Raw genomic sequence first — 250,940 nt, 5'->3', positions numbered from 1 at the left:
CAGAGATGGTTATATTTTTACATTCAAACAAAACATGATATTCATCTCCCAGGTGGCCATCATTACACAAATTACAAAACCTTTCATTCCTTTCCAGACCCTTGTATCTACCTGTTATTTTAGGGAGTCTATTATTAGAAATTCGAAAGTTACAGATGGCATGACTATACTTCTTGTTTTCACAGAGTAAATATTTTTCAAACTTAAAATCCTCTTTAAATTCACAATATAAATCACATGAGGACATGCTCTGGAGTTCATAACGCCACTTCTGCACAAACTGATCCTTTAACCTCTGCTCAACTGCCATCTTCAACCATTTAATGTTATCACATCTCTGGTCTGACCAAACGTAAGAAAAACCGCATTCATCTAATATTTGCTGAACAAAAGAAATCCATGGTGATACATATAGTCCATTAATATATAAATTAAATAGACACTTATACAACAGTTAGTTCCGACCGAGTAATCTGATTGGACGAGAGGCATTCTGTGAGTGCTGATATAGAGTATAACATCACTGGGACTTGTAACAGTAAAATCACTCTGCTCACAGGTGTTATAAATACAACCGTTAATTAACAAACTGTCACACTCGCTAAATTGACACAAACGCACACTATAGCGCTACAACAAGAAGGTGGATATTTTCCCCAAAATTACATTTGAATTAAATTATGAGTGGTCATCAGGAGAGGACGAGGAAGCTGAATCCGGCCGTGCCAACATCCAGGTTTGCCAACGTTTTATCAGCTGAACTAGACGAAGTTACACAGTTGCAGATCAGTGTAAATACAAAGTAGCTTGTGAGTTCCTGGCGTGTGTGCACACATTATTTGTTGATATATTGTTGATATCAACAAATAATGGGTATCTTCCAAGTTCGCCATAAATCAAATGCCTTGCTGTAGTCAATAAATGAACAAAACAGATTCCTTTTTTTAAAACAAAAAAGGTCTACAGCTTGTTTAAGGACAAAAATATGGTCAGTTGTGGAGTACCCATTAAGAAAACCTGCCTGATTTTCCTTCAGGATATTATTATTTTCACAAAACTTGCACAACCTTGCATCAAGTATATTAGTAAAAAGCTGTTCTTCCTGTTCTTCTCATAGATTGGGACAATGAGACCGGTGACCCAGTTTCTAGGGATTACCCCTGAACTTAAAATCATATTAAACAATTTAACATAAACAGGCAAACAAATTCTGGCTATACTCTTAATGTATTCATTTAAGACTTTATCTATACCAGCAGCATTACTGACTTTAAGGCTTGCAATACCTTTTACAACTTCCTCCTCTGTAAAATCACCATTTAATTCCCCAGTAGCAAAAATATCATCACTACTGACCTCCTCTGGTAACTGATCCTTGTAAGGTTCACTATCTGCCAAGCTTTTAAAATGCTCATAAAAGCATTCAACTGAACAGTGCATTCTTTACCTGTATCGTTATCAGACAGTATATTCCAATGTTACTTTGCGTCTTTTACCTTCATTTCCCAAAGTTCATTATTAAATTTCTTTCTATATGCTCTCTGTGCCTTAATCAATTCTTTTTGTGATCTTTACTTTTGACCCTTAAATTTTTTTACACATTTTTACGTGTTGTAAAACGTAGCTCTAAGATATGCCTGTCTTTTACAATAACGGTCAGAATTAAACCATTTTTTCATATTCTCAGGTGTTTTCTTTTTCCACCTCTTTCTAGGGAAAGTAACTTTTCCATTATCAGTCATAATTGGCATTTCATTTCATCTGTCTTTACTTTTGTAACTCTATAATCAGCACCTATTTAAAAAAAAGGACTTAATCATCTGCAAACATTTTAATGCAGTCTTTTGCTGATTAAGCTGACAGTAAGGGATCTAAAACCTAATATCGTCAAAGCAATCCATTAGGCAGGGTTCGACGTTAAGGTTTTTTCCTACTTGCCCTGCTGGGCAAGTACTTCTCAAATCTACTTGCCCCATCTAAATTCTTACTTGCCCTGCTTAAGAGGTTCTTTTTCTGGCTGTGTGGTGCATATTTTCGCTCATGACTTATATCTTACGTCAGCAGAGATGCTCAGCCAATGGAGGCAGCAGCACATAAAAAAGCAGCACACTGCAACTGGCCCCTCCGAGGACAGAAACAGGAGAGGAAATACACAATTACAGGCCTGGAATTAAGTCATTTTTTAGGGCAAGGCCACTTTGGCCTTTGATAAATACAAATTTATTGGGGCATCACGGCCAAAATGTGGGGCACCAAGGCCAAAACCAATGGCGCAGTAACAATATGTGCTAACTACATTGAATGAAGACAAAACAATATGTGTGTTGAAAAACAGTACTGAGTTTATTAAAACTGGGTGTACATGACTGGGGATATATCTCGTTTCTTGTTGTTTTGATTCATGTCCCTTATTTTTTAAGTCTTTGAAATCACTCTCTTTATTCTTTTGTTATCTCCTAGTTATTAAGAAATTATTATTAGAAGAAGATTCATTATTGTCCTTTCTCAGCACATTACATACATTTGACCTCTGCATTTGACCCATCCTACTGTAACACTAGGAGCAGTGGGTAGCCGCAGTGCAGTGTCCGGGGACCAACTCCAGTTCTTTTGCCAATGCCAGTGGTCAGGGTCACTGACAGGAGTATTCACCTAACATAGCCTACATATCTTTAATTATATAATTATTTATATGTCTCTATGTATATTTTTACATAAATCCCCAATATTTTATTTGCCTTTAAAAAAATCCTCTTCCTTCATTTAATTTGACAATGTTTATTGTATTGTATTATATGTATTAATTCTCTACAGGATCTTGTATGTTCTTTAATATGTGTTCAATTTATTAAAAGAAAAAAAAACAAAAAAACGTTTTGGTGAAACCTGCAGCAAAGTGAACCCTCTTCCTCAGAGAGGATCTTTGCCTCCCAGTTTGTTCCTGGCGGCAGAGCAGAGTGAACCGTCTTCCTTCTCAGAGGATCTTTGTCCCATGAGAGCAGGCAGTGTAAACAACTTTCGCTGGTGATTTGACAGTCACTAGAAGCACATTATGACCCTTTGTAAAAGTTTCTGTGTGGTACCTGTGTTGTAGGCGGCTAAGGACTGAGAGGCTGTCCGGTATGTGTGTCTGTCTGAGGAGTGTCAGTACATTAACTTGTTAGCTGTAGCCTTGCTGTTTGTCATGTTAATGTTAAGAAAAAAACAGGACATGCTACACTGGCCGTATGGGTAAGAGGGGGATTGCGGCACTGGCCGTTTGGCCGTGGTATAATTCCTGCCCTGCGATTAGGAAAAAAAATAAATAAAAAAATCTGAGTCGGTGCCACTTTGCCTTGATCGGGCATGTCTGCGCAGGGTCTGCTGGCCCGCTGGCTATTTTTACTTGCCCCGGGCTTTCGGGCAACCGTTAATGTCGGACCCTGCATTAGTGCAGCCAAACTGCTACTATAAGAAGAGTTTTTAGGACTGGAAGGTACAATTGTGTATCATCTGCATAGAAATGAAAAGCTATTATGTCTACTAATCATGTGTCCAAGGGGTGGCATGCAAAAGAGAAAGAATGAGGCCCAGAATCTCACTTTGCTGACCTTTTTGTTGACTCAAAACTTTAATTTGCTAAACAGGAAGGAGTGTGTGGATGCCTACATGAATCATGCCTTCAGTGCATCATTGGATTGGTGCATCCCAGTTATATAAAAAAATATCCAGATTACTTTGCTATATACTCCTCTTTTTTTGTCTTTGTGCCATTTACCTGTTTTTGGCCCGTCTTGTATAACACAGCTCTTTATGTCATTATAACTTACTGGTTCTACCTTCTGGTCTTTGTGGTTCCCACCCAACACCAGTGCGACCACACAATGTTTGTCTGACAGCAGGCAATCAAAGTCATGCACATAACATTGTTTTATTCTGCTTAATGTTGAGAGGGAACCAATCATGTAGTCAGTCACAGTGTGATCAGTTGAGGTGGCTTTCCCTACATATTTATCCTCCCCACATCTACCATTTATGATACAAAGAACAAGATTTTTACACATATCTAGAAGGACAGTACCATTACCACCAGTCTTTACAAATGTCCACTGACTTTCTCCTCAATGGTATGTCAGCCAGTTCCAGCATTTTTGCAGTGCATACAGTTTCTTCATCATACTCTTCCTCATCAATTTCTTCCTCATCAATAATCCAGTCTTCTCTTTCATTAGTGTGTGCATTCATGTCTCCACAAACAAGAATATAGTTGGTATCCACAGAAAGTTCAATAATGACTTGTGTCAGATCATCCAAGATACCACTATTGGAGTATCTGCTCATGTACGGTGGGACATATGCTGCCAGAATGAGCAAGTCTTTCTCATAGTTCAACATATTTTTGTTAATTTGTACACATACACACAAGCATCACTATGAACTGCTCTCTGCACACACTTATGTCCAATAGCATTCTTCACTGCAATCATGACTCCCCCTGATCTCCAGTTTGTTAATTTATGTCGATTCTGATGAACACTTGAAAGCCCATGTGATTAAATTTTTCAGTCAAATCCGGTATATCCATATTATCTGTTTTTGTCTCACAGAAGCATAAGACTTCATATTTCTTACACATTTCAATGAAGTCAGGGACTTCTATTTTACTTCTTAAGCCACATAGGCTACATTAAGGGTGATAATTAGCAGGTCATCACAGTGGATTTTTTGTACTCCAGATTTGTCAATTCCAAAGTCTTTGTAGTCCACATTAACATACCCTATCAGAAAGAGGTCATCCGGATTGTCAATTGTGATGTATTTACCATCTTTCTTACAGATAATTTTGCCGTCTCTGACGAATGTGAGATCACACTTACCCTTTGCATATCTGAACAGCTTGTATCTCATATTTGTGAGGTCTTCACAGATGAAAACTTTCTTGTATGTGTCATTTTCCTTCAACTTTATCAGATCAGCTTTTTTTCTCCTACTCACAAATCTAACAATCACAGGACGCATCTTACCCTGCTTCTTTACACCACCCAGCCGGTGCGCCATAGAGATATCCTCCTCTTTCATGTCAGAGCCAGGAGCTGCAGCGAGGCTGCACACTTTCTCTATCAGCTGATCCTCGCTCTCCTCACCACTCTGCTCCTCCATCCCGTTGATTCTGATGTTCTCTCAGCTGTATTGTTCCAGCTCATCCTCCTTGTATTTACACTCCAGGATGTTGTTGTTGACCTTCATCTCATCCACAGATAGATCCAGTTGTTTCTGCACAGCTTTAACAATAGCAGGCACCGCTGCCTTAATGGTAATCAGTACTATTTTGGTCAAGTCCTCTGTACTGAATTTAGCCAAAATTGACCCAGTTTCGGCCTCAACCGCTGCCATTATGTCCGCGTGCATGCTGTCTTCTTCACCCTCACCTCTCATGCTCTTCATGGTAACTTCATCCTCCTCGCTTGTCTCATAGCAGTTAGATAGAAAAACTCCAGTCGAAGCTTTACTCGGTTTCTTGCGCTGCGAGGGAGCTGCTAGAGCCTCAGCATAATTCTTTTCCGAGTTGGATCGAGCATGGTGATCTTTCTTGGTTTGTAGTCTGGTAGCTTTGCTTATCGCTCCTGGGCCTGACATCCTCCAGGTGTCGCTTTGTTGTTAGGCCTACGCCACCTGTTGAGGCCCTTGTCAGTAGCGTTTTCAAAGAACATTATGTTTTCACCTTCAGAGGTCTCCCAGAGATGATTTTTTATAGTATAAGGAGCACTTTACATTTAACATTAATTTACTGTAAGGTAGTCGTCCGTACACTGGCAAAAACCCCACAATTTACAAGTTTTACTTCTCTGCAGTCCATTCAGTCATTCTAGCCGTTCACCTTCACGTCACGTGAGAGTTAAGCTTGATTTGATTTACACCCAAACACGTGATTATTGTAGAGAGTTTAAAACCCTTGGTATTTGCTTATACACAGGCACTGATGTGTTATATGTTAAGTCCTCTGTTCAGTACAGCAACAGTCATAGTACAGTCCCACCATCACTTACAGATTCTTCTGTTTTTGCTCAGGCCCTTTGTCAGCATGGTTTTCATGATCTCTTTGGTTGAGTATAAGGGCAGCTCCAGGATTGAGAAACATGTATGTGTTTCAGGGTATTGCTGGTCATAGGAGAGGTCCTGGGCTGGGCTGACTTTGATTGTCATCTTGATCTTTTCCGTGTCAAGAACAGGCACCCTGTCAAAACCAGTCACAAACTCTAGAGGAGGGAAAAGTAGTAATCAATGAGTTTCTTGCCTTTTCATTTCTTTATGGTGTTGAGCTTTGGACAGCCCTTCCTTGAGGTCAGAGTGTAAATTCAGACAAAATGTTATCACTGCTCATGATGACAAGAACAGCTGTTTTATTGACATCAAGCAACCATCAACATTGGTAATACATCATCTACTGTGCAAGCGCATTTTCAGGACATAATCAAATTCCTTTAATTAGTTCCACCCAGTCGCCAGGAGAACATTTTTGGATTGTACATTTCTGCAAACCAGAATTGTGGTACATTTTTTATGTTTCACATGTATCAGATCAACATGTAAAAGTACTAACCCTAACCCTAACCCATAAAAGAAGAAAGATTAATAAGTGCTTTTAAAATATATAAATAAATAAATGCATGCAAACGTGCTGAATGACAACTCAATAAAAGTACATAGAACAATAAAAAAAATAAAAACAATTAAAGGGAAATCACAAGAGTTCATAAAAATCATAAAATATAAATAAGTAATTTTAAAACATGCAATTCTTTGATGTCAAGTGACTTATGATGTACAATTCCAACCCCAATATAAAACTTGCTCTGGTTTATAAATAAAACATAGCTCATCCCAGATTTTTCAAGAAAGTTTATTTAAAATAATAAAGGTTAATGGGGACTCCGGCTGCGGGCCAAAAGCTGGTGTAATGCTACAGATAAAATGAATAAGTTAATAATAAAAATAAATAAGTAAATAGAATAATTAAGAAAATAAATAATTAAATATAGTAAATAAATAATACATTGTAAATAAAAATGCAGCTTCGTCCAACATGAATCAATAAGTGCTATATAAAAAAGTGATAATAGTAATTTAAAATACACACTAAAATTCATAGAAGGGTGAAATATAAAAAAAATATATATTGTAAGAGCATGCATAAAATAAATATATACAATATATACACACACACACAAAAGTAATAAATCATTAAACCAATTGGGAGAAGCTGCATTCTAGTAATATAAACAAATAAACCCAGTAAAATTTAAAATAGATAAAAAATAAAAATTAAAATTTAGAAAGCAAATACATAAAAATCATTTATCCATTGGTGTTCCGCAGCCAGAGCCCGTTAAAAACCTGTGGAAAAGAGGCCCTGGAAAGTCAGGAGGTAAGCATTTCTAATAAATGCTAAAAAAAAAATCTTCTATTAACAAGTGGAAATGGATTCATCAACCATATTTTCCATTGAGACCAGTAGGGTTTATTGTCTTTAATAGATGAATCCATTTGCTCTCCGCTGCTCGTCTCTGGCCCGTGGTCCAATCAGTATTGTTCTCCAGGCCCATGCTCTGCACATTATGTTGGCCATGGAGTTTAAAATGTGCATATAGGACACTGGTGCCACTCCCATTGTTCATTTTGTAAAAATGGTGTTTGATTCTCGCATTAATGCTGTTCCTGGTCTCCCCCACATACAGTTTGTGGCAGGCCTTGCACCTGATGGCATATACTGCATTTTTGGTGGTGGATTTCAAGGCCTGCAACGGATTCACTCCAGTCCTTGCGTAGGGGTTAAAAATGTGGGGGAGGGAAATAAAACCAACCGCCGAGCCTTGAAGTGCCTCATCAGTGTGTGATTGTTTGTTTAGATTAGAGTGTACAAGTAGGTCTTTTAAGTTTTTATTCCGTTGGTAGGCAGTGATCGGCCGACACTCCCCCAGCGAATCACAGCCCTCCCTCGCCTCCTCAAAGTGGGTTTTGAAAGTTGACAGAAGGCCTTTAATGGTCTCTGTAAAAGTCACCACGAGAGGGACGAGGGTAGGGCCGGCCCGCTGAGGGATGATTTGATTGTATTTGTTTTTAAAGGTCTGGCTGACCTCTGCCTTGACACTTCTGAGGAAGCGCTTCGAGTAACCCCTAGGCCTCAGCGCACTAAAAAAGGTGCTTGTGGCCTCCTCCACATACTCCGGAAGGATGCAGATTCTGTGGAAGCGTATCAGCTGGGATTTTATCAGGCCTCTGTACGTGTGCCTTGGGTGGTGGCTGGTTTTATGGAGCAGTGCGTGGCGATCAGTGTCTTTGAAGAAGATTTTGGTTGCTAGTGTCTTGTTTTGGTCACTGGAGTTGCGGAGGAAGACGCGCATGTCCAAAAATTCACCTGTAGAATTTTGTAGATTATGTTTCAATTTTATTTTTGGGTGGTGTGAATTGAGTGTGTTGATGAATGCGAGAAATTCTTCGGGTGTGTTGCCCCAGAGGCCGAAGATGTCGTCCAGGTACCGGAAATACAGCAGTGGTTGTGTTGATAGTTTTGTGAAGGCTGTTTCCTCCCAATGGGCCAGGTAGATGTCAGCATATGATGGTGCATATTTCCGGCCCATAGCACAGCCGCACAACTGGAGATAGTGTTGATTATTGAACATAAAGTCGCTTCTGGTAAGTGTGATTTCTAGCAACTGTAAAATTTGGCGGTCGGGTCTGGATGGGTCTGGGTGTTTATTGAAAATGTTCTGTATGGCAGCTAGGCCGAGTGATGTTTCTACATTTGTATATAAAGAGTCAATATCTATGGAAAAAAGGAGGGTGTGGCTGGGTACTGGAAGGTTTCTGATTTTATGAACAAAGTCATATGTATCTTGGATGTAACTGGGATGGAGTTTGGTGAGTGGGTTGATAAAATGATCTATGTACTCTGTTATTGTATAGGTTTCTGAACCACAGTCGCTGACGATGGGGCGGCCGACCGGGACAACAGAAGGGACCGTCCACGTTCCAGGGGGCTTGTGGATCTTAGGCAACAATTAAAAAAGGCGGGGCCTGGGCTCATCAGGACCATCCAGATATTGTTTTTGTTTTGTATTGATGAATTTATGTCTGTGTAATGTGTCTGTAATCTCCCTAACTAGTGTTTGTGTTTCTAATTGTAATGATGATTGTAATGGTTTGTAATATGTGCTGTTATTTAACTGTCTGTGTGCTTCTAGTATGTAATTGTCTCTGTCCTGTATAACTATTTGGCCCCCCTTATCTGCTGGTTTAATGACTATGTGTTTGCAATTACCCAGTGTACTGATGATGCGTTTATGTTCCTGACTTGGGTGCTCTGTGTGGACGGAGGTGCCAATGTGTGAGTGCCTGGTTATCTTTATGGATGAGTTGTGCTATTATGGGTGAAATAGTGTCAGTGTTTGGTTCCCAGGTGGATGGTCTCGTGAAGAGCACAGGCTCCTGCCTTTCAGCCCCCTGGAAGTGATCTATTAGCTTGAGCCTCCTATGAAAGGCGTGGAGGTCCCTTCTGAGTTCCGGTCAGGTGGGAGGGTTGGGTGTGGGAATGAAAGTGAGCCCTTTTTCCAGTATCTCCAGTTGTGCGGCTGTGAGGGAGAAAACAGCAGAGAGATTGGTTATGTTAGATGGATGAGAGGGAGGTGTACACTTTCCTCCCGTTATAAGTTTAATTGCTCTTTCCAGTACCTGAACAACATCCTGGCCATTTGGGCAGTCCAATGTATGTTGTCGTCGGTGGGCTGAAAGAGTAATGGATTAATTTCTGGGATGAAGGTATACTTGGAGGCTATGGTGTCGTTGAGTTTCTTGAGTAGTGTTTTCTTCTGGGTATCCAATCTGTGTGAGAAGTTTATTATAGGTATGTAAATGGTGCAGTCCCTAGGGTTAGGGTTAGGGTTTTTTCCACATTAAGTAACAAGCACGAGTTTTCAAGCCAGTTGGCTATTGCTTCCAAGTGCTTTGACAGTTGGTCTGTGATTGATTTAACTGATTTTCCATGAGCGTATATCACTATCATCCGCGTACATCTGAAGACCAGCCCCAGGACAAGATTCAGGGAGGTCATTTATGTACAAACTAAAGAGTATCGGTCCTAGCACCAATCCTTGTGTAATTCCTGTTTTACTCTTCAAGAAAACAGATTTTTTGTTGTTAATAATGACACATTGTTCTCGATTCAAAAGATATGACTCAAACCAAGACAGAGTTTTTCAGAAAAACTGTACTTGGCAAGTTTGGAAACAAGAATAATATGATTTACAGTGTTGAATGCTTTTTTAAGGTCCAGGAACACTGCCCCCACCAAATTCCCTTTATCTATATATAATTTCATTTTTTGCCAGAAGGTAGCAGGTTGTCTGTGGAGAATTATGGTCTGAACCCAAATTGTAATGGTGCGAAGAATTTATTCTGCCTATAAACTTGCATTTATTTAGGTATTTTTATTCTTGTGAAGCACTGCAGCAGAGATAAAATGAGTGACACTTATTGAATGACCACATTGACCACATGATTATTATTTTTTAAATTTTATTTTACTTTATTTTGTTTAATTTCTATTAATGTTGTTGCTCTCTGTAAAGCATCTTTGAGTATCCTGAAAAGCGCTATATAGAGCCAATGTATTATTATTATCATTATTATTATTGTTATTATTATCATTAACTTATTATTATCATTAACATTTTAAACAATCATAAAAGCTTTTTAATAAATCAAATCTATATTGACCCGGTTTTGTTTGACTGGTTATAAAACATAAAGAATAAAGTGTCACACATTTCTGTCACACATTTTTAGCCAACTTCAATCCAATCATTACCACAAATACTACACACCTAACTGATGGTCAACAGACCTCATTTACATGAAATTATACCTTGTTTTTGAATAAATAAACACAAATCATCAATTATTTTGGATTATCAGAGACTGCTATATGTCGAATATTAGCCAGGGTATTTTCAGGTCAAAACTGACTGATGCAATTTTATTGACAAATAACAGAGAGCAAAGTTTCAGTTTCAAATTCAACAAAATTTATTTACAAAGACCAAGAGTTATTGCCAAAAATCTGCTGCAGAAGTTGAAGCACCCTGCTGGATTTCTGCTACCAAGCTGGCAGAGGCTAGCGTGCAGGGACCTTGCGCCGATCTATCAGCGGTATGACCAGTTCTCGCCCAAGCTCCTCCAAGAACAGCCTCCTCTTCTGGTTCTTCCCCCGATTCCAATTTATGTCGATTGCCATCCACACGACAAAAGCATTGCAGGCCAACACATCGATAATGTTGAAAAAGATGACCAGGGGCCAACGAGCTGTCATCCTTTTGCAGGAGTACACACTGTCATCTGCGACAAAAGAAATAAACAATAAATCATTCAAAAACTTATTTTCGTACACCAAAATGCAATTCATTGCCCTTTGCATGAATGACAATAAATATTGCATGAAAAAGTGAAATAGCCTACCTTGTCGAGGTTGTCGACGCCCCCTTTGCTGGAGTTGTAGTCCAGAATTATCTGGGGCTTTTGGTCCTCCCTGGGAGTCACAGCAGCCTCTCGGTGGAATATGCTCATCGGGGTGACAGCTTTTCTCCTCTTTAGGCAGTAGGACACAAGAGCACATGTGTCAGTAAACGCAAAAAGTGAGGAGAAGCGAGCCTGCTCTCTTGTTGCCAGCAGCGCAGGCAGAAGCTCTGGTTTGCTGGACCTGTACAGCCCGGCAAGGATCAACAGGCCCAGATATCCTCTCAGATCTGTGAGGTCCATGTCACTGCACTTCATGCCGTAGACACGTCTGCCCTCTATTGCTCATGTCCAGCACTAACCTCTGGCAAAAACAATTCAGAGGTTGCCTGTATCCCTTCAGCGCGTGAGACGGTATATCTTGTGGGACCCTGGGGGCTCCTGACTTTCTCAGCTCCCAGTATGCAGTGCCTGTCAGTGGGAGGGATGGAAGACCACAGCAAAGTTCCATCCTTGGCGTGGAAATGATTTTCCACCTCAGCCGGTTCTTCTTCCTCATCAGAGGATTCTTGGTCAGTTGAAGCATAATCAGGCTAATGTTCTATAGAATCCTCTTCCTCTGACACCTCTTCCTCCATTTCTGCTTCCTCCTCTCTTTCCTCCTCCTCAAGAGTGCTAAAAATGAGGTTGAGAGCCTCTGCTGCACTGTAATGTCTCTTCATGTCACTGTCCCAGACCAAAATGGTGAAATGCCTCAAGAAAGATGTGATAAGTACATGTTTATGAATCTGCAGCTTTGAAAGTGTACGTCAGAGTTTGAGATGAAATTATGTTTAGACACCTGCTTTTTGAAGATGTTTATTTGAAGTATGTTTGTGTGTGTGTGTGTACGTTTGGGAAAGAGAGAGAGAGAGAGAGAGAGAGAGAGAGAGAGATACTTACAGTATAGCTGTGCCTGTGGAAGAGGTGCACTCTACTAATCAATTACATAGAGGAAAACCATATTTACAGGATCCCCTAGTGGCCATAGGAGGGATAACACTGGTATTGTCCTTTAAGAGAGACTGAGTTATGTATTTTGCCACAAGATGGGAGTATAACAAAAAGAGTGGCCCGGTTAGACTTCTTACACGCTTTCAACAGTAATGACCCCGTAACACCAGGAGCCTCCGTATAAAAAGATTAGGAACTTTTTACAGATGACCCAGCAGAGTAATTAATTGGTCAAATATACTGTGTGATAAAGGGAGTCCTTCTGTCTCTGTTGGTCTCTCTTCTCCAGGTCAGTTTCAGCTGAGTCTGTACTTGTGTTTCTCTTATGATAATCACATCCACAGTGGAGACATCTTCAGGAGGGACACTGCATTCCCATGATCAATATTCACAAAGCTGTATCCATTTGCTTGCAAGAAAAGACTGAATTTTAGTCAACATGGAGAAAAATCACAATAAACCTTCAACTAATCACAAAACTTTGACAAGAGCTGAATGATGTTATGTAGAGACAGCAGCATATCTGGATGAAGAATCAAGGATGCTGGCCCCTCCAGAAATATACCTTGAAATCATACAATATTAGAAATATTAAATGAATACCTAAGAGGCAATGAGTTGTACTGAATGTTTACCTACTGTAGGTGTAGAGTACAACTAAGGAAAACATTGTGTCAGGAGTCCTCCATTTCGATGACAAGGACATATGTCAAACTCGCCGTCAAACAGACGGCTTGCAGCCATTCGGAGTGTTTGGGACAAGTTCCTCCAGCATCACTGAATGAGAGGTGTCTCACCACACACACACACACACACACACACACACACACATGCTTGCTGGACTGTTCTGTATTTTTCATGTATTTTTAATTTCATTATGAAGTTAGTTTTGGAGTTTGAAGTTTGGAGATTTTTTGTTATTGAATGTTGAGTTCTGTAAACAAAAATGTTTTGCACTTTATTTGCTCTGTGTTAATTGTGAACAAAAAAGCAGTCCGTCATTTTTGACCAGGGAATATCCTGTCTAATATTTGATATATGCTAATCTGTAATATCCAAATAATCCAAAATAACTCATAATTTCTGCTCGTTTTACTCAAAAACAAGGTATAATTTCATGTAAATGAGGTCTGTTGACCATAAATTAACCCTTCTGTCATGTTCATCCCCCTCCCCTTACTTCAGTGTTCCCGGTCAAATTTGACCGGTCTGTTTTAACTGCTCTTAAATTAACACAAAAACCATTAATCACCACCAAATTTTTATTTAATACTATGAGCAGCTGTGAACAATGTCTCAGAGTAAAGTGAACATGTAAAGTAAAAAAGAAATGGAAAACCAGAGACCAAACTCCTCAACATGAAGTCGTGTGTGGGCCTTGAAAACATAGGCATCACATTTGCAGCATCTCAGGCTTGTTTTGTTGTCTCTAGGGGCACAGAGCTCACAGCGCTTCCTTTTCTGCCCCTGTCCTTGTTGGGGGAGAGCGGCCAGGGCAGCAGCTGGGGCTTGCGCACTCCTAACCAGACTGGCAGAGGCTGGTGTGCGGGGAAGGTGCTGGCGCCATTGAATAAGAGGAGTCACCAAAGCTTTCCCGTGCTCTGCTAGGAAGACTCTCCTCTTGAAACACTTTCCCTGATTTCAGGTTGGGTCGATCACTGTCCACACCATATATACGTTGCATGCAGACACATCAAGGATGTTGTGGAACACTGCCACAGGCCAGCGGGCTGTCATTCGCTTGCGGGTATATGTACCAGTAAGCTGCAATGAAAGGAACAATAAATAAGAGATTGGAAACAATACTGAATCTGTCTTACACAAAATGCTATGATTCACATAAATGAAAATAAAATAAAATGCATGATGGATGAAACTATACATTACCTTATCAAGGCAGTCAATGCCTCCTTTGTTCCTGTTGTAGTCCTGGATCATAAGGGGCTTCCTGTCCTCTGTGGTGATGACAGCGGCGTCTTTGTGTAGCGTGCTCATCATAATTTCTATTCTTCTTGGGAACATATGACACAAGAGTGTGTGTGTCAGTGAAAGCAAATTTTGATGAGAGTGCCTCTCTTCCTCTGGGCGATACCAGTGCAGGGGGAAGTTCAGGCTTGTTCTTCCTCACTGTCCCTACCATGGTGAGCTTTCGTTTCAGCAGCTCCTGACCAAGAGCATATGATGTGAAGTTGTCACATGTGATATTATGCCCTTGGAGACCGGTTGTCATGTCCAGCGCAACATGCATGCCCTGGTTTTTTTCGGCCCTTCCAGTACTGGTTTTCCCCATGTATACCTGCATATTCCAGGCATAGCTGCTCCTGGCGTCACATGCTGCCCAGATCTTTATTCCATACTACCCTGGTTTGCTTGGAATGTACACCTTGAAGGGACAGCAGCCTCTGAAAGGAACCAGGCGCTCATCAACTGTCACCTCAGGGCCTGGATTGTACATCAGTGGTAGGCACTCCACCCATCTGTCCCAAACGTTCCTGATGGCGGCCAGTTTGTCATTTCGCCAGCGGATGGGTCGTGTATCTCTGTTATCAAATCGAATAATTCTCGAAAGGACATGAAACTGTTGTAAGGACATAGTTGTCTGGAATGTAGGCCTGCCAGACTCTGCATCCCACAGACTTTTTGTAGCCTCATTGTTTGAGTGATATACTCCTGCTAGAATCAACAGACCCAATTCTCTCCAGGTGTCCCCAAACACACGCCTCCCCTCCAGGTTTGTCATCTGCAGTATAATTCCCTCAATGGACTCTGGTAAAAAGAGTTGGAAGCTGGACTTGATGTCATCCGCACCAGATGTTGCATACCGTGTTGGCTCTGGCATCATCTTTATGATGTTTTCCACTCTCGCTCTACAGGCACAAAAGCACGTGAAAGAGATGGGTTCACATTACAAACACCTGTCTAGTCTGTGTGAAGATATGATACATTGTTTCATCAGGAAGGTGGTTCATGTGGGAGGATTGGCACATAAGCGCGGGAAAGAGATGTGTACCCACAAAAGATATTGTTCAGTCTGAAATGTGTGGTTCATGTGTGTGTGTGTGTGTGTGTGTGTGTGTGTGTGTGTGTGTGTTTGTATGGGGATGTTTTCTCAGCTGATGGATGAATATAATCTGGATACCCATTCATTTCCTATGGCGGTCAGTTTTAACTGGGAAAACCTCAGGTGTAACAAGGTTGACTAAACCACTCAAAATTCAATGAAAGTGGTGATCATCACTTTTATATGTTCAAGTGCACAGTGTGGAGGATATCATAAGGCCTTGAGGCAATCAGATGTAAAACACAATATTTAGTGTTTTAAGTTGTAAATCAATCAGATTTGACCAGAACACGACAGGAAGGTTAAGTGTGCGGTATTTGTGATAGTGAGTTAGATTGAAGTTGGCTAAAAATTTGTAACATATTGGGTAATACTATATATCTATGCTGCATAAGCAGTCAAAACAGTTGTGGTCAAATTTGACCCTGCCATTAACAATTTTGAAATGGTATCAAAACTTTTCCTGATGGAACTTTGACATACTCCAGCCTGTAATAATCCATCAATTTATTTCCCTTTGATCTTTACTATATTTGAAATCACTCTGAATTTCTGTTTTTTTTTCTACTCAAACATGATAGTGGAGAAGATTGCTGAAACGATCTTTCACTTGGTGATGCAAGCACCAAATTTGGCACGGGAACTGCGCATTGGTCCGACAGCCCATTGGTTCGACATCCCATTGTTCCGACCATATTAAACTCATTGTTCCGAAGTCCGTTCCGAAATCATCATGACGCCCTGTGGTTAAGGTCTGGTTAGGTTTAGGCACAAAAACCACTTGGTTAGGGTCAGGAAAAGATCATGGTGTGGGTTAAAATGAAAAAGAAAGTGACAAACACATAAGCCGTGAGCCTGCTCCGCCTCAAGCCTTCCCAGCTGACCCAGAGCCGGTCGCGGTGCACCATATGCCCGCCGCGAGCCGTTCAGCACCACGGACAGTCGGACTAATGGGATGTCGAACCAATGGGCTGTTGGACCAATGACATGGACCCATTTGGCACACAAGTGCTTCAGAACCTACTCTCTCAGAAAAGTACAATGTCCACTTAAAAAAACAAAATGGCCACCATTCGAAGAGGTATTAAATGGTGTTTGAACTATATTTTGATTGAATAATCCTATTTTGATGATCTATACATCAAAATATATGTTTTTGAGTATGAGAAATCCAATTCTGCATTTAGAAAATCAAAATTATTGAATATTATGATAATAAAATGGGAATTAAACGAAGAAACACTCTCTGTGATGTTTCCGATGTGATGTCTAGGTACGTGACCACCCAATGTAGAGACATGATAGGACAGTAAACTGCTTATTGCATTTCAACAGTGCTAGAAGATGTAGTATGGCTTATCTGGGGTTGACCAGTGCATTAGAAATATGATGACACTTTTCTGATAGGGTTATGTTAACTTCAATTACAAACAATGTGAACAAACTCATTGGCTTGTGTGTTTTATTTTTTTTTTCTTTTCTTATTTTAGCCTGCCACCACCCCCCCTCTACGGAGGACAACTTTATTTGATTGGTTCTTCTTTTAGTCCTCACATTTGCAGGCACACAACTGTGTACACTTCAGGATGAAGCGATAGCATTTGCATCGTCCTCGGCATTCAGGGCTCTAGTTTCCCAGCACAGCGCAGGTGGCGAACCCCGCGCAGAGCTAGTTTCGAGCAGCACAACCCGAGATGCGCTCAGTTTGTTAGTTTGGCAGACCGAGGTACGCTGAGATGGGTGTGGCGGCGCAGCAGGGGGAGGTGTCGACAGATCCAGCTTGGCGCAGTGACAGTTTCGTGCCAAAAGGCTTCGCCGAAGGTGCGCTAAAAGCTCGCCAACTGAAACCAGGTCTACTGTCAGCGCAGGGGGAGCACAGCCGGTGTAAGCCGAAGTTTGGCTGACCGGCGGACAGTGCGCACACGTCACCAAAACCTCACAGGCAGGTTTCCAGAATATCAGGCACATTAACGATGCAATAAATACCCCCCAAAAAAAACACTATTCAATGCAACTATCTGCAATCGGCACATAAATGTATCTCTATATCGACTTTCCCGTCACATCTGATGTCAGATCAAAGGGGATTAGCACCGTTTGGCATGTTTGGCACATGTAATGGAAACCCAACCTGATTTGATTAACACAGCTGCAAACTAATGAGTTCACATCCCTCTCAGCCAACTACAAACAGCCACAGCATCAGATAGGGAGTATATATTCAGCATCTGTCATCTTAGAAAAGTCAAAAGAAAAGAAACAGTGAGACTCCGAGAGACAAAGAGAGAGCGCACGTGCACGAAAGAAACGGAACATTGATTTACAATTGTGGTGACCTCCTCCCAGGCTACCTTTGCATCATCAGCCCGTGGAGGTCTACTCGCAGTTCCATATATTCGGACACTGCGAGCTTGGACCTCCCGGACCAAAACATCAGTTTCCTCCTGGGAGAAGTTTGGCCGTCTGACGCTGCTGCTTTCTTCTGCCATGGCGAATTGAGTAAACTCTCATTACGCCTTCATGCGGCGCATTTAAGGGCGAGGAGAGGGGCTCATTTGATTGGTGTGATGTGAATGGGCTGTGTAAAACCCACTCCACGCCTTCTCTCCTCCCTCTTTCTGACTTGCGCAGGTAGGAGGGACAGAGATGGGAAAGAGGAGTAGCTTTAGTAGCTAGCTAAACAGCACTGCTCCGACTTAATTCGAACATAACTGTTTCCATCCCCCGTTTTGCGAATCAACATTTTTTCGAATCAACCAAAACCTGGCTAAAGCGAGCATATTTTAGTTTGTGCGAATCAGGGGATTTTTATTAAAATTTTGGCATTTTCATCATAATTTTCCGATGCGATACTTCTAGATGCGCATCTAAACAGGCTGCTGGAAACATGGCTAATGACGTTATGTGGAGTTTGGAAACAGAAGTAAGAGCACATTAAATATTGTGATCTTTAAGGTTTGCCTAAAAAAGTAGATTGGGGAAGCCTTTAAGATCAATCAGAATCTAAAATCATCAGAGTGCCCTTTCCTTTCCTTGTGGTTCCTGAACGTTCATTTGTTTCATTCATTCATTTTCTGTAACTAAATAAGACAAACCCGACATGGGTTCCAGGGACGACGGTGGGGGCTAGACCACAGTCCACTATGGCAGACGTGGCCAGCGCCCCTGTCAGAACAACTGGGGGTTCCAGGGTGGTGGAGGGTCCTGGGGGAAGGCCCGTGCACCTCCTGTCCCTTTCGGGGGACGGGTTCAGCATCCCAGCACTCTATGACTGCAAAGCAAACCTTCAATGTGAACAATCAATGCTGATGGGAATGCCATTCGTTTTTCAGGTATTCATTAAACTAAAAGTATTAGAAATATTGAACCAAACGTGGTGCCAAATGAAAGGTTAAGAAATCACCAAAGTTATTACACATCATTCTCAGGGGACCATGAATTAAAGACAACATGCTCTCAAAATGCTTTTCTGGGGCTGAAAATGCAAAATGTGACATTATGCTGTTTTCTGACCAACCACTGAGGGAAACTATAGGCAACTGGCTTGCTACTATAGAATTCTCCAAACCACATGTTTCTGGCTTGGAAACTTGTTTCTGAGTGCTTCTGATCGAAAGTAACAGCGTAACTTACAACATGCTCTCAAAATGCTTTTCTGGGGCTGAAAACGCAAAATGTGACATTATGCGGTTTTCTGACCAACTAGTGAGGGAAACCAGAGGAAACTGCCTTGCTACTATAGAATTCTCCAAACCACGTAAGGCCCGTTTCCACTGAAGAAGTTCCTGGTACTATTTGGGGGACAGGAACTACTATAGGAACGTCCTCTCGCTTGGCCCTCTCAACCTCCGTGTCTCCACTGAGAGAGCGGAGTACGAGGAAGGTTCCTGTAAAGTTATGGGCTCTGGATGTGACGTAATCGTTGCGCAACCATTTACCGGGGCGACATAGGGACGCCGTTAGCTGTTAGCCCTTAGCGGTGTCTGTAATAACTCACTAAAAGGCACGTGAAAAAAAATATTTTTTCCAGCAGATGTCTTAGTTACAACATGATTGAGCTAACTGGAGTAGTTTCATGTCGTATCTGACAACAGAAGGCTTTTAACAGATGACGTCCTGATGTTAGCTTTGCTGCTGTCAGCTGTTCCTGTCAGCTGATGCTTTCTAGACATTGTGATTTCCCAAAACTGAATAAATACCACACATATCAACACAAAACTGCTTTGCTAGCTCAATCATGTTGTAACTAAGATATCCGCTGGAAAAAATATTTTTTTCACGGGCCATTTAGTGAGTTTTTTTACATGGCAGCGGAAGCTATATGAACGAGCTAACCCTTGTCTGCTGTGTTTTAAAAATGCTGGCTATTTTGTTGCTTAGTTGTTGCTTTCTGTTGACATCACATCCCTCCTTGAGTATATCCAATCAGCACCAAGTAAATCCCGTCTTTCTGGGCCGTTCTGAGTACCTACTCCGAGGCAGGGACTTGTTTAGCCCCCGTAAAAGTTCTGGAACTCTGTCCTTAGGGGGTGGTTCCTGCGGTGGAGACACGCACCAACGGCCCTGGCCCCGTAAAATTACCCCGAAGTTCCTGCGGTGGAAACGGGCCTATATACAGAAATCTGTTACTGGATACACCAGACAATATTTTTTTTTATCAAAAATAAATGGGAGCTGGAGTTAAACATTATAATTGAGGATGGAGAGTGGGAGACAATGTGCACTGGATGTCATAAGGGTATTATTAGTAAAATGTGGAAGGAGTTTGATTGGAAGATGAAGACAAAGTTCTTTAAGACGCCTTCGGTGGTTTCCAAATTTGTAGATAACCCAGCTGCAATATGCTGTTGGAGAAAATGTGGAATGGTTGGCGACCACTCGCACATATTTTGGGATTGCCCAATGATGCTTCCTTTTTGGAAGGGGGTAAAGAGAGAGATAGATAAAGTTCTGGGAATTGATTTACTATTCACCCCAAGTCAGTTTCTTTTCGATCTAACTCCTGAAGACATGTACACCAGAGACCAAAAGCACCTGTTACATATACTCTTGATGACTGCTAGGAAAATGGTGACAATAAAATGGATGAATCCACAGCCACCTACAGTGGCACAGTGGAAACAGAAGCTGAGGGAGGTGTATGGAATGGAGGCTTTAACTGCTCAATTACAATTAAGGTCTGATGTCTTTGTGAGGAGGTGGCTACCAATAGCAAGATACCTCTCTAACTGAGGGGAACCCCACATTATGCTGTAATGTCTTAACTGTCCGTTTATTTATTTTTCATTCATTATTATTCAGCTTTCTGGACCCCAATGGCTTTTTTTTTTCGCACTGTCATACATATTCTGTGATGCTGTCAAGGAATGTTCTGTATTGTGTTTTTACATGTTTAATAAAAATCCAGTTAAAAAAAATAAATAAATAACTTGGAAGAGCAGCATGGAAAAGATACTTGGACTTTCTGTAATCACCCCACCCAATTACCAAGAGGAATGGGACAGATAAACCAAGGGAAAAGACACTTTAGGGGTCCAGGGAATGATTGCAATGTTGTAAATGAAACTGTAAATATTATGCTTTTCCAAATAAAAAGAACATTAAAAAAAAAATAAAAAAAAATAAAGGACAGTACTTTTTAAAAAAAACGCGTCTCTTTGGCCACTGCACGGCGACCTTTGACCCCAGGGGTCCCAGATTTGGAACAGAGGATCCCCCCGAGCCCCTAAGCGATAATCCGGAACAAAAAAACCCCCAAAGTCCTGTAGATTTTTTTTTTGCCTGTTTCAGAAACTCAAAATCAGCAGCTGTCAGACCTATGCCCTCTTACACCCTTTGACCAGAGTGGAGGTGTTGGAGGAAATGTTTTTCTAAAAGTCGCAGGAGTCTGATTTTTTTATATGTCGATCGGGGGTCTGAGACGAGCTGGTAGACGTCAGTTAGGTTCCGATCGGCCCGGTAGTTTCCGAGGGGCAGGCCTCGAAAGGTTAGCATTTTTGAACCAATTAAGGCTCGCCACGGCCATCAACTAAGGCCTCCCATACAACATCAAGCCCGGTTCTAGGCAGGCACATATGAGGGGGCAGTCATAAATGTGAAGGGGGCATCATGCTCCAGCACATTTTTGCCATAGGTAGAGCTGACAAATAAAGGTCACTCACTCACTCACTCACTCGCAGGATGTGGGGACACTGTGTGAGCACCCTATAGAGGGTGTCAAAGCACCGTGGTCTCAAATGTGCTCACCGCTTGTTTTGTTGTTGACAGTGTTGTTGTCCATGTAGAAAACAGTGTTTTCTACATGGAACTGGGTTGTTGTTAGCTGCGTGTCCAACCCCCAACCTGGCAAGGTGGCAATCCCTCAGGGAGGAAAACTGAAAAATAAAATAAACAAAAAATAAAATAAAAATTAAGAAAAAATAAAATAAAAATATCCTTCATCCAGGCACAACCAACATCTTAACATTTATCTTATTGGATGGCCATTAGGCATCTAGGCATATGAAATAAATTTGAACCTAATAATTACAATAACCTCACTATAGCCAGTATTTACCAAAGCTAGTCTTATAAAAAAAAACTTCTCAAACTAACAGAACTAACAAACACAACAGATATAGGCTAGAGCAGAACATTTTATATTTTTTTGTTTTGTTTTGTTTTTTTGTCATTTTTTGTTGTTTTTTTGTATTTTTTTGTTAGCAATTTTACAGATTTCTCTTCACTCCACTCTTGTTTGAGCTGCTGAAAGCTGCAGGAATGAAAAGTTAATAAAAGCTTTGTAAAAATCACTGTGATCATCAAAAAACAGCGTGCAGAACTAGAGGCTGGGCAGGGCTTTATGTAGGGGTCTGGCACACACAGGGCATTTGTCCTCAGTATGTGACATGCAGCAGGCACTAATCTCTCGCTGTGCTTGTGTGATTGAAGAAACGTTCGTACTGACAGGCTCACTCTCTATGCTCACACTTTGTTGTTAACTACATATTAAATATGTCACGAGACGCTACCACGAGTTTAACAGAGCTTCACCTACTGCTGCATTCTGCCTCACTGACACTGAGAAACCTGACGCAGATGCATCTTGGCTCATTTGCATACTAAATAGTGATTGGGTGTTTACTGGGGGGAGGGCCTCTGCCGACTGCAGACAGTAACGTTAGATCACACACAGCTGGCACACAGCACGGAGTGGAGTGGAGACAGATGAGAAAACTTTTCAGTTTTGTGCCTTTTTCAGCAGATTTGATTTGAGGGGGCAAGACATTTGTTTAAGGTGGCATTGCCCCCTCTTGCCCCTGTGTAGAACAGGCCTCGTACAACATACTAAATCCACATAATTTCTAAATATTATTTTTGGATGTTTTTAAAGTAAAAGTGTTTTTGGGCCACTTTCTCTATGGAAAATGTGGCCAAATTTGACCTCTCATACTTTACAAATCTCAAACCTAGTCAAGTGCTTCATCGCTCAGAAAAACCTGCTTTTTTGACTTCGAAGTGGTCAGTGTGGGGGAGGGATGGCCGCAGTTTGGGACATTTTTTGGTTATTTCGGGACACTTTGGCCAAAACCCATGGGAAAGTGACCTGATTGACTGGGGTGGATCTAAGGCAACTCTCTAACTCTCGAACTAAGAAAAGTTTTGGGCCACTTTCTTAGTTCAAAAAGTGGCCCAATTTTACCTCTGCATTTTGGGACACTTTCCCTATTGAATCAGTGGCCCAATATTACCTCTCATACTTAAAGGGATCAGTTCAGTTTCAATCAATCATTCTTTATTTATAAAGCACTTTTCATACATAAATGTACCACAAATTGCTTTACAGTTGACCTGTTTTCCTCCCTTAAATCAATCAATCAATCAATCAATCAATCAATCAATCAACCAATCAATCAATTTTATTTATAAAGCCCAATATCACAAATCACAATTTGCCTCACAGGGCTTTACAGCATACGACATCCCTCTGTCCTTAGCAGGGGTCACGTTAACCGGATATTCTCAGTCATTGACCGTTTTTTTTTACAACAATGACCGGAAAATCTGAAGGCCGTCGGTCATTTGACCGGTTGCAATTACCACCCCTGCCCACTTTGCGGCGGAGTGCACAGTCAGTGGTTTAAGTGGCTGCCGTTTTCACAATGCAGAGAAAAAGTCATTCATCTGCTTCATGTAGCGTTGTTAACATAACGGCCTGGACACACCAGATGTGTTAGTGCCGCAGAAGTCCTGAGAGTATACTCGCAGGCGCTTGACTGTCCACACAGGCAGCACATTTCTCCTGCACTCTCAGTGCCGGTTAAACATCAACTCCACTCATCTGTTCCCGTCAGTACTCGTTTTTTTCACTTCAACAGGTCATTTTAAACATTGCTAAGTCCATATTTTAATCGTTTTTTATAACGTAATAAGTTAATGATAATTTGTCATTGCATGTCCATGTATTGAGCGTGTTGGATTAACACTGAATGAATAGGGCATATTGTTCTGACCATTTTATTTATGTAGTTATGCCTGTAGGCTCAGTGACACAAAATTAAATTTGTAATGAAGTGATTAGGGTATTGAAAAATGTGTTCGATTATGCACTGTTGTGTTATTTTAAATTATAAACATGGTATTCCCTCACGTTCCTAAGTGCATGCTGTTGTTATTTTATTTTGAAAATTGGCTGGATTCTCTCGTCTTTTCTGTGTCCGACTTCCTGTTTGGTACGATCCGCTCTATCCAGACAGAGACATTGGATGAAGCGAGATACCCCACTCAGCTCACTTCCTTATTCAGTGACGTCAGCGCCACGCCCCCGTAGGAGACTTGCGGCAGCTCTGAATGTATTGTCGTCAATGAAGGAAATGAATGTGATCACAATTTATGGTCAATTCTTTCGCCTTATAGTCACTAAAGTAAATATTGGGTTCATTTTCCACAAGCCACACATCTTACCAACATTCTGACACTAAAGCTGCATTTTTCATCCGCACAGATCAAGAGAAAGTTAACTTTGTTTGAGCCCTGTCCGTCTCAGAAAACAAGTTCTCGTGAGATCTTGTGATCTTGATAAACAGGTGGTAAAATCACAGTTAGCTTACAAACAGTTATTTACCGCTAGTAATAAATAAAAAATGCCCAAGCTTTGTGCAACAATCGGCTGCAATAATAGGAAGAATGTATTTTCATTCCACCTGCTTCTCGATCCGCATACACAGACATCCACAGATCCTCTGTTCAACATGGTGGTGGGGAGGGGTTGAGGGAGAACAGGCTCTGATTGGAGGGAGAGCTAACCACGCCCACTTAGGAGACAGGAAGAGTAACGTTTTCTTAACATTGGATAAGCCTCCAATATCTCTGATCCAGCTCGACAGAAGCGCTCGCAGCTGGCGTGTAGACCAGACGCCGAACTGAAGCACTGCGGTGTGTGGATGTCTGTTCATCTTTTCGTTCATGTCCTTATTAATGCACACTTTATAACTTGCTTGTTGGATTTAATAAAAACGAACGAATGAAAACTAAATGTCTGAATATCTTTAGCCTATTATCATTTAAAAACGAAAATTAAAATGACCGGTAAAAATAGATTATGACCGGATTTTTACGACCCTGTCGGTCAAAATGACCGGCGACGAAAAAGTCTAGCGCAACCTCTGGTTGGTATATACATATATATATATATATATATATATATATATATATATATATATATATATATATATATACATACATACATACATATGTAATGTAGCGACCCTGACCCTGCAGTAAACGTTCTGTTATAATGTCAATGTTCTGTGAGTTAATGGCATGCTTGGGATTGAATGAGTATAGGTAAGGGGGCGGGGTGCGAGTGTGATGGGGATGGGGGCTGTGTGAGTGCGCGTGCTGGTATTTGTAGGAGCGAGCTGGAGGAGAGAGCGGGAGTGCACAGTTGGAGTTACAGCTAAGTTCTTGTTTGTTGGTTGTTTTGGCGTGGTTACGGCCAACAGTAATCTGTACTGTTCATTAATAAACGGTGGTTTGCCCAATAACTGCATCATTCTTTCCACACGTCCTGGCAGACGCTACAGTATATATTCATATACATATATATATGAATATATACTGTGTATTGTTTTTCGGCACTACCTTGTTTTCTATAGCTGATGTAACGTGAATTACTCCTGTGTGGGATCAATAAAGTTATTATCTTAGCCATCTGAGAAGATCAATGTTTTTGGTGCCTAACTGTTTCCCAAGTATATTAGTGCGTGTGTGAATGAATAAACGAGAGGCATTAAATGTTAAATCTAAATGCTAAATCTAAATCTAAATGTTAAATCTAAATGCTAAATCTAAATCTAAATGTTCGGGGTGAAACTAAATATTTAGCTAATATGCAAATTCACACTGCCGGTCACCAGAAGTACCAAAATAAAAGCTCGAGATGGTCAGACTGTGTATATAGAATCAAATAACAAATTAAAACCAACTTATTGGGGAAAATGGACACTTGAACATACATTAGCGTGATAATAACTACCTAAAATAACAAGAAACATGTTTGGAGAAATTTTATTTGATATGTACTTTGAGTTGTTAGTGTCCCTTCGGAGGGAATCACCTTGTTGTTTACAAATACTTCCGGGTAGAAAACCAGCGGAGTTTAGCTACATATATATATGAATATCTCACATTTTTCACGTCACTATATCACCGTTTAGACTAATCTGGTGTTTGTAAAGTCTATAAACACAATGATTGAACAAACATTACTATCACGTTCTGAAATTAATAACATGATTATCGTAGATTAGCGGGGCTAACCGTTAGCTGTTAGCCCCATTAGCGGTGTCTGTAATGACTAATTAACTCTAAACGGTCCGTGAAAAAAATATTTTTTTCCAGAGGATGTTAGTTACAACATGATTGAGCTAACTGGAGTAGTTTCATGTCGTATCCAACAACGGGAGGCTTTTAACAGATGACGTCCTGATGTTAGCTTTGCTGCTGCTGCGACCACTGATGCTGTCTACGTATATGTCTATGATGGGGACAGTGGTTAGCTAGCTAGCAAGCTATAACATACAGCATACTCACTGGGGATTTTAAGGGCTGCAACAATTGCTGTTCACTTTTTTCTTTTTTGAAGCTAACAATCTCTCAAATAGTGACTCAGTCAACCTGATATCTCAGAAATACATGAAATGACCACAACCTCTTAACACCAGATTTCGTGGTGGCAGCACGTAATGGGTTGAAATTATGTGCCGTTGTTCTGAAAGTCTGCGCTACCCACTCAGGTAGGTACCCACACCGGTAGCTCATCCTGTCAGACTAGTCTGATGAACTAAGCCTCTCACTCGTAATGACCTACCCTAGCAAAAAACAGTGTTCAGTAGCTACTCAGGTCAGACAGGTGTGAGAAGCAGACATACAGCCTCTATAATGTGTAAGTATAGTACCTCATTCTGTCAGGTAGGAAATATCCATCAGAATGGACTATTACCTCTATAAATGTCCATTCTTATTGAGGGCAAATATCTGCGCAGATTGTTCTCGCGGAAAGATATAAAAGCTGATTTCATGGGTTCTTATGGAAGTTTGCACACCGGGGCAGAACTTTTGTGTGGTGAAAAAAGTTTATGCCCAGACTTTGACCCCCGCGGAATTTGCCGGTGGAACTACACAGCTGGGCCAATGAAATTGTTTGTTTATAGTGATGTTGCGCAGACCCGGGATAGTCCAAAATCCAGTCAGGCAGGACAGTATGGAAGAAAGGTTGATAAACCTCGTTTCACAGCACCCCATCCTTTTTGATAAAAGACGGGATGATTTTATGAACAGTGAATTAAAGGACAACGTCTTGCAGTTCATTGTCCAGCTTGGTGGCTGCGGTGAGAGTGGTAAGTGCTAAAAAAAGTTGATGTTGGCGCTTGTTCAGTGGTGGTTCTAGGCCAGTTTCAATGGGGGGCCAAGCTAGGGACAGTGGCCCTACAAGACATATGTAATGTAGCGACCCTGACCCTGCAGTAAACGTTCTGTTATAATGTCAATGTTCTGTGAGTTAATGGCATGCTTGGGATTGAATGAGTATAGGTAAGGGGGCGGGGTGCGAGTGTGATGGGGATGGGGGCTGTGTGAGTGCGCGTGCTGGTATTTGTAGGAGCGAGCTGGAGGAGAGAGCGGGAGTGCACAGTTGGAGTTACAGCTAAGTTCTTGTTTGTTGGTTGTTTTGGCGTGGTTACGGCCAACAGTAATCTGTACTGTTCATTAATAAACGGTGGTTTGCCCAATAACTGCATCATTCTTTCCACACGTCCTGGCAGACGCTACAGTATATATTCATATACATATATATATGAATATATACTGTGTATTGTTTTTCGGCACTACCTTGTTTTCTATAGCTGATGTAACGTGAATTACTCCTGTGTGGGATCAATAAAGTTATTATCTTAGCCATCTGAGAAGATCAATGTTTTTGGTGCCTAACTGTTTCCCAAGTATATTAGTGCGTGTGTGAATGAATAAACGAGAGGCATTAAATGTTAAATCTAAATGCTAAATCTAAATCTAAATGTTAAATCTAAATGCTAAATCTAAATCTAAATGTTCGGGGTGAAACTAAATATTTAGCTAATATGCAAATTCACACTGCCGGTCACCAGAAGTACCAAAATAAAAGCTCGAGATGGTCAGACTGTGTATATAGAATCAAATAACAAATTAAAACCAACTTATTGGGGAAAATGGACACTTGAACATACATTAGCGTGATAATAACTACCTAAAATAACAAGAAACATGTTTGGAGAAATTTTATTTGATATGTACTTTGAGTTGTTAGTGTCCCTTCGGAGGGAATCACCTTGTTGTTTACAAATACTTCCGGGTAGAAAACCAGCGGAGTTTAGCTACATATATATATGAATATCTCACATTTTTCACGTCACTATATCACCGTTTAGACTAATCTGGTGTTTGTAAAGTCTATAAACACAATGATTGAACAAACATTACTATCACGTTCTGAAATTAATAACATGATTATCGTAGATTAGCGGGGCTAACCGTTAGCTGTTAGCCCCATTAGCGGTGTCTGTAATGACTAATTAACTCTAAACGGTCCGTGAAAAAAATATTTTTTTCCAGAGGATGTTAGTTACAACATGATTGAGCTAACTGGAGTAGTTTCATGTCGTATCCAACAACGGGAGGCTTTTAACAGATGACGTCCTGATGTTAGCTTTGCTGCTGCTGCGACCACTGATGCTTTCTAGACATCGAGATTTCCCAAAACTAAATAAATACCACACATCGCAACACTAAACTGCTTTGCTACACACGTGTATGTATGTATACATATATATATATATATATATATATATATATATATATATACATATGTATATGTAAGTTCTTGTTTGTTGGTTGTTTTGGCATGGTTACAGCCAACAGTAATCTGTACTGTTCAGTAATAAACGGTGGTTTGCCCGATAACTGCATCATCCTTTCCACACATCCTGGCAGACGCTACAGTATATATATGTATATGAATATATACTCTGTATTGTTTTTCGGCACTACCTTGTTTTCTATAGCTGATATAACATTAATTACTCCTGTGTGGGATCAATAAAGTTCTTATCTTAGCCATCTGAGAAGATCAATGTTTTTGGTGCCTAACTGTTTCCCAAGTATATTAGTGCGTGTGTGAATGAATAAACGAGAGGCATTAACGTAAATTTCTTTGTAGAAAGGCGCTTTATGAAATTAAGTCCATTCACTTCTATTAGTTTACAGCACAGCCTGGCCACATCCAATATGGCAGCGACGTTGACGTATCGCAGCAGCGGGCAAACCCACTCGATGCGGCGTCTACGTATATGTCTATGATGGGGACAGTGGTTAGCTAGCTAGCAAGCTATAACATACAGCATACTCACTGGGGATTTTAAGGGCTGCAACAATTGCTGTTCACTTTTTTCTTTTTTGAAGCTAACAATCTCTCAAATAGTGACTCAGTCAACCTGATATCTCAGAAATACATGAAATGACCACAACCTCTTAACACCAGATTTCGTGGTGGCAGCACGTAATGGGTTGAAATTATGTGCCGTTGTTCTGAAAGTCTGCGCTACCCACTCAGGTAGGTACCCACACCGGTAGCTCATCCTGTCAGACTAGTCTGATGAACTAAGCCTCTCACTCGTAATGACCTACCCTAGCAAAAAACAGTGTTCAGTAGCTACTCAGGTCAGACAGGTGTGAGAAGCAGACATACAGCCTCTATAATGTGTAAGTATAGTACCTCATTCTGTCAGGTAGGAAATATCCATCAGAATGGACTATTACCTCTATAAATGTCCATTCTTATTGAGGGCAAATATCTGCGCAGATTGTTCTCGCGGAAAGATATAAAAGCTGATTTCATGGGTTCTTATGGAAGTTTGCACACCGGGGCAGAACTTTTGTGTGGTGAAAAAAGTTTATGCCCAGACTTTGACCCCCGCGGAATTTGCCGGTGGAACTACACAGCTGGGCCAATGAAATTGTTTGTTTATAGTGATGTTGCGCAGACCCGGGATAGTCCAAAATCCAGTCAGGCAGGACAGTATGGAAGAAAGGTTGATAAACCTCGTTTCACAGCACCCCATCCTTTTTGATAAAAGACGGGATGATTTTATGAACAGTGAATTAAAGGACAACGTCTTGCAGTTCATTGTCCAGCTTGGTGGCTGCGGTGAGAGTGGTAAGTGCTAAAAAAAGTTGATGTTGGCGCTTGTTCAGTGGTGGTTCTAGGCCAGTTTCAATGGGGGGCCAAGCTAGGGACAGTGGCCCTACAAGGCACATACAAGTAGGGTCAAAGTCTGAACAATAAGATATATATATGTATTTACGTATGTATATGTATATATATATATATGTATATCAGTCTTTCCCACAGGATTTTTGGAGACTACATCCAACCCTGTAGGTGGGCCCGGGGGCATGCTCCCCCGGGAGAAAATTTTGTATATAGAGCCAAGTTATGATGGCAGAATATGCCTAGGTTTCAACATCTGCTTTTCATGTGTGAAAAATGTTCTCTTTTTACTAATAAAAACACTAGTGGTATTCTATGGTGAATGGTTACACTTAAAATACAGCTAAGGATTAGTGGTTAAACATTTCAGTAATCAAAAGAAAAATGACTAACGTACTGATCTGCCTCTGGAGGGCTATTTTATTATTTCAAATCATATGCAGACAAAATATTCATTTAAAACTCTCACTCACAAACACAGTTACAGATAGGCCTACGCAAAACAATACAAAATAGTCTACGCAATACAAAAAGGAAACAAAAAGGTAAGACCCAAATCAATTACACACAAACAGACACAAATTACTGCTTTCCTCCTTCTCTCCCTCCCTCCCTCCCTCCCTCACGATTTGCAAGTATGGCACCAGGAATCAGAGCATTTAATTTTACGCGGCTTCGAAAACAAGATTTCAAAAGCTCTGTGGTAGTTGAATGCCTCTGGGACAGGCCCATTTATGGCAAACCACTGGATCCGTGGCGTGCGCGATCCAGCCGAGGCGCGGGTGCCGGAGCTAATAGCGGCCATTCAAGTCAATGTAAGCTGCTCCACCAGCCGCGGCCTAGAAGTGGCTTGACGCTCCGCTCTGCAAAAAACACACGCTGGGTCTATTTCTGATGGACGCCGCACGACGGCACGTCAATTGGCACAGACCAGATGAGTCAAACAGGAAGTCAGGCGCAGAAAAGACGAGAGTATCTGGTCAATTTTCACAATAAAACACCTGTGAAAACTCCGGATCGTATTTCACATTGCTACATCAACATGCGCCACAGCGCTACTATAGCGGTTGGAAGGTGTATTACACATTAGTAGTAAGAGGCTCTAGCCTTGGACCAAGACATTCATTGCCTCTTACTACCAATGTGCAATACACGTCCCAACCGCTATAGTGGCGCTGTGGCGCAGTAGAAAGCCGGTGCACTCATTCATTGCAGGATGAAGAAGGGGTGAAGAAAATTTCAGACATCCGAGATAAAATGCATGTTTCTGGAACAATAATGGATATACAAACACACGGCAACCCCCCATACACCTTCCTAACATCTGTGCCTATGAGGTGATTACATGTTTGATTTGAACGTTTATGGAGACGTGAATCGGTCTAGACCGGGAACCCCCAAACGAAAAACGGGGTTCGTGGTCCAAGGCTAACGGTGAGTTATTGCCTACATTTGACTGGCTGTATGAGATGTTTTAATAGTGGTTTAATTTCACAACACTTAACCTACAACTGTTGACGAGGCTTAGGGCGAACAGTTGGAGACAGTTGAAGACGGAGGGGCATGGACTCGACTCAAATGCAGTTGCTGGGCATACAACACACTTTAAATTGAGAACTGATGCCATGAGCCAAATTCAAAAACTAAAATATAAAATTATTTAAAAAGAAAAAGAAAAACAACAACAATTTTTGCAAAAATGGCACTTATGTAGTCAAAGGGCTAAAGGGCAGGTGCTTGAGCACACCTGGAGTCTGTGTGCACGTGCCTGTCATGTGCACACATGTTTTTGAACCCACCTGCCATCATTGTGGTCATCACTAGATCTTTAATGTCGGTAATATTGCTTCCCCAAAGAGAGCCAGACTAAGTTGAACCTCATTTGTGATGCAGGTATGAGGCATTGTTGTTGTACACTAATTACTGGGCATGTAGCAGACACTTCAACTTAGACATTTAAAGAAACTTGCGCAAAGACAGCATTTCTCTCAAACAAACGTAAGATAAGCTTAGAGGCAAACATGGGCCTAGGTATTTGATAGAAAGACTTACAATGTCAGTGTAATAAGAAATATGCCTGTAGTAGACCTCGTTGGGTAATATTCACACAGGATCCTTGAAGGTGCTGTGGAAAACCAAGATGTACCTGCTCAATTTTACCAACAGAGGTCAGTGTTTCATCATATATATTTCTATGAAAATTGATGCTCCACCTCTTTGCAGAATATTTAGACTGATATAAAATGTGAAGACCATTGTCTACTGATTCAAACTGTGTTTTGCATGTACTAGTATTGTCCTGTTCTTTATTTTCTTAAGGGGACACTGCAGGTGAATGGGGTAAAACTTTCAACCATGAAACTTCCCCAGTTGATAACTGACAGTAAGACAATTATTAAATGTTAAATACTCTAATATTAATTTGCAGAACAGGAATCTGAACATTGGATAAAGCCAGGTTTAAAATTCCTATTTCATTTTGCTGAGATATTGGAGTCAATGGTTTTCATTGATGGATTTTTTTCTATTACCTCATTATTGAAATAAGGAAATAAGCTTCTCTGTGAAGTTTGCATGCTCTGCATTCACTGACATGCAGTTTTGGTTAATTGGTGACTCTAAATTGACTGTAGGTGTAAACGTAAATGATTGTCTGTCTTTATGTGTCAGCCCTGTGATTGGCAACCTGTCCAGGGTGTACCCTGACTCTCTCTTAATGTCAGCTGGGATAGGCTCCAGCCTTTTACATTGTATAAATTAGCATCGTGGTTAGCAGAGTTTTCCTCTACTCATATGAAGCCAGGACAACAGCAATATTTAACAAAGGCAATGCTACAAATTTCAGCTCCATTACAACTCACAAGGTTCTCCGATGAAACAACTGTCTAATACTAAGCACGTTTTCCCAACAAATACAACATACTTGTGTTTTTACCACAAGCCTATGACATTTGACATAAATTAGCCTAGTGGCTACTCTTATGAGGCCAGGATAAATCAGACACAGGACTTGAGATGCTGTTTTATGGGGGCTTTATTGTCCTCACAATTTGTTGTTTCTTATCTGTGAAATAAAAGTAAGCTTTGTTTCACTATGGGAAATCGTCCTCAGCTTAAAAAAATAAACAGGAGGGCTCAGGTGGATGTGCGGTTACATTTTTTGTGAGACACATGCTTTGCAAATCCCACTTTAATAGGATAGGTGGTTACGGATAATGAATGAATGGATGAATGACATCTGCAGACTGATGAAAGTCTCCTTAAATGTATACGCTGTTTTATAACGTAAATATCCTGACTGTCAAATATAAATCTGAACATGCTGTAAATACTACTATACCTACCTATACTATAGCTTCACACTTGGGGCAAGGCCGAGACACTGTCCTGCCCCCTGTGTGCTTGGAGGGATCCGACATCTCCTCAGCAGCTGCCCCAAAGCCTTGGCCGATGGTCGTTACCGTTGGTGCACCACAGCCAATAAATCCAGTAAACACCACCTGAAATAAGCGGAGAATGGATCTTGGAAAACAACTCGAGTTCCCTGATCACGTTGCGGACATGAGACTCCATCCAGACTTGATCATCTTCTCAGATTCCATCGAGCAGGTGATCATGCACGTGGAGGAGGGTCGTGAGAGAAAGCTTGCTAAATACCAAGAGCTGGTGGAACAGTGCAGAAGCCGAGGCTGGCGGGCTCTCTGCGAGCTAGTTGAAGTGGGCTGCCGGGGATTTACGGGTGCTCAATCTGTAGAACTCTGGCAGGGCTAGGAGTATCTGGAGTTGCAATAAGGAAGGCCATACAAACCATTACTGAGGCCGCAGAGAAAGCCACTTGCTGGCTTTGAATAAGGAGGGCGAGCCCATGGATTGCTGCTGCTGGGACTGGGACTTGATCAGCCTGGATGGGTTGCCTGGGTAAGGGGTCTGATGTTGCAAGACCCAAAACCCCCTATGACCCCAGGAACATCACTGTTGATGCATCCCAGTGCATCCTAGAGAAACCTGAAATCTGTCATATCCACCTGCCTCATGTTGAAATAGCAACCTGTTTCATATTTATTCCAAAACAAGCACTATTGTCTTCCTGTATACATATATATTTATATTTGTAGTTAGTCCAGCTTTGTTGTTCTTGTTTTTGTATGTCTATTTCTGTGTAAGTACACTGAGAGAAACAAATAACAGTCAAACTCATTGTAAGTGTAAACATTCGGTTGAGCAATAAAGCTGATTCTTATTATTTAAAATTCCACCCCAAAGCAAGGACATTAGACATTATTTCTGTCAGCTTCAGTTCAGTGTAGATGTTTAAACAATTGTCTATAAAATGTTTTTGCAAATGAAACTCAATGCTGTTTTTTCAATATTAGTTGTATATGAAGAGGGAAATCATCTAACCCCAATGAGAATGACAGGGATGAAAAGTAAATATTAATGTTCTCGTTTGCATCACAACAGAATGAGGCCTGTGTAGGCTGATATCATGCCACATGTCTCTGTGTATGTGTGTTATACTGTCTGAGTCTCAGTGCGCCTGCGTCCCATAAGCATGAAATATGAAAGACTGCAGCAGCACTACTGAGGGATAATGGATGAGACTTGTGCTCTTGAGAAGTGTGTGTGGGTGTGTGCGTGCATTTGATGAAGGTCTTGTGGCTGTGTATGCAATGTGTGCAACTGCTTATTATGAGCAATTACAGTATGTGCAAAATTGCACCTGTGTTTTTTCAGTGTGGACGTCTGTCAGTAATAAGGTGAATGAGTAAGATTCACAAAAATCCCAACTGACATACTGACATTAGAGTTCATAGTATCAGTGTCGTTTCTATTGCCTCCTGTGCGTGTCAGCAGCCACTTCGCTATGTCCCATAAGCTCTCTGAGCTCTTTCAGTCTAATAAATACATGAATAAATGTCTCTGGTAAATGGCACAATCACATAAACAATAATAGAAACACAAGCTAAACAGTCGTCTCTAATGTACATTTTAGTCTTTCTGGCCAACTTAGCTACCCAGCCTGCTGGCAGTAACTGCTTATTGCTGTGGCTGTGTGCTTTGTGCTAACATTAGCTGCTATCAGCTACTGAATGAGAGGCTATAGCCATGCAAGCGTTCTTGTTCCCTGATACTGGGAACTGGGTGTATGATACTGGTTTAGCTGCAGAAGGGAGTCTGTGCTGCGCAGTGGCTCCATCTACAGCTTGGGGGTTGTGTATGGTACTGTGCTACTGAGTTAGCTGCTAAGGAGAGTCTGTTGTTCTTTGGCTTGGTGTGTACCTTAATTTTTTTATTCACCACTTCCTCGCCATCACCCCCATAATTCACAGTGGAACCAAATTGGTTCCAAACACCATACCTGTAGGTTATCAGTGAATCTTCTATTTCTGGTCTATCTGTGGCGTTACTAACTATGACCTAGCTTAGTGTAGCTGCCTCCCAGTATGTCTCACTGGAGTAAGATGTTCTGGTTTGGGGGTGGGAGGGGCACATTGCCTGTTCTGTCCTTTGGGCTGCCTTGCTGAGTGCAGTGGCACTGAGAACATTATATCAAAGACAGTTTAAACTGTATGTTTTATTTCCAAACTTATTAGGGCAAAACATATCATTTGGTTTCTATGCGTACCAAACCAAAAGCCTCGTACTGAACAGATCAGCACATATGTGTATGGTACACCCCTAATAAATATAAATATTAGGGATGTAAATCACAAGTTTTATCACAATACAATACTTTATAGAATCTCTGAACATATACCATATTTGCTGATATTACAGCCAGTCACAATATGATTCAGGGGCCTGCAATCAATATGAGACAATATACATTTTTTTCTTGGCTGCTCACCAATATGTTTCTGCTAGGCGCTAGGCTGCTAGCACTGTTTGAACACTTAGGAAGGAGGTGTGCTTGGAAATTAAAATGAAGGTTTATGCTAAAGATGATGATGTGCCTTCACTTTCATTGGTAATATTGGATCATTGATAACTGATTGTTACACCTCTAAAATATACATATACAAACGCATATAAAAACGCCTTTTGTACTTTGTTAAGGTGAAGAAATGACTGTGTTTATGATGAGAAGGTGGGAACCCAAAATTGGCACAGAATGTTAATGTCTTTTTCAACTGTAATTTATGAGTATTGTAAATAAGTTTAGCTTATTGAATTGAAGTGGTAATTATGAGGACAGAGGGCCTGTGTTCACATACTGTATGTATGTACACACATACAGAGACACAAACACAGACAGAGATACAGAGCTGATAAGTATTCAGACCTTGTCTAGACTGCATCAAGAAACCAAACCCCCCGTCTCCCCCCCCTCCTCTCTCTGCATCATTTGGGATCTCCAGCGTTCAGACAGGAAAGAGAGAGAGCAGAGGGAAATCCTGCCTGCCTTCCTCTGATCCAAAAGGAGATAAGGCAAGTAAATAACATCTTCATCTATTTGATTTCTTCATCATCATTTTATCAGTCATTATTGTAACCATCATTATCATTTAGATATGTATTTTTATGTATGTATGTTCATGCATACTTATCCACATGATATTTGTGAGTGTTTTCCACCTGAGCCTTGCTCACACATCTCCCCAGCTGTTACATAATCTGTCTCCTTGTGTACTGGGGCGGAATACTAAACAGTTGGGCTGGGTTCACCCGTAACACCACAGACATCTTTAAAACCTTATTAGTCTTTTTAGTTTGAGTTGACCTATTGATCTACAGAAATTTGAGATGTAAAATGTTTTATAGTAAAGCTTCCTTAGTTTATTTTTTGGGAGGAAAAACTTGGAATGATTAAATGTTAATGGCAAGGACCATGTGTGAAATAATGCACTAACTACACATGCTAATATGAGGGGTCGTACAAGACATAATTCATTGTCACCCTCTCACACATATACATTCTCCTTACACATATATATATTTTCTCTCTCACACATATACATTCTCCTTACACATACATATATTTTCTCTCTCACACATATACATTCTCCTTACACATACATATATTTTCTCTCTCACACACATACAGTACAGGCCAAAAGTTTGGACACACCTTCTCATTCAATGCATTTTCTTTATTTTCATGACTATTTACATTGTAGATTCTCACTGAAGGCATCAAAACTATGAATGAACACATGTGGAGTTATGTACTTAACAAAAAAAGGTGAAATAACTGAAAACATGTTTTATATTCTAGTTTCTTCAAAATAGCCACCCTTTGCTCTGATTACTGCTTTGCACACTCTTGGCATTCTCTCCATGAGCTTCAAGAGGTAGTCACCTGAAATGGTTTCCACTTCACAGGTGTGCCTTATCAGGGTTAATTAGTGGAATTTCTTGCTTTATCAATGGGGTTGGGACCATCAGTTGTGTTGTGCAGAAGTCAGGTTAATACACAGCCAACAGCCCTATTGGACAACTGTTAAAATTCATATTATGGCAAGAACCAATCAGCTAACTAAAGAAAAACGAGTGGCCATCATTACTTTAAGAAATGAAGGTCAGTCAGTCCGGAAAATTGCAAAAACTTTAAATGTGTCCCCAAGTGGAGTCGCAAAAACCATCAAGCGCTACAACGAAACTGGCACACATGAGGACCGACCCAGGAAAGGAAGACCAAGAGTCACCTCTGCTTCTGAGGATAAGTTCATCCGAGTCACCAGCCTCAGAAATGGCAAGTTAACAGCAGCTCAGATCAGAGACCAGATGAATGCCACACAGAGTTCTAGCAGCAGACCCATCTCTAGAACAACTGTTAAGAGGAGACTGCGCCAATCAGGCCTTCATGGTCAAATAGCTGCTAGGAAACCACTGCTAAGGAGAGGCAACAAGCAGAAGAGATTTGTTTGGGCCAAGAAACACAAGGAATGGACATTAGACCAGTGGAAATCTGTGCTTTGGTCTGATGAGTCCAAATTTGAGATCTTTGGTTCCAACCGCCGTGTCTTTGTGAGACGCAGAAAAGGTGAACGGATGGATTCCACATGCCTGGTTCCCACTGTGAAGCATGGAGGAGGAGGTGTGATGGTGTGGGGGTGTTTTGCTGGTGACACTGTTGGGGATTTATTCAAAATTGAAGGCACACTGAACCAGCATGGCTACCACAGCATCCTGCAGCGACATGCCATCCCATCCGGTTTGCGTTTAGTTGGACGATCATTTATTTTTCAACGGGGTCATTGTCCTGTTGAACTGTATCAACTTACACACCTCCAGGCTGTGTAAGGGCTATTTGACCAAGAAGGAGAGTGATGGAGTGCTGCGGCAGATGACCTGGCCTCCACAGTCACCGGACCTGAACCCAATTGAGATGGTTTGGGGTGAGCTGGACCGCAGAGTGAAGGCAAAGGGGCCAACAAGTGCTAAACACCTCTGGGAACTCCTTCAAGACTGTTGGAAAACCATTTCAGGTGACTACCTCTTGAAGCTCATGGAGAGAATGCCAAGAGTGTGCAAAGCAGTAATCAGAGCAAAGGGTGGCTATTTTGAAGAAACTAGAATATAAAACATGTTTTCAGTTATTTCACCTTTTTTTGTTAAGTACATAACTCCACATGTGTTCATTCATAGTTTTGATGCCTTCAGTGAGAATCTACAATGTAAATAGTCATGAAAATAAAGAAAACGCATTGAATGAGAAGGTGTGTCCAAACTTTTGGCCTGTACTGTACATTCTCCTTTCAAATACATATATTTTCATTCTTCTTTTACATACATATATTTTCACTCTCACATATATATACACTTTATTTTTCAACACATACACATAGGCTGCGGTCGGAAAGTCTTTTTTGCTTAGGAAGGTTCCTAGCTGAGTGAAATGACCCGGAAGTAGTTTAGTGGCCGCCATGATAAGAGCTGTTCGAATTCTCTTAACACTAAGGAAAGGAGGTTCAATGCTTCCTTTCAGATCTCCTTTAGCATAGGATACATCGGACCTTCCTAAGCGATAGGAAAGGAGATAATTCCATCCCACAAGTCATTGCGGTGGCAATATTTATGCACCATTCACAAACTCAAATGATTAGGAAACAAAAAGATCAACATGACCGAGAAAGGAAGGAGATCACCATCTAAGTTACTGCTGTTTATGAAGCATTATACATCTCATGCCATAACTTGTTCATATACAGTACAGGCCAAAAGTTTGGACACACCTTCTCATTCAATGCGTTTTCTTTATTTTCATGACTATTTACATTGTAGATTCTCACTGAAGGCATCAAAACTATGAATGAACACATGTGGAGTTACGTACTTAACAAAAAAAGGTGAAATAACTGAAAACATGTTTTATATTCTAGTTTCTTCAAAATAGCCACCCTTTGCTCTGATTACTGCTTTGCACACTCTTGGCATTCTCTCCATGAGCTTCAAGAAGTAGTCACCTGAAATGGTTTTCCAACAGTCTTGAAGGAGTTCCCAGAGGTGTTTAGCACTTGTTGGCCTCTTTGCCTTCACTCTGCGGTCCAGCTCACCCCAAACCATCTCCATTGGGTTCAGGTCCGGTGACTGTGGAGGCCAGGTCATCTGCCGCAGCACTCCATCACTCTCCTTCTTGGTCAAATAGCCCTTACACAGCCTGGAGGTGTGTTTGGGGTCATTGTCCTGTTGAAAAATAAATGATGGTCCAACTAAACGCAAACCGGATGGGATGGCATGTCGCTGCAGGATGCTGTGGTAGCCATGCTGGTTCAGTGTGCCTTCAATTTTGAATAAATCCCCAACAGTGTCACCAGCAAAACACCCCCACACCATCACACCTCCTCCTCCATGCTTCACAGTGGGAACCAGGCATGTGGAATCCATCCGTTCACCTTTTCTGCGTCTCACAAAGACACGGCGGTTGGAACCAAAGATCTCAAATTTGGACTCATCAGACCAAAGCACAGATTTCCACTGGTCTAATGTCCATTCCTTGTGTTTCTTGGCCCAAACAAATCTCTTCTGCTTGTTGCCTCTCCTTAGCAGTGGTTTCCTAGCAGCTATTTGACCATGAAGGCCTGATTCGCACAGTCTCCTCTTAACAGTTGTTCTAGAGATGGGTCTGCTGCTAGAACTCTGTGTGGCATTCATCTGGTCTCTGATCTGAGCTGCTGTTAACTTGTGATTTCTGAGGCTGGTGACTCGGATGAACTTATCCTCAGAAGCAGAGGTGACTCTTGGTCTTCCTTTCCTGGGTCAGTCCTCATGTGTGCCAGTTTCGTTGTAGCGCTTGATGGTTTTTGCGACTCCACTTGGGGACACATTTAAAGTTTTTGCAATTTTACGGACTGACTGACCTTCATTTCTTAAAGTAATGATGGCCACTCGTTTTTCTTTAGTTAGCTGATTGGTTCTTGCCATAATATGAATTTTAACAGTTGTCCAATAGGGCTGTCGGCTGTGTATTAACCTGACTTCTGCACAACACAACTGATGGTCCCAACCCCATTGATAAAGCAAGAAATTCCACTAATTAACCCTGATAAGGCACACCTGTGAAGTGGAAACCATTTCAGGTGACTACCTCTTGAAGCTCATGGAGAGAATGCCAAGAGTGTGCAAAGCAGTAATCAGAGCAAAGGGTGGCTATTTTGAAGAAACTAGAATATAAAACATGTTTTCAGTTATTTCACCTTTTTTTGTTAAGTACATAACTCCACATGTGTTCATTCATAGTTTTGACGCCTTCAGTGAGAATCTACAATGTAAATAGTCATGAAAATAAAGAAAACGCATTGAATGAGAAGGTGTGTCCAAACTTTTGGCCTGTACTGTATATATTTCAACTTTCAACATTATGTTAAACTTAGATGCAAACTATGAACGTTTCGCTACCATTGGTGTAGGCTACCCTCTGTCCACAGCTTTGTTTAACTTGTTTTATAACAGGATAAACAAATATACAAATATACAATGCATCATTTTAATTTTCCGATTTTCATGTGAATGAGAAAAAACGGAAACATGCTTTTCCCATTTTCGTCTTCAAATGGCTAATTGATATAGAAATTAAACCAAAACCAGAAACTTATTTGTTTTTCGCCTTTATTGTTATATCTATATTATCTGCCCCTACTGCATCTCAAAACATTGGCATCGGCTATGCTTATGGCCTAGATAGATAGATAGATAGATAGATTGATTCAAAATTATTATCTAGACCTGCTCTATGTGTAAAGTGCCCTGAGATGACTTTTGTTGTGATTTGGCACTATATAAATAAAATTGAATCTAAAAAAAAATAGATAATCAATGAAGTAAAGTTGCTGTGCCTCATGCGTAAATGCGCATATACTTGGCGTATCTGGAGATTTAAATAATCAATGAAGTTACTGCTTCCCACTTTTTATTCCCCTGTACAGTGTTTCCCTGCAGAGCTACAGTGGAAGGATCATAACAAAAAATACAAAAGACTGTAACGTTAAAAGATATCTGCCTGAGGTTATTAAATACCTGCAGCGAGCACCCCACCCCACCCCACCCCACCCCACCCCGCAGCAGAAACAATAAGCGCGTTTCCCCATAAAGAGAGTCTCTGTGCACATTTACGCACGAGGCACAGCAGCGTCCCTTTTATTATTAATATTATTATTATTTATTATTTATCTGTCTATCTATGCAGTAGGGGCACATACAGGGGCATCGTTTCAGCAAAAGCTAAGGTATGGCAATATGACAAGACGTCACAGAGCTACTGATGATGGAGTTTCAAAAATATGAACTTATATAAAACTTCACTTTGGTCTTTGACCTGTCAGAAGTACATACTATGCTATTGAAAACTGTTTAAAGGGACATGAAGCTGTTTCTCACATTCATAATACCTCATGTCTGCATGTAATGCATGACTTGGTGAGAGCAGTGACAACATCGGACCAATTTCGGTGCATATTTCAGCACCACGAACAGCGAGCGGATGTTTAATTATCATTAGTCATGTGTTTAACTTCACAGAAAATAAAGAAAATAAATTAATTACAAGCTCCTTTCTAGAAGATAACCAAGGGGTCCGGTGTATGAAACACAGTAAAACAAAGGCCAATTTGGTACAATACTGTATAGGCGAATTTATTGGAGTGTCTCCAGAGACCGAAAATACAAGCTTAACATGCCGACATGAAGAAAAAAACCCCACATACAATCAGACAGGCTTCAAGACATCATTTAGACAGGCTGTCTACAGCAACAGAGCAAAATGCTTTTACAACACATAAATACCGTGTTTTTCCAAATAGCAGCCCCGGCGTTTATTTCACAAAATCAATTTTGACCCCAGGTGTTTAAAAGAACCTGGGGCTATTTGCTCAAGGCTTTTTTTTTTTTTTTTTTTTTGCACCGACCTGCACCAGGCCGTTATTTGGTTACAGTTCCTGTCCAGTATGTTTTTAGTGCAAAAATACTGTATAATGTAGGGGTGAGTTCGTGTACAAAAATCTCTAAACATTTAGAGTGGGTCATTTTTTTCGTGTACATGTGTGCACGGGTTTCACCGCTGGGTGGTGCTATTGTATTATACCAGTAAAGCCCCAGTTATCCGAATACCAACCGAACGGGACATTTAACCAACAGTTACAGGCCGCCACACCGAAATATCGCCATCCCGACAGTCCGCCATCCCGACAGTCTGCCGTCCCAAATTCTGGTCCCTGAGTCCTGACAGTAAGCTATGGCGAGCCTGTAGAAGCTGTATTCCCCATGTCAGCGATTTTCACCGGGGACCCACGTGAGTAACTCAGGCTGACATTACCTGTTTTTCAGCGAACTCTTCTGGTAATTTCATTAAAAGGCATGGCATATAGGTCCACAGTAGCTTATTATTATTATTATTATTATTGGGTCTTATAAGAGTGGGCTACAATGAGTACCGGGCCATCAAATCACAGCATCCGTGGTGAGGGGACATGGAATTGTGTGCGCTTTTACGCACGCGGGTATAGGTGATCACGGATATTTGATGTAGGAAAAATGTAGCCAGATGTATTACCTGTTTTAGATACGTGGCTGTCTGTCCGTCCGTCTGTCTGAGGGACAGCCATGAGGCAATGAATGAGGAAATAATCGCCCGGGCGTTTAATCGGACCGGCGTTTAATACGCAAAATGGGGTCAAACCCCCAGCGGCTATTAGGTGCCAGGCAGCTATTTGCCACCGGGCGACTATTTGGAAATATACCAACTCACTCAAAACTCGCGGAGGAGCGAAGTGGCGAACAATTTGATTCAATAACACTCGTATTCACTGATGAGCATGTTACTGACCTATTTAAGTGCAATACAATGAAAACAACCAGCCAGTGCGCCTCGAGTAATGACTACAGAACCTCTCTCTCTTTTTTTCCTCCCGATTCCAAGGTATGGCAGCTGCCATACCTCGCCATACCTGAATGACACCTATGGGCACCCGGCACATAATATTGATTTAACAATAAAGGCCAAACACAAGTTAATTACTGGTTGTGGTCTAATTTCTACTTCAATTGCCCATTTGAAGAAGAAAATGGACGTGGATTTCCATTTTTTTTTTTTATTCACATGGAAAAACAAAATAATACATTTAATGTTTGTTTATCCTGTTATAAAACAAACAAGTTGAACACAGCTGTGGACGGAGGGGACACGCACCGTAACATATGCTCAGTTTGCATCAGTCATTTATTCATTTGAGCACTGTTGTATTGCCAGCCTTTAGTAATATCATTAATTCTCAATGTGACAATTTCGTTTCAGTTTGTGGCTGGCAGCCTATATTCCTTTTTTTTAATTCTATTCCGACCTTAGTAATTAAACATTATCTTTCACCGTGTTGTCCATGTTTATATATCCTGCATGAAACAACACGATGAGAACGTATGCCCCATATGTTCTCATCGTGTGCATTTTGTAGTCCATCTTCAGAACATTGTAGTTTCACCACAGCAGACCCATGTCAATAACATCCTTCTCAGCCAATCACAGCGTGATAAATTCTTCTTCTTCGTTTGGTTTTATGGCGCGTTGCAACTATTGCTCATTAGGTGTATACCGCCACCTACTGTACCGGAGTATGTAGACGATAAATGGACTGCCTTCCGTTTCCACTATACTCTCACTCACACATGCATACATTCTTCTCTTACATACATATATTCTCTTTCAACATACAAACATTTTCCTTTTACATACATATATTACTTATAGTATTAAATGTATACATGATTGCATGTGCATGAGAGCAAAGTGTATGAATGTGTGCATAAAATATATGAATATAAGAGAAAAATGTATCAGTGTGTGTGTGTTCAAATCTATAAATATGAGAGTAAAAATATATGAATGTGTGAGTGAAAATGTATAAATGTGTGAGTAAAAATATATAAATATGAGAGTGAAAATATATGTATGTGTAAGGAGAATGTATGTGTGTGAGAGGGTGAGAATGAATTATGTCTTGCACGGCCCCTCATAACCAGATGGAGGCTCCATGAAAACACAAAAACAGATTAGCAAGTGGCTCCTACAACACTACGCAACCAATCATTGCATAGTGGACTGTTATAGACACATTAGTCTAGTCACAGTCCGTTCATTTACCCATCCTTTTATCAGTTAAAAAATAATCTTAAACGTGTATATATTTATATAGACCCAGTGCTGGCCCTTGTATGCAGTGTAGGCAAATGCTAAGGGCACCATCATCCATAGGGGGCATCAGAAATGGGGGAAGAAAAAAAAATCTAAATGTTTATCTTTTACTATTTTTTACTAATATTATTACTACTTTTCTGTTGAAATAATACATAAGGCCACAACATCTACATCTACATCTATCTACCTGTCTGTCTATCTATCTAGATATTTAGTAGTTTGCCACTCTTTGCCAAATCATACTAATTCTAAAGCTAAATAAATAAATAAATATGTTTTCTCTAGAGATTATTGATTTATTTAATCTAATTTTAAGTTGTCTGATTCAGATTTATTTATATTTAATGAGACTGACTATTTATTAAAACTCTTTGATCAACTCTGCTTTACTCTGCCTCTGACTGGCTTACCCAGACATTCTTATCCTAACCCTAACCAGTTCCACTCCGGCAGGTCATGCCTTCGCTATCCTAGGAAACCCAAATTCGCTACAGGCAGTGTGGCACGGGATTATCCAGCATGACTGTTGTTGCATGTCCTGATTTTGCCAAGTGGTTGTTCTCCTGAGAACATTTTGTATGATAGCCTGAGGACAACTGCCTCAGCCGATCAATGCTTGTGATGTCATCAAAGAGAGCCCTGCTGCCAGTACCCTAAAAAATATATACAAAACAGCTGTGCAAAGAGGCACAAATTACAAGATGAAACCTGAATGTTAACACTAGTCTGCTACAGACATTACAGTATATTGCTTTTTATTATTTTGCCACCATGGTAATAAGCTCACATTAGCTTGCAAATGTGTAAAGTGTAATCTTCTCTCAATTACTGATTTTGGTGGAGCTTAAGTTAGTGATACATTCTGCAGTTTTATGGGCAGTGCTGCAACCAACAATGAGAACTAGAGTCAAAAATAGCACCCTAGCTGGCTAATTGTTAGCCCACCTTGGCAAGCTAATGTGAGCTTATTTCCATGGTGGCAAAATAATAACAATTAAAGGGCCAGTGTGTAATATTTGGCATTGTTTATTGTCAAATCTGAATCTGAATCTGAATATTCTACCCATTAATATGTTTATATAAGTGTATAATCGCTATAAAAAAAAAAAAAAAAAAATTCAATTGGTTTTTGTAACTTTATTATTATGCTTTTATATATATATATATATATATATATATATATATAGCAAGGGCCTTGCTTTAGAGAGGTCACCATCTTGCGCCGCCATGTATGTACAGCAGACCGAGTGGACAATCCAGCCAGCCAGAGAACGCGTTTCGCGTGTATAAATAAACCAACGAAGACAGCGGAAGGAAGGAAGAAGGAGGAGGAAACAGCAGAGAGTGTTAGTAGTTTGTCGATAGAGAGTGGTGAAAGTTTTTTTTAGATCTAAAGTTTGCGAATGGACCACACTTACCACGCAACAGGAGAGAATGAACCCGAACTGTCATCTGCGGGGAAAAGAAGACGCAACTTCACTCCTTGTGATGCACTCTCTGCGGCGCTTTTCCTCCTGATGATATATCTCCCCAAAGATGGTAGCACCAAATCCCATTCTGTGCAGCAAAATGGGAGCGGAGGATTCAGCCTCTCTTCTCACCCACTGAGCATCCAACACATGGAGTTCCTCATCTGTATGCTCCGGATCAAACAGGTATGGCTCTGGGTCTGTGTCCGCTACAAGAAACTCTTCAAAATCATGTTCAAAGTCGTCCATTGCAGCTACTATAGTCCTGAGATATTGCTAGGCTAAATAAACAGCTGAGCTCTGTTTACCGGCTAGCTGTCAGTCAGTGTGCGGGCTGGAGATTGGTGGAGCAGAGAGGGGAGGGGGTACCCGCTAGGTATTGTAAACGAGTATGTGTGTATGGAGTGTGTGTGTTACGCTAGAAGAGTCAGAGTTTGGGACGGAGTCTTTTACCCCCTGGAGTGTTACTGGAGTTTTTGGAGTACTCAAATAAACTGGCCTTTTTCCCGAACGCTCCTCTGGTCTCCTGCTCGTGAGGGATTCATTACAATATCGTTACATGGCTTAGATTTCTAAATAAACATTCACCTCGTCGCTAGATAGACCTACTCCTGAAAAACTCGTGTCTGCGCAAGGCTTTTTGTCCCTACGAGGCCACCGTCATTTACCCGACGGGAGGGGTGAGCGAGCGAGCCCTGCAATCTAGAATGTGACCACTGATGTCACTGTTTTCAACGGTTTTCAACCCATTTTACACAGTGGCCCTTTAATATAAAAAGCAAATATTTAATGTCTGTTGTAGCAGACTAGTATAAACTAAAGTAAAAACATGTAGGTTGGGTCTCACCTTGTAATTTGTGCCTCTTTGCACAGCTGTTTTGTATATTTGTAGGGCACTGGCAGCAGGGCTCTCTTTGATGACATCACAAACATTGGTTGGCTGAGGCAGTTATTGTCCTTGGGCTATCATACAAAATGCTACCCTGACTATGTTGAACTCGCCTCGTGTGTACATGTTTGCTCTCTCTCTGCCCTGTAAACAGACAGCCTAATGCCAAAAGTGAAAAAGACACCTTTGTCAGCTCTCTGAGAAGTCATATTGTCTTGAAGAATGCTCAAAACCCATTTGAAAAATGGATGCAAAGTGTATTACTACTTTTCACTGAGTCATAGAGCTCCCCAATGTATTCATAAATTCTAAGTTAAACAAGCTGGCAAGACGACAGGCTGCAGCAGAGAAGAAGAAGCAGTAGAGGTCTTTGAGAGAGAGTGCTATTTGTGTTCAGCCTGATTTATAATGCAGAGAAGAAAAGCAGGCAGGAAGTGTTACAGAGAGGATGGGGAGGGAGTAAAGCGATGATAGAAGGAGAAAAAGAGGACAGTAAATCTGGGAATTCTGTCTGGTTTGTGGTTTTTAATGCAGAGTTATGTCGGGCTGCCGGTGACTTAATGCATGCATGTCGCTCGTGCTTGAGGTTTGGCGTTGGTTTTACTCTGTGTGACTGATGGTAGTACAGGTAGCAGAGATTTGATGTTGTTGGCTGGGTGTTTTAAAACACACACACACACACACACACCTTATTTAAGAAGGGGTCTCTATTTGACAAAGCACGTTTCCCGTCTATTTCTGTATCCACAGAGGAGCAGCAAGGACAGAAGGAGGGCTGACTGCTCTTCCTCCTCTCTCCTCACTCCCTGCTGACTGACAACCTCATTAGCCAGTCATGTCACTTGGAGGATGGTGGGCAAGGCTCACAGATGTTGAGTCACAGTGAAATCCAGAACACACACGTTTGTTCCGTGTGATTGTAGTTCATTCCGTAACTCAGATTTGCAGGTGCTGTTGGATACACAGTCAGATCAATTATTGTAGTCTCTGTTGTCAACAGAATCACAGTCAGTGAGCAATGCTGACCAATGAAGTTTCTTCTACTCATCAACAAGACTTTGCTGAAGACCAAAATTAGTTGAAGTCACGAGGAAGCTAGCTGGGTCAGCATTTCTTTAAAAGTCTTAGCCACGTGTGTGTTTTAAAGGAAAGCTGGGAGAACTCTGCAAGCAAAATGGGGTCATATATTAATCAAAATCCTTTTCATTATTTAGTGTTTGGCTTAGTCAGACTGTAGAAAAGGCAGGCTCTACACTTTGGCAGTCCATTCCAGTCTAATCCAATCTAATTTGCTGTGTTGTGCCAGATCAGGCAGATCAATCTCTAAAATGCCAGTCTTCTGGATCTTTGTCAAATAGTCATTTGCAGAGTCATCTATCCAGTGTCTTGTTAAAAAAAAGATCTTTTTTCTTTAGGTTTTCAATTAAAATGAGAAGACCAGAAGACTGAAATCAATGCACCTCCTCTGTGGAGTGTGCCAATGTTTATCACCATGTTCCTACAGTAGCCCAGAATGGACAAACCAAACACTAGCTCTAGACAGAGCCATCTGCATTTTAGCAGCTGTGCTACTTTGGAAAGAATCCTTCTGATTCTCATTTAGTTCTGTGTTTAAACACTGTTGACTGTTTTGCAATATTTTACATCATTCTGAAAGGCAGGCTAATTAGGTGATTACAATAATTCTACATTGATTTTTTTTTCTACTGTACTAGCCTAAATCAAACAATACATATTAACAGCTTGTGTTTCTGCTCCTGCATAAAAATAAAACATGATGGCAAAATGATGACAGACCCAATTGCTGGAAATCTTTGACAGTGTGAGATAACGTGCCAGTATCTTTGTTGGCCTGATTGGTTGTGGAGATCACTTCAGACTCTTTATAATATTGAAGTCAGGTTTTTAATAGTAAAGTGTGTCTCCTGACTGACTGCCTTGTTGACTGATTATGTCCAATGTAATCCTCTGCCATAAGCTTTATACTGCACTGTCACAGTATGCCACTGGGATTAAGGATCCTCCCCCATCTCTTGCATGTGTGTGTGTGTGTGTGTGTGTGTGTGTGTGTGTGTGTGTGTGTGTTTGTGGACATGTATTGTTTTCTACTCCTGATCTACTGACCACAGATCAAACCCACCTACCAAACCAACTTGTGTCACTGTGATGGGAATGAAGGGGATTAAGGCCAGCTGGTTCAAACCATATGCATATGTCTGAGGGGGTGGTCTGTGACCAAATAGGGAATGATGGACCTTTGCCATCCTAGACCCCAGGTTCATATTGGGAAATATGGGCTTTGATGGTTTCCTGCTTGCCAAGACACATACCATATAAAGTACAGTGTTTTCTGTTGCTTCACATTGTAACTTATGTAATATAAAATTAAAAATACTTCTCTGTCAATCCAAGAAGCCAGAGTTCTATAGTGATACCTTCTGGCTCTGGAGATTTTCAATTTGGTATTTGGTTAATTCCTTTGTCTAGTTCAGTAGTACCTTAACCAGCCTCATTTATGGTTCAGTTAGCCTCAGTTAGGGAGACTGTCATCAATTTTTGGAACTAAAGGAGAAAAAAAATATATCATAAAGGTTGTGCTAAAGGTTGAAAATAGCTCAATTGCGTTTGGCTTTCTCATACAACATCATTAATATTAAGTTATTTATGTTGTATATAACTGAAATATTTTGGGGTCTTTGACCCAGAGTTCTACACAGGTCCAGTTTTGAAAACCGGCACCCGCCCATACCCGTAAAGCTCAGTACTAGAACCAGAATCATAATGTCTAAGTCAAAGCCAGACCTGCTGGCACCCGTTGATAAAAGTCCCATGACCCGACCTTCACCCCTGATTAAACACACGCAGGCTACAGTCACTTGCATTAAGTTGGGTTCTCCATTCATGAATTACAAATCTAGTGGAGAAAAAGTCTCTTTCACTGGCTGCGCTCGATGCAGGGATGGTGAAAACATTCCACACAATCACTGCCAGGTTAGGAAACATTTTAGCATGCTCCCTCCACCACTATAAAACCTCAAAAGGATCCTTGAACGCGATGTATGTTGCCACCTGATCCTCGGGCTGCAAAGTTTTATCGCTGGAGTCCTCCACGTTGGTGATGAATGTGTGGACGGGGTCAAAGGTTCGACTTGTGTCATTGACTTTCAGAATGAAAGGAACTGCAGCTTGATAACAGTGATTAGGATATCAAAATATTACACATATACTGCACATTGTTTTCATTGTGCAGTATATATTACACATATACTGCACATTGTTTTCATTTGTTTTATTGTCACATATATATATATATATATATATATATATATATATATATATATATATATTCAATTTATTTATTTTTTTAAAACTATTACACATTTTTGCACCCTCCTAAATTTTGTCACTGAGAGGACAAAGGCCCATTGAGCCTTTTCAGCATACATTTGATCAAATTGAAAGTCTAGTTGGTAAAGTTCTTTACTTTTTTCATTTAGAACCTCTGCATTGTAGCACATATTCATTTTGAAAGTGTTTATTTGCTCTTGTGTGTGGCCAATTACTGGTTAGCAACCAATGATCTAATCTGGATATGTGGTTGGAAAAATTTCTTCAGGTGAAATGTCCAGCCTCCAAACAATCTATCCTGAGACCATCAGTCCTGCATTTGAAGGATGAAATCCAGAGGTTGAAATGGTGACAGTTAAACTAGGTGTCATCGGGTGTCACATTAAACTTTCCACCTACATTCACATTGTCTGAAAACTGTTATTTAACTGTTCAATAATTGCACCCATGTCAGCAAACATCTTGTTTTATTGTTTCGTTATTGTACCCATACACATTAATATCATCCCATGAATGAACATTGACATTGACAACCCTGCCAAGGATTCCCATCTCCAACCCACTGTGTTTTTCAAAACTTTAACTCTGAGTCAGTTTAGTGGGTTTCCTTAGGAGGAAGCAGAAGAAGACTTTTTCACTTACTTCCTACTGAAAAGATAAAAAGCATTGTATTTAACAACATTTCTTATGCCTCTAACATTTAAAGAGACAAGAGAAAAGGATATTAGATGCAAATGGGCATTCTGGGCTTAGCACCATCCAAGGTGCTTGTGTTTGGTTTAAAGAAATACAAACAAGCCAGAGCATTTTCCCCCTATAGTACAATACTAATGTATGCTTACAGACCTTTCTCTGCTTCTCTGCGCTGAGGGGATGAAATAAGCTTGGCAACTTGAGACTACATTAGGGCTAACTGAATGATGATCTGTGTAGGTCAATCAGATGAACTGCCCTTTCTTAGCACTGCATCCACTGTACTCTCCAATTCCTACATTGTTAGTGGGGCAATCTGGCTGATTATCTTAACCACCTCTTTGCAAGAAGTTCTCATTGTCTTCCACCAGCCCTCTTATTTCCATCTGTGTTTGTATCTGGCATGGTCTCAACATTTCCTTTATGTTATTTTCCTTCTGGAGGGATAAAATCTGGAGTTTTAGTTTATCCATGTCTGGCATCAACAGCCTCTTTCCTCTTAATCTGGATCTCAGAAACGTTGATGTAGGCCATGTGATTGTCATTTTGGCAACTCAGATCCTGAATAGCATTGTAAAAGTAATAGTCACAGATATTTCTTGATTTGTCCAGCTGGCTTCAATCTCTTTAGATAAAGGAAACTTCTTCAAAACTTCTTGCTAAAACACAGTCTTTAGTGTAGATTGGAAATGGCCAAAGTTGCACCAAAGATCCTTGGGTAGGTTTAGAAAAAAGTATTTAAGTACTTTTGTTATTAAGGTCACATAAAGAGACATATCTTACCTTACAGAGGTCACATAGGTTTTGTGATGTAGTTGTAGTCATCTGATAGTGTAGTATATAGTAGGAAAAATGCCTTTTTTGTTGTTATTTAATTATAAGAATGCGTGTGCTCAGGCTGGTGCTGCCACTTCAGAAAGGTTGTTTTGAAGTTAAGCAAGTCCCTATGAAATTGCACCTTGAACCCCCCCCCCCCAAAAACATTTAGTTTTCAACTAATACTGACAAATGATGAGCCTGATAATAAACATCACACAATTTTTTCTTAAGAGATCTTCATTTTCCTCTCTCTGTCTGAGGGCAAAGTAAACACTAGAAACATCAGGCAACATATGTCTCTGTATGTGTGCATGATTTGGCTTTTTCCCTCCCAGCTTGAGCTGCTAATGAGCACACAATAGGTGCTCCATATGGTGGGCCTTTGGTGCTTTACACACATGCCGTTAGCAATATGTGCTGAGGTCAGCACAACACTCGATTGGTGTGGAAGTCAGTCACACTATGGCGAGTGCAACATTAGAGCTGCAAGACCTCCCCTTGATAGACCTTCTCTATAGCTGATTTAACAAGACGCTCTAAAAGGTCACCTGGTCAGGTCAGTGAAACACTGGAATTCTGGGTGGATGTGATCGCTGAGAGCACTGAGGACCTCATTCCATGGCATTCCTCGAATACAGGGCCTCTCTACAGGCATACTAGACGGTGTCACTGTTGTCTGCACATTAGATAATATTAGACATTTTTCCTATCTTCCCAACTGCAGATCATCAAAGAACTTAATGAAACCTAAGTAGCAACATAATTGTGATCAGTAACTGTAATGTGATTACTGAATTTAGGAACAGTAATGTGTAGCATTACGATGTTACAAACTGTGATTACAGTAACTGCCTTAAACTGCTGAGGTGTAAATCCCCCCCTAGCTGTCAACACTGACTGATAGAGGCTTCTCAGATTGCAGCTTAACAGTTGAACCTAACCCTAGGAATACAAAAAACGAGTTGTCATTATACATTCGTGTGTAATAATATTATATCCATTCTGCATTGGTTAAACTTAACAGTGGGTTGCACTGTAGCAGCATTGTAAAGTAAAGTAGCGAGCTGGCATTTCTAATGTTTGCTAAGTAATAACAAACCTTTTTCATTTCTATTAACTGCAGTCAATGTTGATCATTTCTTACCTGCATTTTTTGGCTTGTATTTTCATTTCTGATTTTTTTTCTTTTTCCATTTTTCTGCTCCAGAGTCATATGAGCACTTTGTCTTTCTTCACTGGGTTGCTGGACTGCTTGTTACAAACGGGGCTATGGACTCCCATCTTAAAATGTACAACTTTACAGCAGAAATAAACATGTTTACAGCCTGGTACAAAAAAGTTTTGGTCTCTACAGCCAATTACAACAGTCATTTAGTCCCAAAGTTACGCATATTTAAGGGCAGGCCACTCTGAGTGACAGGCTGTCTGCTGATAGCGTCCTCAGCTTCTCAGTCAGATCCATCCCTTGCTCCTCCACAGCTCCAGCTTCTCATCCATATATGATCATTTTTGGCTCGAAATAAACAAGATGGCGGCAACTGAAATACTGAACTCAAGACTTCAAAACAGCAGTCCACAAACAGATGGGTGACATCATGGTACCTACGTCCATTATTTATACAGTCTCTGGTGAAACCATCCACAAGGGGCCCCTGTCTGTGACAAGTTAAATTGCTTTTATTATGTTATTAAGCTATAACTGGACTAGAGCTTTTCCCAGAAAAAAACAAATGCCCCTTAAAGAAACACCACTGCACGGGGCCCCCTTGTGGTTAGGGGCTCATTGCAGTCACTTATATGTTTGTGAGGAGAAACCAGCCACTGGATGTGGGTCAGCCTGTCTATGTCTGACTTTCCTCTCTCCCCTTTCCTTTTTTTTCTTTCCTTATATTTAATAATAAATGGTAGACATCACCTTGTTGTAGCCGCTTAACAAATTAAAAAAGGGGAAAGATAAAGAATGCATATCCAAAAACAAAACCTGAAACAGACAGACAGATGGTAAATATTATAAAGTATCTGTGTAAAGCTGCAGGACCTTTCCATCACTGTAGAGAAAGCATCTCATCAAGCATCTGTCACTCCCCTACTCCACCTCCTTGTCTATCTGTCCCTCCCTCTCTGCCTCCATCCATCCTTCCATCCATCCCCCTCCCATGGGCAACCCATATGTCTCTTTCATTCCACGCCCACCACCATCCCCACCCCGACCCCTTCTCCCCCCCATCAGTCAGCCGAATGGCATGTTCTTGCATGTACTGCAGTACAGGAGTGGACTGTACCATTGTGCATGTGGTGGGTGGGTGGCAGCAGGGAGGAGTGCTGCAGAGAGAGGGAAAGAGGGGGAGAGAGAGAGAGAGAGAGAGAGAGAGGGAGACGCTGGCACTATCCTCTCCTGCCCTAATCCCTCAGCCCTGTCTCTTGTGTTGATGCTCTTTATATACAGAGTAGAAACTTCAGACGAGAATTTTAAGGCCACAAATGAATTTAAAGATATCTTGTTGAGAGGTCCGGACACCATTGTTTGGATATAAACTTCAGTTTGATCTGGTCTGGTAAGAGAAATGATTTTCAATGCACTTAGAGTTGTTTGTGTTTGTATTAGGGTTAGGGTTATCTACTTGATGTAGATGGCAGAATGAAATGTAGTCTCAGCTGGAAAAATGATGTTTGAATTTTATTTTAATTTTTTTTTCAATTCAGAGCACATCCAGGTATTTAAAATGATCATATATTTTTTCTTTTGTTCTATGCAAGTCTATGTATGTCTAATTGTCTAATTGCCAGATAAAATACAGTATTATCATGTGAAATATATTTTAAGTCTTAAGTTCCAGACTTTGTAGAAAAGATAATGTACTTTTTAGAGCTTGAGCAGATCAGACAACGGAACTTTTGCTCAAATAGCAGATGACCAGCTGTATGTACACAGAGCGCACTGTATGTAATGCAGAGAAAACACATTATGAGGAGAACAAACACTGTGAGGACAGTCGTTTTAGAGTCCTTAACAAGGTGCAAAGTAAATGAGGACATAAATCTATTAATAACAAACAAGATGCACAAAAGCTCCTATTTATCAGGGATTGCTTGCCAACAGCATTATGTAATCAATGCACACACACACATATCATGTTACATTCTGACTCTTGCAATATGTATACTCCATTTAATAACGTGAGCATTTTTACAATGGGTTAAGGACTTTTGTTATTTCACTGTTGACCCATTTGCTGTGTAACATGGACTACACATCATGTGAACACTTAGCTGAAGAACAAGCTGGGCTTTGGTCTCCAGTCTCTCTCTGTCGTGCATCCATAAGTGATCTATGACAAAGCATCTTGTATAGTAATGAGTGTAAGTCATCCAAAGTGTTTATCTGTGAGTGTTGTAGACATGCCCAGCACCCTTTGAGAAAGGTTTAGAACTCATAGCAGATGTTAAAGGGGGAATATTTCTTTCACTGACCAAATCATGACTGTATTCCTTCAAAAGGACTCAAAATGATGTAGGATGACTTGTAAAAGATACAACGTATTCTCATAGAACAGTTCGTATGATATCCTACAAGTTTGCGCCCCACGAATGACATTACGTCCATAATGTACAGTTACATAATTAATGTAAAGTTACAGGATTAGGGTTAGACAAAAATGCCGGGCTCACGCAACATATCAGCCTGATTATAGCAGTCACTATGTCAGATTAGGCGATCATGACGTCCCGACAGAAAGTCTAGCATGTTTAATTTTCTTTTTGTCTTGTACAACTTCTCTCGTCACAGACGGTATTTTGACCGATAAAAACACAGAGCGATCTGCTGCTGTAGACAACTGTACGGCAACAACACCCCAGCCTTTTTGATATTTCCTCTTAGGATGTTACCACAACAGAGTAAAATGGGGAAAAATGATGGCATGAAACTTTAGCAACCCGGTGAGTCCTGCCATTAGCATCAAGCTAGCAACGAATGTTATTTCTTTATAATGGAGAGGGATTATAAAGGAATAATATTAAGAAATAGTGGCAGGGCTTTTAATTGCCACAATTGCAATTAGAAATTACTACAGCAACATTTCAGCTGATGCATGAACAGACACAGTGACTGAAATAATAGTAATTATAATAAAAATAGGACAAGAATAATCCAATGACATCATGCACATTGTGAAAGTTGACCAGGGATGATTGGTCATGGACCAACGTGTAGTCTGTCATGTCTGTTGGCCAAGTCACGGCAAGACTTTATGAATCCACAAACGCCTAAACTGACTTTCGACTGTTGGAACAGACGAAAATGTTGTGTAGTCTGAACCCGGCATAAAACTTACAGTGGTTAGATTTAGGAAAAGAAAGATGGTGAGGACATACCCTTAAAGTGACTAAAAGTTCACTCAAAGTTCACAGGGATCTGAACATGCGACTCCAGGCGAAAGTCCCAGACGAAAGACAGTTTTTTTTGTGACCCACCACCCCAAACTTCCTCCTTAAGCACCTGGGACTGCTTCCTTCTTTACTGCCATCAGGGTGATGGTCACATGATCACACCCTTTTAAAACATGTGGGATGTGTACAAATTTGGGCGTATTGCTTTTAGTAGGAAAACATACGAAAAATTTGTCAGAACAGCCTAAAAAGATAATATATTTTGAGTGACCTCAAAACATCAACAGAATTTGTCAACAAATCCTCCAAACTTTGTTACCTCAAATTTCAGTTGGGTCCATTTTGGTCATATGTTCACATATCTGCAAAAAGATTGGTTGGCACAAATGCTGGCATAGACAGTCATGGTTCCCATACTACGTGCATCTTACTTTGTTGATTCCCTGCAACATGTTAATATTGTCACTGTAAGCAAGTTGACATGCTGAAATTAGCATTAGGTTACACGATGATTCAAAGTCTTATAGAGCTGTTGGCATGGCTGCAGACTCTTAGGGTCCCATCTTACACCCAGTGCTGTCATTGCTAGTTTCAGACCAACGCAGTTGTCATTTTCACAGCCCCACCCATATTGTGTAAATAGCAAATGCACTTGAGCCCATCTGTGTGCCCACAGGAGTGTAGGTCTTAAAATGAGGTGTCGTTTGGTGCATTGTTGGTGTAGTGCTACTTTGAGGCAACAGAAAGTAATTGCACCACTGACCAACAAAAACCCAGTCTAAAGTCCGAATGGTGGGGTAGTTTCCGACTATTTAAAGGGTGCATTATTTAGACAGACGTCAAAATGCACATAGACTCTGCTTGTTACACACACGGACAAGCGGATCGGTTGCGGATGGGTGAAATAATACATCATTAATGTTAAAAGTATTAATTATATTAAAATGTAAATGTAGCAGAGAGCAGAGCAGAGCTGCTGTCCAAATTCCAGTTAAGAAAGACTCATGTAGTTACACATGAGAAGCAGCATAATGTCATTGATTATTTCAGGAGCTAAAAGTTTAGCTCTGTTTCCTCTGTCAAGTTTACAACTACAGTTTTTTTGTTTTTCAGCTTAAATGTCCCACTATATTTGCTGCAGTGACATTACTGCTCTAACTGCATTACTCTCAGCAGAAAACAGCCCGCTTCTCTAATTTGCTGAATCAGCTATGTGAATAGCAGTACACTAGGTGCAGGTACACCTGGCTTTTGAAGGGAAAGGGAGATGACACTCACATACAACCCCGTTATCCCCTGCGCCTTACACTGTGCCCAAATGATGTGCTGTTTAACTAGCAGTAGCAGAGTTGGAAACGCCCTTAATGCACTTGCGCCATGCACTTTAGATCATGTGCTATAAATTGTTTTGACAGTGCCCTTGGTCTTGTTTGACCTGGTGCGTCAGTGAAATAATGTTCAATATCATTGCCTTCCAAAACTGTTACAAATTACCCACTCATCTGGCTATGCTACAGTCAAGGTTCGGACACAAAAACTACATGGTTAGGGTTAAGGGAAAAAAATTTAGGTTGAATAAAGAAACGCTCATGGTCATGGTTAAAAGAAACCTGTATTAACTGGCAAAACTTCAAAACAGGAAATGAACTGTGGCCTCTACTGTCAAAACCACACACCTTGTTGACCTGTCCATCACATACCTCTGTGTGAGGGTTTGCAGTTGTTTAACTGCAGTAATTTAGGTTGGTGAAGGCCTTTTAAATAAATGTCTAATGCTATTTTTTTTCCTAGTGAGGACAGTCACATTGGCACTAGTTGTACACACACCATGATTTCTTGAAGACTGCACTTGCCTACCTAAGTATTACATAGGCCTACACACGTATTTTAATCCTGGCATACCCTGGTTTTTCTTCATTTCTGTACAGTATTAAAAACTATTTGCATGTCAGTATTCCATCACACTACACAATGTGTCTGCGATTACTTTTGACAAAGTTATTTTATGTAAGCGGCAAGTTTAATTTACACACCCACTTCAATGCCTCACATGTGCCATTTAATTCACCGGTGCATCAAGACGGGAAATAAATACCTCAGGGATGTTCTGATCTTCCTCTCCCGCTACTGCTGTGGTGTCTCTGCTTATTCCCTGGTCGAGGTATGTTATGTGACTTGTAGTGGGATGCTGCTTTATTTGTTTTATGTAAAAACATTTCAGACCAATGTTCCTGCGTGCTGTGCCGCCTCCATGTTAAATGTGTGAGATTTTTAGCTTGGGGCTGAAATATTCCCTGCAAACTACTGACTGAGAGTTTCAGGCAGCCAAGGTACCCTCTTCTACTACTCTTCTACTATTCTATTCTTCTTACTCTATCTATCTATCTATCTATCTATCTATCTATAGAGCTATATATCTATAGAGCCTTATCTACCAGTTTGTCCAACACATTTTCTTCCAAAGAGTAGGGATGTCTTGCCATGTCAAGTTATGCTTGTTACATGCATTGCGTCTTTCAAAATACACGTGTGTTTTCACAGGAAATGTACAGTTCCTGCTTGTTCAACAAATACAGTCTTTTTCAAAATGTGGTTAGGTTTAGGGAAAAAGGCACATGATTAGATTTAGGGAATAACATTACCTAGTTAGGTTTAGGGAACAAAGGCAAGTGATTGGGTTCAGAATCATGGTTTGGCTCAACATTCACACAGGAAGTGCACAGTGGGCTCCCAGGTGAAAGTCTGGGGTTTGTTGGACCAATCAACCTCCCCTCTCACCTACCCTATAGGGACTTTCCAGCTCCTTATATTAGACTGACAAAGTGGCAGTTTTCACAACCTGGGGATGACAGCAAGCTGGCTTGTCACAACTGGCACTTGAATATTCAGTAGAGACACATCATTTAAATAATTAAACAATTGCCATTTTAATAAAAATAACTTCATAACTGAACATAAACAATGTATGCAGTGTGGGTATCAGGACCATCAGTGTTGTAAGGTGCACAAAAGAAACCAAAACAACCAGCTGTGTACTTGCAAAGAAGAGTAGAGACAGAGTTTGAGTCAGGTGAGCGGACCAAGAGAGCAAGACAGAGCGTGAGTAACCAGACCTTACTGTTATAAACTGGCACCCCCGGACCCAGGTATTACCAGAAGGAACAAGTAAACATCCCGCCCAAAAATGACATACAATACATTGCAGCATACAGACACTGCTGCAAGATAAAGCTGGGTCCCTACGGGATAACTGATATTAAGGATAAATTAATTTTAAAAAATTGTCTATATTACCATTTCTGTCCCCACAACCTACCTCAGCAACCAGGTACCTAAAAATGAAGCAGTTTAAGAGGGAGCACATGTACAGAGGATAGATGGAGGACAATGCACATGCAGCGACACAGTTAGGCCAATGGAGCACAAGAGAGTGATTCTGCTGCCACGTTGGCTTTGCCTTCAATAGGTTTAACATGTAGGTTGTGACCTACAGAAACAACATCCACCTCATTAATTGACGATTTGGACAGTGGAGCCAACACAGAAATATCAAGGGGTTGTGGTCCATACATACCACCAATGACCTTTTTCCATAACCTACATAGACCTCAAATTGTTGAAGGCCCCAAGTAAGAACAAGTGTTATTTTTCTCTATAGTGGAATAATTAAGCAGGTATGAATTAAACATTTTAAGTAACAGTCTGGTCGATCCACACCATCTCTCCTCAGTAACAAAACTGCACCTGCCCCCACATGACTAGCACCAACTTACAGCTTGAATGACTCATCCAAGCATGACGAAGCCAGAACTGGAGCAGCACACAGGAGAGTCTTTTTGTTTTCGAAAGCTCTCAGACACTGCAAGAAACATACAAATTTAACCGTGCCCTTAAGCAAATCAGTCAGGGGCCAACTCCACTTAACACATTCTTATAAAATGCACAGTAGGGACCTACCAACCCTCCAGAAAACGCATCAACTCTGACAGCTCTGACCATACCATCTATCGGGAACTGCCCATTGGTCCGACATCCCATTGTTCCGACCATATTAAACCCATTGTTCCGAAGTCACGTTGTTCCGAAATCATCATGATGCCCTGTGGTTAAGGTCTGGTTAGGTTTAGGCACAAAAACCATTTGGTTAGGGTCAGGAAAAGATCATTGTGTGGGTTAAAATGAAAAAGGAAGTGACAAACATATAAGCCGTGAGTCTGCTTCGCCTCAGGCCTTTCCCAGCTGACCCAGAGCGGGTCGTGGCGCACCATCAAGGTAGAAATACGCCCGCTGGGCGCTGTTCAGCACCACGGACTGTCGGACTAATGGGATGTCGGACCAATGGGCTGTCGGACCAGTGACATGGACCCCATCTATCAGGTGCACCTGCCCCTGTCCAACCACCCAGCCAAAATATGTCACCATGTCCCTGGCAAATTCATAATGTAATGCGCAACAGCCAAGTAACCAAACAGAGCACATACAGTACAGGCCAAAAGTTTGGACACACCTTCTCATTCAATGCGTTTTCTTTATTTTCATGACTATTTACATTGTAGATTCTCACTGAAGGCATCAAAACTATGAATGAACACATGTGGAGTTATGTACTTAACAAAAAAAGGTGAAATAACTGAAAACATGTTTTATATTCTAGTTTCTTCAAAATAGCCACCCTTTGCTCTGATTACTGCTTTGCACACTCTTGGCATTCTCTCCATGAGCTTCAAGAGGTAGTCACCTGAAATGGTTTCCACTTCACAGGTGTGCCTTATCAGGGTTAATTAGTGGAATTTCTTGCTTTATCAATGGGGTTGGGACCATCAGTTATGTTGTGCAGAAGTCAGGTTAATACACAGCCAACAGCCCTATTGGACAACTGTTAAAATTCATATTATGGCAAGAACCAATCAGCTAACTAAAGAAAAACGAGTGGCCATCATTACTTTAAGAAATGAAGGTCAGTCAGTCCGGAAAATTGCAAAAACTTTAAATGTGTCCCCAAGTGGAGTCGCAAAAACCATCAAGCGCTACAATGAAACTGGCACACATAAGGACCGACCCAGGAAAAGAAGACCAAGAGTCACCTCTGCTTCTGAGGATAAGTTCATCCGAGTCACCAGCCTCAGAAATCGCAAGTTAACAGCAGCTCAGATCAGAGACCAGATGAATGCCACACAGAGTTCTAGCAGCAGACCCATCTCTAGAACAACCGTTAAGAGGAGACTGCGCGAATCAGGCCTTCATGGTCAAATAGCTGCTAGGAAACCACTGCTAAGGAGAGGCAACAAGCAGAAGAGATTTGTTTGGGCCAAGAAACACAAGGAATGGACATCAGACCAGTGGAAATCTGTGCTTTGGTCTGATGAGTCCAAATTTGAGATCTCTGGTTCCAACCGCCGTGTCTTTGTGAGACGCAGAAAAGGTGAACGGATGGATTCCACATGCCTGGTTCCCACTGTGAAGCATGGAGGAGGAGGTGTGATGGTGTGGGGGTGTTTTGCTGGTGACACTGTTGGGGATTTATTCAAAATTGAAGGCACACTGAACCAGCATGGCTACCACAGCATCCTGCAGCGACATGCCATCCCATCCGGTTTGCGTTTAGTTGGACGATCATTTATTTTTCAACAGGACAATGACCCCAAACACACCTCCAGGCTGTGTAAGGGCTATTTGACCAAGAAGGAGAGTGATGGAGTGCTGCGGCAGATGACCTGGCCTCCACAGTCACCGGACCTGAACCCAATCCAGATGGTTTGGGGTGAGCTGGACTGCAGAGTGAAGGCAAAGGGGCCAACAAGTGCTAAACACCTCTGGGAACTCCTTCAAGACTGTTGGAAAACCATTTCAGGTGACTACCTCTTGAAGCTCATGGAGAGAATGCCAAGAGTGTGCAAAGCAGTAATCAGAGCAAAGGGTGGCTATTTTGAAGAAACTAGAATATAAAACATGTTTTCAGTTATTTCACCTTTTTTTGTTAAGTACATAACTCCACATGTGTTCATTCATAGTTTTGATGCCTTCAGTGAGAATCTACAATGTAAATAGTCATGAAAATAAAGAAAACGCATTGAATGAGAAGGTGTGTCCAAACTTTTGGCCTGTACTGTATACACTGGACATGTTAGCCCCATGTATCATTAAAGACAACAACATCACATGCTACAACCATATTCATAAGGCACTGGAAGGTGACAGGCACATTATACAAAGACTAAAACTCATTGTATATTCAATCAGTTCAAAGGGTGTCATAACTGTGGAAATTTCACATACCTGCACTGTCAAAGGAACTTCAATCAATCAATCAATCAATCAATTTTATTTATAAAGCCCAATATCACAAATCACAATTTGCCTCACAGGGCTTTACAGCATACGACATCCCTCTGTCCTTAGGACCCTCGCAGCGGATAAGGGAAAACTCCCCCCAAAAACCCCTTTAACGGGGGAAAAATACGGTTGAAACCTCAGGAAGAGCAACTGAGGAGGGGTCCCTCTTCCAGGACGGACAGATGTGCAATAGATGTTGTACAGAACAGATTAACATGATAAATTAACAGTAATCCGTATGACACAATGAGACAGAAAGAGAGACAGACGGTAATGACAGTAGCTTACAACAACATTAATGAAAGTAATAATATTATAGTTATAATTCTGGCTATTGTGGTACAGTATGTTGAAGGTATATATTAATATCTGATAGTATACATATGTGACAATAATCATGTGTATAATAACAGTAGAAGTATGACTAATGATAATGCTAGAGGCCAGAGCAATGCCATCTAGAGAAACTATGTCATCAGATAAAGAGTCTCTGAGTTGTTTGGGGCCAAGAACAATAACTTCAGTTTTGTCTGAATTTAACATCAGGAAATTGGTGCTCATCCAGGTTTTTATGTCTTTAAGGCAATTATGAAGTTTTGTTAATTGATTACTTTCTTCTGGCTTCACTGATGTATACAACTGTGTATCATGCGCATAGCAATGGAAATTTACAGAGTGATTTCTAATGATGTTACGTACCTAAGGGAAGCATATATAGAGTGAATAGGATTGGTCCGAGCACAGAACCTTGTGGAACTCCAAAACAAACTTTAGTAGGTAAGGATGATTCATCATGAATGTTAACAAACTGAAAACGATCAGATAAATAAGATTTAAACCAGCTTAGTACAGAACCTTTAAGGACAATTAAATGTTCCAGTCTCTGTAGCAGAACTTGCCAGTACTACTTAATTTAGTCAAACTTGCTAACAAATATAGCTGAACCAACCTGGACAATACAATCCTCCCTTCCTGGTCTCGGACGTGTATCTACGTTTGTGACATCATTGTCTTTGACAGCACATCAATATGATTAGCCAACATGTATTTTTCTTCCGACTCTAAAATTTTCCATTCATGTGACAGGCAACGATAATAACATTTAATAGGAGTGTCACTAACATCGATGTTGTGTTGAATGAGATGTAAAATAGGACTTGAAACCTCTTAATTACCTCAATAATATTGGTCTTTTATGACACAGACACACACACCTTTACTCCCTGCCATTGAAATTTCAAAGTAAAATATGTACAAATTCACTTACACATGAGATACGTTCCTTTTTTCAAAAGAATAACCATTCACAACATCAAAATTTCATAACACTTTTCAAAATCACAATAAACAGTTACAATATAGCCTACGTAACGCTCATATTACATTCTCGTTTTCCACTTTTATTCAGTAATGAATAGAGAAACAAATTTACATTGCCTTACATTGCCTGCCTGGAACGTTACCCATACAGCAGTCTGGCAACGTTGATGGCAACCATGTCCAACCAGCCTTGGCATTCTGCTATGGCAACTCCACTTGGGCAAACCACACGCAGAACTGCAATACTTGAACCAATAGTAATAATAACAGGGATTTGTTATGTTTAGTAATAATTATGATGATTACATTATTTCAGATGGTGGTATGTGGTTAGAATAGCAATGTTTTTTTTTGTTGTTGTTTTTCAGTTTCAGTTATATATTGGGGGGACATTTTGGGCATATCTGAACATTGGGGGGGGGGGGCGTGTCCCCCTCAATGTATATGGTGACTACTGCCCTGATGTTTACTGATGTTTACATTTAAACCTCGACCTAGCTAGCTAGCAGCTGATTAACTAGAAGTTGGCAGAAGGAGACTTTACAGATGGGTGAGCTGATTTCCTCATCTTGGTGAGTGACTGTCCAACGCCAACCACAAAAAGAACCATCAAGACTGGCAAAATAGACATAAAATCCTAAATATAGCAAAAAATTTAGTGGAGCTGACAGAGTGGCGACTGGAAGTGTATGTCAACATTATGCCAAGTAAATTAAAGTGCAGCGATTGTTTGACCTGCCCACCCTGTGCAGACTTTCTTGTACTTTATACAATGGTAGTTGCCTAGAGGGTCAAAAAATGCTGCCCTTATTTCTCATATTGTCGCTTAAGGGTGCCTTGGTGCGTTGATGTCTGATGCCAAGGGCCACTGACCAAACATTAGTATTTGACGAGTTGGGAGTGAAACCAGGTGGCCCTGGCCTGGCTGCCTGTGGCCTGGTCACAGTTGCATGGTAATGCAGTACAGACCTTAAAATTAACTTTGCACTTTGACCTGTATTTCATTATGAGAATAGTACTGAAATTAATTAAATGAAATGAAAGCAGGCATGTTCAGTGTAAAGGATTATTATCTCAAGGAAGTCCCCGTACACTGACTTTCATAATGTAGTGAAATGAACCGGAAAATTTAAAATAGAGGATTTGTGGTAAACATGGATAAACACTGGCATGGTTCTTTAAATCCAGCTGATAGCGCATATTTGATGACGCTGCTGTACCAGAGAGCAGCTTACTTCTGCTGCGATTTGATACAGTAGACTGCACTGTACCTAAAGTGTGTGCGTGCGTGCGTGCGTGCGTGCGTGCGTGCACATGAGGTCTCTTCCTGCTGTCGACAGGAATGTGATGCATTATTAATTTTGTCTAAATGGCTAGGCTTACTCTGTAGCTTTCTCTGCAGTTCCCTCTCCTCGCATCCATCATGGTTCTGAGCAGGTCTGTACTTTTTCTTTCTGCTCGCAGTTTATCACATCTGTTTCTTCCCAAAATCAATAAGTTGAAAAGGTTGTCATAAAAACAGACTTCCTGCCAAATATGAGGTTTAGCCTATAGCTTAAAGTATACTAAGCATCTCCATTCCCATTGGGAGAGAAGCGTTGTCTGTGGTGTTTCCTCTCAGTTCACAGACAGTGGAGTGTTGTCTCGAGTCGTGTATTGTGTTCTCTGTAGTTTCCCCTGACTCTCTCATTTAGACTGACCTTGGGGCATGTATTTTGATATTTAGATTCTACCAGATGGATAGTGTTTTGCTATGAACCTAATGAGGATGACCTCAATTAGGGTCCAAAGAGAATGCATTATTTTTGAAATTGCGTTAATTGCATGCTGCTATTTTGTCTCCTCGACACACCCTTACTTGTAGTCCAGCTGCTTCAGCGACTTCCTTTTTCTTGCTGCCGCAGTGATGGAAAATAACTGCACCATTGTGCTTTTGAATGGAGCCTTTTATCTTTAAAAACGGCTCAGTTGACAAGTCAAAAGTAAGATGCGCCTTGTGTCAAACAGACTTAAAATATCACTGAAGTACTTTGAGTTTGAGCTAACAGCTAAAGGCTGAGCACACAGGTGCAGCTAATCAGACTTATGTCAGCGGCCAATCACCGTAGTCGGCAAAGCCCTCTTTTGGAGTGTGTGAATCGCCACAGTCCTGTGGATGAAACTAAATCGAAGAAGTTAACTGCAGCGCTTGCTAAATGGGTGGCAACTGACTGCAGACCAGTCAACATCGTGAAGACTCGGATCTAAGAGACGTCCTGAGGTTGGCATGCTGTGCCCAGTCATATGCCTTACTGTCGGGGGGAGCAATAGTTTCACGCATACAGGACCTGTATGAATCAGAGAAAGCAGATAAACGGGAACTCCTGAAAAGTGGAAATGCTGTCGCATTAATCGGGGATCACTGGACGTCAGTAAATAATTGAAATGATCTAACTGCACAAATATTGACACCAATTGGACATTGTATAAAAGTCAACATCATAAAGTAAATTTTTTTGCATTAATTTGATTCCCAGTCAAGACACTCTGTTTCTTTACTCCCTTTACTTCACCTCGTTGAACTTTAAAACTGTTTTGAAATGCAAAATAATGGAATTTTAAACATGTGATTAAAAATGCATTTAATCATTCATTCCTCAAGCTAGTATCTGCCCTGAAAGAAATGATGTCATCTATGCTCAGATTCATTCCTTGTGGTCTCTTTGAACTCTATTAAAACACGTTAGATCTGGGAGAGGAGGTTCCTTAGGAACTTTGGGAGGGTGTCCTTGATAAAGTGCACAATCACCTATCTGTGCAACATAGTACACCGTGCCAGGTTAGGCTCTCTAGGATCTATAAGGATGTGAACCCAACTTGTGACAGGTATAGCCAAGCACAGGCGAGCCACGTACACATGTTCTGGTCTTGTCCTGCCTTACAGACCTACTGGGGGGAAATCTTTAGATTACTAAAGGGGAGGTTACTGGAAAATCTGTTGAACCAAATCATATAATTGCATTGTTTGGTGTAATTCCACTCACAGTATCACTCTCTTCACTTGAGGCAGTCTTTACAGTCTTTATTACCTTACAAGCCAGACACTCAAGTTGAAGTCCCCAATACCTCCTTCACAAACTCTGTGGATAAGGGAAGTCCTTAATTTTGTCAAACTGGACAGAATCAGTTGCATAATGAACTGAGGACATTTTTCAAGCATATACAAGAGCTGGACTTTCCAGATACTGCTGAATGTTTAAATATGTATGTTAGAGAAACTAAATTTTAATGTGACAGGCAGTTTTCTGACCAACAACCATTATATTATACTATGTAGTATTTTATGTTGTTTTTATCATCATACCCACACATTTTAATTTTAACTTTTTTTGTTCTTTGTCTTGTTCTGGATACTGACTTGGTTTGTAGAATTTGTCTTTTCTTTGTTCTGTCTTGGTTTATTTTACTTAATACTTACTTTTTTGTTGTGTCACGATTGGAATGACCAAATATTACTGTGTTTTATATCTGTTCTATTTGAAAAATTAATTAAAAAAAAAATAGATTGTGGAAAAAAGAAAAAATGCTATCAATCGCAATTTGCTATTAATCGTAATTAAAAAAAATTGTTTGACAGCCCTAAAAGAAACATTTTCCAGCACCATTTGAAGATAGCCAACTTCAAAAACTTCATAACCCAGAAATCGTAGCAGCAACAAATATGTAAATATATTTTTTAGTGTCTTCTGGAAACAGTTTCTGTTGTCCTGTGTGCTACTTGCAGCACGTTTCTGTGTTGGGTTCATTGGTTTGGTTGCAAAAATACATCAATATTTAAAAGCTGTAGGGACACAAACTACCCTGGTGGGACTATTCTATTCAAGTCCGGTTAAATCATTTTTATTCATATAACACATTTTAAAACAACAAAAGTTGACCCAAAGTTCTTTCCAGTCGAGGCAGATGGGTTAGGATCTGCGTCAATACAGGTATACAATATTTAAAAGAATTTGCATTAAAGGCAGCAATATATATGGCGTTATACAGTAAACATTAACAGAGAGAAGGCAAGACAAAAACATGACAAAGCTTCAACCAGCAGTCTGGGCTAGATTTGTGAGAGAGTGGGTGAGAGGAGTCATGGAGGGGCAAGTAGCTCGGAACAGCTGCTGTTACATTTGAAGTAGGTGGGAGGTTTGATGTATGTTAAGCAGTAGGTCCCACTGGAGACACTGTATGTTGGCCCTCTATCCATTTGAAAAGGTTTTTTCATCCTTTGGGCACTGCATCAGTGCAGTGTGTGTTTGTGTGTGTAGTGTAGATGGATGAACTCTTAAATAATATATAACCACAATGACTAACAGCAGCAGAAGTACAGGCAGGACTGTACAATACTGCTCCCATGATATTGTTTATCTGTGGGTCCAGGCTGAGGGCTGATGTGCTTCAGCCGGTGTACCATTGGCTGTGGTGTTTCTAGCTGGCATCTCCTACTGCATGTCATGATATAATCACAGAGAGGCACAGTAGAATCGTGATACAAAATGAAAGAATCACAGTTTCACAGTGAAGCTCTTAAAGCCCAGTTCAGACTGATGAGTCACACTGATCAACCTGAAACTGCAATGCTCTGAGACCTGCCAGTTTAAACTTTACACCAATGCGACTAGACAACACAGCACATTCGCTTTGCCATTTGTTAATTTTTAATATGGGGGGCAGTAAGCAGTGCTTACTGGAATGCAGATTTGATTAGCTGAGAAGCATCATGTGAGATGATTTAACACATGCAATTGGCCTGTGAGTGTCCTTGTTGCTAAACCAGTGCTACAATGCTGCGCCAGTACTGATACCTGCATTTAATCCTCTCCTGCTCTCCTTCACCACCTATTATGTGTTTTAATACATAGTCTCTGTTTAGCTGCTTTCATTTAATCATTTTTCTGTTTCTGCTGTCATTTAACTGAAAAGGTAGTGTTAAACAGACTTTCCTTAGCTAACAAGCTTGCCAGAATTTGCTCACAATAAATGCAACAGTACTATAGATGACTGAAATTACTTGCCAGAAGGTTGTCAGTCATTGGAGCAAGGTTTTTATCAATAAGTGATGAAAACTGATGGTGGAAATGATTTTAGTTTCAACTCTGAGGCAGCACTATTGCCTGAATACTAACAGTAAACCAATTGCATTGGAGCTCTGTGGTCACTTCCCAGAGTTCCTGTCCATCAATGAAAGTTGATCTAATCAATAGATGAGCAGCGGAGAAGCACAACACAGAATCCCTGTAGAACATTTGTCTACATTTTATAATGACCAAGGTCAGGCAAAGTCAGAGGTGCAAAGAAAAACTTGTATATTGAATATGAAACACAAACAAAGGGGAATACGTCACACTAAAGCTGTGACATTCTCTCAAGTTTGAGGATTTGTTTTGATTTCTTTGCAATTTTATAGATTTTGGATTTTGAATGATGGAGAATAATGTGAAAAACTAATATCACAAAGAAAACATTCAGTTATTGATTATGTGTTTATCATCTCTGGAGAGAAACATTTAAAGTACATACTGTTTGGTCCTGTTAATATTGATGAGCAGAAAACCAAGGCACAGTAAGGATCTGAAAAGTGTGAAATTCAAATCACTGCTGTTGGCAAACAATGTCGTCCATCTGGCTTCACTAAACTTTGCATCGCACAAACTGTATTGCTTCATCACAGAGTCTCTCAGGCAGGGATGAGAACTCTTATGCTGCGTTCACATGAAATCAGAGAGACACTGGATGGCAAACCAGATATTTTAGTGGAGGAGTGCAGAACGGTAAAATTAGATGGGGCCAGCATAGAATAGGAGACATCATGGCCGTTCAGAGTTAAGCTACTTTAACATTCTGCCGTCCTCCACGAGGAAATTTAAAACTGGATTTTATATAGCTCTTTCACACATGCCGATAAAAGGAATGATCCAGATAATTACTGGACATTACCAGAAAAATTACATAAAATAAAAAAACACAAAATAATTTTTGTAACAATACGGCATCACCATTGCAACATATAGTCATGCTTTACCATCTTGCCATTCTGTTGAACTGTCGGTTTGTTTTTGCAATGCCATCCAGACGGTGTTGTCTGTCTGCCGTCTGTCTGATTCCTTGTGAACACAGCATTAGTTATAAAGCATGGGTCTTGATTATTTACAGGTTGATGTCTGATCAGAAAGAGGCAGCTGAGATCCTAGCTGACTTTGTGTAATAGAGTGAGAAACTCCACAATCTGTGAGGATCTTTTTATGGAGCTGTTGTGTCTTCGCACCAGGGGAAGCCAGTCAATCTGGGATGCCCTAGAGGCCTCAGTTAGACAATGTTCTGGGCAGAAATGACAGGGACTGTAAAAGGACTACAGATTCAGGAAGTGTTGTCACCCATGAACACCTACCAGACCAGGGGGGGACTGGGACACAAATTCAGCCCAGGACATTCGGGCGTACTGGCCCACGCACCGGCCCACACGTTTTTACCTATAATCCTCTATATGCTTGTACACACTACACAAACGCTGTCCTCAGAATCAACTGCATAAAAAAATCAGCAGTTATTGTTTAATTCCAGACTATAAAAAAATGCAATAATGAATTGGCCACTTATGGCTATGTGCTTATTATTTAACTTAAAATAAGAGCATATGACTCTATCCTAATGCATCTAATTTTATGCACAATATAATTGTCTGCCCTACCCTGCCCAATGTATATCTCCATGGCTCACAGCCATGAACTAAGGAAGTATAAATTGGGCAACAGGCCCTATAGTCAACTTTTAGTCAACTTATTACTACAACAAAAAATCTCACTTGGCTTTCCTCTGGAAAAAATGCAATGCATAGGATATGCCTTCACATTGCACCTGTCATATTTCTGGTCTCATCCTCCTCCTCATCACGAATGGGATTAGTCTGTCCCTCAGCTTCATTGTCCTTGGGACTGGGAGCACCACCTAATGTTAATTGCATGCATCCACAGGAAAAAAAGCAAGCACATATTTTCTTTTAGTACAGGTTTAAATAATAATGACTTAATGCAATACCTAGAAGCCTAGTTGGCCTCTTGAACCGGACACCTAGAAGAGATACGCAATTTGCTAAAGCCAACTTTGCACATTACACACTCACGAACGTTAGCTAATGTTAATACACCTGCTATAATGGCACTGTCGGCTCCAGCTCCAGCTCCATCTCCGTCGTTAGCAACACCAGCAGCCTCAGCCCGTCAACCAACGCCGCGGCCAAGCAGGTCGGTTATTTTGGAGCACTTTGCTGCCTCTTCTTGTAAAGATTTAAGTTTTTTTATTCAAGTTTTTTCTGCACCACCCTTTCTTGTTTTTACCGGCTTTATCCATGTTTTCTGTCTTTCTCCTTTCTCAGTAGCTGGCACTAACGGTCAAACTAGCCTGGTCTGCCATGAGTAATGGCTGATGACTGTGGCTGAGCCAATCAGATTTCAAGAAAAACGAGGGCCTCTTTCGTATTGGAAGAGGCCGCTCTGATCTCCTCCCTCAAGCAAACATAAGATTGACACCTACGTTCCCTCTGAACATCTCACAGCTAACAAACAACATGGGAGGGACACGCATTGTAGTACTGACAGCTAGCAACTAACTTGACATTCACTAGTCTTTTTTTTTCTTTCTTTCTTTGACCACTGGGCCAGCCCCACCAGCCCACTTGGTGACCAGCCCATCGGGATTCGTCCCGAAGGTCCCGATGGCCAGTCTGCCATTGTACCACACTGAAGGATGCTGTGGTCATCCTGACCACTTTTAACATACACATTAAAAGTGTGCTGGTATGATTAAGTTTTACACGTGTGTACTATTTTGTGAACTGAGACTGATGTAAGAACAGACTGAAGCTAGAGAGCTAGCTGCTAGCCTGGAGGAAATCAAAGTTTCATCTAATATTCATGATGGGACAAGCTGCACCTGCAACATTTATAACCAGGCACATTAGTGTGTGTGCATGTATGTGAGTGTGTGTTATAAATTGTTTATCTCTATGCTTTTGGTATAGCCTATGTGCAAGCTTCCTACCCTTTTTTTCTTTTCTTTTTTAACATTCTTGCATGTTTTGAGGTTTCCTCTCAGTATTTTAATGTGTGAGTGACTCTTAAGCAAATAATTCCTTTGTCAGCTTATTGGAACATTTTATAGCATTGTCATGTCTATTAAAAATCTATATATGTGATCAATGAATGCTGGTTTGGGGAAGTTTACAATCCAGGGAATCCATCAAAAATTTTCATTCGATAATTAATTTGAAAACAATCGAAAAAAATCTGGGGCAATATTTGTGGAAATGAACTGGTAGGATACATACTACTGAACTGATTAGGGGAAATGGGAAACAGGTGAGTAAATAGATTGAGTAGGTCAGGTGGTGGTGATGGCAGAATAGGGGATATAGAGGACAGGAGGGTGTGGCTGAATCTGGAATGGCATCAGAGTTCATAACAGAGCAGTTAAACAGAATGAATGAGCAGGCAAAAGTTTTGACAATTAGTGTGTGCGTATGTTTTTATGTAATCACTAAGTGTAAAATCAGTCAACCATCACATCCCAATCTGAGCCAGCATCTGTTTCAGGCAAGCTTCATCTCTTGTACCACTAATTATCTGTCTCACACACACAGACAAAATCCTGGGTACGTTTAAGAATTAAGTCAATGGCAGCATAAGAAGAGCAACAAGCAGTGGGAGGACAGAGAACAGTATGGCATGTAGTGGAATTTGGTGCATTTAATATTTTATATTTCTCTGTATGGGAGGCATGGTGGTGTGGTGGTTAGCACTGTCGCCTCACAGCAAGAGGTTCGATCCCGGTGTGGGGGCCCTTCTGTGCAGAGTTTGCATGTTCACCCCTTGTCAGTGTGGGTTTTCTCCAGGTACTCTGGCTTCCTCCCACAGTCCAAAGACATGCAGATTGGGGATAGGTTAATTGGTGAGTCCAAATTGACTGTAGGAATGTGAGTGTGAATGGTTGTCTGTCTCTACATGTCAGCCCTGCGATAGTCTGGGGACCTGTCCAGGATGTACCCTGCCCAATGTCAGCTAGGATTGGCTCCAGTCCCCCCGCGACCCTCAAGAGGATAAGCGTTTAGAAAATGGATGGATGGATGGATTTCTCTGTATGGTCAGGTATAAACAATGCTTAACAAAATACATGGCACATAGAAACCTGAAAGAGCAGGCTCTCTTCCAAGAATTTATAGGGATTTTTTACATTGTGTTCAGGTTTAAAGTATCACAAACTGTTGCCTTATTTAGTTCAGGTTTTTCACACTTTGCGTTCTGAGAGTGGAAGTAGGCCGAGGCAACACTGACTTACTTCCAGTTCTCTACCAGTGTCATTGAGGAAAAACTACAGCTAACACTCCCATTGAGAAACTGAGCTATACCATGGCCCAATAAAGTCTGTCTGTGTCTCTGTTCCACGTTTTTCTCCTCACTGACTTGGTCAATCCATGTGAAATTTGGCACAGTGGTAGAGGGTCATGGGAGGATGCAAATGAAGCAATATTACATCAATTGGCCAAAGGGGGCTCTATAGCAACTGACTGAAATTGCAAACTTTGAATGGGCACATCTCATGCCCCGTATGCTGTAGAAACATGAAACTTTGCACAGAGATGCCTCTCCTCATGGGGAACAAATTTGCCTCAAGAACCCATAACTTCCGGTTATAAAGATTTTCCGCCATTTTGAATTTTTTGAAAAACACTTAAAATCGATTTCTTCCCAGGAAGTTTGACCAATCTGCATGAAACTCTGTAAACATGATCTCGGGACCAATATCTAAAGTTCCCTCAAACTTACTAAAACTGAGCTTCTATAAGGCAATGAATATTGTGGAGGGCGTGGCTCATCACATAAAGATGTATAACTGCCTCTTTTGCACACTTCTGATTTTAATTTTTTTTTTTTTTTTAAGACACTCGATATACGGTAGCTGGTACAGGAATTGCTGCCAAACAAAGTTCGTTGTATCGTGTGTACAATGACAATAAAGCTTCTTCTTCTAACATCTCAAGGGTTTCACCGATCACCACGCAACTTTGTAGCCATATTACCACACATAATCTGAGGGGACCCCTCCATTATTGACCCCATCAAACAAAAGGGGGGCGCTAGAGAGCTAATTTCTTATTTAGGCCTAACCGCCCTATCGATTTTTACTAAACTTGGCAGATGTGTAGAACAGGACGCCTCAAGGTGACTGGAGAAATGTAACTCTAATTGGCAACTGGGTGGCGCTATAACAACAGAAAAATGCTTAAAAATGGCTAAAATGCAACCGATTGCTGTGGCTCCCCCTGTGGCCGAATGTTTTGTTGTTTTTTTTCTAATTTTTGGTATGACTAAGTCATGGTATGGTATGCTGTACATAATCACGGAAACTGTCAGTGTGTCATTCTGTCTGTCCCACGTTTTTCTACTCACTGGCATGGCCAATCTATGTGAAACTGCACATAGGCATTGAGGACTGGCATAGGTAGAAGGTGACAAGGCTACCAATGGGTATGGACTAGTTGTAACAACAAGCCAATGCATCCTTACCTACATTCCTACGATTTACCTACTCACTTACTCCCACGATCAGATGATGGACTGCAAACTTGCTTAGTTACAGGCATCAGAAGAGTCGAGGGCGCCACATTCAAAATTCTTCATGGGAGCCCCTTCATTTTAATAAGGAAGATATCTATTCAACCCAGAAAGGCTTAAGACGTCTTAAAAAGGGGACTGTTCTGTGCTGGGTGTCAGGAGGAAGTTACCTTAAGATTTGCAGCTACTCCTCTTCATCCTGACCATGACTATGCTTTACTGCGATGGCTCTCAACCTTTTTGGGCCAGCGCCCCCCTAGCCATTTTCCAGGTCCCTTACTGCCCCCTATCAGTCAAAATGTGGGCTGGGGGGGGTCGTCCTTCAGGAAATACTGAGCATCAACCATTTAATTTTATGCATTCTGGTAAATGTTATGCACCTATTTATGGTGGAAAAGTCTTTTTTATGTAGGCCTAAAGGAAAACACAAACTGTAGGCACCAAGTGACAACTGAAAATGTAATGTGATATAATAAGGCTCTCAGTCATTCTGTATTGCTCCCAAATATTTATTCTCCCGTAGATCAATGTTTCTCATTTAATGTTATCCCTGCTGTGTCAACACACCTATAGGCATGATTTCCTCTTCAGTCCTCTTTTGCTTAGAGTTAACTCATATTTCACATGGTTATGAGCTGGTCTCCTTGGGAAAGTCCCGGGAGAAATTTTTGTGTTTTGTGACCCAGACATCAGCCCAACATGCCTCCTTACTGGACCACTCAGGGCGGCTTCCCTGGTTACTCTCGTCAACATATTGGTAATATGATTGCAGCCTCCCAAAATTGTGAGGGCAATGCCTGAATTACTGGCTCAGGGATACGTGGGATATTAGTGCATTACTTTTTGTAGGAAAACATAAAAACAAAAAAATCAACCTGATTCATTATATGTTCATGTGCTCTGTAAATGAACTTTAGCATCTTCTAGGTATTGGCATTCAGAGGGGAAAGACAAGGCTTAAATTAAACTTGCTAAAACCTGCAGACACCATGCTGACTCTCCTATGACATTAATTCTGTCCATTATTAGAAGAGAGACATAGAGCTGGGTCAGTCAGGTAAGAGATGAACCGATGAGGGACAGACTGACACGGTCTGTCCAGATTTTAATTTCCTGCTGGCCAGCTATCAGTTTCAAAACAATCTATGGCTGGACTGACGCTCATCTCCGTTCAGCTGTCAATAAAAAATAACCACTGCTGAGTCATATCAGACTTTCTTTCATTCTGTCTTTTTACTGTCTCAGTCTGGGTTTCTTTCACCCTCAGTCATCTGGCTTTTACTTGTTAATGGTTCTTAAAACAGACAATAACAACAGAAAAAGCATAACATACAAGAAAAGATGATTCACTTTGAGTGCACACACATACATAACCAACACATGACCAGAAGAGATCCAGAGGACATTTTATTTTTGTCAACTTGTAGAGACTTGGTTTTAATGTTCTGTTCTTTATCTCTTGTTTTGTACTTTCTGATGATGCTTTCACATCTTTGAGTTTGTTGGGGAGCATTAACAAACCAGTGACTGGTAATTTGTTCTCAGCTCAGCAGAGTAGCAATTCATAAGCATTTTAGAGTATAGAAGATATACATCTGTGAGCACCTACGCCTAACAAGTGAAAATGGATGGGGTAGGTCAGGTCTCAGTCAGTGGTGGCGAGGGGGAGAATCCCAAAGTGTTACTGCTCATTACTTCTACCTAATTAAACCAAGATCAGTTGTTTTGACCTCATATAATAAGATGTATAAGAAAATGAAGAGTAGGCAACTGTCAGGTTGAGTTGGAGTAAATCTGTGAAGTTGTTTCAAATTTAGACGTATGCCCTCTATACACTGTGCGATTTTAGCAATCTTATAAGACTATTGCATGACACACTGTGAGATGTGGATCTAATAAACTTTGGTACGACGTCAAGTTTGATGTGTGCAGATTGTACGATGGCTGTTTCTACTGAATGGCAGGTTACGACGTACGTCAATATGCAACGTCATCAGCGTGCACTGCATCAGCGTATGTCATCCATCTGCGCCCCCATAGGTAGCTTGCTCACCTGGAAGTTGCCGTTCCTCCGCAATTTCCTTCCATGCAGCGTCTTTTTTCTGGCAGTCGTGATAGCAGCTGGAGGAAACATCAAATAAACAAGGCTTCTGCTGCCACAGCTCCACCAAACTTTTCTCTTTCTGGGAGTTCCACAGACTTCTTTTTGTTTGTTTTACCTCCATGGCAAGCGATCATTTGTTTGGGTTTAGCGCCAGTGTTCCGGTGACCATTGCGTCATTTCATGTTGCATTTCTATTGGTTGATTATCAGATGTAGGTCGTAGCAGCTGTCACACCGTGAGATAGTCATCATAAATTTCTGACACCATCAGAATTTTATATCAGGTTATCTTTGGTTGCAAGACGCTGACAACGGCCGTCCTTGAACCTGTCTCACAGTGCGACATAAGACCACCATTTTAGAGCCACAACCAAAGATATCGCCACGTTTCTCCCATGATGGTCATCTTTCGTCTGGGACAGCCCAAAATCGCACAGTGTATACCGGCCATTAGGGCTTGTTTTAAAGACAAGGGTTAAGCCTAGTCCTAGACTAGAATGCCCGTTCGAGCTGCCTTAACTCAAAGCGACCTACACAGACTTAAATCTTAAATTGGTCATGTAGATTAAGCCTGTTCTAGATTTAACATATCGGCTGCAAGAGATAGAATTTGAGTTACTCAAAGACTAAATTGAAGATTAAATTAGTCCTTCAAGGAGGCAGGTTAAACTTACGCTTAATGTCATTTCTGAGGGGTCAGGGACTGTTTAGAATATCTAAATGCAGACCGACATGCACTTCAGTACGGCAGCGTGTTGTTGCCATGCCAGAAAAAGAACAACTAGTTTGATTAGTAAAAAATGTTTTTCACTATATTACAAGATATTTTCATGGTATTACTTCATTTGAATTTATCATGTTAAAACAAAAAACTTTTATTGTGTTAACAATACACTCTTTATCTTGTTATAATGTGAAACGTTACAATTAAAATATGATAATTATTGTTTTGATATGAAACATTTCAAGTTATAACGTTATCACTTAGCATATTGTGATAACGTATAACTCGTTTGAATGAGGACAGATAATCTGAGGAATATGGTTCATTTACACTTTCTGATGAAGTTCTGCTTCATGCCTGAGACACTGCAAGATTCTGTTGTTACTGAGCACAGTGGATGGTGTGATAAGTATGCATATACTAAGAGGGATTTAAAAATGCATGGAGCTGTACGCAGGAAGGAATGAGTCTGACCCTCTCAAGCTAACTCATGTCCTATTGATCAGCTAGAGGGGCAGGAAGGCTCCATGGACACAAGCTATACCATCTCACTTTATTCAGATACGAGTTTCATGTTAAAGCCTAAGAAGAATCATGAAAAGTTTCATGAACTGCTATTAGAGGGTCCACCATCTTTTCCAGTGGACTGGAAGTATACATAGAATATAGCTTTCAGAACTGATGCTCAGTAACATAACTAGCCTCCACCTGACTTCACCACTTGGCTTCACCACACCTCAGATTGCCATCAAAACAATCATCCATGTGTGTCCATGAAACAAATGTAACCACTCTTTGTCTGTTGCTCAATAGCACCGTTACTAGCACTAATACTTCTTTGAATAACTGAATGGCTTGACACATTTTGTGCTAGTAGCGCTGTTTTGTGCTCATTATAGTTTTTTGAACAAATTCTTTTTGCCTCTGCCATAGTTTTGTCTCCAAATTTACACCAGTATCTGTGCTTTCTGTTTCATTTTGGAATTTTATGAGCACAAGTAGACCATTAGCATGTGCTCCTACTTAAAGGTCCAGTGTGTAGGAGTTAGGGACATCTATTGGCAGAAATGGTACATAGTGTTTAGAACTACGTTTGCAGTGACCTGGAAATAAGACTCTTTGTGTTTTCATTACTAAATCGTTTAGAGCTATGTCCGGAGCGGGTCCTCATCCTCGGAGTCCACCACTTTCTTCTACAGTTGCCCAGAATGGACAAACCAAACACTGACTCTAGAAAGGGCCATTTGCATTTTTGCGTCAGCCACCATGGTTCTACATGCTTGGCAAATGAGAGAAGTTTCAGTTCTGCAACCTCACTGCTAGATCCCACTAAATCTTACACATTGGACCTTCAGTCTAATTATGCTTAACCCAGGACTTCTCATTTAGTCTCACTTACCTTACTCCTTCATCTAAGGGCTCATTTATGGAGAGAGACGAAGAGGGAGATGGATGAAGCGTTCGGTCAATACAACGGGTTCATTTTGTCCATGTTTGTGCACGTTTTCTGAAAGCTATTGTATACGGACCAAACAGAGCAGTACCAGCAGAGATCTTGGGGGCAGTGTAGTGTGGTTTAAGCAAGATATGACCTTAGAAGATGGTGAAGAAATTTTCAATAATGGCGGAAGGAAACAAATCGGTAATATACTTAAAAGAACTCTCACTTCACGTTGGGATGTATTTAATGGCCTCACAGACCACCGCCTCTACAATGCTGCCTCTGTTAAAAGGTTCAATATTACAGCCTCCACCTTTGCCTTGTTTGTTGTTTGTAAAACGTTTGCCTCTGCCCTCTAGTGCCATCTATTGGCTGTATCAGAATCATCTCAAATGCAGTCATATCTATTTTATATCTATTTTCATACCTAAAGGGAGTAAAAACGAGCCTTAAGCCCATTCTGCGAAATGTTCAGGAAGATTTCCCTTTCTATCTTGTGTATGTTAAAGTAACCAGCAGTACTACCAGAGCAGAGTTAACCAGGGTACAGCAGAGAGGAATGACAAAGCAACAGTTCAATAAAGCAGTGGGACATAAATTGATCTATGTAGAACAAAGTGGAGTAATAAATCCAGTGGCTATCATCCGAACCACTAATGGTGTACTGCTGTTAGCCTAATGGTGTAATGGTCTGCCTTCACCAGGACCCTATGAGACAGAAGAAACCACAACCCCAGACAAAGCAGACAATGCACTTCTCTATGTATCACAGTAATCTGTTTTAGAGGCTATGATGACTGATAAACAACAAGTGGAAAATCTCTCAGTAGAGGATCTGACATTTCAAATGGAACATGATTGAATTAAGTGAGCACAGGTTCAGTGGTGTGGTCCTACAACTATGTCCTGCTATCAACAACAGCAGTATATCACAGAGTCTACAGTAATCTAGCACTGCACTTTACTGCTTGTAGTTAGCAGTTCTGGAGGCAAGCCTCTTCTGTTGCTCATGATATAAATCTGATGGCATGGGTGCATGTTCTAGCGTACTTGTGGGTTAATGTGGACACAAACGGATTTAATGTAACACAGCTGATTTTAAAATCTAATTTCCACTTTAGTTATAAACTGTTAGAAATCTGATGGCCTGTCCACAGGCCCTCCTGCTGTGTTTTTTAAAAATTATTATATTTAAAACAACTGCTGTATTTGGTGTTGTTTAAGTGGCCTACTCATATGACACATCGTTCTGAAGCTACACTCCTCGTGGTGCCATTAATGCTGACCATTTCAAAATACTACCACCACCGCAGGTTCAATATACGCTTCTGTCAGACAAAAACCAAACGGTTATTACTCACCTATAAAGCATTTTCATAATCCACAGAGCCATATTATCCAGACAGTGCTTACACAGCTCTCAGTTCATTTCTCACACACTGTCAGGGGTCCAGATTATCTAAATCCAGCGAAATATTTGGTCCAAACACATTTTGACATCCATAGATTTTCAAACGTTCATATTCCTCTAACATATTATCTATAATTTCTCAAGTAATGCATGTAAACAAACTGATCTCAAAATGAAGGTGAACTCCTGCCCTTTTCATTGACATCTTACTTGAGCCAATAGGAGCTTCCAGTGCTGTTGCTATGGCCTGGATAGCCAACGAGGACCTTTGTGGAAGGCATGTGCATCACTTACATTTCCTGTAGTTTAAAGGTATTTAAAGAGCCAGTGATTGGTTCATTTCATCCGAGGCTTATGGGTCTTGTAGTCAATGACAATTTGAAGCTCCACAGCAGTTTTTAACCCCATTTTTTTCATCAGACTCTTAGAAATGCACAGGAATAATAAACAAATGGCTCCTATGTTGTCTTAAGGGAAAAAAGAGTCTTTCTTATCAATTTAGGTTTTCTAGAAGTGTTTTTGTATTTAGTAAGCTCCTAAATTTCTGTCTGCGCTGATAAGTTTTAAACTCATATTCACACATTTTTTTATCCTCTTTCTTTGAAAAGCCCCTGGAAAAAATTAGAAAAATGTGTAAAATATTTATTTTCTATGATATTGTTATCTACTTTGAATTTGGACTATGTGAGGCTTCATGCTATGGTCCCATTGTGTTTTCCATTCTTATCATCTGTAGCATCTTTTTTTTTTCAAGAAAAGTGAAAAATATTCCCTCCCTGACTTGTGGAAGGAGCTGCTGATGACACCGCACTTGTGACCCACTGCCGGTGGACTAACAGGAAACAGCTGATAGCAGGAATGAGCAGCTAGTAGCAAGAGGGAAATGCAAACCTGAAAGACACTGTAAAGACTTCCCTCGTCACTGTTTACATCACACGCTGAGCCACACGTTTTGTTACTTGCTCACGCCCCCCATTGCCCCGAAAAAGGCACATTCTGTATGATCAAAAGTAGGCAGGCGGCATTTCGCTGCACTACCCGATTTTGTTTTTACACTGCTTGCTTAGGGCACTGTCATCTCTAGGGGGCGCCACAAATGGGGGAAGAAAAACAAATCAAACTGTATCTTTTGCTATTGTTTTACTAATACTATTCTATTATTTTGAAGGCCACATCAACATAACTATGTAGCAAAGCCCACTAAATAGTAGAGAGGCCTTCTTTTCTGAGTTCCCTCCTAAATCCTTTGATTTACATTGTGAAGTGTTCAAGCTCTATTCAGTAAAAATTAGTATTGTGTGAAAGTAAATTATAATTTTCTCATGATGTGTTCAGTATAATCTTGCAAAATGTAATGCAAAACCAAATGTGCTACAAGCGCCACTGCATGGATAGGGATTTTGGGTGAATTTAGGTGAATTTTACAGACCACATATGCAACTGACTGTGGCTATATCCCAATTTGATATCAGGTATCAGGTAAATACTGTACATCACATCAACTGGGCTGATGACAACAGTCCTGGAATAATGTTGATTTTGAAGTATTAGTATACGAAAGTATAAATCTACTACATCTGTGCAGTGCTCCGGCCACAGCCTGTTTTTTCACTAGTCACGAAGATACAGGGCAGCGGATGTGGCTCACACACACACACACACACACACACACACACACACACACACACACACACACACATGCACGGATCTGTGTTGTCTGTGAGAGTGGTTTGAGATTTAATCCATGTGATTTGGGATTACTGATGTGTGGTTTGTGTTTGAACACGACACACTCTGCACTTTGCACACACACGGATAACTCAGAAGATGACTGTGTATATATCAGAGTAGAAGATGATGCAAGCAGGTTTGCTTTGACCCAAGGACTAATACAAATGCTGTGCTCATTATGTGCCTACACAAAAATAGTGTTTTGGAGCAAAGACTCAAAATAATTAAATGCAGGATATTGTGACCACATATTAACCTCGGTGTGAAAACAAATGTAGTTTGGGTTTCAGTGTCACGACTTGGTGTTTTGCTGCCCACAGTCAAAGGTGGACTGGCCATCTGGACATGCCTTATTCCAGAACAGTCGATCTGCTATACTCTTTAATCAGACAGGCAGAGAGAGGAGCCTGTTGCTCTGAAAAGTGGCATTGCAGGGAGAGCTACCATCAGGAAACACCACATGGGTCAAAAGTCTACATGATTCATCTGCTTTCAACAGATTTATTATAGCACACTGCTGCTTGCACATGCTTCATCATGTTGATAGAGCCCCTCTGCAGTGCTGTCAACTCGATGCACTGATCAATGCTTCCAAGTTCCATTGAGGACGTTTCGGGACATGGTGTACACATGTTGCTGTTGAGTTTCATGCCCAGATAAGAGTTAGCTTAATATCTACCCCTTTGCTTGTACTACCAATGTTTGATTGGTAGTAATTTAACTAATTCTGAAGAACTTAATTAATACAGTAAATTGCAATGCAACTACTCTAAGCTTATTCAACAATGGGATGTGGGTCCCATGGCTCAAGGTGTATTGTTGCTGGATGATGGTGTGTCACCGGGCTGAGTAAAAAATCCAGGCCCATTTTTCATTCCTAGTTAGTTCTCATACAGACGGAGAATATGTGCCTTGCAGGGAAGAGCTGAGCTCTGGGTGTATCTTGGCAGTGACAGTGACTGGCTCCCTGGCTGAGAAAGCATCCATATGGTGGATATGACCCAGTCACCTCTAAGACATCACGAACAGGAAGGAAGACTCAGGGCTCTGTTTTGTGTCAACACAGGGCGTGGAACATACTGTCGCACCAGCAAGATGGTTCGACAGTAAGGTTATGTTCTTGACTGTGCTGGTTTGCTATATTAGAGAATCACTCTGTGTCTCAGTGGGAAGAGAGGTGTGGTAGAGATTGTGGCCATACCAGTCCAGCGGTGCCCTGCAGTCTTGATACAAAGAATATTTGTGTCTTACATAGTCACCTACATGGTGACTATGTGAGACACACATAACTTTTCAGGATAAAAATGTCATCACTTCATTATTGTATCCTATTAGACATTTTTTTGAAGTTTTGTCATAATTAGCATATGAATTCTTGAGGATAAAAACATGTTAAAGTATAGGACGTAAAACTGACAAAGAGCATTCATTAAATATAGTCTGCAATATAGCAAGTACCTACATGCAACAATTTACAAATATGACATTTTTATCTTAACGAACTTAACTTAGATTAACTGAGTTTTTCTATTTTGCAGGAGTGATAATTGAAGACAAGATCTAACAGGACTCTGGAGTCACCAGCCACACCACCACGACTTCTAAAACCAGGAACTGAGACAAACACACATTCCTACAGAGAGAAATTCCATCTTGTGCTAATTCATATTCAGAACACTGCTTAAAACTAGCAAGATAAGGATAAGCTGGACTGAGTAACCTGCACTGCAAAGTGGGGGAATTTGTGATGTTTGATGTTAACACCACTATTCACTATTCATTTTAAAAGACAGTAAATGAACACAGTCACTAACCTATGACTGATACTAGTTGTTTAGCATATTTAGGGTAATTAACTCATCATGGTTTACTAAAAGATCAAATTGGCAGTTTTTTGTGATCTGAAATTTAACACCAGACTGCACTTAACTAACAAGCCAAACGAAAACCTTATATCTGCTGTAAAATTAACAATTAGCCTAGCAGGCCGAGTAAGCCAAGATGGCTGACCCCTACCAAAATAACATGTACCAGCAAGGAGGGGGTGACAGCTATGGGACTTATGGAGAAGGTGTTGGCCATGATGGATACGGTTACCGGGAAGACTACCCTCCTCAAGAAGAGGACGCAGCGAGCGACGTGACCGAAGGACACGATGAAGAGGATCAGATGTACGAAGGAGAATATCAAGGGATACCACATCCTGACGAGGTGAAGGCTGCACAGAGAGCTGCACGGTGAGACACCTCATTTTTATTGTTTTTGTTTTTGTGCAAATGTACCCCAAAAAGTGCAATACTATAGATATAGACCTGCTGATTCTAAGCAGGGTTTAAATATGTAGCGTACTCACTCTGGAAAATATATAATGTACTCAACAAAGGAAATGAAGGCACTACTTACAGCAGCAAAAAAAGTAAATTGAAGATGGTGGAGACAGCTGTAGAAAGCTCCAGAACATCACAACTAATTCAATTTTGAGAAAACATTTAGCTTTCTCTTTGTGAAAGCTTACAATCTGGCAGTATCCTATATTCTTATTATTATATCTTATTACTCACCAAAACCAACGATAAACTAATCCCACTAGCAAGTATTGCATTTGGCCTGCTATGTCTTATTCCTCTGTACCATGGAGATCTGTTGTGAGCAATCTTGCTTACTCTATCCATCTGTTTGTCAATGTACTGGCTTGTTTACATCCATGAAGTCCCCCAGAATGTCATTTATGGTCAGCCACATTGCTCTGAAAGAAGCAGGCTCAATGAAGAATTAAGCTCTATGCAGAGTCCAAAATATTGTAAATCTCTGAGCTGCTGTGTTACTCACAACACAAGACATTTTTGTCCCAGACTGTTATAAGATTGACATGAGGGTGCACAACCTATCAGATCTGTTTTTAAGTCTTTTGAACAAAGTTAAAGTGAAGGTCTTCTGTGTAGGACTTAGGTGGATATATTTGCTGAAATGGAAAATAATATGAATATGAGAATATCTTCTTTAGTGTATAATCACTTGAAAATAAGAATTGTTGTTTTTTCCTAACCTTAGAATGAGCTGTTTATATCTACATAGGGAGCGGGTCTTAGTTTATGAATATTGCTACATTCACAGCCATGTTTCTACAGTAGCCCAGAACACACAAACCAAACAATGGCTCTAGATAGGACCATTCGCATCGGCCACTGTAGTTAGAAACCCATCTGCAACAAAAGGCATTGGGGAAACTGATTTGTAATGTGAAACTGCTTTATTCTGTGTTTTTACTGGTTTAAATCCCTTGGGATTTTATTTATAAACATTGTGCAAGCATAAAATGAAGTCTGAAAGAGGCGTACACCACATCCCATGGAAAAAAGTTGTGATCTATAAAAACAGACTTTGATGGGAGAAACTTTGACTTACGCTAATAAACATTTTGGAGATGGGAAATTGGCAATACAGATGGTGAGGTGGAAGCCAGTCAAAACCTCCTGAATGTCTAGATCAGAAAATAGATGAGCACACATTAATTTATTAAAAAAAAAAAAAAGAGTGAGTACACAGGTAGGTTTTGGGCGTACTGCTGATTTCCGACATGCCAAACAGCATCGGAGAAATGCTGATTTGTATCATGAAACTGCTTTATTCAATGTTTTTAGCAATTTCAATCACCTGGCCCATTTGTTTTGGAGAGGAAGAGACCTCTGAAGTCAATTCTGCTTTCGTACTAAGGAAGAAATTCTGAAGGCTGATGATCTGAAAAAATTCTAGCTTTGAAAAGTTTCAGCCAGTTGCAATATGCAATACTCACTGCTAGACACCATTAAATCCTCCTAAATCTTATGCACTTAATCTTTAAGTCTTTGAGGCATGACTTGCAAGTCAAAGAGCAAGTTTTTTCTCAGTCTGTCAATGCTTAAAAAAACAGCTCAATGGCAATATCACACCAAATACTTATTTTTGAATGGAAAGTGCAGGTGTTCAAAAAGTCCCATGATGAGTTTTTGTCTGTTTGGAACATTATAGTGGTGCTATACATCTCTGCTCCTGGTTTTGATCTGAACACATCTCAAATTGATCACATAAAAATCAGTATTAGTGCTGATTCTGAATGTGACTACAATGCTCAACTATTATTGCTTAAGCTTTTCATCAAAAGCTATCATAAATCTAGAGGCAAGAATCAATTCAGTGGTTCAAGCCAACATGGACGGTTAAAAGTTAAAAGCTGTGAAAAATCAAAACCTTTGACAGTCTTCAACACCTGTATTAAAGATAAGCAACAGATTTTCTGACAATCAGACAGATGCTCATTCATTAATGACCAAATCTGTGCCTGGCAAAGCCCTTCTGTGGCAATGTCACCCCCTACTGGTCAAATGCAAAAACGTCTGAGGACATGTTTTGATCAAGCAGCAACCTCTGTGGCTGAAAAATGAGGGCAACACAAGATACCAAAAAACTGCAATTCCTTGAATGGCAACTTGAGGCTGGGTCCAGAAGCCAGTCAATCCCCATAGACTCTCACGTTAAAATGCCCAATTTTACAACAGAAATTAACATGTTTACAGTAGGGCTGTAATCAGTCAAAAGAAAATCTTGAATCTTGAATCTGCAATTCTACCTATTCTTTGACAAATCGATTGGTCGATGGGGTAAAAAATCTGCATGGGTACAGTATGTCTATATTTACTGAATCGCCACAGTGCACTGAGTGCACTCTACCTGGTGGCATTGAGTGTCACCAAAGCATTTTTTCCTGTCACAGGAACCGATATAAACACTTGCCCAAGGGAAGTTAACTCTCTGTTCATGCAAGTGGAATGCCCTGAGTGAAATGTAAATGTTATTGCCGATGCATAATGCCCGAAAATAAACTGCACACATTTACTTTTCCACCTAAGCTGAGTGCATGAGTCTGTCTCACCACTAAACTTTGAACAGGCCTGATTTGAAAAATCTGACATACTGGAGACTATAGGAGGCAACTTTAGGGTCATTTACATCATAACATTACTGACTTTAAATATCTCTGTGCAGCTGCATGGGAGAGAGAGACTTACTATTTTCAGCCTCGACGCTAAAATTAGCCATCATTCCGCTTCAACAGGGACTCCGGTGGGATTTTATCCCTCTTAGTAGCTTTGTTATCCAGCCTTGAACTGCAGTGACTGCAGAGACTTAGTAAAATAAATCCATCGTGATAAAATCCAACACTGAATGTCTTAAAAATGAGGAATGAAAAATGTTTAACTTTGGGTAAAATGCTGAGCTTGTCACAGTCACCAGCCATCCAATCACAGTGAAAAAGGGGCGGGACAAACTGCTTAGACCAAAAATCACAAAGAACGAATATAAGTGCTGAACAACAACAGCTGGCATTTTTCAGTTGGGAAAAGAAAGGCTTCGGTGGAGACACGGCTAATTTAAAGTAACATCAGTGATTGTCTGACCAATGAGAATTTGGTCAGGCAAGACCATGATGACGTAACAATCAACCTGCTGACCAGGGGTCCGTTTCACAAAGCAGGTTCAACAAACTCTGAGTCTAATCCTGAACTCTGAGTTGATCTACTCTGAGATAGGAAACTCTGAGTTTCCGGTTCCAGAACAGCTGATTTGAATCAGTTTAATCAACTCAGAGTAGTTTCACCTGGAGTTAAGCGCGTGCACCACAACTATAAAAAGCCAGCATCAATGGAGCCCCGATTCGACGAGTCACCATGGCAACGGGGAAGAGGAGGGCTGCGTTTTTCACCCCACTAGAATTAGAAATCTTAATGCGCTCATACAGCGAGTTTGAACACGTTTTCAAAAAGAAATGCAACATCGCTGCAGCTGCAAAAGAGAGGGAGACGGCGTGGGAGAATGCATAAGTTTAAATGTAGTCCTTTGCAATCACAATAATATTACAGGGGAAAACTGCTTGAATGGTAGCCTATTAATTTATTTCATTTAGGTGCAATCCCGCGGGGGAGAAGCGCACTTGGCAGCAGTTTAGGATGAAATATATAAACATTGTTCAAACAGGTAAGACCTCGGCATAATCTCATGGGGGTACCTCATTTTGATAATGTTTTACATTGTAAAGTAAATATTAAGTGGCTGTTTGACTGTGCAGTTGTTTTATCCCCAACATAATGCTGTTTTCACACACATAAATATCTTCTCATCTATATCATGTTCTGTTAAATAAGTAAGCCTATTTAAACTAACACAGACTTCTACTCAGCCAACAGAAAGAAGGCAGATGCCCGTAAAACGAGCACACTTTTCTGACCGCCCTGCATACAGTTGCCTTACTCAAGTGCTCAGCGTCTCCGACATTGTACAAAAACTTCCATTTGCAAAGAAACACAGCGCGTTTTTATACAGTATGAGCGCAACACACAATATCTGCTGGGATGTGAGAGCATGACTACGATTGGTAATGTTGCAAATGTAAGGACGGATTAGGTTGTGTATGTAGATGATGGACTGTGACGTGAAACGGTACCGCTCAAAAAGATAATTGTGTGGAAATGCTAGAACATCTATGCGCGGTCTGATAACCATCTCCCGACGAATATTTAATTCTCTGCGCAGTAATGCTGCACCTTCATCCACGGGATCGTTATCAAAAGGACATGCCATGTTAGTGAAAAAAGTCGCCATCTACTGTGCCTAATGGACTTCTAATATATTGACTCTGATTTTTTTAAATGATTTTTTTAAATGACAGACGGCAGAACTAGGCTACGCCAAAACTCGCCTGCTGACTGAATGAATGAGGAAATCAAATGGAGTGTGTGGCTCTGAAAGAGGGCGGAGACAGAGAGAAACTCGAGGTTCATTGAGAAAAACCTGGTCCCGACCAGGTTAGGTTCATAGAGTCTGTTACTACGGTAACTGACCGAGAGCTTAAGTTACCTCTCTCTCTGAAACAGGCTAGAGTTACCCCTCTTTCTCTGGTTTGAGTTACCTCCCTTTTTGAAACAGAAAACTCAGAGTTTCCCTCATTTCAGGGTTAACAGACTCTGAGTTTTCACTAAACCTGCTTTGTGAAACGGACCCCAGAACATTACAGCCCTAGTTTACAGCCTGTAACAAAAAAGTTTTGATCTCTTTAATTATTTACCATATTATAACAACAGTGCAAATATGTCATATGTAGCTCTGTAAAACCAAGATGGCAAAGTCCAAAGTGCCAAACTCAATGTTTGGAATTTGTGGTGCCCCCTAGTGGTCAGTTTGAACTTTTGAGGGTATGTTTCAGGTGCTCATGTGGACATAGCTTGCACATTTCATGATGATTTGCCCCATGGTTGTGGAGTAATGTGTACTTATTTTATCTACTCTATGTCTACTACTTATGTGCGGAGCCACATAAGTTTTTACGCACTTTTTATGAACTAATACAGTTTAGGTGGAGATGTCAAAGATGTGCTTTTCAACACATCAGAATGCAAGGAATATCAAAAAAATATTAAAACAAAATTTAACGCCTGTGTTTTATTTTTGTGCCAATACAACTTTTCCAATACCAGTGTTTCAGTGCCAATGTTTCTTTTCAAGTTTTCTTTTCAATGCCATTTTTATTTGCCAAATTTTACTCTCACTGTTCCAGCTTGATAAACTTGCAGTCTTTATGACTTCTTATTCTCATTCTCTGTTTGTGTCCAGGACTAAAGCTCGATCAGCCGGCAGTGCGGTCTCTGAACTACAAGAGTTATCTGAACAATATGAAGACATCATGGAGGACTGTGGCCACGGGAAGTTCCAGTGGACACTGTTTGTGGTGCTGGGCCTGGCTCTGATGGCTGATGGAGTTGAATGTTTTGTGGTTGCGTTTGTTCTACCATCTGCAGAAAAGGATCTGTGTCTCTCCAATGCAGAGAAAGGAATGTTGGGTAAGGGCTTTAATGATTTACTGTTGCTTACAGTGTGGTGTCTGTGTGAGTAGTGCTTTACTGTGGTCTGTGCTCTGTTTGCCCACTAGTGATGTAGATTTTGTATTGCTTCTCTCTGGTTGGGCTTATCGCCCCTGAACAGAAGTATGATGATAGGTTAATACTTTTCTTCAGAGAAAAAGACAAGTATGTTCGAATATGGCCCCCATGTGGCGCCACTGCTTATAGGACACACAGATGTCCTATCTGTGAATGTGACACTGAAATAACAAGCTACAAAATACAAGTTACAAGCGCAAATTTTGACCCTGTTCTTACACCTGATCTGACTGGCCAGTCAGCACGTTGACCACTGACCATCCAATCGGAGGAAGTCAAACTGTTTAATCAGTCCGCAAAAGGGCGTCTTGTTTACTTCATCCTTCAGAAGCATGCTGGAGTCAACATGTTGAAACATTTACATATCTTGACCTCAAAAAGTTGGCGACATGAAACATGGGCACTGACTCTGCTCCGCAGTTGCCTCTAAACAGCACACATCTGTGATCCAGAGTGTTTATTCACCTTGTGGCGCGGGGCAAGCCGGAATGGGAGAGCACCTCTCATTCCCATTGTCACACGTCCTTATTCACCATAAAGCACATACATTCTCCCTTCTCTCGCCAGAGTTCTCTACTCATTTAGATCGGCATACAGAATAAGAGGCACCGGGTTGAATGGTGCTGTCCAGGATTTAGCCAAGTGTCGGTTGATCATAGAATATTTCAATTCCTGATATCCTGTTGGAAACTGATGCGTCACAGAGGTGGTCCATTTTATTATCCAGTGCCTGCACAATGGCTTGCAGGATGCTGGTATGGCTGGTGTCCATCTTCTCTAGGTTTTCATGAATGTTTACTGATGTTTACATTTGAAAACCTCCATCTAGCCACTCCCGGTGGTTATGACTACACCAGAGGGCCATCTGTTTAACATTGTGTCTGTAGGAAGACTCTTCACTGTCTCCGATGAGGCTGATGATCGTTGTGTCATATGCAAATATTAAGTTTTTAACAGATGGATCTGAGGTGCAGTCTTTGGTACTATAGAGGGAGAAGAGCTGTAAGGAGAGCACACATCGCATCAGCCAGTGCTGATGGTCCTGGTGCTGGATGTGATATCTTCCAGCTTCAGCTGCTGCCTCCAGTTTGTCATAAAGTTTGTGATCCACTAACAGGTGGGGGCAGGCACAGTGAGCTAGGTGAGATTGGATTGGAGGATTTCTGGGATTATGGTGATGAATGTTGAGCTGAAAGTCCTCAAACAGCATCACTGCATATATGGTTCTGGGAAGTCAAGATGCTGTAGAATGTAGTGTAGTTCTGTTCTGACCTATTTACCTGGTAGGCAAACTGCAGGGGTCCAACAGGAGGCCTGTGATGTCCTTCAGGTGGGTCAACACCAGTCTCTCAATGGATACCATGACCACGAAGTCAGGACCACAGGCCTGTAGTCATTTAATGCGGTGACTGAGGGTTTCTTTGGTGCTGGAATGATTGTGAAGCTTTGAAAAAGGAAGGACTGTCATGCAGCTCCAGTGATCTGTTGATGGGGGCCAGTTGGTCAGTACAGACTTTTAGACAGGACAGTGACACACCCTGGTTCCTTCTGGATTTTTTGTCTCTGACAGAGCTGATACACATCCTCATTACAGATCATGAGTGCAGGTGGAAGGTCAGTGGTGAGGGGATTGTAGGGGTTGCAGTTTGTTGTGAAATGTCAGCATAAGGAGTGAGGATGCATCAAACCTGCAGTAAAACATTCAGGTTTTCAGCCAGTTGATGGGTCTCCACAGTGTGATCTCATGGTCTCATGTGGTTGGTGATGTTCTGCAGGCTTCTCCACACTGACACTTTGACTTTTGACCATAAATTCGCTCTCATTGAAATACTCACTTTCTCTCTGGGACAATGTGTGTTTAAAGTGTGCAGGGCTCTATGTTCCCAGTGTTCTCTGTTTCCACTGTCCTTCATTCCCCAGCTGTATATAGCACATACTGTAGGAGGTACCCAAGCTCTGTATCTGCACAATCTGACATGGATCAGGTTAGGGGACCAAATTCATGATTCGGAAATTGATGAGATGCTCTGGCACAGGTCTTTGTCTAAATGTATTTTCTCTGTGTGTTAGGACAGTTCAACGATTATTGCAGCCCAAGTAATTATAAATATGATTTTAAGAATTAATCAATTGAAAACATAATAACTAATCACAGAAGGAATTGAAAAAAAAAATGATTGGGATGATTAAGGGTTAAAAAAGAGGTGCAGAGCCAAGTTTAATTCCCATTTTTAAACAGGTTAAGGTCAGGAAAGAGATCAAAGGTCAAATTAAGGTAGAATATCAAAATAAGTTGTTATTTTGATATTTTACCTTAATTTGACCTTTGATCTATTTCCATCCCCAAACGGGTTAAGATTAGGAAGAAAGACCTAGTAAGGGGGTTTGGAACTCTCACATGCATTTTTACTCACCAATTTTAATCATACATTTTAATCTATGTATGGTTCTTCATCTGATATGTCTTATATGTTGATATGTAAAACCAAAGCTATTTTAGGGACAGAGAGTGAGAAGAAAGTGGCGCAAACACAATCTGAGGATTGATGTGTGTTAACAGGATATTGATCTAGGGAACATAGAACACTGGGAACATAGGACCTTAGGAGCCTAGGACCCTGTGAACATAGGACCTTGGGAGCTTAAAACCTTGGAAACATATGAACTTGGGAACATAGGACCCTGGGAACATAAGACCATGGGAAGATAAGAACTTGGGAACGTAAAACCCTGGGAACTTAGGACCTTGGAAAGATTGGATCTTGGGAACATAGAACCTTGGGAACATAGATACAATCTTGAAGGGGCATGGTAATCACCTCTCATTGTGTCCGAAAAGATACTACTGTTAATTCACACAAAAGTATGAAACATAGCACACATGTTGGGTATGTAGTGCATAGTTGGTTTATTTGTAACATTTAAAATCTGAGCAGTGAAGTGATGCTGGAGTTAGCAGGCTCTACACTCTACTCGAAAGAAAACAGCTGATGCTAGCTTCCATCTGTATCTTAAACTCTTCCAGCAGCCTTGCATCCCAGTGTTTGGGCATTGGTCGTTTGACCTGTGTTTGAGTCATGTAACTATGAAAAGGAGCAGGGACATCACTCTTTTATTTGGAAGAACACAATATACAGTGCGCTCAAAGAGTGAAAATGAGTAGCTGGTTCCATAGCTGTGTTTCTACAAAAGCTGTTTTTCCTTTGTTGCTGAAATAAATGGAAATGAAAAATCATTTTCAAATTCATTTTGTAGGTTGTGAAGGACCAATTCATGCAATGTCAGTGACATGTTCTACAAGAGTAATAACATTTAATATCATTATATTCCATTATCATAATCAAACATTATTACCATCAGTGTGAAATGATCCAATAATATGTCAATTGGATGTTTTTAATAACATTTATAACGAGATTGATGACATGCACCCTGCCCCACCCAACCACCCTCTCTCTCTCTCTGTCTCTCTGTCTCTCTCACACACACACACACACACACACACACACACACACACACACACACACACACTGCCAGCCAAGGGAGAGTTAGTGATTTCCTGAAGCTTTTGAGAGCACTCAAATTACTACTGCAGTCTAATTAGCTAATGGGCACTGAGGAGGCAGGAATGAATCAGCCTGTTGGATGTTGGGTGTGTGGCATAAGTGGGCTTGTGTATTGGTCTGTACACATTGCTTACTGTAAATGTATGTAGGTTCTGTTATGCGCAATGTTTGAGTGAGTGTGTGGAATGGTATATGCTATACATCTTAAGGTGTGAAGTCTTTTAGTTGAGCAGGAGAGGAGGTGAAGGGAGAATAGAAGAGACACGGAGTGGTTAGGATAGCAGAGATGAAAAGGGAGAGAGTAGAGGAGAAATAAGTGAGGGGACAGGATATTGAGAGGAAAGGAAACAAAAGATCAAAGGCGAGAGAAAGATCAGAGGAGAGGCAGTGGAAGGGAGAGAGTGAACAAGTGGAAAAGTGAGAGTACAAGAGGAGGGTGAGGACAGAAGAGTAAAGGGAAGAAAAAATGACAGGAGGTGAAGGAGTGCAGAACAGAGCAGAGTACAAGGGAGGAAAGGGGTAGAGAAGAGAGGGGAGGATAACAGAAGAAAGGTGAGGGGGAAAAGGTGAGATTAGAGGAGAGTTGGTCTAACTCACTGGATGTAGACTGTGGCTATAAGTCTGCCTTTGGCTGGCTATGTGGGCTGGCATTCTCCCCCACTTCCGCTATCTGCATACTGTTGTCAAAATCCCCTTTGCTACGGGAAGCAACAACCTTCGAGCTAACAACGTACACACTGAAAATGGCAGGTTACACTGGGACCAATCGGCTCCACCGGAGCTAAAGTATAACAATGGTCATAAGGTGAATCACACATTCAGCGGCCTACTGTTTTTTAATGGTCTTTTCTTTAGCAGAGAATTGGAGAATTTTAAAGATGGATTCTGTGACTCTAATGTTGTGGTCACACCAAATGCGTTGCAAATGAACATGTTGCATTACTCACGCAAGTTTGAGCGCTACAATATTTTGTGTTGACTCATGTCATACACGCATGACATAGCTGAATCTATATATAAACTTCCACCAGTACATCCTTGGTGTTTAACATCCCTGGAAGATCTTAATGCTGATTGGCTATCGGGGCACGAATTGGACGCTGAAGTTCAGATTTTTCAACTCTAATGAATAAGCGTATGAAATCACACTACTCGCTTCCTTACTTAACGTATTTCACGTTATTCGACTTTACATGTAATTCACTTGCACAAATTGTTTTATTTGCATTAGGTGTGACGACAACATAATCCAATTCACTTCTTGGTAAATTTAGCAAATATATTGCCTTCACATTCCGCTGGCTACTCACTCTGTGTGCACTGAAAAAATATGTTTGCATAAAAAAAGTTTATATGCAGCTCTGGCTCTTTAAATGGTAAACAAACAAAGAGCCATAACGACAGGGAGTGTTCATGCTCATGCACAGGACGGAGGAAAGGCTGTGCAAAGAGAAAAAGGCAGTTGGGGCACACATTTAGGTGCTGAAATCTACAGCACATTATCAAGCAGAGATGGCAGACAAACAGCCACAAAAGAGAAGGTCAGAGCAACAAAAAATCAAAAAGAAGGGACATGATTAGGGGGAAGAGCTGCTTTAACATCAGTGAGGCTTTTTAACAGTGGAGAGACCTCAGAGAGTTGAACTGCATGAGTTCAGATGCAGAGGTTGCTCTGTTTCTGCTAGTCAGGTAGGTAACATAAGTTTTGCTGTTTCACAGAACTAATACCTGTAGGTGAAGTATCGCGGCCTGGGAAACAGGTTTGTCTGCTCTGCTTGTTAACTTCACAGTTGACCTACAGTATGGCTAAGCCATGTCCCCCTCCACTCACTCGGACCAAATATCAAGATTCAGTGACTGGGTGCTATGGCAGGTGTCACAGTACACAGCATTTCGCAGGAGGCAATTGATGATTTTGGAGTCTGAAGTTAAGGTTTTTGGCTCAGAATATGAGAAAAGGATAACGGCCTTTTTACCATCTTTACCAAGAGTGTCTCTCCATTAGTTTGGTGCTACAGTATTTACACTGAATCATTCAGCATAACGTTTGCCAACCTTTTGTTATCTCTGCAATTACAGATAAATTAATGAAGCTAAGCTCCAGAAGTTAACGTTAGCTTAACTAGAGCCCTTTGGACAACTAACAATGATGTACGATCACCAAAGTACAAAAACTAGAACAAAATAGGCTAATGAACTCCCAGCAAACAAGGTGACATGATGAACAACGCAGCTAGGAGGGTCCATGTCATTGGTCCGACAGCCCATTGGTCCGACATCCCATTAGTCCGACGGTCCGCGGTGCTGAACAGCTCCTGGCAGGCGTATTTCTGCCTTGATGGTGTGCCGCGACTGGCTCTGGGTCAGCTGGGAAAGGCTTGAGGCGAAGCAGGCTCACAGCTTATGTGTTTGTCACTTTCTTTTTCATTTTAACCCACACAATGTTCTTTTCCTGACCCCAACCAAGTGGTTTTTGTGCCTAAACCTAACCAGACCTTAACCACAGGGCATCATGATGATTTCTGAATGGACTTCGGAACAATGGGTTTAATATGGTCAGAACAATGGGATGTCGGACCAATGGGCAGTTCCTGCTAGGAGCTAACATTAGGCTAACTTTTGCTAACGTTAGCTAGTGATTTTAAAGATAGGTCAGCAGTGACGGACCCATAGACTGTAATAATAACGTTGGTTTGTGGACTGCCATTTTGGAGTCTAGAGTTTGGCATTTTGGCTATTGCTATATTGTTTGTTTGTTTTTTGTTGTTGTTTTTTGGAGCTAGAAGTGACCACAGGGTAGAGCTGTGGAGGAGTGAGGGGTGGATCTGACTCATAGACTGTGGCGAGGCCTCACAGACAGCCTGTCAATCAAGTGCCCCCACCCATAAATATGGGTAACCATAGGCCTAATAAAATATAAACAAAATCATTTATTGTACCAGGCTATTCTGCCCTAAAGGTGGGCAGTTTAACATGGGGACTATGGGGATTTACGATGTTTTGGAACCAGCCTTTAGTGGCCATTGGAGGAACTGCAGCTTTTGGAACTTGTTGGCTTTATGTCTCAGCCTCAGGGGTTGTCCCTTGGCCAGGCCTAAAATTCTTTACTATGGAATTTTTCACCTGTATAATGTCACTTATTGAAGTTAACTCACCCTCAGGCAGCAGACGCTGGGGATTCCGCAATATTGCTCTTTTGGTCAGCTTGCTCATCCAGTTGTTACTGTCATTGCCTTGGTAAGGCGGGTCCATTAATTTGGGGGTGGAGCTTCTGAAGGAGTACATGTATTTGTTTGGATTTTTAATGTGATTATCAACAATCTTTCTCTAGAATCATAGACCAACTGTAATGATAGTGCCTGCCTTCTCAAGTGCAAATCTTTCACCAAGTTCACCCAACACTGCTTTGCAAGGGCACGGTCACTGCGTCTTGAGCTTAGCACTGCCCAAGAAGATTATGATTGGTTTAAAGAAATATTAACAAGCCAAAGCACTATAGCAGAATGACAAAGTGTGTTTCGAGACCTTTTTCTAGCACTGACACAGAGCTGTAAAAATAGGTGTGGCTACATGAGACTAGAGGAGAGGCAATGGGAAAAGGGAGAAAAAACAGCAGATGAGTGGAGAGAAAATTAAAAGAAAGGAAAAAAGAGGAGAGAAAAACTGAGAGGTGGGAAGAAAAGAGGAGAAAAAGAAGAATATGAGAAGAGAGGAGAGAAGAAAAACTGGGAGTAGCAGAGAGCTGAGCGCTGCAATATTGCTGCCAAACTAATCTATTATAGAAGTGGATAACGTATTTTATAGGATAATATAAATTTAACTTACAAAGACATTCAAATAAATAACATATGCAGACTGATTTTAAAGCTTGAGTCAGCTATGTGCCACAACTTAGTTCAGCTGGCAGCAGAATGAAAAGCTGTGAATGTGTTTATGTGTGTGTTTTCTAATATTGAAAATCTTGTGAAAGATGATGTAATTTAAAGAGGGGACCTTTATTGACCTCTAATGGTGACCAGAAGAAACTGCAACATTAACATACATTACCTGTGACCATACACTGAATTGGCATCTGACACTGGGCAGTCTTTTGCGTTTATCATCAGCACTCTTTCCAGAAACCCTCTCTGCAACCACCACATTCAGCAGCAGACAGCTCCTGTCTCACACCTCCTCCCCTCTCCCAACTTACCTCACTTCAGTCCAGAGCAGTGTTTTCCACAAGACTGTGTGTCTGTGTTTGAGTCAGCAGACGTAGCCAGAGTGATCGATAGTCCTATTCCTGACCTTGGAAAGAGCAGTACAGAATTTCAGCGCTGCCCCATATTTCAGGGACACAGCTTGAAAATAGATATACATTACAGCTATCCTGCTGCATTCAATTTTGTCATATTGAAGGTCTTTATGTGCATTTACTTAAGATGATGTATGGTACCACGTGGGGATTTAAAATTTCAGACCCAATATGATCAGTAAGGGAGTCAGCTGTTGCATGGCCATCTGCATACTGTGTTGTGAGTGTGCCAGTCCCTGGCACCAGATAGGTTTGTACTTGGCAGAGGCAGAAGCATCAAGGTCTTGAAATTTGAGGCCAAAATAAGCTGAGTGTGCTGGCATTGCACAGGTGAAAATATATTTTCAGCTAAAAGACATAAGTGAACAATAGTCAGTCTGGCTGCCTGAAAGAAAAATGACAGGATGACAATAGGAAATGACAGGTGTTTGGTTCAGTTTGATCCTGTCATAAACTGTGGGTGGGGGCCCCCTTTGCAGTTTTGTCCTTGGTGCTCTTTTCAGATTGAGTTTGTACATGGGCCAACACAATGATTTCAGTAAAGACTGCACTAGGCTAGAAGTTACCAATAGCAGTGAAACATGGTACCATAACTGTAGTTGGCACATAAACTATATAATGATAGCAGATGGATCTGCTGTGATGTCACCCATTTGTGGAGTATGGCATTTTGGCCATATTTTGACGAGAGGGTGGAACTGTGGAGGAGCGAGGGCTGGATTTGACTCCTACACCCGGGCCATACTCAGCACCTTTACATGACATTAGAAATATAACTGTGATAGTATATTAGAATATAGTGTATTAACTGTGATTGGACTTCTATGGCTCGCACATGTTCACACAGACAGTGTTGCTGTTGCAAAGCTGGCTGCTACTCTTTTTCCACAATCAAAAGCTGGTACTCTGCTAATTTATGGAGCCGTGCAATTCACTGCATTGTCGACAAAACAGCCCTGAAAATATTTCACATTAAAAAGCTTTGTGTTAACAAATACACAAATTCAGAAACATTGTCAAAGGGATTTTAATTTGTAACAGAAACAGGAAGTGTTGAGTTAAAAAGAAATATTTATATTTTTTCATGTCTGTGAAAGATAAAGACATGGAAACTGCGATGTTAATATAATTATCAGAACCATTTTCACAATTTATTTTTGCTGAAAACCTTGTACATGGAAAAATTAGCCGAGACTCCTATTCTCTTGATGTTCTACCGCTAAGCTGCATATGATCAGTGATGCCCACATGGGCATTTTGGCTTCTCTAACCTGTTAACATGGGTGCTGACAAAAAAAAAGACTTTAATCAATACACCTGTGAGAGACTGTGGTGATGCAGCACATCACTTGAAGTGGACACCCCCTTAATGATGCATAAATTTAAGCTTTAATAAAATTTAATCAGGTAAGTTATAAAAAAAAACAAACAAAAAAAACAGGGAAATTAGCTATAGAGACCAGCTTTTGTGCCAGGCTGTAAACATGTTTATTTCTGCAGTAAAGTTGGGCATTTCAATATGGGGATCTACGGGGATTGAGTTGCCTTGTCTTTTAGAGTTCACTGGTCAATATCTTCAAAACACAATGACATATTAGCAATCTTTGAAACCTTTCATTAGCTTGGTTGAACAGAGATCTACAAAAGATAGACCAACCAAGAGACTAAATCAAACCAGAAGAGGAAAATGTTCCCTTCATTATCATCAAGCCAATGGCAAGTAGCATGCAAACTCAAAGCAAACTCATCTCTTGACCCTATTTAGTCATATCTTCTTGAGTCTTCAGTTCTACTGGATGCAAAATAAATGCTGTCTTATAATAAATGTTTATGAGATTTTGAACTAACCAGACTGTACAAAGGTTTAAAAAGCAAAAGAAATATGTATCTTAAGATTTTCATGAATGTCTATTCATTTTGTTACTTGATGTAACTGATGTGAGCCCACAGGTAATCGCTCCTTCTCTTTCTCTGTATAGGTCTGATGGTCTTCCTGAGCATGATGTTGGGAGCATTCCTGTGGGGCGGTCTGGCAGACAAACTTGGCCGGCGGCGCTGTCTCATTGTGGCATTAGCAATAAACTGTGTCTTTGCCTTCTTGTCTTCGTTCGCCCAGGGCTATGGATTTTTCCTCTTCTTCAGGCTGCTGTCTGGCATTGGGTAAAACAAACATTGCTCATACTTCCAACAGTTTTTGACTGGACTGCAGCAAAGCAGGGCCAACTCAATAAACTGAAAAGTCTGTCCCAGACTTACTGAGTGACTGATGAACTTACATCACTGGTCAATCAAGTTTTGGACTTTCCCTGCTGGTTGTTGCTCTTTCAAAATAAATATGCTCCACAGTGTTTCTGCTGTTTTATACATTTGTTGTGTGTTTACCTCAACTGCAAGAGGAAAATAAATAATTTGAGGCTGCTTTTTGAAGCAGGCTTCTAAATATATGTTACGGCATTAAGCTAGTAATACAAACTTAATTCTTCCTGTATCCACTATCCAGCCCTGTTGTGTTTCAGTGGAGAAAATCCCTTAATTTTCTTTCAGTCATGGCAACAATTCTCATGACAGGAGTGAAGTGGACATACTTTTACAATGAATAAATTCATCCTAAAAGGGACAGCTTTAATGCATTTGAAATTTTTGGTGCCGCGCCATTGGCAAGGCCCAAAATTCAAAAGTGCCATTACTCCAGAAAAATTTCCTACTGGACCCATTAACAAACAGCCCAGTAACAAAAAACCCAAAACACCCTGTGCTCTGAAGTCCATATCCAAAAATACACACCCCACACATTTAGTGTTCAATTTCCCAGCAGTCTTTGCACTACCAATACCAAGTGTTTCTCAACCCATTCCTGCTTTTACAACAACTTTTGTGCCACCAAATGTGGGTGTTTTAAGCAAAAATCTTTTCCTCACCATAACCAAGTGGTTTTTGTGCCTTAGCCTAACCACATGTTAACCACAGCGTTGTTGACAATGTCACACGTGGTTTACAGAAACATATAATGACAAACATTTTTTCTAGCGATTGGGTTGAATATCTGCAAGAAGTTTACATTTTGGGGGAAATGGAACATTTGTTTTTGGAATAATGGGCTGTCAGAGAAATTGGTTTTCCGTCAACTGGGGCATTTTTTGGACTTACAAGGTTTCGAAAATTTGGGTAGTTGGAACAAAGGACAGCCCCCAAATTTTTTCACTTTTGTGTTATTATTTCTCCATTAAGGAAAAAGTTTTATTATTCAATTATTAGCTGTAATTACAACTGTCTCTTTCTCTCTTTCTTTGCTTTCTCATTATCCCTCTCTACTCTCAGTATTGGTGGCACGGTGCCAATTGTGTACTCATACTTCTCCGAGTTTCTTCAGATGGACAAGAGAGGAGAGCATCTGTCCTGGTTGTGTATGTTCTGGATGATCGGGGGGATCTACGCTTCGTTCACTGCCTGGGGAATCATACCCAGATACGGTAAGAACTTAAAAGAGGTCAGTGAGGACAGAACACAATATAGAAATGCTTTAATGGTGCTTGAGAGTAAAGTGGGTCATTTCAACTGCCACTTTAGAGTTTTCTCAGTCCTGGGGTTGGACCCCATGTGGAGTCACTTTATGTACAGCCATCTCTCATTGAACTGCCTAACTTCAACCTGAGCAGAGGTCTAATCAGCCAGAATAACTAAAAACACTTGTGGGGTATGGGGGCCTTTAATTCTTAGCTTTACTGGACAGTAGTTGTAGACCTCACATTAATGATAGCGAACCACGTTTCTCTGATGGTCAATGACAGGCTTTATAGTATGGCAACCAGCACACAGTCGGCAGTAATTCAAATTCTTGAAATGCACAGTTTAATATGGCCTTTTGTTAACTGGCTTACTGTTTTCTTTTTAAATCTTTACAAATTATTGTGAATGTCAAAGGAATGAAAGGTGTCAAAAGAATATTGTCATATGTTTAAAAATCTGTGTGTGTGTGTGTGTGTGTGTTTACAGGCTGGGGGTTCAGTATGGGCACAGAGTTCCAGTTCCACAGCTGGAGGGTGTTTGTCCTGGTTGCGGCTCTTCCTGCTATCGCCTCTCTGGTTGGACTCACCTTCATGCCTGAGAGTCCTCGCTTTCTCCTGGAGGTGAGACTGTAGACATTTTCATACTGGCCATTTACCCTAACACTTGGATGCAGTGACGCAGAGCAGTTTACAGTTCAAATGGCGTCATTAACCATAAACCATCTTAACTAAAAAAATGTAAAAGCAATTTAAATTACTTACAATACCAAAGAGGAACACAGGACCTCTATGATGTTGAACAAATCAACAATGTATTACACATTTATACTTGATTATGAACTACTTTAATCCTTGGGTCGTATCATTGTGGCCTTGCATACACTTTACATGCATAAACCCCAGCTTTAATGCTCACTGCCTCTAGCAGATGGTGGTTAGAGTGGAGTTGAATGCGTGCATTTATAGTATGTACAGGACCATAAACTGATGCGTGTTAATGGTGATGTCACTGCACATTAGTTGCATATTCTTTTCCTTTACGACATAATTGTTTTCACTGTATGCTTGTACATCTGTGTGTCTGTGTTTGTGTGTGTGTGTGTGTGTGTTGAGCAGAATGCAAAGCATGATGAGGCATGGATGATCCTTAAGCAGGTCCATGACACCAACTGGAGGGCCAAGGGACAGCCAGAAAAAGTCTTTACTGTAAGTGAATTTAGCTATCTAAAGCCCTGTTTCCATTAAACACTTTCAGTGTGGTACCTATGGAACCAAAAGTAACCCTTCAGACGTGGTACCTAGACCCAAGGTCCATTTAGCGTTTCTACCACAAACAGTACTTAAAGGCGCTGTATGTAAGAATGTGGCCAAAACGGTTACTGCACTCAAATTCAAAATACTGCCGCAGGTCGTGTCCGCCCCCCCCTCCCCTAGAGATTTGAGGTTGCTGGACAGCGGCACGCTGGAGACTGATTTGTTTGCCCATGGGCGGCTGCCGTGGCAGGGCCGCTTCGCCGTGTCCTTGATCTTCGGTTTTCCAGTGGACCATTCGAGCAAGTCCGGCTTCTCTGCTGCTAACGCTGCTGCCGGGATACAGCTGAGGAGACTGCTAATGCTATGTACCGGGACACTGTTAACGCTGCTGCCGGGATACAGCTGAGGAGACTGCTAATGCTATGTACCGGGACACTGCTAATGCTGCTTGCCGTGCTGCTGTAACTCAGTCGTACTGATGCTGAGACTCTACTGACTGCGTGACTGGTAGACGGCGGTGGGTGGAGCAACAGGCCAAAACACAAATTCAAAACATAAACATGATTTGCGGACCGTAAAATTTTTTTTTAAATGCGAATATTCTGGCTGTACTATTGTTGTCGGTGAGATCAGTATGTTATATGAACATTATTCCTTAGTCTCTGTGACATATTAGGAGGATTTTATGACTATTTGCTTTAGATTTCTTACATAAGCTCCTTTAAATGTGGGCGGGGTTGTTGTCACTCACTTGTTGTCTTTAGGCCCCTGAGACACCAAGCCAATGGTCGGCTGTCGATCAGTAATGGGCCACTGGTGAACGTTTGTTGCTACAGTATTTTGCAATGTGTCCTGCAAAGTTGACACTAGTTGCAGGCCAATTCAGCATGTTGAATCAGGGTCAGACACTGCAAATGCTATCTGTGAATGATAATCACTGTAACTGGCAGTTGAGCTCAGTGAGAAGAGAAACGTAATTGAGCAAACACACAGCTAATGTCAAGAGGGCATGAGATAGAAATTATTACGAAATTATTATATTCGATAAGATTCTTTTCTTTAGCACACTGAGCGCTTTGGCAGAAAAGGTTTGTTATTGTTTGTGTTGCACAGTAAATAACATCATCATGGCTCTGTTCAAATGTGACAAAAAAGCTTAGAACTGTTACAAATTAAGAATCAGGCCGTCTTTGCATCAGAGCAGAAAGAAGGCTGAAGCCACCCTTTCATCATCTGGTTGCTATCAGATTTAATCTGATGTGATTTCACTATGTTATCAGTACCTTTTTAAATAATAGTCTAAAATGCTGTTCCTACAACCTCTGTGAAGAATGATAGTTTAATTCATTCATTTTTCAACACTATATATTTTTTCCCCTGCCTGACAAATTAGTGGTAGTGACTACATTCTGATTGTGCAAGTTTCATTTCTAAGTCAATAGCCTATATTATATTTTTAGATATCTGAAGAGCTGACAAGAGCTGACTTGATTTTTTTCCTTCCTTGAAATAAGAGAAAATAACAACTAAAATCTTCCCCTGGGATTAGGTGTATGATCCAGCAGACAAGACCTCATACTGATGTTAAAAGCATGTCTGTCATATTCATGAGAAGCCACGTGAACAAAAATCAAATGTTCTTTTAAATCTCTTTTATCTTCTCAGGTGACTCACATCAAGGCTCCTAAGACAGCAGAGGATGAGTTTATTGAGATTCAGAGTGCTACAGGAACAGCTGTACAACGATGGGCTGTACGCTCACTAACACTCTGTAAACTGGTATGTATTACATTCCCAATACAAGAAGGGATTAGAGCTGGAAACATGTTGGCTCAGTGGTTAAGACTGTGGTTAGGGCCGAGGCCTCAAAGGAGGTTGGATGTAGGTTTGTTTTTGTACGCTTCTCTTGTTTGCCTTTCTCCCTCCAGAGTACATGACAAGACTAGCAGACCAAAGGACTAATACAAATCAAATTGTGTTTGCAAAGTGATGGCGTGTCCTCACTGTTTAACTCTGACAGTACATGCTGGGATTCTGGAATTAGCCAACATGACTGTAGTTTTTCTTGGGTCTTCTTGTAGAAGACACTGGGGTCTTCAGTAAGACTTAAGGCCTGGTGTTACCCATAGACTGTATAAAATCATGGACATAGCCATGTGATGTGACCCATGGGTTTATGGACTCCTGTTTTGAAGCTTCAAGTTTGGCATTTTGGCTGTCACCATCTTGGATTTTGGAGCAAGATGTGACCATATTTTGACGAGAAGGTGGAGCTGTGGAGGAGTGAGGGGTGGATCTGACTGAGAGCCCAATGACACTGTCTGCAGACAATCACTCAAAGCAGTGATGGCCTTGCTATGAATACATGTAGCTTAACTATCCCTTAAAGGGATAGTTGGGTTTTTTTGAAGTGGGGCTATATAGTATAGTATATATAGTGTATTAGATACACTGACTGGCAGTTGGCACGTTCCAAAGATAGTGGTGGGCATGCTCCTTGTTTAAAGGAACAGACAGGACTAGCACCCCAGAAGCTCAGCAATACATTGCTCTGCATGACGATTAGCAGCAAAACATATGTTAGCTACTTAAAAAAGGCCTACCTAAAAAAATCAATATCAGTCCAAGTAGACGCTAAATTTAGAACATTTTCACCACTTTACCTTGCCATCAGACAGCCCTTTCCATTGGCACTACATTTTCTCAACCGTATGACCTCCATGTTCCTAAGCAAAAACAACCAACTGTGCTGTGCACTTCATTTTGCCGCAGAACAGCTGTTCAGGTCAGACTAAGCAGTTTATGGAGGAGACAACATGTACAAGAAAAAATAAATAAAATAAATAACATCAAAATGCTGTTCACTTTGAGACAAAAGGATCCCTTTGTAAACCGGGGTATACAGAAAAATAACCTTTACTGATATTGACTTTTTTTTAACTAAGCCTTTTTAAGTGCCTAAAGTACATTTTGCTGAAAACCCTAGTCCACAACAATCCATTGCTGAGCTTCTGGGGTGTTGGTGCTGTCTGTTTCCTCAAAAAGGGAGCGTGCCGACTGCCATCTACTGTATGTAATGCATTGACTACAGTGACTATAGATAAGTATCTCATAAAGCCCTACTTCAAAAAACCTTGAACTATATTTAAATGGGTGTGGGTAAAAATTCAGCCCCTGTACAGAACAGGAAAGTTAGAGACCAGAGACCTTTTTTATTGTCCCAGGCTGTAAACATGTTTATTTCTGTTGTTAAGTTGGGCATTTTAACAAAGGGGTCTATGGATATTGACAGGCTTTTGAAGCCAGCCTCAAGTGGTCATTGAAGGAACTGCAGTTTTTGGTACTTACATGTTGGCTTCATTTTTAGCACTGGATGTTGCCACTTGGTCACACCAGAGAGAGGTACACCGGAATTAATCTAAACATCTTTGTGAAATATTTGGCTCTAAAAGCTTGGTGACAAAGTGGTTAAATTGCAGGGCTAGTTGGTGAACTACTGTAGCTGATGACCTAAGCACAAACTTGCTAAAGGGCTATCGCTATTCAATTACAATAGCTGCTGCAGATTCTCTCTACTGTTCTGTTTACTCCCACTCATATTTTTGTAAACCGTTTCCTTTAATAACTTATTTGACTCATAACCAATACCGATATCGATGTATCCACTTTTTTCCCACCAACACCAAAAATGATCATGAAATCCACGGTGGAATTAACATGGAGATGGCAGATGGAGACACAAAATAGAAAGCTTTTAAATGTATGTAATATTCATTCATTGTGAAAATTAAGAAAAAGCATGTTGGCCGATTCTAACAGTTCATTTAAAACAGATATTGGCCGATACTGACGATGTGCATCCCTACAATATAACATATTTTTCTTTTTTCCCTGATGGTCTAATTAAGTGCTAAATTTGTTGCCCTTTTTTAAAATAGATTTGCTAAGAGGGTCTTAAAAGTCTCTAAATCTAGCGAGAAAATTGCTAAGTTGGGAACACTGAAAGCAAACACTACATAACCCTCCTCCACATTGGACTTTCCAACTCTCCCTCCTCTGCAAGTCAGCACTGTCAAGAGTGCTTGCTGCTTGTCAATGCTGCGAATTTGTGGGTCAAAGTTCGCTAAAGTTGAACTTGACACGAAAAATGTGGGCAGATTTCTTCATATTCAGATCCAATTATGCACTGGACTGAATATGTAAGTGTGACTAGGCCTTTATCCTGTCCGTCTACACTTGAGAGAATTAAATACTGTAATATGTAATTTGCTATCTTGTGAGTATAACAATGCTACTGGTAAATTTCACATTTTCAATTTAAGTTTAGGATTGAGTTAGGCACAACTTCTTGGATGGATGCAACAGTTTCAAATGCCATCAGATACTCAAAATACTACACAACTTGAAATGGTCAAGCTCAGGGATATTTTCTTATTTAATAAAACCAAGACACAGGGGTCTTCACCCAACCGTAACTGTAAAACAAACCTTATTTTGGAATCATATTGTTAAGAGATAGCAAACACCCAGTAGCACGTACGGTAATACTGTATAAAGTGGTTCACTGCTGTTATGTGTGTATCTGTCCCAGGTGCTGAGGAATGTAGCATCACTCCTGTCTGCAGAACTGAGGTTCGCTACACTCTTCATGGCCATCATCTGGTTCTGCATGGCTTTCAGGTTAGTACACAATGTCAAAATATTACATCACCATCCAGGTTGATAAGGAACAGCAGCATGGTATATGTAGGCGTCTCAGACGGCCTGTCGGTCCACAGGGACACAACAAAGAGCAAAGCTGTTTCAAAAATAAAAACTCAAAAAATTATTTATACAGCAGAGGAACAAGAGTCTAATCCCTGATGTGATAGAAAGCTGCAGTCTTTCTGTTAGGGTTGCGGTTACATTCTGGTTGTTTATGCACCTTTTAATGATTAAGTTTTCTCTCGATTTGCATTTTGTTACAGTTACTATGGTCTGTCTGTTTGGTTCCCTGACATGATCAAACACCTTCAGTATGAGGAATACGAGTCCAAGGTCAAGGTAAAGTGAATGACAACTGATGCAACTCATAGAAACACAGATCAGTTTGTCCTGCTTTGGTGACAGCAAGAGATTTTAATCTTTACTGATAAGCATATCCATGGTTTAAATTGACATTGTTTGGTTTTAAAATACCTGCGCAGAAAATTGATTCATGTTGTTTTCTCTCTCTGTTTAGGTGTTCCATAGAGAACGAGTGAAGAACTTCCATTTTAATTTTTCTTTAGAGAACCAGATTCATAAAGAAGGGGAATACATCAATGACAAGTAAGTCTCACTGTATCACCCTCTGAACACAATGCAAACAGAGAGATTTACCACAGGTTTGAGGTTTACATGCTGAGGTATAGTGTACTTAAATATTTCATAGCAAATAAAGCATCTGCTAAAAGAAAACCCACCATCTTTATTGACTAAATTCATACCATCCTGTTCTGATTCTCAGATCATCAAATACCAATGCTTTGTCTCACCCCTCAGCAGCTAATACCCATGCACAGGGCACCCTTTAGCATCTGTATGCACAGTGGTCTTAATATGCAGTCAACATTGTGTTAGGTTTAGGCAATAAATTACTTGGTTAGTAGTGATGTACAATTTTAAAGATGGGTAAGTAACCTACATGCTGTCTATCTGTCATTTGTACTTTTTACAAGAGAAAACATGTTTTATATTGTGATATTTATTGGAAATGGACATACAATATAGGACATACAATATAGTCAACAGTAAGTAGGTCATTACCAGAAACTTTCAGCTCCAGTTTATGGTTCGGGTTTGGGCCATTGATCAACGCATGTTTATGGGTCAGGCAGAATGGGAAGGCACTCATAACTGGCCAGGTTGATGTGGGTTTTAAAAACCCTCACCCATGCATAACTGTTAGTTAGGGTTATGGTTATTATGTTTTGACTTAAAATAGTACATTTGTTATGGGGTTCTGGATAGATGTAATGTGACATAAATAATGTGACGCCCATACTTCAGTTATGTTAAAACAACAGTGACTATGAGTTCCACATGGGACACCAACAGTGGTCTCCTGGGTGAAAGTCCAGTGTTTGTTTTTGTTTGTGTCTTGCTCTTTTTACTATGTAATTTGCTCTCAACATCAAATATCGTAGCAAACAGGTTTACGCTGGAGTCAGCTGAAAGCCCAATGCATCGCTGAAAGGTGCCTTTGGCAGCAGTAACACACATCAAGAAGTCTGACAAAGTGTTGGTATTTGACAACCTGGGAATGACAATGGGATTTCATATCACATAGCCAACGCAGAAATGAGAAAAATTGTTTCTTTATTCTTCTCTCCAACAGCTTGCAAAGTAAAAAAGGAAAAAAAAATACATATTTTTTACTACTGTATGTTACTATGTAATTGTTTCTATATAGTATAGTATAGTATACAATGTATAAGTATATGTTTAGTGCATAGTTTGTACATAAAATGGCTGTTGTGGGCCTGTTCAGTGTTAAATTGTCAGTAGGGAAGTAAATTTACACTCGTGAAAACCATCATCAGTTAAGTTACTGACCAGAAATCATATTGTATGACCTCTGTATGGCATTTTTCTCTGTTATTGCATTTATTATGAATTAAGTGAAGCTACAGGGCTTTCTAACACATGGTTTCTTGGTCTTTTGGTGGAATTGGAATGCCTGTACCTTTTTACATATGCTTTGTGCTGAAACATGCTTAGCTTTCAATAGTTATGCACAACCCCACTTTACCTTTTTGGAAGTAGTCAGCAGTGTGTGGCTGGTCATAGCCTTCTCTTTAAGACAGCTACAGTGTCACCAACACCTTACCTCAGTAAACATAAGCATTAATAGGTCTATCAGTCACTTCATTCTCAGTTATGTTGTTATCGGAAACTGTTATGCATGCCGTGTTTTGTTGTATGTGTTGTATGTGATGCCTTGGAGCTCATAAAACATTAGCAATATGTCTACAGGTAATCACTTACTGCATTTGCTAATGGTCAGGTCAAACAAACATTGAATTACATTGTGAAGACAGTAAACCATGACAGGTTTATAAAGGCTTCACACGTTTATTTTAAACAGTATACTTTTATTTTGTATACATGCATACGCCAAAGGTTTATTATCTATATATGGGTGAAGATAGTTAAGATACGCCCCCTGACTTTGTTAGAATCCCATAAATCCCTGTTAGCTCAATGTTTTAAAATGAAGCTGTGCATGAAAGTGTATGCAGCTGTGGCAGGACAGAAGCCCCTCTACACATAATCAGCAGCAGAGTTGCTTAAGTTTCACCATTGACCTTAGTTTTTTTGTGATCTTCCAATGTGCAGCTAATCATTTGACACCTGAATGTGCATGTTAGTCCTGTGCCTCCTTGCAGTTCATCCTCACAAAATATGTATGTGGGATCCATGTGGGTAGGCTGAAAAATGGGCTTGATATGGGATTGTCCATGAGTTCCGTATTGACCCCATGCTAATTGCCCACATGGGTGGGTTTACTCAAGTGGGCTCCACATGGATTATGCTAGGGCTACCTGGGTAGCAACTCTGTATGGGCCCAAAATGCACACCTTATCTGGAGCTAATTTAGGTAAACTCATCCTTGTAGGTAATTGGCATGGGGCCATTATGGAACCTGTGAACAATCTCATATAGTGCCTATTTTTCAACCCATTTACAATTCACACGGGCCCTTCATATAAATGTTGGTTGGTTCATTACATAGAAATAGAAAAAAATGCAAACAAAACCACACTTTTCATTCTAGGCCTCTTGAGCCTCCATGTGTAGATGACCTACAGTAAGGGTTGTTCTTTACTGAGGTATATATGATTTGACCATATTTGCCGTGTGTGAGGACTGTGCCTGCATATACTCTGATAGCTCAGTGAGACAGATTTTAAAATTTAGCAGAAACCTCAAATGCTAATTGCTCCCTGTATAGCCTATTCATGAATGTTCATGAATTCATGAAGGTTTTTTCTCAAGATGAAGGAGTATGCAGCTAACCCTACCACTAGCTGCTAGCTTAGTTAGCACGGTGCATTTACAGCTATGGTAGTAATGCTAAAACTGATAATTTTCACACAGGCTTAAAACCATTTGCAACCAAACCCTGAACAAGATTTTTTAGGTGACTAGAATGTTACAATTAACTTTCATGAACTGAAGACTCACTGAAATAGCAACAGGTACAGCTATGACTGTACTCATTGCATCTGCGATTACGCCATGGTTACCCAACCAATGTTGACGCCATGGCAGTGACTCAGTGGATGGCACCCACCTGTCACTGAAAGCAGCCACATCCTTGATTATGCATTACTTTACAGCCTTAATAACATTTAAGTGGGTGCGTTATCTAAAAGTTCAGCCCCTGTACAGTTGTTTTGAACAGGGTATTTAGTTAAAGAGACCGAAACTGATTTTGAAAACACGTTTATTTCTGTTGTAAAGTTGGGCATTTTAACATGAGGATGTATGGGGACTGGCTCACTTCTGGAGCCAGCCTCAAGTGGTCATTAGAGGTGCTGCCGTTTTTGGCACTTTCATGTTGGCTTTATTTTTTAGCCTTGGAGGTCAGTGATTGGTAATCGCCTGAGTTCATGGCAGTTACAGCTAATCATTGTCCTTTCCATTGTATGCTACAATTCATTCAATCAGAACAGCTCTTGGACACAGATTGGACCACTACAGTTGCATGCACTTAGTTGAGTCTCAAAGTGGTGAGCTGGGAGGAAACTTCGGAACCAGGGATTGTTATTGGGTTTTATAACAAAATGAGGGGGCAAGAACACTTTACCTCTGTGAGAGAACATTTTTAGTGTAGATATACAGTATATTACATTACTGTATATTATTTAACTTCTATGCTTTTTGCAGAATTGAAACAGACAGAAGGGGGCAAACTTTAAATTCAGAGTGAATATAATAACTAATAGAGCTGTCACTGAATATATCATATTGCCATGGAGATGATCATTCCACCGTTTTGACTCCAACACACTGTTTACATTAATGCTTATTTCCATGGCAGTATTATCAGTGGTGGCCATCTTGGATTTAGAGCACTTGAGCCCATTCTGTCCTTTCTAATTCTGTGCTCCCACAGCAATAGAAGTGAGAGTCCATGTTTTTTTTGTCTGTTGGTTTGTGTGTGTGTCCCATCCCATCCCCATAGGTTCATCAGTATAGAGATGAAGTCAGTGAAGTTTGAGAACTCACTGTTTGAAGACTGTCACTTTGAAGACATCAAGTCCACAGACACTGTGTTTGAGAACTGCACCATCCATTCCACTGTCTTCTATAATACAGGTAGGTTCAGCCGGAGCAGGAGCCTGGAGGACAAAGGATGCAGGGTAGAGATCAAATGTATGTTGGATTAAATCAAAAGCTGTACTCACAGGACCAAATGCCAGCCCATCATTGTCCAGTGTGGAGTTACATGGACCACACTTGAAAAAAAAACTGTGAACTGGCTCTATCTTAACCTTGGTTGCCTTTAAGTAGGTTGCCATTGGGTCCACGGTGGGAAAACAAGTGAGCCCCGTGTGAGCCATTACTCTGAGGCACCTTAGTTGATAAAAGAATAGACAGGAATCAGAACAAAAAGCTGCATTGTTCCTGACATGTTTAACCATTCAAAACCAGAAATTGTTAACAAGTATTTGCAATGCTCACATCATACTCAATATGAAACATGATGTTTCCCTATTAGACATGTCATATTGACAGCACTGCATTGCAAAGCCACAATACTTGTTATCCCTAACCTATACAGATGGTGGGCTGCTGAGGCATTAGAGTGTTTATCTAACCCACAATAAATGCTTTAATAACATTCTGCCAATCTGATTCTGCCTGTAAGTTGATTCAAATCTGAGCTTTCTGGTAGAGTTCTGACCATTGTTGGCAAAAGTTTCATTCATTCATTTAAGTAACTTTATGATGATTAAAGGTATCTCACAATGATAAATGCTAGACCCCCTGAAAATCACTGCATAAATACATATCGATGTCCATTTTTATGCAGATATAAAAACTCTGTACTCTTGTGCATTTCAAAAGACTACAGAGCTTTGATGTTCCTGTAATCAACTTTATATATTGATAATAGAAATCTAACAGATAGATAGATAGATTTTGACAGGCTCAGATTGCTATTAGAAGTTAGGGATGGGTGATATATTGAATATACTCGATGTATCGTGGCTTGTTCCACATGGGATATATATAAAATGACTATATCATGAACATTGAGTATAAATGGTCACATCATTTTTTTGGGCCATTGGCATGAGACTCTCTTCGACATCTCGGTTCTCTTGCTCCCCTCTGTGGCTCACATAAAGAAAGACTCACAAACATGATTCGTCAGTCACAGACACATTCCTCTGTCCATCCAGATCCCTTTCCCCCATGCGATTGTGTTAACAGGCTAGGTGTTCTTCTCATCTGCAGGGCTCCAGACCACTACTACATTTTGTCACATTTCAGACCACAGAGTTCCACTGCAACTTGCAAATGTTATTAATATGTGGACTAGAGAGCTGTTTATTGGTGCCGTGGTAACTTTATGAGATTAACAATAGCATAAGCAGAGGAAGTATGTGTCTTTTTACCTATAGATCTCCATATTTAGTCACACTTTGCGACTATGGAGCACCAGTGTGACCTGCAAATAATTACATAAACTGTGGAGCTGTTAGTTTGTTTCCAGCTCACAGTGAATTAATCCTCGCATTTAACAACACCGTGGTAATAGTTTAACTTTCTGCTACCTGCTAACATGTGAAGTTCAAGTTCAAGTACAAGTTCACAGCAACAACATCACCGCAGCCTGAGCCAGAATACTTTATTTAATTTAATTAAAATAGTATTTTTTTTAACTCTATTATAACAGTACTTTGATTATTTATTATTAAATGATGACAGTAGCTAAATTGTATGTTATTGTAACTTGAGTGCATTTAATAATTATGATAATAGTTATTGAAAATATTGCGATATATATCGTGTATCACAATACAGCCTAAAAATATCTCAATATTATTTTTAAACCATATCGCCCAGCCCTATTATAAGTGTCTGACAACATTAAAAGACAAGAAAAGGATCCCTACAGTCAGTCAGTCAGTCCCTTTTTTAAAAGAGTAAGATCTTTTTTGTTGGACCAGAAACAGCCCCACAATCACCTTTGCCTAACCCACCAGACTCCATTTAAATCAACAGTACTTTTAGCGTGTATAGATCGAGCATATTTTCACATTGGGTGATTTAAGATTTATTTCACCCAACCAGAGTTGATGATTCTGATGAACAGTAGAAATTCTAACCTAGCAGCTTTTGTGAGTTTTATTTTGTTTCTGTCAACTTGAAGTGTGTTTTACGATGACAAAATAACTGTTTATTTAAATAGAGTCTGGTGGGTTTGGCTATGGCGATTTCAGGGCTGTTTCTGGTTAAACAAAAAGGATCTTACTCTTTAACAAAAAGGCTGACCTCTGTAGTGATCCTTTCCATAAGCTGTCAGACACTTGAAATAATAGTCTGAACAAGACAGTGACAAAAACAAGCACTTTTAGTGGACGTACATTGACGATGCAAACAAGTCCCTAATGATTACATCGCAGTCTGTCTGCAGGCTGCAGCCCTCTTGCTCAATACTGGAATGTAAATTAAAAATCTTTGTTCCCATTAGTCACTTCAACACAAAAACATGGGAAAATAGAGTCCAGTTTGAAAAAAACTTAACCTTCAACAGAGATACACAGGATACACAGGATCCTGTGATGCTTTATGGTCATAGGATTCCTCAAGTACTGACCGGTTGTCTAGCTCCAACAGTCCATGTCTCCTTTAGAAATGTGCTGCTATGTGTGTCATAAGGCACTTCGGTTACTTGGGAATTCAGTCCCATGTAATGGCTTCAGTGCAAAACTTCTATCGTTTTTTTATTGTTAATGTGGATAAAACTAAAAACACTGACATGTTTTTCTGCTGCAAATATTATGCAAATAGACCATAAAATACAAATAAGAGTGTGTATTACATGAAAAGTATTTGTATAGGGGCAAGCACAAGTATAGCATGAACGAAAGCCACATAACACTGCAAATTCAAATTCAGACTTTCAGACATTCAAATTCAGACATATCCTGAATCCAGGTTAGGGTTAGGTTGTTATATGAACAGGAACTGCTGACTGCTCAAGCAGCAGGACTTGATGCAGACTTGCCCAAATGTAAAGAAATCGGCTATAGGCTATTAAACATGCAGTAACCTTAGATTTAAGTTCAATATTCAGACATTCAGTGAGGCTCATCCTCGATAACTTTTCATCAGTTTTCACCTGATCTGTTCAATGCAGGATAAAACTTGACTGATGTTATTTTTACCTCATGATCCAATATTGGAACCTTTCATGACTTGACAGAAGATGGGAAACTGAGGAGCTTAAGTGCACTCAGAAGTGTATGAATGGATCAAGAGAGCTTTTGAGATGTTGGTAAATAGCTTTCTCAGTTTTAAATAGATATTTCAAACTAAATGTATTTCCTCCCATTGCATGCACAGTCTTTTTTTTATGATGCAATGGGGCCTCATTACCTGTTGTGGCCCCCACTTTTTGTTAATAGACAAAACAATAGATACATCAGGCCAACTTTCATCCAGTGTTAACACAATCTTCAGTTTGTATGGCAAAACATGCAATATGACCCAATACAATTCTGTATTTAGACTCATTCTAGCCCTTTTCCTTTTTTCTTTTGTTGATGGTCAGGGTTAAAATACAAATTAGGTTTTAGTATTTGATTAATTCAGACACATGTTTGATTTTTTTTTCTTTTTGGTAGCTAAAGAATTTAATGCAGAAAATGAAGCAGGCTATATTGTTTGTGACATGTCAGATAGATATCACGCTCACTTTCAACAGAGATCTGAATACAGATATTATTGTATGATTCAGATACAGATAGTAGTTTTTAGTAGTATTTGCAATGCCCATCCAGATTATTCATGACTACATGATTGTTCACTAAAACTGTTTTAACTTTAGTTAATGATCCCAGTCGGAAAATATCAGCAATAAAGATGAACCTTAAAAAAAAAAAATCCATCAAAATTTGAATTGAATATACCCTGACAGATGTTCAGTTTCACTGAATCAGGCTCTACAGCTGATCCTCTATCATAGGTTTCATGTCATGTTTCATGATCTTCCTTTTCTCTGTAGACCTGTGGGAGGAGAATTTCATTGATTGCAGGATAGAGAACACCACCTTTGAGCACAATAAACATGGCTGCCATCTGGACACTGTTGAGGAGAATGATGTCCTCATTTACCTGGTCAGCTTCCTTGGCAGTCTGGCTGTGTTGCCAGGCAACATCATCTCTGCTCTCTTCATGGAGAAGATTGGCAGGGTCAAGATTATAGGTGAGTTCAAGAAATTTGTTACCCTTTACTGATGATGTTTTGAATTTTACATATGATCCACACATGGTATTACATTTGTGTGTATCTGTGTGTAGAAACATTTTTTATTTATTTATTTTTTGTTATTATTATAATTAATCATTATGGTGATCTTTTAAGTGTGACCTGGCTAAGACAGCAGTGTAAGAAAAAAATAGCCAGTAACAACACAATAAAAAAAAAAAAAAAGATTTCCAGTAACATGTAGAAATACTCGAACACCTACACACAATAACAAGAACCAGCCAATTCATTCATTCTTGTACTTATGAGAGCTTTAAAATCAGACAGAGAGACCAAATCATTTAGGAGCAGAGCACATGAAAGCTTTCTTTCCCTGCTTAGGCCAGGCACTAGGAACAGACAGTAAAAATAAATCTTGAGCTCTCAAACTATAGTTACAGTCAGATTTTTAGCCCCATAGGTTGCTGTTGGGTTGAAAACAGTCAAGTTGCAAATGAAGCACTTCCCACAGGCTGCAACAAACTTTTTCATATTAGAGGTGTCTCTCTTTGTCTGTTCAGTCATGGCTGCTTAAAGGAGCTCGATTTGATATTCACAGCATTAATATAGCAACAAACCATTATTTGCTCTGTAAAGATATCGTGGAGTTATACACCTGCTTACACCTTGTATTAACATGCGTCCTGGGTGATTGGAACACAAGTGGACAGCCCTAAGTATAGGTGTGAATGCACCAAATGCATCCTCAATGCATGCACCACATTCATAGGAGGTCTGAGCTGCATATGGCCACATTCTTACAGCGCTGTGTAAACTCATATGTCCTGGGCCACATAGAAGGACTGCCGACTCAGCTGATGTCCTTGCTTATCCTCGTCTGTTACTGCTGCCCTAAAGCCGCTGACTACTGGTCAGTTAAACGTCTGCCCAGTTAGCACAGGCTAACACCGACACTGAAATGGCTCGATTCTGTCATTAAACCGTTATTTTTTCCCAGTTCCCCGCAGGGATTTCTGAATAACTCTTAGCCATGTGATGCTGACCTTTTGCCTTGTCACTGTCTGTGTGCCGATGGACTCTCTCCAGCTGTCCCAGGCATGGAGCTCACACTCCTGCAGCAGTTGTTCTCTCTACGAGGCAGCAGGACCACCAGGTGCACTTGTCTCATGATAAACAGAAAAAGAAAGAGAGCTCTACAATGATGGTGCCCTGTGGCGTCAGGGGGAAATGCGGGACAACAACATAGGTTAAGGGCGTGAAAGTCCAAGCAGGGAAGGTGGGAGTGGTGGATGGGTCCAACAACCACCAGCTTTCACCCAGGAGGACAGGATTTGCTTCCTGTGTGATTTTAAAGCCAGAGCTCCTTTAAATTCTTGCTAGCCAGCTTTTTTCAGTTTTTTTTGCATCAGTCCAGAAAACAGGAACAGAAAAGAGGTATTCTGTTGAGAAAACATATAATTGACCTGTATATGATTCAATTTCGAGCCTCTACATTATTCAATATAGTGATTCTGTGATCTCCTCAGGTGGCTCCATGCTCATCTCAGCGGGCTGTACCTTCTTCCTGTTTCTGAGCTTCAGCCAGGCAGCGATCATTGCCTTGCAGTGTCTGTTCTGTGGCGTCAGTGTAGCTGCATGGAACGGCATCGAGGTGGTGACTGTAGAGCTGTACCCTACTTCTAAAAGGTACCACACCTTTATTGTTACGGCTCTGTTGATATTCTTTATTTTTATAATGTATGTGTCAGATGAAGATGAACAATTCTGATTTAGTGCACAAATGTATCATGAAAACTTGTCAATGTGACAAAAATGTCAAGTTTACAGATCTTTAAAATCAAAATACTGGTGATTCAGGTTCAATACAGTGGTCATGTCATGTGTCTGTCTCTCAGGGCCACAGCATTTGGCGTGCTGAACGCTCTGTGTAAGCTGGCAGCGGTGCTTGGCAGCTCCATCTTCGCCAGCTTCGTGGGTATCACCAAAGCCATCCCTATCCTGCTGTCCTTTGCTGCATTAGTGTGTGGTGGCCTGGTGGCCCTTAAACTGCCTGACACACGAGAGAAAATCCTCCAGTGAGGTGATGTGAGATCTGGAGGTGGGAGCCATAAGGGGAGGGAGAGGCCAAAACATACAGTATGTGCTTAATGTTGGAAGCTTTCTGAATTGATTTTGACTTCACTCTGCATTTTAAAGAAAGCAAGAATGGAAACAGCTTAAATGTAAAATGCCAAGCTCTAATTTTTTAAGCAAAGTCTTTTCATTTTGTACAGGTTTGTGGCAGGTAGAGGGGTTCAGGTATACACAACTGTCAGTGTTCAACTGGAAACTGAGAATTTGTTTTCTGTTAAAGAAAGTGTTGTTCTTTAATGATGAATGACTTTACTAAGGTACACTGGATTTACTAACCTCATGTTTATGATGTGAGTGAAGAATATTATTTTTGTGTCTAACTTAAGGCGTAAATCAGATGATCTAACTGGCTGTCACATCCTGTGCTTCTTGTTTTGTTGGGGTTTTTTTTTGGCCAGTGGTTCCATGCATGATAGGGACTGATTCAGATCCTGGCCAAATGTTCTCTGTGACACTTTTTAGGCTTGATGTAGCAAAGGAAGACAAAACAGGACAAAAAAGATTCATACTGATATCTGGATTTCAGAAATCTCTATTTTGCATATTTCAGGGCTGTACACAGTTAAAAATGTGCGGATATCAATAGAGCGCAAAAAATGCAAACACTGTGTTGGACTCCTCAGTGCAGAATGAGGTGTGCATACTGGCTCATCATATATGTAGGTCACTCTTACAGGTGCACCTGGTCAGGAAAGGACAAGAATTTCCAGATAGAAGCTCACACACACTTTTCAATCAATTCCTTAATAGGGGATATCCAAACGAAGTCTTGGATCAGGCATTTGTTAAGGCCTATGTTAGAAACAGAAATTAATTACTGACCAAAAGTAAATCTCAAAAGTCCAAAACCTTCTCTTGTGTATTCAACACTACCTGTTCACCACTTGGGCATGACATATGCAGTGTTATGAGAAAACAGTGGAATATTCTATCTAGGGTAGTCCATCAACATGGTTAAGGAAATCTGCACTTAATTGAAAGTGTTTGAGATGATTTGAGCTTTGTGACAATGCGAGTTATCCTGGTGGAGGTAGCCTTTAAAAGATGGGCACACTGTGGTCATAAAGGGATGGACACAGTCAGCAGCAATACTCAGGTAGGCTGTGGCGTTTAAATAATGCTCAGTTGGTACTAAGAGGCCCAAAGTGTGCCAAGAAAATATCCCCCACACCATTACACCACCAGCACCTGCCTGAACCGTTGATACAAAGCAGGATGGATCCATGCTTTCATGTTGTTTACGCCAAATTCTGACCCTACCATCTGAATGTCGCAGCAGAAATTGAGACTCATCTGCACCTTTGAGATGGTTGTGCATGAAAATCCCAGTACATCAACAGTTTCCAAAATACTCAGACCAGTTCATATGGCACCAACAACCATGCCACGCTCAAAGTCACTTAAATCACCTTTCTTTTGAACTTCAGCAGTTTGTCTTGACCATGTCTCCATGCCTAAATGCTTTGAGTTGCTGCCACATGATTGGCTGATTAGCTATTTGCGTTGACAAGCAGCTGAACAGATGTACCTAACAGAGTGGCTGATGAGTGTATGCATGTATGTACCAGCATTTGTTTGAGACTACGCTTTGTAGTGCTTGCTATTGGACTTGTAATTATGTAGCCTGTTGGTAATTGTCTTAATTAGTGCTTAATGAATCTGCCGATGACTGAGCAGGTGCATCTGTACGAGTGACCTACATATATGATAAACCAGTATTCTGCACTGAGGAAAGTCCAACATGGACTGAAACGTTTGCACTTTTTGTACTTTATGCACATTTTTAACTGTCAGTACAGCCCCTCAAAATGCAACATAGAGATTTTTGAAATCCAGGCTTCAGTCTGAATCTTTCTTTGTTTTGTGTGCAAGTCTTCATTTGCTACATTGTGACATTTCTCTGACATCCACTCCAGAAAAGAAGTCTAACATAGGACAGTTTATTAGGGCGCAACTCAACTCATGCCTACCACCATTTTAAGCTCGACGGCAATTAAAGCAAATAACCCTAAATCTTGTGTGCTGAAATTGTGAAAGAAGCTTGTTGCAGTTTGGAGTCCACAGAGGTTAAAGTTCCCCTCTACTTTGTATATCAGCTATACTTGAAAACATTGTTCCTGCAGTGTCATTAACAGACGTGGTGAACTAATAACTCCATTCAGCTCGCCCAACTGTCATTTGTCAACAATTGACTGTTATCGATGTCTTCTAGTTCTGGCTTGATCTCAGTCAGATATAATGATACTGTACCAATCTGTATCTGTGATCAGTTGTACAAAATCCACTTAAAATTATCAAGTTTAATTTTAACGACTGATATATTTTGAGAATTATTTGGTCGATTTGGAATTTCAAATTTCAAGTCAAACTGAAACTTGAATCCTCATTTTATTGGGTGATATAAACTAATCATACTGCAGATATTGTGAACACTTTTCCATTTTTCAAAGGAGGATAAAACCTTTTTTGTACATGTTTGCAGCAACAGTATAAGCTTCAAGCCTCTGGGTAGCTATAAATTATTTTTCTCTCTTTTTCAAGTTCATATGACGATGTACCATTAGCAATTTAAGGCATTCAACATTTGGGAGCATCCATTGTGTTATTCAGTTTACTGTTTATTCGTCTCAGAAAGTAGAAGTTGGAGCAAGTGCTCCTGTAACAGCCTCATCATTACAAGACCCATGATTCAGATCATGTCACAGAGTAATGTAAGGAGTGCTAACAACATCTGCCCCTGAGCTAGCTGACCATTGGATCTGAAGTGACATTACAAACTACTTTTAGTGTCCAATATTGCACCAATCAAATTACAGTGCAGACACTGTTGGAATGCAGATGGGTGGAAAATACATATCATGATATATGTACAAATTTCTTAGTGAACACGATTGAGATTGTAAATGAATTTTGTGAAACTGAAGATGTTTTTCTGCAACTGCCAACCTCAGTGTGAACTGAAGTTCAGTTAATTGGTTGATAGCTTTTGCCGTACCATTTAGCTCGCAGTTTTTAACATCCTATAGCATCAAACTAATAGAGGGACATAATAGCAATGAATACTGCAGTGGTGTTACTTGAAGTGAAACTATTTATTTGTGTATTGAAGTCCAACAGTTCCTCTGTGTGCTGTATTCTGCATGTGTCCGATCACCTCCCCTCTGGTCTTCAGTCTGCTATCAGTACAGAGTCAGTTGGCTTTACTTACACAGACAACATATTTCTGTTAACAAGAGTTTACATTTACTTTTCTGTGTCTGACCTGGAGTTTTGGATGTACGTATTTTCTAGAACCAATGACAGCAATGTAAACGAGCCCCTGTCGTATTTCTTTTTCCTTCTTAAATTAACTTATTTTCACCTTCAGTCTCAGTTTCCTCTCATGCTTGTTGGGCCTACACTTTTATTGGCACTATTGCACCATCTTGTGGAAGAATTGAAAATCACAGTTTATTTGAGCTTCATTTTTGCACAAACAGTGGCCGAGATCCTGCTGTGGAACCACACACTTCCCTATGTAAAATAAATAAAATGATGAAAATGCTTGGGAATTGAAAATGAGGGTAACTGCCATTTATCATGCAGGGGGAGGACACAAAATTACCTGATGGAAGAAAAATAAAGGCGATTTGAAACCAAGTGCTAGATGATAAGGTCAAAAGAGACGAATCAGGTGAAACATATTTGTCTTTCACCTGATGCATTACAAAGAAAGATAAAAGGTACTTTTTTTCCCAGTACTGCAACCTCTTTTAGCGATAACATGAAATCTGTATCAAGTGTAGACAAACACTGGGGAAAATACTAATCTAGCTCAGTCCAAATGCAAATGGTTTAGATTGCCACCTCAGAACGGCACCTGTTTTTGAAGGAGAACTCACATCAAACTAAAAATGATAGCATTTACTATATGCCCTCAAAAATGCAAACCCAGCCATGAATTTCTGTATTTCTTCTCTTCTCTTCTCTTCTCTTCTCTTCTTTTCTTTAGGGATAAAAGAGTCAGTAGTCTATAACAAAATTAAATGCTTATTCTGCATTAACTATTAAATCTTGGAATAAACCATAGTCTATATATTTAAAAAAAAAAAAATCACACACAAATAATTTCTTATTTTCTTTGACATTTTTGTCATATGTAGGTATGCAAAAATTATTTTTGGTTGATGTTTATGTTGTCTTATGTCAAGTCTCTATTTGATCATGTGATGAGATGACACAATCTGATAGCTAGGTAAGGCCCAAAATCCGTCAAGCCTGACAAGCTGAGCACATCTGCAAGCCCAGCAAGCAGTCATGCCTTTTAAACACTGATGCAGCGGTAAGACAGGACAAAGAAGAAAAGCACAGGAAGAAAAAGTGGCAAAGCTCCCTCAATTAAATTCCTTTGGTTTATTATAGACAGTTGCCAGTGGTGTGTGTGTGTGCACCGTATAACTAGTGACTAGTGTGTATTAGGGACCATCACAATAGCATGCATTGGGGCCCGTTGTAACCAGCTTACGCCACTGGCCAGAGTGTTTGTTCCTCCTTAGCAGAAAGATAATGTGTGCTTCCAGACCTTCCTCTAGCACTGACTCACCGTAGAGAAACGTCTGGCTGTGCAAGACTAGAGAAGATATAATTGAGACTGCTTTGGACTTGTTTAAATAGATTTTGGTTTTTCTTTTAGATTTTTTTTTTTATTTTACTTCTATAAGAAGTAGGCAGTTTCTAAACACATGCTGATCTACAAAATGATCTAAAAATATACAAAAAAGTGTTATACCTTACATAATAAATGGCAGTTTCAGTGCAACTGATGATTGACAGACAGTTCCATTCACAGTCATTTCCATCACTTGAGCTTTAATCAGTTGCGACATATAGTTTCAACATTCATGGCCCTGCTTTTCTTTTTTTCTTTTTTTTGTTACTTCCACTTCTTAGGCTTTGCCCTCTCTCTCTCTATCATCACTCTCTAAAGCAACTCTACAGAAACCAGCGTGGCTACAGTACCAGTGTGTGGAGGATGGATGTGTTATTCTACCTTTCCTGTACAGTTTCATGTTGACTATGTATTTATTACAGAAGGTTTTGTGCTGCAGTTGTGTAAATGATTGCATGTTTGTCTAATGTTTATTCTTTGCTCTGTTTCAATGTGTCTTCAAGTTTGAAATGGTCTGGCTCTGGATTGTGTTATCACAAAAATAAAGAAACAGCTGCAGCACTTTGACACAGATAGAAATGATCACTGGCTGGATTTGCGCTCTGGGCTCGTAACACAGATATATATTGTGTCAACGGTAAGAAGCAACTGCTTGTCTGTTTGTAATGTCTTCCAAAGAGACTCTTTTTGTTTTGGACTGGGGATAGTCTGTTACTGACTAGATGTGGATCTGAGACGGATCCTACCATCCACCTTCCTCTGCTGTTCTTTGCTTCGCTGTGGCGTGATCTTGAGGCTGAAATGTTTACTGTGTCTCCATGTAGGATGAGAAACCACTTTGATGGACTGTTGCTTTGTCTGGCACTATCACTTTATTTTTACGAGATACACACTTACTAGCTGTTTCAGTGACATTTCCTTCATCAGTGAAGAAAAAAAATATTTTGGTTCAGTGTGTGCAGCACATTCTTATTCCCAGAACATCAAATACCAGCATTCTGTCATGCCCCTTGGTGTGTGATATCAACGCCAAAGGCATGCTTTAGCATCTCAATAAGACTAATCCCGACTAAGCCATCTGCAACAGTGGGAGACGCTGAGAGCAACTGATGCAATGTCAATGTTGTTTTGCCTATTGACGTCTTGTTACGTATAAAAAACACACGTAGGGGAGACTGGGGACGGTTGCAACAGTTACTCAGTTACACTTAGACTATGTGGACTACACCAACCAAATTTTTATATATAAACTTACATCTCTCTGCTAATTACCCATACCATTTAAAATGAATACATATGACATATTGTTCACAATATTTATTTGAATGGAAGAAGTCAGATGTTGCAACTGACCTCACCCGATCAGCTGTGACAGAACATCATGTGCTGGCTAGACACATTAACCTTGATGCATGTTAACCATGTCACATAGAAGCCAACTAAACAATGATTCAAACACATTAAGTTTTGATTTATTTATAAACAGTATAAAACAACAAAAATACTTCTCCTGAAAAAAAATTATTTCATATCCCCAAAACATTTTTTTGCAATAAATGCATCAGCAGATGTTGAATGTGTCGTCTAACTGAGCACCTGCAATATGAGTGTCATCACTCTTGCATGTGTCTGATTGAAGAAATAAGAGCTGTTGTAACCGTCCCCACTGTTACCTACCTATTTTAACCCAAAACATAACCTTTTTCCTAATCCTAACTTAGTGGTCTTGTTGCCTAAACCTAACTGCAACGTTACAATGTGTTACCCTGCATCACTGTGGGACACAGAGTGGTGTCACAAAATGCCGGTATTTGATGACCTGGAATTAAGAATGAGTTGGTGGGTCATAGAAATAAAAAGAGAATAAGGAAAAAAGTCACCCTAGGTAAGCTTTAACTGCTGTATGGCCACTGAGTCTCTCCTCAAACGCATACTTGGTTTTGCACAACTGTTAAGCAAAAAAAGTTATGCAAGAAGATGTGTAAAGATTGAAAAGAGAGCACTTGAGAGAGAAATTCAAACCTTGCCAAGTTTTTTTTAAGCACACTGGCACCTTTTAGCTTTTTGTAATCTGAAAATTTAATCGCATTGACGTACAGTTCTCAGATACCTAGATAAAATCAAAAATATCAACAAGACTCATGTCAGTATCAATGAGACTCATACTCATGTACTTCATAGATTGCTGTTTTGCCAGTATGTCATTTTCTTACATAAAAATCTCTCTTTTGACTGAAAGTCTTAGGGGCTTAAAGGGCAGCTTTAGTATTTTACAACTCAGACCCAATTTTCTCATGTTATGTGTCCAAGTAACTAATGGTAACAACAGATTTTGAAACTAGTTCAGTTTTTAGAGAGACTGCTACAGCTGGCAGCAGCCAAACAGGCTGCAACGTTACTACTCAGGGCAATTGTCCATTGTCAGTTTATGTCCACCAAATGTGCTTGTTTTTGAAACTGGGGTTAAGATTGTTATTCTAAGTGTCTGACAACATAATGAAAAGAATCACCACAGAGATAGACCTTTTCTGTTTAAGAGTGAAGTCCTTTGTGTTTAACCAGAAACAGCCTCAAAATTGCCATTGCTAAAGTCACCAGAGTCCATTTAAATAAACAGTAATTTTATTATCGTAAAAAAGACTTTATTCAAAGTTCACGAAAACAAAATAAAACTCACAAAAGCCGCCCTGGTTCATCTTTCCACTGTTCCAATAATCACCAACTCTGGTGTGGTTGAATTAGACTGTTTATTCAGTTAGTTAGATGTAAATGTATGCTGGCTCCACACATGCTAAAATTACTGTTTATTTCAATGGAGTCTGGTGGGTTTGGCAATGGCAATTTTAGGGCTGTTTTAGGTCAAACAAAAAGGATTTTACTCTTCCCAACAAAAGTCCATCTCTGTAAGGATGCTTTCCATAATGTAGTTAGCACTTATAATAACATTCTGAGCCTGTCTGTGGCAAAAACAAGCACTTTTGGTGGACATACATTGAGGGTGTGCTATTGCCCCAAGGGATTATATTGCAGCTTTTTTGGCTGCTACCAACTGCAGCCCACTCACTCAATACTGGACCAGTTTCAAAACTTTTGTTCCCACTAATCACTTAGACACAAACATATGGGAAAACAGGGTTGAAAAATACCAGTCACCCTTTAAGCAATGGTAGGAGCCAGCTGACCTAAAGATGCGTTTGCAACTGCTGGTAACCTTGAAGCTGCTCCTGTAGAAAGCTGAACTGCCACTCAAATGCATTTGCACCATGTGAGTTTTCCTCTGTCCCGGTTGAGGGCAGATTTTATCCTCTTGCGCTGTAACAACATGTTCAGAGTTTCAAGATGGGTTTAAGTTGGACAAAAACTTCTCTGCTTCTCTCTCACACTTTCTGCCACAGTGCCATCTGCAGGATTTCCATTGTATGTACAGTACCATAGCTCCAGTAATAACAGGAAAATTAATACAGTGCATCTTTTTATTGATTCATGTTGTTATTTATTTGGATCTGTTGTATGTGTCTGTCATTGCTGTAATGCAGAGATAAAAGCCAAAATTAGTTTTTTGTTTGAATATAAATCATGGTCTTGTCTTTTCATTGCTGAGGGAGAATTCCTTCAGTGCAAAACTGTTTTGTTGTTTGATTTAATTTCTGTTTGTTACTGTGTGTATTTGTGGCTGTGACAAATCAGACCAATAAAATGAGTTTATCAGTCCACTAACATTTGTTTAGATTTATTACTAATAAAAACACATCTCACATTGAGCAGGGTTTAGACAGCAAATCAAGGACCAAACTCTGGTCATGACATCAAAGCACATAAAAATCAATAATAATAAAAAAAAATAAAAAATCTAATCAAAAAGCCCAGTTGGAATGCAATACTGCATTCACTCAGGAAGGGCAGACAGTTGGATTGATGATTGTCAACAATCATCCCTTCAGGAAGATGAAGATGATTCAGATACAGTATGAATCTGGATGTTTTTTAGTGTCAGAGTTGTAGTCTGAAATCCGGCACTTCAAAAGTGCAATGCCTGTTTAAAACTTGCCTGTTCAGAATGGGCTAATTGCTTGGCCTCAGGCAGGCCCAGGGGAATGGGTGGGCCAGAGGGGACCTGACCCGCCCACACGTGCTGTGCACCCAGTAGCACCTTATCCACCTTATTTTTCACAGAAACACGGAGGCAAAACAGAACACAGCCAGCTTCCGTTTTTTTGTGCAACACTTCCGGTCCAGCACTCTTGACCACTGTGTAAATGGGAATCGCCTTGTTGTTTACCTTGTTGAGTTTAGCTATATATATCACATTTTTCATGTCACTGCATCACCGTTTAGACTAATCTGATGTTTGTAAAGTCTATAAACACAATGGTTGAACAAACATTACTATTTCTGTGTACACGTTTAGTAATTAACATGGTTATCGTAGATTAGCTGGTCTAACCGTTAGCTGTTAGCCATTAGCGGTGTCTGTAATAACTCAATAAACCAGTCCGTGAAAAAAATTTTTTCCAGCGGATGTCTTAGTTACAACATGATTGAGCTAACTGGAGTAGTTTTATGTCGTATCCGACAACGGGAGGCTTTTAACAGATGATGTCCTGATGTTAGCTTTGCTGCTAGTGTTAGCTGTCCCTGTCAGCTGCAGCCACTGATGATTTCTAGATATCGTGATTTCTCAAAACTGAATAAATACCACACATAGCAACACAAAACTGCTTTGCTAGCTCAATCATGTTGTAACGGCTGGATGGTTGATGCGTACATGCTGATTCAGGTGCTATCAGAGCCGATCCGCGCATCACTATGGATTAATGATCAACTCAGTCAATTAAAACAACCCGTCCTGTGTTAGGAGTGTATGTCGCTGACAGAAAGAAAGAAAGAAAGGGAAAAAAAGATAGAAAAGCAGTGTACCCCTCACATATTTATTTCTCACAGTTGCACACACGTTTGGCTGGCATGCAGAAGCACCGTCTGTGTGTCTGTGTGTCGAGGGTGCGAGCCGCAGCTTCAGCTGCTCAGGTAGAGAGGCTGTGTAGCCCAGTGTGTTTTTTCGCTGATTCGGTTCTGCAGGTTCTCTGCTGGTACACTGGAGACAGGGATCAAGCAGTTTGTCTCACTCGGGATAGACTGTGCTTTTTTGGTTCATAGTTTTGATTGACACGCTATTTATTCGCGTTTAGAGGGAATTATTTTTACCAGCAATTACCGGATAACAGAAACATGGGCACAGTTATCTATATAAAATACACAGACTAACTAACTAACTAACTAACTGACTGACTAACATAAACAATTGAAAACTGAAAAAAATTAGCTTGCACCATTAGCTCCGGTAAGGGAAAGCATGAGGGAAAGCGGCTGACCGGAAGTCACACAAAAAAACACGGAAGTTGATCACTATTTACTTCCGTGTTTGAAAATAAGGTGGATAGGGGAGAAAAGTTCGGACGATTCCCAAAAATAGGTAAAAATTAATATAAAATTATTAAACCATCATCATTAAGAATATATTTTTTTCAAATATAGTAATAAAAAAAATTATCTCTGTTACTTATGTTTGGCAGTAAAAGTTAAATATCCCCATTGACCAAAAAGTAAACATCCATATTGACTGACCACCCCCCTGTATCTGCATGAAATGGTTTGGTCTTGCCTTAGCGCACTGATGGTGACGGTGCCTAGTAGCAGTCAGCAGTTGCGCTAGAACGCTACAGTCATCATCATGCTACCTAGTACTACAAGAAAATCCGGTTTTCACAAAAGGAGAGAGAAAGGAGAGAGAGGAGAGGCAAAAGAAAGGGTGTCAATATGTGAGCCAGTTTTTCTCCAAGAAAGGTGGGTAGCCTGTAGTCTGTGAGTGGTAGAAATGAACCTGTTAGCTTAATGTCCATAGTGAAATAAGCTAGCTACAGACTAGGGCCTGGATTTTGGGCTACATCCATGGGTCTTTTTTTTTTTTTTTTTTTTACAGCCAACACATTTAATATGATATAAATTATGAGCTCATACCACACCAGCTGGCCACCATCTTTCTACACTGATATTTGGTTGAATTTAGGTTGTGATGTCAGATACTAAAATTATTGGACAAAATTATTGGACAAATTAAAGGACAATGTCAATGTCAGTTGCCGCAGAATACTGACGACACATGACGTTGATATTTTGTTAGTTTTAAGTTGTGTTTTTAAGTAAACAAACTCCAGCATCTTCCAGTTTTTCTCATGCAAACGTTATCTTGACGTGATAAGGTATGGAGAACAGCACACTTCCTTCTACAGGAAGTAGTGCCTATATGAAACTGCTCACAGGAGAGTAAAAATATGTAATTTAGATTTTTGGGTGAACTGTTCCTTTGAACCCGCATTGTTTTTCCGAATTTCCTAGTTTCCAATTCAACTGTATAAACAAAGGAGTCCTTGATTTATTCTATTATATCTGACAGAAATACTAACTTACCGATGTTGATACAGAGCAGTGGTTCCCCAGCCACAGGGTCCAGATTTCTCCTAAGTCATTAGTTCAAGGTCCACACAGTAGTTAGCGTCATACTTGAGTTTGGCCATGTCATCGAGCTAGTTTGCTGTCTCTGTTAAGTAGCTATAGGTACTCTTCACCAGGAAACAGCACTTCAAAATAAAAGCTCTGTGCTATGTACTTCAAAATACAGTGGGTTTTTTTTGTTTTTGTTTTGACACATTAGCGTCACTTGCTGTCCATTCAGAATGGACCTGCAACCCACTTTTGGACCTTGTCCCACCAGTTAGGAACCACTGATACAGAGCATGATGATTTTATTGAGATATATTATTGTTGCAACAACTGACAGCTGCACAGCCCAGTAAGCTTGTGTTGCTTATATACAGGTAAAAAGATGTCTAGGATTTCCAACTGGGTTACATTTGTTTTTAAGTCACATTTTATTCATTGTTAAAATGACATTTCAACAGATCAGGTTCTTGAGGATTTCATGGCAAACGTTACACACAAGAAGTTGACAAGCGAAAACCTTAAATACACTATATAGAATAATGTTAAATGTTACCATGCAAATGGCATGCCAATGTGTTAATAGTTAAGAGTTTTTCTCCCTCATACAAACCAGGTTAGTCCAAATTTCCCAATTTAAAGAAGTAGCTTTGTTAATCTGTTACTATAGAAATGTAGTTGCTGAAATGTACTCTGTTTGGTCTTTAGAGTGTTTTATCTTTATGTCTTTATCTCCTACCAGTTCCTCTAAACTCTGGTGGCTCCTATCAGTGACTGTGTTTTCACAGTGCCTTTCTCAGCTAATGTCCAGTTTGACTGTTGAACCAGTCCCAGATCCCCTGTTTGTTCTGCTGCAGCCATTTGATGTTAGCTCTTGTCCTCTCCAACGCCTGCTTCACAGCCAGTGTGGCAGATCCAAACTCTGCTGCTCCGTGCTTCTCCACAAACTCCTCCAGCTTGCAGAGAAACATAACAAACAGTTCAGACAACAGTTTGACATTTTTAAGTTAACTAGAAATTACTCAATGAGTACATACCTGTTGCAGTTCAGCAGGTGTAGAGAACCTTGCAGTGACCCCACTGATCAAAGAGGCAAAGGAGAAAGAGCCCACACCATATCTGACAAACAAAAACAAGCCAGCCTCATGGTTGGGAGATAATCACCTGTAGCTAAAGAGATGACCATAAACTGTGGGGGAGCAGAAGGTGGAAAACTATTTTTATAATTTAGTTGAATGGTTTTAGTTTAAATTTAGTCTAATTTCTTGGCAATATCATACATGCTAAGCTTAACTGGGAATACGATGTTAAGAAAGACCAGAACTGGCTCATCAGAGATTAAACATCCAAGAGAGATCATGAAGATTCAAGGCTGTATTTTTATGCATGTAAAAGGTCTGCCAAGAAAAAAAGCCCAAAGTCCATGCCAAGGGGAGCTCTCTCTCCCCACAGAGACACAGCTCCTCAGCTACCTGAAACACCTTATTTGCATTCCTGCCTTTACTTGCATAACTTGATTACATCAATATGTAACACATTTTCTATGCACACGTCTGCCTGCCAGCTAGGTTTGTTTGGGTGCTTGTTTTTTCAGGGAGAATGTGGTTGATCTCATTAGAGATGCTCTCACATGCTGTAATACCAGAAATGATGACATGATCACAATACTAGGATATTTGGCAAATGGAAAAATGCAACAGTGCAGCAGTGATGACCTTCCATCAGCAAACAACTACAACACTTTGAATCTCATACCGTGATGCAGTTCATTTCTTTTCCATCGGGTGTCCTCACCTTGCAGGCAAACAAAAGGACAACCAATCACATCTTTTAAAAGAATGTGTCATACCTGGCAAGTGGGTCAGCCACACCTCCTCCCTAAGTCAAAGTGTCTGTCCACCCTTGCTTAGAGTTACTCTAAAGTCAATCTTAAGCTAGGACTCCTTGCTAAGTTTTTAGGCTGAGTCAAAAGCTCTCTTTGAGTATTCTCAAAATGTTGGTGTATCGTTGACCCATCCATCCACCCAGTTTATCTCCCTCTGTAGACAATATATTTCCTTCTGCATTTATTATGCAATCTTCTTCAACAAATAACCTTAAACAAAATAAAGACCTTTTCATTATTAAAAAAAAAAGAAGAAAATTTACTTCACTTTGATACATCATATTATTTGCATTAAAATACTAAGGTAGAGTCTAATACCTCGTTTAAGCTAAAACTACAATGTTGTCTCTCTCTTTACTTACATACAGGGCGTAAAATTAACACCCGCCAAGCGCCAATGGTGGGTAAAAAATGAGTTTGGCGTGTAAAACAAAAACACACACCTGCCAGTGGCCGATGGAAAATTTTGAATTGCATGTGGGTTTTTATGTGCTTCGACCATTTCTGCTAGCTGTGTCCAGGGACGGTTTTTGCTATGGGCAATGTGGGCGACCGCCCAAGGCGCAATCTATGTGAGGGCGCACGCAATCTATGTGAGGGCGCACTCGCCAGTTTTCTAGACTACCGCTCATTTCCACATCAAGTTAGTTATTATCACGTTTCAACCAGCAGCAGAAAGGAAATGCGAATCCTGGCAGTTGTGGGTTGAACGGGGGTCACAGACAGGAACACGGCGGAGGTTCATAGTGCTCTGCGGCGCAAGATAACGGCTTACCGGCCGTCTCCGACAAAGTCCGACTCCAGGTCCAGTAATTTCCTCTTTCATTGGTGTCATGACTGCCCAGTAGTACCTGGACAACCGAGCCGTAGCGGTACACAGGTATGTAGCATGTCAGAGGAGAAACGAGCCGTTAACATTTCCACAAACCTCACCGCACTTTAGGGACTGTTCGTTACTTATGGAGGGACTGTCAGGGGAGGAGGGTGGCTGGTTGATTTTTATTTTATCTTGATCCCCCTGTGTTAATCACTTATTGATGCTGTTTTTGAAGTATGAATAAGTCAATAAGTAATTTATTCCATTGAAATATCATTGATGTATTATAGAAAGTGATTTATCTTATTATAAATGACAAAAGGCACATCTGCCTCATTTTTGCTGTGGTATCCTGATACTACTACTGCAGCCACAAGCACGCCAAAGAAACACAGAGGACAGGGTTGGATTTTCCTAAAGTTGGATTTTCATACTAAAAACGTAAGGTAATTATTTTTCATCAAATAAGGCACAATTTTTTTATTTGGCTGGTGAAAAATATGTTTGGCCGGTAAATTTTTGGAGGTCACTAGCCAATGGCAGATAAGGTAAAATGTTAATTTTATGCCCTGCTTACATATACACACAAACTCACCCATTCATCTTTATGAGTGTCATACTCACTGTGTGAACATGTATTCCCAGTGCTCCCTGACAAAGTCCCATGCCAGACTCTGTCCCACTCTGTTGCTGGCAACGGATGTGATGACGGAGGTTGCGTCCTGCTTACGGATCATAGTTGAGTTTAAAGTATAAGACAGATACCTGTGAGACAGACAGAAGAGACTGGCATGACAGATGCATTCTTCCCATTATGATCTGTTTTCTGTCCACTGGTACATTCCCATCTAGTTTTAAACAGTCAATAGTCCAGCCTTTGCTGAAAAAGTCCATTAGTTTTTATGATTTTAGGACTATTTCAAAGTGTCCATTTTAAAATTTAAGGTTCCGGGAAAGAGAAAAACATTTCTAATTAATTTATTTCTTTTATAAACAACATATAAAACAATGAAACCTGGCGTACATAACACTGAAACTGCACTAATTTAAGTGCTCAATGATTTGCTGCTCTCTGCCGACCCTGGTTACCTTTCTGCTTTAATGCCACTTGTTTCAAGTTCTGCAATTGACCACTTAATTTCAGCTGATCATTTGGAAAAGTGGGGTGCTATAGTGTGGCAGTGACGTTCCCTCATCCAGGCAAAATAGGTGGGGATCAGAAGCTTGGTGACATGGTAACTAGTCTCAACGCTAGTTGCTAAACTACTGTAGGTGACAAACAGCCATTAAAGGGATGGTTTGTTTTTTTTAAGTGGGGTTGTATGGGGTTCTTATCCATACTCAGAGTATTACCTACAGTAGATGTCAGGTGGCACAGCTCCCACTTTGGAGAAACAGGCTGGAGTCTAACACAGAAGCTAAGCAATGTACTGCTGGGAAGCGGGTCAGCAATGAAACGTATTTTAGCCACCTAAAAATCAATAGCAGTTTAATTGTATGCCATATTGAGAGTATTTATCTGCTTTACCTTGATGTCAGACAGTGATTTTCAACTGAAAAATGAGGCAGTCATATTGCTTTCTTCAAAGCCAGACTCCAATGAGAAAAACAATGATTTAATATTGCTGAACACAGTAGCCGCTGTTCTCCCACTGCTAACTAACGCTAACTGACTGAAGCAGTGTTAGAACAGCAGCTCCTGTGTTCAGCAGCTAAAATGATTGTTTTTGTCAATGGAGACTGGTGGCTTTGACAAGAGCATAGATGGAGAACTGATGTTGATATTTTTAGGTGGGGCTTTTCCTAGGTGGCTAAAATACATTTTGCTGCTGCCCCCTCTACAGCAGTACATTGCTTAGCTTAGGTGCCATTTGGAGGTGGTAGGTGCGAACTGTAGCAGTGCTAACATGGGCTAAGGGACTGTGAACTGAGTTCATTTCATGAACCAGGAAAGGAAATGAAAACCAAGAAAAAGGACAGGCAAAAAAAGCGAGACATGCTACGAAAGGTGGAGAGGTACAGACTGTGCTCCAGTCTTGCACGTAGCACCAGAAAAACTGGTGCATTCGAATACATCAACAGAAGTCACAGAAAGGCCTAGGCATAGCCATCACAACATTACCCTCCTCATCTTTGTAAGGGATGGAAGGATACACACCTTTCCAGCAGTTGTGTCTTGTTAGTACAGGCCAGTGCAGACATGAGTTTGCTGGCCTCGCTGGCTACAGTAGCCTTCTTGAACTGTGACCAGCCAAACTCCCACTCTGCCTCATCACCTGCTGCCATGGCACTGCAGTACACTGCTGAACGCAAGTTGGGATAGATCCTGACAAGACAGTTGGGGTTAAGTGGTTGATTAACTTGAAATAAATGTGGAGCATGATCAAATGATATAGAAAATAGACCAACATATTGTGTTGGGGGTTCTCCATCCATTGTTTGAACCATGTGGTGGTCAGATTCTGGCATTCTGTTACTCCAGTCCTGCAGGCCATACGTATGGCATTCACTTGGTTATACCTGGAGGAAGAGACCAGAAAGTTAAAACAAGATAAGTTGCTACATTTTGCAACCATTTAATGATATACATAAAGACATAAACTTGTCAAGTATGACCAAAGTGTGTAGTAAAAATACGTCCCCTACTGCTCCAGGTCCGATTGAATGGATGAAGAAGGAACAGTTTGCATTGAATGTTAAATTAATTTTGCTTCAGGGTGTAACAGTGGTTACGACACGCATCACATAAATGTCCCCACAGTTGATATCCAGCTCCTTCTTGTCCAGCTTGTCCATCCACCCCTACAATCTCCTTTGGTTAGGATTCCTTCAGAATTATGTGTGGCTAAGTTTTGAACCAGTAACGTGATGTTTAAATAAGCTATATGTTGCTTGTTTTGCTGCATTTGGATACTGCTGATTAACATTGCATTTTTATTTGGGTGGATCTTTTTTGGTGTTGTGCTTGACTGGTTTCACTCATGTTTATCAGGAAGAATTTTTTTTCGTTGTTTAGGTGATTTTGTGTTGCAAACATTGATACTGATTTCTGATTATGGTGTTCCTCAAGGAAGCATTCTGGGCCCTACCCTGTTATCTTTATGCATGCTCCCTCTGGGCTACATCATTAATCAGCATAAAGATAAATATTACTGTTTATGTTAGGCAGGATAAAAAGATGGATAAAAAGACTAAGGTCTAGCAGCTATTCCAGCAGACCTGTTAGGATGGGCTTAGAGCTTAATGCTAACAACAGCATGTTAATATACTCACAATGACAATCTGTCTTTAATTTGAAATAATTCAACCTAGTCAGCTCTTTAACTCTTGTTTTTTTTATTTTTATTTTTACATATTGTTGTTTATTCTGAGTTTTGTTTTTGTCCTAACATTCTGTTTAATAAGGTACTTTCGGTTACTGTACATGTTTGCATGAAAGCTGCTGAATTAAGCTACTATTATTACATTGAATTTTTCTAGTTCCTTCTTTGACACTAAACCTTATTGAAGACTCCTGGACAGTTTTAATTTAGGTGAACAGAAAAAATACTGTTGCTTAAACAATGTTGTAGGTAATGTATTATGTATACAACAAATAGTACATGGGTAAGTATCCTACCCAGGTGGGTAACAAAACAATATAATCCATAAAATTGTTCATAAATATATTATAGAAATAAAAAGAACTGCACATTAGTTCACAAAAATCGTTTTAGGCCCAGTGTAATATTGCTATCATATCTGTGCTTGGACATGCTGGAGGCATTATGTTTTCGGGTTGTCTATCCGTCCATCTCATTCTCATGAACGCAGTATTTCAAGAACACTTTGTGTGTCCATTCGGGTACCAACAGGAGCTAGTATAGGCACAGTCTCATATCCCAAATCAGCAGCATTGACCATTAGCCATTAGTGCTTTATTTTAATGAGCTTGACCTTAAAGGATAGTTAACAATATGTACATACAGTATACACATGTCTATTTATATTTTGTAGCCAGGTGAGTATACTCACTGATCAGTGTGTCTGTCAGGAACATTGGTCCAGTCTGATGTCATGTTTTTGAAGTACAGGAAGAGGGGAGTCACCAGTTTCCTCATGTAATCCTAGAAGTATTACAGAGATGTGAGTATAAGATTTTGGTTTATATGTAAAACCTTCTTAGCCTCCTGATGGCTGTCTTGATGCATAAAGATTAACCATGGTTGTCTGAACATAGTAAGTGAGCTTTATGAAGGATCCAAAAAGTGCTTTGCTTTGAAGTACTAAAATCCTACATTACCAAACTCTGAAACATCTTTGTCACAGACATACACAGATAATGTGGTGTACCTGCATAGGCTGATAGACTTCAGTACGGTCTAGCATGAGGTAGTAATATCCAAGATTATCCAGAGCAGACTGCCAGGGCATGTATTCTGTCTCCACAGACAGATAGAGGGTCGTCCTCAGAGCAAGAGAGGTGGAGACCATCTGAGCCCTGCAGAGAGAAGAGATGCACATCTAACATTATAGAATAAGAAGCTAGGATATCAGTCTCCAAGATGAAGAAGAGGAGTTGGCACACAACAAGGATATTCTGCCACCATGAGTCAGGATTACGTTATTAGTGGTGCTAATGGCACTAACAGTACTAACAATGGCAACAGAGCTCACAGAGCACATGGGGTGCTCACACTGTCCTGTACGAGGACCATTCTCCTGTGCATGGCCAGCCTGGGTAGTGCAGAGTGCACAGCAGTGGTGATTAACTAGCCAGTGAGCACATTAATAATAGTAATTGGCTACTACAGTAATATTGTGAATGTTGTTTATTGCACCTTCAACATTGTGAGATAGGACATTTGGCCTTGGCAGAGGTGTGCACTCTCCTAGTGCCCTTCTATTTTACATAAAGTTTTTTTTTTTTTTTTGAGAGAGCTGTGGGTACATATCGCCCACAAGTCTTGTCCAGTGTGCATTGCCTAGCTTTCCAGACTTCTGTTTACCTTATTGCCAGGCATGTCTGTTCTGTATTCCCTGGCCTGCCCTTTATCAGATTTGTTTGCCTGTGCTACTTGAAATTTAATCTGGATCAAATTATCAGATGTTTTTTTATACTGGTTCAGCTAATCTATTTTTACCTTTGTGCTGTTCTTAAAGCAGCACTGGATTGGATCACCCTGAATCAGATACAGACTTTTCAAGATTACCAAATCTGGATAACCAGTACTCTAAATGAGACTATGCATCACAGTGTAGGCTAATAGCTATGTAAAGTGCAACAGGTAGAATAGCCAGTGTGGGGTTGCTTTAAGTGTTTTTATTTGAAAGAGACAAAAAACAGATGGACAATGCAATTGTTGGAAACTACTATTGACTGAGTAATTGCACTTAATACAAAGTGCAAAAAAAGAGTGCAAAAAAAAGTAAAAACAAAGTCATTTTTGTTTGATATTGACAGCCATTTGAGGATTTTTTTAACGGGGGCAAATCCTTTATTTTATTTGATTTTATCTTCTTTCATTTTAATTTTCTTACTTTACTGCACTGAAAGGCTTAATAGTGTTGGGAATAGAATGATGTTATGTGTTTTATTATAAGTTGTGTTTCACTATATAAGTTTTAGATGTGTGAACAATGAGAATACTGAGATGATTTCAGCTGATCTGAATGTGTTTGCTTTGCAGAAGTGGAGAAGTACAGGAGAGGAAGAGACATGAAGTCTGAGGAACACATACCGCAATGCTTAGATAATTAGTTTCATATATGGTAAAAAGAATAGAAAGTGATATACAGATAGTAAGGTACAGCACGTGTAGGGAGTTGTGTTGTTCTCTTGTCTTTGAAAACAGGAACCACGCCCCCACCACCAGCGGGAAGGAGTCAGATTAACACGAGGCAGAGGCGTGGTGTGGTGAAGGAGGAAGTGGAACTGCCAATGAGAAGAGGACAACGCCTTGCGTGCACAATGACACTCTGTTACGCTCAAATATACTGGGTCAGGGAAAGGACAGGAGGTCAGATTTCCTGAACTGACACACCTTTGTTGTTCGTCAGGGACGTGAAGTTGAGACCTAGAGCTCTGTAATTTTATTCCTTTACTGCTTAATAAACTATATTAACTGAGACCGAATATCTTCTCCTATTGCTTCATTAAAGAACACGCAGGACTGAGCTCACACATAGCACATTAGAGAGTAGGATGAGACTCTTAGTCCATCAATAGGTAGCCGAATGTCTACTTTATCAACCAAGCAACCATGGATTACCCGAACCATCCCGATACATGGACACTTTTAAAACAGCAGCCAACAATGTAAGAAGATGTAAAAAAGGACTAAATGACAGTGCACAAGTTAAGTGAGCTGATAAGATCATATTTCATTTGAGATAAAGCAAGACTTCCATGTGACAAATGAATGAATAAGTGATTGATTGAAAATGATCGAATACTATAGCCAAAATCTGATGAGAGTATTTCTTAACGGCTGGGCCTTGGTTTTGACCCCTACTGGCATTGGATCAATGCGTTTGATTTAACTGACCCAGTGACCTTTCATCTAGCACCATCTAATAACGTTTAAAGCCACTGATTTTAAAGGTGAGCTACCTTTTTCACAGTACTCTCAACTTTCTTATCCTTTTCTTTTTATCCTTGTGTAAATCGTGCACAAGTCACTTTTAATCTGTGTGCAATATTATTTGTGAAAATTCAGTGCAATCTGATGGTTAATCCAGACACCACAGTAATGTGTAGTCTGTTCATGTTCATGTATGTATGTAAATTGTATGTTTGTAAATTGAATGTGTTTGCAGCCGATAGGTACTGAATATCCAAGATAAATTTCCTCCTTGAGGACAATAAAGTTTATTTTGATTCTGATTCTGATTTTTCCTTTGTAGGGCAAGTATACTAATAGTAGGCCTTTTCTGTTAATCGCCAAGGTAATGTATAGAAAGAAGTATGTTTCTTGGCTTTCCTTGGGTTCTACCTTATAGACAGTGAGGAAACCAAGTATGGAAATGTGATGAAAACTACAAAAATAAAAATAAAAAATACAAGCAGCTGAACTAACATACCTGGCCAAATTGAAAGCATCATCCACAAGCTGGGCTCTGTTTATCACTGGTATAGCCTGCACAACAGATTTTATGTGTCAAACAGGATATGAAATACAAATATGTATTATACATTGTACAAATACTCAAAATGTAATGTGAGAGAAAATGAAAACAAAGAACGCATGAACAACCAAGATCCGGCATCCATCAGATACTAAAACCTGAAACATGTCAAAGCCTAATTGTGTACCTGGTGGTCTGAATTAAGTTGAGTGAAGAGGCGTTCCCAGTTTCCCAGGTCATAGTTCACCCGGTAATATCCAGTCACATTAATGTTAGCCAGAACCCAAAAACCACTTGACCTCATCTCCAGGTTTACAGCTGAGAAAAAAAAACAGAGATGAAGTAAAACATTAAATATCTTAAAATTAAAAAACAAAACAAAACTTAAATATATAGTTAAACTAATTTGATGTAAAGCATAGCAAACAAAATCTTGCAAGAAAGATATTTAGCAAACTGCAGACAGGTGTTTAACAGTTTTACATTTACTGTGATTCTACTGAAGTTTTATTAACATTATATATTATAACCATATTATTGAACACCTTCTTTTTCCATCAGCCACCAGATGTCTCTCTGGACTTCACCGACCTTCATCCACTTAACAGGAATCAGCCACTCATACCTACAGGAGTTAATGCATTAAACTTTTTAAAAAGTTTAGGTGGGGGGTAAACATTTCTAATTATTGCCACAAACATCAAACCAGCTGTTTAATAACATTTATGCATTCTGGTTTTAACAATAATAATTTGAGTTTGAATGATTTAAAGTGAAGTAAACCCTGTGGATATTATGCAGAAGAGTGCTGGAGTGTTGCATACTTGTAGGGTGATTCGACTGTGACGTTAGACTCTGGATCCAGGAGAAAGTGCTTCTGGGATACCTTTCCTGTGCTAGTATCTATGGTAACTACAGGGAAACCCATCTGAAGCACCCAGCGATTCATGATGTCATCAACTGGATAAGGAAGTGAAACATTATTGGCTTTCACTGCCTGTTGACAAAGGTACAGAAAGCATCTATTAAAAAACAAACAAACAAAAACCTTAAAGTGTCAAACATTTTCAACACTTATGGTATGTGAGTTCATACTATTATGGTACGAAAAAGGTCACCAGGAACATAATATAACACAATATTTATGCAATCTTGGTGACTGCAGGTGTGGTAAATATTGAAAAGGAACACACAGTTTAGTCAGGGCAAGTTTGAGCTCCCTTCATCCCCTGAAAAAGCAGCAATAGGTGAACCAACCTGTTCTAATTCCTAAAACATCAAATACCAACACTCTGTCACACCCCTCTGTCTCTGACAGCAGCACATAGGACACCTTTCTGTGTATCTGTGTGATGCCATATGCTGTATATAATAATGGATGTAGCTGCTATGAAATCACTTATCGGTTTGCGGCCAGAAGTGACCATATTTGGCCAGGAGGGTGGCACTGTTGAGGAGCGAGCAATCAGGCTGTGGCTCAGAGAGCGGGTCATCCACTAATCGGAAGATCAGTTTTCTCGGTTCCTCCAGTTTGCATGTAGACTGATACTGAACCCCAAATTGCAGTTTGCATGTCGAAATTGCCCAAATTGCTCCCGATGGCTGTTCCATCGGTGTGTGAGTGTGTTTAAAAGTAGCAGGTGGCACCTTATGGTAGCCTCAGCAACCAGTGTATGAATGTGTGTGAATGGGTGAATGTGACTTGTAGTGCAAAAGCGCTTCAAGTGATTGGATGACTAGAAAGGCGCTATACAAATGCAGGTCCATTTACCATTAAACTATCAGCATACAGCCTGTCACTCAAAGAAGCCCGCCTTAATTATGTGTACCTTTTAGCCTTCATAAAATGTAAACAGGTGAGTTATATAAAAATCCCCCCTGTTGAGTTGTCATGAACGGGAAAATTAGCTATGGAGACCAAAACCGTTTTGTGTACCAGGCTGTAAACATGTTTATTTCTGCTGTTGTGTTGGGCATTTAAACATGGGGGTCTATGGGGATTGACTGGCTTCAGGAGCCAGACTCAAGTGGCCATTCAAAGAACCACAATTTTTGACACTTTTGTGTTAGTTTCATTGTTCAGCCCCAGAGGTTGCCCCTTGTATAATGCACACCTGAAGCACATTGGAACATGTGGTTAATATGTGAAATGGTCATGGCTGAGTTTAGGCAGCATAACTAATTGGTTAAGTTTACAAAAAAGATCAAGTTTTGGGTTGAAAGAAATATGTTTGTTATGTAATGTGATCTAAATATGTTACATGAGTGACATCAGTGTGCAGCAACCTTGCGTAAATTACATAATAGTATGTTAAAACAACATCAACCTTCAGTTTTACACAGGACACAAACAGAAGTCATCTTGATGAAAGTTCGATTTTGCAACCAGCCTGGTAACCACAGGTGTAGTAAATATTAGAAGGAGGAATGTAGAATCAGAGAGTGTAGCCATGGCAAGTTTTGGTAATGCCCAAACACATGAGCTCCCCTCATCAAGGGGCAATGGTCCCTTTCCCTAATTCCTACCCTCCTTCCTACCTCTTGTTTTGGTCATACCCATCTTTGAATCTGCCCTTCATTTTGATATCTATATATTTGATATATAGCTACACACCTGTAAATTTTCATGAGCCAGGGGCATGAAGTGAGGGGCCAATGGCCCTTTCCCTACTTCCTACCCCTTTGCTTGGACCCCATCTTTGAACTGAAACATTTAAAAATCTGTTCACAGACAGACAGACAGACAGACAGACATATCAACACATGATGACACATGACGTCATGATGACACACACAAACACAAACTCATGGGTTGACAATGATACCAGCTGTCGGGACGTTGTCACAGCTGGTAAAAATACGTAAACTTGTAATAAACTTCTAATCTCTTGTTTGTATATGGAGAAGCTGTGTGCTCTTATATCGTCTGTTTCTCTGGAATGCAGAAGAGAAATTTCTCCTAAGGTAGACACTAAAGGCTAATCTTATCATCATAACATTTTTGAAAAAAAAAAAAAAAAAGAATTCCAGCTTACAATTTGTAGATGGTGCCACAAATCATCCCCTACAGTGTTGCTGTAAGCAAAGTCTTTGAGGTACATCTGAAGACAAAAGACAGACACAGTCAATTTCAACCTCCTGAACGAGGATGATGGGAGATACAAAAATTTATCTCTACAGGTTTTAGCTCAACACCACGTTATGTTATAATGCCAGCAAAAATAAACATACACTGAGCCCCTGGACAAAGACCGGCTCTGAGAGGAAATCAGACAGCATCCTCAGCACTGCTGCACCCTGAGGAGCCACAAACACACAGACGCAAGGAATCAGTTTATCAACCAATCAGTTTACAAGAGCAATAAGTACATTTTCTATTGTATAGCACAAAATATACTGTGTTGAACAATACCAGTAAATCAATGATAACTTGTTCAGTTGCTGAAATTTCTGTTTTTAAAGTTCAAAGTTTAAGTTTTCTGGCCTTAGCTGCACCCTGTGAAAGAGAAAGTACATGTGTTCATGCTGTAATGCTTGATATAAGATTATTCTGCTGATGTGTGTGTACCTTGCTGTATGAGATGGCATCGAACTGCTCAGTGATCTGGCCTGGTAGAATGATACTGTCTTCTTTAGAAGACAGTGGATGAGAGGAGGTCAAAGCATCGACTGCAAACACCCTGTGGACGTCATCAAGTATTATCAAGTCTTTCTGGAGCAAACAGACAGACAGAAATATATTAAGATATCATATGCTGTGCAAAGTTGATAATAGAAATGTATTGTTAAGAGGGCAGTGAATGTCAAGGCCAAATGCATGAAACACTATGTTCTCACCACGTCCCATGAAGGCTCAGCATGGTCTGCTCCCAGGTAGGAAACATATGTAGCAAAGCCCTCATTCAGCCAGACCTCATTCCACCAGCGCAGAGTCACCAGGTTACCGAACCACTGCACAGGAGATGACATCAGTCCATTTGTTGAATAAATCAATCAATAGATAGACTTAAAAATTAAATGTGAAACATATATTCACCATGTGTGCTAGTTCATGAGCAATGATGGTGGCAGTGGTCTCTTTATTTCTGTTGGAGGAGGTCACAGGGTCATAGAGAAGGTTGGTCTCTCTGTATGTCACCAAACCCCAATTCTCCATGGCACCAAAATAGAAGTCTGGCAGAGCTATTTGATCTGCAGGGAGCAGGTTTAATAAAGGAAAGGAACTGAACTCAGGTCACGGTAATACACCCCACAGTTCAAAAAATCTGGTACATCTATACTTTACACTGTGCAGAACAACAAGCAGAGAGGTATCTACCAACATCTTTAACCTCTCTCGGTTGCAGTGTCAGGCATGCATGTATGGCAAAATTCGATCTAATAGTTACTAAAACATTTCACTCAAAACCACAACTGGCAAAAAGTCATGGCAAAATGTTGGGAACCACTGATGTGTGCGGTAAATTCCCTCTTTGGCCCTAAAGAGAAGATTCTTAAAGCAGACTTACCTGACTTGTTCAGAGGGTAGGAGATGTTGTAGTACAACTGGAAGAAGTCCAGTACGGGTCCAGTCACATTGAGGGCGTAGTTTCCCTGTCCCTGCTCAATGGCCGTCCTGCGAGCCCAGATACGGATCTTATACACAACAGCAAACTCTTATTAGTGCTGTCATGCATGAAAGTTCTAAAACACTGAAGTGCAGATATTTTCATAAATGTAAAAAACATGTAAACACATTTGTAGAAACAACGTAGTAAAAAGTACAAACTCAGTAAACCAAACCCAAATGCTTTATGTGTGTGTTAGATTGTCATTATACTAACACGGTTAGTCAAATCAAACATTTGCTGAACAAACAATAATCAACAATATCTTTGATAATCATAGTCATTCAAGTCATTTCCAAAGCTAACATACCAAGTCCTCAAATTTGAAGTTTTCCTGCTTTTCTGTTTAATATAATAGTGAACTGACTACCCTTGTGTCTTAGATTGTTGATCAGATGAATCAAGACGTCACCTTGGGTTCTGTAAATATGAGGCTTTGGCAGAAGTTCAGTAAGGAAGATATTCATCCCACTTTTCTTTCTAACAGCGCCAGTCTTCTCGGACACTTCCAATTTCAGCCATTTCATTGTATTTACAACCATTTCATTGTATATTGTATATATTTCAGTCTACAACCATTTCATTGTATATTGTATATATTTCAGATTACAACCATTTCATTGTATATTGTATATATTTCAGATTGTCTACTTTACTATTTTATTATTTATTTTATTTTATTGTCTACTTTAATATTTTATTTTATTTATTTCATTGTCTATTTTAGTATCTTATTTATATCTTCATCTTTATCTCTTGTTTCCATTCATGCTGTATTTCTATTTCTACTTTGCACGGAGCATTGGAACAAAAAACAATTTCCCCCCGGGGATTAATAAAGTATTCTGAATCTGAATCTGAATCTGAATCTGAATCGGATTTCCTATACCGTCAAGATGCCTTTCACAATTCTGATGTCATCAAATCTGGCCGATGATCTTTCCGCCCACAGTCCCATAGCCAGTCAGTCCTCGGACACTACTCTTTAAATATCACTGAGTCTCTGTCACTCTGCCTTTCAGACCCACAATTGCACAACGCACTCCCTCCACATTACAACACTATCCCTCAAGATGATCCAGAAGATTCAACAGAGAGGTTTCATCTTCTTTCTGCTGAGTTAACTTAACCTCCAGCACCAGTGTCTAGAGTCCAGGGGATTAGATCTATCTTCATTTGTCTATACTTAATGAAGATGCATCTTTAATCATCAAAGTTTCTCTCTGTTGTTAACCTCAAGAAACGACATGATACCTTACTGAGTCGTAAGGCTGACAGTAATTGTCCACTGTCTGTCTGGTATGTCCAATTTGTTTCAGAACAAAATATGCCAACAACTACAGGAAGCCAGACTGACGTTAAATTGAAATTTGGTCCTTACACTCGTGGTCATCAGAAGTATTAATCTCTTGACCTTTCCCCTAACTTTACATCGCACAAAAACAACTTTGCTGAGCACATTCATGCTCCTGAGAAGATAAACCCCCTTTGATTTTTATAATTGCATTTATACTAGACTGTTATCCTGCCCCAGGTTGCTTTTGAATAAGATGGGCTTGTTCATATTTAGGGCTTGACTGACATGTTTTCTTTTTGAGTGTCATCAGTTTTTATCTTACACCCCGTCAGACATCTGGCCAACTTGCACTTAACATACACCGTTTTGCAACATGAATAAATCTTGCTAAACTCAATCTTGATAACCTTACCAATGTTTTTGTTCTTTTTTTAACCAACTGAATCAGATTCATAAACCTTTTTAAACAGTAGACATTTTGACTAGAGATAGCAGAAAAACACAGGTGTGGTTCATAACAGTAATGAAAGCCCTGTAACAGCAACTAGTGAGATTGCACTACAGCACTTCAGAGTAGAAGGTCCTATTTTCTGCTGTGAGTCTATTTAAATACTAAGTGCCATTGTGACCCCCAGTTTTGGAGTGATTAAAATGAAATATAAACAGTTACCAGAGTATCTCCTTGTGTAGCATTGAGGTGTATGTAGTCAGAGATGACAATGGCCAGCAGATAGGTGGACATTTTCTTGGTGGGTTCAAACGTGGTTTGTGTCACAGCTACTCCATCAATAGTGTTGTTAACAATATCTGGAAGACACAAACACACATGCAAACAGACTCTAAACAATAAGCAATGGGATGTTAATTCATGTAACACATTTCCTTTTTTGGAAAACAGATTAGAATAAATTAGAAATATCAAAATAAATATGGTTATAAGTATTTAAGTTAAGCTGTATATGTCTGTTTAGGCAATGCAAGAGGGCAGAGAGGAAGTGGAAAAGAAGACAAACTCAGTGCTTCCCTTGCTTCTCTCAAGGATTTAATGTACTTTTATTATGGAGTTAAATTTGTGTCTTTATTACATGCAAGAAAATAAATGATATGAGAGAAAAAAAAATGTTTGAGAGAAAAAAAAATATTTGAGAGAAAATGTTTTCACACTGATAGCAAAAAATAATAATATTTGAGACTAAAAATTTTTACTCTCAAACATTTTTTGCTATCAAAAAAAAAAAAATGTTTCTCTCAAAACATTTATCATCAAACAATATCATTTTTCAAGTCTTTGCTCTGGTGTCAGGATTTTGCTCTCACTGTGAAAATAATGTCATGGGCGGGGCCACGTTCCTATTGGCCAGTCTCAATTGAATTGACAGCTGGGTGAGGATCGTCTTGGGAGTCGAATTCAACTGAATCATTCATCCATCATGGTGGATTCATATGGAGTTAGATTTTTGTCTTTATTACATGCGAGAAAATAAATGATATGAGAGAAAAAAAAATGTTTGAGAGAAAAAGTTTTCACACTGATCTCAAACATTTTTTTTCTCTCATATCATTTATTTTCTCGCATGTAATAAAGACACAAATCTAACTCCATATTTTATCAGCATAAAGTAAATAATTTGAATAAACTGACTGTACAAAGGAAATATGGTCTGCGCTATGGACAAAGAAATGAAGTTTATGAAATATATGATGGTGACAAGAGCAACAATGTGCATAAATAATTAAATTATGTAACAGTGGAAGTTGAATGCAATGCACAAACTTAAGTTCAGTTTGATAAAATAATATGAAAGTGACAAGTGCAGAGATTATATGAGGGATGTGAAATGTAAAGTCCAGTTTGATCATCCCGTCTTCATCCTGTTTATATTGCCATGGTACAAGATTTGATGCACACACACACACACACACACACAAACTTTCTTTCTTTCTTTCTTTCTTTCTTTCTTTCTTTTCTTTTCTTTTCTTTTCTTTTCTTAACAGAGATAGTGGCGTTTGGATTCGGGTTGCAGCAGACCGGCGGCAATTTGAAATGGAATGAAGCCCACAGACGGCAGACGATACAAACCAGTAGCCGAACGCGCCCCATCCACCCACAGTACAATGCTCTTATGGCCCTATGCTATCAAAAGCTGGCAAAATACATTTGTTTTATTTTATTTTATGGCCTTAACATTAACCTGTCATATTGTTGAGTTATCAAGGACACTTTTGTGTTTTTGTGTGTATACAGAAATGTTAAAGATATCATTGAGGAAAACGACGTTGACGTGACGTTGTTGAATCAGGGAATCCGTGTGTCCACCACGACAAAGGATCCTAATTGACTGTACATTGGCATTGTTTCCGTGGTACCGGCACGTAATTTTAACCCATTACGTGCTGCCACCACGGAATGTGGTGTTAAGAGGTCATGGTCCTTTCACGTATTTCTGTGAGATCAGGTTGTTCATGTTGCTGTAAATCAGTTGTAGATCACACTGTGTAAATTTCATGCAAATCAAAAGATAATTTTCTAACAAGTCTTACTTCCTGTTGCCAGTAGGTGGCACAATCACCATGACACCCACTTTGCATTTTGATGGCCTCAGGCCTGGGGCCTTATAAAACATATGAAATTTGGGGCAGATTGGACAAGGTACAAGCTCTCATTGCAACATATGATGATGATGCTCTTCAAAATCTCTGTGAAGTAAGTAAATTGCTACATATCTGTTTGCATGCAAGATAATGATTGATAATCTAACTGTACATTTATGCAAAGACAACTCTGTATTGATACATGCAGACTGCACTGACCTCTTTCCATGCCATTGGACAGGGCTACAGTTCCAGCGGGGTGGATGAGAGTCATATAGAAAACAGCTTTCATAGCCGGCTCATCAAAACAAGGGAAGGTCTTTCTGGCATGAGTTGGATGCATCTGAGAGGTGGCAACAATCCTGGGAATGAGAAAAACAATCTGAACACAGTGCCTATTAACACAATGTAGTTTTATAAAATAAGCTCATCGAAACAAATCTAAGCGATATTGTGGGATAAAGAGTAGAGAGCTTACTTTTGAACTCCATCTTCTTCATATTCACTCCGGTAAAAGCCCTCCAAGTCATCAGCTAGTTCTCCAGTGACCTCAGTGTACAGCTGATACTTCTGTCCTTGACTTAATTTACCATTCAGCTGGATAACCAGATACTGGGTCTTAAGCTGCAACCAGGAGGACTTAATACTGGGAGCAGACCCACCACCTGATGAAGAAAAATAAAAATGATGGGGGGCGGGGGGGTGACAAGTTCTCCAGTTGAAAAATAATTGGAAAGACAATTTTTTTGGTGAAAATTTGTCAAATATAAAAGCAACAACATTTTTTATTACAAGCTCCCTCCAAATGCCGGAGCTCCCCACCCTATAGAGGAAACTCATGTAGGCTTCTTGTACCTCAGTCTTTCAATCTCTACCTAAAGCTCATGACCATAGGTGAGGGTTGGAACAAAGCTTAAAGGATTTGCTTTCTGGCTCTGCTCCCTTTTCACCATAACAGACTGGTACACCTGCACCAATTCGCTCACGCTGTATTTTACCCCCACTTGTCAACAAAACCCTGAGATACTTGAACTCCAATGCCTTTCAGGCAATAACGCACTCTTGACCCAGATGGGCAAACTGGTGTGACTGCCCTAGCAACCATGCAAGAGTAAAGAGCCAGTCCACTATTCCACGGCCAGGATGGAATCCGCATTGCTCTGAGCCAAAGTTCATTAGATTGGGTACTCGCCCAACAGGTGATCCGCAAAAGGCAGTGTAACGGTAAATATATGTATATATAAATTCACATAATCACTATGACCGAGCTGCAGTTCATTTCATTTTGAAAGTCTCAGACAAAAGTCAAATCTTTGACCCCGTCATCATATTCATCACTGACGTGGAGGACTCCAGCATTTAAACTTTGTCGCCCAGGCATTAGGTAGCAGCCTACACTGAGTTCAAGAACCCTAAGTAGAATCCTATTGAGGTTTTATGGTGGTGGAGCTTGCTAAAATGTTACCTTACCAGGCAGTGATTGCACGGAATGTTTTCGCCATCCCAGCATTGAGTGCAGCCAGTGAAAGAGACTTTTGCTCTGCTGCATTTGTAATTGAAGAACGGAGTACCCAACTTAATGTGCATGACTGTGGCCTGTGTATGTTTAATCATCAATAGGCTTTGACTTCTGGTACTTGTAATAACTGGTGAACCAGGTGAGAGAGGACTCAAACACACGACTATGGGGACAGTTCAGGTAAAGTAACAGTCTTTACTGGTCAAAAGGCTGCAACTGTACACAGGACATCAGTGAAGGCAAACAAACCCAATAGAGGTGAGGCAGAGGCTGAGTCAATCAACAGGCTAAATCCAAAAAAAAAGATAAGGACGCTGGGAAACAAGAGGCTGAAACATGAGAAACACAAGGAGCTAAGACAAACTGGCACTAAGAGAAAACAAGACACACTCTAAAAACTCTGGTAAAGGGAAAGATAATGAGACACAGGTGAGGCTAATCAGGGCGGGACAGACAAGCAGACACAGGTGAAGTAATCAAAAGGGAGGGAAAACACACAGGGGCAGGAAGTGAAATGATGTGAAATGAGAGGAGATGTGACTTTCAAAGTAAAACAGGAAAAACATGAATGAATGAAAAAAAAAAAAACATAACCTAAGAAACTTGAGCTGTGACGGTACTGAGCTTCACGGGCAGGTTCAGGTTTTCAAAAAGGGACCCATACAGGACTCTGTACTGAGCTGCTGCTGACCTGAGGTTTGACAGTCGGCCAAAGCCTCCTCTCTAGCACCCTGGACTCTAATTTGCTAAGGGCTGAGCAGTGTGATACCCCTATAACTGGAGCAAACCCTCTGGTCCCTTTATTAAAAAACTGGAACCATCACCATGGCCTGCCCCTCCACAGGCATTGTCCCCGTCCTACACATGATACTGAAGAGGTGTATCAGCCAAAATAGCCCAACAGTGTCCAGAGCCCTCAGCTTCTTAGGGCAAATCTCATCCACACATAGCACATTGTCACAAAAGAGCTTTGTTTTCCTTTCTAGCATTGAGACTTTCTCCTTATGCATGTGTATGTGTACATATACAGGGCCATGGACGTCGTTAGACCTGGGCATTCCCAGCTATAGCCCCGGATCTTTTGGGCTCAGCCTGGGATCTTTTAAGCCTCCGTGTTTTTGTTGTGGATTTTTTTGTTTTGTTTTTCTTTACAAATAAAGCACCTCATTTCCAACTTAAAGTCCACAGCACAGCACGGGAGCACAACAGACAGCAACGCACGCAGCACAGCAGCACAGCAGCACACAACACATTCACTGTCACACCAGCTTACATGGCATATGTACATGACTATATGTTTGATTTTTTGTTTCTGTAAATCCCTAATGATCTTTAGTATATACACATACAAGTGTCCGTTTCGTTTTTTTCATGTATTTCCCACTCCAAACTGACCACACACACACATCTCAATGTGAAGTAAGGGATAATGTATAGTGAGCGGGTGACTGTTAAAAAATAACTCCCGACAGGGGAATGGAACCCCGACCTGCAGCGTCTATTCCCGGTCATGTTCCATTATCCCGCTTAGAACATGGCTTACTACTTACTTCTTCTAGTTGTCTGTGCCAGTTTGCTCCTGACGGCCCTGCGATTTTCTCTTCCTTTCTTTTTTTTTTTGCTGGGGACATGTCATTTTTTAGCCAAACATCAAGCATTTTGTCCTTTCCAAAAATTTTAAAAGTGATGTCTTGAAAATGCTGCATTTTGCCACTCCAATCCTATTTGGCCTGTGTGGACTAACCAACTGATTTTGATGCTCCTCAGTCTAAGGCCGTTGCTATGGCGTCCCTAGCAATGGAGCAGCAGAGCAGCAGTGATACTTCAAGAAATAAACACCGCAGAATTGTGTTGATTGACCAATCAAAATCAAGTATTTAAGAGTGCCATGTTCTAGGCAAATTTACTCTTCTGTGCTTTGGAGGTTCGTATCTCCACAACAGATTGGTCGATTTGAGTGATTGGCACTTCAATTGATTCGTTAGAGCCAGTGGAATGACGTTATACCCACCAACACGAGATTGACAGCACTGTAAGCCAATCAGAGTCAGCAGAACACTGTTGTGGGGGAGGTGCCAACTGCTGAATGTGGTCATTTTTGTAGCGGAACATACCATGTGGCCGAATTCATGGCAGAACAACAACAATAAGAGAAATTTTACAGCTATAGCTCAGCAAAACGATTTCTGTTGTTCTTCTTTGGCCTCTAGCTCTCTGATGCTTTGGTGTAGAGTGCTTTGGCGCATATGTGTGGAAAGAGCAGTGTCTCAGCTTTCATTTGCGATGAATGGTGCGTGTTTTGCATAACATGGCGTTGCGGTGGAGCCCGAAATATGACGAGTGGGTATGGACTTTCATTTGTTGTTATTTATTTAGTTGTTGTTTGAGCTCTGTTTGGGGCATGTAAAAAGGGTTTATACAGCCTTGTAGCCCAGGTTCTGCTGTCTAATTTGATGTGCAGCATATTCTTCATGATCAGTGCATTGTTTCACACTGTTTGGGGCACTGTTTGTCCCCCAGTTGGGGGACTTTCAGGTTTAACACATTTTAACCAACAATTTGGGCAACCCAATAATAGAAGACGAGTGCTCATTCTTTGTCAAAATATGTTAAAATCACGTGGAATTATTCAAAATTTTCCCGGGGGAGAAAACCCCGAACCCACGGGTAAAGAATTGTTCCCACTCCAGGGCTAAAGCCCCAGATGTTTTCAGCTCCTAGCAATGTCCCTGCACAGGGCACAGCACGTACCTGAGGCGATGAGCCTGGCAGTGTGTGTGTCATCAAGTGTGGTGTAGTTGAGTTTGTTGGAGTGAATCAGGATCAGATCTGTTTCCTTCACACACTTAAACTCCACAGTGGATCGGCCTGGAAATGCGTGGAAATAGCAAAGACATTCATTATAAATAACGCATCTTGCCTACAGTTAGAAAAACTAGGAGGTAAAAAAGGTAGGTTGTTATAATTAATAATGCAATAACATATAAACACATAAAATCCATAAATTAAGTGTAGATAATGAAGTGTTGATGCAGAAAATGTAGAAATCCAGAGATGAGTAAAAGTAGAAATTTTAAAATACAGAAATAAATTATGTACATTTACAGAAATGTATTTTTTAAATCATTATTTATTTATATAGCTATGTCGCGATTAATTACCTACATCTATGCGTTCAGTCATTCAATTAGGTATTTCATTTCTTATTTCTGTATTAATGTCAGCATTCGTGTTAATATATATTACTTTATCAAAATGTGAATTTCAGTATTTTTTCTTTATTGATTGATAAATGTATAATTTTGTCAACCTCAAATATATCTATATTATATGCGACTTATTTCAATGAAAGTGTGAAAAGAATCCAGCTTTTTGTAAGATTGAGAAGATTTCATCATCAAAGTGTTTTTTTCTTCTAAATAGAGAATGATACAATAATACACTGCATCCTAACGGTCTCTGATTGAAACTAAACTCTGACTAAATAAATTTGTAGCTGTCATGATCCTGCTCTGTGTCCAGAGAACATCAGTCTTTTTGTTTAAGACTATCTGACAGATATCTTTAAGTTATATTAGTTATCTGGCTTTGTTGTCACACTAATTATTATGAGGATTTGGTTTTCAAGGTTTTGGGTTTTCAGTGTTACTTTGTTTTTAGCTGTTCAGTAGATTTTAAACTTTAAATCACACAGTGATAATGTAATTCAACACATAGTGCTTATGATTGGACTTTTGGTGCTCTTGTTTAACATTTAACTTTAACATATGATGTGAGTGGTGATTAAACAGCTTTGTTCCACTTTCAACCTTGATTATTAATTGCAAAAAAAGACAACAAAACAACAACAACAACAACAACAACAACACCAACACCAAAAAACAAACAAACAACAACACAAGTACTGAAGAGGAAGTAGCTCAAAGACAACAGGTCCATCATTTTTATTTATTTTTACACCAAGTTAAGTAGGGCTTGTGGCAACTAATAATTTCAGTTTGGACAGGACATTAACACACATACACCCAGTGACTACAATCTGACAATAAGACATTAAATGAGGAATCCAGAGCAACAAAGTGTTGAAAATACCATGATTATATGTTGAACTCTGATTGATTGAAATGTATTTTATGCTTAGTTGACATGCACATCACACAGGCACCAGGAGTTTATCCACGCTTGTTTTTTCACTCAGCCTGGATTTGTGACTGGCATTTATCTGTTTGTGGCGACCACGCTCCAGGCCATTACTTGAGACCTAGCTCCTGTTTGACTACTGGCCTTTATTTAAGAAAACACAGTGGTTACTATTTGATGAATCAAATTATTTACCGACAGTGTAGACGATGAGGGATGTGAGGTTTATCAGTAAATAAAATGGTTGAGGGTTGACCACAGAATGTGCTAGGTCCAGCACTGCAACTCAACAACACAGAATGATTTTTAATTTTATATTTGTAATACCTGTCATACTTTTCAGCATGTATAGTTTAACATATGTAACCCTGTGTATTACAACCCTTAGGGGTCAGGGGGTCAGTATGGCCCAATATGATGCATGTTAGATCTTTTGTTTAATGCTATCAAATACTTTTGCTTTATCTTTGTTAAAATATTGAGATGTTCAAATTGTGCTTGTCATATTGGGAGAATTTATCATATAACATATTGACAGAAAACCCCAGGAACAGGTTTCTTTGGAAAAACAAACTAAACTATAACATCATTAAAAACGTTGTCTCTCATAAAATTGTGAAACAGAGGCTGGACACAATTCCTGGACCTGGCAACCTGCAATGGGCCCACACTCAGAACACCAATTGCTCACCTCTGAATGACTGCTTCTAATTGTAAAAGAACATCAATAGACCTCAAAAGAAATTCAGCCACAAGATGTCCTGTAATTAAGAAGCACCGTTAATTACCTGTAAAAATGTAGAGGCCAGTGTTTGGGTCACGGCTGAGACGAGGCCACAGGGTGATGTTGTAGTAATCAGGGACCAAATCAGTGGGGAGGCGATAGCTGAGGGGAATAAACACTAAGATCACCAAACTGAATGAAATTATGTTTACTTTACTTCATTTAGCACTTATTATCTTATTATAATACAAAATTGTATCATCATCTGCTACAAAATAAGTTCCCCAACCTAATTAACAAAATACTGTATTTCATTTGTCATTGCCTTCCAAGTCAAGCCATACTAGGGTTTTACTTACAGACATTGTGTTCATGAGTAAAACAGGGAAAAGCTAAGGTAGACAACACTGACTGCTGGCAGGACGTGGGAAGCAAACTGTAGTCTGAGAAGTCCAAGTCATTTGCTTTGTGCTAAAACATCATACAACTTCCACCTTTGCAACTGACAAGCACCGTTATAATTCATACAACCATAAGATGACGCTTGTAAAGATAGTGTGAGCACAGGTTGCTTCAGGTGTTTGAACAAATGACGAATTATGATGTTCTTCTGGTAAGAACAGTCTGTTTCTGTATGTCATTATAACATTTAAAAAAATGTACCATTAAAATTAAAACTGAACCTTAACCTTGATTTATTTTTTACATGCGTAAGAGGAGAGCATTATTTTAAAAAGTACGCTCTTCATATTATCAGTAAATGTAACTGTAAGTGATTAAGTTCGCCATCACATCATAAACTGCCTCATCAAGCAGCCACAGTGAGACAGTTGTACTGAAATATGTTACATTCCCTCAAACGCTTTTCTCATATTACTATTTACATTCTTTTTATAAGCCCATTTTTTTCTCTACAATTTTTAGAGATCACACTTTAGTGAAACAGCCCAGTCACCAGACTGCAAATCATGAATATGTTACATCTGCATGTTTCATACGTATCGCATCAATGTTTCTAAGGTGACATATGAGCTGACTTTGTCTTTGGGAGGTGGTGGTGTGAGTCATTGCTGTGTTTCTATTGGCTTTTTAGGCACCAAACATGGGTGTTTTGTAGCAACTCATCGTTGTTTCTCTAGCACGGGATAGTGCCAAGGAAACATGTTTTTTTCCGTGGCGTTGCTGCATTTCTTGCAGGGATAGTGGCACAAAAAGCAGCTGTTTTTTTTCACCAAAACGCTGCTGCTTTTCCATCAGGGACTGTGCCCCCAAAACTAGGTAATTTCAAGCCAAAACATCATCTTTGCCTAATTACAACCGAATGATTTTTGTACCTAATCCTAACCACATGTTAATCATAGCATTGCTAAAGCATATTTTAACATATCTGTCACATAATATTATGCAAATGTAACGTATCCCTGGTTTGCAGAAATGTACAACGGCAACATTATTTCTGGTGATTGGGTTGAGTGTGGTCTAATCAACAGAGTGTTTCATCATATTTTTGTTGAAAATGAATAACCTCGTGCAGTAACTGCAATACAAAGACATCTTATTGTAGTTACACATGGCATATACTCAGGCTGCTCTCATAAACTGTTTGTAATGCACCAAATTTTGTACATATCCCACATAATCATGAGCCAGTAATTCATGCATAACCCACATATTTTTGAAGGCTGCGATCACATGACCAATGCGATGACGGGAGTAAAGAAGGAAGCAGTCCCCATAAGGCACAGGACTTTCTCCCAGGACTTTACCCAAGAGACCTGTGCTCAGAACTGTGTGAACTCTGACTGAGCTTAGAGTTATATTAAGGTACGACCTCACCATGTTTCTTTCCCTAAACCCAACCACAGTAACTTTACTTACTTAGTTTCATTTTATTAACGCACCACCATCAGCTCACTCACTCTCCAGGACCTTAACACTGACCAATGTGGTTGATTACTATGCCAATCTTACAAAGGAGGACGACACTTGAACAGTTTCCTCTGGTTTGTTTTACTATTAAAGTTAACATTAGCTAATATGCTAAAAAGTTAGCATTATGGGGAAATCCAATATTCTTTTACCTCCACAGTTTCTGATTGGGTGGACATGATAACCCTTAATATACATAACATTATTCATCCCTACAGTAAATACTTTTTCCCTAACCTGATATGATGCCTGTGGATATTCTCATTTATCCAGGTCATAGTTATCTCAAGGCAATTGAATCGAACGCAACTGGACTTAGTTTTGTCTTAGAAGACGTTTCACCTCTTATCCAAGAGGCTTCATCAGTTCATGCTTGTCTGACTAGGCTGGAGCTAGTCTGACAAACTGGTGTGGAAAAACCCAGGCACTTAACCTCTCAGGAAGTCTTCACAAGGCCAATGATGTCATTGGTTCGTTAGTGCTCCAATGGTGTGTCAACAACGGTTGTTGAAACTCCTGCTGCAACGGTAGTTGTTGGAGTCGTTAGAGTCACATGAGGCCATTTGTGAACGATTATTGTTTTTCAGAGGTTAAGCTGTTAAATCTCCTGGGCAAGGATGAAAGGACAGCATTATAGGTGGGGGATAGGTGGTGTCGCAGACCTCCTCCTCTACTGAGAGATGGTTTTTGATGATGTGTGTGCTGCACATGTGAGCATTTTTGATGATCGCCTCTGTCCAGTCCTTTCATCTTATCGCATTTAACCATAGTTGTCCTTCTTTTTGCTGACGGGCAGTGGCGGCTGGTATGCGATAAAATTTAAGTTTTGAGCCATGACTCCTTCTATTCTGGCACCTAATAACACAACAAGATGACATTTCACGACTCCTATGTGGCCTACAGCCTTGTGGGGGCGAGTTGTCACCTTCAACTTGTTGTTTGAGGTTACATTAATATAGTGAGATACATGTACATCTTATGCAACAATATGCAAAAATATCCTTTTACTGCAAGTCTAAGCAGGATGTATGCTTGTATGTATCTTCTTTCTGTCCATCAATAGACAAACAAGATAAACCACCTCTGCATAGGTCAGTTAGGGTACCCGCACCGATAGTGTTGAATCAACACCTATCTAAAAAGGTTCAACAAGAACATTAGATTACCCTGCATTTGTTTTAAATAGGTGAACCTTATAACAATAGTCACAATGATGTCATTTCACTTATCCGTTAAGTTACTTTTGTTGTTTCACTTTTAGCCATGGAGAAATACTAATGCTAACGACAAAAAGCTTTTAGCGAAGCTGAAGTTCAGCCAATTTTGCTTTCATTCAATAGAGTTGCAGTCTTTACGAATAAAAAATCAACCAGCATTAGAGATAGCCCAAGATTTATTGATCAAAGCTTATCCCATTCATGTCGTATTGCACCATTATTCACCACCCTGTGATGCACAATACATCTGTCTGCACTTTTACTTTACTTTTAATGTCAGCAATGTTTGTGTTATGTATTATCATCCTTCAAAGACACAGAAGTGTCAAACTCTTTGTCAGACCAGTGTCTTACCTGTCCCAAGGAGCTGTGACGTCATCAATATCATCTCCTCCTGTCAGGGCAATAGTCCACAACGTGACAATGGTTGCTATGGAGATCAGGGCTAAGACCACAAACAGTATGCACAGCTTGCTGACTTTGCAGCATTTCCCCATGGTCTAATAAACAGCACAGAAGTCAAAACTGAATCACTGAGAGGAGAACTGTTGACTAAAACTACTTCTTCACCCTTTAGTGCACCCCTAAATTGCTACTAGATAGCAAATGTTAAAAAGTCTGATTAAAACTAAGTCTGGTTCGCTGAGTCTAAGATCGCACACAGAATGGCACACAAAAGTGAATGTCAGGTTTTAACTGCTGACACCAACCCCACCCCCACTCCATTCCATTATCTCTCTCAATCGAGTGCTCTCACCATTTGCAATCAATGGATGATATATTAGGACAGCATGGGAATGGTGGAAGTAGAAACTGTTGATAACAGTTGGCTCAGAAGTGAGAGATAAGAGTGATGAATTACCTACAATAATGTTTTAGTGGAAGTTCACATTATCAGTCACAGAACACTGCACTGCTGTCAGCTGAGAATTCACATGTGTATGACACAAAGGTTTTATTGTCTTTGTCTCACAGTGTTTATAGGTCAAATCTTTAGTTCTGTTAAAGTGACATTCAAGGAAGCAGCTTCATTCATGGACAGGTTTCTTAATGGTAATCTGTATTGTAAACAGTACTGGAATTCTTCTCTGTAACAATAATTGGTGACACTTTATAATAACGATCACTCATAAGTAATTTATAAGCTATTGATTAATAATGAATATCGACAAAAATGTTTTGTTGATGATTAGTTCATTATTAACTAATGGCATATAAATTACTTATAACTAATCGTTACTATAAAGTGTTTCCCAGACTGAATATTATTTTCTATATCTTGCTTTTATTCCCATGTAGTCTAACACGATGAACATACACAAAAGCCAACATTTGCATAAACCAGTCTACTTCAAACATGAGGAGGCACTGTCTTGACTCAAGTCCGATTCCATCGCTTCTCGTTGACTCAACATCGCAGGCAGCATGAGCTGTACCTTACAATAACAGCAAGTGTGCAAGTGTCAGACATTCGAAGGGATGACCTGTTACATATCAGTAGGCCTAACTAACGAGTCCTTCAAAATGATTGGTTCGTTCATTTTTGGCCATCACTTTCTTTGGCTGACAGGATGTCCTTTAGTGTTGAGGGGGCATGCAGGAGGCGAGCCCAGCTACTGCTCACCATAACTCACCTTGTTTCTCTGATAAGATCCAGATGTCCGCAGTGGAGAAAATATATACTCCTGAGACCCGAACTTTTGTTTGGTATGCATTTTCAGTTTCGATTTGGGATTAGTAGGATCTCATAAGTATAAAAAACTAAACATTGTCAACAATAACAAAGTCCTAGTGTCCTCAAATGAGACGATGATAAAGTCCCAGTGTCATCAAACAAGACGACAATAAAGTCCCGATGTCTTCAGACAAGTACTTTGTAATTAACAGTGTCTTAGCTTATTGCTGTTGCTAAAATTCGCCTTAGTAAACTGCAAACTTTATTATTCATAAATAAACAAGTTTCAACAATAAAATGTGAACAGGTTTTGTACCTTGTCCACTTTTGGTTCAAGATTGGCTGCAGACTTGGCAGAGATGGCTGCCATGTTGTTTTTATGTGGATTAGGGTATTGTGCTCATACTACCACTAGATGGCACAAAAAAGTGTCTACGAGCAAGGACAACAGGTCTAAGTTAAAGAGGCAACAGACAGGATTCCATAGGATTTTTTTAGCTTGGCGCCACCTTGGCGACTTCATAATTTGCACAAAGTTGGATTTTACAACAGTGTCTTCACAATTTGGCCTACAGTTTAGTGAAAGTTGCAAAGCCATAGACCATACAGGTGATTTGTTATGAATTTTCAAAGTTCTGAACATTAAACAGTCACTGTAGCGCCATCATTAAGACTGTTTGCCCCCAGTCCCTGTTTAGGAAGTTTAGCATGGGACTGGACATATGTGCTGTATGCCTGCCCATTAACTTTAGGCAACATTGTGAATATGATTGAATAAGATGTTGAAGCCGAAATAAAAGGGTTTTTTTTTTCTAAATTCAGACATCCAGTGACTAAAATCCTTCTTCCAGGTAAAAGATATTGTTAGAAGTGATCAAGATTTAAAAAGTGACGGTGATGTGACTTTTAACTGTAATTAAGTAGTTGGCTGGAAATGTTTTAATGTCCAAAATGACATGCTGGTGCTTATGGAAGACCCTGCAGAATAATGACTGGCTACAGGAACCATAATATACCAGAAGTAATGTATTTAGACAGACAGAGGACACAGTAAACTTTTAACAAATGTATTTATTCTCCTTTCCAGAGTAGAGTACAATCCATGCCTTCACATATCTAAAAGTATCTGGTGTCAGCACAAGATGGAAATCATTGTCTGTAAAACGATATTACTTTTTTCATATACACAGCAATATCCTGAGGACAAATTTAACCATTTCATTTTTAAAGATGTACATATTTACATATATCCAGTTTACAAAATTGTACGTAGTTAATGTGCATTAGCTGTAAAGCAAATGCATTTTTTGGATGTATTATGTGTGACCACGGCTATATTTGCTTTATGGATCTAAATAAATAGAAGAACACCTTGACAGGGATCTCCTTGTTTTGTCCAATGAAAAGTAGAAACACAATAAAATCATTGGCTCAGGCTGGCTTGTGATGTTCTTAGATGACAGCTATCATAACCTTTTGTAGAATTTGAACAATGAATAATGTCTTCAATAACAATTCTTTTTTTACCATAAATTATTTTGTTTTGGAGGTATCTTCAAGATTTAGGTCACTTGAAATCATGTAAAAGTGACATGTAAAAACAAAGTCTTGGTATACAAAGCATTAGCACTTAAGGGGCTCATTATTACATACAGAGTCAAGTAAAAAGTCATAAAAAATTAGGGTAGTTCTTATGGTCAGCTGATATTTAGGAAAGACCAAATAGGGGCATTTTTAATTATGTCTTGTGTTTTTACCCAGATTGACATGGATATGCAAAATTATAATTTTATGATCACACATATAATTTTCAGGAGTTTAAAAGAAATCTAGCTGCAAAACTAGACTGCTGTCTCCCTACTCCAGCCCTCCTCCTCCTCCTCCTCCTCCTCGATATGATAGTTTGGACTCCATCCTTCTAGTGTTTGCATGCTCTGGACTCTGCGTATCATGGTGCATTGAGATTTATTACTAACTGTAAGCCTGTATTTGTGTGTGTACATCAAGCAAAATATTGAAAATGGCTATGCTCTTCGTTCACAGAACATGTCTTTATTGTCTGTACCTAGAGTACCTACAGAGTATAGCAAACAAGCATTTATGTATGCAGCTCCTTATATGTGGAATATTCTGCAGAAGAACTCAAAGTTGCACTCAATTCCTCTTGGCCGTTTCAAAGCGCTGTTGCAGGATTTTTGTACGCAATCATCTATATGCCAATGTCAGGGTGTATTTTAGCTGGTCTTTGTAATCATGTTTTCTTTTTTATTTTCTTTTTATGGTTCACTGATAATACATATTAATGTACTTTTTGGCTTTTCTTGCAGCAGCCTCATTTTGTGTTTTATATTGCTTGTTTTAGACCTGTATGTTTTTATTTTGTATTTTCGTTCTATGTTGTCTGTCAGTAACCTTTTTTTAAAAACTTTTAATCTTAAAATGTTTTTCTGGTTAAGTAAAGGTTAAATAAAATAAGATATTAAGTGAAATCAAAGTCATGTATGTATGTATGTATGTATGTATGTATGTATGTATGCACGTTGCAAACAAGAATTTTTATATTTTGGCCATCCACAATGATATGAATCGATTTGAAGAAACATAATGCCTGAAACACAAACATGTCAGTCATGGCTCTTTCCCTGAATAACATTGCAACTTTGGGTAGAATAATTATCTGTTATTCTGTTAATCACATTATTTGTGCTTTGCAGAATAACATGTTTAGATTCAGGTACTGACAAACTACTAGGCAGAGCTAGCGAAATTTGCTTTCATTTAGGATGTAGAATCTCCAAGCATTATTTATTTTGGTGAAAAAAGGACCATCTTAAATTACATGAAGTACAAGTAAACACAGAGTTAGTTAGGTTTTACTTCATCTTCAAACCATTTCAGAACATTGTCCTTGTTGTCTTTGATCCATTTAATGTTGCTGGTGGTTCTCTCAATGGACTGATCCACTGCCAGGGTCCCAGAGCCAAAACCAACCTCAGAGTTGTCCTCCTTAAACTGCTTCAGCTGTCACAAAGAAAACATAAAATGAGTGTCTTGTTTGGGGAACGGTCATTTGAAGTCAGACAGCAACAAATGACAACACAGAGACCATCATAAAGTGCAGCTGTACTAAAACACACAGGTAGCACATGGAGTCAAATGGCTTGAAGGCACACTGACTGTACACACAAATTGACATGCTTGAAACATGACCACATTTAGGGCCAGTACAGAAATTACTGTATTACTAAAATCAATCCCAAATTGATTTGTATTGGTTGTCTAGATAATCTGGATCTCCTGCATATGTGAGGTATTCCTGTATGTTAATCAGCACCGGGGCACTAACTGTGGCTTCTGTGGGGCTTGAGCACTGTCAATATTTCTGCCCCACCCTGGACTCCAAATAGTAATTTTAGGTATGCACGATATTTGATTTTTTGCCAGTATCCAATAAGTCAACATATAAGAACCCATTTGGCCGATAACCGATACCGATATATCCATATATAATTGAAAATTATGCAACTTTCCTCCGCGAATCCTCTAACTGAATATACCTCTTTATCTGTATTCTTGTACCCGGTTTATCTTTATTTTTGTATATTTTCATTTATGTAAGCCTGCTTATGTAATACCCTGGTTTAACACCATGTAACCTATTTATGTTTGTCAGTAAAAGTCACAGAGGAGAAATACTTAATAGTTGTGAACAGGGCATTTTTAATGTAACCTGTAACCCCTTAAACTAATGTAGTTAGTTAGTCATGTGCTTCTTTGCCGTGCGTATTGCTTGATTAATAATGTAGGTAACAGTCTAGATTGGTAACCCCTTCTCATCCCAACTGTGAAATACTGCTGTTTTGTCAGTGGACCAAAACGTCATTATATGAAACATTAGGTAGCCTCCTTCATCTTGTTTGGACATTCTGGCGTCTCAGTTGACTGTTATAACATGCATTGTGTCTCTCAAAATACACTTCTGTTTTCACAGGAAATTTAAAGTCTTTTTTCAAAATAAGCCTACGACATAGATAAAACACTTCGTTTTCATCTTTATTTCATTACGTTTAGGCAAAAAAAGTCCCTGGTTAGGTTTAGAAAAAACAGCTTTTCATGTTGTGTGACATATGTCAAGTGACATACGTCACTAGTGTAGCATGATACACACACACACACTAGCACACTACATTGTTACGTTGGCCAGTCTGTTAAGGAGGATGTTGTGAGAAGTGGTGTCAGATGCCGCACTCAGATCCAGTAGAATGAGAATGGATAGGAGTCCAGAGCCAGCTGCCAAGAGGAGGTCATTTGTGATTTTTACCAAGGCTGTTTCTGTGCTATGGAGGGAGCGGAAACCAGACTGGAATTGCTCATAAAGGTTATTGTCAGAGAGATGAGCATGAACCTGAGATGCAACAGTTTTTTCAAGGATTTTAGAAAGGAAAGGTAGATTAGAGATAGGATGGAGGTTATTGAAATTGTTGGGGTCTGAACCAGGTTTCTTAAGAATGGGCATTACTGCAGCTGATTTGAGGGCTGAAGGAACAATACCAGAGGTGAGGGAGGAATGTATGATAGCAGTTATTAGGGAGGACAGAGAGGGTAAGCAGACTTTTACTAGGATGGTGGGAAGAGGGTCTAACTGACAGGTTGCTGGCTTGGATCATACAGTGTGCATACATCAAACTTGATGTCGTACCCAAGTTTATTAGATCCATGTTGCACAGTGTATGGTTGGACCAGAAAAACACAGTTTCATCTGTTCATGAGGTTTTAGCCTGTTTTTGGAAAGGCTAGAAAAAAGACAAAATCCTCAAATCTCTTTAAATGGTGAGTAGACCACTCTACCCTATGCAGATATTTAACATGTGTGGAAATTTAAACCTTAACAGACTTGCCATTCCTAGTTAAGGTTGCTGAACTATGATAGGACAATCGCTGTCAGGGGGATGGGTTTAATTACTAGGGATTTCACTGAGTTGAAACCAGCCCCCCAGGGATGGTCCCATAAGAGATATCTGTAAATCAGTGGATAGAATATTTTAAGCATCACAACCCCCATACAATGACTAATTTCACTATGGAGATTTAATCCATTTGGTCTGATAACATTTTAAAAGTCTAGAAGTACCGTTTCTAGTGCGCTTGCTATGTGGGCCCAATGATGTGGAAGACTGGGATAATTTTATACTTGAGAAGTTGAACTTATGAGGAATGAACATGGCCCCACCTTCAACACTGTATCCAGTTGTCTTGATACATCCATGTTTCTAACCAACTTTTCATTCAATGGCTCACCATAAAAGAACAAAATCCACTGTTGCATTAAAAACTGGTGCCTTAAAACTAGAGAATTACTTGGGACTTAGTCACATGCTGTTATCTACAGCAGTGGTTCCCAACTGGTCCAGCCACAGGACGTTCATTGAAATGCATTATAGAAAGTCAGTTTTTTTCTGGTTTCATGAGCTTTTTCGGAGATTTGAAGTTTAAAAATGATCAAACAGTGTGCATGGGGTACATGCAACTCCGACACAAGCTATCCTGAGAGGCTGGGCGACAGGGTATATTTTTTACTCTTTCTTAAACCACATCTCAACCGAGAAATGTGTCTCCTTTGGATAAAGTTGTGCGGTAACGTTAGACCACGGACCTGCAACCCACTTTTGGACCACAACTTACCAGTCAGGAACCACTGACCTACAGCACATTTAATAGCATAGTATAACAAAAGGAACCAAGTGAATGGCACTAAAACATAATATACCTTAAATTATACAACAGTTAGTTCCGGCCCTGCAATCTGATTGGTCGAGAGACAGTAAAACTGTGACGATATTGGAGTACAACAACAACAGGTTATTTCACTGTGTATGTATCACTCCGCCTCACAGCTGATTGCAATCAACAATCAAATCAAAACTGACGGTTAGTGTCAGTTAGGTCAGCAGTTGCGTTGCATCCCTGGAAAAGTATTTAAACAAACTTCCACCAGATGCAAATGCCCTTTATCTGAAGCCCAGGATGACAGCAGCTCGCCTCACACAGACAATATCTGGTACACTAAAGCTCCACTGGGAATAAACTCACTCACACAGATGCTGCCGAAGATGTGTAAAGAGGCGGGGACAACAGCTATCTACACCAATCACAGTCTTAGGGCAACTGCCATACGGAAGTTGTCAGATGCGGGTCTTGAAGCGAGGGAGATCATGACAGTGAGTGGGCACAGGTATGATGTTGTTTTAATGTAGCCTATGTGTAAAGTTAGTCTTCTAATTAGGAGTCAGGCCCTAAAATGTAACTTTTGTCTTGCAGGTCTGAGAGCTCGTTAAAAAGCTACTGGAAGCCATCCATGGAGAGCAGGAAACGATGGAGAAACATACTGTCAGATCAGAAGGCGGAGTCGGCTGTGCCTGTGAAGCAACAGTCCACCATGCAGTCACCAGAGACTTATTTCACCGGCTGCACAATTAATGGAAATGTGAAGATAAATGTGTGTGAAGAGTAAGTGCCTGGCGCACCATGTCTGCGTTACATAGCAACGGTGACAGCGGAGTCCTGAGGGAACTATTTTCATTGGCGGAAGACAAATAAAATGCTTAAATTATCTATTTTGTCCTCATTGTTCAACATTTCTTAATCAGCCTTGCTTATTTAACTGCTGAACTGTTGTATAAAAGCAATATCACACTCAAGCTCGTGATGTTGTACTGTGATATCGTCACGGCTGTGATTGTCTTCGGCACTCGGCCTGTGGCCTCGTGTCTATGACCGAATCACAGTGTGATATTGCTTAAGTAAAGATTCAGCTATGTTTGATTTTGGGCAAAACTCATTATAAAAAAATAAATTAATTTTAAAAAACTTCAAAAAAAGGCATCTAGAATATCTAACCTGTTGAAGCTCAAAGTCAGTGGAGAAGCGCTTTGTGACTCCATTGATGAGGTTGGAGAAGGAGAATGATCCACCACCATACCTGTGAGGGAAAACAAAGCCAAGACATAACCCATCATCAGGTCCATTTGTCTGCAAAGTGCCATGTGTTTACTATTGGGAAAACAAATTTCTCCATCCTGGGTTCATTCTCTCAAAACAGTTCTCTGTACCAACATGCCACTCAGTAGTAACAGCAACACTTAGGTACTCATTACACAATGACCTTTTTTATAATTATTTAGCATAAACCAAGACTCCATTATTAGAAAAAGAAGGGCATGCCATAATTGCATGGATTGTGCTTCCTTACAGTACTGTACATATCACAGCAATACAATGATAGGCTCTTTTTTGTTTGTCATTTTTCCATGGAGATAATTTCAAGTGCACAAAATGAAACTAATAATTTCCAGGAAATACAGGAATGATCAAGTTTTTACAGGTCAGGCCTGAGACTTGAAGTCAGACCAAATAACTTTAGGGATAACTTTGGTAATTTTAACCTGGATCCGCAAGAGCGCACACGTGAACGCAATGTACAGAGAGGCAGTTAGAGCTACAGGCTACAATGAGGCTAAAAACAGAGTTCAAATGACGGTTTTCCAAATAACTTTTTATGTCGGGGCTTCAGGACACTTGGATCACTACAGACGAGCAGTATGGAGATATTTTGAGGTTTCAATTATGTGATTTTGGACTTTTGAATCTGGGGCGCCGTCAGCCATTAGGTGGAGTTGTGTTGCTACCTCCTCTCCCCTTGGATCTCCGCAAGTGTTGTGAGGACTCTAAAACTTGATCTGAGCCTCCATTGGCATATGGGTGAGTAGATAATGGCTGAATTTTCATTTTTGGGTGCACTATCCCTTTAACAGGGAAAAAAATGGTAGAAACCTCAGCAAACTGAATGAATTACTGTTATAGACATAACATACCCGAGGTGGATGGGGTAACAGGAGATGAACTATGAGCAAAGCGGTCGAAAACTGTACATTTCTCTGCCTATATGTGATAAGTTTTCACTATTTTTTTTTTTTTTTAAAGATTGTTCGTGTTTCTGCCCTGATGTGCAGAAGGGGTTGTTGAACTTGTGGCAACATTGTCGGCATCAACTCTTGTAAAGTATAAGCATAGCATTTTGCTACTAATGGATAGACTTGATCAGCAAAAGGTAAAGAAAAATATTTAATTTTCTGTAGAGTCCTTTCCATAATGTTGACAGACACTTAGAACAACAACCTGAGTGTGTCAGTGGCAAAAACAAGCACTTTCGATGGAAGTAAATTGACAGTGCACAATTGCCATAGAGATTACACTGCAGTGTGTTTTAACGCTGTGCATGAAGTGGTCTCTCTAAATGCTGGATCAGTTTTAAAAATTGTTGTCTCTACTAGTCATTTAGACACAAAACCATAGGAAGATAGGGTTCAGTTGAAAAATACTTAAGTTTCCCTTTTATCTCAATCTGTCAAAGATGTTTACTTTATGTTGCGTGTAAAGTTAAAATAGAGGGTCTTCAAAACAACTAATTATATATTTTCTATTTAAAAGCTAATTGGTTGTTGTACTAGTTATACTTGTCAAAATGACACAAAAAAGTCTACAGAATGACCACTGAAACAACAAACGACTAACTTAATTCAGCTGTAGTGAAACCACACTCAGCACCCTTGTTATTCTCTGTCAACAGGAAGCCTGCATGTTTTATGAGGAGTCAAGACCAAAGTTTATATTACACTGAGCATCAATAAATCTGTCACTGATAATAAACCTGATTGTAAAACTGTCTATCTGCTATGTGATGGTGAGACAATGGATCTTTTATTGTGTAATTGTGCTTTAGTTGAGCATGTGAAAATGACAGGTCACAGAGATATGTTACCTAACACACCATATACCTGCAATTATAGCAACCTTTTACTCAGAATCATTAAGTGCATTTCAGTACCTTTACAGTTGTCATGTTTTCTATAAATTGTAATGCTAAACAGACTTGGTTCATTTTGAAAAACATTGTTATAGACTACTACTTTTCTAATGTTCCATAGGAGTGCATTGTGTTGTACTGTGTTGTACTCACTGTGTGAAAATGTATGACCACCGAGCCCTCACAAAGTCCCATGCCAGAGGCTGACCAACCACATTGTTGGCAATGTAGACAATGGTGGAGGTTGCATCCTGCTTTCGGATCATGTCTGGGTTCAGAGTATACTCCAGGTACCTGAAATGGCACAAGCAGAACAGCAGGCAGAGTATTTGTGTACTGGTCAGTAACTGTCCGTTATGTGCTGTAGCACACTGTATAACATATTAACAAGACTGTGTGGAAGCAGACCTGTTGAGCAGCCAGGGCTGCTTGGTGCAGGCCAGGGCAGAGCGGAGTTTTTCAGCTTCAGTAGCGATGGTGGCATTCTCAAACTTTGACCAAGCAAACTCCCACTCTTTAGCGCCACCTGCTGCAATGGCATTACAGTACACAGTGGAGCGCAGGTTGGGGTTGATCCTGAAGCAAAAGGACATCTTTAAAGTTCAGCAAACTATAGATGATGAACAGATGATTGCACTTAAAGTTCAATAAAGAGTAAATGAAACAGTGGAAGGGTAATATGAGTTACATCTTGGGGTATATACACTCACTGATTTTCATCAGTGTCCATCCATTGTTTGAACCATGTCTTGGTCAGATTTTGGCATTCCTCATGGCCTGTTCTGCAAGCCAGGCTGATAGCATTCACCTGATTATACCTGGAGGAAGGAGAAAAAGGAAGGAGATGGTGCATTAACAGTAACAGGTGAAAGAAAGAAAACATGAAGAGTGTGCTTGAGGACAGAGGAAATAGGCTTAAATGAAACAAGTGTTTGTGCAGTTCTCTAGAGGGAACAAGAATACAATGTGGGTAGTCTCTATCATTTGAACCTAAGTAGCGTTTAGTCTAAAATACAGTTTCATCTTGAGAGGGATAATCTGAGTAGCACCTGTTTAGCTTTGCCTCTTTACAGTTAGCATTATGTTTTCCAGCAACAAACGGCACCATACATAACATCAATACACTGGGTTCTGTGCTTGACAGCAATAGGGTGCTTCAGGGATGACATTTTTCTGTAGGCTGACGTGGAAGTTAGCATCACCTTGATTCCCTTGCCGAAAAGCCTATGAGATGTTTCCCAATGGATTTTAGATTATTGCAGAAAATAAGCCCTGTGGCAAACAAACATTTATGTTACTTAGAATTTTGTTTTGCAATATAATTTTCACAAATGAAAACCTCTTTTGTTATTTTTGAAGTCTAAATGCAATAGCCATATGTAAAAAGCTAACGTTAGTCTATCAGTTGTGCTTTGGGGGCGACTTAACATCGCCCCCAAAGCACCTAGGCATCTAACCAAAAACCCATTCAAAAAATCCATTGACTTTGAGACGAGGGAGCCACAAATGATAAAATGCTAACTATTTTCTGGGTATTAGGACTAATTCCTGGGACACTCTATGGGGTGACAGGACTATAAAGTGTGGTCACCTCTGTTAAGGCCTTTTTCGTTGTAATATTAACATTGACTAATAAAAGCAAACACTAGCCAGTTGTAATGCTAGCCACTGTAAGCTAGCAAGGTTATAGAATGTTTACAGCTAGACAGCGATTCATGGCCAAACCAAAGCTCCAACAATGGGCTAATGTTACTACAGTCACTACAAGTTGGAAATTCGTACGTAAACAAAACTGACTCAGTGTAACGGGGCAACAGAGCTGACCAGTTCTTAGTCATAAATGAATAATTAAAAACAACATAACTGTAAATGTGAGATAAACTACAGCTTTGGTTGCCCAAGAGCTCAAGACCTTCAGTACAAAAAAGATTTGTCACATCTAAAAGTCATTATTTCATAAGGAAAATATTTGATGCATTATTTGAATAGTGTGTTAAATTATGACAATTGTAAACTCAAAAAAACAAAACAGTATCAACAGTGGGTACACTTCCTTATACAGTGTAACAAAGGACCCTGTTTCCCAGAGGCTACTGCTAAAATGATCCCAACGGTGGACTTTACAACTAGTCAAGCTGCAAACTAAAGCTGCCCATTGTTGACTTATAATGGGTCAGAGAAGATCCTAATTTTGAGGTGTTTTGGGGAGATGAAACCTATTACCCGTAATTTAATTAAAGGGTAACACTGGCGTTTTTCATCTTGGACCCTATTTTCACGTTATTTATGTCTAAGTAACTGATGGTAACATTTTTTTTTTTTTTTTAATTGGTCCAGTATTGAACAGAAACAGCCATGAAATCGCCATCGCCAAACCACAAGACATTTAAATATACTGTAATATAATTATCATAAAATGCACATCAGTGGGTGCGGTTACATGATGGCTTCTCATTCGGAATGAAATAAATCTGAATGAAATCATTCAGAATTAAAGTCTTTCCAGGTAGTTTACATGGGAAATATTCATTCCGAATGAGGGTTTACACAGGAGATCAGTTTAATCGCCTTTATTCGGGTCTGCGCAAGGTTTGGGGCAGGGAAGGTTTCTGATTGGATAGGGGGCGGGGCGGATGTTATGTGTTTACATTTACTGGAAGAAAACACTGTAGCCCTCGTTCCGGATAACAAGGTGCTTGACGACGCCGTTCTTAGTGCCTTTTTCAGGCTTGTTTTGCTTATATTCTTGAACCAGCTTTTTTTAGAAGCTGTCATCTTGTCGCACACGCTATATATGTCATCCCACCAGAAGGGCAAGGAAACGAGCATGTTAAATTCTGTTCCGTTAAATTTTATTCTTGAAAACAAGAAAGCAGAACCAACTGTTAAAACAGATAACCTGTTTATAAAGTGTTGTTCTGTTCTTTAATGTTTAACTTTTTTTATCTGCAAGTTCCATATTTTGTTGTTGCCTCTCTTAAAAAGAATAATGTCAGGAGAAGTAGATGCCCACACATTTCTCTATACTCACTGATCCATGTGTCCATCAGGTACTTTGCTCCAGCTATCAGTCATATTCTCATAGTATTTAAACAGAGGGGTGACCTGTTTCCTCAGGTAAGTCTAAAAACAAGCCAGACAGAGATAAAGAAATATGGTAATCCATGAAGATTAGAATCATAAAAGTAACTTGTGTTTTAGCTCTTTTGATTTTTATGCTGGTATGTTTGGCTGAAAGAAATCACACCTGCATGGGACCATAAACCTCGCTGCGGTCAAACATGAGGTAGAAGAAGTCCAGGTTGGTGAGCGCTGACTCCCAGGGCATATATTCCCTCTCCTTATTCAGGTACTTGGTGGTATCAAGGGCCAGTTCTGTACGGATGACCTTTGCTCTTTGGGGTTACAAGGTTGTGAAAATGAAAGGTATTTCCAGATTTTGATACATCTTGATCATCGTTTAGTCCAATAGTCTTAATAGTCTTAAGCTCTTTACTCTTTAATGTCATCATCTTTATATGATACTCTATTAGCAGGACTTACCTGGCCATGTTAAAGGCATCATCCACCAACTGAGCTCTGTTGATCACTGGAATAAGCTTGAAAAACAAGAGCAATATTCCTGTCACTACTGCTACAACAACTCAGGTCAAAAAGCACATTCATAATTAGTTTTGAAAAGTAGAGATCACGCATTATTCTACGTTAAAATATACCTCATGATTGGTCGTCAGAACATTTAGAAGTTTGTCCCAGTTGCCCTGGTCATAGTTGACTCTGTAGTACCCCACCACGTCGAGGTTGGCCAGTACCCACTCAGCTCCTGTTGTCTTCATCTCATTAATTGTGGCTACAGAAAAATGCGAGGTCCGAGTTAATGATTATTGTCATGCATGAGACCAGAAAGTGTAAGATACTGAATTTTACTTGTCTAACATTGTCAATGTTTGCTTGTTATTTTTGTTCTGAGGGGTGATTTTCTGCAAACTCAGCCAGTGAACTCTAAAGTATTTGATATTTGAGCTTTCTTCTAAGATGTAAATCAGACTGCCAGACTTTGAAAGTCAATAAGTGCTTTCAGATGCAGTAATGAGGACTGTCCTCAACAGTCCATTTTTTTCATCCGTAATTGTCGCACATCTAGAAATAAATACGACTTCACTTTGTGTCAATCACGTTTGCACACTGAGTCCGAAACTTTCGTCCGTCATTAAAATTTTCTGACAAGGTTTGATTTTCTGCAGTTTTCACATCCATCAGAAGGCTTTAAAGAGCTGTTATACCAAGAATCAGTGTGTGTGGGACACAGCTGCAACAAGGAACAGGGTCCACAGAAACATTTCATAACTCAGATAGTTCACTTTTAATGGGTCAGATAGCAATATTCCTGTGGATAATTATGATGAGGAGGAGGATGTGGACTGCACACAGAATGTGGAGGACTGAGAGGTGGGAAGGCTCTGCCCCTTTTTACGGCTGCGGTGCCACATGAAAGACTTGGTGACATCCAGATAGGCAACTCCAGTGGAGAGAGGCAAAGGAGGAAATGTGTCTTTGAATTTTGTCACATATTGCTAATTTTCACAACAAATAGAACAATAAAAAGCATTGGAGTCAGTGCACGGTTTCTGTGAACAACGATTTTTTTCAGATGACGGATTTAAAAAATGCATCTGAAAAAACTGACTCAGTGGAGACTTCAGTACAAGAGGGAAAAGGAGAGAGACTGGAGGAAGATAACAAAGACTTGAGGCACACAAAGGATCTTATCTTATCACTGGAAGTCCTCCTAAATGTGACTAAAGGTTATGAAAGCAACAGTTTACTTTAAAGAGCTATTCATTAATAGTTTACTCTTAAGAGCAATTCACACAGCAGCTAAGAACAACTTTTAAAAAGGAACAAAGAGAGCTCGGTACCATTAGGTACAACCCACTCCTGTAGTTTCATACTCCACAACATCAGGAGTATACACCCATTTCTCACCCAGGAGGAGGCCTAAGTTCTGGTCGAGGCTCTTGTCATTTCATGTCTAGACTACTGGAACTCACTCCTAGCTGCTGTGCCTGCATGTTCTCCTGCACTACTTCGCTCCTCCGCCCCTTAACTGACTCCTGGTGGCTGCTCGAATCCTGACAATGGTTATCTTTTGGCTTTTAAAGTAATATCTGTCTGTGATTCTGTACTAGTATAAAGTTATTCATTTAGTTTGAGAAGTGGGCAGTGGGAATGACTGGGGCTTGGGATGGAGGTTCTACTTCATTCTAGGTCATTTTTTGGGGCAGTGAACATAATTAAAATTCAAATTGTGAACTATGAATGTGAACTAGTTCATTTTAATTGTTGTGAACTGAACTTTTAGCCAGCTCTTGTGAAGTGTGAACTTCCTAACACAGGTCAAAGAATACTTACTTGGCCCGCCCACTCTTTTTCATGGGGTATTTTTCTCATTTACAGTATGCTTTCAAGCTTTGTTTAGGCTTGGTCAGGTAATGTAGGTAGTTCTTTTATTTTTTAAAGTTTTATTTTTCTACTGTTATATTACATTATTTTGACTTGATTAATTCAGTCATATCCTATAAAAAACATGTTTCTTTCTTAACTGCTGGCGGCAAGGACGCGTGCAATTAATTTAAATAAATCTGACTTACCTTGGCCATTAACAAAGGCCTGCTTATGACTATGTATCTACTGCCAAAAATGTTAAATCTTCACTTACTAAACCGTCAGTCTGTTTTTATTTCATTTATCAGCACTAAATCACCACGTTATTGTTGGTGTCTGTACATCCTACCTGATTTACTCTCCAGCCATTTCAGTCCCTGGATGTCTTTAGTCTTCATCCACTGGATTGGAACAATCCATTGATATCTGTAGGATAAACAACTGTATCATTACATTTATGTATAGTTTAATCTTTGTTGTTTTGTCAAGAACTGGGAAAGGGAGGCTGTATCACTTATATCACCATGACATTTAAGTAAAAGTGAATAAAAATAAAGTCACAGCAGCATCATTTTAGTAGTAGTAGTAGTGAAGATAGTAGTATTACTATTAAAGCAGTGGTAATAACAGTGTACTAGCATAAGCACGATTACCAGCAAAAATAGTAAAATGAATGAATGAAAGGCTGTGTACACACTTAAAGGGAGAATCAGTAGTGACTTCAGAGTCTGGATCCAACAGAAAGTGCTCCTGGGATACAGCCCCAGTCGTGGTATTTATAGTAACCACGGGAAAGCCCATCTGCAACACCCAGGTGTTCATGATGTTATGGACACTGTCAGGAAGCTTAGTTTTATTAGCCACAACAGCCTGTGAAAGCAGACAAACATGGAAAAAATTGATGTAATGGTCAAGAGTCAGTTGGCACATACAAGAGATCCTTTTGAATAAAGCACTAGCTAAATGCGAGATCTATAGAGCTATACCATTTGCAGATGATCCCATAGGTCTGTGTAGACTGTGTTCCCAAACGCGAATTCAGTCAGGTAGGTCTGCAGGGTGGGGAGAAAACAAAGAGATAAATTAGTCATTTTGCTTTGCAGGTGTTGAGACTTCACCTTAAAGACACTTAACAATCATTCAAAAGCCCCCTTACTCCATGCAAATCAGGTAAATATTGTGGGGTCTGCCCATTGGTCCGACAGCCCATTATTCCGACAACCCATTGGTCCGACATCCCATTGATCCGACCATATTAAACCCAAGTCCCGTTGTTCCGAAATCATCATGATGCCCTGTGGTTAAGGTCTGGTTAGGTTTAGGCACAAAAACCACTTGGTTAGGGTTAGGGTTAGGGTTAGGGTTAGGAAAAGATCATGGTGTGGGTTAAAATGAAAAAGAAAGTGACAAACACATAAGCCGTGAGCCTGCTTCGCCTCAAGCCTTTCCCAGCTGACCCAGAGCCGGTCGCGGTGCACCATCAAGGCAGAAATACGCCCGTCAGGAGCTGTTCAGCACCGCGGAAAGCTCCCCACACAACCCGGAACCCAGAGTTAATAACAGGAGGTTATGGTGTTTCATTCTCTCCTCTCTATGACACTTGTATCTCGACCAGTAGCCTACTTTTGTTGCATTTGCTGATACTCTATGGTACACAGATACAGCATAGCCTAGTATAATCACATATCAGAACAACAGGACGTCGGACTAATGGGATGTCGGACCAATGGGCTGTCGGACCAATGACATGGACCCAATATTGTATGTCTCCAGGCAGTTCTTACCCTGATTCCCACTGTGAAGACTTCTTCAGTAAGAAAATCTGACAACATCCTCAGCACAGACGCTCCCTGAGAATGAGGAAACAAATTTGAAATGTTACCGCCTTGCAGTTGTATGCTTCTGCAAACTCGTCAAGTTGCAAAAACATGGATGCATCACACATGTCTTGTCCCCAGAAGCACAGATGATCTGTACAATCAGCCCAGTTTCAAGCTGCACACCCAAGACTAGTGTCACCATTAGTGTCACACAACAAAGTTGACATTTCACCTTTTGGATATAAACTGTCATCACTTCCTCATTTTATCCTACTAGACTTTTCTGTGAAATTTTGTGAACTCCTGAGTTATGGTGAACAACATGTTTTGTGAGTGATGTCACAGTGACCTTGACCTTGACCTTTAACCACCAAAATCTAATCAGTTCATCGTTGAGTCTGAGTGGATGTTTGTGCCAGATTTGAAGAATGAGATAGCTGGATGCAAGATTACAGTGACCTAGACAGATGGATGCAAGGTCACAGTGACCTTGACCACCAAAATCCAATCAGTTCATCTTTGTGTCCAAGTGGAAATTTGTGCTACATTGCAAAAAATTCCCTCAAGGTGTTCTTGAGATGTCGCGTTCACAAGAATGAAACAAATAAGGTCACAGTAACTTGACCTATGACCACCAAAAACTGACCAGATTCATTGTTAAGTCCAAGTGGACATTTGTGCCAAATTTGAAGAAATTCCCTCATGGTATTTTTGAGATATCGCGTTCATGGATGGACGGATGGAAAAATGGTCGTCGAATAATACTAGTCTTTGGACACTGAGTGGACATCACAGTGTGGCTGGCTGATCACAACCATATCACAGCCCAAAAATTATCAATACAATTTTGATGTATTAAAAACAAACACACATTTGTTTTTTTTCATAGCAATAATATGATCAGTATTTTCTTATTTGTTAAAGAGGGTCTGAATGGACCATTACTGGACGTGGAAACAATGTCACAACATTGCAGTTTTTGGCGTCCGACTGGGACCATTTTGTTCAGTGACACAATGTCACCACGTTTGCTGGGACATTGTGGTAAAATCTTACATATTTGAGGAAAAAAAGCAAACAGATTTCTATGGAAGAGAAGCTAAATCCATAACCGTGGGTGGATTGATTTTAGAATCAGAGATGGGTAGAGTATTCTGCTGCTGTTTAGGTCCAAGAGTTTTAGGTTACCTTGCTGTATGAGATAGCATCAAACAGCTCACTGATCTGTGCTGGTGTCTTTATGTCCTCTTCTTTAGAGGATAGAGGGTGAGAAGAGGCCAGGGCATCAACAGCGAACACCCTGTGGACATCACCGAGCACGATGAGGTCTTTCTATTAGGACAAAAATAACACAGCATGGTCAAAACTATACTAATCAATGTCACTATCATCCATCACAGTCATTATTGAGGTCATGAGTTGGGAGGGAAATCCTTACCACATTCCACTTAGGTTCAGCGTGATCTGCTCCTAGGTACTCAACGTAAGATGCAAAGCCTTCATTCAGCCACAAGTCATTCCACCACCTCAGGGTCACCAGATTACCAAACCACTAAAGGGACAGCCCATAAAAAGCAGTGTGAATGCTATGCCAAGAAACAGTTAAAATAACAGACAAGCAATAGATGCCATATGCACAGACTAACCAACACAATGGAGTAACGTAACAGATAATACAAATTACTAAGATTATACATAGAGTATAACTGACGTCCAAAAAACAAGGAATTGAGACTTGGCTTAAAATTTACAGCATACCAATACGTCCTCTAATTAACATGCAGTTTACATACAAAGTTGGCTAGAGCTGTCCTCAAGGCCTTAAAATTGACTTCAGACTTGCTTTGGCAATATCTAAGACTTGACTTATTCTTGCCCTTAAGAATTGAGATTTGAAACCTGCTTCTATGAGACTTGTCATAAAATGTAATCTGGCTCTGTAGGACTTGAGACTTTGACTTGAGATTTGACTTGGACTTCTCCTCAAGGCCATAGTTTTGACTTGTTTCTTGTTTTGGCAAGACCTGTGGCTTGACTTAGACTTGCCAGCCAGAATTTGAGATTTCACTTGAGATTTGATGTGATGAGTTGTGACTGGAATTGGAATTGTGTTTAAGGACTAGAGACTTGATTGAAACATGCTTTGACATGACATAAGATTCAGCTTGGACTTGCTCTCATGGAATTATGTTGATTGGCTCGATGATCTACTCAGACTTAAAAAGGGATCTTTACAAGTCTCTCTTTAAATGTTACACAAAATCACTCCACCTTTTTTTCTTCAATTTCAAATTATTTTTTTCAAAACGATTAAAAATGAATCACAATCCATTAGAAGTTAAAATAGTGACCACTACATAGACATTGAGACATGACACTGTTTGCAGTGTTCAAATCTAACCATGTGAGCCAGTTCATGAGCGATGATGGTAGCAATCCTCTGTTTGTTGGAGTTGGAGGAGAATGCTTCATCGTAGAGCAGTGCTGTCTCTCTGTATGTGATCAGACCCCAGTTCTCCATGGCTCCAGCATTAAAGTCTGGTAGAGCTATCTGATCTGCATTATGAAAGATATTATTTGTGGTTAAATACCTGTGATGTTACTACTGCTTGTAAGTTAAACATGTTAAACAAGTTCTAACTGTACCAATGTTGAAACATGATGTGGAGGGAGGATGACCCAGAGTAAGAAATGTGTAACAGTGTAACAAAATGTACTGTATGTGCTGGCCAACAAAGACTGGATGACATCAAATAACAACTATCATGAAAGACTGTAAAACAATCAAGTTATCATGTTTTATCTGTTAATAATTGATAAACTATGTGATCGTGACTCGTGATCCTGTCATAAAATGTCAAAGAAAAGATACAAGCATCAAGCAGTACTTAAAAAGATAACACTTGCATAAATAAAAAAAAAGAAGAGGATGAAGGATGAACTTTATATATGGTGTTTAAGATGACTGGCACTGTCATGCTCTTGCAGCAAACCGGGCTAGCTAGTCAACTTATTATTTATTCTGGGTACACTTGAAGACATTAATGGATGCAGACTGTTTGTGTGGCAGATGGGCCACAGAATCTATTTTTTTACTGGCTACATCTGCAGCACACATTACTGCGTAGGGCCGTCTGAGTCTAGGCTATTGTCATACACTTTTTGTATGTTTTCTCACGAAAAGTAATGCACCAAAATTTGTATATATCTCACATAATCATGAGCCAGTAATTCGTGTCTCATGTGTCTCATGATTATGCGTTAATTATCTGTGTAAGCGGTCCCAAAAGGAAACAGGTTGGGGTGATGGATGGGACACAAAACACAGGACTTTCTCTCAGGAGATGGGTGTTAGGAACCATGTAAGTTATGAGTCATTTTAAAGTACGTCTTCAACATGTTTCTTTTCCGAAACCTTACCTAACCACAATTACTTTACTTGCCTAAACCTAAAGATGCTATACCATGTGTCTTTTCCTAAATCTAACCACATTGCAATATGTTAAGTATGTAACTTAATGTTATGTTCATAACATCATTTGTGGAGCACCAATTCGTGGGATATCATACAAACCTTTGTATAAGTATATGTTCGCGGGTCACAGGCAAAACATAACGTGAGCTTTTGTTTTAGGATTGTGTGGGATCAGTTTTTGGACCCAGCAAAGTGTTTGTGTTAAATTAGTAAGTTAATATCTACAGACTATAGTGGGCTATGTAAATCGAAACTCTGCTGATTTTCAACCAGTTCTGTGTCACTGAAGTGTGGGCAGTGTGTACTAATGAGTAGTGTTTGGCTTCCCCTTGTGCTGCAAATGCCCGGAGCTCCTCATTCACTGGAGGTCTGCCAGGTGACACTGAACCCAGCAGGCTTTTGCTGGAGGATGGGCACAGACCACTGGGTGCTACAGTGTGGCTAGCTTACTTATAAATATTAATTGACAGGACTTAATATATCATTAACTTGTTGGTACTGTAGAAACTAGCAGACAAACAAGTTACCCATATCAACTGTTTGCAATCGTCAGCTAAATTACAGTTAACGTTAGATTCATATTCATTCATATTTACCCAGGGAGTTATAGAAAAAAATTCCACTTTATAACCTAGGTTAGAGTGACAGCTATTGCTTTCCATGCTAATGTCCATGATATTGCTTTGACGCGTACGCTAAAACGACAATCCGGTTACCATGGATTATGTCGCATTTTTATCCACACCCCCATTCTCTGAGTAAGAACGGTAACAGGTAACAGTAAAACAGTAAAACAGGAAGTAACACTGGCTTTAATACAGCAGCAGCAGCAGCAGCAGCAAAAAGTATACATGTAACAAATTTGATAGCATACTTTAAACAAAGATGAATGCAAAAACGATATGAAAATAAAGTATTGCATCAGATCATAATGTGTGGTGAACTTACCAGACTTGGGCAGAGGGTAGCTGTAATTGTAATACTCCTCAAAGAACTTAAGGATTGGTCCAGTTTTGTTAAGGGCGTACTCTCCTTGACCAGCATTAATAGCCGACTTCCGGGCGAAGATGCGGATCTAAACCCACACCACACAATACACACAAAAAAAACACATTACTCAGTTTCCCTATGCATGATGCTGTTAGCTTGAATATCATTGTCAGTAAACCATGAAAGCTCTTTGGTTTTAAACTGATATAATCTCATTAACTGCATAATTGAATAATGCTACCATGTGTTGATCTTTTATTCAATTTATCATGTTTAAAATCTCTCTGATGGCATGAGTTCTGTTTTTAGAGTAATGACAGAATCCAGTTGACAAATCCAGTTGGAAAATGACTGAGCTGTTTGTTAGGAGTGTGGATACTTATTCCCAACAGGAATAGGTATAGGTAAGATGATTAAAAGTTAAGTTGCAAAACTCAATTATAACCTGCCATTGTACCAAAACTGGGGTGTGTAAGTTCTGATCTTGGGATGCTCTTGAATGTTATTAATTAAGGGAGAGCAACTATTACAGAAGTGAGCAACATATACAATTTATTTTCCAGTTAAATCACAAATCTCAAATCTATAAGAATCTTGGTAGTCAATTAGGAACAAATACTTTGTTCCACATCATTATACAAAAATATTTGTAGGCTAGCCTTATTTTCCTTGCCCAGTTACCTATTTAAAGACAATATATAATCCATACAGTAAAATTTAAAATAAAAGTTGCTGATCTAATAGCAGAGGTGGGATCAAGCCATTGTTGTGCAAGTCACAAGTAAGTCTAAAGTCTTAGCACTCAAGTCCCAAGTCAAGACTAACAATATTCAAGTCAAGTTCCAAGTCCTAAACTTTGAGTTTTGAGTCATAAACAAGTCATAATACACTCCTCACCATTGTGGGGCCATTTCAACAACAGAGTAATGATATATTAAGTTATAAAAATCTTGAATGTTTTTTTTTAAAGTCTGTACTTACTTGCTAAAACAAGTTTTTTGGAAGTAGTTGTGTCTCTGTCTGTAATTGTGAGCCCACACATTTTGCATACTATATTTCATTTTTTGATGACCACCCATAGTTTTTGTACATGAACAACAATAAAAAAAAATTCAACTTGTGCTAAAAGTAACATAACATTAGTTCTTCATGGTTCTCTCCTGCAACCTGATTGGATGCTGTTGAATTGGTTCAAAGAAAGTGGATCTGGAGAATTAAGTGTCGCCTTGCTGGGACTAGCATTAATGTTAGTGAATTCAGGAGATGAAGGGAAATTAGTTGAATCATGGCACACTTTTTAAATAACATACGTTTTAATCTTTGGGCTTGGGGGAGATATCAAGTATTTTCAAGTCAAAAGACTGCAGTCCAAGTGAAGTCATGAGTCATTGGTGTTAAAGTTCAAGTCGAGCTGTAAGTCATTTTAAATACCCGTCTATACCATGTGTATGATTGAAAAACTCCTATGATTCGGGTGCCCCCTAGTAGAATTTTTAAAAGCCACAAATGCACACCTCTAAGTTTCCTGGAAATAAAAACTCCATTCATGAAAGACTGACAAAAACTCTTTGGGAGTCACTTACCAAAACATCATCAATGGTGTTATTGATGTAGGCAAAGTCACTGACAATGAATGCCAACAGGTAGGTGGACATCTTCTCAGTTGGCTTAAAAACTGTTGTCTGGATATTATTTTTAGTGCTTGATTCTGTGGAAAATAAATTTAAAATAATAATAATAATTAACAGTCTGAGATCACCCTCAAATTATGTTACATCCAGTTGTAAAACGAAATGACCAGCATTGTCCTCCCCATATACCCCTTTGATTTGGTCTGAAACTGTTAAAATTATCCATCAAAATATTGTAGTGCAACTGACCTTTTACCTCGCCATTGGACAGGGCTACAGTTCCACTGTCGTGCTTCAGTGTGATGTGGAAAATAGCTTTCATAGCAGGCTCATCAAAACAGGGGAAAGCCTTCCTGGCATCTGTCGGCTGCATCTGAGTAGTGGCAACAACCCTGTCAGAAGATACACAAATGGAATATACAGGGAGTTTTATGGAGTGCAGGAAGCTTATGTAGAACAACCACCACTCCACCCAGCTTGGTTTTGGCAAGGTGCTGCAAACATCAGTAAGTCCAAACTGGTAGAAAAGATTTCTGCACACTTAGATCTATGCAGTGTTTCACCTAATCAGAGCATACATATGAAAGTGTGCGGTTATGTTTAGCCTACATTGGCCCAAAGACTAGAAGTAGGGAGGAAACTGCAAGCACGATCAAAAGTGAAAAAAAAATCCACTTTCCAAAGGCTCCAAAACTGTCTTACTTGCATGTCACAAGTGTAGCATGCTACACATACTAGCACACTACCTTGTTGATAAATTAACTCCATGATTTTTTGGGGGTTCGCACTGGAAGTGAACAGTGTGCTCCCAGGTGAAAGTCCGATGTTTTTTTGACCAACCCACCCTTGTACACTGCAGTAGTTGCCGGCGGTGTCAGAAATAGCCACGGCCCTGTGTGTATCATGCTGTCATGAAGAGTGTCTATGTTGGTGTCTGAAGCTGACACCTACTGGCAAGGCGGTTGTATATGAAAAGCTTGATGGTTGCCTGTGGCATCAGAAATAGCAGCCGTCCGTGGTGTATAATTCCACTGCAAAAGGTGATGCAGAAATCACTGACAAAGCGGCAGTATTTAACGTATTTTGCTAAAAACGAGAAATCTTGGAAGATGATACGATGGGTAAAGTGACAGTGTGTGTCAGACTTGGTTCTGTTTGTTTAAATCACTTTTTTTTCAAAAAGGAGGGTTCACACTGTACATCACTGTACTATGCAATGTTTCTGTGTTGTGTAGAGTGTACTGACTGTCATATCTGGGGGGATAATGTCAGCAAATACGGACTTTGCTCATCAGGTGTGAATGTGTCACAGGAAACACAGACATTGGAGGATAATCTCTAAATCACATGAGGTCCCACGGTAATACTGGTTCAGTGCAAGTAGGACTTTAAAAATAGAAATGTTATAACATTAATGCTATTTCATGACCAGTTAACGCTAGACATTGAAGCCATTTCTCAACCAATAACTTTTAAGCAGAGCGGTTGCATGAGTCTTAAAAGGAACCAACCATGCACCTGAACAAAATCCAGGTAAAGTGTTGACTATTTTGCGAGCTAACAAGATAAAACATGTCAGTAAAACAGTTTTGCACTTGTTTTTTTAGCTAGACTTAAGATAGTAAAGAAGACTATATTAATGAAATTAGATCTAGTGTAGCTCTAGATAAGCTGTGAGGCTACTCCTTTAAAATAGCAAATGTGTTGCATTAGAACCTATTTGGAACTTCTCATATTGTTGGCCACTGCATTTTCTGAATCTTATGGGACTCACTTTTTTTCAAATTATATATGTATATTAATTACACCAAATACACATACTTTTTCTTTCCGTCCTCTATGTATTCGCTCCTGTAGAATCCTCCCAGGTCATCAGCCAGCTCTCCAGTAAATTCAGTGTACAGGTGGTACTTTTGGTCTTTTTTCAGTTTACCATCCAGATGTATGACCAAGTATTGAGTCACAGTCTGGAGCCAGGAAGACTTTATTGAGGGGGCTTTGGCCCCACTGACTGAGGTGAGCTTCGCCATGATGTCATTCTCAAATTTGGTGTAGTTCAGCTTATTGGAGTGGATAAGAATCAGATCTGTCTCCTCAGCACACATGAACTCCACACTGGAATGACCTAAAACAAAATGAAATGAACTGTGATCAGCAGTATTGAGAAACTTCAGTTCTACCCAACTCCAATCCATTTGCTTAGATTTAAATTTTCTGACTCCAGTAATTGATGGTAGAAATTGGAAACCTAAATCCAACCTTTAAATCAGGACTCTTCAACTATTTTCAAGCCAAGGACACTTTAGCTGAAATAGAGACGGAGCAGGGACCTCTTGCTACGTATATTGTATAAAATTGAGTTCCAGCTGAGATAATTCTCTGAATGTGTTTGGGTCTTTTCTTGTTTGCGCTTGCCCGTAGCTTCTAAGTATAAAGCAGTAGTAGCATGGCTTGGTCCATTAGCCTCCCCTTCTGCTCTTTCGCTGGTGGTTTTTGAGGTGGATGATGTGTCAGAGTCTCTTGTTCAAAAAAGTTACATAACTATCCATTGTGGCTCAAAAGAGTGTCTGTACACTTGAAATAATATCACAGTTAATTGGCCAATATGTTTCAATAGTACATAACTGTTAGCTAACTAGTAAACCTCGCCGTTACGGATAGAAGCTGCACAATGTTGAGACGTTAACTAGCTTACATGACTGCACAAGGTTTCAAGGGAATCAATTAGCCTGTCACTTATATAGTGTACTGTAAATTAAATGTTTTTGTTTTTATTGTTATTTCTTATCAATATGCTGGTTTATCTCTATTTATAAATATGTTGAATTCATGTTAACGTGTATTTTAAGACATATTTTTATTTTTGAAAAAGAAAAACAAAAAACTTAAACCAATCTATCTAATAATACTATTTCAACCCCCAAAAAAGAAACTCTGAGGACACCCCAGGGGTCTCGAACCCCAAGTTTAAGACCCATGCTTTAAATTAGCTGTTCCCAACCTTTTCAGCCCCTGTAACCCATTAAAATGAAGCAATGTCCACTTGCAAACCCTCTGCACTAGTTGCATATGTTAGTGAGTTGTGAGCATTTCAACCAAATATCAATTTGTTTTCATTGTTTTATTTGAAAATGCTTTCAGGTCCTGAAGAGGTAAAATTATCCAGTGATTCACAAGGAAGAAAACAAATATTAGAATCTGAAAAAAGGATTCTGTGCAGTAAAAAATGTGACCTCTCCTAATATATAAAGTAATGTATATCAAATGAATAAGGTATGAATGTATGAATAAGGTTTCCTATGTGGGCCGAGACCATTTAAAATGCACAAAGCTAAAAAAAAAACACGGCTGTTTTTAGGTGTCCATGACAAGCTGATATTTAGGAAAATACATTCTTCACAGGACAGCAACGCTTTGCCAAGTATAGCTGTGAGGTTCTGCACTGAATACACTAAATAAGACTACTAGTAAGTCGTTTGCAACTTCTTCTGAGACTGTTTAATTCACAGACCTGTATGGGTGTTTAAGGCATGGACACAGGACTTTGAAATGCATTTGCAAAGAAATTAAAGGGGAACTATACTCATTTTCACGATTCATACATGTTGCTCTTCTGGTCTAAGATAGTAAAAAATATAAGTAAACATGAACAACTCTCACCTAAAGCCAGAGTGCCAAAACTCATATTTGTGATGTCATAGGGTATAAGGTATGGAGCTGCTCCATAGACAATGCATTGGAAAAGGTGCTCTAGATTTGGGTACAGTTTCTGTTTCAGAACTGAGAACACTAATAAACTCATTTGAGTTAAAAAAAAAATCTGGTATGACAGGCAGAGCTGAAGGTGATGAGTGAAGCAGACTAATTTTTAGTAAGAAAACCTGCTGCATTGGGCTCAGTTTAAAAGCTAGGACACATTAAACTAGAGGACCTAAGGCATCCATTGGTACCAACCATGTTAAGCTATTTTGTCAGAAAGGGAGCCAGGTAACCCTCTAAAGTCATAATAAGTTTTGATGAGAGAGTCCCTGAACAGTCTCGGAATTGCAGTAATTGGGTTTCTGCACACAATTTGACCAACATTAAAGTAGCCCTCAAGAGTGAATGAATAAATGAAGAAAAAAGATGATATGCTCACTCCTGATTTGATGTAATGATTTAATACCTTGTGGTAATTTCTTCAATCAATGTTTGATTTTAACTTTTCTCTAATCATTCATTGGAGGGCTTTTTTTCAGCCCAGGACAAACATATGACTACCTCTGCTTTTCAAAATAAGATAATAAGGTCTTAACACAGAGTAGATAAAAAAAAATACATGTGGAAATATGATTACTTGGATAGGAATTTGGCCCCCCTCCCCCCGATTGGTGTGGATAAGAGGCCCACTTTTGAAAATGTTGTCCCTCTGCCCATATTTCCTAACGACTGGTCTGCTTTATACCCTATAACATCACAAGTTTGAGACTTACTTCTCTGATTTTAGGCTTTGAGGGAGAGTAGCTCGTGTTCACAAATATTTATTAAACTTTCCTCTGCCAGGGAAATAACATATTGGAATTGTTGATTTAGGTGGTTTTCCCTTTTAAGAAGCCATGGAGTGCTTTGAATTAGGCTGAAAAATTGTAATAAGCAAGTCAGGATGCAAATCCAGAATCCCCTCAAGCAGGAGGTGTGTTTTTTTTTCAATAATGCTGTAATGATCAGCCTTCTATCAGTCATAATCTCCATCTACTCTCTGTCTCCTTGCCTCCAAACTACTGCTGGTTTTGATCCTTGTCGACCAAAGAGGCTAGATTTAGACCCTGAAAACCAGTTGAATGCAACCACTTTGTATAAAACAAAACAATTTTGCTGATGATGAGCATTATACTCATAAAACCTTACCAGTAAAGATGTAGAGTTTAGTTGTCTCATCTGGAGTCAGTCGTGGCCACAGGGTGACATTATAGTGGTCCGGCACCAGGTTCTTGGGCAGTCGATACTGGTCCCAAGGTTCATTTGACGGAGCAGGTGTCGTGACAGGGGGTTTGGTTGTTGTTTCTGGTGAAACCTGATTATTCTTTGCCTTTTCCTGTGAGTAAACAACAGATAGAGCTATGATAGTGGCCAGGGCCCCCGCACCCAGGATGATACCCACTATTCCAACAGCTTTACTGATGAAGAAACCTTTCCCCATGTTGTCTGCCTGTACTGGAGCAACACACTGAGACAGTGCTTACAAGGGAAGGGGAACTTCTATATGTAGCCACGGGCAGCATCTCCCCTCCTATTCACTCCACCAGGTGATACATTAACAATGGGATTGTAAATACCAGCCTCACCTGGTGAAGACATAATTTGCTCTGTCAGATATCCTTATACTGACTTACTATCCAAAATTTTACTGTAATTCTAACTTTTTGAAAATAAAGCCCGGAACACAAATGAACAAGTTGGGATAAGCAAGGATTTTAGAAGTTAATCAGAAGTTTTTCAAGAATATTTATTAATGTAGAAGCTCTTCCAGGTCATCCAAAATTCACTTTCTACAACTTAATTGTAGCATATGTAGATATAGCCTGGTAGGACCATCCTGATGAGCTAAGCTCAATATTCTGTTTCCTCTCTGTATCAGTCTGAACTCAATGCCACCCCAAACACTTTCCAGAACAACATATTCTCACCCCGACCTCGTAACATTTTGACATTCATGGACTTTCCAAATTGAGATATGACGTGCAAGGTACCCTGGGTTTTGTTCTAGGATGCAGTGTCACCTTCAGCCTGTTACATGCATTGTGTGTTTTCAAAATACACTTTGGTTTCAAGGGAAATGTACAGTTTGCAAACAGTCTCTTTCAAAATAAACCTGGCCAACGTGAAAGGACAGCTTTTTTCGTTGGTGTCTTACGCTGAAAGTCACCACCCAAGCCTCCCTATTTCATGACTTTAGAAACCGATTTGTCCCAGAATTAAAATCCAGTCAGACTCAATCAGGGGTCATCATGATGGACAAGGTAAGCAGCCAATCAGGGGCTGCATTGTAGTTGATGACGTAAAATGCATGCAGCAGTTTGCAGAACAGTAATGGCGGCTTCTGAAGCCACAAGCGCTAACTCTAACATTAGTAAACGCAGCAATAAGTGAAGTTATTGAAGAAATAGGGTCAATAACAACACTTAAACAAGAACAAGATTTGCAGAGGTTCTCGGAGGAAAATACATTTTTCGCTGTTCTTCTGACTGGAGTTAGAAAAAGCCTGATTTATCAACTGACTCTGTTGGTGATGAAGAATATGTTACAGGTGTTTTGTTATGCTTATTGGCTGAAGGAGTTTGTCGGTCAAGGTTAGTAATCTGACCCACTGAAAGTGTTTGGGGCAGCATTGAGTCCAGACTGATACAGAGAGCAAAACAGAATGTTTAGCTCACATCATCAGGATGTTCTCACCAGGCTAACATGGGGCAGCTCATCCAGTTGGGGATTTTAGTGTGAAACTAACTAGTTACAATGTAGCAGTGTTGACTGTATTCTCAAACTTACAATCAGCAGGTGTAACAGGTGGCTGTGCCAGAAATAAATACTGGTGGAAAAAAACAACAGTCTTTTCTTTTTTTTTTTAGTTTAAAAATTGTCACATCTAAGGATGCTAAGTCTAAAAAAATGTCAGTATCTGTCTTTGAAACTCCCCACTATTTGTAACTTTTTATCCAACTGCTTATCCAATTACTTACTTTTTTTACATTTCTGAAGTAATGGATAATTATAATATTGTTGTTCCTTTCATTCTCCATAATCTCCAAGTGATTATCTCATGTTCCACTCTGTAGTTAGACATTAACAGACATTTACCATAATCCCTTCCATTTTATGAATGTCATTTTATGGTCACACAGCTGTAAAGCTCAGTCATTATGAACAGGAAGGGAAGAGGAGTTATGAAAGATGAGATCCATTTGCAGCCCTGAACCCCTCCAATTGCTGCAGCTCTCTGTTTCTCTGAATCGACCCTCTGCCCTTTCCCTCAGTTGGCATGATTTTAAATAAAGTTTAAAAGATGGCAAAAGCTAAAATGAGCACTTTATCGGGGATATGCTGTGGATGGTGCAGGTGATTTGGTTAAATATGGAGCATACAGTTTAAGACTGTCATTTAATTTACACACACAATTCCTCTCTGTGTTGATCATACTAGTTCAGAATACCTGAAGAAATAGGTCCAGTGTCATCCACATAAGTTTCAACAGGATTGCTTGAAATGCCCTGCTCCTGATTTGCACTTCCCTTCCTAATAGTTCCTGATTGGGGTCTTTATTACAGATTTTTTTTATGAAATGACTATAACATTACTTTGTCATTTATTTGCTGAATCTGTTTCAATTGCACTTAGTTGCATTAACCTTTTTACAGATACACCAACTTTCCCACCAATATTTGCAAGATTTGTTAAATTTTTGCCATTTCCACTCAGGGTTTTTTATGCACAAACTAAAAATGCACATAAATTGTTTGCCAAGACATTAACCATCTTTATACAGTGATAATATATCAATGTTGTGCTGTCAGCTTGTCCCACTGACACCAATTGGCCAAAAAAAAGAGCTGATAGATTCAAATGGGCAAGTATGCAGACCTTAATCTCTGAGTGTGGCATTGAAGAGGACTGATGGAAACAATTTATACACAATGAAATAAATTGGTAAAACAGAAATAAAATAGTGGACAGCATTTTTATTTTACCATGGTCACAGAAAGCCCTTTGACTTGTAGGTATCCGTCAATGGCAGTTACAACATTTAAACACATTCAGACTCAGACTCTAACACCGTACTATGAAGTTTTATCTTTGTTTTAGCTGTAGCTTACTGGTAACCATGGTTATAGTACAAAGTTCAAACCAAAGCACAAACCAAAAACACTAACTCCTGAAACCTTGCTCCTTTGATCAGCAGCCATGTGCTTCTCTAAACAGCTGCCTAGCGCTCTGAAAACTAAAATAACTCAGCCCACAAAGCAGGAGAAGGTTATAAGAAGATAGCTAAGTGTTTTCAGGTAGCTGTTTCCTCAGTTTGTAATGTAATTAAGAAATGGCAGTTAATAGGAACTGTGGAGGTCAAGTTGAGGTCTGGAAGACCAAGAAAACTTTCCAAGAGAGCTAGTCATATGTTTGTTAGAAAGGCAAATCAAAACCCCCGTTTGACTGCAAAAGACTTGCAGGAAGATTTATCAGACTCTGGAGTGGTGGTGCACTGTTCTACTGTGCAGTGACACCTGTACAAATACGACCTTCATGGAAGAATCATCAGAAGAAAACCTTTCCTGTGTCCTCACCATAAAATCCATCGTCAGAAGTTTGCAAAGGAACATCTAAGCAAGCCTGATGCTTTTTGGGAACAAGTCCTGTGGACTGATGAAGGTAAAATAGAATTTTTGGATGCAATGAGCAAAGGTATGTTTGGAGAAAAATGGATGCAGAATTTCATAAAAAGAACACCTGTCCAACTGTAATACACAGGGGTGGATTGATCATGCTTGTGGCTTGTGTTGCAGCCAGTGGTACAGGGAACATTTCACAGGTAGAGGGAAGAATGGATTCAATTAAATTCCGGTAAATTCTGGAAGCAAACATCACACCATCTGTAAAAAAGCTGAAGATGAAGAGAGGATGGCTTCTACAACAGGATAATGATCCTGAACACACCTCAAAATCCACAATAGACTACCTCAAGAGGCACAAGCTGGAGGTTTTTCCATGGCCCTCACAGTCCCCCGACCTAAACATCATTAAAAATATGTGGACAGACCTCAAAAGAGCAGTGCATGCAAGACAGCCCAAGAATCTCACAGAATTAGAAGCCTTTTGCAGGAAGAATGGGTGAAAATCCCCAAAGCAAAAATTCTTAGCTGGTTACAAAAAGTGTTTAGAAGCTGTGATACTTGCCAAAAGAGGCACTACTAAGTAATTACTGTACCATGCAAAGTGCTCAAACTTTTGCTTCAGGCACTTTTACTTTATTGTTATTTTGAAAGTGTAAAAGGTTGAAATTAAAAAGTAATTAAGTATCAAAATATCAAAGAACTGTGTCATCTTTAACTCATGCCTTTTGGAGATAAGTTAATCTACTTACTTAACTATTCACAGTAAATGAAATTTTGACTAGGGGTGCCCAAACCTTTGCATTCTACTGTATATAGTCTGATGTGTCCCAGCAAAGAAAACTATAGCTGTCTTTTCTATAGCATCACACATATTTTTTTCTGTATCAGGACACTTTATTTTGTATTATGGCTTCTCATATGACAGGTTGAATTGTTTTGTTCTCATTTGACATCAAATCACATCTCTGATAAACCACTTAAATGTGTTTGTTGAGGAGCCACAATAAGAATCACATGTTGTACTCCCTGTAGATGTTGTCTTCATCCCTTTTCACATTACACACCTGTTTGTGAAACCAGAGAAACAGATTTTCTACCTCTTTCACCTTGACAGCATTGTAAAACCCCAAGCCCTGGATAGTATATGGCTTCTTCTGTGGTGAAAGAGGGAACACACTGGGGTCAGCTGCAGTTCATTGTCCTTTTCAGGTCTTAAGGGACAATAAAATATGTGTACTAAAATGCGCAGCTTAGATGTGAGGAAGATGTGGAAATGCTAACTGTGCTGTAAAGCCAAGTATGCAGAGGTGCAGATATGGCTAACGGTTTATCTCACATGACTCAAATTCTCCTTTGAGATAGACTACATTATTGAAAGCCAACCAAGAACAATATGTTCAGTGCACGATATGATGTGGGCGTTTACAACAGAGTCCAGTAAGCGAGCAAGAACAGAAAAGGCCCATAAAATATCACCTTGGCTATTGTCATATTAGCTCTGGCTTTGTTTTTATCTCTATGAAGGTCTCATAAAGCTATCACTGACTTTGATTGTCAGGTCAAAGTCGGAATGAAAGTGTTAATGTTTGCTTCATTTGTTACCATGAGGTTTGGAGATGCAGTGTTATGTCATGCAGATCCTTTGAAATTGTGATAGTGGGTCTTCTGAAAACATTTCTTAAATGCCATTTGAATGCAGTGTAGGTGGTCTGGTTTTAAAGGATAAGGCTGGAATTATTCTGTTTCATTAAGGTACTACCTAGGATAGAGTTTGCTCATGAAAAGATCAAAACTACAAATGTGTTAGTCCATCAAGCTTCTAACATTAAAACACAGCCAAGGATGTCCTTTGCTCTGCAGGTTATTGGTAAAACCAAAACATTGGACAAACTGATATCCACCTGATGATGCATTAGATGAAGAGTCGGGTGATCACCACAGTTATTACAATCAATCCTGAGAGAAGCATGAATGTCTGAGTCACTTTTCATGGCAATCCATCCAATAATATAGTTACCAGGGTAACCCCAGTTCTCTGAGAACACGTGAGGTATCTCAGTATGGGAAGTGCCGTCACGTGTGAACTATCATGTAAGCTGTACTACCACCACATTTGTCAGGGGACAGACTATTGATCTGACTTACATGGGCTGGTCCGTCCCCCTTTATAACCGTCTGTTGCTCCACATAGGCCGACAGCATTCTAAACCATTTTTTTTTCACATAACACATGCATGGATGGCAAAATGTGAACTACAAGATTAATTTCGGTTTTCAGCACAGGAATGCACAACAAAAGTTGTAGTCCCTGTATGCTACACAATAAATAAATGAATGGGCAGTTTTTGTGTATTTATGCCCCTGCACAGGTGACAGGCGTGGCTGGAGGCATTATGTTTTCTGGTTGTCCATCCTTCAGTCCATGTGTACAGTACAAACATCCGTACGTACGTACGTACGTACGTACGTACATCCATTCATCCCATTCTTGTGAACGTAATTTCTCAAGAACACTTTGAGGGAATTTCTTTCAAATTTGGCACTAACGTTTATCTTGGCTCAACAATTAACTGATTAGATTTTGGTGGTCAAAGGTTAAGGTCACTGTAACCTTGACTTTTGTCTCAAATGTCCATTTGGACTAAAGAATGAACTAATTAGAATTTGGTGGTCAAAGGTCACTATGGTCTTACCAACATGTTTTTGGCAATAACTCAAGAATCCATATGCTAATTATGACAAAAATTCAGACAAATGTCTAATGAGACATAATGATAAAGTGATAATATCTTATAGCCAAGAGATCAAAGGTCAACTTCACTGTAAAAAAAACACTTTACTGGCCATTACTCAACGTTATAACTCAGGAACAGAAGGGGAGACATTTAGTCAGATACTGAATTGGTGACGTAAATCTTGGGTGTCCACTTTGAAACTGTACAACTTGACTGGTTTGTAGAGGCATACAACTGTGAGCCAGTAACTCTCCTTTATGGTTATAGTGTGCAGGATGAGGATGAGTTGAGGAGTCTTACAGCCTGCAGAAGCTGCACTGTAGTGTGGTGGTACAGCAGTGGTCACCCCTGTGTGGTTTACCAGACGGAAGCAGGGTGAACAGGCTCAGTAGATGGGTACCAATAATGTTCAGGGGAGTGCAGAAGAAAGACTTTGCAGACAGTAAAATCCTCAAGCTACAAGGACCAGCTCTTTCTTCAACACCCCAGGACTGCTGACGAATAAGATTTTAGGGAGATTTAAAATATCCTGCATATAGCAATGATCAAGATAAGACAACCCCTCTTCTCCTACATGGCCACTAAAACAGACTACAAACCCAAAGTATCTTTGATCTCCCAGAGCCAGAGATGCAAAGACCGTTTCACACATTAGTATGAACTTTTAAGCTCCGTTTCCACCAAGCAGTCCGGTATGATTCAGTTCAGTTCAGTACGCTTTTTTCCGTTTCCAATATAAGAAGTTGTGGATGGTACTAATGGAACTGTTCTTTACCATTTCCATTTTTGTTCACCCCTCTGTTGGGGTACCACAGATCTGGTACTAAAAGATGGAGCTAGAAATACTGCAGCTCGTCGATTGTTCAATAGTATACGGTCACTCTTGCTCAGGGCTGAGTTGTGGCTGGTTTTGAGGCTTATGTAACCACTGTTCATACTGTGGCAAGTCTAACATATATTACTATATTATACTATACTACTATACTATATTTTAACTATAAAATGAAAGGATGTTTTACTTTCGCAGCAGCTGTAGACTGAGAAAAAAATAACTTATTCACTGGACTGACTGCTGGCAACATTTAAGGTGGAATGTTTACTTGTACTATAATGTTACTCAATGCATGAGTTGGTGATGTGAATCTGTCAGCACACCTTAAATGTCTATATGCCAACTTTGACCATTCCCTTAGTTTTTATTGTCTTTCTTTGATGACATACCTTTAGTAATGAATGGATCTTCAAGCACTTAGAAATGAGTATTAATTTCGATTATGATTATGTGAACTGTACATATTCTAATCCTCACTTGGAGAAAAAAAAGGCATAGCGGAGCATTATTCCTGTGGGCCACAGCAACGCTGTCACCCCTGCGTTTGCCTGAGAAGGACTGAATGCACAAACCCGCTATTTTTCAATATCCCATAGAGAGAGACTCTCACTGCAGCCTGTTCTGTTTTGCTCTGAAAATGTTGGTGCGCAACCCCATTCTGTGGACGATAAAGGAGGTGCAGACGTCCATCTGTGTCACCAGTGATGATGAAATTCAGTGAGTGACAACAACCCTGTCCACATTTAACAGTAGTGTTTGCAGTGGCAATACTAAACAGACCAAGGGTCTAGGTCCCATGTCTAAAGGGTAACTTTGGTTCCAAAGGTACTATACCAACTGTTGGTGGAAATGGGGCTTTAGTAACACTTGGATAAACATTCCCCCACCATTGGCCATCATACCTCACCTCTAGGAGCCAGTCACCCAGAGAAACTAGCTGGCATCGACTTTAATACCACTGTGAACTCTCTAGTCTAATTGTAGTATTATCAACTGTCGTATTAGTGATAAATGTGTACATAAAAGTGAACTTTTTGGTTGGTTTTTCTTGTGCTTTCATCTCACTCACTTAACCTGAAAATATCTGTGCGCTTGCAAAATGATAATTAGGTTTAATAACAATCATTATTCTGACTGACCTTTCTTGTGTGCCCCACAAGGAGGACTATTTCCCTATTATAATACAAACTCAAATCTGAGTTATGTTGCTAGATGAATAATTTTATATTTGAGTTGTGCACAATAATAGTTCATAATTCCCTCTTTAAATCATAAGACTGAGTGCCCAAATTTTCAAGTTTTAATCATCTGCTGCAGAGCCTTCTTGTCCTGAGCCGTGCACATCCCACGCTAGTCTTGAATGTTTCCAAGCAGGATGTGTTCTATTACTCTCCTGTAAAAGCTGACTAGAATTTAAGATAAGCGATAAGAGAGACTTTATTGTCATCTATTTACAGTACAGGCCAAAAGTTTGGACACACCTTCTCATTCAATGCGTTTTCTTTATTTTCATGACTATTTACATTGTAGATTCTCACTGAAGGCATCAAAACTATGAATGAACACATGTGGAGTTATGTACTTAACAAAAAAAGGTGAAATAACTGAAAACATGTTTTATATTCTAGTTTCTTCAAAATAGCCACCCTTTGCTCTGATTACTGCTTTGCACACTCTTGGCATTCTCTCCATGAGCTTCAAGAGGTAGTCACCTGAAATGGTTTCCACTTCACAGGTGTGCCTTATCAGGGTTAATTAGTGGAATTTCTTGCTTTATCAATGGGGTTGGGACCATCAGTTGTGTTGTGCAGAAGTCAGGTTAATACACAGCCGACAGCCCTATTGGACAACTGTTAAAATTCATATTATGGCAAGAACCAATCAGCTTACTAAAGAAAAACGAGTGGCCATCATTACTTTAAGAAATGAAGGTCAGTCAGTCCGGAAAATTGCAAAAACTTTAAATGTGTCCCCAAGTGGAGTCGCAAAAACCATCAAGCGCTACAACGAAACTGGCACACATGAGGACCAACCCAGGAAAGGAAGACCAAGAGTCACCTCTGCTTCTGAGGATAAGTTCATCCGAGTCACCAGCCTCAGAAATGGCAAGTTAACAGCAGCTCAGATCAGAGACCAGATGAATGCCACACAGAGTTCTAGCAGCAGACCCATCTCTAGAACAACTGTTCAGAGGAGACTGCGCAAATCAGGCCTTCATGGTCAAATAGCTGCTAGGAAACCACTGCTAAGGAGAGGCAACAAGCAGAAGAGATTTGTTTGGGCCAAGAAACACAAGGAATGGACATTAGACCAGTGGAAATCTGTGCTTTGGTCTGATGAGTCCAAATTTGAGATCTTTGGTTCCAACCGCCGTGTCTTTGTGAGACGCAGAATAGGTGAACGGATGGATTCCACATGCCTGGTTCCCACTGTGAAGCATGGAGGAGGAGGTGTGATGGTGTGGGGGTGTTTTGCTGGTGACACTGTTGGGGATTTATTCAAAATTGAAGGCACACTGAACCAGCATGGCTACCACAGCATCCTGCAGCGACATGCCATCCCATCCGGTTTGCGTTTAGTTGGACGATCATTTATTTTTCAACAGGACAATGACCCCAAACACACCTCCAGGCTGTGTAAGGGCTATTTGACCAAGAAGGAGAGTGATGGAGTGCTGCGGCAGATGACCTGGCCTCCACAGTCACCGGACCTGAACCCAATCGAGATGGTTTGGGGTGAGCTGGACCGCAGAGTGAAGGCAAAGGGGCCAACAAGTGCTAAACACCTCTGGGAACTCCTTCAAGACTGTTGGAAAACCATTTCAGGTGACTACCTCTTGAAGCTCATGGAGAGAATGCCAAGAGTGTGCAAAGCAGTAATCAGAGCAAAGGGTGGCTATTTTGAAGAAACTAGAATATAAAACATGTTTTCAGTTATTTCACCTTTTTTTTGTTAAGTACATAACTCCACATGTGTTCATTCATAGTTTTGATGCCTTCAGTGAGAATCTACAATGTAAATAGTCATGAAAATAAAGAAAACGCATTGAATGAGAAGGTGTGTCCAAACTTTTGGCCTGTACTGTATATACTGTCTAGCACAGTACATAAAGGAATGAAATTGGGCAGCTGTGGCTCAGGAGGTAGAGAGGTCGTCTACCAATCGGAAGATCAGTGGATCCCTGCAGTCTACGTGTCAAAGCAATTATTGAGCTCTCAAATTGTTGCCATCAGTCTCTCTCTCTCTCTCTCTGTGTAAAAGTCTTAAAGTATCTGATATTTACTGTACTTAAGTATCAAAAGTAATATATTAAACATATTCAAGTATTGAAAATTAAAGTATAAATAAATGCTGGTAATAAAAAAGCAAGTGGTCAGTATTCTGAGATATTATAAAGTTTTTTTTTTTTAACATATACACCACCTTAACAATGGAGCGTACATCACGCTTAAAGAAAAACAAGGTGTTCTTCACTTCATTACTCACCCTCTCTGCTTTAGGACGCCATTATCTGCTTCCATCATGAGGTTAGTCTTACTGCCAAGTGGGCCTGGGCCTGACTGGAAATCCAAACTGAACTGCAGCTTTGAGAGCACATGGTTGCACAAGCCTTTATGCAGATGTGTAATGTCACAAAGTAATAATACTTTTCTTACAATACTTGAATATTTTTTTGTGAGTATCTGTACTTTACACGTGTTTTTACATTTCTGTCAACTTTTACTTTTATTCCACTATACAAGCAAACCATTGATCCAGAAATGTATTGAAGTAAAAGTATACATTTTATTTAGGAAATGTAGTGGAGTAAAATTGAAAGTTGACAAAAATTCAAAAACTAAAGTAAAGTACAGATACTCCTAAAAAAACACAGTTATTATTACTTTGTTCCATTACACCACTGATTTTTAGCTTATTATGACTCAAAGCCTGTAGGGCAGGTTCTTATTCATAACTTACAGACACATTGCGTGCAATAGTCCACCTTCCCTCTCTCTCACACACACACCACAGAGCTTGGCCCGTGACCTCAGTCCTGACTATTATGCTACTATAATGCATAAAGCTGGCAGATTGTGGGCGGGGTCTGGTTCGGGTGGTCGATTAACCCATATTTTAGCTGGCTGCACAGTGCAGATTGGACAGGTGAAGCTGAAAACAATTCCTGTCTGTTAGAAATGCAATGTGGCTTGTGCAGAATGGATTACAAACTCACAGCTCTCATTAAACATTTTCTATTTGTACAGACACACTTTTTTTTTTTTTTTTTTTTTTTGAAGTCTGGCCCCCACAGTGTCTGCTTAGAAAAATTCTGGCCTTAGAGAAATGTTATTGACGATCCCTATTGTAGTGTTAAGTGCTTTGAGTGGTGCTAAGACTAGTAAAAGCAGTATGTAAAAGCAGTCCATAAGATGCAAACAATACAAAAGTAGGTACAGAACAAGGTACAAACATACAGTGCAATCTCGTACCTCCATCAGAAAAGGAGGTTTTCATAGGTTTCGATTCTCATACAGTGTTTGCAGATCTATATTTAGAATGTGACTTAACTGCAAAGAAAGGGCAATAACTGTCGTCAGTATAATTACCTCCTCAGATAGGACTGTGATAAAAAGGTTGGTTTCCTCTGATAATGCATCCAAACGTACAGACATTACAATGCAACAGAGGTCAAAATCAGTGTGCACCTCCCTCATTTACCCCACTGCCTTTGATCCAATCTGTCAATAAAGATAAAGCTGAGAGGGAGGTCTGTGTATGAAGTGCAACTCATTAACTGTGTGTATTATAGATATTGGGTAATGGCAGCTATTGCTGGGTGTCACTTTCCTTTGTTCAAGTTGGACTGTGCAGTAATTAATTCCATGTAGTTGCATAAGTTTGGTTTCCACTATGTGGAACAGTGACACATTGCTCATTTTCCATAGCCTATCATCTTACTGCCTCTCATTTTCTTTTCTGCCTGTAGTCCTCTCCTGCTGTTGTTGTGCATACCCTTCACCTACCCGTCACCACCTTATCTTCATAGATTCATCAGTATCATCTGCCTCATCAGCCATCATCCTCAGTCATCAACCACCACCACCAGTGTCTGGACTCAATGGGAAATTCATTTTGCTGCTGCTCAGATGTCCCTCGATCACAAAAAATCTCCCTCTATTCTCCAAGCACCAAAGACTTCTGTTAATTCTTATACCTTTTCCATTGGCACTCTTGGCTGTGCTGAGTAAGGTCATGTTGTTTCAGATCAGATTTTTGTTTCCATTGTCAGTTTAAACGTGCCGTGCCACGCTAAGCTGCGCCAGAGATGGACCTTCTCAGGAGTAGGTCCCTCAAGTGGGCAGCAGTGACGTCTCACCGACAGCAGCGAATCTCCAACAACCCTTCTTCCCCACGGACAAGCCGTGTGTGTTGCAAGACTCTACTCTCCTCCGTCTGCAGGAGACCACAGAAGAAGGTGTTTTTAAAAGTCTCTGTGTGTTCAGCTCTCAGGACTTTTGTAGCTTCTAACTGAATCTGGTGGTGGTTTGGAGTTTAGTTTCTCTCCTGCGTCCCTGTTTTTACTTGAGATATCTGCTTTATTTTACTGTTTCATGTTCAGTATCAGCCATATTGTTGTGTGAAGTTGCTGCTCAAAAACTCAGCATTTACTTATTTTGCTGCTTCAAAATAAAAGTTTACATGTAACAAAATAACAGGGAACTTTTATTGTGAAAAATCAATAGGAAATTAAATGTGTTATTAATGAATTAGCGAAACTTTGTGAGCAGCCTCTCTTCAGTAAAGGCAAGTCTAATAATACTGCAAGGAGGAAAGTGAAAGCCACAGCCACAGTGACATGTTAGTTGAAGAGCTGCAGACAACAAGCTCTTACTGCACCTCTGCAAACTTCTTTTACCTGCCCTGCTGTGGAAAAACACATGTAGCAAAAATAACAGGGGGCTTTAGCCATGGATCAGCCCGCTGCTTTTAAACGTCATCACTCAAGAGGATAGCCCTGTTGTAATGGAAATGCAAATCCCAACTGTGCTGGGCTGACAACCCAAGCCAACCCAAGCCAAGCCAGCCCATGACTGTCAAAAAGGGGTATTAGTCAGCTCAAATCATCTGTTCACCCATATTCTGTAATAAACTTTATCATCATTTCATTCATCTATTTTTCCTGATTGAATGGGACTGATGGTGAGGAACAGTAGTCCGAGAATCTGCGGGGAGGAATGAAGATGGTTAAGATGAAGCTGGCGTGGGCAGGCAACAAGGGGAAGCGTGGAGAGTTGGCAGACATGAATGGTGATCTTGAGGCCCAGGAGGTTAGTAACAACGGAAACATGTGGTAGCAAACACAAGGAAATAAACTGAGTCGGCCTTGACATGTAGCTACCAGAGGTTGAGCAATAATCTGGTGATGAGTAGTAGAAACATTGCATGTGGATGAACTGATAAGAGGTAGCTACCCTTGATGAGATGATAGCAGACAGGTGAGTGTGGTGAGCAGAGGCAGGGGCTGGGAGAATGAGGAAGTGAGATCAGCAGAAAGCTCTTTCCGGCAGAAGTCTTTTCATTTTAACCTTAAACTGGATGTTATTTCTGACCAAGAAATCCCTTCCTTGAGAGCCCTCAAGTCATACTTCTAACAGCTATGTGATCTCAACATTGCAAAATAAACTGAAACTCGTTGTATTTACAACTTGTTACACTGTGGCCAAATGGCTAAAAAAAGAATACAGCTTAAATCACTTTTTAACATACTAGTCATGTTATTAATGCCTTTTTTTAAGCAGCATTTAAGAAAAGCTACTGTGTTCATACATACCTACTTGCTGTTGTATACTTGACATTGAAATAACACTAAGATATTCTATGGTCTAATATATTTTAATATTTCATATAGAATTTAATCCATAGCCTACTTTGCTATGACTACAGTGCTGTAAATTGTGGGTTTGTATTCCTTTAATGAGCCACTGTCTGTATTTGGAAGCACTATGTGCTTCTGGCTTTGAAAATTGTTGTAGCCTATAAAAAATGGATTATCTCAGACATAGATCATAAGGACTTTTATGATGAAGTACAATCATGTACATAAAGGACCAACAGTCCTCAATACTGCAACGTAACCCCACTTATTTTCATTTTCGGTTTTAGCATTTAACCTTACCTATGATGACCCTGTCTGCTGTCCTCACTCTCCTGATAACCAAGTGCCACAAGAGGCTGATTCTGTCACACATTAAAGGTTCCATCCCACCACTGTTTGCCTGTCAGTCAAACAGAACAACAGAGGACACAATCAGTCTTGCTCTTCACACTGCTCTGGAGCACCTGGATAAACCAAGTACATACTGTATGTCAGAATGCTCTTCATCGACTTCAGCTCATATTTCAATACCGTCATCCCCACTGCACTGGTGCCCATCCTTCACAGCCTCTGCCTAAGCCCAGCCATCTGCAACTGGACCCTGAACTTCCTCACCAGTAGCCCCCAGAATATTAGATCAGGAGAATACACATCCTCCACTCTCACCCTGAATACTGGACTGCAGCAGGGGTGTGTGTTGAGCCATCTGCTGTATGCACTTTTCATAAACGACTGTCGACCTGTTTGTGCAATAAACACCATCTTAAAGTTCACTGATGACATAACAGTCATTGGGATGATTACCAACAATGACAAGACAGCGTACAGGGATGAGGTACGCAGTCTGACAGCCTGGTGCTCCACTAACAATCTGACCTCAAACAGCAGGAAAATAAAAGAAATCTATCAGCCCAGTGCTCATAAGTGTCAAGGCTGTGGAGAGAGTCCCCAGCTTTAAAATCCTGGGGTTGCACATTACAGAGAACCTCTCCTGGGCAACACACTGTCATCTGGAAAGCACAATAATGCCTCGACTTTTTGAGAAGTTAAAGAGAGCCTGGCTGCCTCAGGACTTTCTACGGCCCAAAACATCATCGGGACACTGTTGCCAGCCATTGAGGACAACTTGTCTGGGTGTCGCAGTAGGGCCTCAAAGATGACCAGAGACTCTACCCATCCAACAGGCCTGTACACTTACACACAACCCAAATGAAAAATAGCTTTTTCCTCAGAACTGTTAAACTGCTGAACAACTCCCAAACCCGCACCACCTTAACTTAAAAACTCTAATTGCCCAAGCACTTTACCTCAGAACCTTGACCTGTGTACCGGTTCTGTTATTATTTATTATTTTTCTAAGGCTCTAGGTACAGTTCTTAATATTTTTCTATTCATACATCATGCTATTTTACTATTTAACATGCTACTTTTAGTGTCACTTTATTTAATTTACGTGCCTGTGTGTTTTGTGTTTTTATTGTGTTTTACTGTATACTCAGGGAATACCTCCTAATCTCGTTATTTTGCTCTGCAGCACAATGACAAGAGTCTATTCTATTCTATTCTATTTGGTTTGTTTGTTCTGTTTTTGTCAAAAACAATAAAAGTAAGGTAAATATATAAAAAATAATTACCGTGTTGTTGTCATCATACCCTACTCTGTTATCGTTTTGTTATTTCAAAAATAATAAAGGTCTCAATATCTGAAAAAGAAAAATCTTAATGGGGTTTTAAACAGCATCAAGTCAGTGCTCGTAACAATTAAGAGTAAACCGAGAAGGTTATCGCTTAAATTTTCATGCTCTTGTGAGAAGCTGGCAGTACTGTAAATGTGTTATATTACATTGTAATGATACTGGTTACAACCGGATGTATTTTAACCCTCAATTCGGATTTTCCGACGGACATGAAAGCAGCACCGGCTCCCTGGTCACCATAGCAACGAGACGCCATGCGGCAGTAGGAGCAGATCCTGCCCTTTACTGCTTTTCTGCTTTTGTTGCTGAAGTTAGTTTTGAACCGTACATCGATACTTTTGTGCTGTTTGTAAACCATAATTGGAGAGCCGCTACTTCTGAGCAGCTGCTGGCTCAGCTACAAACAGGACACGACACGAAGAGACGGCTGTGCCGAAATGCCGCTGCTAGTAACAGACTACTCCTGGACACAGACAGAGTCAACCGTTTGCATAAGTGTGCCTTTAAAAGGAGCAAAAGCTGGGAGAGTGGACATTCTGTCTACAGACGAATACCTCAAGGTAAATTAAGCTGATAACAGTAAGCGCCGTGCTTCTTCTTTACTGTATGTTGATGTCACATGTTCCATTTATGAGGCTACATGTAGGTACAAGTGCTTGACTAGTTAAAGAACATAACAAGGATGATACAGCAACAAAACAATAAGGCTAACGTTAGCGTTTTGCTACTCGTTTAGCTATAGCACAGACAAGTTTACATTTTAGGGACTGTTCTCCACTTACCAAAGGAGGAGAGTGGCTAGGTTGTGACTTGTCAACCCTCCCCGAAGTTACAAATACTTTTCCTTCCTCTCCCAGAGTGACTTGGGGAAAATTAAGCCCAGTTTCCACCAAACAGTACCTATGGAGCCAAAGTAACCCTACAGACGTGGTACCTAGACCCAAGGTCCATTTAGCGTTTCCACCACAAACAGTACTCTTAAATGTGGGCAGGGTTGTTGTTACTCACTGCTCTGTCCAGCACTCGCTGTATTTCCTCATCACCGGTGACACAGAGGGAAGTCTGCACCTTATTTATCATCCACAGAATGAGGTTGCATGCCGACATGGGATATTTAAAGATAAGGGGTTTGTGCATTTAGTCTTTCTCAGGCAAGTGCAGGGGTTTAGTGTTGCCATAGCCCACAGGAACAACACTATGCAATGCCTTTTTTTTTCTCCAAGAGAGGATTAGAATATATGCAGTTCACATAACCCAGTTGAAATTAGTATGTATTTTTAAATGCTTGAAGATCCACTCATTACTAAAAGTGTATGTCATCCAAGAGAAACAATAAAAACTACTGGAATGGTCAAAGTTGTCATATTAAAATTCAAGGTGTGCTGATTGATTGAAGTCGTCACCTCATGCATTGAGGAGCATTACAAGTAAACGTTCCACCTTAAAAGTTGCCGGCAGTCGGCCCAGTGAATTAAGTTATTTTTTTCTCAGACTGCAGCTGCTGCAAGAGGCAGCAAAACATTTCATTTTATGGTTATAGTTTACAGTGGTTGGTACAGTGGTTACATGAGCCTCAAAACCAGCCAGTTTTTGAAAGGGGATTTGTTGTATATATCTCCTTTTCTGCACAGGTGCATTACCCACCATATCTGTTTGAAGCCTTCCTGTTTGAGCCTGTTGATGATGAGAGGAGCACAGCAAAGGTTGGAAATGGAGTTGCAGCCATCAGTTTGCCAAAGAGGACCAATAAAGTGTGGGAGCATCTGATGATAACTACAAGTAAGAGGAACCAGCTGACCTTGTAGTCATTTCACTAAACCATAAGCCGTGCTATCTACCTTGTATCTCCTTCAGCCAACAAGGGCAGCTCTGGGGTCAGTGGAGCCCCGGGGCTTGTGCTGCGTCATAGAAATTTCCCATTCAACTGTTGTAGCGGGCTAACTTCAATATAAACATTTCTATTAAAAAAAAAAAAAAAAACTCGCAGCAAGGCACAAACTCACTGAGGTGAGGTTTGTAACGACCAAAGGTACAGTGCAGTATTAATATTGCATTTTCAAAAAAAAGACAGTGTGTTACATTTAAACATAGCTGTTACTTTTATTTCCCTGTTTGTTTTGTCACTATTAATTGCATGTTTGTTGAAACATGATACACTGTAGCTGCCTTCAAAAAACAAGTCAGAGCCTCTTCTTAGCAAGAACCCAGATGAAAGAGACACTGTGGGGATAAACAACATGTAGAGCCAGCATTACACCTAACTCAGTGAATTAAGGATTGATTTTGACCAAACCAAAGCTGGTGGTTGTTGGAAATAGGAATGCACAATAATATCGGCACGTAATCGGTATCGGCTGATATTGGCTTTAAAATGAATTGGCCAACACGCCAATTTGTGCCGATAGGAGGAACTATATTTTAATATAGCTAACCAATAGTTAATCAAACAGTTAAAGAAGGGAACACTTGTGGTTAGATGTAATCATTTGTAATGTCTTGACTGAAAGTCTCCTATACCTTTACATTAAAGGAATCTTTAAACCAATGTGTTTCAGATGAAAAAGAAAAAAAGAAGGAGATCAGAGAAAGGGCCCTGTTGAAATACCAGGAAAAGCTTTCTTCAGAGTCCAGGTTCAAGGTGGAGAAACAGCATGCAGAGAAGAAGTATGCCTTAGAGACAATGATGACGGTAACACAGTTGATGACACCCCAATCTACTTATAAATCACATCACAGTGTCCAAAATTACCATTAGAAATCTGCTGTGAAATCTGGAAGGACTCACATATATGTTTTATTTGAACTCAGCTTGAAAAAGAAGAAAGAGACAGTATCCAGAAAACGAAGGACGCTGAGCGAGAGAAAACCACAGCAGAGTTGGCTGCATGGCAACTGAGACAGAAACAAAAGGCAGAGGGAGAAGCCCTACTAAAACTCCAGAGTCAGAGAAACCATCAACACAAACTGAAAGCCCTGACAGAGAAGCAGGAAAATGGACTCTCAGATGGAGTAAAGGTCAAACTGAGTAAGTGTGATCAAATTTTCTCCTGTGCTAGTTGGTTGTGGTTTGTTAATGAACATGTTCCTGCCTTTAGATCAAAGAGGCAATAGTGAAGCAAACAGCAAGGGAAAACAAGCGGACCTGCCAGCTCCAAGACCCCCTGGAAACATTCAAGTCACATTCACCCCACGAGTTTTCCCAACAGCCCTCAGGGAATCAAGAGTGCCAGAGGAGGAAGAGGTGAGAGCTGCCAGTCTTCTTTTCTGCCATCTGCAGGAGTTTCCCTCCTTGGTATACATCAGTGAGAAAAAGTAGGAAGATCCCATAGTATGAATCTTTAACTAGGAATACAGGCAGAAATATATTGCAGTCCCTCCAGGATTTCACAAGCTGTTTTTGTGATGGTTGAGGCCTGAAATGGTTGAAAGAAATTGCAATGAATGTTGCAATATTTTAGGCAGTTTTTTCTATCATGATAAACACTGAAAAAATAGATGAATTAAAAAATACAATTACATAGCATACACATCATAAGTGTAAAATAAACAAATATTTTTAAAAAAGTCTTTGCTGGTCCAAAGTTTTCTTTGTTATACGTCAGAGCCAGTCAGGAACATTTAGAAGGCAGCAGCAATGTCCATGAGGATGAAAAAGGCCTGCCTGATTGTAAAGACAGTGATTGACAGGAAGAATGTAGGCTACATTATAGGTGAGGCAGACACCGCAGTAGTGTCAGCATCAGATAGAAGAGAGACACCATCCTCCCGCAGTTTCACTATCAAATGAGGGAGAGACACCCTCCTCCCACAACGTCACCAGGGAGGTGAGGCAGAGCCCTGTGAGCCCCTGTCAGCCTGACAGCGGTTGTGTTTGAGTTTGAGTTGCTCTAATGTGTAAGCAGAGAAATAAGAGTCTCTATGCACAGAGAGCTCTTCTATGAGTCAAATAATGAAATCTGTTAAATATAAAACATTCCCAGAAAAAAAAAGTTGTGTATGAAGCTTGAGTCCATCATATGCCTTGTAATTTGCACTGAGACTGCACTTTTTTTTTTTGATCAACCAGTGGCTCAATAAACAAGCTGAAGCCAGGCGTGCAGTAAATGCAGATGTTGAAGAGCTCAAGGATCTGAAAGAAGAGGAGAGAAGCCCTGACTGGTTAAAGGATAAAGGAGAGTAAGTGAAGTCTGCTCTTTAAACCACTTAACAGTACTTTTTTTCTGAGCCATGGAATCATGAGAGTGACTTTTTTCTTCAGCAAATGTTTTGCGACTGGGGACTACCTGGGTGCAGTGAATGCCTATAACCTGGCTGTCAGACTCAACAGAAAGATCCCAGCTCTGTACTCAAACAGGGCTGCTTGTCATCTGAAGTTAAAAAATCTTCACAAAGCCATAGAGGATTCCTCTCAGGTCTGTACCCTCTCTGTGTTTTACATTACCTGTGTTCATCTATACTCTACTGCATGTTGCAAACACACAGAATTAAGCTTCACTGCACATGCTGGTGTCTTGAAACTTGCAAGCGGTAACTTAGTTTATAAAACCATAGCATGTTCAATATCACTTCAACAGTTCATTAGTTTCTACTGTGTTAGAACTCATATCAGCCTAGCCCAAAATGCTTGCATTGTATGTTTCTGCAAACCATGAATATGTTACATTTGCACGTTTCATAAGTATCATACCAACATTTCTAAAGAGAGGTAATATATAAACTGACTTTGTCATTGGGAGGTGGAGGGGATGGTGGATGGTGTGAAACATAGGCGAGGCATCTACTAAACGGCAGACCACAACAAACAACAAAACCGTCTGTTTCTTAGCGAGTCACTGCTGTTTCCTGCAGCTTTTTAGCCCCCAAACATGGGTGTTTTTTTAGGGACTCATCGGTGTGTTACCTGCCGCTTTTCAGCGCCTAAAGGTGGGTGTTTTTAGGGAACCATTGTTGTGTTTCCTGCAGCCACTTTCGGCCAAACATGATCTTTTCCTAACAATATCAAAGAGATTTTTGAGCCTAAACTGAACCACATGTTAAGCACAGCATTGGTAAAATGTAAAGTTTTAACATTTCCATCAACATAATAACATGCAAATGTAACATATCCATGGTTTGCAGAAATGCCAATATCTATTGTGGCAGTTAGGTTGGTTCTGCATTCTTTGTGAATAATTCTGATTTTAAAGCTGCATTGAGCCAGAATGTAAAATAGGAATTAACATCTGTCCACATGTGTCTTTGCAGGCACTTGATCTGTTGATTCCACCAGTTGCTGCTAATGCAGTTGCCAGAGCTAGAGCCTTCGTCTGCCGAGGATCTGCTTTCTGCCAGCTACAGCTCTATGCAGAAGGTTCGAACAGCTACAGAACTTTTTTAATTTGCTATTTTTAATACACATCTTAGATTTTATGCCTTGATTTGTATGATACACTTACAATAAGATAAACACTTTTGCCTTGTGTTTAAAGACATACTGTAGTGGTGGAGTAACAGTACATCGCAGTAGCATGTTCTTCAGAATGATAAATGAATGACAGGTCCACCTACTCTGTGTTGTCAGCTGATATAGCTGTGACATGTTTTTGTTTTATTCTCAGGGCTGCAAGACTACCAAGCTGCTCTAAAGATTGACCCTCACAACGAAGCACTGCAAGCAGACACGCAGAGAATCAGAGACATTATTCAAGGCTCTGCAGCTGATCCTGAGACACAGTGAAACACAGAGAATGTACTGCACATATGGCTATTTATTGTTTGTGTTGTTTTTCTGTTACCTAATGGTTTAGGAAATGATGGCAGCCAAAGCTGCTACATATCTGTAGCCATGAGATCAAATCCTATCTTTGATCCCTCCTGTAGTCATGGAGATACAGGGAGGCTTCAGGCTGTTACTTGCTGATTTATCAGAAGCTGGGAGAGGTATGTCAGCAACAGACCTGAAGGATTATGAAACAGTGTTGTAGAGTGAGTGTGTTTTACTGACCAGCAAGATGCAGAGTGTATGGAAGCCACTCTAGCAGTGTGCATACAACACCCTCATGTGGTCAAAGGTTGCACGTCCTAAAATGAAATGCAAATAATGGATGTTTATATCACCATGTAAATTAATGGAATGAATTTCTGTCTGGCCCTGGTTGTGTGTTTTGTACATGAAGATAACTTCAGCCTTTTGCTTATGTATTTTCTGTCAGTTTTAAAATATCGTCATAAGAAACGGTAAATTAGTACATTCTTACTGTTAAACCCAGAGTTTTCAAATTGCAGTGGAAAATAAAATTATTCTATTTGAGCATGCAAAAGTCATTGAGCTTTCAAGACCAAAGTCTCGTCAGATTTCAGGTTCTGTTTTGTTGGTATGATAGTACTGTTCTCAAAGTGATGTCATATAAAAGACATGGCTCATAGGGTTGGATTGTTTAAAAGGCTGCTTGGCTGCTTTAACCAGGAGGCAGGGGGATTCTCTGAGGCCCAAAAGTACGCTCAGTTCAACTGTACAGCACAGCATTGCTCTGTTGGTGTGAGGGTAAAATATGCTTCAATACTCAAGTGCAAATCTGAGGTACTTGTACTTCGCTGTTTCTTTTACCAGCAGGTTCAACGAAAAGTGGGTATTTTAAGCTAAACCACAATGTTTTCTTTACCACAAACAATTGGTTTCTGTGCATAAACTGAACCACACTTTAACCACAGTGTTATTGAAACATAGAGAAATGTAACTTTTTATCATATCCACTCAATAATAATGTACAAATGTAATCATTGTTTTCTGGGTATTCTGAGTATTTTTACATTATTGTATTGGTTCTTTTATCAAAGTAAAGGTTCTGGATACTTCGAACCACCCAACAAATTGAATTGAAATCGTTTTATTTTCAACATACAAGTATATATAAAAAAGTATATGACATATAAATAAATATTATATGCATAGCCTCTCCAGGAGGCATCACATATTTATATAATTATCCTGAAGATATCAGTGTTTGTTAGTGAAGTACAGAAGAAGAGTGTTAACAGATCTATACTGAAATTAATGTTTGTGGCCACCTAACCTCCCTGACTGGAGGCTTTTATTATATCAACATAGACTGACCACGCACTACCCATCCTCACCCTACCCCATTAACTCTACAGTATTTTATGAGGCTGATTTCAGATTGAAGGGATTTGGAAATTGCCGCTTTTCTTTGTAAACAGAGTCTCTGTGGAGGCCTTTTTTTGCTTTGAATCTGAAGTGCAAATTGAGGTCAACTGATCAGACCACGCAGTGGGTCAGGACCCAGTGCTGCCGGGTCATGGGAAGGCTGTTGTGAGACCAGATGATTCTGGAAATAGTGGAGGTTTGTTGCTTTATTCTAACCCGACAGCTCTTTTATTACCTGCTGGATCTGACATGCTGTTCGAGCGCTTTTGAATTCCTTTAGCATGACAAAATACCGACTCATAACTCAATACAGATCAGTAGTCTACAAAACAGAATATACCAGTGTAAAAATGTGGGTTCACAGAAAAGATTTTTTCGTCAGTCCTCTCATCTAAGCAGATCAGAGCTCCAATCCTGCCAAACATGTGAGTGTGACTGTGAAGTAGCACTTGAAGACCTCGACCACACACCCTGCCCTCTGTCAGTGGACACAATTGAAATCTGTAAACACCTTGCAAAGCCGCTTTTCTTATTTTTTTTCTTCTACCAATTTTCTGTTTTTTCTAATCTCCTAATCAAATGTGCCAAAAGCTTCCCAAAGAATTACGAATGGTTGAAATTCAGCTTCAAAAGAATGGCATCATTAAGAGGCTTTGATTTGTAGTGGAGCTGCATTGTGGCAGGGCAGTTTGAGTGAATGATCGTCAGTGAATGACCTCTCTAAGCATTTGAAAAGATAAACACAATCCCAGCATAGACGAGCCATAGCGTTGAAGTGTTATTACAAAAGATTAATGCAACCCTTTGGAATGGAGCAAACGAAGATGCATGCTGGGAATTCACTGGACGACTTTGCTGTGGTACGTAAAGCAGAACATTTTGATTATATTTTACTCTAATGGGTATCTAGAGCAAGAGACAATGCACAAATACCCTCAGAAACAACATGCCAGATTATTTTATTTTTCCCTTTAATGTGTCATATTAGCAAGTTTATACTGTCAACCATTTTCCGCAGCACGCTGCAGGTGTTTTAGTCATTGGTTACATTTTTACAATCAAACCTGTTGTTTCAGTGTACTAGCAGTATCTTATGTCATAATACAAGGCTTCATTGATATTGTAAAGAAGTAAAAATAGTGATTAAATGTCTGCATCTTCCAGGCCTCCATTTAGAGTCAACCATTAAAGCAAAGTCATGGGTATATTTTAATATTAACAATGAATCAAATGCCCATTTCTAATGTGAAAAATGTTGCTTGAGTGACAAACCCCAAGAAAACTATTAGCAGACTCTGCAACTGCCCCAACTCCACACAATAGTGCCCCAAAGGAGGGTCTGGGGGGCCATGGCCAGCTTAATACATTTGCTGCCCGCCCCCACATGCCTCCACTGGATCCCCCTGGTGAAAATAAGGTGGATGATAACATTGCTACCTTTAGGAGGCTGTGGCAGGCTCATTTTTAAAGCATATCTTGTGAAACTAGACAAAAAAAGGTATCCATTGGTACCATCCATGTTGGCAACCTTGTCAGCAAGGAGGCTAAATAACGTTCCAAAGTTAACCTAAATTTTGGGCAAGGGAACAACTGGCAAGACCACTTTTAAAGTGGTCCCTTGTACTCTCACCTGAGGATATCTGAATGAAAATGGGTTCAATGGGTACCCACAAGTCTCCCCCAAACTTATGAATGCTTGTTCCTCATTAATGTTTTGTTCCTTACAATTAGTCAGTGGCACCCATAGACTGTATAATAATATGGCACCATATAGGGAGAAAAGTTAGGACGATTCCCCTGACTGACAGGGGCCCCAAAAATAGGTAAAAATTGATATAAAATTATCAAACCATCATCATTAAGAATATTTTTTCAACTAGGCTATAGTAATACAATTAATGATCTCTTTGTTACTTGTGTTTGGCAGTAAAAGTTAAATATCCACATTGACCATATTGACTGACCACCCCCTGTATTTGCATGAAATGGTTTGGTCCTGCCTCAAGGCCCTGACAGTGACGGTGCTTAGTAGCAGTCAGCAGTTGCGCTAGAACGCTACAGTCATCATCATGCTACCTAGTGCTAAAAGAAAATCCGGTTTTCACAAAAGGAAAGAGAGAAAGGAGAGAGAGGAGAGGCAAAAGAAAGGGTGTCAATATGTGAGCCAGTTTTCTCCAAGAAAGGTGGGTAGCCTGTAGTCTGTGAGTGGTAGAAATGAACCTGTTAGCTTAATGTCCATAGTGAAATAAGCTAGCCACAGACTAGCGTTAGCCCACATTTACTCCTTTTTAACCTACATTTAATCAGTGCAGGTAAATGTTTAGCAAGATATTCATATTAAATCAGTTGTCCCTGACCCTTTTACCAGACTCAACAACAGATGAGTCAGAAGCAGCAGCCCTGTCTCCCCATAACTTTACCCCTCCCCGTCCCAATGAAGAAGGTGAGCAACACTGTGTTGAATGACATGCCAGTTAGCATCATTGCAGGGAGTCTCTCTCTTGCTCTTTTTTACCATTACAAAAAAGAAAATGAAATATTTTTTAATGACAGAAATTCAAACAAATTATTTTTCCACATAATGATTATTATGAAACAAAAACAGCCTCCAACTGTCTGTACTGGATGCTGGACAGTTGGAAACATTAAGTAACCTAACTCAGCCTGTATTAAAGTTACAGGCAATATTAAAATAATGCAGTTAGATGCTTTCATTTAGATTCAGTTATGGCTGTTAAATGACATCTATAGATACAGACTTTATTATTCCCATGAAGGGCAATTTATTTGAGCAGCTTGCACGCGCACCCACACACACACAAAGCAAAAAACAAAAACATGTATCTAATGTATGTAATTTAGTGGTGGTGATACAAAACTGGTAATTTGGGTCAGTGTAAATCTCTAGGATTTAGTGTCGTTGGTATCAAAAATCTGCTGTTTTCATTATTTTGAGATGATGATCTTAAAGCTGCAGTAGGTGGCAAGCCTGAAAATTTTTGAGTCTCATCTGAGTTAGGTTTCGTTCGTCTCTGCCCTGAGCCCCTCCTACCAGACGGGCACGCGAGTATTTTATCCTACTTGGTTCTATTTCTCCCTCTCTGGGAGCCTCGGCTCTCCCTCTCCGCGCAGCAGCCCTCCCCATCCCTCCCTCGCGGCCCCGCACATATACCCCCGAGGCTCGGCTCGGCTCTCCCTCTCCGCGCAGCACCCCGCCCCATCCCTCCCTCGCGGCCCCGCACATATACCCCCGAGGCTCGGCTCTCCCTCAACACGCAGCAGCCCGCCCCATCCCTCCCTCACGGATCCGCACATACCCCAGAGGCTCGGCTCTCCCTCTCCGCGGAGAGCCCTCGGCTCCGCTCCCACGGCTGACCCTCCAGCCAATGCTGGAATAGCTATTTTACCTGGTGCACTGTTCGCCATTGCCGCTTGCTCTCCCCTTCTGCCGGCGGCACGGGAACGCGCATATGCAGTAGAACAGCCAATAGGAACGCAGTGGTCTGAGCTGACCTTTGATTGATTGATGCACATCGACATGATACTGATTCTTTAGAGGCTGAACACAGAGCCATGGTGAGGTGCAGAAACCTATTGTTTGTCTCAGACCACTTGATTTACATTATGCTTAGAGGATATTATAAAATTTATACTCAATTATACCAAAACAATGTTGCCTACTGGAGCTTTAATTTATTTTGGTTGAAAAGTTAATGTATATTTAAGTTATTTTTTTAAGTCTTCCATTAACGTTAAGAGAATTTTCCATTTTGGGATTTTACAGTAAAAATTACATTTATACTGTAAAGGATGGCCTTTAGCACATTTTTTATGGCAGCTTTTAATCTTGCATCAAATAGTGAATTGCATACTGGATGCAGACTGTTGCATGTACAACAGTACTCACTAGCGGTAAATATTGTACTGTTAGTACTGAGCAACAAGAAGCAAGACAGTTGCAAGCCTTCAAAGTTAGAGTTATGTTAAGCTTTTAATGGGTCAGTTAGGTCCTAGAGATGTGGTGACAACAGCTGCGCGGGGGGGGCCCAATGTGATTTTTTTCATGGGGCCCAAATTTCATGGCAGTGCCCCTGAATTAGTGTACTCCTTTAATTCAAAGTTGTGTATTAAGGACAATCAGCCTATTTGAAGAACAATGATTCACCTAACATAGATACATAAGAAACACTTAACTGTACCAGTATCAGTCAGTGCCCATCCGATAATAAGTAGAATTAACTGTAAAATAAGAAATCAAAGTTTATCAGGAGGTGATTTCTTACCTCTCCATACTGACAGTTTCCAACCAGCCTATATACTTCAACAGTCTAATCCTAAATCCTGAAATTTAGTTATGGCTGTAGGTTTTGGTGTGCCACCCCAAGATTTTCAGTGGACCCATCTGGCCACCCCTATGAAAGTTATTTGGGTGCCATTGACTCAGCAAAGTTTTTTTAGCAACTTTCAGCTTATTGTTGTGATTTTATGTCATACCATTTGTATGGTTTTATGCAAAAAAAGCTCTGATAAATGTGCCTTAAACTACCTGTCCAACACCAAACAACAGACAGAGATAGCAGAATGGAGCATTTAGCAGCTGAATTACCAGATATTTTTTTCAGGAGTTGTGGAGATCAAAACAGAGCTTAAAGGAGAGTGAGTATTGGACTTAATTTCGTCAGGTCACCTGAAACATCACCCCAACTAAATGTTGCTAAATGTGTAAAATAGACAGCTCTTTGAGTATCACCTACTGTATACCTGTCATCTATCAGCTTTTAGAGGATGATATGTTAAAAAACTGGTCTTGTGAAAACACTTAATCTATAGCCGTGCTATCTGTGTGGCTATAGGATTCAATCACAACTCATGGTCCTCATCAGCAAAAGGAGCTGGCTCAGGTGTCATCACGGGGATTGTTAGTAAGAAGTGGTCATACTGTCTGGACTGACAGTTACAAGCAGTGATGATGAGAATTCTACTATATCTTAAGACCAGGGTGGATGCCGTTAACTCAGCTGGGACCATCTGAAGCGTTGCAGCTGGACTCCCTGTCCTGTAAGAACAGCTCACTAGAATCTTCAAGTCACAAGGAGTCAGCACCAAACCACTACAAGACATGAGTGGTGTATTTGTGTCATTTTTCTTTCACACACAAACACACAGGCCTGAAATTCACACAAAGACACAGACAGGACCTATAGACATGCATAAGCGGAGAGATGTCATAATGATGGTGCTGCCATATAGCACAGCTTTCAGTGTGTTTCATACAGCTAATACAATTAGTGCCCTATTAGTCATCATATTAACCCCAGTGTTCATGGTATGTTTTTTGGAAATGTATAGTTACAAGGGAGCTCTGTGCCTCTTTCAATAGGTGTGTGTGTGTGTGTGTGTGTGTGTGTGTGTGTGTGTGTGTGTGTGTGTGTGTGTGGGCAGGCTCAGGCTGACTCCCACCCTTTGTTGTGTGAGCTCTGTTTGATTGGCAGGTGGTTGCCCCTGCTGGCTGGGTGCTGGACCTGACTGACCAGTATCATATGGAGGTCTTTATCCCTGCATGCTGAGCAGGACACACACTGCTGCTTCTGGACACTGCTCTTTAACCCATTTAACACACTTGAACAAAGGCAGAGGACCCCCACGTATACATGTTCGTGCACCATAGAACAGCCTGGAATTTAACCAGCTCCTGGGGTCTAAAGTTAGGGCTAGTTGGCCTCCACGTGACACTGTGGTTGTGTTTGTTCTTTTGAAAGTAACACTCGTTTATAAAGAAGCAGAAATATGATTTAATATGAACAAGTTGTTTCTCACTGATACAACACAACATACTGAAGAGTCAGTAGACAAGAGTAATTTAATTTTCATCTGAATGTGTCCACCAAAGTATCTCTGTGGTCCAGGATTCCAGGATTTGGTTTGCCTAGCCTGAAAGAACAATAACATGGCCATGCCCTGATTACAACCAGTAATAAGTTATTTTTCATCCTCCATTCAAAAAAAGTCTTATAAAATCAGGAAAAAGTTTTTACACTTGCGCAGGTGTAAAAGTTGGTGTATCAATAAAAATGACTAAGTGCAATGGAAACAGATTAAGCAAAAACATTATGACTTCTTGTTGTAGTCTTTGGATGACTTTTAACAAGCTTATGTATGCACACAGGGCTGTTACCAGAACTCTTTTCATAGCACAGAGCTGTAATACTAGCTGTTCAAAACTCAATATCTTTTTTTTATTAGTTTGTGATTTACATGTTGCTCTTTTAATTACATCATCTTGTTGCACCCTCTTCTTAAGCAGTGACACATGACTGAAGAATTAGCACCACCTACTACTCACCTCAGTGAATCAACTCCCAGTATTCAGTAGTGGATGGGAAAGTACATAATTTAGTATTTTCTTTTGCAGATTTTCTGAAAATTCTGTTAAAATTAAAATGGAAACCCAACTACAGAGCAACATTGTTATTCAGTTAGAGCCGTGTTTGTGTCCACCTGGTGAATGTAATTAGAATATTTAACCTCCTTTCTACTCTTTTTTTGGTCTCCACCAACTTCTGCGACAGGTGGCACTCCATAATGATCCACTATGTTCTCCAGCTACTTATCAACCTTGTCTGCTGTTTGGTGCTTGACAGGTATGTGCAGTGGGTTTGTCAGAGCTATTTTTACCTAAAACAGCTGCCTGCTGCTGGAAATGAGTTTGATGAGAGTGCTGAGACTTAACCAAAACAGTCATTTTGCCAGACATAAACCAAAACAATTAGCTAAAAGATGCTAAAATGCTTTAAAGAGCTGAGGGGAACAACACAGTCCGCTTTGAGAGACCATTTTCACCACACACAAACTTATTTTCCTGTTGTCCATTTAAGTTATGGCCTTGTGAGACTAATTTCTCCTAGTTATTTGGGATCGGTAGTACCTGGTAAGTAACTAAACATTGTCAACAATAATTTAGTCCCAGTGTCCTCAAACGAGACAACAATAAAGTCCCAGTGTCCTCAAACGAGACGTTAGCCATATCAAACTACAAACATTATTAATTAAAAAAACAAACACGTTTCAATCATAAAATTTGATCAGGTTTTGGACCTTCTTCACTTTTGGGTCAGGATTGGCTGCAGACTGACTTAGTAGAGATGGCTGTTGTCTTGTTTTTATATCGATTAGTGTATTGTGCTCTTACTACCACTAGATGGCACAGAAAAGGTCCACGAATGAGGACAACAGGTCTAAGTAAAGTAGAATGAAGTATAAGGTCAGGTAAACCCAAAATGTGATGTTGTTACTGAGGACACAAGGTCTCAGGAGGATATTGATTACTGCAACCATTTTTAGGCGATCCACTGATCCAACATATTGTGTATTAAATAATTAAATCTACTCTGTGACCTTAAACTTGCCACAGACAGAAGCCATCGTAGTCCAAGTTCAAATTGCAGATTAAACTGTGTAGTTAATTTTTCCATGTAGTGTTATACGGAAATGTTTTTCATCAGTGTCATCATTTTCTCATCAGTGTGAAGAACAAATGCACAAGTTGCTCTCAGATGTGGACTGTCTTCCCTCCTCCTCCTCCCTCTTCCCTCCCTTTCTGCTCAGCTGAATAACCACTAAAGGTAAATTAGATCATAATGACCCTGCACCATCCATACAAAACCTGATTAGACATGCAACCCTCTGCCTAATGAGCTGAAAAACTGCTGTGTGTGTGTGTGTGTGTGTGTGTGTGTGTGTGTGTCTGTGCGTATGTGTGTGTATGAAATGTCTGTATTTTGCTCCTTTAGTCACAGCTCTGTGTGGCATCGTCTAACACACACAGACACTAGTAACCATGTAAACACACACACACACATATCTGAAACCATGTGCCGTTGTATGTAGGTGATATGTCACTAACATGCATGGCACTAGAGGGCATGTATCAAATCATATTGACACATCCAGCAAACATTCACTTGGAATCATATTTTTGACCAGCTGATGAATGGAAGCTCAATGTTCAGGGACTCAGGCACCTTTTGGATTACCAAGATCTTTTATAAAGTGTGAGTTGACGACCATGTCATGGCTATGAACTTATTTCTCCGGTCTTCTTTCCTCCCCTTCACCCTGTCACAGCAGATAGGGTCCTCTTACTGTAGTTTAAATGCATGTTTCCATACTACCTTTAAATTGTGTGTTGGCTTAAATAATACTAAAGAGTTTGTATGAATCAGTGTATGTCACCAAACACCAGCAAAATAACAACATTCCCATCAGCCTCAGCTGCACTTTGTGTTTAGTGCAAGTATTAGCATGCTAACACGCTAAACTAAGATTGTGATTGGTAAACACAGACTGCACAAAATAATGGACTTTACCTACCAAGACATCACCCGTAGGTTTGTGGATTTCTGTTTTGAAGCCTCTGCTTTGGCACTGCAGCTGCTGCGATCTTGTGTTTTTTGGAGACAGACGTGATCATATTTGGCTGAGAGGTTGGTGCTGTGGAGGAGGAAGGGGTGGATCTGACTCACAGACTGTAGCAATGACTTACAGACAGCCTGTCACTTCAGCAGCCCTGCTCTTCAATATACTTAACTTTAACCCTTAATACTTCACCCTAACTCCCTGTATAGTTGTCATGAATGTGGAAGTTAGTTGTAGAGACCAAAACCTTTTTTTGTGTGGGGTTGTCAACGTGTTTATTTCTGCTATAAAACTGGGCATTTTAACATGGGGGTTTGTGGGGATTAACTGGCTTCTGGAGTCCGCCTCAAGTGGTCATTCAAGGATCTGCAGTTTTTCGTGTTGGCTTCATTTTTCAGTACCAGAGGTTGCTGCTTAGGTAAACATTATACGTGCTAAGCATCAGTGTTGTTTCCCTCTAAGTGCTGGTGCCCAGCGCCAATTGGGTAACCCTCCCGTTACATTGCAGCAGCGAATTTGCTTATCTGGGGGCTTGGCCTAGTTAACGTCCGAATCGGCTGCGATGACGCCGAGGGTCAAAGCTGTCAGCAGGGTGACAGCTGTGATTTGTTGTGTAATTCCACTTAGTCAGTGAACTGTTTGATTTTGTTATCTGTGTTGCTTATTGCTGGGTTGGCGGTTTCTTAGTAACCAGTCCCATTATTGTTGGTAGACCCCATTGTTTAGGTCTTCCAGTATGTGTGTTAGCTTTGTGCTAGCTTAGCTTAGCGCTAACTCCATTTGTACATTTGTAAATAGTATCACACTTTTTACATTACTTAGCATGAAGCCATAGCAGTGAACTCGATTTTTGATTAAACTGTTTTCTTCTGTTTTTGTTTAGTTCAGAGAGTCAGGCCTGGCATTGCATTTGTGTCTGCTTCTTTTGTTTGTAGGGTTGAGGCAGCAAACATAGGAAAGATAGGTGGGTTTTGTTTGTCATTTTGACCCTGAAGTCATTGCTTCAAATTATGTGTGAGTTTCTTCATATCACCTGTGTTTAACAGAGAACCATTATTTGTAAGCAACTTTCATATCCATCGTATTAGCAATAAACTGCTCTCTGTTGTTCATTCAAATATGCTCTCTGTTTCACATTTTATGTTATGCTGTAAAACCCCAAGACTGGGGCGAAACAATCAGTCATTAGCATGGCTGTAGACTACTAAGCTACATCATCAAATGTTTTTGTTTTAAAACAAAAGTATTGCCATCCACACTACTCCCACCTTTGCAAATGCTGCTCACCCCGTATTTAGTTTGAAAACTGTGGGATGTGTTTTAGTCTGGACGGGCATAAACTTTTCAAGACTATGGTAGACACCCCTGTTCACTTCCCAGTTGGGTCTTATGAGTCACATTGTGTCAAGGAAAAACATCATAGCTAGGTCTACATACATACCTTCTGTGATTTCATCCTTCTTGTGTGGGTACTCTTTGCAATTGCTGTGGCTTTCTCCGGTGATGGATAATGCACCTGATACTGCTCTCATATGTCACCATATCTGGTGACCTTTCGGCAGCTGTGCCTCAGGAGTTAGAGCGGGTTGTCCACAATGTGGAACATCAGCAGATAGAGCCCTGGCTCCTCCTGTTGGCATGTCGAAGTGTCCTTGGCCAAAATACTGAACCCCAATATCTTGAGTACATTTAAACTGATTGGCAGGTGGCATCTTGTATGGCAGCCTTGGCCACCTGTTAGTGTGCATAGGTGAACGTGACTCCGTGGTGAAAAGCACTTTGAGTGGCTGGAAGATTAGAAGGGTGCTATACAAACACAAGTACATTTACCTTTTGCTTTGTAACAATTCCTAATCTGTTTTTCTCTGCCTTGACTGCCTTATGCTGTGTACCCACCAAACACGAATTCGCAAATTCGCGCGTTGAGATTACATACAAAGTCAATGCAAAGATGAGATTAGATGCGAATTCGCGCCGGGTGGCGTGATGGACGTATGTAGCGCGACGTGATGGACGCATTACACGCGTAGGCGCGACGCGATAGACGCGAAATTTGCGTCCATTGCCTCATCACTTGAGTTGAAAATATTGAACTTTTGCCAATCAGCGTTGAGACGAATCTGGGACCACCAGAGCAAGTACAGTGCAGCAATCGTGGTGATCTCAGCCATGGTCGATGAGAGAAAGAAATGGCGGAAGTAATGTTGTTGTTATCTAGTGAAAATGGGCGGGCTCGTACTCGCGTGTCTGACGCGATAACGCGAATTTTACATAAATGGCCCAGCGTCCAAACTCGAGCGAGTAGCGCCATGAATTTTCATTTACTCATGCGAGTAAATCGCATTCATCGCGTTTGGTGGGAACACAGCATTATACCAATGTGTTACTCTCAGGAACAGATCCACCTCATTGGCAGTCCAAGCAAAGAAATCACTGGTCTTACTTTTCACCATTTTCATAATACTTTCTGTAACTAAGCAACCAACTGCAGTGTAGACAATCTGCTTCATGTTTACACCAGCACGCACATGCCCAGTGTACATAGATGGTCATGTGATATGCGTTTTCAGCCATGTTAGTATTGACGGAGATTATTAATGAAACTTTGCTTAGAAACTTTTATGTATGGAGATAGATTTCATTTTAAAACTGTTTTAATTTAATTCTTAATGCAGATGCAACCTTATTCTTCTTCACTGTGGAAGTCTTCCAGTTGGACCATCAGGACAAAAAGGAGACACTGTTCTACAAAAAGTTTCAACCCATAGACACTAAACCCCTGAAACTATTTTAGAGCCGTTGCACTAGTGACCATTGACCTTGACGAGGAAAAGCCATCTGTTGGTGTTTGAAATGATAATTTTTGCATGTACCATAAAAGATATCCTATTTGTTTTCTTTGTACCTCCTCTACTACACACGACCCCAGGGATCTGTAGTCCTGATGTGACCTTTGCTCTCTGTATTGTTTGTCACTTCATTCTTGTTGTTAATGTAGAATCTGAAGGTTATTTTGCTGTTTTAATTCACTATGAAAATCTATTTACACCGTCTCTTTTCCTTCTCCTCCCTCTCCTTCCTCTCCTTTCAGCCCTCCCACTATCACTCCTCTCTCCTCCTCCCTCCTCCCCTGTGCCTTTCCTCAGCGATAATGAACTGCCTGTCTTGCCCCTGTGAATCTGTTCAGAGACTTTGTGAATGATAGACTAACCCCTTTCTGAATTATAGACTCCTAGGGGTCACTCTGTATCCCCAGGGGCCCATTGTGATTGCCCCACTCACAGCCTCTCTCAGCTGCACTTGACAGCCCATTGGTATGGTGTTTGTGTGAGTGTGTGTGTCCCATGCTTCCTCTCAGGTAGAAGAAGCCAGCAGATCACTCCCTGCCCTCCAGCATGCCTCACTGCCTCTTTTATAGAGTCTCTCTCTTTGACTGAAAGGAGCCTGGATACTTAAATCCAACTGCAGCCCACTCCCACTAACTTCCCTTCTCACCACATTTTCCAGGGAAGTGAGCAGCACAGTCAGAGGAGAAGAGAGAGAGATGGGGAGATGCTGGAAAGAGAAAAACTGAGCAAGTGTGCATTAAAAGAATGAGAGTCAATGAACCTGCAGTAAAATTGAGTGAATACTACAGCTGAATACAAAAAAGCAAATATATTGAAGATAACAAATACAGTAGTTGCAGGGATGTATATGTAAAATGCAAATGAATACTCTTATCCAGTGTTGGGCAGTAACACATTATACATTACTGTAATGCGTTACAGTAATAATACTAATACTAAACACTGAAACACCTACTACGACTGACAGCACAACAACATGAAGCTCTAGGAAATACACCCCAGCAAAGGTGAGTCCTCCTCAGCTGCGGAGGTCGGCTGAAGCCCTAGCTAAACAACCAAAACTTGATTTTACTCGTGGGCAGCTGCAGGCTACAAAGAAGTGCTGAAGCTTGTGGTTGGATATGTTGTGGATGAAATGTTGCTCCACAAGTGACTCTCCGGGGTGTGGCGGGGAGTAATACTTTTGAAAAGAATAAGGAGTAATGAGTAATAAATTACATTTTTAGAGTAACAGGCAGAACATTGCTCTTATCCATCCAAATTTGTTCCATTCAATCAAGTACACACCAACCAAAACTCAGAAAAATTCAGCCAACATGGAAGTGGCAAAAACTGCAGTTCCTCAAATGGCCACTTGAAGCTGGCTCCAAGGGCAAGTCATTCCCTGTAAACACCCACCACAAAAAGGTTTTGGTCTCCACAGCAAATTTCCCCGCTCATGACAACTGTATGCGGGTGAGTTTTTTTTTTATAGCTCACCCGTTTAATCTAATGAAGGCTTCAAGTTATACATAATTAAAGACATGCCTTCTTTGAGGGAGAGGTGGGTGCCATTTGTTGACAAGTCTCTACCAGTGGTACAACATTGGTTAGGTAACGTAACCATGGCATTACCTCAGACTCACAGTATATAGCCATAGCCATAAGTGTCACTATTTCAGTGTGTTTTCAGATCATGAACGTTAATTGTAACACTTCAGTCACCTAAAAAAGTCTTTTTCAGCATTTTATTGTGGATATTCATTTTTTTGGATAAGTGTGTTTTGTTTTGGTTTGTCTGGGTTTTTTTTGCTCGCGAAAATTAGTATTAGCATTATCACAGTCAACCATAGCTGTAAATGCACTTTGCCAACCAAGCTAGCAGCTAGCAGTAGGGTTAGCCCCACCCTCTTGTCCAAAGTCCACAAACCAATGAGTGAGGTCAAGGTGGCTAAGTCCATTAAGACCCTATGGACACAAATTTATTGTGAAGTCAAACCTGTATGAAAGCCTAGAAACTGATGGTGAAAATATGCAGATCAGATTATACAGCTTGGTTCTTAGGAACAGAGAAAAAAAAGAGCAGACCATACAAATAGAATAATAATGGAAGCATTTGGGGGTTGCTATCAGTCAGCTTGAAGCTACAATTTCTCATGTTACTTATTCAGGTTTGCATTATACATATTTAAATATCACTTACATCATTGTCTTTAAGATGGTTCAGTGGGGGCATTTAGGGCAGAAATGACACTGGCTTAGTTTTACAGTTTGGTCTGCATTTAGAGAAAGAAAGAGAAAGCTTTAGAGGAGCAGCTCTCCATCTATACAGTGGCATGCAAAGGTTTGGGCACCCCTGGTCAAACTTTTGTTTACTGTGAATAGTTAAATAAGTAGAAGATAAACTGATCTCCAAAAGGCATGAAGTTAAAGATGAAACATTTCTTTAATATTTTAAGCAAGATTACTTTTTTATTTCAATCTTTTACAGTTTCAAAATAACAGAAAAGGAAAAGTGCCTGAAGTAAAAGTTTGGGCACCCTGCATGGTCAGTACTTAGTAGTGCCCCCTTTGGCACAGCTTCTAAACACTTTTTGTATCCAGCAAAGAGTCTTTCAGTTCTTGTTTGGGGTTTTTTCCCCATTCTTCCTGCAAAAGGCTTCTAGTTCTGTGAGATTCTTCGGCCGTCTTGCATGCACTGCTCTTTTAAGGTCTATCCACAGATTTTTTAATGATGTTTAGGTCGGGGGACTGTGAGGGCTGGAGGGGACTGGAAAACCCTTCAGCTTGAGGTAGTGCATTGTGGATTTCAAGGTGTGTTTAGGATCATTGTCTTGTTGTAGAAGCCATCCTCTCTTCATCTTCATCTTTTTTACAGATGCTGTGATGTTTGCCACCAGACTTTGCTGGAATTTTATTGAATCCATTCTTCCCTCTACCTGTGAAATATTCCCCGTGCCACTGGCTGCAACACAAGCCCAAAGCATCATCGATTCAGCCCCATGAGTAACAGTTAGACAGGTGTTCTTTTCATGAAATTTTGCATCCTTTTTTTCCCCCACAAAGTTCTATTTTAACTTCATCAGTCCACAGGACTTGTTTCCAAAAAGCATCAGGCTTGTTTAGATGTTCCTTTGCAAACTTCTGATGCTGAATTTTGTGGAGAGGACACAGGAAAGGTTTTCTCCTGATGATTCTTCCATGAAGGTCATATTTGTACAGGTGTCACTGCACAGTAGAACAGTGCACCACCACTCCAGAGTCTGATAAATCTTCCTGCAGGTCTTTTGCAGTCATGCGGGGGTTTCTAACAATTATACGAGCAGCTCTCTCCTAAAGTTTTCTTGGTCTTCCAGACCTCAACATGTTAACTGCCATTTCTGAATTACATCACAAACTGAGGAAACAGCTACCTGTAAACACTTTGCTATCTTCTTATAGTATTCTCCTGCTTTGTGGGTATCTGTTCTTACAGTTTGCTAGGCAGCTGTTTAGATGAGCCCATGGCTGCTGATTGTTGGGACAAGGTTTCAGGAGTCAGAGTTCTTATAAAGCTTTTAAATTTGCATCACCTGGCCTTTCCTAATGATGATTATGAACAAGCCATAGCCCTAACAAGCTAATTAAGGTCTGAGACCCTCGATAAAGTTGTCTGAGAGCTTAAATGTCTTTGGGTGGCCAAACTTTTGCATGGTGCTCTTTTCCTTTTTTCACTCTAAAATTGTACATAACAAATATAATACACTAATCTCGCTTAAAATGTTGAAAAGCATGTTTCATCTTCAACTTTGTGCCTTTTGGAGATCAGTTCATCTTCCACTTACTTGATTATTCATAGTAAAAGAAATTTCGACTGCGGGTGCCAAAATTTTTCACTGTTTATACTCTTTGTGTCTGTGGTGTCGGGCATACGAAAATGTGGCTGTACAATCTCTAACAGCTAGAGCCAGCAAAAATTCATACACGTCATCCAGTGGATTTCAGCTGAAAGATGAGTAGAGAGATTTGGGTGCTGGTAACAAGGAGCTCATCATAGTCCATTTACACATACTATTGACCTTATTATGATACAGGGCTGGTTGAAAATCAGCAAAGAATTCCTTGGGCCAAAGTTTGATCTTTTCCTGAATGCTAGAAAGTTGTTTTTGTGCCCAAACCTGACCTCACGTTAACTACAGCGTTGTTGCCATGACCGTGCAAATGTAACGTATCTGTGGTTTGCAGAAACAATACATACAATGCCATCATTTTTTTCTGGCGACTGGGTTGGGAGACGAAAGGAAACAGCATATTCATGGAATGAGAGGAGACAGGAAATGTGTGATTTGGAAGAGAAAAGTGAGACAAACACTGAAAAAAACTTAAGATGTTTTCACTTACCTTCATGTTAAAGCAGTGCATTATACTACTTTAAATGAGCAGAGTCTAAATTGAAAAGGCCAATTTGCTTCAACTATTGTTTTTTTTTTTCCAGAGACCTCTCAGCACTTCTTCAATTCTGCAACCATCTCTCCATCACAAGCCTCCCATGGCCTTTTAACCAAGAGTTAATTAGTCTTTTCATTATTCTTGAATGAGTTAATTGATTAACGAGAAATGTTAATGGCTTTATCTGTAAACAGCCTCTCATTTTGCTTTCAGTATTCTCCTCTTCAATCCCTCTTCAACCTGTCGCTCTCCCATTATAACCCAGATGAGTTTTCCAACACATTAAGCTCTGAACTCAGAGAAAGAAAGACGAGGCTTGTTTAGAATTTCTCAGGGTGTTTTAATTAAAACCCAAGAAAGGAGCTTGGATACTTATCGCCGGCGCTCTCTTTCTACCTCTCACATCTCTCTACTTTGGTCCTACCCCACTTACACTGGCCATACTCCTTCTCATGATCCACTTCTCCCATCATCTTTTCTTCAGGATGGCAGAAGGAATGACCCTGTCCCTCCTTCAGGGATCCCTTGTGGCTTGACAGGCTCTCACAATAAGAGCCATTAAATACAATGAGAAAGAAAGACGGCGCTCTAATTTAAATCCCCTCCTCCTCTGCCTCTTTACATCATTATGGCATTAGTCGTGAGCAGGACAGAGACACTGATAGAGGAGGGTGAGAAGAGAAAGAGATGGATGAATGTGGGACTTCAAAGTCCTGCTACAGCGGCAGCACTTGAGCAGAATAATCAGGCTTGTATGTATAGAGCTCTGTGTAGAGCTCAGGCTCCGCTGCCTTATATAAAAACCTTCATCAAACTACAGTCAAGAGGCAAACAGAGAAGGAAAGGGAAAGAAGGTGATGTGGGTTCCATTGCAGGTTTTACAGTGTGGAGTAAAATCCTCCCACATTACAATGGAATGATATCAGCTTTTACATAACAAAGAAATAATAGTGACACATTAGGCGGTATTTTATACTTAAGATGTTTTTTATTACTATAAATTTCCAGTTTTCATTTAAGGATATCATCAATGTTCCTGAGACCTTATCTCATGATTATGATTTACCAACAGTTGTTAAATCGTAGTCTATGACATGAAAGCTGATTTTAAATTTCAGTGATGTTACCGCTGCAGTCGTCTTTACCAAACTTTATTGCGTGCCTTATTTTGATAGCTGTTTCCAAACACGGTGGTTCTCATTGCCAGGTCAATATATAACAACACTCTGTCACGCTCCTCAGCGTATGATACCGATACCAAAGGCACCCTTTGGTGTCTCTGTGAGACGTACATGGCTTTCAGCCCACTCCAGTGTAAACCCATGCACAGCAATAATAGTTACAATTTAAAACACGTACGGATATCGGCTTCACTATAACTTGCAGGATTCACAGATCAACACTTGTCTTTTGCTGGACACATTTTCCACACAAATACAACATGCTAATGTTTTTAGCAAAAGCCTATGGCATTTTACATTGTATAAATTAGCCTAGCAGCTAACAGAGATTTCCTCTACTCATGAAGCCAGGAACAACAGCAACATTTAACAAAGGTAACGTAACAAAATTCAGCTCCATTAAAGCTCACAGTGTTCACTGACAAAACAACTGTCTCACACTTAACACGTTTTCCAAACAAATACAACATGCTACAGTAATGTTATTAGCACAAGCCTATGGCATTTTACATTGTATAAATTACCCTAAGATTTCTTCTTCTCATATGAAGCCAGGATGAATCACACACAAGACTTAAAATGTTAGTTTAGTTTTAGTTAAGTTTTTTTGCCTAAACCTAACTGCAACCATAAGATAACTCTAAGTACATGTTACAGTGTATTTCATCCAGGAGACAGCTGTGCATCACATACACCTTTGGCATCTGTATCACATGCCAAAGGCACAAGAAACATCTGTATTTGATGACCTGAGATCAGAGTGTGTTGGGTATTATGTTGAATGTTGACATACTGACAAGTCTATCTATATATTTAACCGTCTCAAACCAAGGAGGAAATTAAAGCAGATTAAATCAGGTAATGCCATCATTTCTTCTCAAATGATTGGTAACCATATTAATCTTTTCCTATGCCTGTGAGGTCCAAATTGTAAAAACTGTCATAATTGGAGATATTGAGTGACTCTTGTAATTATGAGATCCACATCTCAAAATTATCGTTTCTCATAGTAAATCCCCTCTCTAACTAGACAAAATACCCACAAACACCTAATAACATCTGGCTTTTTTATTTAATGGGAAAGGTCACAATCAGCAATCACTTACAGGTCAAATGACTCCTGTTAGTCTAGTGTATTTATCCATTCCGGCTCCAAACAGCTCTGATCTGCAGTGATGGAAATAGGACACTTGGGTTGACATGCTAATTTTTGCCCTTTTACTGTTGTGATGCACCAACACAAATTCTGCCCTTCTCCGTCCAAGCAACACCAAACATTGATCCAAATTTAGTCTGCACTGAGTTTGAAAGAGGGACTGAATAAGTAAGAGACATAAAAAACAAGTAACCAGCCTAATATTTTCACTGACTTCCATGCTGCTTTTTGCTGTTTACTAACCTGTTTTCCAACCTGTCCGTGACATCATAGGTGACACACCAGGAAAAAATAAAAAAACAGGTAGACATGCTCATCTACACGGCTCTGTTCTACTGCAAATGTGAAAAGAGTCTATTGCTTATTTTAATGGGTTTTCCTGCATTTCAAAAACCCATATATACACACTTATTTGATGGGGAAGGAGAAAAAGACTCATAATCATGATCGCCTAAATCACAAGTCTCCTGGATAATGTAACAATAATATAGCTTTGCTATACATCAAATTTAAATCATTTCAGTGTTACTGTTAGAGAAATAAGTCACTGTTTCTCTGATAGTTACATCATTTCCCATGAAAACAACTTCAATGGATACAAAGTGGATGCTGAAAAGTGCAGCAGCAGTCCTGCCTCACTAATAAGAGTTAAGTGTCTAACAAATGGGTTTGGAACTGAATTTGCTGCTGTGGATTAGACTTTAGATGTTTTACAAAACTCACCATTTATTTTCTCCTCTCTCTGGGGAAATGAAGACGAGGGAATTATGTAAACATGCAATTGGTCACGTAGGATTGCCCTTCATTTCTTTCTCTCTTTTTGATGCGAAAAGCATCAATTATCTTGACACAAAAAGATGTGGATGAATGTATGGATGGGAGGAAGGAAGGACAGAAGGACACAGGGTTCTCAAGTAAATGATGGGAATGATAATTTGAGGAGAAGGTAGCCCTATCAGACATATGGCCAAGTGGAGCAGGCTGGCCGAGCCGGAGGGATTTTCATGATCTTCACTCTATTACAGGGATTAGAGATGTAAGGAGGGCGGGCCACACACACAAAAAACACACCACTTTCCCTCACTCACTCACTCACTCTCTTTCACACACATGTACACACACAAACCTGTAGAAGTCTCTACCTCATGCTGACATAAATGTAAGCTTAGACATGTTAAACAGCTGAACTTAATTTTTTTTAAATTTTAAATTTTATTTAAAAAAAAAATTAAATACTTTATTAATCCTCCTGAGGGGAAATTATATTTTTTTGCTCTTTTTGTCATTAACAAACAGGTCTGAAAGACACACACATGCACAAACAGGACCTATATATGCACAAAGTGGAGGGGTGTCAGAGTGAGGGGGCTGCCTTGGTCAGGCGCCCTGGGCGGTTGGGTCGTTCGGTGCCTTGCTCAAGGGCACCTTGGCAGTGCCCAGGAGGTGAGCTGGCGCCTCTCCAGCCACCAGTCCACGCTCCATATTTGGTCCGGACGGGGACTCGAGCAAGAAACCTTTAGGGTGTTTGTACTACTATAGGACCACAGGAGCAGAGTTGTAGGTCAGTGCTTCTTACCCACGGTGTTGTAGTTGAATAGTGAATATATGGAAATGCAGTTTTCCAAAAGTGGGAGGTAGAACAAATAGAGCTCTGCAAACAGCAACAGTTTTAAAGAAAAATGAAATTTACTGGGGTTCTCTCTGCCTGGTCACTCCTCCTCACACTCAACACTGAGATATTTGAACAACATAGTGTAATATGTCATGTGACATCACGTTACATCGACTTTAACCCAAACCATGATTTGTTTTTTTTCTAAACCTAACCATGTACTGGTTGTTGCCTTAATCTAACAAAGTGAACCTAAAAACAAACTTAAGTTCAAAGTTTATTTTGAAAAGAGACTATATGCATTCACCAAGCAGAAACTGTACATTTCCTGTGAACATGGAAGTCTATTTTGACAAGACACTGCATGTAATGAGAGGAAATTGACACGCTGTCCCTGAGCATCTTAAACTGACACTAGAAGGGTACCTAGTTGGGGTGTGCCATATCATATTGTTCACAATAATACTGGTATGATTTTTAATATGATTTGAAAAATTCATATTGTGATACACGCAATATTTTGACTTGTTGATATGTTGACATCATACTGTTACACACATCAACAACAAACATGGCTGAAAGCATGGGAAACAAACAGCAGGCTCCTGGGTGAAAGTCTGATGTTTGTTTAACCAATCCACCTCCCCTCCCCACTTTATAATACTGCAGTTGCTGGCAGGTGGTGCCCTTGTGCTTTGGTATGTTAAGTTCCATTTCCACCAAACACTTTTGGTATGCTATTTTTGGAACCAAAAGGTAACCCTTCAGACATGGAACCTAGACCCAAGGTCTGTTTAGCAGTTCCACTGCGAACACTACTTTTTCAAGTGGGCAGGGTCGTTGTCACTCACTGCTCTGTCCAACATTCAATGTATTTCCTCCTTTGTCAGTCTGCACCTTGTTTATCGTCCACAGAACAGGGTTGCACACTGACACAATAGAACACACTGCAGTGAGAGTCTCTCTCGATGGGATATTTAAAAATAGCAGGTTTTTGCATTTAGTGCTTCTCAGGCAAGTGCAGGGGTTTAGTGTTGCCGCAGCCCACAGGAACAACACCTTGTGATGCTTTTTTCTTTTTTTGTCTCCAAGAGAGGATTAGAACATATGCAGTTCACGAAATCCAGTCGAAATTAATATATACAGTACAGGCCAAAAGTTTGGACACACCTTCTCATTCAATGCGTTTTCTTTATTTTCATGACTATTTACATTGTAGATTCTCACTGAAGGCATCAAAACTATGAATGAACACATGTGGAGTTATGTACTTAACAAAAAATGGTGAAATAACTGAAAACATGTTTTATATTCTAGTTTCTTCAAAATAGCCACCCTTTGCTCTGATTACTGCTTTGCACACTCTTGGCATTCTCTCGATGAGCTTCAAGAGGTAGTCACCTGAAATGGTTTTCCAACAGTCTTGAAGGAGTTCCCAGAGGTGTTTAGCACTTGTTGGCCCCTTTGCCTTCACTCTGCGGTCCAGCTCACCCCAAACCATCTGGATTGGGTTCAGGTCCGGTGACTGTGGAGGCCAGGTCATCTGCCGCAGCACTCCATCACTCTCCTTCTTGGTCAAATAGCCCTTACACAGCCTGGAGGTGTGTTTGGGGTCATTGTCCTGTTGAAAAATAAATGATCGTCCAACTAAACGCAAACCGGATGGGATGGCATGTCGCTGCAGGATGCTGTGGTAGCCATGCTGGTTCAGTGTGCCTTCAATTTTGAATAAATCCCCAACAGTGTCACCAGCAAAACACCCCCACACCATCACACCTCCTCCTCCATGCTTCACAGTGGGAACCAGGCATGTGGAATCCATCCGTTCACCTTTTCTGCGTCTCACAAAGACACGGCGGTTGGAACCAAAGATCTCAAATTTGGACTCATCAGACCAAAGCACAGATTTCCACTGGTCTAATGTCCATTCCTTGTGTTTCTTGGCCCAAACAAATCTCTTCTGCTTGTTGCCTCTCCTTAGCAGTGGTTTCCTAGCAGCTATTTGACCATGAAGGCCTGATTCGCGCAGTCTCCTCTGAACAGTTGTTCTAGAGATGGGTCTGCTGCTAGAACTCTGTGTGGCATTCATCTGGTCTCTGATCTGAGCTGCTGTTAACTTGCCATTTCTGAGGCTGGTGACTCGGATGAACTTATCCTCAGAAGCAGAGGTGACTCTTGGTCTTCCTTTCCTGGGTCGGTCCTCATGTGTGCCAGTTTCGTTGTAGCGCTTGATGGTTTTTGCGACTCCACTTGGGGACACATTTAAAGTTTTTGCAATTTTCCGGACTGACTGACCTTCATTTCTTAAAGTAATGATGGCCACTGGTTTTTCTTTAGTTAGCTGATTGGTTCTTGCCATAATATGAATTTTAACAGTTGTCCAATAGGGCTGTCGGCTGTGTATTAACCTGACTTCTGCACAACACAACTGATGGTCCCAACCCCATTGATAAAGCAAGAAATTCCACTAATTAACCCTGATAAGGCACACCTGTGAAGTGGAAACCATTTCAGGTGACTACCTCTTGAAGCTCATTGAGAGAATGCCAAGAGTGTGCAAAGCAGTAATCAGAGCAAAGGGTGGCTATTTTGAAGAAACTAGAATATAAAACATGTTTTCAGTTATTTCACCTTTTTTTGTTAAGTACATAACTCCACATGTGTTCATTCATAGTTTTGATGCCTTCAGTGAGAATCTACAATGTAAATAGTCATGAAAATAAAGAAAACGCATTGAATGAGAAGGTGTGTCCAAACTTTTGGCCTGTACTGTATGTTTAAACACTTGAAGATCCACCCATTACTAAAAGTGTATGTCATCCAAGAGGGACAATAAAAACTACAGTAATGGTCAAAGTTGTCATATTGAAATTTATGGTGTGCTGATGGATTCACTTCGTCAACTCATGCACTTAGTAACATTGCAAGTAAATGTTGTACCTTAAAAGTTGCCGGTAGTTGGCCCAGTGAATTGAGTTATTTTTTCTCAGACTGCAGCTGCTGCAAGAGGCAGGAAAACAATTTTTCATTTTATAGTTACAGTTTACTCATGTATGTAAAACTTGCCATAGTATGAGCCGTGATTACATAAGCTTCAAAACCAGCCACAACTCAGCCCTAAGCAGAGTGACCGCCTGCTATTGACCAATCAACAGACTGCAGTGTTTTTAACTCCACCTTTTAGTACCAGATCTGTGTGCTAGATATCCCAACAGAGGGTTGACCAAAATGGGGATGGTTAGGAACGATTCCATTGGGACCATCCACAACTTTTCACAGTGGAAACAGAAAAAAAGTGCACTGAACTGAACTGAACTGTATTGTACTGCTTGGTGATAACAGGGCTTTATGCAGACATCCACTGATACAGCGCCAGTATTTGACAATTTTGGTTGTTGGCCGCTGCATCAACAACCGCTACCACCCTGTAGGTATTATACTGCTGCAACAGGTGCCTTTGTCCAACAATATGTAATGCCCAGATCAACAACAAAACGGCAGTATTTTACAAGTTGGGAATAAGAACAGGCTGAGAGTCCCCACATCACGTGCTTTTTCATTTCATGCTTTTTCATTTTTATGGACTTTTTTTTTTTTGCTACCTTTCGTGTAGGCTATATATTTCAGTTAGTGGAAATTTTTACACAACAACACACAACAGTTTTTCGATCAGGAGGAAATGGAAACAAATAATAGTATAGTTTATACTTGCATTGACATGTTGCATTTGACTTTGACAAGCATTGGAGCATAGAAGCACCTGGAGTTGAGAGGCATGGATTTACACATTAGCTTTCCTTTCTTTCCTCAAGACAGACCCCCATGAAATCACCCTTTAACTAAGGGATCACTCCCTGTGTGTGTGTGTGTGTGTGTGTGTGTGTGTGTGTGTGTGTGTGTGTGTGTGTTCATGCCAATAATGCCCATGGTAAATTGATACCATTACTGTCTGGTTGTGAAAAAGGCAGAACTAAAGACCATTCCTGTGTCCCACCACTCACTGTTGACTTTCTAACAGCTGTGGTGTGTGTGTGTGTGTGTGTGTGTGTGTGTGTGTGTGTGTGTGTGTGTGTGTGTGTGTGTGTGTGTGCGTGCGTGCGTGCGTGCGTGCGTGCGTGCGTGCGTGTGTGTGTGCGCGTGCGTTTGTGTGACAGAGAGAGAGAAAAAGGAAAGGAGAGAGTGTGAATGGCACGTGAACGTATCTAGAAGCCATATTGCTTTGCATGAGTTAACACATCTTTCTTTTTCTTTCTTACTTTCTTGCTTTCATTATTTCTGTGACTCTCTGTCCCCCCCCCCAACCACCTCCCCACCCCCACCCCCCCTTTCCTGGGTCTCGGACCTAGCCATGTATGACAGATATGGTTGATTGTGGGTAGATCAGAGCAGATCATTGAGGTGAATGGCTTCAGTGAAACCTCTCATTCAGCTCAGAGTCGAAGCTTTCAAAGGAGCTCTGATATGGAAGAAATGAGGATATCCTCCTGGCTGTTCCTTTATTCTAGTGTGTGTGTGTGTGTATGTGTGTGTGTGTGTGTGTGTGTGTGTGTGTGTGTGTAGGGTGTTTTGCGTGGGCTGCTGACTTTAGTCCATGTGAAATTATCAAACAAAGCTGACATAGGAAGTAGAAAGAATAGCGCTCACGCTGGGCACCATGACCCTAATCTGGTGTGTGTGTGTGCACATGCGCATCACCGTGCACATTCGCTGTATGAGAATGGCTCGACACAGTTTTCAAACAGGAAATGAAAATGTTTTTATCCCTTTCTTTATGTGCAGTTTTGAATTCAGCCTTTTGAATTTTTCTTCAATGATAATGGACATGATGCTTTGCTTGTACTATCAATGGTGATTTCCTGTGAGACTGTCAGTCTGCTTGTAACATGAGAAGTGTTTGTTTTTCTCAGAATGGATATTTAAATGAGTCATTTGAGCCATTTGAATATCTTCACTGTGAAAATGCACTTTAAGTACAGCCCACAACAAGACCCTGAGGTCTTTTTTCCCAGGAAGACACTCCTGCTGTGAAAGAAAAGAAATGTAAAATATTAAAAGAATACATTTAGGAGCATTAACTGCACCTTGTGATAATATCCATCCTTCCATTGTAACTATATATATATACATATATATATATATATATATACATATATATATATGTATATAAACATATTACTAAAGCATTAAGTCCATTGATATTTACCATCTGAATGACTGTCTGACTGAATTACTTTACTCCTGTGTCAGCCCAAAAGAAAATGTTGGTATTGTACATTTTTGCAAACCATAGATATGTTACATTTGTACATATCATACGTATTGTATCAACAGTTCTAAAGGAAAGCAGTATATATCATTTGTTCCAGCCTCCATTAAGCTGTTGAACGATGTTAAAAAATAGTGCAATAGAGCAATGTGCAATAGAGCAACGAGCAACGTGCACCCAAGCACTCAGCACTTTTTCTTGCACTAGACGTCTCTGTATGTCCCTTTGTTGTGACTGTTAAATGTAGTCCACGTCTGTTTTATGTGACAGAACTGTCCTTGTGATGATGTTTCACTGTGATGATGTTTTTATCTTGTGTTGTGAAGCAATGAAATGTAGCTCTGTGCCTAAGACGAATTTCCCTTGGGGGACAATAAAGTTTACTTTACTTTACTTATAAGCAGACTTTATCGGGAGGTGGATGGCATGACACCAGGGCAAGAAGCCTGCCAAGCAGCAGACCACTGTTAAAGACCATGCTACAAACAATGGTTTTTTCCAAGACATTGCTGTGTCTTTTTGCTGAAATTGTGCCACAAAAAGCAATTGTTTTTATAAAGACATTGCTGTGTTTCCACCAGGGATAATGCCACAGAAAATACTATTAAATGTTAACTATGACCTTTTAATGATGATTTAAATGGTTGAAATATGCATAATACACACCAACATGTATTTCTTAACAAGACCGTGTAAAAATCCATTAAAGCTATGGAATAAATCAAAGTATTTCCTATTGAAATTACTTTTTTTGTTTGCTGGAGATAGAACATTAAGTACTCACATGAATCATCTTTGACTGACGGCCTCACTTGAACACAGGAATTATGGGCCTAACATTCAGTTATTTTTATTTTTAACTCAAGAGATAGCAATAACGTCTATTTCACCCTGAACAGAAACCAACCCCTCTGGAGATGTGATAATATGGATTTTTATTTATTTTTATTTCCATAGCAGAGCTCCTGCCAGTCAGATTTATATGAGCAGCAGATCCCTGACTGGGTTGGATCTGACTGGATTAGCTGTTTCCTGCCCCAACACAATAGAGTCCACCAGGAAACCAGATCAAACCACACACAAGCATATACATTTGTAGAGTGTGCATATCACATGTGCGTGTGTGTGGTTGTGTGTGTGCGTGCAGGGAGCAAAGAGCCAGGCTAAAGGGCCGAAAGCCAACAAAGAACAAGAAGAGAGGAGCAGCAGGAAGCTGACTAGTCACTTTATCCCTCTCTCCCTCTTTCTCTCTGTGCCCGGGCAGACGGTGGGATCAAGGGAGAAAGTTGAAGTTAAAATCAAAGTTTGAACCAGGGATTACTCCTGAGTGAAGAGGGGTGGGGGGCACGTCAAAACAGTTCAGGTTTAAAGAGAGTCATAGAAGCAGAAGGGATGATTTTCAATGATCAGATTGGATAGTGTGTCTAGTCCATGTGCCTATCACCTAAAGACAGAAGCAGCAAGTGATCATTACCCTTTTTTGTGTTAATTATTAGATATAGTGTGCAAGATTTAGTAGCATCTAGCAGTGAGGTTGCAGATTGCAACCAACTGAAATTTCTTCCATGTACCAAACTCTACTACATTTGGGCTAAATTCATGCTCTTATCTCTATTTTGCAAGTATTGTTGGTGCTTTATGTTGTGAGCATTGGACGTTGGTGGCATGTGGCATCAAGTCACTCATTGGGATGATGAGGACTCAACACTGAGAAAAACATGCAGAAGATGGGCACAGCCAAACTAGCCTCCTGCTAGCCAGGTGTTGAATAATAAACTGGATGACCTCCATACTGCAGTTTCCAATGAAATATCAGCAACTGTAGTATCCTTTGATTCACCAAAATGTGGCTAAATCACAGCACCATTTAACAAGGTGGCTCTTTCTGTAGTATATGCCCATCTGACAAAGTAGAGGCTTCTGGTGAGAGAAGGAGCAAAGGTGTGTGCTTTATGGTGACTGGTGTAACAGAGGAAATGTGAGAAGCTGCTCTGTTCCTGTTCACCTTGTGCCACAGGGGGAATTACCAGTCTGTGTCACTGCTATATGTTGTTCAGAGGCAGCGGCATAGTGGCACTACCCAGGTCCAGGAGGGGCTAACATGACCGTCTTGTTGAGGCTAAAGCTGCATTCAGAGGACTCTGAGGTTTCCGAGGACCTGACGTGAAAAGCCTGGAAAAGCCCCTACTTCCGGAAAAAGTGCATTCATCGCCTCACATCGGACCTTGGACGTTAACAAACATGCATGCCCACAAGAAGATTTTCGTTCTCCTGTGTTGTGTTCAAGGAGAATGCATAAATCAGATACTTAAGCTGCTTATCGCGGCGGAACAAGAACGTGGATTTATCAGGTGATGTTTGTATTTATTGGCTATAGTGGTGCCGTCTGCAAATATTTTGAATAGCGGTGAATGCCACACTTGTATACAGGTTCACTGTTTGTAATCTAGTAATGACAGCTAAATAATAGGCATAACGAATAACAATGTTTAAAATCGGCTATCTGATCTTGTTTGTCCAGTTTCTTTCTGCATTCTTGCTCGCTGGTCATTTAGAAGCAGACATAAAACAAAAATTACTTTGACGTGCTGATTTATTAAACAAACAAGCAAACAATGTTTGAAGGAGATTAAAGTTGTTACAGTAAGCACAAGTGTCGGCAATTCAACAGGCTTAATTGTATGTTTTTGACTCCCCTTAGACAAGCTATGGCCCTCTGGTATCATCCCAGTCCAAGGGTCCTGAAAACGGGAATTGCCTGGGACATCTTGTTTCAGATGGATCAAGCCACTTTTAATAGGCATGTCCGTTTTTCACGTACACAGTTCAACCTTCTACTTGCTCAGCTGAGTGAACGAGTTCAACCTGACCAGGGAGACATCCCTCTTCCGAAAAAGCTTATAATATTCCTCTGGTACATGGCTAATCAGAACTCTTTCAGAGAGATCTTGTATAAGTTTAATGTGTCACAAGGGACAGCCCGTGGTGTTATCACAGAAATCCTGGATGGTGTCTGTCAGCTAGCTGCTTAATACATCACCTGGCTTCCTTACTGTCAGAAGGTAACCATAACCAGGTCATTTGAGAGGGTGTGTGGGATCCCAAACATCATCGGTGCAATTGATGGTTGCCATTTCCGTATCCAAAGTCCTCATATTGGAGGGGATGATTATCTCAACCGCAAAGGCTACTACTCGCTACTGCTTCAGGGCATTGTGGATGACCTGGGAAGATTCACTGACATTTTCACTGGACCACCAGGGCGGGTTCATGATGCCCGTATGCTGAGAACCTCCACCTTCTTCTCCACATGGTCTGAGAAAATGGGGACAAACAAGCTGCAGAGCGACAGTGCCTCCATAGGCCAGCCTTTCATCATATACCCTCTACGAGACAACAGTGCCTTAACAGCTGCCCAGTTACACCACAATGTATCTGTTTCCTGTGGTAGAATTGTAGTGGAGCATTGCTTTGGCCGAATGAAATGTGTTTGCCGACACATGTGAGACATGCAAAATAGTAGACTTGACATATTGATAAAACTAATAGTCACAGCATGCACACTACACAATCTGCACATAGGGTCTGAGCATGACTGTGAAGAACATCCTCATGGCTGCCCCAGGGAGGATGATGGGAATGTGTGAAACAACTTGACAACTATGGTTTCTGCATAGATGCCAGGATCATTGTTTACATTCTTTAGATAAATATGTAGTTGTTGTTTTTTTCTTAGTGCAATTACTGTATTTGGGTCACTTCAGTTATTGAAAGCTTCAGTGCAATGTCCCCTGTATGTACATTGGCGAAGACACAAGTACTGTACTGATTTATTTGCACCATTAAAATGCATTTCTGCACATCACTTTGCATTTCACTATCCAGCTTATTTCAGATTCTTTCACATTACGCAAATGTTTTACATAGCTGAGGCAGGATAACTGCCCATACAAAACATAAGGTGCTGTTGTGTCTTGCAGTAGTTCGTCTTGCATAACTGAAAAGTTACAACAGGCAATATGTAAAAATAATAAATAAACATACAGAAATACAAAACTATAATAGCAGGCAAATGCACCTGCATTTTTACCTCCTAGTTTGAAAATAAAAAGTATACAATCAGGTCCAAAATGTAAACAAACTTGGCAAAATCTGACAAAAATGACCAAATATGGACAAAGACATGCATGCACCAATTTCTACAGTTTGTCCAGGAACGAGGTCATTACTCTTTCATAGGAGTCCTGTGAGGACTGGAGCTGCTGAAGCAGTTGATTGTGTCTAGCCTGGTTAGCAGCCTTGCACTGTTTTAAAAAGTCTAGCACCTGGCTATGACTAGGTTTAACTTTGGGTGTCTGTGGAGTCAGACAGGTTGTTACACCACCTTGTGAGGTGCCAGAGGTTGGGGGTGTTGGGGGTGTTGTAGATGTGCATGATTGGTCACTGCTTAAGGCGTCAGGCCTTCTAATTTGTATTCCTTCCGCAGTGCCAATGACTGGGTACGAGATATGATGAAGGCCTCCCAGAAGGTCATCCATTTGTTTGTAAAAGTGATATTTCATGGTGCCCCTCCCAGTATTGCAATTATCATCCTTGATTTTTTTATATGCTTCCTCAAGAGTGCCCCATTTTCAAGCCACCTTGTCAGATTCAAACTTCTCCCCAAATGTTTTTGACAGTTTAAATGCAATCTCCTCCCATAACAGCTTTTTTTGCCTTTAGCCGATTTGATCCTTGCATTTAATTCTGCTAAGGTTTTGGGCAACCCATTGCCTTCCCTCTCTAACTGCTGCCTCATTTCATTAATAATGAACAATGTGTGGTCCCAACTGAAAGACAAATTTGGGGGCAGTGGATTGTCAGGGGAAGCCTCTTCCATTGACTGTTGTTCCTCACAAGGGTCCTCAAAACCTGCACAGAAAACAAATAATGAAGTACTGCTTCAAAACTGAGGAAATTTTATACTGGTAGAATCTGCTGCTTTAATAATTACCTTTGATGTACACAGCAATAGTCAGTTGTTCATCCAAGTAATAGCCTTCTCTACCAGGTGCTGCATTATAAAGGACTCCTCAGGAGCTCAGTCCTGGCTTCATCAAGGTACAACCTCATTTCTTTATCTGCATACACTGCGTAAAATAAACAGAAAGAAAAATTATTTGACTCACCGGTAGCGAAGGAGGCTCCCATTGCTGTAATGTCATGCCACGTCAACTCAGGGTCCTTGGATTGCTACACTTCCGCACGACGTTCCGAGCGAAAAATTTCGCTCCAACAACGCTCAAAGCACTTTTCCCCCCCGAGTTAATGGTCAGGACCTCAGAACCTCTGACCTTATGTACGACGCTTATGCTATGTTAACATTCTCAGATGTGTCCCATAGTGACACAAGAGTCACAAATGGCCCCCAGGCCAGACTTTGGACATGCCTGGCATAAGAGGTACAATTACACAATGGGCGGGGTCAGACAACTCTGTCTGTAAGGCGGCACTGGAGGTAGTGACAGAACTGCAACAACATCTGAAAAACGGGACAGGCATTTGATGTTTTGACATGTGTGTGACCCACTGCTGAAGATTTTAAAAGCAGCTTCTAGCAGTTAGCAGCTAACTTCAAGAAGAACAGCTGCCAATGATGTCTGCGACATGGGGAAACAATGAGGTCCAGGAGCTTCTTACCCACAAAAACAGAGGACAAGATCACCCACCATATAATAGGGATGGTAAATGATTGTAATTGCCATGTTAATGCCATCATTATTGTTTATAAAATGCTAGAGGCCGCGGCAGTTCTGTAACATGTTGCGCTCCTCACACCTCTTCTGCTTCCATCTGAAATCATACACTGGAGCAGGGCGTCACTAGCGTAGTGGATAGTGCCGGTGCCCCATATACAGAGGCAATGCCTCACTGCAGCGGTCGCGGGTTCAAATCCGGCTCACGACCATTTGCTGCATGTCATCCCCCCACTCTATCTCACTCCCCCATTTCACTCTCTCCTGTCAATTAAAGTCAAAAAGCCCCAAAAAATAATCTTTAAAATCATACACTGGAGCAACACGATGCCGCTGTTGTTTGGTTCTGTGTAAAAATGCAAAGATTGTGTAAAGAAGGGACTTTATAGCCACCCCATAGCATGATCTCTGTGTAAAAGGGGCTACCAGTGACCTCAGTGAATTCATTAAGTCTGTAGTGGATTTACATTGTACAACAACAGAGGCAACTGTACCCAAAACTACAGTTAAATCATTCCACAACCGAAAACCATGGACTACCAGAATCATGCGGGATGCCATAATCTCAATGCAGCTGGTCTAGAAGCATGGACAATTAACAGTGTTGGGCTGTAGCGTCACTACAAGTAGCAATGTTACTAACTTAACTACATTTCTCAGTAGTGTGGTAGTAACGTCACTACTTTCTGAGTCAAATAGCTTTTCATTAGCAAAGTTGATTAATTGATTGATTAATTAAAAGTGCAGCACACTTTTTTTCTGTGGCTGTCTGAATAAAAGTAAGGATAATAAAAGTGAAATTAAGTAATGTAACTGACGCCAGCACTATGGAGCTATATTTGTGTCTTTATTACATGCGAGAAAATGTTTTCACACTGATAGTAAAAAATAATATTTGAGAGTAAAAAAAGTTTTTTGAGAGAGTTTTTTTCTCGGAAATCATTTTTTAAATCTCAAATTATTTTTCATTATATTCTATGACAAAATACTTACTCTCAAAACTTTTTTTAGTCTCGAATATTATTTTTTCTTGCTATCAGCATGAAAACTTTTTCTCTCAAATATTTTTTTTTCTCTCAAACATTTTTTTTCCCCTCTCATATCATTTATTTTCTCGCATGTAATAAAGACACAAATATAGCTCCATACAGCACTACACTGTGGCCTGTGGACAAGGGAAGCACTTCCATATGACATCACACACTAATCTTTCAGTTTTTTTCTGCTTGCTGTTTCTGCTATTGGCTTTTCTTGACAAGACCCGCCCTACTCTGCCTCTGATTGGCTACATTGCACTTCTTGACAGGTCTGTCACGTGTCTTGCTCATAGACTGAGAAAGATGAGCTCAGACAAAGTAGTGACAGTTTATCAATTTGGGTTTGTAGAATGAAAGTGTTAAAAGCGAAGCTGAAATCCAGGAAGACCAGTCTGACATAGAAGTTCTTGTTCTCCAATTGTGTGAAGGCCAGATGAGCCACAGATAAGAAAGCATATGCAGTAGAACAGTCAGTATGTCTGTATGCCAACTGGTGGGGTCTACTGTGACATCGAAGATCTTCTTCATGTGTGTCACGACCAACGCTTTGAAGCACTTCATGATTATTAAGTGCTACAGGGCAGTAGTCATTCAGGCATGAAACTGTGGAACTTTTTGGATGCTAGTAGCTGCCTTGATGCATACTGGGACAATTGCCTGGAAAGTGAGGTACTGAAGATGTCTATCAACACCTTTGAGAGCTGGTGTGCGCAGTCCCAAAGGACTTAGTCTGGGATGTGTCCTGCAGCTTTGCAGAGGTTGACTTTCTGTAGAATCCTCCTCACATCTTCTGCAGTCATACTGAGGGGCAGCTCACCTGGTGGAGGGGTGAGCCTAGACTCAAGAGAGGTGTTGGAATTGTCAAAACAAGCATAAAAGGTGTTAAAGACATCAGGAAGAGACAGCACCCGAGGCATTCTGCATCTCTTCTGGTGTAGTCTGTGATGCTCTTTATGCCCCTCTACATGCTCCGGGGCGTGTTAGTGGGAAAGTGACCCTGGAATTTAAGAGCATAAAAAGCTTTGGACCGCGACGAATAGCCTATGTGGGGCTTCCCTGATTTAATTCACCATTTTACCGCATATATATAAGAGGACCCTTTTTCGGAAAAGTGGGGAACATAGGACCCTTTTTCGGAAAAGGGTCCTATGTTCCCCGGGTTGCAGATCATAGGACCTGGGGAACATAGGACACAGGGAACATAGGGATGACCCCCAATGGAAGCCATATTGGAAAAGTCCATTCTGAGGAAAATTTGCAGTACAAGTAGAGCAGTTCACATCTAATTGGCTATGACAACTTAGCTAAGCAAACTTTCCTGCTGGTATTGTGGATGCAGCACCTGACCAAGTGAAACAGACAGGTTTTGTGATGTTTTGTGATGTTGTTAACTGTGCCGCTGTAAGGCTAGTGGCAGCTACCGACAACTGTAAAGGTGGAATGTTTACCCGTACTCAATGCAAGAGTTGATGTTGTGAATCAGTCAACACACTTTAACTCGCAAATTTTTCATAGGTTTTCCTCCAAAAAGCAATGCACCAAAATTCGTACATATCCCACATATTTTGACCAATGTGACCAGTGTGCTGACGGCAGTAAACAAGGAAGCAGTCTCGAGCACCTGTAAGGAGGCAGGTTGGGGTGGTCGATGGGTCACAATAAAACAGACTTTTCTCTGGAGTTTGTGTTCGGAGCCGTGTGAACTTTGAGTCATTTTAAGGTATGTTCTCACCATGTTTCTTTTCCTAAACCAAACCACAGTAACTTTTATTGCCTAAACTTAACTTCCGTAACTTAATGTTAATTACGTAACTGTAGGGTAAAGGACGTTAAGGATGTAACCTCATTCATTGGGCAGAAATTTAAACCATTCTATGAGAATGTGTCACAATATGACAATTTTTACAACATTTACATTAATGTTTTAATGTTTTAGGCCTGTTGTAACACAATTTGTCAGCCTCTATATAAATTTTCTTACAATACGTTTTTGTGGTACCTATGATTCTGTTATATTTCATTTGATGTTGTTTTCTCTGTATCAAAGAATTAATTTACCCACAGATATCATTCAAGTTTTAGCTTCCAAAGCCAGTCTCTATTCTGAGACCACATTCTAAATTAATGCATGTCCAGTGAGAGTTGATAAAGTTCAAACTTGTGATTTGAACGTACAAATCTGTTGCTAAATTGGCAAACGCTAAAGGGATTATTTTCATTTAATATCATATTAATTATGAGAAGCGTTTCTGTGGCAAAATAGTTTTGTATTTGTTTAGTGTGGAGCTCTTACAATGGGGAAATGTAATTGTGTCACGCTGCATAGAAATGCCATCACATAAATGATTTGAATGTGTAGATAAACAGCGGTACGCATGAGTGTACTGCAACAGAATCTCTCTGTCTGCTGATCCGTGTGAGAACGCTTGTCCCTCAGCATATGCATATATAAGCCTACAATACACTTTCAATTACAACACTGTTCCTGTTCTCCCTTTCTCTCTCTCACACACACACACACACACACACACACACACACAGGGACACTGAAAAGGCAGAGTCCCTTTTTCCCAGTTATGCAAATAACATCAGCCCTTAAAACGGTTTGAGTGAGAATTAAACGTGAATTAAATGAGGCTTGGCTCTTTTCTCTCCATTCTATCTGAATAAGGCAAAGTCCCGTCACCATGGGAGATCCCCACGCCGTTGCCATGCCTGTTATGGGATTGACAAGACGAGAAGTGACATAAATACCGTGGCTGGCGTTCAATCCAATTATGTGGCGTGGCCCGCCTCAATACCTGCTAGCCATGCAGTGCTGCGCTGGCGTCCTTGTATTCAGCCCGCCTCAGAAATAAGACTGGCCGTATTCATCTTTAAGCCCAGCGCTAACCTTGGTCTCTTCACCTCCGCTAGCTCTGAGTCTCTGCCCTCAACCCTACGCTCAACTCATCAGCCTGCTTTAATACAGGCCTTTGGACAAGGTGCTTCCCCAGGCTCTCTAAATACCCGCGGGCTAAAACAAAATCCCCTCTGAACTAACCAAAGGCCCCAGGCTAGCAGTGGAAATGAATAGCTATTGATATAAAAATACACACACACCACTAAGACAGGAAGTCTATGTGTAAAGAAACTCTGGCTAATGTTTCTGTGAGTGAATGAAGTTTCTGCTGAGTCAGTACATGGGGACAACCCCAATTAAATCAGGTTTAGGCCGTTAGGGGATGATATGGTGATCTTGTATTGCAATATAGAGCAATTTCTGCTGAATGTATTGGTGATGAGATGGAACAGTAGGATTATAGTCATCATTTTCTGTATTTTAACCAGAATAACTATTACTACATTCAGACCCAGAGATCAGACTATTCCTTATTGTCCTAGTGACTCTTATATGGACCCCCAGAAATCCAGCTAGTCTTTCTAGAGAGCCAAAGTCCTGTTTCAATCTCTGAGCTAGCCTCTGTTCAACTGGCTTCCATGACTCAGTGCAGTCTCCCATTGATTCTGTCAGCAGCCAGCAGAGTGAAACAAAGTTAAACCATGATTGGATTATTTAGTATGCTAAGGAAGAGGACTGGTAGCCTGGTGAAACCATCCTAATCTCGCAAGCTCATATTCTATTTCGCTCCGCAGATCAGTCTGGCCATGCAATCATAAAGGTGCATTCTGGGATTGGTTAAAGCTTACCGGGCCAATCACAACCGTTTATTACTTTGGGGTGGGCACGTCGTCAGAATAGGAGGGACAAGGAGCAGAGTGAATGCATTTCGTAAACAACCAACATGGCTACTGATTTTGAAACTGCGATGGTAAATGTGTTGAACAAACTGGAATGTGCACTGAAAGCTTTTATTGAAAAAAAGGATGTGTTTGCCGTCCTTCCTACGGGGTTTGGTAAAAGTTTATTTTACCAACTGGCCCGTTAATCGGGAAAAAGATGGGACTCAGTGAAAACCCAGTGGCTATTGTTCTTTCTCCGCTAGTTGCTCTCATGGAGGAGCAGGTCAGGGAAGCGACTAAACTGGGAATCACAGCCATGCAACTCGGAGTCCACAGTGAGGAGGAAATCCGCAAAGACGGCAACACTCTTTCCCAGATTTCATCACAGCTCATCTCCACTGCACACTGCACTTGCTCGCTGGTCTGTTTACAATGGCGTTGTGCTAACCCACGTCACACACTTCGTTTACTCTGATTGGTTTTCCGTCTTTCCAATTGCATGAAGTGGCACTTTGGGTGACAGTCGTGAATACCGCCCCTCAGGAATAGAGGAAATGTAGACTCTGTGTACGGCAGGCTAGAGGACTAGGGCCACATGTGAAAAATGTATTTGAGTTCTAAATCTAAAGTCGAAGGTCTGATTGGGAATTCCCATTGGAGGCAAGACAAAGTGCGACATGTTGAGTGTCCTGCCATCCAGTACTCACTGACTCCAAATCAGTATCTGTCAGCAGCAGCTCCTGGGGAGCTGAGTGGACAAGTGCTAATCTGCCCTCGCCAGGCTGACAGGAGAAAAATTTATTGAACCAAAAAAGTTTTTATTTCAGCTACATGGGAAGAAATGAACAGTGGTTCTATGTAGCGATTCACTGATTTATTTCCCTGCCAACTGGAGTGAATGAGGGGAGTCTGCCTGTGGTGAAACAGGCAACCTCACAGACAGACTGGGAGCCTTGATCAATTAATGTAGATATGGTTAGTAAGTTCAAAACAAATCTATAATGCAGGATATCTGTGTGATTTAAACAGTTTGCATTTTCTAAAAGTTGAAGTCATGTTACTCCTACAAATGAAAAGAAAAACCAAAAACTCAAGGGATTTATCATGCTTGCTGTCAGGTATTGCAGGAGTTGAGCCAAGGTTGGTACGGGTTACCGCAGTTACGCAATTCCAGTCGTTTTTTGGGGCAACAGGTAAATATAAGTCCAATATTCAATTTCTTCTTGTAGATTTGTTACTGGTTACTCTAGCTTTTCATTAGTTAAGTACGTTCACCAGCTGGTCTCTAACTTCTCCTGTCTGGTGTTAAGTCTGATGCAGAAATAAAAAGAACACATTTTAACTCTTAACTCGTCAAATACTGATGCTAATGAGTGGCCCTACACGTCAAACTATGAGGCTTTAGGTACCCTCCAGCATCAGTTTTGGCTGCCAGGGATGCCATAACAATTCACACGCAGGGCCAACCAGGCCAATTTTTAGTAGTAGCCAAACAGAGGAAGTACAACTTCCAGGTCTGCCAATGGATGCCACTGGGTTCAGAAAGACTTTATCCCATTGACTTGATAGATACTAAAAGAGAAGTCTGTAAATCAGTGGATACATTTTTTGAGCATCACAACCTCTGCAAAATGATTCCTTTTGCTATCAGAATTTGATCCATTCATTCAGATAACATATGGAAAGCTTAGAGGAGCTGCCGATTTAAGTTAGCCGAGATTTCCACTGGAAGTCTGTGGAAGATGTGCCAATCATCTAGGTAATTTTATAAATGGCTGTTGACTTCATGCGCAACTGAGCAACTTTGATAAGAATGAATGGGGTGCCACCTCCAATGCTGTATCCAGGTCTTTTTACACATCCATGTGTTACATGCATTGTGTCTTTTCAAAATAAAATTCTATTTTTACAGGATATGTACAGTTTAGTTGAATGCATATATTTTCTTTTCAAAATAAACTTAGAACATAGGTAAAAAACTTAATTTAAGGTTTAGACAACAAAAGCATGCGGTTAGGTTAAGAAAGAAAGAAATCATCATGGTTTGACTTAAAATAAGAACGTTTGTCACTTACGCCCCGTTACCACCAAGCAGTCTGGTATGGTTCAGTTCAGTTTGGTACACATTTTTCAAGATGGTCACTCTTGCTCAGGGCTGAGTTTCAGCTGGTTTTGAGGCTTATGTAACCTTTGTTCATACCAGTAAACTGTAACTATAAATGAAACAGAAATGATGTTTTACTGCCTCTCACAGCAGCTGCAGTCTGCGAAAAAAAATAATTCAATTCACTGCCGGCAACTTTTAAGGTGGACATTTACTTGTAATGTTACTCAATGCATGAGTTGACATGAATACCTTAAACTTCAAAATCACAACTTTGACCATTCCATGAGTTAGTTTATTGTCTCTCTTGGATGACATACACTTTTAGTGATGAGTGGATCCGGAACTGCATATATTCTAATCCTCACTTGAGGAAAAAAAAAAGTGTTGCGGAGTGTTGTTCCTGTGGGCTACAGCAACACTAAACCCCTGCGCTTGCCTGGGAAGAACTGACTGCACAAACCCGCTATTTTAAAATATCCCATGGAGAGAGACTCTCACTGCAGCCTGACTGTGGCTGAAGGGTTAATTTAGGTTCCAAAGGAACTATACCAAAAGTTCTTGGTGGAAACTGGGCTTAAGGGAACTTCATGTCACATACATCACCCAACATATGTCACTAGTGTAGTGTGCTATACATACTACAACACTACATTGTTATTAAAATGACTTGATTGACTTTTGGTTTCACACATCATTAGCAGCAGTCTCCCGGAAGAAGTCCAGATTTCATTTGATGCAATATACATCCCACCCAGCCTATGCAGACTTGCTCTTTATACTACAGCCGTTGCTAAAAATGCCACCACCCAGTGCATCTCATACTGCCACTATGGGTGCTTTGGTGTGTTGGTATCAGATGCTGAGGGCCCCTTGCCAAGCGTAGGTATTGGATAAGTTGAGAGTGAGGCCAGGTTGCAGAAAATAGCTACCAGCTCTGGCTGAAAACAACACTATGGGTGAACTAAAACTGTAAAGTTGTAGACTGGACAGCTAAGCAATGAGCTCAAACTCACTTCAAAGCTCTGTTAAGCCCTGGCGATCATTCTCTGTAGGTTCTGTACAAACAACCGCTCTCATGTTGTCACATCATTTTAACATTATCATGTGATACATTGTTATTAAAAAAATGTGTTCTTTGCTGCTGTTAACTTTTTTTGTAAAAACAAATTTACAGCATATTTTGTATGACTGTTTTTGAAGCATACTTAGTCATTTGGTAGTGTGCCGTGGTCCATACGATGTACCAAGATTTCCTCTTATTCTGAGACGACGTTCAGTCCAGAGCACCATCTGAAAAGCACTAGAAAAAACGAAGTACATAAACTGAAGCAACAGGTTGGTGTGAGCACTGGGTCACTTTCTCTTTCTCCACTCCACTGACAAAACCAAAATGTAAACTGGACTTGACAACCAAATCGGTCCCCCTCCCCTCTTCCCCGGCAGTGCTTGGCTTGTGTTTGGGCCCCAGAGCCCATTTTAACCACAGGCATTTACAAGCTCCCCTCTAAACAACCTGCCAGGTGCTTTAAGCCTCCCGCTGAAGGGCCGCAGAACGTTATGAGACTCCAATAAGATTAGAGCAGAATGGGCTGTGAATAGAAGAATGGAAGCTCTTATAATGGGAAAGATTGTTAGCACGGCGATGTGTTGCTCTGAGCTCCCATGACCAATCTACAACTAATGAGCATTCAGTGAGCGTGCTCTATGTCACAAGTGTCCCAAGGCTATGATGGGCACACTGAGGCGAGCAATTTCTCATATTTGTCAGCAACACGGGCTTATTGCTTCGGTCAAGTTTTACTTTTATTGTGTGTATTCAATATGCCGAGGACATTCTCACACTCTCACACTGCTTGATGAAAATTCATGGGGCTGGTCACTGGCAAGTGAGTATTTTATAGTGAGATGTTCATTTAAGCATCCAGACATTCAGTTCTGAAATTCGGGTAATCTCTTTACAAACTGGGAATGAAATTATATATATATATATATATATATATATATATATATATACTGAAATGAATTCAAGGCCCTGCTGTTGTCATATGGTTTGATTTGTTAAATTATAATGTTCATAAACTTTTGCTCAGAACTCACAACTTTAATTTCACATCCAGTAAGTATGCAGGGTTTCTAGGCAAAAACTTAATGCTTTATATATTGCATGGCTGTATGCAATTAACAGAAGTGGGTATTTAAACAATAGCTTGTTTGCAATCATCTGATTATTATGACATGCTGAATTCAGATGGAGGGCAAGAAGAGATAAATTCACATGCTTCATGAACAGGCCCCCAGGAAGTGCGCCAGGCTTTGAAGCCAATTTCGCAGTGGCCAAACGGTGGTACTGCAATTTCATGGGTTTGTCACGTGATGGCCTGGGGCCTCCAAAAATCTTTTCACATAGACTTACATGGCGAAAGAGATGTCTGTAAATCTATGGCTAATTTTTTTTGAGCATCACAACCCCTCGTCACAACTTGTTTTACTATCAGGTAACATTAGCTAAATTTAGCTTCAACCTACTATGTCAGCTGTTCCCAGAGGTTTGCAGCATCCCTTTAGAAATGCTGATATCAAACATACAAATGTAATGTCCAACATTTTCTTCTGGCCAATTGGCTGGGTATATTGTTCATACTATGTTCACTATTTTAGTTAAGCATTTGTTAATTGGCAATATTGTAAAATACTAATACTAAAATGTCATTAATATTAAAGGCATTTGGTCATAAACCAATGTATTGGTGGCACTAGATAAAGAGGCAGGGGTCACCAAAGTTATTTATTATTTATCGCGAGGGGGGCTTGAACATGTGTAACACATGTCAAGGCAATTCATGCAACATTTTGCAAGACATTTTACTCCAAGCTACAAATGTATATGACCTGCTGGTGGCGCTAGACAAAAATACGAGATCACCAAAGTCATAGGGGACAGTAAGTGCATTTACATGACATTACAGAAAATCGATTTATTGTTAGTTCAACTAAAACCAGATGTTTAAAAACATGTAAACATGTTAGTCCAACTGAAATCATACCAAATCAAATTTCTCAAAGTCGCACAAACATACTAACACTAATTACTCCTGCACATCTCCAGTCAATTGGACACAAACTGGCCCAGGCACTCGGTGCATGCTCCACAGTTTGCACCCTGAGCTTTGACCCACAAGTCGAATAGCATTAAATGCATAACAGAAGAAGAGAAGAAAAAGTAAAAGTAAAGCGTACAGCATGTACAAAATGTTCAGAGCTGTAAAGTTGTCCACCATAGTAACAGTTTGCTGCTAGCTAACCATAGCTAACTTGTTTGTTGATTGTTTAGTCTGTGGCGTAATAGGTCAGCTGAAAAAAGGTTCAGTACTGACAAGCTGAAAGGTGGCATATCACAAGCTATCATGGTGGAGTCGGACATACTTGAGTCAAAAAATTTATTCTTCTCCCATGCTTGTATACTGGGACAAGGACAGTAGTAGTAGTAGTGTTTCTGCTATGTGCTTTGTTATGTGCTTTTGTCTGTGGTTATGTACTTGCTCTGAGCTTATGTGCTTTCTATATATGTTTATCTGCCTTTCTATGGACATGCCATCAATTTGCTTTTATCCGTGCTTATGTGCTTTTGTACTTCTGTACGTTATTTTAATGCCTGTTCATATATATATGTATATACCAAAAACCTGCCAGGGACTGCAGATGAAAATTAGCCTGTATGGCTAAATCTGGCACATTTACGCGACTTAAGTGGTCATGTTAATTAATGTGCACTGTCCATTCTTAAATAAAATAAACAAACATAAATGGCCTGGTCGAGCTCCACTGACTGTGCATGTAAATGTACTGAGTGACTGTCTGTACAAAATGTCATGGCAATCCATTTAATAGTTGTTTAGATATTTCTGTTTAGACCAAAAAGGTGGACTGTCTGACAGACCAACCCTAGACCCAATGTGACTAAGGAACTTCATCGTCGTTTTATTGTCAATATAACGAAAATAACTTTTAGAGCAGCCAAACATGAAATTCACTTTCAGAAAGTTTACCATATAGTACATTTTTAAACCAGTAGCCAACAAAACCTTATTCCATCACATGTTATCATCCACAGAGCATCAAATACAGCAGCTTGGGCAGTGGCCTTTGGTATTTGGTACCCATCTGTAGCAATGACATAGCATAAGGAGAGAGACAGTCCATGTAGGGAGGGACGGAGGAGTGGTGGACATATGTCGTGTGACACACCGAAAAACTTACTTCATAAATTTAATATGTAAACAAAGGTACTATTGTATTGTTCTGACAATAGTTTTGGGGGAATCAAGACATTCTTTTCTTTCATGTTGTGTTTATCATAATATTTGGAAACAATGACATGATATGATTGCTGAAAAATATAATAAAGATTGTCATGAAAGTTGTGTTTGCCAGTGCTTCTGTTTGATGATGTCAACGACACTGACAACAGAACAAAACTACAGTGAGTCCAAATGTAAATTTCT

General features: G+C 40.2%; 4 protein-coding genes across 4 annotated transcripts; 2 read left to right on the top strand and 2 right to left on the bottom strand.

Moving 5' to 3' along the window:
- Window positions 1–54,496: 54,496 nt before the first annotated feature.
- LOC117261642 (synaptic vesicle glycoprotein 2B-like) lies at window positions 54,497–126,812 on the top strand. Its single transcript, XM_033634037.2, has 15 exons — window positions 54,497–54,722; window positions 83,792–84,490; window positions 89,898–90,124; window positions 100,063–100,243; window positions 101,402–101,553; window positions 102,077–102,210; window positions 102,706–102,795; window positions 104,509–104,622; window positions 107,435–107,523; window positions 107,811–107,886; window positions 108,065–108,153; window positions 112,055–112,188; window positions 116,111–116,311; window positions 117,841–118,000; window positions 118,210–126,812. The coding sequence occupies exons 2-15, from the start codon at window positions 84,255–84,257 to the stop codon at window positions 118,391–118,393; spliced, it is 2,067 nt and encodes a 688-aa protein (XP_033489928.1). The 5' UTR covers window positions 54,497–54,722; window positions 83,792–84,254; the 3' UTR covers window positions 118,394–126,812.
- On the bottom strand, window positions 125,599–158,122 carry LOC117261603 (aminopeptidase Ey-like). Its single transcript, XM_033633981.2, has 23 exons — window positions 157,779–158,122; window positions 154,343–154,440; window positions 152,166–152,282; window positions 148,374–148,560; window positions 148,115–148,257; window positions 145,974–146,110; window positions 143,908–144,034; window positions 143,436–143,590; window positions 143,237–143,350; window positions 142,968–143,111; window positions 142,631–142,696; window positions 142,435–142,500; window positions 140,224–140,396; window positions 139,945–140,024; window positions 139,587–139,717; window positions 139,355–139,410; window positions 136,625–136,772; window positions 136,307–136,398; window positions 134,702–134,812; window positions 134,451–134,618; window positions 132,917–133,057; window positions 130,628–130,709; window positions 125,599–130,546 (listed from the first exon to the last, which is right to left on the bottom strand). Exons 1-23 carry the CDS (start codon window positions 157,919–157,921, stop codon window positions 130,391–130,393), a joined length of 2,835 nt encoding a protein of 944 aa, XP_033489872.2. The 5' UTR covers window positions 157,922–158,122; the 3' UTR covers window positions 125,599–130,390.
- Window positions 158,123–160,152: 2,030 nt separating this feature from the next.
- On the bottom strand, window positions 160,153–186,547 carry LOC117262297 (aminopeptidase N-like). Its single transcript, XM_033635165.2, has 21 exons — window positions 186,211–186,547; window positions 183,145–183,448; window positions 181,573–181,715; window positions 181,276–181,400; window positions 179,651–179,777; window positions 177,629–177,783; window positions 176,666–176,779; window positions 176,416–176,559; window positions 175,192–175,257; window positions 174,394–174,459; window positions 174,105–174,277; window positions 173,757–173,833; window positions 171,679–171,812; window positions 171,506–171,561; window positions 171,210–171,357; window positions 170,994–171,085; window positions 168,673–168,780; window positions 168,371–168,538; window positions 168,116–168,256; window positions 165,997–166,078; window positions 160,153–162,120 (listed from the first exon to the last, which is right to left on the bottom strand). The coding sequence occupies exons 1-21, from the start codon at window positions 186,500–186,502 to the stop codon at window positions 161,962–161,964; spliced, it is 2,874 nt and encodes a 957-aa protein (XP_033491056.2). The 5' UTR covers window positions 186,503–186,547; the 3' UTR covers window positions 160,153–161,961.
- Window positions 186,548–202,023: 15,476 nt separating this feature from the next.
- On the top strand, window positions 202,024–208,572 carry dnaaf4 (dynein axonemal assembly factor 4). The gene is made up of 9 exons (XM_033635749.2): window positions 202,024–202,366; window positions 203,438–203,585; window positions 204,362–204,495; window positions 204,615–204,831; window positions 204,902–205,047; window positions 205,873–205,982; window positions 206,065–206,218; window positions 207,051–207,156; window positions 207,404–208,572. The coding sequence occupies exons 1-9, from the start codon at window positions 202,244–202,246 to the stop codon at window positions 207,520–207,522; spliced, it is 1,257 nt and encodes a 418-aa protein (XP_033491640.1). The 5' UTR covers window positions 202,024–202,243; the 3' UTR covers window positions 207,523–208,572.
- The last annotated feature ends 42,368 nt before the right edge of the window (window positions 208,573–250,940 follow it).

The sequence above is a fragment of the Epinephelus lanceolatus genome, chromosome 5 (assembly GCF_041903045.1).
Source record: "Epinephelus lanceolatus isolate andai-2023 chromosome 5, ASM4190304v1, whole genome shotgun sequence".
NCBI lineage: Eukaryota > Metazoa > Chordata > Actinopteri > Perciformes > Serranidae > Epinephelus > Epinephelus lanceolatus.
Note: the sequence above shows the minus strand (reverse complement) of the source record. Positions and strands in the feature narration are given on the sequence as shown.

Excerpts from the sequence above, each read along its gene's own strand:
- LOC117261642 (XM_033634037.2), top strand. The coding sequence starts at position 84,255 with ATGGCTGACCCCTACCAAAATAACATGTACCAGCAAGGAGGGGGTGAC. Across the intron at positions 104,623-107,434 it reads CACTAACACTCTGTAAACTG|GTGCTGAGGAATGTAGCATC; the intron begins GTATGTATTACA and ends TATCTGTCCCAG. Across the intron at positions 107,524-107,810 it reads TGGTTCTGCATGGCTTTCAG|TTACTATGGTCTGTCTGTTT; the intron begins GTTAGTACACAA and ends ATTTTGTTACAG.
- LOC117261603 (XM_033633981.2), bottom strand. The coding sequence starts at position 157,921 with ATGGGGAAATGCTGCAAAGTCAGCAAGCTGTGCATACTGTTTGTGGTC. Across the intron at positions 152,283-154,342 it reads TGGCCTCTACATTTTTACAG|GCCGATCCACTGTGGAGTTT; the intron begins GTAATTAACGGT and ends ACGCATTTCCAG. Across the intron at positions 136,399-136,624 it reads AAGTCTATCAGCCTATGCAG|GATTACATGAGGAAACTGGT; the intron begins GTACACCACATT and ends TAATACTTCTAG.
- LOC117262297 (XM_033635165.2), bottom strand. The coding sequence starts at position 186,502 with ATGGGGAAAGGTTTCTTCATCAGTAAAGCTGTTGGAATAGTGGGTATC. Across the intron at positions 171,086-171,209 it reads AGGTTTATGGTCCCATGCAG|ACTTACCTGAGGAAACAGGT; the intron begins GTGTGATTTCTT and ends GCTTGTTTTTAG. Across the intron at positions 168,257-168,370 it reads CAGCCCTGGCTGCTCAACAG|GTACCTGGAGTATACTCTGA; the intron begins GTCTGCTTCCAC and ends GTGCCATTTCAG.
- dnaaf4 (XM_033635749.2), top strand. The coding sequence starts at position 202,244 with ATGCCGCTGCTAGTAACAGACTACTCCTGGACACAGACAGAGTCAACC. Across the intron at positions 202,367-203,437 it reads CTACAGACGAATACCTCAAG|GTGCATTACCCACCATATCT; the intron begins GTAAATTAAGCT and ends TTTTCTGCACAG. Across the intron at positions 203,586-204,361 it reads GCATCTGATGATAACTACAA|ATGAAAAAGAAAAAAAGAAG; the intron begins GTAAGAGGAACC and ends AATGTGTTTCAG.